This window comes from Balaenoptera acutorostrata, chromosome 13 (genome assembly GCF_949987535.1).
Source record: "Balaenoptera acutorostrata chromosome 13, mBalAcu1.1, whole genome shotgun sequence".
Taxonomy (NCBI): domain Eukaryota; kingdom Metazoa; phylum Chordata; class Mammalia; order Artiodactyla; family Balaenopteridae; genus Balaenoptera; species Balaenoptera acutorostrata.
The window spans coordinates 85,543,840-85,793,578 of NC_080076.1; the positions used below are offsets into that span (position 1 = coordinate 85,543,840).

The 249,739-nt window shown below is 48.5% G+C and overlaps 6 protein-coding genes and 2 long non-coding RNA genes across 20 annotated transcripts; 5 read left to right on the forward strand and 3 right to left on the reverse strand.

Moving 5' to 3' along the window:
• Positions 1–4,162: 4,162 nt before the first annotated feature.
• LOC103006331 (uncharacterized) lies at positions 4,163–7,619 on the reverse strand. The gene is made up of 3 exons (XR_451680.2): positions 7,568–7,619; positions 4,687–4,768; positions 4,163–4,429 (listed from the first exon to the last, which is right to left on the reverse strand). It is a non-coding gene; the product is annotated as an uncharacterized LOC103006331 (long non-coding RNA).
• Positions 7,567–57,299, forward strand: TMEM120B (transmembrane protein 120B). 3 transcript variants are annotated; one of them, XM_007189560.3, is made up of 12 exons: positions 7,567–7,909; positions 28,804–28,922; positions 30,736–30,852; positions 34,753–34,812; positions 35,438–35,533; positions 41,339–41,428; positions 48,829–48,894; positions 49,408–49,469; positions 51,590–51,682; positions 52,529–52,593; positions 52,950–53,018; positions 53,596–57,299. In XM_007189560.3, exons 1-12 carry the CDS (start codon positions 7,841–7,843, stop codon positions 53,680–53,682), a joined length of 993 nt encoding a protein of 330 aa, XP_007189622.1. In that variant the 5' UTR covers positions 7,567–7,840; the 3' UTR covers positions 53,683–57,299. The 3 variants fall into 3 exon arrangements, with proteins under 3 accessions (XP_007189622.1, XP_007189623.1, XP_007189621.1); XM_007189559.3 differs by having other exon boundaries at positions 7,569–7,909; positions 53,532–57,299; XM_007189561.3 differs by lacking the exon at positions 41,339–41,428 and having other exon boundaries at positions 7,568–7,909; positions 53,532–57,299.
• On the reverse strand, positions 55,230–79,072 carry RHOF (ras homolog family member F, filopodia associated). Of its 7 annotated transcripts, none has more exons than XM_057527015.1 (10): positions 78,774–79,072; positions 78,320–78,362; positions 76,820–76,924; positions 74,766–74,862; positions 71,187–71,236; positions 68,344–68,513; positions 67,967–68,054; positions 58,176–58,285; positions 57,954–58,088; positions 55,230–56,824 (listed from the first exon to the last, which is right to left on the reverse strand). In XM_057527015.1, exons 6-10 carry the CDS (start codon positions 68,479–68,481, stop codon positions 56,660–56,662), a joined length of 636 nt encoding a protein of 211 aa, XP_057382998.1. In that variant the 5' UTR covers positions 68,482–68,513; positions 71,187–71,236; positions 74,766–74,862; positions 76,820–76,924; positions 78,320–78,362; positions 78,774–79,072; the 3' UTR covers positions 55,230–56,659. The 7 variants fall into 7 exon arrangements, with proteins under 7 accessions (XP_057382998.1, XP_028024181.1, XP_028024182.1 ...); XM_028168380.2 differs by having other exon boundaries at positions 78,179–78,362; XM_028168381.2 differs by having other exon boundaries at positions 78,160–78,362.
• On the forward strand, positions 79,063–102,579 carry SETD1B (SET domain containing 1B, histone lysine methyltransferase). 3 transcript variants are annotated; one of them, XM_057527013.1, is made up of 17 exons: positions 79,063–79,111; positions 79,863–80,050; positions 80,293–80,391; positions 81,065–81,335; positions 83,423–83,535; positions 84,522–85,748; positions 89,481–90,305; positions 90,773–91,034; positions 91,121–91,455; positions 91,541–91,646; positions 92,188–92,664; positions 94,026–95,285; positions 96,143–96,309; positions 97,456–97,587; positions 97,674–97,793; positions 97,873–98,010; positions 99,893–102,579. In XM_057527013.1, exons 2-17 carry the CDS (start codon positions 79,877–79,879, stop codon positions 100,064–100,066), a joined length of 5,880 nt encoding a protein of 1,959 aa, XP_057382996.1. In that variant the 5' UTR covers positions 79,063–79,111; positions 79,863–79,876; the 3' UTR covers positions 100,067–102,579. The 3 variants fall into 3 exon arrangements, with proteins under 3 accessions (XP_057382996.1, XP_057382995.1, XP_057382994.1); XM_057527012.1 differs by lacking the exon at positions 79,063–79,111 and adding an exon at positions 79,135–79,754; XM_057527011.1 differs by lacking the exon at positions 79,063–79,111 and adding an exon at positions 79,135–79,366.
• Positions 102,580–106,620: 4,041 nt separating this feature from the next.
• On the reverse strand, positions 106,621–116,262 carry HPD (4-hydroxyphenylpyruvate dioxygenase). The gene is made up of 14 exons (XM_007189562.2): positions 116,175–116,262; positions 116,030–116,056; positions 115,428–115,490; positions 114,984–115,088; positions 114,308–114,350; positions 114,033–114,115; positions 112,971–113,060; positions 111,928–112,031; positions 111,456–111,533; positions 110,757–110,919; positions 110,551–110,622; positions 108,792–108,914; positions 107,068–107,184; positions 106,621–106,993 (listed from the first exon to the last, which is right to left on the reverse strand). The coding sequence occupies exons 1-14, from the start codon at positions 116,175–116,177 to the stop codon at positions 106,883–106,885; spliced, it is 1,182 nt and encodes a 393-aa protein (XP_007189624.2). The 5' UTR covers positions 116,178–116,262; the 3' UTR covers positions 106,621–106,882.
• On the forward strand, positions 112,038–132,660 carry LOC130704634 (uncharacterized). 2 transcript variants are annotated; one of them, XR_009005082.1, is made up of 4 exons: positions 112,038–112,282; positions 113,605–113,736; positions 113,825–115,226; positions 128,517–132,660. It is a non-coding gene; the product is annotated as an uncharacterized LOC130704634 (long non-coding RNA). The 2 variants fall into 2 exon arrangements; XR_009005083.1 differs by lacking the exon at positions 128,517–132,660 and adding an exon at positions 117,485–118,253.
• A 6,292-nt stretch (positions 132,661–138,952) lies between these two features.
• On the forward strand, positions 138,953–165,815 carry PSMD9 (proteasome 26S subunit, non-ATPase 9). Of its 2 annotated transcripts, none has more exons than XM_057527285.1 (6): positions 138,953–139,172; positions 143,000–143,102; positions 152,457–152,668; positions 154,746–154,847; positions 165,028–165,113; positions 165,435–165,815. In XM_057527285.1, exons 1-6 carry the CDS (start codon positions 139,035–139,037, stop codon positions 165,460–165,462), a joined length of 669 nt encoding a protein of 222 aa, XP_057383268.1. In that variant the 5' UTR covers positions 138,953–139,034; the 3' UTR covers positions 165,463–165,815. The 2 variants fall into 2 exon arrangements, with proteins under 2 accessions (XP_057383268.1, XP_007189625.1); XM_007189563.3 differs by having other exon boundaries at positions 138,957–139,172; positions 165,025–165,113.
• A 1,561-nt stretch (positions 165,816–167,376) lies between these two features.
• On the forward strand, positions 167,377–238,361 carry CFAP251 (cilia and flagella associated protein 251). The gene is made up of 22 exons (XM_057527381.1): positions 167,377–167,511; positions 168,454–168,929; positions 169,583–169,996; positions 176,115–176,255; positions 178,969–179,078; positions 183,973–184,084; positions 184,342–184,422; positions 194,479–194,556; positions 195,848–195,898; positions 198,427–198,641; positions 201,415–201,609; positions 202,336–202,586; positions 202,922–203,073; positions 204,139–204,312; positions 205,338–205,522; positions 213,126–213,240; positions 213,869–214,032; positions 218,743–218,833; positions 219,044–219,187; positions 233,906–234,134; positions 235,288–235,389; positions 236,579–238,361. Exons 2-22 carry the CDS (start codon positions 168,474–168,476, stop codon positions 236,713–236,715), a joined length of 3,597 nt encoding a protein of 1,198 aa, XP_057383364.1. The 5' UTR covers positions 167,377–167,511; positions 168,454–168,473; the 3' UTR covers positions 236,716–238,361.
• Positions 238,362–249,739: the final 11,378 nt, after the last annotated feature.

Consider the following 249,739-nt stretch of genomic DNA (forward strand, 5'->3'; position numbering starts at 1 on the left):
CACAACTAAGACCTGGCGCAGCCAAATAAATAAATATATTAATTTAAAAAACCAACTTGGTTTCTAAATGCCATTCTCCACTGGAAGGAACCAGGAATGCTTACCTGGTTCGAGCCCTGGTCTGGGAAGATCAGGAGTAATGTATCAGTGTTAATTTCTTGATTTTGATGATTGTACTTTGGTTGATTAGGAGAATGTTCTTTATTGTGGGAAATGCCCACTAAAGTATTCAGGAGTGATGGGGTGAACTGGATGAGCAATCTACGCTGAATGGGTTTGAAAAATAAGTTATTTGTACTGTACTTGCAACTTTCCTTTAAGTTTGAGATTTTCTGGATAAGTTAAAAAGTATATGTATATAAATCAACACACAGAATGGGAAAAATAGGGACTTCCCTGGTGGTGCAGTGGTTAAGAATCCGCCTGCCAATGCAGGGGACACGGGTTCGATCCCTGGTCCGGGAAGATCCCACATGCCACGGAGCAACTAAGCCCGTGCACCACAACTACTGAGCCTGCACTCTAGAGACCGCGAGCCACAACTACTGAGCCCATGTGCCACAACTATTGAAGCCTGCGCGCCTAGAGCCCAAGCTCTGCAACAAGAGAAGCTGCTGCAGTGAGAAGCCTGTGCACCGCAATGAAGAGTAGCCCCCGCTCGCCGCAACTAGAGAAAGCCCGCGTGCAGCAACAAAGACCCAGCGCAGCCAAAAATAAATAAAATTAAAAAAAAAAAACAAAAAAAAAGTACCCCAGGACTTCCCTGCTGGTCCAGTGAGTGGTTAAGACTCTGTGCTCCCAATGCAGGGGGCCCGGGTCTGATCCCTGGTCAGGAAACTAGATCCCACATGCCGCAACTAAGACCCAGCGCGCCCAAATAAATATTTAAAAAGGAAAAAAAAAAGACTCTGTGCTTCCACTGCAGGGGGCACGGGTTTGATCCCTGGTTGGGGAACTAAAATCCCACATGCTATGCGGCACAGCCAAAAAAAAAGTATCCCAAAATAAAATGTTTGTTTTTTTAAAACCCAAATATATAACGTTAGTGCTTTCTGGTGCTTACATATCAGGCACTTTACCTATATCATCTCATTTAGTCCTCACAACAATCCTACAGAGCAACCCCCAATTTACAGAGAAGGCGAATTATGTACTCAGGGTCACACATCCGGCAAGTGGCATTGCTGGGATTTGAACTCAGGTCTGTCGACTAGTAAATCACACAGCCCCAGCCAGCCAGGACTTTACAGTCCCAGGTAGGCCCAGTAATGCAAATAACTGAATAAGGACATAAAGGACATTTTGATACCTGGAGAGTAAATATTAAACAAATTTTAATAGATAATACTGTTTACATTATAAACCTGTGAACAGAAAGATAGGGGTTTAAAATTTCTATCAAACACCTGAACAACATTTCAGGAAAAAAGATTATCGGTGGGGGGTGGTGTGATGAATTGGGAGACTGGGATTGACATATATACACTAATATGTATAAAATGGATAACTAATAAGAACCTGCTGTATAAAAAATAAAATAAAATTCAAAAATGCAAAAAAAAAACCAACTGGGTTTAATCTACTGTGTTCAGACTACTTTTAAAACCCTTTTGCCTCTACGTTTTCCCTCTATCAAAACTGCTCTATTTAGTGCCACCAATAAATTTTTGTTGGTTTGTTTTCTTTTAAAAATTACTTTAAATTTTAACAGAAAAAAGAAAATTCCATCAGTTTATATGATGGACTATTTTTTTTTTCACTTGCCTCAATATTATTTATTGGAAGAGAAATTCTTTCAATTCCCTTCTTTCCTTCTTCCCTCCCACCATATGCTGGACTATTTCTGTTATACTAAATTCACCCAATCTCTTTCAGGGTACACGAATGATCATATAACTTTAATCAGTGTATATACATTATTTGGAGCTCTACTTTTTACTTAACATGCTTTAATGTACCTGTTTAAAGGTATCCATTTAGTTCCCATAATGATTTTTTTTTTTTTAATTTTATTTATTTATTTATTTATTTATTTATTTTTGGCTGTGCTGGGTCTTCGGTTCGTGCGAGGGCTTTCTCTAGTTGCGGCAAGTGGGGGCCACTCTTCATCGCGGTGCGGGGACCGCTCTTCATCGCGGTGCGCGGACCTTTCACTATCGCGGCCCCTCCCGTTGCGGGGCACAGGCTCCAGACGCGCAGGCTCAGCAGCTGTGGCTCACGGGCCCAGCTGCTCCGTGGCATGTGGGATCTTCCCAGACCAGGGCTCGAACCCGTGTCCCCTGCATTAGCAGGCAGATTCTCAACCACTGCGCCACCAGGGAAGCCCCCATAATGATTTTTAACAGCCATATAGCATTACATGAAATAGACAGGTTATAGCTTTTTTTTTTTTTTCTGTTTTTTAATTTTTTGGCTGCACCTCGTACCGTGCGGGGTCTTAGTTCCCCAACCAGGGATTGAACCCGGGCCACCGCAGTGAAAGCGCTGAGTCCTAACCACTGGACCGCCAGGGAATTCCCAAGACAGACTACAGCTTACTTAACTGTTTCCCTCTTGTGGGGCACTTGGGATGCTTCCAGTGTGTGGCTGATCTGAAAAATGCTGCTATAACCATCTTTGCACAAATTGCTTTTTACAATCTTGGGGACTATTTTTTTTGGGGGGGGGGACTATTTTGAGCAAGGGTGTTTGTGGGAAGCAGACGAAGGAAAAGTCCCTGGAATTTTCACTTCTCCCTGGGCAGCTGCTCTTATTTTAGAATAGGCTCTTGGCATCCTGCAGTGCATAAGTAACACAGCTACCAGTAGCTGGATGAGCTGGGGAAAGTTCTTTCACCTCTCTGTACCTTGGACTCTTGCTATTTCAAGTGTGGTCCTTGGACCAGTAGTATTGGCTGGGAGCCTGTAGAATTACAGAATCTCGGGTCCTTCCTAGAACCTACTGAATCCCAATCTGCTTTTTAACAAGATCTCCAGGAGGTGGTTTAAAGCACACTGAAAGCTGGAGAAACCATGCCTTAGAGTACTTACCTGTCGAATAGGGATAATAAAGGTCCTTCCTCATAAGGTCGTCGTGCATTATACATATACATAATGTATTAATACATATACATAAAGTGCATAGAAGAACACCAAGCACATAGTAGGTGCTCTGTGTTCCTTTTTTCTTTGGCCACGCCACGAGGCTTGTGGGATCTTAGTTCCCAGACCAGGGATTGAACCCTAGCCCTGGGCAGTGAAAGCACCAAGTCCTAACTACTGGACCACCAGGGAATTCCCATTTGCTACTTTTATGACTCTCCCCAGCTGACTGAGCAAATTCTACGGCTGGTAGGTCCCTAAATAGAGTGCCTTAATATAAGCAAATAGGAGAGATTTCCCCCTGGTGGTGTGGGGAGGGGGTGGGGGAGGAATCTTGCAACACACATTCTCACCTATCATGGTCAAAATCCCTAAGAAGAGGCAGATCCAGCCCCAGGAAGCTGACGAGTGAGTCTGAAAGCTCTTTGGGCAGAAACCGGGACAGGGTGGCAGCCAGGTAAGATCTGATACTTCTGGCACCTAAGCAGCTACACTGATGGGGGTGGCCAGCCCGTGCCATCTACAGAAAGGCTTGTGAATAATGCACGTAAAGTCCTGACCCCATAGAGAACGGTCCCTAAGATTTGCAACCTGACCGCTGGCCAGCTTGCAGAGAAGGTACATCTGCCTAGCTCTCCCTGGGGGGCAAGGCCAGCCTCTTCAGCCCAGGATTGAGCGGCTGCAAGCATAGGCAAAGGGGGATCATCTTCCCAAATCCTCTGCTTGGTGACATTTAATTCATCCTTCAAGGCCCTGGATTTCCTTTTTGATTCTACTAACCCCAATTAAAAACTATTTTCTGCTTTTTCACCAAGTGAGTGATTTATCTGGTTTTGCAAGCTTCATGACACATTGTATCAGGAGTCTCAAGCTCAGCTGTCTCCAGCCTACATGAAGTAGGCTGGGGCAGTACAACTGAGCCTGGAGGGGACTGTGGCAGCTGGCGAGCCTCCTGTGAAGGGGACATGTGTTCCTCTGGTCCAGCCCATTGCCGAGCACAAACATGAGCCCAGTGTGGCCAGGTCTTTTTTTAACAGATTATTTTTTAAATTTATTTATTTATTTATTTATGACTGTGTTGGGTCTTCGTTTCTGTGCTAGGGCTTTCTCTAGTTGTGGCAAGCGGGGGCCACTCTTCATCGCGGTGCATGGGCCTCTCACTATCGCAGCCTCTCCTGTTGCGGAGCACAGTCTCCAGACGCGCAGGCTCAGCAGTTGTGGCTCACGGGCCCAGTTGCTCCGCGGCATGCGGGATCCTCCCAGACCAGGGCTCGAACCCGTGTCCCCTGCATTGGCAGGCAGATTCTCAACCACTGCGCCACTAGGGAAGCCCTGGCCAGGTCTTTCCACTTTTCAAGAGAAAGTAAAAGTCTGGATTTTTATATGAAACTGTCATCTTTTTCTTAATTAAAAAAAATTTACATTTAAAAACTTACATTTAAAACTTCTATATTTAAAAACTTAATTTAAAAACTTCTGTTTATAATCCAGCCAAACTGGAAACATCCCAAAGTTCCCTCAACTGGTGAATGGATAAACAAATGGATCCATCCATACAATGAAATACACTCAGCAAAGGAAAAAGCAATGAATTACGGAAACATACAATAATCATCTGAATCTCAACTGCATCATGCTGACTTCTGCTGGCCAAGATGCAGTAATATGGACGAGATTTACTTTCTCACCTGAAACAACAAAAAAATGGAGAAAATAAATATGAAATGATGTGTTTTTTCAAGACACTGGACATCAGTCAGTGGAGGACGGTGATCCCTGAGACACAGGAAACAAGTGGGGTTAGCCCTGTGATTGCCCAGCTTCTTTTCTTTTTTTTTTTTGGCTGCACCATGCATTACGTGGGATCCTAGTTCCCCAACCAGGAATCGAACCCGCACCCCCTGCATTGGAAGCATGGAGTCTTAACCACTGGACTGCCAGGGAAGTCCCCCAGCTTATTGTCTTGAGAGAGTTTCCAGGCCATGGTACAGGGCAGGGGGGCCCCAGGTGGAGCCTGGCAGACCCCCTGAGTTGAGAGGACAGAGCTGAGGGTCCAGGGAAACCAAGGAGGTTAGAATTCTAGAGAGGAGACAGCTGCACATGGAGAATCCAGAGGTCTGCAAAGAGTGCCCTCTAGGATCAGCTGAGCCCTGGTCAACCTGCCCTTGCAAGTACAACTACCGGAGGCCAGGAAAAGAGCTACCTGAAATGACTAGAGGTAAGAGTGTGTGGCACCTACACAGGCCCAGGAATACAGTCTGCTCCTGCACCAGCCAGACTGGAAAACTTCATGATTCGTGGGCACTGGTCTTACCTCAGTAGTGGAGAAAAATTAGCTCCAGACTGAGCACTCTTTTGGTCCCAGGTAAATGTTAAAAGCAAGATTCAGGGCTTCCCTGGTGGCGCAGTGGTTAAGAATCCGCCTGCCAATGCAGGGGACACAGGTTGGAGCCCTGATCCGGGAAGTTCCCACGTGCCGCGGAGCAATGAAGCCCGTGCGCCACAACTACTGAGCCTGCGTGCCTAGAGCCCATGCTCTGCAACAAGAAAAGCCACTGCAGTGAGAAGCCCGCGCACCGCAACGAAGAGTAGCCCCCGCTCACCACAACTAGAGAAAGCCTGCGCGCAGCAACGAAGACCCAACGCAGCCAAAAAAAAAGCAAGATTCAAAAGGATCAAATGGTTTCCAAATAACCCCATCCAATATAAAGCTCAAGGATATTTTTTAGAACTACTAAAATACAAAAGGAGGAGGAGGGGGAGGAGGAGAAGGAGAAAAAGGGAGGTGGAAGAAGGCAATAAGGTAGACTTCACAACATCTGACATCCAGTCAACAATAACCAGGCTTGCAAACAAATCCTGTTTCACCCTTTTTGAGAGGTGTTGTTATGGGTTAAATTGTCTCCCAAAAAGATATGTTGAAGCCCCAACCCCCCGAGATGAGAATCATAAATCAAAGTTGGTCATTAATTAGCTGGGAATCTTGAGTAAGTCACGCTCTTTTTCACACCTCAAATAAGAACTGCAAATATTTCTCCGTGTGCTCTTGTGCATTTTCCCCATTCAGAGTTCTCAGAGGGGTCTATGAACCCCAAAAGTTGAGAACCTTTGCAGTAGATGATCTTTAATGTTTATTCCTTCAACAAATATTTATTGAGGGCCTACTGTGTGCTTTAGGGATCCAATGATGACCAAAACAGAGACAAGATCCCTAAGATCTCATGTAGATTATATTATATACCCATGGAGGGAACCATGCAACCAACATGGAGACAAACACTTTCATATAATGGTAAGTTGTATGAAGGAAGTAAAGCAGGTGACATGTAAGTGACTCGGAGGAGGCATGACCCTTTGGGTGTTCAGGAACAGTTTTATTTTTTTAGAGGTGTTGTTCCAGGTTGAATTTTGTCCCACAGAAAGATATGTTGAAGTTCTAATACTCACTCCCTCAGAATATGACCTTATTTGGAACTAGGTTTTTGCAGATGTAATTAGTTAAACGGAGATGAGTTCATGCTGGAGTAGGGTGGGCCCTTAATCCAAGGAGACTGGTGTCCTTATAAGAGGAGAGGACACACAGAGACAAGCACGTAGGGAAAGAGGCCATGTAAAACAGAGGCAGAGATTGGAGGGGTGCAGCAAGCCAAAGAATGCTGAGGGTTGACCACCACCACCATAAGCTATGAAGAAGCAAGAGAAGATTCTACTCAGAGTCTCAGAGGGAGTACGATCTTGCTGACTCCTTGATTTCTCACTTCTAGCCTCCAGAACTGTGAGAGAATACATTTCCGTTGTTCAAGCCACCCAGTTTGTGGTACTTAACCCAGTTTGTAATTAGGGCAGCCCTAGGAAACTAATACAGGTGTCATTTGAACTAAGGCTAGAATGATGAGAAAAAGGCAACCATATGAAGATTTAGAGGGAAGAATATTCCATGCAAGGGCAGGAAGAAAAAACAAACAAAAACCGTGGCTGGAGAGTACTTATCGAGAGGGATGAGATAGGAGATGTGACTCGAAAACTAGGCAGGGATAGATCTTGCAGGACCACGCCCGGGAGGTGAGGGAATTTGGATTCAATTAGCATTGAGGTGGTTGTGTCATTTGAGCGACAGAAACAGCTGTCAAGAGAGTCACCTAGAGTCTTAGAAGGCAGGATCTAGGATGTGTTGGCTGAAGTAAATAATGACAATGTGAGATGACAGGGCGCTCTCTGCGCTTCCCCTCCCTGCCCGGCGACCTTGCTGGATGGTGAACGTCAGTTCTGGCATTCCAGGCCGTCGTTGGCTTTGGCTCAGTTAAGGCAATGCTCCCTCCCCGCAATCTCCCTTCTACCTCCCGACCCCAGACACCCCCAATACACACAATCTGAGTAAAATAAGCTCTACAAATGCGGTTTGCGGACAAGTTCCCCACCCAAATTAGGCGAGAGAGATTCTGGAGGCGCAGAAGCATTCCCAAGGTGGGGGCAGCAGTAGACCCTACCAAGTTCTGCAAAGCTTCAGCAATCCCCCGGCAGGCGCCCGGCGCGCGGGGGCGGAGCCGGGGCGGAGCGTGCGCATGCGCAGGGCCTGACTCCCGGCGAGGGTGGGGCGGGCACCAGGGCCGGGGCTGTGACGTCAGGTGCGCGCGTGGCTCCCGCTGCGCAGGAACAGCTGGTGCTTCGGAAGGCGGCCGGCGAGCGGACAGGCGTGGGGTGCTGGTGGCCGGCCGCGCCACGCTGCAGGAGCAACCGCCGCCGCCTCGCACCACTGCACCATGGCCAGCCAACTGGAGCGTTGTGAGCGCGAGTGGCACGAGCTGGAGGGAGAATTCCAGGAACTGCAGGTAGGACCGGGCCACCTAGTCCTGAAACTCTGCTACCTGATGTGTAGGGTATTCCCCTTCCTGCTTGCCCAGCCCGGGCGGTAGGAACCATTAGGGCCCAGAGGTTGCCCCTGGCTAGGCCCTGGGGGCTGGTGGTTCGCGAGGGCCAGCCCCCTCCCATCTCCCAGTATTTCAGTTCTTCATCCCCTTGGGGCGCCGAGTCGAAGCTCCCCATTTCCCCCGCCCTCGCGCCGGCTCTTTGCTCCGCGCACCTCCTTCGCTGCAGAAAGTTGGTCTGTGGCGTCTGAGGGGAAGTTCCAGGCGTGTCCCTGTGGGGGAGGCCGGAGGGGACAGGTATGTTTGGGGACTCAAAGAGAAAGCCCAGCGCCCACCTTCTCAGGGGTCTCCCTGACCCCACCGCCGCCCTCCAGCTTTCGGCAGCTCCACTCCTCCTTTACTCTGGCGGGCCAGCCCTGTCCTCTGCAGCTCCATTTTGAGAGACGTGCTTGGGAGCCGTTCACCTTGAACCCGTAGACTTTGCTTAGGGGTTAGAGACCCCTGTTCTCAGTCTTTGGGGCTCCTGTGTCTGTGCCCGCCTCTCCGACGCTGCTGCAGGCCGAGTCTGGCGTTGTGGATGACATCTGTCACTTGTGACAGCTGGGCTGCCTCCTTTAGTGATAGACGCTGCTCCCAGCCCTCACCCATTTGGCCCAGAGCCTTACACTGGGTGGGGTGAGGGCGGGTGTAAGAGGCCCCTTGAGAGAATGGCATTGCCGCTGCGCGGGCCTGGCAGGGAGAGTTGTTTCTGACAGGAGGTTCGCAGAGGCCTCAGCCACCTACCTTGGTGACTAAAGACGCCTCAGGAAACCTTAGGGTTGACCAGGAGGGATGCCTGGACCATTTTTGGAGATGAGGCTGTCCCCTCCCGAGCTACCGGCTTGTGTCTCTTTTCTCCAGAGTTGGGCTCTGTTTGCCTTAAATCCCATGGAACACCCCAGCCCGCTGCTTTCTGTCCTCAACTGGAGCAATGACATTTTCTCTGTCCATGTAGCTCTTGTCTGCAGTTTGGTTGGCCTCTTACTGTGTCCAGAGGAGGGGAGGGGAGATTGGCAAGGGTGTCTGTGATGGGTCTTTCTAGATATGATGTCGTAGGTCCAGATGAATAGAGAGAGGGTTGCTGGAGAGACTGAGCAGGAAAGCGGGTGCTTTTTTAGGCACGAGCACAGAGTAAGGTACCAGAACCAGAAGGGTACTTTTTCTTGGCCTGTCCAGCATGTGTGGGTTTGTGCCCTTTCCTTCAAGCCCAGGGCTTAGGGCCCACTCAGTTCCCAGGGGGCCCTTCTGGCTCCACTGCCATCGAGAAGACTCAGCTATTTCTTAACGCTTTGTCCTGCTAGGCTCTCAGGTCATGTCCAGCTGTGGAGCCATGGAGGGTATTAGGGTTGGGAGTGGGAGGAGAGTTTTGCTGTGTGGAGCTTTTGTTGTTCATAACTCCTTTCCCTGGCCCTGCTTTAGACTAGGAGGAGGAGGAGTCTTAACACTTCAGAGCTGTGCAATTAATGCAATTAACAGCAATTAGATAGCTAGTCTTGGGAGGCGGAGGCTGTAAAGGAGACGTTTGATTTGTTGTTATGTTCTTACTTGGTGTCTCTGGGGCTCAGGTGTGTGAGGGACAGAGAGGAATTGGGAATTAACCCTGGATTTTGTCCCCTGGTGCACAGCAAGGGTTGTAGAAAGGCTGACCGGGTGGAAACCGTGATGTCCCCTGCTCACGTCTTCGGCAGTGGGGGAACTGGACTGGACTAGGTCTGACTTCTCACCGCCCCCCCAACCCCCATAATAAATGTGAGAGCTCTGAACTCCTGAGATGAAAGTCTCTGGAAATACGCATATAATAAGTAGGGTATATGTTGTCATTATGTATGTGTTGGGTGGACTTTCAGATATGAGACATTTGTTGGGGAACAGGGAGGTCACCACAGGTAGGCAGGTGGGTGAGGTTAACAATAGGAAGGGTCTTTTTTTTTTCACCAGAAAATTCCACCCTATCTTAATTTGCCTATATCTGCCTCAGAATCTGAGATTTGTGGGTTTCATGTTCATATCTCTCTGATTCTGTCTTTCTTGGGATGATGTATAATATCTCTGTGTTTTACCTCTTCTTCCCTTTTTCCAGTGAAGGGAGGAAAGAGGAAATCTAATTTCAGATCCTAGGGGATTTGAAAGGTATTTGGAATTCCTCCCCACCCCTAAAAAGTCCTAATCTCTGGGACTTTATAGAGGAAAGGATCTGTTTTCTTTTGCCTGTGATTTGCATCTGCCAGGGCCTCTATGGACTCAGGGGCAAGGTCGAGTCACGCGAGGACTTTGGTTTTGCCTGGTTGTGGTTTCGGCCGTGCCGGTGAATTGCGCATCAGTCCGAGACCAGTGCGTGTTTGGCCCTGTGGCCTGTGGTGTGACCACAGAAGGTCACTTACAGATGTGGTGGCAGGTGATTTAATGAGCATTTCCTGTCTTGCATCTCTGGAAACCTGACCTCGTCCCTCTGCACCCAGGAAGGAGGTGGCCCGAAGAGGCCTTTCCCTAACCCTGACCTCACAGAAATGCAGGGGCCTGGTAGGCCATTGTAAGATTTTTGGCTTTTGTTACCAATGAACCGGGCATCCCTCTGGCTGCTGTGTATAGAATAGACATGAGGCAGACAGGGTGGAAGCAGGAAGATAAGTATTATTTTATTAAAGCCCTATAAAAAAAAAAAACCCAAAAAACCCCTGTGAAATAGATCCTGTTATACCCATCTTACAGAGTGAAAAATATACCCCAAATCACACGGCTTATGAGTACTGGATTCAGGATTCAACCCAGGCATTGAACATCAGAGTCTATACTCTATTTTTTTTTTTTTAATTTTTATCAGAGTACAGCTGATTTACAATGTTGTGTTAGTTTCAGGTGTACAGCAAAGTGAATCAGTTATACATATATGTATATCCACTCTTTTTTTTTTTTTTAAGATTCCTTTCTCATATAGGCTGTTACAGAGTATTGAGTAGAGTTCCCTGTGCTATATAGCAGGTTCTTATTAGTTATCTATTTTATATATAGTAGTGTGTATATGTCAGTCCCAATCTCCCAATTTATCCCTCTCCCCCCTATCCCCTGGTAACCGTAAGTTTGTTTTCTATATCTGTGACAGAGTCTGTATACTCTTAACCACTACCCAAGGCAGGTCTGTGCCCTGGGTACTCTTTTGTTTCTCTCCCATCTTGCATTGCCTTCTGGGCCTCTTTCCCTAGAAGTGGATTGTGCGGAAAGAACTCCAGACAGGGAGTCAGGATTCCTAGGTTCAGGCCTGAACTCTGCGACTGTCTAGCATCTGACCTTTAGCAAGCCGCCTCTCTGAGCTTTTCTTTATCTAGAAAACAAAGCCTGACAATAATAGCAGCAACGATAAGAGCTGACTGTATGATACATGGATTATTCCATTTAATCTGAACGACAGCCTGGCTTTCTAGATGAGAGTGAGGCTAAGAGATGTTAAGTAACTTGAAACTCGAGGAGCCAGAATTTGAACCCAGGCCTGCTGTAGTCATCAGATACTTTTTGGGTTCCTAACACAGTGGGCTCCAACAATATCCTGAGACCCTTGGCTCTAGAAGGAAATTTTTGGACTTGTGGGGACTCATTTCATTTGTACGGTGCTTTAACATGATGCGTTAGTAAGGATTCTTAGTAGTAAGTGGCAGAAACCCAGTTGAACCAGCTTTAAGCCAAAAAACAAACAAAAAAAAATGTTTTATTGGCTCACGTAGTGGGAAGTCCAGTGGGAAATGGCTTCAGGCAAGGCTGGATCCAGGTGCTTCAATGATGTCTATATGTGTGAGTGTGTGTATGTTTCCTCTATGTCAGCTTCATTCTCAACAGTCTCTCCCATGTTGTGGCAAAGATGAGCATTGGCAGCCTCAGGCTGATATCTACCAGTTCAGCAAACCTCAGAAACAGAGCATCTTCTCTCCTGTAATTCTAGCAGGAGTCCCAGGGCTAACTCTCATTGGCCCGACTTGGGTCATGTGATTATGCCTTACTTAACCGGACCCTGTGGCACTAATTGACTGGGTCTTGGTTAACATGTCTCCCCTGGAGCCCAGGACTGGGATAAGTGCTGTTCAAACCACATGAAATAAGAGTGGTGGAGGGGTGGTCCCATGAAGGAAAATCAAAATACTGGTAGTAAAAAAAAAAAACAGAGAAGGATGCTGGACAGGTATCTTTTTAGGGGTAATAGAAAGAGTCTATGTCTGTGCCTCACAAACTGTGTTAAGGCACCTCCAAGGAGCTGCAGCAAGCTCACAGGAGCACTGTGGGATAATTTAAATTTTCAAGGGAAACACAATATCTGTCATTAAAAAGAATGTTTCACACATCTTTTTAATGACGTCGTATCTTTGTGAAGTTGGGTTTTTGGGGCTGATTAAAATCAAATACTATGTGAAAATCAATTTAGAACAAGAAATGAGGATGACAGTGTCCAGTCTATTCCCAAGGTTTGAGAATTTGTGCAGAGCCCGACAGGCACACACATCCGTAAATAATTTTGGTTACTTCTGAATGAAATAAAAATACTTTTGTCAATTTCTGTGTATTCTTTTTTTCCCAAGAGGCTACTAAGTTGGTAGGACATAAATACTTTTCAATTATTTGGCTTAAGGACTCTGTGAAAAGTTTACTGAGACACTAAGGGTGTGGTGAACCAACAAAGTTTGGGAACCTTTGTTTTATGTCATGATTGTGGTGGTGGTTACACAACTATATGTATTTGCCAAAATTCATTATGTACCCCTGAAAATTGGTGAATTCATATGTAAATTCTACCTGTAAAGCTGATTTTAAAAAACCAGTACATGCCTGTTACATATATCTCATCCCCTAGCTCTTCCACAACTGAGGAAACTAAGAAGTGGCAGACTCTGGACATGAAGGCAGTCTGACTCTCAAGCCTAATCACTTAACCATTATGTTATCCTGTCTTCCAAATGCCTGACATGCATGCTGATGCCCTCACTTACTGCTCCTACAACAGACATTACTAATCGATCCTGGCACATGACTCAGAATCTTTCCCAGTATAGAATTGATACAGTTTAGGTGAAGTCAACTTGCCATCTTTGGTAGTGTTTCCATGGCATACTGAGTCTTAGTTCAGTATATTTAGCATTCAGAAATCTTTATTTGATGTTGATTCCTTGGAAGGAGAACTATATAAATGCAGTCTCTTGAAAACTTAGCACCAGCCACACCTGTAAGTGACCACATTTTAGTGGTGGCCATGGCTCTGTTGCAGTCTGCTGGGTTGCCCACCAACTTGCAATGCTCCTAGACCAGGGCCCTGTCTGAAAATGGCATATGATTCCTTTGCTGGCAATTCTTTCTTTCTTTCTTTCTTTTTTTTAATTTTTGGCTGCACCGCGTGGCTTGCAGGACCTTAGTTCCCCGACCAGGGATAGAACCCTTGCCCCCTGCAGGGTTTGGACTCCTAAGTGTGGACTCCTAAGTGCGGACTCCTAACCACTGGACCTCCAGGGAATTCTTGATTGCCGGCAGCTCTTGCAATAAACGTTGACTCAGGAGTTGTGACTCAGCCAAGTTGTGTTAAAAGGGCATCTCTAGATGTTTCACAGCTGTGCTGGGACCTGGACTCATTAACCTCATCTTCCCACTGGGGCAGAGTTTGGGGCCTCAGCGGACAGGAGAGGCGGCAGATCTCCAAATCTTCCAGCAGAAACTCAATTGTTTGTGTCTCCCATACCTGGTATAAAAGGATGGTAATCAGACATGTAGGAAAGGAGCTATGGGTATCTCAGCTTACAGAGCCAATGTTAGTGTCTGTGTGTCTCTCTCTGATCTATTCTACATTTTTATAAGTAATACATATCCACATAGTTAAAAACTCAAATAGGAGATAGGTATAAGAATTCTGTAACAGCTGAAAACTGGACACCTAACTGTCCATCAGAATGGATAATTCCACTGAACATCCATAGAGTGTGGTATGAAGATCAGAATGAATAAACTAGAGCTATATGTGTCAACATGGATAAATGTTTTAAAAAGAAAAGCAACGTTGGGAGGAGATATGGGGATATATGTATATGTATAGCTGATTCACTTTGTTATAAAGCAGAAACTAACACACCCTTGTAAAGCAATTATACTCCAATAAAGATGTTAAAAAAAAACACCAAAACCTCAAAAAAACAAAAAACCAGCAACATTGAGTGAAAAGTTGCCAAGGGGTATGTATAGTATGACATGTATAATAAAGTTAAAAGCATTCAAAACAGCACTATGTTTTGCTTACTGATACATGTCTATGTAGTACAAATATAAAGACTTGCAAGGGAGTGATATGGGCCAGATTCAGTATAGTGGAGATTTGGGCAGGGCCCTGGCAGGAAGCAAATGACTCTTCTGAATGGGTGTCACTGAAAAGAGTCTAAGGAAGGAACTATTTACAGAGGTGTGGCAGTTTAAAGACAGGTCCCTGGAGCTGGAACCAGTCCTCATCCTAAAGGGGCAGAGGGAAGGGGCAGTCACCAGAGCTTGTTGCAGGGAAAGGGGAGCTGCAGAACAGGAGCTGCAGAGGTCAAAAGCTGTAGCAAAGCAGGGAGGAGGCAGGAGGAACCAATACCCCAGCCTCTCTCTCCTCCCGCTCTCCAGTCTTCTGTCCTGGAATCCCATTGGCTAGGTAGGAGGCAGGGCAAGGGAGCCTGGGAGATGCAGTCCATAGAGGTCAACCTCCCAGGGCACAGAGAAAGACAGAATTGATCTGGGGTGGGCGTGGCGGTGGACATAACCAGCACAGAGGTTCCCCTCTTTGGGGGCAGCAGATGGGAATACCACATAGAGTACATAGGGCCTTTCAACTCTTTGTGCCCTATTATTTCTTAAACTGAGGGTGAGAATATGGGTATTAATGTTATATTTGTTTTCTATTATATGATTTTCTGTCTTTTTCAATATGCCTGAAATATTTCATAATAAAATGAGCAGGAGACCAAAAAATAACCTAACAGTACCAAAAAGCTTATTAAAAAAAATAGTCTTGGGCTTCCCTGGTGGCGCAGTGGTTAAGAATCTGCCTACCAATGCAGGGGACATGGGTTCGAGCCCTGGTCTGGGAAGATCCCACATGCCGTAAGCAACTAAGCCCGTGCGCCACAACTACTGAGCCTGCGTTCTAGAGCCCACGAGCCACAACTACTGAGCCCACGTGCCACAACTACTGAAGTCCACGCGCCTAGAGCCTGTGCTCTGCAACAAGAGAAGCCACCACCTGCACACTGCAACGAAGTGCGCACTGCAACGAAGAGTAGCCCCCACTCGCTGCAACTAGAGAAAAATAAATAAATAAATAAATAAATAAATAAAATAGTCTCAGTCATTTATGTGGTTATGACCATGCAAATATCATTTACTGAAGAATCGAGTAGTGTATGATGCTTGCATTTTCTCTCGGAGATTTTTTTTTAATTAATTTATTTATTTATTTATTTTTAGCTGCATTGGGTCTTTGTTGCTGTGCGCGGGCTTTCTCTAGTTGCAGTGAGCGGGGGCTACTCTTTATTGCGGTGTGTGGGCTTCTCATTGCGGTGGCTTCCATTTGTTGCAGAGCAGGGGCTCTAGGCACGTGGACTTCAGTAGTTCTGGCACGTGGGCTCAGTAGTTGTGGCTCGAGGGCTCTAGAGCGCAGGCTTAGTAGTTGTGGCGCACAGGCTTAGTTGCTCTGCAGCATGTGGCATCTTCCCAGGCCAGGGCTCGAATCCATGTCCCCTGCATTGGCAGGCAGATTCTTTTTTTTTTTTTTTTTTTAAAGGTTTGCTTTTTTTTTTTTTTTTTTATAATTTTTTTTTCCCCTACTTTATTTATTTATTTATTTATTTTTGGCTGTGTTGGGTCTTCGGTTCGTGCGAGGGCTTTCTCCAGTTGCGGCAAGCGGGGGCCACTCTTCATTGCGGTGCGGGGACCGCTCTTCATCGCGGTGCGCGGGCCTTTCACTATCGCGGCCCCTCCCGTTGCGGGGCACAGGCTCCAGACGCGCAGGCTCAGCAGCTGTGGCTCACGGGCCCAGCCGCTCCGCGGCATGTGGGATCTTCCCAGACCAGGGCTCGAACCCGTGTCCCCTGCATTAGCAGGCAGACTCTCAACCACTGCGCCACCAGGGAAGTCCAGCATTTGATTCTTTACTGACAATATTTACCTTATAACTATACTCTTTCCCCCTGCCTCCAAAGCTCCATCTTTAGATATTTTATCGTGTGTCTCTTTTTTTAAAATAGACCTTTCTTGGAGTATAATTGCTTCACAGTACTGTGTTAGTTTCTGTTGTATAACAAAGTGAATCAGCCATATGCATACATATGTCCCCATATCCCCTCCTTCTTGAACCTCCCTCCCATCCTCCCTATTCCACCCCTCTAGGTCATCGCAAAGCACTGAGCTGATCTCCCTGTGATGTGCTGCTGCTTCACACTAGCTATCTGTTTTGCATTTGGTAGTGTATATATGTCAGTGCTACTCTCTCACTTCATCCCAGCTTACCCATCGCCCTCCCTGTGTCCTCAAGTCCATTCTCTACATCTGCATCTTTATTCCTGTCCTGCCTCTAGGTTCTTCAGAACCTTTTTTTTTTTGTTAGATTCCATATATATGTGTTAGCATATGGTATTTGTTTTTCTCTTTCTTCTGACTTACTTCATTCCATATGATAGACTTTATATCCATCCACCTCACTACAAATAACTCAATTTCATTTCTTTTTATGGCTAGTAATATTCTGTTGTATATATGTGCCACATCTTCTTTATCCATTCATCTGTTGATGGACATTTAGGTTGCTTCCATGTCCTGGCTATTGTAAATAGAACTGCAGTAAACATTGTGGCACATGACTCTTTTTGAATTATGGTTTTCTTAGGGTATATGCCCAATAATGGGGTTGCTGGGTCATATGATAGTTCTATTTTTAGTTTTTTAAGGAGAAATGCAAAGCAAAACTACAATGAGGTATCACCTCACGCCAGTCAGAATGGCCATTATCAAAAAATCTAGAAACAATAAATGCTGGAGAGGGTGTGCTGGAAAGGGAACCCTCCTGCACTGTTGGAATGTAAATTGATACAGCCACTATGGAGAACAGTATGGAGGTTCCTTAAGTGTGTCTCTTTTCTTTGCTTGGTCTTGAACTGGATAGTTGGGGGGTTGGGACTTGCTTTGGGCAGCAGAATAGAGTCCTTTCTTCCATAGCTGCTTGTCTGCTTTGGTGCCCCCAGCACTCTGGGTTATTTTTGGAGGTAGCAACTTGAAGTGGGAGTCAATCACGTTTAATAAGCTGGTACTCCTGGCACTGTGTGCAGAGACCCGACTCCCAGTTCTCGGTGAGTGTCTCCCTTGCTCCGATACACTGCTACCTAGTTTAGAAATAAAAATAGTGGTTTGGCATTCTGGCATTTTCTTTGAAAGTTAAACATATACTTAACCATATGACCCAACAATTCCATTCCTAGGTATCTATCCAAGAGAAAGGAAAATATGTATCTACACAAAGACTTGTACATGAATGTTCATGGCAGCATTATTCATAGTACCCAAAAAGTGGAAATAACCCAAATGTCTAACAACTGGTGGGTGAATAAACAAAATGTGATATAAATGCTGAGTAGTAATAAAAATTGATACATACTACAACATAAATACACCTCAAAAACAGTATGCTGCGTGAAAGAAGCCAGACGCGAAGCCACATATTGTATGATTCCATTTATATGAAGTATCTAGAAAAGACAAATCTATAGGGACAGAAGTGGTTGCCAGGAGCTGGGAGGAGGGAAGAGTGGGGAGCGAGTGCTCATAGACACTAGGGATCCTACTGGATAATGGCATGTTTTAAAACTGGATGTGGTGATAGTTGCATAACTTGGTAAATGTATAAAAATCACTGAATTGTACACTTAAAATGAGAATTTTATGACATGTAACTTAAACTTCAATAAAGTTGTTAAAAAATGATGATTTAAGTTCTTGGTTTGGTAGAAAAACACCCAATATGGTTGTTCAGAGATCTACATTTTTACGTGCCTATTTCGTTTTTGGCTTGATGAAGGATTTTTTTCAACCAGGCTCCAAGTCCTTGTTTTTGGCATCTTTAAAATGACAGTGCCCAGGGCAAGAGCTTGATAATAATGAGTCCAAGATTTATGGCTTCTCTTCTTACCTGGTGTGGTTAACTTTGCCCAGATGGAAAGCTCTGTTCTTTGGCATGTTAATCTAGATTCTGACACTTGCCTCTTAAATGAAGACACTCAACCCAGACTGGCAAAGTCAAACAGAATAAAATGGCATTTGTTTGCTTACATTAATAGGGAAGTCAAAGGTGTACCGCCTTCAGGTATAAGCCGATCCAGGGGCTTAAATGAAACGATCAGGGCTCAGCCTTTGTTTGCCTCTCCATCCTGTTTTCCTCTCAGTTGGGTTCATACCCAGGCAAGGCAGCCCCATTAGCTCTGGGCTTATATCCTGCTACCTTGAGAACTAGGGGGAAAAGAGTTTCTTTTTTTTTCAACAGTTCTGATAAAAGCCCCACAACTGAGGTTCATTGGTTTTGAATGCTCGTCCCTGAGTCAACCAGCCTGGTCAGGAGGCTGATATTCTGATTGGCCAGGCCTGGGTCATTTGCCCTGGAACCTGGGGTAAACCTGCTCCTAGCCAGATCTCATGGACTGAGTGTTGGGGAGGGATGGATCTCCAAAGAAACCATAGGGACATTAGCCAGAAAGGGAATAGCTGCTGAGCTGGCAAAAACAACAGAAAGCTTCCATCTGGCGACTAGTTGCATTCAAGGCCACAGGGCTGACTGGATGAAAGGCAGGATTGGATTGCCTCAGTGTGGCTCATCCTGCTCCTGGAAAAAACATCTCAAAGCACAAGTCCAACTGAGGGTCTGTGGGGACATCCTCAAGTGTAGAGGGCAACCAGGGACTCCGAGGGAAAACAGGAATTGTACCCTCTCCCACCTTCCAGAACCACCTCACAGACAGTGCATCAAGAGACAGCTGTTGCTGGACTTCCCTGGTGGTGCAGTGGTTAAGAATCCGCCTGCCAATGCAGGGGACACGGGTTCCAGCCCTGGTCCAGGAAGATCCCACATGCCGCGGAGCAACTAAGTCCATGTGCCACGACTAGTGAGCCTGTACTCTAGAGCCTGCAAGCCACAACTGCGGAGCCCAAGTGCCACAAGTACTGAAGCCTGCACGCCTAGAGCCCGTGCTCCACGATGAGAAGCCCACGCACCGCAACGAAGAGTAGCCTCCGCTCGCCACAACTAGAGGAAGCCCATGCGCAGCAACGAAGACGCAACGCAGCCAAAAAAAAAAAAAAGAGACAGCTGTTGTAAAATGGTACAGCCTCTCTGGAAAACATATGGTATGGCAGTTCTTTAAAAAAGTTAAACATGGATTACCTTATGATCCAGAAATTCTACTTCTGGTTATATACCCAAAAGAATTAAAAGGAGGGAATCGAACAAATATTTATCCACCCGTGTTCATAGTAACATTATTCACAATATCCAAAAGATGGAAGCAACCCAGGTGTTCATCAACAGATGAGTGGATAAAATGTGGTATATACATACTGTAGGATATTGTTCAGCCTTAAAAAGGAAGAAAATTCTGCTACATGCTACAATTTGGATGGACCTTGAAGCCATTATGATATGTCTAAATAAGTCAGGCACAAAAAGTATAAATACTGTATGATTCAACTTATACCTAGAGGAATCAAATTCATAGAACTAGAAAGTAGAGTGGTGTTTGCCAGGGGCTGGGGGGGAACAGGAAATTGAATTATTGTGCGACAGGTTTGGAGTTTCAGTTGGAATGATGAAAAAGTTCTGGAGATGGATGGTGGTAATGGTCACTCAGTGATGTGAACATATTCGATGCCACTGAGTTGTACACATAAAATGGTTAAGATGGTAAATTTTATGTATATTTTATTACAAGTAGAAAATTTTTTAAAAATTTAATGATTAGCATGGTACATTTTATGTTATATATTTTTACCACAGTTGAAAGAAGACTGAGAGACAGCAGTCTGGAAGAAAGTTAGAATCCAAGAAATGAGTTGATAACCTTTCCTGCTGCCTGTGGGACTGGCACGAGGTAGAATCTGCAGAGACTGGGCGTGGGCGAGGAGTGCCCTGGGAATGGAGAGCGTGTCACACTAAGGGCCTTGTTTCCAGCCCCCCAGACCCCACGTTGTCCTCAAGGCTGACACGTCCTGAGGCTGGAGCCGAGGAGAGGGTGGGCTGGAGGTGTGGTCTCCAGCATCGGGTCTCCCATGGGAAGTGGTTCTAGCCAATGGCAGAGAGAGAGACGGAGAACTATTAGGGATCAGGAGTGATTGTATGTGCCAAGGGACAAAGTTATGGGAAGGGCCATGGACTTCCTATCCCTACTCAGTCTGATGCCTTAGGATTGGGCAGAAAATATCACCAGTGAAGCATCAGAAAAGTGCCCTTAAGAAAGTCAGTGGGGGGAATTCGCTGGCGGTGCAGTGGCTGGGACTCCGTGCTCTCACTGCAGAGGGCACAGGTTCAGCCCCTGGTCAGGGAACTAGGATCCCGCAGGCCGTGCAGGGTGGCAAAAAAAAAAAAAAAAAAAAAAAAAAAGTCAGTGGGGATAGCAGTGAGTGTTGCTTGGTGAGGTGTGGAGGACAGCTGTCATATGCTGTGGGTGGGAGTGTAAATTGTCACAGTCACTCTGCAGGCAATTTGCCAAGATCTGTTAAAACTAAAATCAAGCCTGTACCCTATGACCCAGCAATTCCACTTCTCTTCCCCAGAGGCACTTGCACATTTCCCCAGGGAGACAGTGCAAGGATATTATTCAGTGTTGCATTGTTATAGTCAGAGACTGGAAACAACCTAAATACCCAGTGATAGGAAAATGGCTAAATAAACTGTTGTATGTCCACAGCATGAAGTACTGCACAGGTCTAAAAAAAATGAAATACATCTGTATATTCTTATGTGGGTAGCTCTATAAGACATATTGTTGAGTGAGAAAAGAAAGTTGTGAAATCATATCTATATTCTGATACTGTTAATATATTTTAAAAAATCAGAAGTATGTGCTTTAGGGTATAAGCTATGCTGCTGTAGCAAAGAGATATCCTAATAAAAGGGTTTAAATGAGGTAGCTTCTTTCTCACATAACAGTTCAGAGCGGGGTGTGGTCCAGGGTGAGTGGTGTTCCAGTTATCTGTTGCTGCATAAAGCAACAGTAATTGCATTTTGCTCACAGATTCTGGGGGTCAGGAGTTTAGGCAGGGCACGGTGGGGGTGGCTTGACGGTGCTCCACGAGGTCAGCGGCCTTAGCTGGGAAGACGTGAATGGCTGGGAGTAACTCACGTGGCTGGGGCTGGAATCATCTGGAGGTTTCTTGACCCTCATGTCTGGGACCTGAGCTGGAATAACAAGGTTTGTCTTAGTTGGGGCTATTGATCAGACTGCCTCCATGTGACTTCTCTATGTGGTTAGGGTTTCCATGCAGCATGGTGGCCCCAGGGTAGTTGAACATTTTGTTCCAAGAGCTTGTGTTCCAGCAAATAAGGCGGAAGCTACGTGGCCTTCCGTGACTTTTTCTCAGAAATTGTATAGTGTCACTTCTGCCATTTTAAAAAAATTGAGGTATAGTTGACTTAACAGTACTATATGTTTCAGGTGTACAATATAGTGGTTCATAACTTTCTTTAAAATAAATTTATTTATTTATTTGGTTGCGTTGGGTCTTCATTGCTGTGCACAGGCTCTCTCTAGTTGCGGTGAGCGGTGGCTACTCTTTGTTGTGGTGCGTGGGAGTCTCATTGTGGTGACTTCTCTTGTGGTGGAGCTTCAGTAGTTGTGGCTCGCGGGCTCTAGTGCGCAGGCTCAGTAGTTGTGGTGCACAGGCTTAGTTGTTCCGCGGCATGTAGGATCTTCCCGGACCAGGGCTCGAACCTGTGTCCCCTGCATTGGCAGGTGGATTCCTTTTTTTTCTTTTTTTAATATCTTTATTGGAGGATAATTGCTTTACATTGTTGTGTTAGTTTCTGCTGTAAAACAAAGTGAATCAGTGATATGCATACGTATATCCCCATATCCCCTCCCTCTTGCGTCTCCCTCCCACCCTCCTTATCCCACCCCTCTAGGTGGTCATAAAGCACCGAGCTGATCTCCCTGTGCTAGGCAGCTGCTTCCCACTAGCTATCTGTTTTACATTTGGTAGTGTATATATGTCAATGCCACTCTCTCACTTCTTCCCAGCTTACCCTTCCCCCTCCCCGTGTCCTCAAGTCCATTCTCTACGTCTGCGTCTTTATTCCTGTCTGGTCCCTAGGTTCTTCAGAATCTTTTTTTTTTTTTTAGATTCCATATATATGTGTTAGCATATGGTATTTGTTTTTCTCTTTCTGACTTACTTCACTCTGTATGACAGACTCTAGGTCCATCTGCCTCACTACAAATAACTCAATTTCATTTCTTTTTATGGCTGAGTAATATTCCATTGTATATATGTGCCACGTCTTCTTTATCCATTCATCTGTTGATGGACACTTAGGTTGCTTCCATGCCCTGGCTATTGTAAATAGAGCTGCAATGAACATTGTGGTACATGACTCTTTTTGAATTATGGTTTTCTCAGGGTATATGCCCAGTAGTGGGAATGCTGGGTCATATAGTAGTTCTGTTTTTAGTTTTTTAAGGCACCTCCATACTGTTCTCCATAGTGGCTGTATCAATTTACATTCCCACCAGCAGTGCAGGAGGGTTCCCTTTTCTCCACACCCTCTCTAGCATTTGTTGTTTGTAGATTTTTTGATGATGGCCGTTCTGACCGGTGTGATGGCCATTCTGACTGGTGATACCTCATTGTAGTTTTGATTTGCATTTCTCTAATGATTAGTGATGTTGAGCATCCTTTCATGTGTTTGTTGGCCATCTGTATATCTTCTTTGGAGAAATGTCTATTTAGGTCTTCTGTCCAGTTTTGGATTGGGTTGTTCGTTTTTTTGATATTGAGCTGCATGAGCTGCTTGTATATTTTGGAGATTAATCCTTTGTCAGTTGCTTTGTTTGCAAATATTTTCTCCCGTTCTGAGGGTTGTCTTTTTGTCTTGTTTATGGTTTCCTTTGCTGTGCAAAAGCTTTTAAGTTTCATTAGGTCCCATTTGTTTATTTTTGTTTTTATTTCCATTTCTTTAGGAGGTGGGTCAAAAAGGATCTTGCTGTGATTTATGTCATAGAATGTTCTGCCTATGTTTTCCTCTAAGAGTTTTATAGTGTCTGGCCTTGCATTTAGGTCTTTAATCCATTTTGAGTTTATTTTTGTGTGTGGTGTTAGGGAGTGTTCTAATTTCATTCTTTTACATGTAGCTCTCCAGTTTTCCCAGCACCACTTATTGAAGAGGCTGTCTTTTCTCCATTGTATATTCTTGCCTCCTTTATCAAAGATAAGGTGACCATATGTGCGTGGGTTTATCTCTGGGCTTTCTCTCCTGTTCCATTGATGTATATTTCTGTTTTTGTGGTAGGCGGATTCTTAACCACTGAGCCACCAGGGAAGTGCCTAGTGGTTCACAATTTTTAAAGGTTATATTTCACTTATGATAAAATGTTGGCTGTATTCCCTGTGTTGTACAGTATATCCTTTTTTTTTTAACATCTTTATTGGAGTATAATTGCTTTACAGTGGTGTGTCAGTTTCTGCTTTATAACAAAGTGAATCAGCTATACATATACATATATCCCCATATCTCCTCCCTCTTGCGTCTCCCTCCCACCGTCCCTATCCCACCGTCCAGGTGGTCACAAAGCACCAAGCTGATCTCTCTGTGCTATGCGGCTGCTTCCCACTAGCTATCTATTTTACATTTGGTAGTACATATAAGTCCATGCCACTCTCACTTTGTCCCAGCTTACCCTTCCCCCTCCCCGTGTCCTCAAGTCCATTTTCTACTAGAATATATCCTTGTAACTTATTTATTTTATGCATAGCAGTTTGTACCTCTTAATCCCCTACTCCTATCATGCCCGTCTCCCCCTTCTCTCTTCCCACTGGTAACCACTACTGTGTTCTCTGTATCTGTGAGTCTGTTTTTGTTATATTCACTAGTTTGTTTTATTTTTTTAAGATTCCACATATAAGTGATATCATACTGTGTTTGTCTTTCTCTGTCTCACTTATTTCACTAAGCATAATACCCTCCAAGTCCATCCATGTTGTTGCAGATGGCAAAATTTCATTCTTTGTTATGGCCGAGTAGTATTCCACTGTATATATATACCACATCTTTATCCATTTATCTGTTGATGGACACTTAGGTTGCCTCCATATCTTGGCTATTGTAAATAATGCTGCGTGCGTATATCTTTTTTAATTAGTGTTTTCATTTTCTTCAGATATATACCCAGGAGTGGAATTGCTGGATCATATGGTAGTTCTATTTTTAGTTTTTTGAGGAACCTCCATACTGTTTCCACAGTGGCTGTACCAATTTACATTCCCACCAACAGTGTACAGGGGTTCTCTTTTCTCCACATCCTCGCCAACATTTGTTAATTGTGGTCTTTTTGATGACAACCATTCTGACAGGTGTGAGATGATATCTCCCTGTGGTTTTGATTTGCATTTATTTGATGATTAGCAGTGTTGAGCATCTTTTCATGTGCCTGTTGGCTATCTGTATGGCTTCTTTGGAAAAATGTCTATTCAGATCTTCTGCCCATTTTTTAATCAGATTGTTTGCTTTTTGGGTAATTTCAACATATTTTATTGGTCAAATCAGCCACAAGCCTACTTGTATTTAAGGAGAGGGAACAGAGAACCCACTTCTCTATGTGAGGAGTGCTAAAGGCTTGGTGGTCTTGTTGTAAAACAATCACAGGTGGGAAGCCCTGTCACATGAGGCCACCCGGGATCCAGGTTCGTTTGGCTGAGGAGGGCACAGTGGGCTTTGTCATTTGTATTATGTGGCTTCCATCTCTGGTTTCAAGGTAACTGGATCCATTGTTGCCATATGCCAGCCAGGGAAAGAGAGTGGAGGGCAAGCCATTCCATATAAAAATGTGGTTCAGTTATTCTTGGCAGAAAATGTTGGCTTGACATGTGAAAACTGAATAGCTAGAAATGGCAGGTGTAGTGGTTAAAAAAAAATGTGGTTCAGAACTTACATCACTTCTGCTTGCCACCCAGTGGCTAACTCTTGGTCATATTGCTAGCTGCAAGGGAGGCTGGGAAATGTCTGTAGCTGGACAGCCATGTTCCTGGCTACCACTCAGTGGGGTCCTGTTATTAAAAGGAAGCAAAGGAGAATAAGTATTAGGGACAATGGTTTTTGCAACAGTGTGTATTTTTCATATATATGTATACATGGTTAAGTGTGTGTATATAGAAATAGGTCAATGTGGAATATAGAAATACATAGTTACATACAGTCTGGAAGAATACATAGAAAAAGATCTAGAAGAAACTGGTAACAGTGGTTACTTCTGGAGAAGTGGGAGAAGACAGGATAGGGGTAGATTCAAAGCCGACTCTAGCCGTAGCTGCAGTGTTTTAATTTTTAACGAGGATAATGTCTTCATGTTTACTTGTGGAATTAAATATTAATTCAAACTGAAGGCCTGGTAAGCATCTGGCCGCTGATGTTTCCAGTCTTGGTCTTCTCGTGCCGTGGTGGGACCCAACACCAAAGAGTGCCATGAGGTGGCATGGCCCAGCTGGCATTGCTGGGGACTCTCAGTCTGAAGACCCCACATTCTCAAAGGCTGCTTAGTTGGGGGTCTCTCTAACCCCTGTCCTCCTCGTCCAGTTCTGGAGGGTTTTCTTTATTACCAGCAGATATTGGTTGAACATTGAGGACTGTTTTGGCACTGAAGCCTCTCTCTGTACAGATTACTTATTAATTACAGGTAGAAAGCTGGTCACTGTACAGTGGAGAAGACAGGTGGACACCACCTCTCCCAAGCAATCAAAGTTAACATCACAGACACCACATCCCTTCTGATGGGAGACACGGAGGGCCCAGCATCACTTTACTGGCATTTCTGTCCCAGGTGCATAACCAAAATTCAATCATGAGGAAATATCAGACAAACCAAGGTGGAGGGACATTCTCCAAAACAACTGGACCGAACTCTTTAAAAATGCCGATGTCATGAAAGACAGAAGTTGAGAAGCTGGTCTAGACTAAAGGAGACCAAAGTGATATGAATAGTAATATAGGGCATCAAACTGAATTGGGTCCAGGTCTGGGGGGAAATTGCCATCAAGAGATAGTTAGCATCCAAATTTGAATTTGGATGGTATTTGAGGTGATGGTATTGTATTGTATCAAAGTTACATTTTCTGTATTTGATAATTGAATGTATAAGAGAATGTCATGTCCTTAGGAAATACGCACTAAAGTATTTAGGAGTAAAGAAGCCTGTTGTCTACAACTAACTCCCAAATGGTTTAGAACAGGAGTAGACAAACTCTTTTGGCAAAAAGGTCAAGTAGTGAGGATTCTGGGCTTTGCAGGCCATGTGGTCTCTGTCACACTACTCTTGCTCTGCTGTTGTGATGTCACAGACAATATATAAATGAATGGGCATGACTGTGCTCCAGTGAAGTTTATTTATGGATACCGAAGTTTCAATTTCATATACTTTTCACGTGTCACGAAGTATTCTTCTTTTGATCTTTTCCAACCAGGCAAAAATTATTTCTAACTTACTGCCCATACAAAATCAGGTGGCCAGATTTGGCTGGTGGGCTGTAGTTTACTGATGCCTGACATAGAAATAGAATACACCCAACACACATAAACGTGCGCGCACACACACACATACACACGGGAATAAAGCAAATATGTCATAATGCTAACAGTTGATGAATCTGGGCGAAAGGTATAGGGGAGTTCTTTGTACTCTTACAATTCTTTTGGAAGTCTGAGATTATTTATTTTAAAATTTTTGGCCATGTCACGCGGCTTGTAGAATCTTAGTTCTCTGACCAGGGATTGAACCCAGGCCCCCTGAAGTGGAAGCACCGTGTCCTAACCACTGGACTGCCAGGGAATTTCCTGGAAGTTTGAGATTATTTAAAAATTAAAAGTTAAATTAAAAAAGAGGCACAATTTTCCTCTCTTGGGGCCCAGGAAGGAGTGAGGAAACTGTATAAATCCAGGGGACTGAGCCCTCTCATCTGGGGGCCGAGGGAGTCTTGCTCACAGCATTCTTCCGTGTTGCTCCTAATTGTTATCTATTCACTTCTTGGCCTTCACTTTTTCCTTATTTTCTGGCTTAACCTTCATAGCTAGGAACCTGCTTGACAGACATGAGAGTTTAGGCTCTGGCCTCCCTGTCTGACCATCCTCTTTTTCTCTCTCTCTCTGCTAATACAATTCTCCACCACCCAAGCAAACAGCCACTTTAAATATGTTCATTGGATTATTGTTTTTAGCTTTATGGTCCCCGTCCCCCATATTGTTTTCTCCAAATTGTTGGTATTTGTCTTAGATTATCAAACTCTAGAAGAAACTGGTTGTTTCCCGGCATATGGCATTATTTTGGGGGAGGTGTGCTGTGGCAGCAATGTCGAGAAATCACTGTGTTCCATTCTCCCTGCATTGGGGTGAAGTCTCCTGTATTTCCTCTGGCCTTATGGTCCTGAATGGTTATTTCCAGGAATGAGATGTTGAGTGTATTGGAGTGACTGTGCCTGGGCTAGGGAGGGTTGGCTTTAAGGGAAGAGGTGTGTCGTTTTCTTAGTTGACTTAGCAAGAATTCTCTTCATTGCCAGGATCAGAAACCCAACTCAAACTGGACTAACTGGAAAGAAATTTATTAATTCATGTAACTAAGAGTATTAGATAGCATTACATTCAGACTTGGTTAGATCCAAGGGCTGAAATGGTGCTATGAGAATGCTGTCTCCTACCATGTCTCAATTCTGTTTTCCGTTTGGCTTCATTCTTAGGCAGGCTGTCTCCACTCAGCAGCCCAGGTGTACCTTCTACCAGATTAGCAAACCCAGGAGAAAGAAGGCATCACTAAACCAATACTTCTAGGTAAAAGTCCCAGGGCTGACTCTCATTGGCTCAGTTTGAGTCATGTATCAACCTCTGAACCAATCAGTTGCCAGGGGATTGGAGGATACTGATTGGCCAGGCCTGGATCACATGACCACTCTTGGCATGGGGACTGTTAGCTGTACTCAAACCGTCTGGATTAAAACTTGACAAGAGGTGGCTGATCTCTCAAAGGCATATTTGGTTGCTGTTCCCATCAGGAAGGATGGAACCTGCGCAGGAAAAAACAGTAGTTCCTTATTACAGAAATGCTGTGCTCTGCTGCCTTCCCCAAATCCAATCCCAATTTTATAAGCCACATCTTTGATAGGTGTAGTTGTATCATCTTTTTTTTTCCTCTCTCTTTTTTAAAAAATTAATTTTATTGGAGTATGGTGGCTTTACAATGTTGCATTAGCCTGCACTGCACAACAAAATGAATCAGCCATACACATACAGATATTCCCTCCCTTTTGGACTTCCCTCCCATTTAGGTTACCACAGCGTATTAGGTAGAGTTCCCTGTGCTCTACAGTATGTTCCCATCGGTTGTCTATTTTATACGTAGTATCAATAATGTATAAGTGTCTATCCCAGTCTCGCATTTCCTCCCACCCCACTCCTTTCCCCCTTGGTATCCATAATTGTATCATCTTAACTGTGAAACTGTGATTTCTGTAGTGACATCCCCAGACACAAGCAAACTGAAAAATGACCCCATTATGTCCTCTGCACACCCTACCTGGGCTGCTCCACCCCTTAGGACACTCACAGGATCTACAGGCAGAAGCTGGAGGAGCTGACCGCACTCCAGACTTCGTGCAGCAGCTCCATCAACAAGCAGAAGACACGACTGAAGGACCTGAAGCACACGCTCCAGAGGTAGGCTGGCTGCAACTCAAAGGCTCCCCTGGTTTTAAGGGACAGAATCCCAACTCAAAACTGGCCTGGCTTGAGCAGAGAATGGAAATTTTTATGGAAAAAACCAGGAGTGGCTTCAGGCATCACTGGATCCAGGGGTCAAAGGGTGTTTTTAGGAATCTGGTTTTTTTCCTCTCAATTCTGCCTTCCTCTAGATTGGCTTTACTCTCTGGCTGAGATGGTCACTGAGATGGTCACCAACAGTGCCAGGCTTTTATCCTCTAGCCTTTCTTCCTACTGGCTTGGCCGTACCAGCAGAGTGAGAACTTGTCTTTCAGCAGAAGTTCTGGGCATGATCCTCATTGGCTGGAATTGGTCATGTACCCATCTGCAAACCAATCATTGAGACTCTGGTTGGACAAGACTCGGTCATATGTTCACTTTATGGAGCTGGGGGATGGGACAGCCCTACTTAAACCATACGGGAGGGGGAAGAGGATGAGGCGTAGTTCCCCAGAGGAAAGTTGTTCTAATAAGTCCTACTGGGCAGGTAAATAGCAAGTATCCTTCTCACGGGTGTGGGAGCTCGCCCCTCACCAGGCTCTCTGGTGTAGGGGGTGAGAAGTCCGGCATCCCTGGTGGGGATATGTTTGAGCTCATGACTTAGTTCAGTTCCTGAGGCCAGGATCACCTGTTCACTTCCTAATCCCGTGTCTTCATGGCTTGAGAAGTGCTCTCATCCCCTGCAGGTGAAGGCGTCTGCTGGATACTGTGACCCGCTAGGGAGGCAGGAAAACAGGCTCTGAGTGGCTTGTCCCAGGTCACTTAGCTGGGCCTCCATCCCAGAGTGTGTGACAATTCTGGAATCCTGGTCAATTCTTCCTTTCCCTGGTGGACAATTTTTGGGACGGTTACTGATTATACCCCTATCCTTGACTGACCATTTTGGAAATGGAGGCCCACTAGTCATGGTGTAGAGTGTGGATGGTTCCATGTAATGACATCACCACCCTTGGAAAAACACATCTTACTGATGGCAGGACTCAAGAGTCTTTCATCTGCCTAGGGTTTTTCAGTCGTGGCACTATCGATAATTCTTTGCTGCTGGGGGCCGTCCTGTGCATTGTCGGATGTTTAACAGCATCCCTGGCTTCTACCCACTAGATGCCAGTAGCACCCTCTACCCCTGTCTTGACAACCAAAATGTTCCCAGACAGTGTCTTCATGGTTTGGGAAGTGCTCTCATCCCAGGTTTCCCCAGTTGAGAACCACTGAGTTAGAAGGTTGACCCGTGAGTTATGTTCTTACACCAAGGACCCCTGCTCTTCTGAGAGTGTCTATGACTTGTTTTTCTGGTTTTGAGATTAAGTGTCACCAAAGAATAACAGTCAGACCTTGGTTGGTTGACTGCTTATACTTTCAAAGTGTCCTTCCTGTCTGTACTCTTAGTAATCTTCAGGTTGTTCCTGTAGAATAGCCTGGAAAGTAGTACTGCCAGTAGATATCCATTGAACTTGTACTTTGTGTCCGGTATTCTAAATGCTTAACATTGCATTTATTCACTTTATTCTCACATTGATATTGTCTATAAGGTAAGACTGATGGTATCCCTGTGTTTGAGGTATGGAAAATAAGGCAGAGAGGTTGAAGGACATTCCCAAGGTCATAAGACTAGCAGGGAGCCAGCATCAAACGCAGAGAATACAGATGGAGGACTGAGGTTGTGAGAAGCATTGCGATGGAAAGATGGGAGGGCGGTACCCAGAGTTTCCAGATTCTTCCTGCAGTCTGTGTAACACCCCTGCTTCCCTTACGTCCACACCTCTGACCACAGGTACAAGCGCCATGCCAGTCGGGAGGAGGCAGAGCTCGTTCAGCAGTTGGGCGCCAGCATCAAGGAGCGGCAGAACATCTTCTTTGACATGGAGGCCTACCTGCCTAAGAAGAACGGGTAGGAGCTGGGGACCTACTCCCCAAACCCCAGCGCTGTGGGCAGATGCCCCGGCCTGGAACACCTGGTCTGTGTGACTCCTGCCTCCCTGTTGGGGCTTGAGTTTGAGGTGAAAAGGAGGGAACAAGGGCAGGAAAGAGAAGGAAGCTTCCTTACACGCCTCTCCATGAACCCAGGAGGGGACCTCAGCCCCTCCCGTGTGGTAGTGACATTCCTGGAAGGGCTTTTTCAAGGAACAAGATGAAAGATCTGGTTCCCAGGATCTGCCACATGCCTGATGCCACCTGGGGTCCAGAGGAAAGGTGTTCTCTCTCAAGAGAACAAACATTTATGGAGAGCCTGCTGTATGCCTGGCATCGTGCCAGGGGCTCTCCTGATGTCACTCACTTCATCCTCAGCAACCTGGTGAGTCAGATCCAGGAATCTCCATTCTGCAAGGTTCAGAGAAGAGACATTAGGGAGTATCTTGCCCAGGTGGCTCAGACAGGGTTTGGCTGAGCCAGGATGTGAACACTAGACATTCTGACTCTAGAGCTTGTGTTCTTTCCATCTTCCTCCTTCAGAGAAGTCCCATCTCCTTCCTCAAGTGACATCACCGCCACCCTGTTCCAGAGAGAGATCCTTACAATATTGTATCATGACTTGACGTGGGCAGCTAAAAGTACGTCCTGGGAAGCACCCTGACTTTTTTCCTGGTTTGGCCTAGCCCTAAGTCAGAGCCTTCTACCAGAGCCCTTCCTCTTGTCTTCTTTTTTGCTGTATTTGGTTAAAAACTCTAGGCTTTGGGTGGCGATAGCTTTCTACAGAATGAAACAGCATAACCTTTTAGAGTGTGGCTCAGATCCACTTTCCCAGCTCCAATCTCCCTAGTCCTCTGTGCATGTTACATTAGTCAGGAGTCCTTGGAATGTAAATGACAGAAAACCCGACTCAAAGTTGCTTAATTAAAAATAGGGGATTTATTGGCTCTTGTAACTAAGAAGTCCAGGTGTATCTATAGGAATGGCTGTATCCTGCTGCTCAAATGATACTGTTAGGCTGTGTCCCTCACTTAGCTTTCTTTTTACTCTCTTTTCCAGTGTCTGAGTTTTATTCTTAGTCAGGCTTTCTCTACAAGCTGGCCCCAGCAGCTCTGGGTTTGCATCCTACCCACTTAGCAAATCCAGTAGAGAACGCCTCTTTGTTCTTTAGTAGTTCTGGGAAAAGTCCTGTTACTGATTCTCATTGGCCTAGATTGTGTCACATGATCATTAGTGACCCAATCAGGAAGTTGCACCACCTTGGCTGAACCTGGGTCATGTGCCTTACCCTAGAGCCTAGGGGAAAAGTGATTCTCTGAAGGGAAATTGTACTGCCCTTCTAGGAAGTGGGGACTGTATGCTAGGTGGGAAAAATGGATGGTCTTTTCACACCTCTGCTCCAGGTACACCAGACTGGAAATGCCCCTAGAATTTACTCATAGCTAGAAAGAAGGCTCTCCTGTTCCCTTTTCTCCTCTCAAACTTCTACTCATCCTTCAAAGCCCAGTTCACATGTTACCACCTCAGTGAAGCCTTTCCAAACCCCTCTCTCTCCCTCTGTGAAATTAACCCTCTTCCCCTGAGATCTCATAACCCTTTATTTGCACCTTTATTAGTGTGTTAGAGTACAGGCTATTGTAACAGAAGCCTAATGGCACAATGGCTCAAACATGCGTGGTTTTTGTCTCTTACACACAACAGTCCAGAGGTGAGTGGACTCTGAAGGCCAAGAGTGGTGGGCTCCCAAGGTCACCTAGGGACTCAGGGTCCTTTTCCAACTTACTACTTCACCCCCGCTTGGGGAGTTGTCCTCCTCTACATGGCGAAAGCTGGCTCACACCATCTCATTTTCAGGAAACAGGGAAGAGTCAGGCAGCAGAGGGCAAGCAGATCCCTTTTTACAAAAATGTTTGCCATTTCCTACTGAAGCCGAACACATACATACCATACGACCCAGAAATTCCACTCGTGTGTGTGTGTGTGTGTGTGTGTGTGTGTGTGTGTGTGTGTGTGTGTATGGTGGAAATGAGTGCTGAATGTTCACAGCAAGAAGGAAGCTAGACACAAAAGGCCACATATTGCATGAGTCCATTTATACGAAATGTCCAGAGTAGACAAATCCATACAGATGGAATGTAGATTAGTGGTTGCCAGGGGCTGGGGGGAGTGGGGAATGTGCTGCTAGTGGGTATGGGCTTTCTTTCGGGGGTGATGAAAATGTTCTGGGATTAGGTGATGCTGATGGTTGCACAACATTGTAAATATATTAGAAACCATTAAATTGTATAATTTATTTTTAATTTAAAAAATTTTTATGAGCTCACTTTATTATTTATTCTTTTTTTTTTTTTTTTTTTAGTTCCAGGTACACATAGTTGATATTTCTGTATGTTACAAAATGATTACCACTAAGTTGTATACTTTATTTTTTTTAATTTTTTTAATATTTATTGTTTTCTTCATCAAGTTGCAAGAGCATCTACTTTGTGCCCAGCACCATTCTATGTACAGTGGATAAAGCTCTGAATAAGTCAAAGTTTCTGCGCTTTCAGAGCTTACATTCTAGAAGGAAGTGGGGGATGAAAATATATATGTACATACACACATATGTACATAATATAATCATAATTTTTTTTTATTGAAGTATAGTTGATTTACAGTGTTGTGTTAGTTTCTGGTATACAGAAAAGTAATTCATTTATATACACACACATATGTATATTCTTTCTCATATTCTTTTCCATTATAGGTTATTACAAGATATTGAATATAGTTCCCTGTGCTATACAGTAGGACCTTATTGTTTATCTGTTTTATATATAGTAGTTTGTATCTGCTAATCCAAAACTCCTAATTTATTCCTCTCCCACCCTTTCCCCTTTGGTAACCATAAGTTTGTTTTCTATGTCTGTGAGTCTGTTTCTGTTTTGTAAATAAGTTCATTTGTATCATATTTTAGTTTCCACATATAAGTGATACCATATGATATTTGTCTTTCTCTGTCTGACTTAACTTCACTTAGTATGATAATGTCTAGGTCCTTCCATGTTGCTGCCAATGACATTTCATTTTTATGGCTGAGTAGTATTCCATTGTTTATATATATATATATATATATCTCACATCTTTTTTATCTATTCATCTTAAATTGTATGCTCTTAAAGGGTGAATGTTATGGCATATGAATTATATCTCAAGTTAAAAAAAAAAAAAAGAACATTCACAGCAGCTCTATTCGTAATAGCCGAAAACTGAAAACAGGTCAAATGTTCATCAACAGTAGAATGAATAATTACATTGTGGTACCTCCACTCCATAGAATAATATACACAATGGGAAAGAAGGAACCACTGATGCAGACAACGTGGATGAAGCGGGGCGGGGGGTGTGTGGTGCAGTTTACTGACTGGGAGGGGGCACGAGGGAGCCTCCTGGGGCTAGAAGCATTTTATTCTTTGATCTGGGTGTTGTTTACATGGATTTGTAAATATATAAAAGTTCATCATGTTGTATACTTAAGATTTGTACGCTTAGGAAGAGCCCTTTTTAAATTGACCTAGAAACTGTACACATGCCTTCACCTCATTGGCTGGAGCTTAGTCACGTGCTCACGTTAGCTGCAAGGGAGGCTAGGAAATACGGTCTCTAAGCCAGCTGAAATGGGAGAAATGGGTTAATCATGAAGGTCATGTCCCAGCTGTCATGTTCTCTACTTAATCGTTTTCATTCTCGCTCCATGTGAGGCTTTTACCGCTGAGCTTAGCACCCTATTTTCTAATATCCGGTGCTCAGTGTTATGCTTATTAAGTTTGAATATTTTTGGTTGGGGACCACTCCTGGGGCTGTTAACATGGTGGCCCTCACAGGTCTTTCCTTCCAGGCTCTACTTAAATCTGGTTCTCGGCAATGTGAATGTGACCCTTCTCAGCAACCAGGCCAAGTAAGTATCCCAGACAACCCTCCACTTGGCTTTACAGAATCCAGGCATCTTGCTCTTGCAACTCAGGAGAAATGGGACCAAGCTAGTATTTTTGCATAAATAAAAAAACGTTCACAGTTGGGACTCTGGCTTTTGGTCTTTTGGAAGAGACTCTGAGGTCTCTTCCTCAGTGGGTAGACCACCTGGGGGAGGTTTCCTTCCTTCCTTTCACAGAGTCAATACATGGGGTGGACAGGACTGCCACTTTCCCGTGAGAAATGGCCCCTGCTCCGTTCCACGCTTTATCATACACATTCCTCCTGGGAGGTAGGCAGTCCAGTCCTGTCCACCCAAAATCCACCAGTTACCAGGGGACATGGAGCCGTGGCTTTTCCACTGAAGTAGCTGGTTGGGGGAAGAGACCCTATCTCTGCTTCCTGCCCATCACAGGCTTGGAACCTTAAACCAGGAGTCCAGGGACATGGAAGCTTTGCACACTGGCCCTCTTTCCCTAATTAATCATCACCGTTAATTCAAAGTCTCTTCCTTAGTGTTATCAGCAGGTCAAGAATCTGATGGGGTCAGGGTCCTTCCCCCAGATGGGCTATAGTTATGTGACCTTTCCTGGGGGTGTCTGTCACTGCAGATTTGCCTACAAGGATGAGTATGAGAAGTTCAAGCTCTACCTGACCATCATCCTGCTCCTGGGTGCTGTGGCATGTCGATTTGTCCTTTACTACAGGTGATGGGGTGTGGTGGTGTGTGTATGTGGGCATGCGGGGGTGAGGAGGGCCATGAGAGAGGGATCCAAGGTCTCTCTTGCATCTACAGCATTTGGTGTGATAAGGTGTAGGGTAAAGAAGGACCATTTCTTTTTTTTTCTTTCATTTTTTAAAAAATTAAATTTATTTATTTATTTTTGGCTGCGTTGGGTCTTCGTTGCTGTGAGTGGGCTTTCTTTAGTTGCGGCAAGCGGGGGCTACTCTGTTGCGGTGCGCGGGCTTCTCATTGCAGTGGCTTCTCTTGTTGCGGCGCATAGGCTCTAGGCGCATAGGCTTCAGTAGTTGTGGCACGTGGGCTCAGTAGTTGTGGCTCATGGGCTCTAGAGCGCAGGCTCAGTAGTTGTGGTGCACGGGCTTAGTTGCTCCGCAACACGTGGGATCTTCCCAGCCCAGGGCTCAAACCCGTGTCCCCTGCATTGGCAGGCGGATTCTTAACCACTGCGCCACCAGGGAAGCCCAGGAAGGACCATTTCTTACGGGAAATAGCAGTCCTGTCTGTCCTACATCTGTCCAACAAATATCTACTAAACGGCTGCTGAAGCGACCTTTTAACATAGTAGTTAAGAAAGAGCCCAAGTGGTCCACCCATACAATGTAATACTATTTGGCCACAGAAAGGAATGAAGTACTGACACATGCTGTAACATGGATGAATCTTGAAAACATGATGCTGAGTGAAAGAAGCCAGATGCAAAAGGTCACTTACTATATGAACCCATTCATACGAAATGTCCAGAATAGGCAAATACCATAGAGACAGAAAACAGATTAGTGGTTGTCAGAGGCTGGGGGTAAGGGAAACGGGGAGTGACTGCTAAGGGCGACAGGGGTTTTTATTTTGGAGTGGTGAGAATGTTCTGGAATTAGATAGTGGTGATGGGTGCACAACTCTGTTAATATACAGAAAACCACTGAGTTGTATACTTTAAAAGGGTGAATTTTATGGTATGTGAATTATATCTCAATTACAAAGAGAAAGGCAGTGGGGGGAAGGGTGGGGAGAAAGAAAGAGGAAGGAAGGAAGGAAGGAAATAAAAAGAAAGGAAGAAAAGAAAGAAAGAAATAGATTGACCACAGACTGCCTGTGTTTGAATCCTGGCTTTGAAACTTACTGGCTGTTGCCATGGGCAGGTTCCTCTGGATGCCTCAGTCTCCCCATCTGTAAAACGAGGGTGACACCAGGCGCTGGCTCCCTGGGTTGTCATGACAATTCAGTGTGTTGTGACAATTCAGTGTGTTAACACTGTGCGTGGCTCTGCCCAGCGCCTGGCACCCAGTGGTGTGGTTGAGAGGGTCGGCTGCTCTGTTTGTGTAGGACGAGGCCAGTGAGCTGAGGCTGCGCTGCCCCGGGGGTTTCGTTCCTCTCTCTGGCCCTGGCTTTTCTCCCCAAGTATGGCTTGGGCATTTGGCCCACGTGTCAAGGGTTTATTTCCTGACAGGTGCTTGGCTGGGAGTCCAGTTGCTGGTCTGCCCACTTGAGTGTCCAAACAAAGGCTCTTTCAGGCCCTGGGCCCGTGCCTGCCTGCTGCCTCAGGCCTGGCCCATTTCCCTGGAGGGCAAAGGCTGCTCACGCCAGTAATGCCTGCTCACATGCCCCCTGGAAGGGGTAGAAGTTCTTGATGTGCAACCAGATTTCCTTGCCCTGGGGCCTCTAGGGCCCTCAAAGGACAAACCTGTGGTGTGCTGTGGAGATCTAAGGCTCACTGAGGGCCTGGCATTTCCATGTCTCCCATCCCTTTCTGTATTCATTTCCTGGGGCTGTCGTAACAAGGCACCACAAGCTGCATGGCTTAGAACAATAGAAATATATTTTCTCACAGTTCTGGAGGCCAGAAGGCTGAAATCAAGGTTGAAATCACGGTTGGCAGGGCCGTGCTCGCCCCGAAGGCTCTAGGGGGGGATCCTCCTTTGCCTTTCCCAGCTTCTGGTGGTGACCAGCAGTCCTTGGCGTTCCCTTGGTTTAAGACTGTGTCACTCCAGCCTCTGCCTCCGTCGTCACATGGCTATCTTCCCTGTGTCTCTCTCATGGTCTTCTAATGAGGACACAGTCATTGGATTTAGGGCTCACCCTAACCCGGTATGACCTCGGGAATTTCCTGGCGGTCCAGTGGTTAAGACAACACGCTTTCACTGCTGAGGGCCCGGGTTCAATCTCTGGTTGGGGAACTAAGATCCTGCAAGCCGTGCGGCATGGCCAAAAAAAAAAAAAAAAAAAGTAACCCAGTATGACCTCATCTTAACTAATTACATTTACAAAGATCCTATTTCCAAATAAGGTCATATTCTGAGGTTCTGGGTGGATATGAATTTGGGGGGGGGGGACACTGTTTAGCCCACTACACCTTCTGTGGGTTAAAAATAGGGCAGGGGAGGGGGCCTGGATGGGCAGCTCATCTCTGAACCTCAGTTTCCTCATCTGTAAAATGGGAAGTAGTACCATCTTAGTTTGGGTTCCCCCAGAAGAAATGCCCCTCAAGACAAGCATTTGAATGCCAATAGTTTATTTGGGAGGTGATCCTAGGAAACACTGGTAGGGGAATGGAAGTGAGACAAGGAAGGGTTATCCTGTGGGCACCTGGAGTTCAGTGCTGCTGGGGAACTGTGGGACAGCGAAGGATGTGTCTCAGTTATCCCGCCCGAGGGGCGAGGGAGCAGGTGGTATTTATCCTCCGACTGCTCTCAGGCTAGGAAGGATTGACTCCCAGAGAGTGTTAATCCCCCTGCCCTCCTGATTTGCCTCTGGCACCGGCAGGGTGAGCTCTGGTGGCATGAGAAAGCCCCTAGGCAGACCAGGAGTTGCATGTTCTGGCTGTTGGAAGCCATGCAGATGGGAATGGGTGGGGTACATGCACCTGCCATGAGAGCCAGCCCTGTGGGGTTGTTCAAGGATCCAGAGAGATCGTCCATGTAAAATGCCTGCAACGTTGCAAGTTCCCAGTAGTTAGTGCTCGCCTAGTGTGTCAGGCTGAATAATGGTCCCCAAAGATGTGCGTGTTCAGTCCTCAGAACCTGCGAATGCGTGACCTTACATGGCAGAAGATCTTTGCAGATGATTCAGTTAAGAATCTTGAGATGGGGAGATTATCCTGGATTATCCGGGCGACCCAGTGTAATCACAAGGGTTCTAATAAGTGGGAGGTAGGAGGGTCAGAATCGGAGATGTGATGACAGAAGCAGAGGTCAGAGTGATGAGAGAGGCCATGAGACAAGGAATGCGGGCGGCCTCTGGAAGCTGGAAAAGGTAAGGAAATGGATTCTCTCCTAGAACCTCCAGAATGAACACAGCTCTGATCTGATGACCTATTTCAGACTCTGACCTCCAGGACTGTAATAGAATAAACGTGTTCCTTTAAGCCACTAAATATATGCTCATTTGTTACAGCAGCAACAGGAAACTCATACACTTTGGTGGGGCAGGCTGAGACCAGCACCTCAAGCATGTCCCTAATGTGCCAGGGCCATAAAACTATTTTCACTCCTCTCTTTACTGATATAGGAAGGGACCAGTGGAAAATATGCTGGTAACCACCACTCGCTCCTGGGGCTGCCTCCTGTCTGGAGATATCTAAGTGACCCTCTGCAGTGGGAGGCTGTCCTTGCTCCCCCGTTTCCTGTTCAAGTCAAGTAGGCCTTTGATTTCCGCAGAGTGAGGCATATGAGACTCATTTCTTGGACTCCGGACACTCTGTGGTGCTTCCAAAATTATTACGACAGGGGACATCCATAGCTCTTCCTAGGCTGCAGGCACTGTTCTAAATTCAGCTGATGCTCACAGCAGCTTAACCCGGGAGGTGCCGTGACTCTCCCCACTTTACAGATGGGGAGGTGACGGCACGGGAGAATCACTGACTTGTCCTTGGTCCCACAGCTGGGAAGAGGCAGAGTCTGGATTGGAACTCAGGCCCCGTGTCTCCAGAGTCTGTTCCTGATCCTCCCGAGACTGCCTCTGCAGGCAGTGGTTCAGCGGGGCTGAGAGTCTGTTATCTGTGACCATGAAACAGGGTCACATAGCTTAAAAGACACCTTCCAATGTCTTTTTTAAAGATAGCATTTAGTATATCAAATTGATTATTTGGTCTAAGATTTAAACAGATATTTTAATATACACATTTATGCAATATGTAGCATTTATGCTGTAATTGTCTACAAAATAAAAAGCGAACATGGGACTTCCCTGGCGGTCCAGTGGTTAGGACTCCGCACTTCCAATGCAGGGCACGCAGGTTTGATCCCTGGTCGGGGAATTAAGATCCCACATGCCTCACACGGCGTGGCCAAAAGATAAAAAATAAATAAGTAAATAATAAATAAAAAGTGGAACAATATAAGTGAGCATAATAGGTACAAGTATCCATTTCAACAGGTCAAATTTAGTTATTATCAACACTAATGAAAGCACATTTCCATATATTTAACCTTCAAGCCCCTACTCAAATGTCATCTCTTCTTTGGGGACTTTACACATTTAAGTAATTAGGAGTCTCTCATCTTCATTCTCCCAAACTCTCCCAAACATCTCCCAACGTCTTTTGTTATTGTTAAAGTTGTATCCTCCCATTTCCCTCCCAGGGCCTTTGTATTTGGGGAAAAGGATCTCCCAGTTCGGGGATAGAATGGAGGAGATCGGGGGTGTTCTCCCTCCCCATGCAGTAATTTCTATTCCCACGACAAATGGATCTGTGTGACACCAGGAGGTACAGAGCTGCTTCCTGTTGGGGTCAAAGATAGAGTCTTTATCGAGGGCCCGTCAGAGAGAGCCAGTGGCGGGGGAGCCCTCTGAGAGGCTGTCTGTTGCTGGCTCTGTCCCAGGATCCTTCACCCAGGAATGCTCTCAGAGGGGGTCAACCTTCCCATTGTACAGATGGCAAAGTGGAGGCCAGTCAAGGTCATGCACAGCGTGTCTAAGGCTCTCCCCTCTGACCAGGGCACAGCACGACTCTAGCTGCCATGTTCTGCCTGCCTTTAAGGCCTGTTCTGCCCACAGTAGAGGAGGCAGGGAGTTTTAAAATTTTATTTATTTATTTTATTTTTGGCTGTGTTGGGTCTTCATTGCTGCGCGCAGGCTTTCTCTAGTTGTGGCGAGCGGAGGCTACTCTTCGTTGCGGTGCGCGGGCTTCTCATTGCGGTCGGTGGCTTCTCTTGTTGCGAAGCACAGGCTCTAGGCACGCGGGCTCAGTAGTTGTGGCACACAGGCTTAGTTGCTCCGCAGCATGTGGGATCTTCCCGGACCAGGGCTCGAACCCGTGTTCCCTGCATTGGCAGAAGGATTCTTAACCACTGTGCCGCGAGGGAAGCCCAGGGAGTTCTTAAGTTCATCTTTTTGTATGTGCAGCAAAGTTTACAGACAGTTTAAGGGGATGGAAGGAGTTTACACTGGAGTTAACACTGCAGATAGTTTAAAATTGCAAATTAGGTTTCTGGCTTAAAGTCCTTCTCTTGTCATGCCACCAGAAATTTCATATCAGACAGATGTGAAATTTAGAAGGGAAACAGGTTGCTGTGGGCTGAGTGGTCAAGGAAGGAGGGGAAACCTCAGCTAGAGCCTTAAGGGCGGGTAGGATTCATGTAGAAAGGTGAGCGGGGGGATGGGCATTCTAGGTGGAGAGAAGACACGCCCGCCGCCTTCCCGGGGTCACTGGGGGTTTCTGGGGGCACGCCTCTGTGGGCAGTTCTCATCCTGGTTTGCTGTCCAGCTGTGGTGGCGGGGACAGCCGTCCCTGGTTCTCATGCCTGCCCCCCTCCCGGGCACTGTTTCTCTATGCCAGGGTGACAGACGAAGTCTTTAACTTCCTGCTGGTATGGTATTACTGCACCCTGACGATTCGGGAGAGTATTCTCATCAGCAACGGCTCGAGGTAATTGGGGGCCCAGCTTTGTGGTGGGTATGGGGAGCCAAAGGGAAATCTGTCATGGAGGTGAGGGCTGTCACCCTCGCCTTGCATTCCCTTCCTCCTTGTGGGGGTGGGGTATTCATGACCATTCAGACCCAGGGAGGAGGAAAATGGTATCGGCTGCTACACCTCATTTGCTGTGCTCAGTCTCTTGCTTACAAGAAACCCTAACTCAAATGGGCTTCTTAACACAGTAGGAAATTTATATTCTCATATCAAGGAATGGGTCCATTGGCACAGACTTCAGGTAAGGCTTAATCCAGGTGTTCAGACAATGTCATCAGGACCCAGTTTCTCTCTGTCTCTCACCTATGCCTTCTACTGTGCTGTTTTTATTCTCAGATTCCAGGTAGGAGCCCCCAGCAGCTCCAGGCTCACATCTTTATTTCTAGCATTCCCAGCAAAATAGGGCACGTTCCTCTCTTCCAAGAGTCTCACTGGGTCCTACTGGCACTCACTGATCACGTGCCCATCTCTGAACCAATCGCTGTGGCCAGAGAATGTGCTGCTGTGATTGGCTGGTTGTGAGCCTTGTGCCCACCCCCAGGGCTGTCAATGAAAGCCTAGAAGCTGAGTGTCAGGAGAGGAATGGTTTCCCAGAGGAAAATTAGGGTACTGTCACCAGAAGGTTGAATGGATTCTGGTGAGAAAAGTGGAAGGTCCTCTCACAGGGCAATGAGAGTCTCGGGACTGAGTTAAGATCCACGACTTGCCACTTGCACGACCCATTTTCCACAGGTGTGATGCCTTTTGGGGGTGTCCATTTGAACCTCTGCACGCCATTCTTGTCCCTGTTTTTCCTAAAACAAAAAGTAACAACCTCCCACCCCTCCCCACTTCCTCCTTCCTGGGGGCTGATAAGGAACGGCCAGGAGCTGTGTATTTAAGATTGGGGTGTTTGCCAAACCCCCAATAATTTGCCACCATCTTACTTCTCTGCCCAGTGGTCTCTTACGGCATATCCCTGCCCTGCCGGGCCTTACCCTGAACGTAGAGCCAAGAGGTAAGGACCAGGGGAACAGCAGTTCTTAGGTATGCAGCCCTGTAGCATGTAGCCCTTTAGAAAAGATCAGTGTTTCTCAAACTGCATTCATTCTTGTCCCATGCACACCATTTTTACCATGTCCAATATCACCTGGATGATAATCTTCTCACATTTTAAATCCATCCTTCCTTTTTTTTTCTACTTAAATAAACATTAATTTATTTTAAAAGGAAACTTTATTGCACCACCATACGTGGAAAACCAGCATCAATTGCAGGAAGGAGGAAATAGTGTAAAAATAGATTTTCATTTTCATTGTCTAATTTATTGAAGTCAATAATCTTGCTTCCTGAAGGCTCTGAACCTGAGGCCTGCTATTTCTCTTAAGCATGTGTATGTGTGTAAAAAGGGAGATTAGCAGATCTCGAGAGACATTAAAGGTGTCCTAGCGTTTAACTGAGACTCTCTCCTTGACTTAATCAGGAGAATGGAAAGAACAGAAAACATGACTTCTCACCACGTGATTCAGTATCATCTAGTGTTACACTCAGGTACCATCTAAAACTTGGTGGTACATGCCCCATGCTTTGGGAAACACTGAAGTAGAAAATCTTACCAAATAAATAACATTTGTAGTTTTCCTTAATTTTAGTGAATAGTGTCTTCCAGCTTTTGGGTGGGGTCGGAGGGGACTCAGAGTAGTACATAGTGGGGAACTGGGCCCAGGACAATGGGCCAGGCTTTCTTGTTACTAATTCTCTTTGTGCATCCCTGGGCTTGCTGTCAGCCTTGGAGTTTCCTCCTTCTGCTGGACTCGTATTAAGAGTGTTCAGGGACATGCTACGTCTCTAACAGTCACTAACACTTTAGTAAGAGTTACCCTGGTCACTTTTTTCTGTGGATGTGGATGGGGGGGCGGGTCCCCGAGAGGAGGGAGCAGAACTGAGTGGAGGTGCCTGCAAGTGTGGGGCGCACCCGGAAAGCAGGGAGGAGGACTGAAGGGCGAAAGTGGGGTTCCAGAGCCACCTCACTTCCCTGACACTTTAATGGGGACTTTTCTGGGGCCTCCCTAGGGCTTGTGCTCCGACGGGACAACAGATGTGTTGGTGGTGGGGAGTGTGGAATGAGTGGGGTGGGCCTGTAAAGGTGTCTCGCTTTCTGGAATGACTATGGGAGTTGTGGCCAATTTGTGGGGGAGGGAGGCATGGCAGGTGGATGGAATCTGCGTGATTAAAACTTGTGACTCATCCTCAACATCTGTTGGGTATTTAGCCTCCATCCTCCCCCAGCTCCTTCTCAGAGCTGATTTCTCTCCTGGGGGCGGGCAAGGGAGATGCCTGTGAGGTTTCCCCCTCACACTTGGCCCTTATTAGGGAATCGCTAAGAAACCCTTTCAAGAAAGCACAGTGAGGAAGAGGGAGTGGGTCCGGATTGGTATGAATACTACCTTTCTCATTTCTGAAGCGTCTCAGGGCTAGCTCTGGAGCTCACAGTTGGTACCCAGTAAACACCCCAGGGTCTATGTAGAAATGAACTGAACCCAAGCTCTGCAATGAGGGAAGGTCATTGGGGCCATACCCGTGTTCAACAGACAGCTGGAACTGAGCCATATGGGTTTCCTGGAGGCTTGCTGCCCAGTTTTGGTCTGACGGGGCCTTTTTCGTCCTGTTCCCAGTTGCATCCGAGACCTGAATTAGGGGTGTATTGGGGGAAGAAGACCTAGAGAGGTGGGGTGTGGGGAGGATGCCCCCATCATGGGCTGCAGCCACCCTTGGTTTGTGTCTGATGCTGCCCATGTGAAATGTAGCTCATTAGCTCAATTAGTGTAATAAGCAAGTCAACTTCCCTTGCAAATTTTGCAAATGACAGAAAACCACCTGATAGGAGTAAACATGAGGGGTATTTATGGGAGCATATAAATAGTTCAAGGAGGTCAGAAGGGCTCAAACAATGTAACAGCCCCCCTCCTTCTCCTTATTCTGCTATCTCCTTCACTGGCTCCCAGCAGCCCAGGCCAGCCTCCTACCAGATCAGCAGTCCGAGAGGAAAGAGCATCTTTCCTCTACTGGCCTAGGGGCGATCTTGAGACAGACTTCCGATTGGCTAGGTGCAGGTCACATGCTCATCCCTGACCCAATCACTGTGGCTGGAGGGATGCAGAGCCCTGATTGGCTGGCTCTGGGTGATGTGCCCAGTTACCTTAGCTCCACTGAGCCACCCAGACTGACTGTGGGGGTGAGGTAGTTCCCGGAAGGAAAGATAAGGGGGAGACCCAGAATGGGGAGTGATTGACAGACAGGCAAAACAGATGTCCTCTACCGTAGTTCCGGGCCAGAATGAATAAGGAATCAGGAATCATGTTGGCTTTTCTGGCAAGCCAACCCACCAATGCCTAGATCTAATGGGTTTTTATAAGGGCCTTTCCTAGGATACAGAGGTGTAGGGGTGGCAGGGGCAAGAGGGCGCCTTCGTGTAGAAGCCATTCCCCCAGCCGCCCAGATGACCCGAAGCTCAAAGCCAGAAACAGCCAGGGGTTGAATAATGACTGGTGCCCATGTCTTATGCACACATGCAGACATGGCTAAAGTGTCCTGAAGGGAGCTCTCCAGGCACAGTCCCCAGATACCAGGACATGCTGTCCCTACATTCTGGCCACGCAGTGTGCCACCCTTCCTGGGGCATCTACTGTCTGCTCATTTAAAAAGCCCACAAGCTCCTGCAGGCTTCGTTTCTGTGGCAGAACGGGCCCAGAGAATGACTGCTAACAGGTGCAGCTTTCTTTCTGGGGTGGTACAAATGTCCTAAAACTGATTGTGGTCATGTTTGCACAACTCTCTGAATACACTGAAAAACACTGAGTTGTATACTTTAAATGGGTGAATTGTACAGTGTCTGAATGACATCACAATAAAACTGTTATATAAACACACACATGTGAACGAAACCAGCCCAGAGCCCTGGGGTGTGCAGATGGACGATGGGGCTGGTGAATGCACGCTGGGGAAGAAGCCATTTTTAGCCTCTCCCAATGCCGCTGAGCTGTGTTTATTGGTGGCATCTGTCAGCGCTGGGCTTTGGGCACAGTGAGCTGTGAAATTAAAAGCTGCTGCTCAGCCAAGCTTGTTGCCCAGAGCCTGTGTCTGGCTCCAGCCGTTCCTGTACAGAGAGAGGGCATTTCTCAAGGGACCTTTGGGGGGTAGGACAAAGGACAGTGGGGCTTGCCAGGCCTCCAGGGCTTGCAGAGACTTCTTGGTAGCTCTTCAAGCTGAAAGTCTAAGGATGGGGCCAACTGTGTTTCCAGTCAGAAAATTAGAGCCAGGGGTCCTTGTAGACTCTTGACGGGCAAGACAGGGACAGGGGGAAGGGGAGACTGGGAACAAAGAAGTGGACGGATGTCTCATCCTGTCCCGTGAACTCAGTGGCACCTGCATCAATCTCCTGTCACCTCTGTGCTGGTGGCATCTAGACCAGCTGCTGCTTTCACTAGCTGCACCTCCTGGACATCACTTTTTTCATTTCAGCATTTCTTGAGTGCCTACTGTTTACCTGATGCTGTTAGTGCTGGGAATAAAGAGCCACCTAAAACCTGGTTCCTCACCACGACCCCTCAAGCGTCCACAGTCCATTGCCTTAACACCCAATTTATGGCCAGAACTTTTTTTTTTTTTTTTTTTTTGGCCACACCCCTGCAGCATGTGGGATCTTAGTTCCTTGACTAGGGATCGAACCCACGCCCCCTGCCTTGGAAACACAGAGTCTTAACCACTGGACCGCCAGGGAGGTCCTTTTCATTTCTTTCTCTCTTTTTATTTTAATGGCCAGAACTATTGAAGGGCTGCAAAGAGAAGAGAGGGGTAAGATGCTGTTCCTGCTTTTATGATGTCTGTGTTCGGGTTGGAAGGTTTTAAGAGCAGTCAGATCCACTTATTAGGACAATGCAGATTAAAACCTCCATGACACACCAATTGTCACATAATAAGACTGGGAGAAATTTTAAAATTGGGTATCCAGCATTGGTGAGGGTTTGGGGAACTCGATAGGCACTGCTGAGGATGGGAGTGTAAATGGGGATAGCTGTTTTGGAGGATAATTTGAGAAGTAACCATGCACGTGCCCACTGACCCAGCCATCCTGCGTACTTCCTGGTAGCTGCCGTGGGGAAACAGCGTCATCGCGCGGGGGGCTTCCACAGGATGTTGTGGCAGCGTGGAGGAGGATGGCAACGTTTCAGGAACGGCAGAGCCACATCCTGAAATGTCGTCTCGCATTTAAGAAGTCAGTGACAGGTCCACAGATAGCGGCCTGGGAGTCGAGACAAGAAAGCAAGTTGCAGGATGATTTTAGTTCCAAAGAAAGTCTAATCCAGCACCTCGTCCCCCAAACCAGCAGATCCTCAGGTGCCACCATTTGGTGGGCAGGAGTGCCCTGGGCCCCATCTCCCCACTTGGCTCCACTCCAGTTCTCTCCCGAGAGAGTTCTGGAAAGATGAAGGTTGAGTGTTAACCCCCACGTGGATGCCTCGGGGGTCCCAATTCCTGGCATCCCAGGGTGCATTTGACAAAGCAGATTGCTGCCACATGATGTTCCGATAACTGAGCTCCCGGAGAGGGGCCGGGGAGCCCAGCAGAGGCCTGAAACACACGTGGGGACTTCGAAGAATAAGAGCTGCCTGTGACACTGGGGAGGGGGTGACAGCCGGGCCCCCTGTCCTGCTGTGGAGTGAGAGCCCTGAGCGGGGGGAGCGCTGGGCTCTGACAGCACGGTTCCCGCAGCTTCTGGACTGACTGGGGCCAGGGCCTGCTGTACATGGAGGAGCAGATGAGCCTAGGGCACGGGGCTCCCAGAGAGAAGCTGCGTCTGGGATGGTGTGAGATGCAGCGCGTGCAGTCTCTTGTCTCTCTGCATCTGTGTGGGGTAACGTAGGTAGCTACAGCTCTGCATAAACGTGTGCAAGTGTTCTGTGTTTATTCAACACGCTTATTGAGCACCTGCTCTGAGCCAGGTGTCACAGATACAGATGAACAGATAAAATCCCTGCTCCTTTTGAGCAGGGAAGGGGGTTCAGGAAACAAGTGAGAAGAAAATAATTTCAGATAGCGCAAGCACCATGAAGAAAATGAAGCAGGGTAATGTGTTCCAGAGCGGGGCTGTCTAGCTGTTTTATTTATTTATTTTTAACATCTTTATGGGAGTATAATTGCTTTACAATGGTGTGTTAGTTTCTGCTTTATAACAAAGTGAATCAGTTATACATATACATATGTTCCCATATCTCTTCCCTCTTGCATCTCCCTCCCTCCCACCCTCCCTATCCCACCCCTCTAGGTGGTCACATAGCACCGAGCTGATCTCCCTGTGCAATGCAGCTGCTTCCCACTAGCTATCGATTTTACATTTGGTAGTGTATATATGTCCATGCCAGTCTCTCACTTCGTCCCAGCTTCCCCTTCCCCCTCCCCGTGTCCTCAAGTTCATTCTCTATGTCTGCGTCTTCATTCCTGTCCTGCCCGTCTAGCTGTTTTAGATAAGGTGGTCAGGGAAGGCCTCTTGGAGGAGGTGACAGTTGGTCCGAAATTTGAACTTGGACCAGGAGCCAGGCAGGCCAAGGTCTTGGAGCAGAGAGGACAACAAGTTCGAAGACTTTGTTAGTCTTCTCGGGCTGCCATGAAAAGATACCATAGACTAAGGGACTTAGAACAACAAAAATATATTTTCTCACAACTCTGGAGGCTAGAAGACCAAGATCAAGGTGCCATCAGGGTTGGTTTCTCCTGAGGCCGCTCCTTGGCTTGCAGGCGGCCACTGTGTCTTCACATGGCCTTTTCTCTGTGAGCAGGCACACCCCTGGTGTCTCTTCCTCTGCTTCTAAGGACACCAGCCCTGTTGGATTAGGGCCCCACCCTTATGACCTCATTTAACCTTAATTACCTCTTTAAAGGCCCTGTCTCCAAATATAGTCACATTTTAAGGTACTGGGGTTAGGACTTCAACGTAGGAATTTGGGGGGGGGACACAATTCAGCCCATAATAGGCCCCGAGGTAGCAATGGGCCTGGCAGATGCAAGGAAAAGGATGCTTGGAGCCTTTTAGGGTGGGGGGAGGGGGGACGGGGAGGCGGGGCTTGGGGTCATGAGGAGGTTAGGGATGTGTTCCGAGGGTAGTAGGAAGCTGCTGGAGGCCCGAGTGCCTCTCTGGGTCTCTGTGTGATTGTGCATCTCGTTGGACAGAAAGAGAGGAGAAGTCCTGGCTTGGGTACGTTTCTTCCTCCAAGGAGCTGTCTCTGGGTCACAGGGCGCCCCCCGCAGACACAGGCTGGGAAGCAGGGAGACACTTGCGTTTCTCTCCCCGCCTGAGCTCCTTTTCCTTCCCTTCTTTCAAGAATCAAAGGCTGGTGGGTGTCTCACCACTACGTGTCCACGTTCCTGTCTGGAGTGATGCTGACCTGGTGAGTGTCCCCCGCTGTGCCCCAGGGCCTCTGCTCAATCTCCCCAGGGAGCCAGTGAATGAGGACTGGTGGTGGCTGAGGGGTCCAGGTGCAGGGGCCTTATGGCCTGACTTCTGGGCCACGAAGTGAAGCGTGAGCTTACAACGGGGCTGCAGGGACACCCCAAGTCAGCTGGGGATTTTTCTGAGGAACATCCTGTCTGCCTCCTGGCCGGGGTGACAGCAAGCAAGTCTGGACAGAAGAAGCACAGGGACAAGGCTGTGACTGATGGAGGGTTAGAGGGAATCGGTGGGAATTGAGGCTTCAGGATGCCTACCTGCCCTCCCCTAGTTCTAGAATGGATTAAAGCAGTGATGGAAATTACTGGTCCAGCCCCAGGGACATGGCGATAAAGAAGGTAGAATTGGGTTTTAAATCTTCTTTTCTCTTCTGGTTGGAACAGAGATGGGGTGGGGATGAACAAATGATTTCAGAGCGGGGGCTTATCTTGGCTTTTCCCCCACTTCTCTGCAGGCCTAACGGACTAATTTATCAGAAGTTTCGCGATCAGTTTTTAGCGTTCTCCATTTTTCAGAGTGAGTGTCTCTTGCTCGGATTCAGGAGAGGAGGCTTGGTGTGGTTTTCACCGATGGAGGCTGTTTTGTGAAGGGTGTGTCTTGTGTGGAAGGGAGATGAGACTGGGGGAAGCCCCTGGTCGGCCAGGGACAGGGGAGGGTCCCAGAAATCCAGAAAGAGCCATCCATCCCCCATCAACTCCATCCTACCGCCCAGCCCCTGGCCTTAAGAGAGGAATGTCTGACCCACACCCAAGCCCTGGAGCTCCAGCCACTGCCTTTTTCTTTTCTTTTTTTTTTTTTGGCTGCACTGCACAGCATGTGGGATCTTAGTTCCCCAACCAGGGATCAAACCCGTGCACCCTGCATTGGAAGCGCAGAGTCTTAACCACTGGACAGCCAGGGAAGTCCAAGTCACTGCCTTTTTCTTCCCTGGATCAAAACCAGACCAGTTGTACCCTTCAGGAACTGAGGGGTGTTGGGGGCACTAACTCTGTTTTCCTCAAAATGGAAATTTATGTTCTTTTTCTCATTTAAGAATAGCTCTGGATTTATATACAATGAGGGGTTACCTCTGAGAAGCAGAAATTGGATGGTTGGGGACAGGGAGAGAGTTTTACTTTTCACCAAGTACCCGTTTGTTCCCCTTGAATTTTATGCCAAGTGCATATTACCTATTCAAAAAATACAATTTAATTTTTAAATAAAACCCTGCTTACAGGCAAATACAAACATAAGCCAAGAAGGAAAATTACATATAATCCCACCCTTAGGGTGTTAATTGATCTATGTCCTTTCAAACATTTTTATTCATAAATATATATACACACATATACTGCATTACGTATGGTCTACAAACATGGGCTCCCTCTGCACAGCTTTGTTTATAACCTAGTTTATATTCTGTTAACAATTATCATGGGTATTTTTCCACATCAACACGAAATGCTGCCCCCTTAGTTTTTAGTGACTACAAAGTACCCCATTGTATGGAACTGTCTCTTTCATGTCTTGGTGCTGGGAGCACACAGCTCCCAGCAGGTGCCACCACTCCAGCAAGCATCTAATGAGTGCCAACTGCATGCCTAGGAAAGCTCCAGAAGTTTCTAGCCTAGTTGGGGCTTAGTTGCAGTCTCAGATAACCTGAGCTCTCTTTGAAGGAATAAAAGCAGGTTCAGACCTGTGTGTGTGTGTTTTGGGGGTGGGAGGAGGTTGTACCCAGGTGTGTGTGTGTGTGTGTGTGTGTGTGTGTGTGTGTTTTGGGGGTGGGAGGAGGTTGTACCCAGGGGTGTGTGTGTGTGTGTGTGTTTTGGGGGTGGGAGGAAGTTGTACCCAGGGGTGTGTGTGTGTGTGTGTGTGTGTTTTGGGGGTGGGAGGAGGTTGTACCCAGGTGTGTGTGTGTGTGTGTGTGTTTTGGGGGTGGGAGGAGGTTGTACCCAGGTGTGTGTGTGTGTGTGTGTGTGTGTTTTGGGGGTGGGAGGAGGTTGTACCAGGGGTGTGTGTGTGTGTGCGTGCGTGCTTTGGTGGTGGGAGGAGGTTGTACCCAGTTGTGTGTGTGTGTGTGTGTTTTGGGGGTGGGAGGAGGTTGTACCCAGGTGTTTGTGTGTGTGTGTGTGTGCATGCGTGTTTTGGGGGTGGGAGGAGGTTGTACCCAGGTGTGTGTGTGTGTGTGTGTGTTTTGGGGGTGGGAGGAGGTTGTACCCAGGTGTGTGTGTGTGTTTTGGGGGTGGGAGGAGGTTGTACCCAGGTATGTGTGTGTGTGTGTGTGTGTGTGTGTGTGTGTGTATTTTGGGGGTGGGAGGAGGTTGTACCCAGGTGTGTGTGTGTGTGTGTGTGTTTTGGGGGTGGGAGGAGGTTGTACCCAGGTATGTGTGTGTGTGTGTGTGTGTGTGTATTTTGGGGGTGGGAGGAGGTTGTACCCAGGTGTGTGTGTGTGTGTGTGTGTGTTTTGGGGGTGGGAGGAGGTTGTACCCAGGGGTGTGTGTGTGGTGTGTGTATGTGCGTGTGTGTGTGTGCGTGCGTGCGCGCTTTGTGGGTGGGAAGGAGGTTGTACCCTCTGGGCAGTGGAGACCTGCCAGCCTGCAGTGGAGGTGTCGCTGGCTCTTCCAGTCCCTGAGCTGGGCGCTGTGCTCCCCCTGCAGGCTGTGTCCAGTTCCTGCAATATTATTACCAGAGGGGCTGCCTCTACCGGCTGCGGGCCCTAGGGGAGAGGAACCACCTGGACCTCACGGTGGGTGAGTAGCCTAGCCTGGCGGGTGGAGGGACAAGCACCGGCCCTCCCTGCTCCCCCAGACCTCGCCGTGCACTCCTCACTGGGAACAGGTGCCAGTAAGAACCTGACAAGACCTGCCACACGCAAAGCCAGTCTGCTGACCTCACCCCAGTTGCTTTTTTTTTTTTTGGTTTGACATATATAAACTAATACAGTTGCTTTTCATAATTCGTCGTGGGATTCCATTTCAGTTGACAAGTGCGAGACCAGCTGTGTGCCAGGCCCTGGATGCTGGCCTCTAGCTTCTTTCTAAATGGATATTTTTTGTCTGTGTTTTATGATGTACATAATCTTAGTCTAGTGTTTTTACACTTATGCAATTTATGTGTGCTTAACTTTCACTCAGCGAGGTGGGTGCCCCATTAGAAAAACTCGGAGAATCCAGGGGAAAGTGTGGTTAATAAAAATCTTCTATCTTTTAAGATGGTCATTTCCATCGAATTACTCTGCACAGTAGGCTCTATTTCATCAAGACTCGATTGAAGTGAAGCATGCAAAAGCCAATTATAAAATGCAAAATCCCGTGCAAATTAAAGAAATTATTAGAAACGTAGTGCCGGCACATGAGTGTTCTGTAAGAGTTGTCAGCCCACTTGGTTCATGGTGACTTGAGGCGTTAGGGCAGTCAGGCCTGGTGGCAGGTGTTCTGCATGTTTCCTGGGTTACTTTCCTAGTGAGCGCTCACCCACCTGGAGGTGAGGGCTGTGCCCCTCCGCCATCCGTGCTTTTGAACCTGGCTGACCTCAGAGTGACTGGCATGCCTGGGCCACCTCACACGGGCCCTTCGCTCCCTCCTTCCTCTCCACAGAAGGATTTCAGTCCTGGATGTGGCGAGGCCTCACCTTCCTTCTGCCCTTCCTGTTCTGTGGCCACGTGAGTCCCCCTGGAGTTTGTGGGTATCCCCTACACTGGGCGGACCTCCCGGGAACAGAAGGTCTTCAGGGCTCTCCCTCTCTCACCATCTATCCCCGAGCTGGGCCCCACGGGGTTCTGGGGCTGGGACGGCCCCAGTGTCCAGGGATGCCAAAGGCAAGAGCCGGAATTGGCCCTCGGCACCAGCACGCCCAACCCCAGGCGGGGTGCCCCAGTTTCATTTTGGGGGGTTGTCAGTGTCTCAAGGGCAGTTGACAGCAGAAGCTGGGGGCCTTGGCGCTCTCCCTGGGCTTTCCCACGTGGGTCTCCAGGGGACTCCGGTGGGCTGAGCAGTGCCTGTCTTCCCCTCTCTCCAGTTCTGGCAGCTCTACAATGCCATCACGTTATTTGAGCTCTCCAGCCACGAGGAATGCAGAGAATGGCAGGTATGGTGTTTGTGTGTGTGTGTGGAGCGTGTGTGCGCATTGGTTGGGGGGTTCCTGGGGAAGGTTGGGGCCGCTTGGGGAGAATTCCTTCCTCAGCTCCCCCTGCCCCCTGTCTGCCCTGTAGGGCCCTGCAGTCCAGAGCTCGCTGCAGCTGGGGCCTGGGAGACCGTGGGAGGGAATTCGGGAGACCAGGGAGCCCCTCAGTGGTCTGAGAAACCCAAGGAGGTTCGCGCTAGGAGGGGGGCCGCGAGAGGAGCCCCCCAGGACTCTGCCTGATCCCCTAGGACTCACACCCTTCACCCAGTTAGCCCAGATCTCTGCCTTCTGCTGGCAAACGCTGCAGTTCGCAGGTAGCTTGTGCCAAGGGGGTTCTGAGGTCCCGGGGGGGCGCGGGGGGCATTTCAGCAAGGAGAGCTGACCCAAGCCGGCGCGGCCTTTGCCTTCTTTCTCTTGTGCTCTCTGCCTCGCCTTCCCCGCCCTGGGCGCCCCCTTCTCTGCGTGCCCCCCGCCCAGGTGTTCGTGTTGGCGCTTACGTTCCTTGTCCTCTTCCTCGGCAATTTCCTGACCACACTCAAAGTCGTGCACACCAAACTCCAGAAGAACAGAAGCGAGGCCAAGAAGCTGTGAGCCACGGGGCCGGCGCCCCTCGACCCCCGGACTTTGAGACTGCAGGGGATCCCAGGCGACACCCTCGCTGCCGGGTTCCTCCCAACCAGTGCCAGTGGCCACTGGCAGCAGTGACCTCAGGGGACAGCGGCATCGCTGGGAGCAGAGCCGAGGCCCCGGTCCCCGGCCGGACAAGAGGAATGTGACCCCAGCCTGTCCGTGCAGTATTAGCCCGCCCCAGCCCCCCTATTTATGACATATTTACTATCGGCCCACCCCCTTCCCTAGAATCTGCCGCCCTCTTCCCCCGCTGCTCTCCGCGAGACTGCGTCAGTCTTCCTGGGGGGTGGGGGAGGCTTAGCCTCAGGGACCCCCCTCTGTCCCCCATCCTGTCGTTTGAGCCCCTCAGGTTGGGCTTAGGACGTGCCTCGCTGGGGTTGGGTTTCCGCTGACCTGCTACTTAACTGAGTACCAGGCGGGTGGAAAGAAGCCCTTCCGTGTCCCGGGAAGCCTCCCTCCCCGGGGCACCGCCTCTGCTGTAAGCTCCCGGCCTCCGCGCCTCCGCCGCGTGGGTGTTCAGGTTCTCGGGGAACCGCTGTCCGTCTGTGCCTCGTGCTCTTTGTGCTTCCTGAGTCTGCAGCCTGCTGGCCGCCAGGCGGCCCTGCCTCCCACCGGCCCAGGGCTTGGCCTGTGGCGGGAGGGTTTTCTGAGGGTCACCACCAGAGGGCGCCCCTGCATCGTCTGGCTGGTGTGAGGGCGTTTCCCCCCCCCCTCAAAGTTTGGGTCCACTTTTGGGGGCCTTCATGACCCCCGCCCCTCAGCCCACCTTCCCAGATTCTCTCCGTGAGCACTCAGGGCGTGGGGTCAAGCCCCTCGGCGCTGGTTGGGACGTAAGCCAGCGTGGAGGTCTCCCATGCTCAGGCTGCCTCCCTTCACCTCAGAGGTTCTGGAATGTGGGGGGGCGTCTGAGCAGGCTCACTTCGAGGTGGAGGCCACACTCTAGAGGCCAGGGCAGGTCTGCTGGTCACCTCACGTTAGGTTCTGTATCTGTGGGGAGGGTGAAGAAGCCAACAGGTTTGGTTGCATTTTCTGAGTCTTCTCCTCATATGGGCCTCAGCCGTCCTTAACGACTTAACTTAGAAATCCCTGCCGACCAGAGTACATAGATGGTGTCCATAATCATGCTCTGGGCCTCAAAGGGGTTTAAACTTTTAAAGTATGAAATCTCCCCTCCCCTCCCCCCAGTAAGATTCCACATAAAAATCCAGATTTCCACTTTCCCTAGAGAAATGGAAAGATCTAGAAACATTCCCACAGAGCAGCATCTGGCTGGGCTGAGCTGCCTTGTCTAGGGTGGGGTGCTTACTTTCTAATTTGCCATAGGCCCCACCACTCCCTTTTATCCCTGCCCTACTTCACTCATTTGGGTCTCCCATCTGGCCCTTTAGGCACTTGGGTTTGCCCTAGACTAGGAGTTGGCGAACTTTTTCTGTGAAAAGCCAGATGGCAAATATTTTAGGCTTTGAGGGCCAGATGGTCTCTCACACTACTCTAGTCTGCAACTGGAGGGCAGAAGCAGCCAACGCATAAACGAATGGGCGTGGCTGTTTTTCAATAAAACTTTATTTACAAAAATAAAGAGTTGGCCCACAGACTGTGGTTTGTGGACCTCTGTCCTAGACCATCATTTGTCCATGAAGCCTTGGACCGAATGCTCTCTTGACTCCCCAGGGTGTGGCAGGGACTTGGGGAACCTAGGTGGGGTGGCGTAGACTTCAGAAGTCTCTTTCTCAGGCCTAGTGGGGGCCGAAGCACTGGGCAAGGGAGGGGGCTGAGGCAGGAGATACCAGGGATGGCAAGAACCACCTGAAGCCATTATCCCATCTTAGGTAACGCTGATTCCTGGGCTTACTCAGGAGCCACCAGCTCTCAATCTCTGGGGCATCAGGATCACCTGGGGCACTTGTTTAAAAACTCTTGGGCCCCTGACCCCAGACCTTCTAGGAGGTTCAGTGAATCTGCACTGGGGGTTAATCAAGTCTGTTCTCGCAGGAGGCCAGGATGGCCTTGGTTCCAGATCTCCACATCTTGGCAGAATTGGAGGCTGTGAGAGATGGGAGCTCGATGACTATTTAAATGAGCCAGTGCCGTCCTTCTGCAGACAGTCTGTAGAGAGACCTGACTTGCCCAAGATCACTCGGAGCTGATGTCACTTTTCATCTCGGGTTTCTGGCAAGTAGTGGCGAGCGGAGGGGTTGCAGGTGAGGAGACGCTGAGCAAAGGTCACGTGGATGGTCCAGGGAATACTTTTTGCTTTTTGAGAGAGGTTCTTCTCTGCCTCATGTGCGTCCAGCTCTGGAAAGATGGCAGCCAAGCTGAGGGCTGAGACTGAAGTCCTCTGTTTGGAAGGGATGAGGGAGGGGGCTGGTGCCGGCCCCCCACGTTTGGGGCCGGGGCCTGTGTTCTCCTGATAGGCCTCGGTCCCATCCTGGTGCCTGAGTTCCTGCGGGGAGGAAGCAAGAAGCTGGAGGATGCAGCCATGCCTATCTCAGGAAACCAGGGAGGCGGGTGACTTGGGAGAGCAGGCATGGGGGCCGTGTGGAACGCTGCCAAGTCCACATTTATCCTCATACCAGACGTCATTCCTCATCTCAAGCACAGGCTCTGAGGACCTACTGGGTGTGCAGAGGGGGACACACAGCTGGGGGTTGGTTGTGATGAGGGCACTCCTGAGTCCTGGGGACAAATGCTCGTTCCAGGGTGCAGAGGGACTGAGTCCAGCACCCTCGCTCACCACCACCACCACCACGCAGGCTGGAGGGGAGCTCGTGGTCAGAGCCCCAGCTGGGAAAGAAGAGAGTTCCAGAATGTTCCAAGAGCCTGGCCACAGGCTCCAGACACCAGGCCCTGGAGACGCCCGACTCCAAGTGCCCTTCGAGAGCTGGGGAGGGGGCAGGATCCAGGGAGCAGTCTGGACCTGGGGACCTGGGTCCTGTCAGTTCTGTCGTGAGGGCTGTGGGCCCCGCCGGGAGGTGTTAAACCAGCAGGCACAGGCGGTGCTGTTTCTGCCGCTGTGCTTTCTTCATGGCACTGAGGGCAACCTTGGCGGCCTCTCGGAAGACGTCCTCCACGTTCTCCCGAAACTTGGCAGAACATTCCAGGTAGAGGGCGGCTTGGATCTGTTCGCAGGCGCTCTGGCCCTGGTGGGGGGAGGGGCCGCGATTAGATGAGGGGCCTGGAGCATGGGGTCTCCTGTGAGACCCCTCATGGATTTGGGGGCTTTCTGGGGGCAGAGGCCTTGGGGTGGCGACGCTTCTCCACCCCAGGGCCAGCCCTCCCCAGTGTGTGCGGATGGACCATGAGGGCCAGCGTGGTGTGGCCTATGGGCTGTAGCTGCTGCGAGCTCTGTCCTGGCCTCCAGCCCACGCTTCCCCCAAACTCAGGCAGAGAGGGGGGCTGACTTCAGCCGAGAACTGGGGTGGTGTGTTGTGTCTGCCAGGCCTGTGAGGAGAGTTGAAGGCCTCAAGACAAGAGGGCTTCCTACATGCTTCTCTCCCCCGCTCTACCCGAAAGAAGCACAATTCAGGCAACTGAGCTGGCTGTTAGAGTAAAAACAGTATTTCTAACACAAATTTATTAATGCCTCTTCCTTTTTATTAAACTTCATTAGTTTTCCTTTGTGTTCCTTTTATTCTGCCATGCCTTACCCAGAAGGCAGGCAGGGTTTGGTCAGGCTCACGAAAGGAACCCTGGTTTCCGACACGGACTTGCCCTTCCAGGCCTCTGGGGGGATGGGACAGGGTGGTGGTTAAGGGCTCAGGCTTTGGGGCCAGAGTGACTGGGATGGGATCTTGGCTCCACTTCAGGTTAGCTGTGTGACCCCGGGCAAGCTACTTAACCTCTCTGAGTCTCCATCTCTCCTCTGTAACATGGGGGGTGCTAATAGTACCTGCCTCAAGGTTATAAGGATTAAATGAGGTAAGTAATGTAAAGTGCTCAGACAAGTGGCCTATCGTTATTAATATCTAAAAATTATTATTCTTAACCACGGCAGTCCAGTGGTTAGGACTCGGTGATTTCACTGCCGTGGCCCTGGGTTCAATCCCTGGTCAGGGAACTAAGATCCTGCAAGCTGCTCGGGGCGGCAAAAAAAAAGAAAATTATTATTTTTAGAATCCTGCTGGCTTCAGCTCCCAAAAGGCCACTAAGGCACACCAAATGCAGAGGCCAAAGACCTGGGAGGCTTTGTGGCCATGGCTGTGTCCTGGCCTCCTGGGCTCCTGGCGATGGGGTGGAGCGGAGCGGGGCGGGGGAGGGGCCCTGGCCCACCTGCGTGTAGGTGATGGGCTCCAGCTGGGCCGCCCGGAGCTTGCGCAGCTGCTCCTTGTCCTTCCTCAGGTCTGTCTTGCAGCCGATGAGCACCGTAGGGATCCCACGGCAGAAGTGGGTGACCTCAGGGAACCACTGTGGAAGGAGAGGGCGGGCATCAGGGCTGGGGCCCCGTCCGTGGCCCCTCCTCCAGAGGCAGGTGGGCTGGGAGAGGGGCCTTACCTTGATGAGAACGTTGTCATAGCTGGTGGGGTTCATGACGTCATAGCAGATGAGCACGAGTTGGGTGTTCTGATAGGAGAGGGGCCGCAGCCGGTCATAATCTTCCTGCCCTGAAACCAGACAGCAGGTGGAGGTCAGGGAGGTACCACTTACTTCTCTACCTGAGTCCCCTGTCTGGGCTCAGATGGGTGAGGGGTTGGGGGTCTCCTGGGCAAGAAACTCTAGGCCTCGGTTTCCTCGTCTGTAAAACAGAGGTGGCAGCCCGTAGTCCTACACGAGATAAAAGCCATTCAGGGACTTCCCTGGTGGCGCACTGGATAAGACTCCACGCTCCCAATGCAGGGGGCCCAGGTTCGATCCCTGGTCAGGGAACTAGATCCCACATGTATGCCGCAACTAAGAGTTCACGTGCCACAACAAAGGAGCCCACGTTCTGCAACTAAGCCTGCCTGCTGCAACTAAGACCCATTGCAACCAAATAAATAAATATTAAAAAAAAAAAAAGCCATGCAGTGATCAGAGATAGGCCTGATTGCAGGGTAAGTGCTGGAAAAACTGCTCGTAATCATGCCAGTGATGATCACCCCTCCCTGCCATCCTTATCCCTGGTGCTCAGGTTAAAAGCGCAGACTCTGAAACCAAATCCGAAGTGAAGCCTCCCCTCCCTGAAGTTTCAGACCGGTGGGGTTGGGTAGGCCCAGGACACTGCAGTTAACAGTGGAGTGTGCCCCAGGGCTGAGAGGTGCATGGCCTCTGGCTGAACTCCTCCTGCCATTCCTGCCAACACTAGGAGGAGGGTGGGGGGTGCTGGCGGTGACAGACGTGCGCCCATCCAGGTCCACTCGGCACAGTGGCTGTCACCCCCGCTGCATACCAGACTCACCAGGAAGAACTGACAACTTCTGACACTTGGTCCCTCCCAGCACCAACTGAATCAGAACCCAAGGCTGGGCTTGGGCAACGGTGGGTTTGGTTTTTTTAAAAAAAACTTTTTTAGTAATTTTTTATATTGACAATTTCAAACCTACAGAAAAATTTCAACAGAGAGCACAGAACTCCCTTACTCAGATTCACCGAGGCCTTACGTTTTGCCCACTTGCTTTATCTGTATATATACACTTTGAACCACGTGAGAAGGAACTGCGGACCTTCGGCTCCCCGCCCCCCCCACCCCGGGAGAGTTCCTGTGCGGTTTTTCTAAGAACAAGGACGTCCTCTCACCTACTCAGGACAAGTATGAAACTCAGAAACCAACACTGACGTTGTACTCTTCTAATCCAATCCATAGGCTGTATTCAGATTGCACCAATAATGTCCTGTAGTATTTTTTTCCCTGGTTCAGAAGCAGGCCCGGGATCACACACTGCACGTGGTTGTCATGCCCTATTTTTTTTTAAAACTACCACAGTGAGAACTGAGAGTCTTTCAGGCCCTATGGCGACCCCTGGCCACCTCTGCAGAAAGACTCAGGCGGTGACTACCTTCCAGGGAACACAGAACTCGGGAGCCCAGGAATTCCTGCCCCTCCCTCTAGCCTGTGGGTGCTGGGGAGGTGCCGCCTGCCCTCTGATCCCTCCCTGCCAAAGGCCTCTCAGGACAAGCAGCCTCTCCCAAGAGCACAGACAGGCCACATCCTGCTCCCAGACCCCTGCTGATGACAGGGCACGGCTGCCATCTCCTTTCCCACTGGCCCCCCTCAGCCCAGGGATCCCTGATGGTGTGCAGTGACTGGGAACCCAGACCTAGTGATGGCTGGGCCGGGAGGACTGTCTGTGCTGTCATTCAGCCAAAGTTCCCTCAACACTGGAGAAGGGGTGAGGGGTAGTCAGGGCCCGGCAGACTCAGGCCCTCCTGCCCTCGTTACCAGAAAGCTGGGGAAATCCTTGTAAGATGGTGGGAAACCAGCCCAACATGCTATTCCAGCCCATCTCCCCTTCCCATACATGTCCCCAAACTGTCCCCTCTCCTGACCTTTGTCCACATCTTTCTGATAGGGTAGCCACTAGCCCCATGTGGCTATTTAAGTTAATTAACATTAAAAATTCAGGTTCTCCGTTGCATTGGCTACATTTCAAGTAATTAACTGCCACACGGGGCTAGTGGCTACCGTAATGGGCAGTGCGGGTGCGGAACATCTCCATCATTGCAGGAAGTTCTACGGGACGGCAGGGCACCATCCTCATCCAAGCCACCGTCAGTCTTCCGTGCCACCTCCTCCCTGGTCTCCTGCTGCGCCTCAATCCATTATCCACCTGGCAGCTGGATGGATGGTGACACAAGTAAAATCACACGCCTCTCCCCTCAACTGAAACACCTTCAGTGGCTCCCTACTGCCCTTTGCAGAAAATCCAAGCCTCTCCCAGTGGTCCACATGACCCTGGTGCCCACCAGTCTTGACTTCATCCCCCTGCCTCCCGCCCCACTCACTCGCTGCAGTACAACCAAGGCAGCCTCCTTGCTGTTTCTCAAACCCATCAAGCTCTTGTGCCACACCTGGAATGCTTTTCCCTCATTTTTTCCCCCATTTCCTTCCTAGCATTTTATTTTTAAACATTCAGGCTGACCATCCACAGTATTTCCTTTTTCAAGATAATTGCCTTCTCTCTACTACTTACTGGTAACGCCACCTTATACGTCACACTTTTTTTTTTTGGCGACACCGCGCGGCTTTGGGATCTTGGTTCCCCAACCAGGAATTGAACCTGGGCCCTTGGCAGAGAAAGCCCAGAATCCTAGCCATTAGGCCACTAGGGAACTCCCGTCACACTTTTTAGAGTGCCTTTGCCTATAAATGATTAAGAAACCTTTACAGGGACTTCCCTGGTGGCGCAGTGGTAAAGAATCTGCCTGCCAATGCAGGAGACACGGGTTTGAGCCCTGGTCCAGGAAGATCCCACGTGCCGCGGAGCAGCTAAGCCCGTGCACCGCAACTGCTGAGCCTGCGCTCTAGAGCCCGCGAGCCACAACTACTGAAGTCCACGTGCCTAGAGCCTGTGCTCCGCAACAAGAGAAGCCACCGCAATGAGAAGCCTGCGAACCGCAATGAAGAGTAGCCCCCGCTCGCCGCAACTAGAGGAAGCCCGTGCGCAGCAACGAAGACCCATGAAAAGAAAAAAAACAGCAAAGACCCAACGCAGCCAAAAAAAAGGAAACCTTGACAACAACCACCTGCCTGATGTGCTAGTCAGGGATCTTATGAATACTCCCATTTACATATAAAGAAACATGAGCCGTGAAGTGACCCCTCTGAGGTCACCGAATCAGAGCCAGGCCTGACTCCACATTCATTCAATTCCAAGGCCAGTGTTCCTTCTGCTGATACGCAGCAATGCTCTATTCTGCTCTGTAGTGCGCAAAAACAGGTTCTGGGCCTCTACGATATGATGAGCCTCAGAATTCTGGCCTCACATACACTCTGATTCCCTTTTAGAAACACGGCAGGAGAAGACAAGCAGTTATAAGACGGGGCTACGGTGTTCTGACGTCTCCTTCCATCTTGCCCGGCTGATTCCTCAGAGAGGCCTTCCCTCACCATGCAAAGTCCATCCACAGCCTGTACTCACACATTTATTTGTTTACCGCCTGTCTCCCCGGAAACTGTAAGCACCCTGAGGGCAGGGTCCGTGTCTGTCCTTAAAAATCATCCCTGGCACCGGGTAGGTGTCCAGTCACTATTGGCTGGTGGGTGGTTGAGAAGTTGTTCAACTCTTGTCAGATGCAGCAGAGACGAGGGCTGAGACATGCCACTGGGCTTCGCAATTAGGGCCTGTGCTGACTGCAACAGGCTTGATGAGGGCGGAGTCAGACTGCAGTGGGTTGAATGAGGAAGTCAGACCAAGCCTGCTCCTGGCTCAGGGCCTCTCCCTTGCTGTTCCCTCTTCTAGAAGGCTCTTCCCAGGTAACAGCATGGCTCACTCCCTCCTTTCCTTCAGGTCTCTGCAGAAATGTCACCTCTTCCAAGAGAACTTTCCAGACTGCTCTGAAACAAGAGCCTCCTTTGCAGTCTGTCCCATGACCAACTATGGCTTTATTTTTCTTCCTAACAAGTATCACTACCTGACATCACAGTTTTTTTTGTTTGTGGGGGGAGATGTCCCTCATGAGCACGTAAGACCCTGAGGACAGGCCATCTCTGTAGTGCTCACTGTTACATCACCTGGCGCACAGACAGGCTCTATAAACATTTGGGGAATGAACGAACAAACAAATGAGCAGGTGAATAAAGTGGAATAATAATCTCTATGGCTTTCAGGTTTGCAAGGGCATTTCACTTCCATCACCTGTGTTAATTTTTTTTTTTTTTTTTGGCTGCACCTCGCAGCGCACAGGATCTTAGTTCCCCGAGCAGGGATCGAACCCGTGCCCCGTGAAGTGGAAGCACAATTCTTAACCACTGGACCGCCAAGGAAGTCCCACCTGTGTTAATTTAAGCAGTCACCCTCCCCCCCCCCCAAGGAAGCTGGGTGGGCAAGTTCTTCCTGTCAGGAGCCCACGTGGCTGGGGGTGGGGCTGCGGGTTTCAAGGTCACTGATGGGCTCCCTGTGAGCTGAAGCACCAACACAGTTCCCAGCTCCAAGGTCAGTTTCCTGCCCAGACGCTGTAAAAGCTCCAATCCTCCTGGGAAGCCTTCCTAATTGGGAATTAATCTCTGGACCTCAGTTTCCTCATCTGTGAAATGGATATGTGAGGAGCAGTTGAGCCTCGATAATAGTAAAAATGATTTGTATCAACAATATTTATTGGCAGTGCTCTCACTCATCACATACCAGGCCCCATTCAAAGCCCTTTACCTGCATAGACTCATCACTCCTCACTATGATTCCTCACTACTGGCTATTGTTTTTGTTTTGTTTTGTTTTGTTTTTGTCGAGTCACGCAGCTTGTGGAATCTTAGTTCCCCGACCAGGGATTGAACCCAGGCCCTTGCCCGTGAACGCGCGGAGTCCTAACCACTGGACCGCCAGGGAATTCCCACTACTGCTATTGTTATCCCCAATTTACAGATGCAGAAACTGAAGCACAGAGAGGTGAAGTGACTTGCCCAATGTCACACAGCCAAAGGGAAGCTTCATAAAGGACAGAAGACCATAGGTAGGACTATTGGGGTGCTTCTCTCTCAATCCACCCCAGAGGATAGGAAGCTGTCCTCACCCTACAAGCTCCAACCCTGACCCAGTGAGGAAAGGCTGCCAACAAGGGGATCTTGAGAGGGAGGGACTCTGGGAGAGGATGGGTAGCCAGCCCAGATCCCACCGCCTCTTCCCAGCTGTCTTCTTGACTTGACTGTGCCAGGCTCAGCTTTCCCCAGGAGTTCAGTGTGAGCCTCCACACAGGGACCAGGCCTGCAGACCTGGGTGCTGTTGACGTCATGTCTCCTTGGGAGGAGTGGAGTGTCCTGGACACCCCACCCCTATGAGTCAGGAGAGCTAAGCTCCACTCAGACTCATTTTCCATGATCTTGGCACCTTCCCTCTCTGGGCCTCAGTTTCCTTATCTGAAAAAGGGGGTGATAACCCTGCCCTTGATATTGGAAGTAAAGGACTTGTAGGCTAAGCAATGCTGGGCAAAGGTGTGGGCCTGCAGTTACTATTGAAAGAGAAACTGAATGGGGACCTGGGTGGGGGATTCTAACCCCAGATCTTTGGACCCACGAGCTCTAGAAGGTCTCCCATCCACAAGGTGATACAATTACCCTCCCCATTTACCCACAGTGATGCCAAGACTTAAAGGGGGCAAAGTCATCTGCCCAGAGGCAAACAGGGGTCCCACTCTGGCCTCTGCAGACGGGCTTGAGAGGTTAAAAAAGCCCCCCGAGTAATGTGCAAAAGGACACATTTGCTTCTGGAGAGGAAAGGTCTTCTGAGCCACAGCTCCCCCAGAAGCTGCCCATCTTCCTGAAGCTGGCGGTGCCGCGGGGCCTGAGGAAGTGAGGCTCACGCGAGCATTATTTCCTTTGTGGGAAGCTCTGCCATGACAGTCATCTTTCGGGGGTATGGTCTCTAAGACCTGGTGCCGGGTTGAGGAGAGGGTGTCATCGGGCCACAGTGGTCCCCAAATCTGCCAGAGGACATCCACAGGGCACGTGGTTCCCAGATCTGGCCCGGGGTGTTGGTCAGGGGAGGGGTGCAGGCAGCGTGAGAAGGGGAAGCTGCCACAAGAGGAACCTACTTTTACTAGTGCTACTGGGGCCCGCCCACCTGTGTCTCCTAACCGCGGCCTGGAGCTCAGACCACGCATGCGCCGACAGACCCGCAGCGTCAGCTCCCCCGCCTCCAGGGCTCCTGGCTCCTAGGCACCCCTCTTGTCCGTGATTCCTGTCTTAGCGACTGCTTTGTGCCCCACTTTTCCTACTGTTCCCATCTCAGGCTGGGAAGGGGACCACAGCTCCCCACCTCCCGGGGCAACTCCAGCCAGTCCTGTGGTGCCCCACCCCAAAGCCCAGCTAGCTCTGTCTCTGGTTGGTGTCTTAACATCCCACCTCGCCCCCACCTCCCCTCTCTCTGCCCAGGAAACTTAAAACTTCACCGCAGCTTCCTGCTTCTGAGGGTGTCAGGGCCGGCAGATGCGCTGCTAGGGCAACGGGTGCTCACAGCGCCCGCCCCCTTCACCTTTGCGCACTGAGAGCTCCGTCACTCCTCCATCCACCCTCCCGCCGCAGTGGTGTCTGTAACTGCTTCCGCAGGACGGAGACAAGTAGTCAGACTGTCCTCCCACACGGACCCCTGTGGCTGAGGTCCTGGGTGTGGAGAAATTCAGCCTCTCGGGGGGGCCACCCCATCCCACAGCTCTGGGCACCACTGGTTGGCTGGAAAGATGCTCCCTTGCCCCCCCCACCTCCCACCATGGGGTCTAGCTCATCAGGTTCTAGACCCTTCTACAACAACCTTTACTAGACTTGGGGCTTCCCTGGTGGCACAGTGCTTAAGAATCCGCCTGCCAGTGCAGGGGACACGGGTTCGAGCCCTAGTCTGGGAAGATCCCACATGCCGCAGAGCAACTAAGCCCATGCACCACAACTACTGAGCCTGCACTCTAGAGCCCACATGCCACAACTACTGAGCCCGCGTGCCACAAGTACTGAAGCCTGCACGCCTAGAGCCCGTGCTCTGCAACAGGAGAAGCCACCGCAGTGAGAAGCCCGCGCACCGCAACGAAGAGTAGCCCCCGCTCGTCCCAACTAGAGAAAACCCAGGCGCAGCAACGAAGAACCAACGCAGCCAAAAATAAATAAATAAATAAGTAAATAAACAGATAGATAAATAAATAAATAAAACCACCGTTACTCATCTCTACCTGGGCCACTCCCTTCACCCTCTGTCTCTTTTTCTAGGTGATCACCTGGCCATTCTTTCTGCCACTTTCTTCGGATATCTGTCCACCCCAGAGAGAGAGACGAATCTCATCACCTTTATCACAAAGGACCTTCTCCAGGGGTGTCTCTGCACCCAGGTTTCTTCTTCGTTCATTTATTCCACAAGCCTCGCTCTGGGACAAGCACCATGCTGGGCACTGGCGTGTGGAAGAGGAATGACCCAGGCTTTCCTTCATGCTCCTCCTGACAGTGGGGCTTCCCAAGTCACAGCGGGACACCCTTGAGGGAGCGGCCACGTCTCTTCCCCCCAGAATATCCCTCCCGGGCTGTCCTGCTGACTGCGAGGCCAGTCTACTCCCCCAGGGATGCCACTGAGAGGTTCAAACCCCAGCTCTGCTTTTCTGCCGCCTGGAACAGTCCTGCTGGGAAAGCAGGGGGTGGGGGCCAGCACAGAGCTCTGCAGGCAGCGGGTTCAAAAGAATAGGCTTGGGCTGGGGCCTGGGCCTGAATGGCAGGAGGTTAAAAAATCACAATGACAACACTTAGCGAGCCCTTCACAAAAGTCAGGCCCTGCGCTATGTGCTGCATGTCACATGAATTTGATGTAATCCTCACAACTATTTTAGCCTTGATTACAGAGAAGGAAACTGAGGCCTAGGTGTCCCCACTGACACACAGCCAGGGGAGCCGGCATCAAAGCCCAGGTCTGACTCCAAAGCATGTGGCAGGAAGTTGTGGACAGGTAATCATTGCCCCGAGTGGTCACTACTTCTGATGATTTGGGAAGGAGCTCTCCCCATCCCTCCCACAGTAGCTCTTAGGGAAAATCATTCCTTATACCAAGTAGAAGCTCTCCAGAACCTCTACAGGACAATCTACGTTGATAAGTTCTTTGAGCATCTTTCTCTGGGTGAGGCCAGAAAGACCAGAAGTGATCCCTACTCTGGGTCCGATGAGGGAGGATGCGGTGAAGCCCTGAGGGCAGAGGAAGGAAGGGAGAGTGAAATCTTCCCTCTGACTCGCCCTGCCCCACCAGCACTTTACCCACAAAGTGGGGTTAATGAACCTGCCCCTACCTGGGTCCCGGACAGGAAACATGTGAAACTAAAAGTGTCCCAGACACACCATGATTTTTACTGCTCTTGTGGCCACACCCTTGGGAATTCCTCAGACGCCTTTGGCTTTCCCAGTTCAAGGGGCTGGAGGCATGGCCCTGTTCTGGGGGCAGCCCTGCAGGGCCCTCATCCAACAAGAGAGGGTCCTTAGAGGCCACTATAGGGGGGACACACCCATATGGCAAAGTCAGGAATGGAGGAGGGGCCTGGGGCTGGGAGACCCCCTTTCCTGAACCTCTCCATGGTGGAATGAGAGATGTTACTGACAGCCTTATGGAGCGGTGGGGAGGAGAGGGGTGGTCCTGGATTTTGGCCCTATCCAAGACCAGTTGGAAGACTTCACCTGATACATACAAGGCTTGGCCAACAGGGGAAGGGACACCTGATGACATAGTTCCCTGCAAATCACTAAACACTGAGTCACAGAGGCTGGGTGAGGCCCCGGCTGGGATCCTGACCTTTGCTCCCCAAAGTTGATTCAGCCCAGAGGGGAGTCAGGGCAGGATGGAAGCTCCCCAAGGGTACCAGTACCAGCAGTGTTACCCAAATCCTCCCGTTGGCTGTGCTCCTCCACCCAGCCCCCAACAATAGGAATGCGGATGACTGTGACGCAATTAGCATAAATACACTTGCCTTAGGAGCTGCAGGTGGCAGAGAGAACCTTATTTTGGACCTACATTCCCTAGAGCTCTGTTCCTTCTTCAGTGCCAGGAAGAAACAGAACTGTAGCCACAGAATCCTAGAACCACAGGCTCAAAATTATAGACCATAGAATTCAGAGTCATGCACCATAGTCCATGGAATTGCAGAAACATGAGACTCATAATGTGTAGCTCCAGGGCCCTAGAGCCTCAGGACTGTTGGCCACAGAATCCTGGAGTCACAGGCTCTGATCTGTAGCCCAAAGTATTCTAGAACATAGGACCCAGAAATGCAGTCCACTGAACCCTAGCACCAGGGGACTCAAATCTGCAGCCCACGGAATCCTAAGAGACCACAGCATGTAACACACGAAATCCTGGAACCATGATAAGCAGAAGCAAAGCCCACGGTTTTCTAGAACCATAGGAGAGGAAGGAACCCGTGAGCCCTCAGAACATCAGCGCTAGGAGGGTGGCTCAGGAACTCACCTCTTCCAAATACCCTCCTTTTACAGATGGGGCGACTCTGTCGGCCTCCAGCACCACCCAGTCAGGCGGTGGTCAACCGGTTCCCAGCCAGCGCCCCTCCGCGGCCTCCAGGAGTGACGGGATGTCAGGGCCCGGGAGAGGCAGAAGGGCGGGCGGGGATGCCCGGCGGGGGATGCCCCTCAGGGGAAACCCTCCTGGCGGACCCTAGGACCCTCGCCGCGCAGGCGCACTCACCGGCGGTGTCGTATAAGTTCAGGGTCACCTCCTTGCTGCCCACGGTCACGCTGGCCGTGTACTTCTCGAACACGGATGGGGCGTAGTGCTGTCGGAGAACGGGCAGGGTTGGTTCTTAAGGGGTGCGGCGGGCACCCAGGGTCCGACTGGATCCCCACCCCCACCTTCACCCCATCCGGCTCAGCCCCCCTCACTCTGCTGGGCTCTGGAATTCCCGAGGGGGCGCCCCGGGGTGACGGCCGCCTCTCCGTGCGCAGGACGCCAGGGACCTGGGGTCCGGGCTCGGGGCACAGGCTGAGGTCCGTCCCTCACTCCCAGTGGTCCCAAGCCCGTCTCCCCCGCCCCCAGCCTGCCTCCAGCACCCCGGCGGGCCTCACCTCGGGGAAGGACCCCTGGCTGTACACCATGAGCAGCGAGGTCTTGCCGCAGCCGCCGTCGCCCACAATCACGATTTTCAGCTCCTTCTTGCCCAGGCCCGGGGCGGCAGTCGGGGCTAAGGCCCCAGGGTTGTCCATAGCCAGGAGCAGGCAGCACTGGCGGCGGCGCCCTGAGGAGAGCGCTACGGTTGAGCGATCCGGGGCGGGGCGGGCCCTAGGGCGGGGCTAAGAGAAGCCCCGCCCTCGGACCCGGCACCTCCTCCGCCAGGCAGCCAGCCTGGTCGACCTCCCAGCGTATTTCCTTCCTCCTAGGCTCTCCGCCCAGAGTCTTCACCTCTCATTCCCAGGGAAACTGAGGCAACTGAGAAACGGAGTGCTCAGCGGCAAGCGCAGCTCCCATCTCCTCTCCTGCGAGTCACGGCGCCCCCCACGCCCCAACCGGCAAGATCTGATAGTTTCCGCCCATTCCCGCCTGGCACCCTTGATTGGCAGTCTCTGTCTTCGGGCAGGGACCCTCTGATTGGCCGACTCGGCCTCCTCCATCGGGCAGGGTCTCTTTGATTGGCGGACTGCCCCCCAACCCTCGGGTTCGAGGAGCCTTGGTCTCAAGCTCTGGGAAAAGCCCCCCAGCTTCGCCCCGCCCCAACTATGTGGTCTTGGGGAAGTCCACTCTGACTTCAGTTTCCCCCCCCAGAAAGTAGCATCGGTGGTGCCAGTTAAGATCCCGGCACAGGGGTCCTCTCTGCCCACGTGGTCTGGCCCTGTGGGAGTGAGCCTGTGTGTGGGTTGGGGAATAGCGGTTCCGCTTACCTATCACCCCACCTCCCGTAGGTGGAGGTCTGGCGCCCTCTGCCGGGCGATGGCCTCGGCGCAGCGAGTTTGGGAACAGGTGAGTGGCCCCAGAACCCTTTCGAGGGTTGGCCCCAAACCAAGCGGGCGGGAACCTCTTTCTAGCAAGGCCCAGAGGCGTGTGAACCAAGCAAGACGCCGTCGAGAAGGGGAAGGGGAAGGTCAGGGTAAATCTAGTTGAGATAAGCTGGGCCCCCTTCCGTCCACTTTGGAGACTGATAAGCCTGCTCCCACCAAGAAATTTGTGTTCTCCAGCCAGCAGCCACATATCCTTCATCCCAATCTTTCTCCTCAACCCCCTCACCCAAACTGCTATTTATTGAGCATTCACTCTGGCCAGGTACTACCAGGGCGGCTGGGTGAAACCACCCCTGCCTCCCACCCCTTCCCTCCCTTGGACTGTCTTTTGCACAAACCAGGCCAGTGGTCAGGAGTGGCAGAGGGACCCCCAGGAGCAGGCATGTACCAGGCAGGCACTGAGACATGGCTAGGTGAGAGAGCAGAATCTTTCCCAGCTGGGGTAGGACATCTGAAAGTTTCCTCAGAGAAGGGCTGGCAGGATTCAGGATCTTCTTGCCCTCACCCCACCCAGAAGATTCCCCATTTTCAGGTTCTCAGCAAGGATCAGGTAAACTTTACTTCGGAAAGGAAATCGCCAACCCGGCAATACCATAAATGCCAGGTCAACGTTTTCAGAAAATGCAAGGCATAATCTGACCACCAGGTGGCAGCAGAGACTGCCCCCCAGAAGCCCCCAAAGAGCCCAGAGCTGGGAAGAGAAGACCCAGCTCCAGGTTCTTAGGTGGAAAGCCCTACCCTGTCACCGGGCCAGAGGGCATCTGCTGGGTCAAGCACCCCTAGACAAATTTACAGCAATTCATTCATTCCTTCTTTGCAGCACACGTTTATTGAGAGGCAATTGTGTTCCTGCCTCTGAGGAGGAACTCAGTCCTGGGGGAAGCAGTCTAAAGGAGTCTGCAAGATGAGAACAATTCAGACACTGGAGCCCCTGTGGGGTTCAGAGAAGGTTGAGAGCTGGGCAACACATGAACTAAGCTTGGCAGTGCTGGCAGGAAGGGCCAGTGGAAGTAGGATGGGTACCCAGCCTGAGTAAATGCACGGTGGCTGGAAACCCCATCAGGTTTGGCAGTGGCTGGGGCGTGAGGAGGGAGGCCAGACATGGTTGTCAAGGTGATGAGGGTTAGATCACAGAGGCCTGGCTACTGGGCTCAAGATGGGTGTCAGACAGGCTCTGAACAGGAGAGGAGCCCAGCCAAAGCTCTTTCCGGTGACCAGGGGGGAGCTGTGATTGGTTGGTGAGGACAGGGCTGGGGCCATCTCTGCACAGTGGCAGCCTGGGGCTGGCAGGAGAGGAGGGGGAGGAAGCCATCACTCAGGGAGAGGGAGGATGGAAGAGGGCTTTGAGGGAGGGGAGGACCACTTACCTTTGAGCCAGGCACAGGCCTGACCTCACATCAGGTACCCTGAAGCTCAGGAGTGACTGGGAGAGTAAGACTACCTCATCTGGGAAGGGCCTTGAGAGAATTCACTTAGAAGGGTCAGCCCACTCTGAGCAAACTGTGGAAACTGCTCCAGCCCGTAGGGAGAGGGCACTATGACTTTCCTCAAAATCCTCAGACCTCGGTTTCCACCTTTTCTAACTAATGGATTTCAACTTATAACAGAAAAAATGACTTACACGAAAGCAGGTCTTCCCAGGCTGGCCCAGGTCCAGGCAGGACAGCTGACACTGGCCCCAGCCTGCCCACCCACCCCTGCCTGGCCAAGAGGCTGGCACAGAGCCCCAGCCTCACCCGGCCTGGAGCGTGTTTGATTTGGACCTGGCTCCAGTGGTGGTGTAGGGGATGGATCTGGAGCTAAAAATACCCAGCAGCCAGGCCAGCTGCTCGGAGCTTCCTTAGAGGTGCTGGGCCAGGGCAGGCCAGCTGAGGCACTGGGAACACACACAGGCCCGGGGAGCCCTACTCCCTTACCTGCAAAATGTTCCGAGGACCCATGCCATTCTTCTATTCACCAGGAATTCCTGGAGAGATTTAGGAGGGTAAGAAAAAAATCTTTAAACTGGTTCTTCCCACAAAGCTGTTGACACAGAAGTCTAGGGGAGCTGGCAGGTGGCATTTGCGGGGGTGAACTGATTTGTGTTCACATCTAGGCCTGGGATCTAGTGAGGCAAACTGATCACAAGAGAGAAGTAGGGCTAGATCCACTTCTGTCTTGTCAGGGCAAGGTCTGGCCAGCACAGGTCAGGATGGGGATGTTAACAACAATGCTAATGGCTTCCACTTCCCTAGTGCCCCAGCACACTCTGGGAGGTCACTACACACCTGAGGGGTCATCCACCCCACGTGAGACAGAAGTAACTGACCATCCTCTGAGGTCCCAGGGCTGGGAGGTGCAGCCTGGGGGATCAAGGCTGTCTATCCCTGTCCCAGGACTCTCTCCAGGCTCAGCATCTGGTGGTGGGGTCAGGGGAGTCACCGCCGGAGTACAAAGAGATACCTCCACAAAGCCAGACTCAGAGACAGGTCAAGGGTTATCTGCCAACCTCCTCCTCCTGGTTCACAGAGGAGACCACGACTCCTGGAGGGGTAGGAGCTCGTCGAGGTCACTGGCCAGATGGAGACGGCACTGGACCCAGGCAGCCTCTGAGATGTTGGGGTGCCCATCTCCACAGTCCAGGCAGAGGTTGTTTCCACCCAGGGGGTCCAAAAGGTCGTACTCCACGCCTGGGCTCTCGGCCAACGGGCCGGAAGGGGCGGGGCCCTGGCGTCCAGTAGGAAGGCAGGTCCGGCCACCTCCGGCCGCCCTTCCGCTGGCGTGGCCCTCTCCAGGCAGGCTCCACCGGCTGGGCGCCAGGAGCAGCCCCGCCCCGAGCTTGCTGGGTGACCGGTGGGTGGAGCCACCCTCTCGGCAGAGGAAGCAGTCTGAGGACTGATAGGCTGACCCGCCCCTCCCTTCACCTAGGAGGTACTGGCGTGCCAGACAAAGAAATTAGAGTGGGTGAAAAAGAAAAGGAAGCGGGAAGGGGTACGATCCTTCCAGGTCATCGGGACACCTCTCCCTTCCAAGAATCACACCCGGACCACAGTGGAGCACCTCATTGTTCCCTAATTGGTCCGAGGGCGGGAGCGGAGGAACCGGCTGTAACCCTCCAAGCTGCTGCTGGAGGAAAAGGTTTAAATCAATTATTTAACTATCCAATGCCCACGGGAGGTAAAGACCCCAGCCCCGTGGAGCCCCAAGGACTCTATCAGAAGGGATGCAGGACACCCTAAGAGAGCAGAAAGGTCACCTGAGAATTCAGGGAGTTGAATGAACTCATCAATGGCAGAGCCGAATTTAAACCTCCGGATTGGGGCAGACTGTGGAAAGACGGAAAGGCTCATACGATACTAATAATGTGAGCCTCGCCAACTTTTACAAAGTGCTCCCCCTGGGTAGGGGGAAGGGAGTCTGGTGCCAGGTGTGGTCGGCTGCACCCCTTTGCCCCCAGCAAAAGACAGCATGGACCAAATCCAGCTTACCTGGAGACCCTCATGGCGCCAAGGCATGGCAGCCAGAAGGAGCTAAGAGTACCACGCTGGTTACTTTCAACCAAATAGCCTTCCCAGCTCCCAGGCAGTGACGCCAGCAGACAGCTAGCACGGGCAGGAGCCCAGAATAACCCAGCAGCTGGGGCGAGGGGGTGCCATGGACACAGGTGCTGGGCTGGAAGACACCTGGAATCTCATCCTGACTGCCGGTGGTGACCTCCTGACCTTGGGTGAGTCACGTTACTCTCCGGGTGGGGGGCACCCCCCAAACCATGACCCATCATGGAACAGCCTGTGAACTTGAAGAAAGGCCACCATCCCAACTCACACACTGGAGTAAAAATGGAGCTGGCGCCCATCCTGCAGAATGTCAGCCTTCCCCTTTGCCCTGAAGCTGTGCCACGTGCTACGAGGTGGGCTGCTGGGGGAGGAGCTCTCAGACAGCCCAGCACCACTCCCCGCAGCCACCTCCGAAGGGGGGCCAACTAGTGTGAAGCCTGTGAGGCCGGCCCCCTTAATCGCACTTAATCCGCCCTCCACCCTTTACGGCAGGCTTCATTATCATCACTTTACACAGGAGACTCGCCCAAGGTCAACCAGCACAGGGGAGAGTCAAGCCCACAGCTGCCTGCCTTAGAGCCTCCCTCGATTAAGCACCAACCAACACGCCCCCAACAAAACCTCTGGATCAAACCCTACGGCTCCCCCAGTCCTCACTCCAGCCCCCAAGCTGAGGGATGGGATAAAAGTGAGCAGAGCCTATCAGACCCGGAAGTCAAGCCTGGGCCCGAACGAGGGAGGCGGCGCAATCAGCAGCACCTGGACCCAAATGGCTCATCAAAGTAATCGCAAACTAGAGATCACATGGGGGAGGGGTCAGAGCAAGGGCCGCACTGTCTCCAGCTGCGGAGCTTCCTGGAGATAAAGAGAATGGGAAACTGCAAGCTGTCAGCTTGCGTGAGAATGAGAGAGCTGCCAACACTACGAAACGACACCTCCGCACCAAGAAATAGGTCGGGGTTCCAAGCGCACATGCTTGGGTCCTCCCAACACCCCAGGTGTAACCTGGCCCAAAGGTTCTCAAAATGTCTCCACAAGGCAGCATCAGCATCACCTGGGAACTTGTTAGAAATGCAAGTTCTCAGGCCCCACCTACTGAATCAGAAACTCAAGGACCGGGCCTCGGAGTCGATTCTAATGAGCCACCCGTGTGATTCGGCTGCACACTCAACTTTGACAATCTGTGCAGATGGTGAAACTGGGGCTGAGGGTCTGTGCTGCTTACGCAAGGTCACAGCAGGTAAAATGGCTAGCCAGGTTTCAAATCCGGGTTTGTCCCGTTCTACAAACAGGGCTTTTTCTTTCTTTCTTTTTTTTTTTTGGTTGGGTGGGGGGGCCCTGGGTGAGGTGTAATCGTGGGAATTCCCTGGAAGGGGAAGAGTCAAGAAACCTCTTTCTTAAAGAAAGCTGGCCCAGATCTCAGGTCTTTCTGTTCTTCACCTCCCTAGCAGCCAGACATCAGAGGGGAAGAGGCCAGCTCACACAGTCACCCCACACGCCCCCAGCGCGGCCGGAAGGGAGGGCCAGGGCTGGGCCCGGTTTCCCGGCAGCTGCCTGTGTCTTTCAGAAGAGGCATCCAGGGCACTCCACCCACCAAACAACGCACAACTGGGAAATACTGGGTTGGCCAAAAAGTTCGTTCGGGCGTTTGTAATATGTTATGGAAAGACCCGAACGAACTTCTGAGCCAACCTAATACATGCAAGTGCAGCCTCTCCTATGCTGTTAAATATGGCAAAGAATTGCACGCCCCAAACTCCTGACAGCGGAAGCTGACAGGCGGGGATGGATGGACCAAGCAGGCCCAGCAGGCAGCCGATTTCACACACAGTCCCACACATCTGTGTGGGGGAAGGGCTGCAGAACCAGACTAGCAGGTTTGGGGTGCCCGCCCTCCCTGGGCTCCAGGCCAAAGCCCCCCAAATCTCTCTCGCAGGCTGGGAAAGGGCTCACACCTACCTTAGTGGGAGGACTGTCAGAGTCAAACTAGGCCTGCTTCTGTCCAAAGGAGGACGGTCCACTCTGGGGGTACAGAGCCCCTTCTCCGGTCATGATCCTGGGGGGAAAAATCGGAGGGTGTTTTAGGGCGTCGATGGCCACAAACCGGACACGGTCTCCATGAGGGAAGGGGAGCCTTACAAATGCCGCTCCCCCCTTCCCAGCTGCCAAGGCGGCCCTCATTCCAGAATGAATAGGAGGGGGGTGTGGATGAATCACTAAGGTTCAGCCCGGGCGCCGAGCAGCAGGCGGCGGCTCATCTGCATTTCCAAAGGCCCGCCCCGTCCGCATCCCCTCCCCCAGGAAGGGCCGGAGACGCGAGGGTTTACCCCAGAGCCCTCCGCCTCTGGGGATCCCGGGGAAGGCCCGCTCGGCTTTCCCAGGCCCCAAACCCCACCCCACCCTCCAGAGCGCCGGCTGGCCGGCTGTGCCTGGACGGCCACCTAGGGACGTCGGTGGCCTGCGTGAGGGCCTCACGCCCCAAGTGGGGACAAAAGGGGCCCACCCGCCCCTCGGGCTCGGCTATCAAAGGGCGGTTGGAAGCCGGACGTGGGCGCCGAGGCTCGGGGTGGGCAACAGAGACGGCCTGGGATCAGGGCCGGGCTGCGGGGAAGAAGTCCGCGGCCTCTGGAGGAGCCGGTCGGGGTCAGGAGGCGGCCTCGAAGCCCCGACTGGCCCCGTGGCCCTTTGCTACTGGCTCCCGCGCGGGAGGGAAGAGAAAAGACCCCGCGGCCGCGCCGGCCTCCTCGTGCCCGCGAGGGCCCCCAGGTCGGGAGCGAGGTCCGAGGAGGCTGCGGAACCCGCGCTCTTCGTCGAGGCTTCCCCGGGCCAGGGGCGTCCCCGCAGGCGGAGGCCTGGAACGCGGGCGGCGCCGCAGCGGCCTCCCCTCCCCCCAACCCCGGCCCCGCCGCCTCCTTCCCTCCTCCCGCCTGGCGCGCGGCGGCCGCCACCGCCCGAGCCGCGGGCGGCGCGCGAAATGGCGCCCGTCTAACCGCCTCGCCCGGCGGAGGCGAGCGCGGGAGCCACGGCGCGCGACGCCCCCAGGCCCGCGGCCCCCAAAACGGCCTCCGTGACCACGCCTCGACCCGGGGCGCTGTGCTCTGCGGGCTCTCGGGGCCCGGCCCGGCCGAGGGGCCGCCGCCTGCTCCGGGCTCCCAACAACAACCGGGAAAGGAGGAAGGAAGGAAGAGAGCGGCCGCCATTAGCCACCCGCAGTCCCGCCCTGGCTCTTGCCCCGGCCTCGGCCTCGGCCCCGGCCCAGCCGGCGGCTCTGCTCTGAACCTGAAAATAAAACTCGTGTTTGGGAGGGAGGAGCGAGCGCGGCCGGGAGCACAGGCAGCGCTCGGGCTGCAGGCGGGAGAGATGCTGCGTCATGGTGCCAACATGGACGCCGGCCTTTTGTCCTTTTTTGCTCAGGAAGCGCAGGCGCACCCCGGAGCCCCGAAAAGCCGGCTTCGGAGGTTGAGACCCCCACAATCAAAAGGGAAAGAGGCCCCAGGCCCGGAAGGAGAGGTTTCCTCGGCTTTTGTGCCCCCCCTTCCCCAAAGCACTTCAATTTCTTCTCCCACCAAGGCTCAGACCTAGAAAAGCGAGGAGGACGAGCGGAGGCGGCTCCGTGGATGCCCGAGGTCGCTGGGGAGACCTTTCTCTCGCTTCCGGGGCAGAAGGGGCAAAAGGGTCTGAAGAGCCCTCCTCGTCCCCATCCCCCCACCCCCCCAGCCCTCCCCGATCCGGCTGCCAAACATGAAGCTCCAGAAACCTTCTCCCCTCAGCTCCCAAACATTTGCAGCCCTTGGCCTGCTCGAAAAAACATTTCCTCGAAGGGGTAAAAGGCACTTTTTCTGTTGTTGGTTTTTTTTTTTTTTTTTACTTACCCGCTCAGCCCGGTGCCATGGAGTCTGGAAGATCAAGCTGGGCGGAGGTTTTGGAGGTGTTATTGTAAAAAATATCTTTTAGGGGGATTGTTTAGTTGGGAATATTTGGGGTAGTGGTGGTGTCTTTTTTGTTGTTGTTACCTTTTTAAAGTTACACTCTCATGGCATTTTCTGCTCCTTCCACTTCTGCAAATTTTCCAGGGTTGGGTTGGCAAAAGGCGGCTTCGCTGAGGACTGTTTACTGCTCTGGATATAGCAATGGTGTGACCGTCATTAAGAGACAAAAGGCGAAAATACACAGTCAAATCAAACAAAAGGCAAAAGACGCACCGGCCATCCCAACCACCATAGAAAATACCCCCGAGTTAACGATGGTGTTTGGCTAGAACTAGCTAGGACTTGTTTTCCAGTTTTAATCTAGTTTCCTGTGACGGCTTTAGTCTCTTTACACAAAGAGGTCTTCCTTTCCCTCACCCACCCCCCCCCCCACCAAGACGAGAAAAACAGAGATGTTTTTCTTCAAATAGATCGATTTTCAAAGAAAGTGTACATGTTACTGGGAAGAAAGCTGACTAGCATTTATTGCTGTAAACATTTTCAAAAGCTTAAAGCTAAAACCCTAGCTGTATAAAAGCAAAATCGTCTAAAAGCATTTTAACTTTTGTTAGACAAGAGCGACAAAGACATACATGCAGATGAAGGTTCAGAAAATTAAGGACATCTCAGCAACATTAACATGAAAACTGCACTGCGTAAGGACAGAATGGACTGGGTACTTACAATGTAAAAGGTTTTTAAAAACTTAAAAGAGTAACGACTGCTTACAATTTTTTGTTGCTGCCATTTCGCTAGTCCTAAAACTATACATTTAAAACATTACCTTGTTAAAAAGAGAGCAGAAGGAGTTAATAAGATGGCCAGGTTTAAGTGTTTAATAGAGGAAACTATATATATATAAAAATTTATTGTTCAGTCAAGAGAATACAGATCAAGACAGCTCCAAGCTCCCCCCACCCACCCAAGAAAAAAAAAAAAAGGAAAAAAAATTAAATATGTCGTTTACTTAGGTTTTTTGGAATTCAAAATTGTTAACTGCTGACATTAATGGTGTGCTATGACCTAGTTATACAAGACAAAGATGGATTCCAAGTCATAAGGAAAAATCCAGATCTTTTTAAAAAGTCTTCTTCATTCTTCCAATTGTGAGTCCTTTAGCCTGTTGACAAATGTTAAACACAACACTGAGGCGTCCTGAACTGGATGGTGGAGTCAAAGGAAAAACATTCCCCATTTGCAACAAAGGAAAAACCCACTTGGCCATTTAATTCCATTGCAGAAAAATGGCTCCCCTCATCTGTTGGCCTCTCCTTGGTGTCTGATGAAGGATGTTTTGAGAGCAGCGTCTAATAACTCAAGCCCTATAGAAGCCGCGCGCTGATTGGCTGCCGCGCCCTGCCGCCCTGCTCCAGCCAATTACCTACCCACGGCCAAATTACAAACCCCGAAAAGAGCCCCAATGTGAAATACACCACCACGAAGCCCCAGCAAGGCGACTTCCTCGTCTCGGCCGCCTGACAGGAGAGGCAGAGGGGGCTACAAACGCGTCCTCGCGAAGCCCGGGAGCCTTGGAGTTGAACTCACAAAATGGAAGCCGCGCGCTGATTGGCCGCCGCTACTCCCGGACCTTTAATAAAGAAAGGGGAAGGAAAGATAAATGCAAAAAAGGGGGACTCTCTCCTCCGTCGGTGACTGGAGGAAGGGGGGGTGCGGAGAGAGAAGCATGTGTTCACAATTACAGGGCGCTCCTCTCCAAAAATAAAAACAGAAAGAAGCTTCTATCACCCAGGTCCAGGCAAGGGCTGCATCCTCCCAGGAATGTGAATGCTAATTTGGTTAAAATCCTGGTTTCCCTTCCCCAGCTCCGCTCCGGGGGGAGGGGGTCGCGGGGCAGAAGAGGAAAGCCGGAGCCGAGATACCTCGATTGCAACTCGTCTTGGAGCCTCCTTGCCGCCCCTCACGGCTCTCAGCGTCCAAACACACAATCACACACACACCCCAAAACCCAGCCCTTTCCCCTGAGCCCCCACGCGCCCACCTCCGGTTTTGGCAGTTTGGAAACAGTTTTGGAGGCCCCAGGCGCGCGCCGCGGCGGCCGCGGCTCGGAGGGTAGCCCCAGCCGCGGGAGGTAGAGCTCGGGGAGACCCCCTCCCCCGCCAGCCAAGCCCCCCACCTAAGTCCCAGCAGAATAAATAAATTAAAAGGCCTTCCCCCCGGGAGGGGGGAGGCAGTGTGGGAGCGCGAGAGTGAAGGGTGGGGGGCCGCTGGGGCCCGGGGCTTTGGCGGCGCAGCTGCCGCCGCCGGGAGAGTGCCTGGGGAAGCGGCGAGGAAGGAGAGGGGAGGAGGAAGAGGAGGAGGAGGAGGAAGAGGAGGAGGGTGAGCGCTCGGGTCGGGCTCCTTAGCGGTGTATTGTGGGATGTGCGGCTACTGGGAGCCGAGCCTCCGCCGCCAGCCGCCTCCCGGGCAGCAGCAGCAGCAGCAGCAGAGGCGGCGGCAGCAGCTCCGGGCCCGGCAGCCGCGGCGGCGGCGCTCCCCCCTCCCGGCCCCCCGTCCGGCCGCCCCGGCCTCGGTTCCCGCGGGGGACACCATGTACTGGCTGGCGGCGCAGGGAGGCCGGCGCCCGGCGGGGATGTAAGCGCGGCTCGGGGAGGGAGAGGCCGCTGCCGGCAGCCGGGCGGCCCGAGCCCCCAGCCCCCAGCCCCGGCCCCGGCCCCCGCTCCGGCCGAGCGGTCGGGCGGGCGGGCGGCGCCAGGCCTGCCGCGAGCCCAGCGCCCGAGCCGGGCGGAGCGAGCGAGCTAGCGCCACGCCGGGCGGCCGGGCGGGCACCATGGGCCGGAGCCCCGGTCCTCCGGGTGCCCCGGGCCCCGCCAGTCTGCACCAGGGGCCCCCGGGAGCCCCTCGCAGCCGCCCCGAGATGGTGGCCGAGCGGGCGGGCGCCTAATTCTCCGGAAGGGTTATTCTCTCGCTCCATTCTTATTTTGGGGGGAGCCAGCGAGACAGCTCCTTTTGGGGCGCGCTGGTAAGGTGGGAGGGGGTGGGGGCTGGACGATTTGATTCCTTCGCGTGTGTGTAGAAGCGGCCGCCGCCGCCACCGCGGCGGAGACGACAACAACTTGCTCGTTTTCAGGTTGGGTTAACGGCATGGAGAACAGTCACCCCCCCCACCACCACCACCAGCAGCCCCCGCCGCAGCCCGGCCCTTCGGGCGAGAGGAGGAACCACCATTGGAGAAGTTACAAGTTGATGATTGACCCGGCTTTGAAAAAGGGGCATCATAAACTGTACCGCTACGATGGGCAGCATTTCAGCCTGGCGGTGAGTAGCCGGCGCGCCTCCCCGCCGCCCGCACCCACCCTCCGAGCCGTGCCGAGGAGGGTGGGGGCGGAAGGGTCCGATCGGCCCGGGGACCCCCCTCCTGACCACCCGGCCAGCTGTCAGCCGGGTCCGCAGTCCTGGAGTTTGACAAGTGCCTGGAGAAGGGGGGGGGGCTTGCCCCTGTCCCTGGGGAGTGGGACCAGGCCACCCATTCCGCCCCCCCCCCCGCTTCCTCCCCACAGATGTCCAGCAACCGCCCGGTGGAAATTGTCGAAGATCCCCGGGTCGTCGGGATCTGGACCAAAAACAAGGAGCTGGAGCTGTCGGTGCCCAAATTCAAGGTAGGGCCCCTCCCCCCTGCCCCGCGCCCCCTTCCCCCTGCCCCGCGCCCCCTTCCCCCTGCCCCGCGCCCCTTCCCCCTCTCCCCAAGCCCCGAATTCGAAAATACCGCCAGGCTTGACCGAGCCCAGCCGGATTCTGAGTTCCCGCCGTCCGGGGCCTGGGAAGTTTTGGCGGGGAGGGGGAGATTGCAAAGAGAGGGGTGTCCCCTCTCGGCTACTGTAAACAGAATAACACTCGGTGAAACTGTAATCAAGGCGCTGATACAGTATCCTGCCCGCCCAGCTGGGGGCTCCGGGTCCCCACCTGGCTCCTGCCAGCCCAGGGGCTCGGCCCTGGGACCCGCCCCCCTTCCCAGCCTTGTGGCTTTAGGGGGACAACTTCCTAGCCCAAGGGGTCGCCCCTGCCCTGGCAGCAGGGAGAGGAGGCTAGAGTGGGGGGTGGGGAAAGAGAAACTGTTTCTTTTTCCCCTTTCCTTTCGAACCCAGAGGACTTCCACGTTCCAAACGATTTAATCCTCCGCTTCCCGGGCCCGCCCGCGTGCATTTTTTTTTTCCAAAAAAAATTTTTATTTTCTACCTTTCATTGTTTTCAAAGGGCGGGCGAGTGGGGAATTTTGTGTTTTCCCTTCGGTTTCAGTGTTCTCAACCTCCCTTCCCCCTCGTCCCCTGCCAGATCGATGAGTTCTATGTGGGCCCGGTGCCTCCGAAGCAGGTGACATTTGCCAAGCTGAATGATAACATCCGTGAAAACTTCCTGAGGGACATGTGCAAGAAGTATGGGGAGGTGGAGGAGGTGGAGATTTTGTACAATCCCAAGACCAAGAAGCACTTGGGCATCGCCAAAGTGGTCTTTGCCACGGTCAGGGGAGCCAAGGAGGCGGTTCAGCACTTGCACAGCACTTCGGTCATGGGCAATATCATCCACGTGGAGCTGGACACCAAAGGTGAGTGGAGGCCCGCTCAGGACAGCCACCGTGGAGGAGCCACAAGACCTGTCAGTGTGACCCCCTCCTCTCCCAGAGCCCCTCTTGCAGTGTTGGGGAGCCCCTCACTCTTCCTTAGGTGCCCCCTTACAACCTTTTCTTTCGCCCCCTCCTGAGGGTAGAGTCACGTGGAGCTAAATGTGTTGTCTGTTGCTAGGAGACAAGCTATAATTTACCAAATGTGCCGGTCCTTGGCCACTGAACCCCAAGGGACCACCCGGAGGCTTCCCCACCGCTGACACCCCCTCGGGCCCCGCGCGGAGCCCTGGTGGCCTGGGTTTAGGCGGTCCCCAGTGTTGCCGTCTGTGTTAGGAGAGAAGGCAGGGTTCGTTTATTTGTGGGGGGGGGGCGCTGAGGGAGAGCCACTAGGACGCCTTTAAATACCCAGAGTATGTCCCTCCACTAAAAAGAGAGTCCTCCAGGTATCTGGAGTGCCCCTCCCCCACAGGCCGCCCCTTCCCCTTGGAAGTGGGAACCAATCTGGGCCTAGAGTGTGGTTTCATTGATAATGCTCCCGTTGGAGCTGGGCGGGCTGCTCTCGGTGCTCTAGGGTTGACACTGTGTCTTCCCTCCTCTTTCTTAAAGAGACAGCACCACCTCCCAAGCAGCGGAATCCCGCTCTGTGCTCACTGAGCCTCTGAGCCGCTGCTGGGAGAGCCGGGCTGGGGAAGCCATACCTCCCACCCTCAGGGTCCTGGGAGGCTTCTCCTCCGTGCTGGCTGGGGGGCTGGCAGGACTCTAGGGCATCCCGTAAAGTTTGCCTGTGGCCTCTCTAGAGAAGTTCCTACCAATGCAGAAGAAAGTGCCGGGTGCTCTGAGGCCCAGCCAGCCCTGTGACTGGGCAGAGACTGTTAGGTCCAGAGCCCCTGGGACGTCCCCTGGGAGACCCTGCATGGGAGGGTTTAGGTGAGTGGCTTCCAGAGGTTTCGTGAGCACGGGGTTTAGGGGCAACCCGGGCACACCAAACCCAAGACTGGAAAATCTAAACCTTTCTTTTTCGCCTTTAATAATGAGCACATATTGACTGAGTCTCTAAGACCTTGCTTGGGGATGCAGAGGGACACTGCTCCTGGGTGGGCACAGTTATCCTATAAACTCTTGCCAAACCTGTCCCTAATTCTGAGGTTCCTCAGGGCACAAGCCACGTTCCTGTTCCAGCCACAGCGCCCTTCACCTCCCTTCTCTAGTTTCTCACGTCTCTGTTGGGGAGACCCCTTGGGTGGTTGCAGGCTGATCTCTCCCTGAGAATCAAATGTAGAGCCCCTCCCCCATCACATGCCCATTTTAAGGAGCAGTCAGCCCTCACCAAAATTTCATTTCTGCAAAAAAAAGAAAAAAAGAAAAGGCCCTTAGAGACTGCCACCAAGTTTGTATTTCAAGAAAGAGACCGGTAAAAAGTAGCTCAAGGAATGCGTCTCCTTTGCATATGTAAGCAGCTGCCTCAGAGGGCTCTATAAATATCGATAATCTGGCCCCCTGGTCTATAGAGGCCTCTCTCTGCCATGGGGTGGGGCTGGGGTGGAGGGTTACCAGACGTGGCTCAGTGGGACGGGGGAGGACCATGTGGAGTTCACAGTAACCCAGTACCAGAGTGCATTTTACAAACTCTGACAGTCACCTGAGAGAGTTAACAACAAAACTGTCACTCCTGTGTCACTGGGTTTCCTCTTCACTTGCTACAAGGCCCTGGATGTTAAGTGGGAAGGTGAGAGGATGGGGATTACCTCTTTCTTTGGGTGGCATGGCCCAGGTGACAGGAAGGGGCTTTGTGTTGGGGCTGGCATTTCTGTATTTGGCGGAGTCCCAGTGCCACGAGGCATTAAATTCTGAATCTCAGGATCAGAAAAATCATACAGTTTAGCAGCTTCATTGAAAAGATAGGACTCCTGAGTGAGGTACAAAGAGAGAGAAGTGGGAACTTGGTCAGGGTCACTTAGCTTCCCTAGGCTTGGGGTCCCAGGCACAGGGGCCCCACAAGGATGCCCACCTGTGCGGGCTGCCCCATCCTGGAGCCTCACTGAGTCCTCCCTCCCTTGCCTTTTCCCCAGGGGAAACCCGCATGCGGTTCTACGAACTGTTGGTCACGGGCCGATACACACCCCAAACCCTCCCAGTGGGCGAGCTGGACGCTGTCTCTCCAATCGTGAATGAGACCCTGCAGGTGGGTTTATGGCTGTCAGTCCTTCCCCCACCTCCCCACCCCATCACCAGCTCCCTGATGTGGTCCCCACCCCACTTCACCATCTCCGGTGTCAGACACCAGGAAAGGAGCCTGGCTATGCCCACCAAGGCTTCCAGCAGTGGGTCTGAAAGCCCTGTTTGCCAAAGCTCTCCTCTGGCACGGCCCCCAGCCCTCTCCCTGCACTCGCTGGGATTCCCATCCCAGAGATCCAGAGTCCACGTGCTTTCCACGTTAACGCTGAAACACTGCTGTGTCCAGGGTCCTAGCGTCTGGTGTCCCCTGCACCCCTCTACCCCTGCCCCCAGAAAGCCAAGTTCAAGTCCCTCCTTCCAGAGCAAGATGGATTCCTTCCCCAACCACTGCCTCCCAGGACCTTACCTGGACCACCATCTCATGGGGAGGTTCTCATCCCAGCTCCTACCCCAGCATCAACCCAGCCACCCTCTGGAACAGCTTTTCCAGAGTGAAGAGTCTTTGCTTACTTGCTGGTCAGCTGTTTATCAGGCACTTTACGTGTTACACTATTTAAACCCTAAAACATCAAGAGGTTGGAGGGACAAGGCCCTTGGCCACCCCCTCACTTCCAAGACCATCGTCTGCTACCTCTACCTGGAAGGTCTTTGATATCTGACAGCCTGGGGCAGGACGGAAATCCCAGTTCAAACCAAGATGTCAGGGTCTTATCTTTACTCTGCTTTAGGGATTAGGAAAAACCCTCAAGGTTCTCTGAGGATAATTGGCTACCCCAAGATTAGAGAAGGTGAGGACCATCCAGACACTCCTCTTTAATCTCCCCCATTCCCCCCCCACCCCCGCCGCCGCTTCCATTCACTATGCTGCAGTTCTAGAGTGACCAGTTTGGCTCCGAGCTCCCTGGTAGCTGGAGTGAGAGGGGAAAACAGTCCCATTCTATTGCACGTTTTTCCCCCCAGTGATCTCAGACCTATCTCTCTCTCTCTCTCAAGCTGTCAGATGCCCTGAAGCGCCTCAAAGATGGTGGCCTGTCTGCAGGCTGTGGCTCTGGCTCATCCTCTGTCACCCCCAACAGTGGTGGGACACCCTTCTCCCAGGACACTGCTTATTCCAGCTGCCGCTTGGACACGCCCAACTCCTACGGACAGGGCACACCGCTCACGCCGCGCCTGGGCACCCCCTTCTCGCAGGACTCCAGCTACTCCAGCCGCCAGCCCACGCCCTCCTACCTCTTCAGCCAGGACCCCACAGCGACCTTCAAGGCTCGGCGCCACGAGAGCAAGTTCACGGACGCCTACAACCGCCGCCACGAGCATCATTATGTCCACAACTCTTCTGCAGTCACTGCAGTGGCAGGGGCCGCAGCCACCTTCAGGGGCTCCGTGGACCTCCCATTTGGGGCAGTCAGCAGCAGTGGCCCTCCATTCAAGGCCCAGCCACAGGATTCAGCCACGTTTGCCCACACTCCACCGCCTACCCAAGCAGCCTCCGCTTCTGGAGTCCCATTCAAGTCGGCTTTCTCTCCGTATCAGACTCCTGTGCCCCCTTTCCCCCCGCCCCCCGAGGAGCCCGCTGCCGCAACCCCCTTTGGGGCCCGTGACGGTGGGGAGTTCCGGAGAGTACCTGTGCCCCCGCCCCTGCCGCCCACTGAGCCCCTGACGAAGGAGAAGCCAGGCACGCCGCCTGGACCCCCGCCCCCTGATGCCAACAGCATGGAGCTGGGCGGCCGGCCGACCTTCGGCTGGAGTCCCGAGCCCTGTGACAGTCCTGGTACGCCCACGCTGGAGTCGTCGCCTGCAGGGCCGGAGAAGCCCCACGACAGCCTGGACTCACGGATCGAGATGCTGCTGAAGGAGCAGCGCACCAAGCTGCCCTTCCTTCGGGAGCAGGACTCAGACACCGAGCTGCAGATGGAGGGCAGCCCAATCTCCTCCTCCTCCTCCCAGCTCTCCCCACTGGCCCCCTTTGGCGCTAACTCTCAGCCTGGCTTTCGAGGCCCCACACCACCCTCCTCACGCCCATCCAGCACCGGCTTGGAGGACATCAGCCCCACACCACTGCCCGACTCGGATGAGGATGATGAGCTTGACCTGGGCCTGGGGCCCCGGCCCCCACCCGAGCCAGGCCCCCCAGACCCTACCGGTCTTCTGGGTCAGACAACTGAGGTGGCCTTGGACCTGGCTGGAGACAGGACCCCAACCTCAGAGAAGATGGATGAGGTACCATGATGTCTGTCCATCTCTGTCTGGGATTGGTTTTGTCTGTCTTGTGGCTCCCTCTTTCCTCCTTGAAACATTCTCCCCTTAGGATAACTAGCTAAGACACAGAAGCAGCAGGGCTAGGGCAGCTAAAATAACAGATCAAAAATAAAAAGAGAATGAAAAGAGGATACGAAAAGCACCAGGGGCTGTGACTGAGCAGCTGGTTTGCTCTGAGCTCCCTAGCAGCTTTGGTGAAAAGGGAAACATGACCTAGATCTGTTGCTCTCCTTACTAGGTATGGGAAGTCAAGACCTTTTTCTGGGGATAAATTCTGACTTGAGTTTCTTTGGTTGGAGTTTGCTGAGATCCCAGAGAGTTGGACTGTGGTGATGACTTTGGGCCTCCTTCTCTGTTGGGTGGCTGGGACCTGATCAGGACTGGTCCTGACACTCAGGCAGATTTGGGAAGAGGGATCAGCCAGAGTGTTCTGCTGAGCTAGGTCAGGTGGCAGCTCTGGAGCACTGTCTCCTAGAACCTGGTGCCCTCTGAAGAGATGGGAAACCGTGGTGGGCAGGGAGGACATTGAAATGTTCCTTCTCCCTCTCCCCCTGCCTCCAGGACTGAAGGAGTTAAGGGCTAGCCCAGGGGGAGGGCCACAGCCAGAAGCAGGCAAACTTAACTACCTCCCACCCTCTGCCCACCCAGAGATCCTCCTCTGGGGTCTCACTGCAGCCTGAGGGTCGGGGTGGGTGCTGCTGCATGCCACATTCCCTTGGGGGAGGATTCGGTCATCTTCCTTGGCTCTGCTCCTCCCCCCTCCTGGTCCAGGCACCTGCCCTGGCCCTCCTGGAGACCTGCTTTGGAACCTGTGGGCCTGGCAGGCATGAGCAGCCAGGAGCTCAGACAGAGCTCTGTGCCCCTGTGGGCGGTAGGGAGGAGGGTCCCTCCTCCCCAAGTCCTTTGATTAGGCCGATTTGGCTGCCTCAGGGAGGAACAGAGAGGAACTTGGCTTGCCTGGGAGGGGACTGCAGGTGGCTGGGGCTCCTGGGGGCCTCCAGGCTGTTCTGGGGAAGTGGTTTCTGGCGCTAAGGGGTTCAGGCAGGGAGAGCTGACAGGTGTGCAGAGGTGGGGGGCTGCTGGCCCTGCTGCCATCCTCCCTTCTTCCCTCCCTCTCCTGCCTGAGGTTAGGGGATGTTTATTTAACCATGCTCACTGGCTGATCCAGGGCTGGGAAGCCCAGAGGAGCCAGAGGGAATGGGCTTTCCCACGGTGTCACTGTAGGAAAGGGGAGACTGAGGCCCAGAGAGCTGGGGTCGGGGATGCCCCGGGACATCAGCCCAGGGAAGCCCGGGAGTACTGATAACCTCCAAGATGGCCCTCGGGAGCCCCCTGCTGACAGTCGGGAGAGCAGCTCCCGGGTTCCTCCGGCCTGAACCTGAGGGAATCCCAGCCTAGGCTGACCACACGGGAGAGCAGCACAGGGGGACACTCCCTTTCTTCACAGAAGCTGATGGTTAAAAGTTCCGGCTCCAGTCCTTAAGTCTTGAGCCCCACCTCTGTCACTTACTGGTCATGTGGCCTTAGGGAAGTTACTTTCCCTGTCTGAGTCTCAGTTTCGTCATCTGTGAAATGGGATAGTGAGAGTAGCTGCCTCACACTAATCTCGGCTTGAATGAGGTGCTGCATGGGAACCTCCAGCCAGGCACGGCTCGAGCTGAGGCCGAACACTCAGCCACCAGTTCCCGCCGGTTCTCGCCCCCGGACGCGGACGCGGGAGGGGCGGAGGGAGGGGCAGGGCCGCGGGCCGGGCTGGATCCGGGTCTCCTTGTGATTGGCTGGCGGCCGGTGCCGGCGTTAACCCTATGCGTGCTGCAGCCTGCCGTGCTGGGCGCTGTCCAGGACTGATCTGGCGCTGTCCCTGGGTATCCGCCTGAGCCTGCCACTGCCTCCCTCAGCATGTGCGTGGGACCCTGAGAGGCAGAGTGTGTGTGTCTGTAGAGGGGACAGAGCAAAAGCAAGAGCTTTCTTCTGCTGCCTTAGGTTTGGTTTTCCTCTTCTCTCTCCCCCGCCCCCCATTTCCCTTTGAAGCCTCCCTCACCTGTACATCCGACCTCTGACCTTACAGCCTGCACAGACCCTGCCCCCTCAGCCTTCAAATGCACTCCCTGTCCCTGGTAACCTACAAAGGCTCTGTCTTCCCAGCCATGTTCATCCAGGGCAGGGCCTGAGCCCCCTTCTCACGTCGGGTCCTGACACAAGAGCCTGGGGGTAGCCCATCCCTCCTCTCCCCACCCCTGCTTTGCCTTCTTGCTCCACCTCTACCTTGTGGACCCCATGCCCCCCTCCAGTTCCAGGCATGTGCATCCAGCTCCCCAAAGCCCCATGTCTGAATGAAAAGAGGCCCCTTCCCGTTTCACAGCCAGGTCATGCTCGACTCCTCCCGTTCACCTGGTGCCAGGGTCCTGGATTCCTACAGCAGCCCCCTGACGCCTCACTCCGCAGGCACCCTGCGCTTGCATCCCAGCCCTCTTTCTGACTGGCTGTGCCTCTTGGGCCAGTGATTTATGTATAGCTCTCTGAGTGTGTTTCCTCACCTGTCAAAAGGGACTGGACTAGAGCCCTACCTTGTGAGGTTAGGGTGCACATGAGAAATACGAGATATTATGTGCTGACAACACTCAGCCCCACCGCGGCCCATACTAAGACTATATGAAAAGAGTAACTAAGGAAAAATGTAAAGACATACCTCCTATTCGCGCACTCTTACTACTGCTAAAACGCCCCCCCTGCTCGTGTCACCTTCTCTGCCAGGCCCTCTCTGCCACAGTGAAGACTACAGGCCAACTGGGAACAAAGGCCAGTGAGCCACTTCCTGGTTCAAACCCGGGCTCCATCTCTTAGTGGTTGTGTGGCCTGGGCAAGTTACTTAAGTTCTCAGTGTTCCAACTTCCTCATCACTAAAACTGGTGATAACAGACCTCCTTTACAGGGTTGTTCTGAGGATTAACTGAGTTAATGTATGTAAAGTGCTTAGAAAGGTGCCTGGCCCGTAGAAAAGGCTACAGAAGTTTTAACTATTAGTATTATCTTCTCTGAATGCAAATTGAAACATAGAAAAGGCTACAGAAGTTTTAACTATTAGTATTATCTTCTCTGAATGCAAATTGAAACATAGAAAAGGCTACAGAAGTTTTAACTATTAGTATTATCTTCTCTGAATGCAAATTGAAACAGAGTATCTCAAATTGAAACAGAATCTTTTTCCCTCTTGACGCCTCACTCCCCTTCCCGGCTTGCTTTTTCTCCATGAAGGACTATATATTTCACATTCTTCCTGGTTATCCTTTGCCTTGTCCCTCCAGAAGTTCAGCTCCAAGAGAGCAAGAATTTCGTCTGTCTTGTTCATCACTGTGTTCCCAGCACCTGGAACAGTGCCTGCTACACAGCAGGTGCTGAGCAAATGTTTGTTGAATGAATGAATGAGTGAATCTGCATGATAACCCCGTGAGGCAGGTACTATGGTGCTCATCATGCAGATGGGGAGACTGAGGCTTAGAGAGATTAAACGACTTGCTCGAGGCCACGTGGCTGGGAAGGGAGGGGACCAGGATCAGAACTTCGGAAGCCACGTTGCTCGCTAGTCTTGCAGAAGGCTTCTTCTCTGACCTTCCGGTGTTCAGCAGGGGGATCTGGGAGCCTGCTGGGCCGCCCGGGCTCACCCTCACCTCTCTCTCCTTGCTCTCCCTGCAGGGGCAGCAGTCCTCGGGGGAGGACATGGAGATCTCAGATGACGAGATGCCCTCGGCCCCCATCACCAGCGCTGACTGCCCCAAGCCCATGGTGGTGACCCCCGGGACGGGGGCTGTGGCAGCTCCCTCCGTGCTGGCCCCGACCTTGCCGTTGCCCCCGCCCCCTGGCTTCCCACCACTGCCCCCGCCCCCACCGCCTCCCCCGCCCCAGCCCGGCTTCCCCATGCCCCCTCCTCTGCCCCCGCCCCCGCCCCCACCGCCCCCAGCCCACCCCGCTGTGACAGTGCCCCCGCCACCGCTGCCAGCGCCACCCGGTGTCCCACCCCCGCCCATTCTGCCGCCGCTGCCGCCCTTCCCGCCGGGGCTGTTTCCCGTGATGCAGGTGGACATGAGCCATGTGCTGGGCGGCCAGTGGGGCGGCATGCCCATGTCCTTCCAGATGCAGACGCAAATGCTGAGCCGCCTGATGACGGGCCAGGGCGCTTGCCCCTACCCGCCCTTCATGGCCGCCGCGGCCGCAGCCGCCTCCGCTGGGCTGCAGTTCGTCAACCTGCCGCCCTACCGGGGCCCCTTCTCCCTGAGCAGCACTGGCCCCGGCCGCGGGCAGCCCTGGCCACCCCTGCCCAAGTTTGACCCGTCAGTGCCGCCACCAGGCTACGTGCCACGCCAGGAGGACCCGCACAAGGCCACGGTGGACGGCGTCCTGCTGGTCGTGCTCAAGGAGCTCAAGGCCATCATGAAGCGGGACCTGAACCGCAAGATGGTGGAGGTGGTGGCCTTCCGGGCCTTCGACGAGTGGTGGGACAAGAAGGAGAGGATGGCCAAGGTGGGTGGGCGGCGCAGCCCTGCAGGGGGGCGGGCGGGCCGGAGGCAGAGACCCGGCCAGGCAGCCTCTCTCCTCCCCAGGCACGGTACTGGCAACACCGCCACCCAGACCCCCAAAGCAGGGTAGTGTGAGTGTTACTTTGTGAAACCGGTGTGTCGATGACACAGGTGTCATCTACTTACAACGCGTTTCTTTTGGATTCCAACCTCCAAAGTGCGAGAGCCCCTGCTCCGATGCGGGCAGCCGTAGTAGCTGCTTTGCAGGTGAGGAAGCCGAGGGTCAGGGAGGCAGAGTGGGGCCCTGGGGGCGTCCTGAGTAGTCAGCACAAAATGAGGTAGGTTCCAGGAAAGGAAGTGCCCGGTTACCATGTGGCTGTCACTGTTGAGAGGATGGCAGGCTGCTCAGGGGACAGGGCTGGTGGCAGCGCCGTAACCATGGTGACCTCCCCCTCCTCTCTTGCACCCCAGGCCTCGCTGACCCCGGTGAAGTCTGGTGAGCACAAGGACGAGGACAGGCCGAAGCCCAAGGACCGCATCGCCTCCTGCCTGCTGGAGTCGTGGGGCAAGGGCGAGGGCCTGGGCTACGAGGGCCTGGGCCTGAGCATTGGGCTGCGCGGGGCCATCCGCCTGCCCTCCTTCAAGGTCAAGAGGAAAGAGCCGCCGGACACTGCCTCGTCCGGCGACCAGAAGCGGTTGCGACCCTCAGCCTCCGTGGATGAGGAGGATGAAGGTTTGCGCCCCTCCCCTCGCCGGGTGCTGGGATCTCCTCCTCCACTGCGCCCCTGGCCCCGCTCTGACAGCCCTCCCTCCCCACAGAGTCTGAGCGGGAGCGGGACCGCGACATGGCGGATGCCCCCTGTGAGCTCGCCAAGCGGGACCCCAAGGGCGTGGGTGTGCGGCGGCGGCCGGCCCGGCCCCTGGAGCTGGACAGTGGCGGGGAGGAGGACGAGAAGGAGTCGCTGTCAGCGTCCTCGTCCTCGTCGGCGTCCTCATCCTCGGGGTCCTCGACAACCTCACCCTCCTCCTCAGCCTCCGACAAGGAGGAGCGAGAAAGCACGGAGGAGGAAGAGGAGGGGGAGGAAGAGGAGGAGGAGGAGGAAGGCCCCAGGAGCCAGATCTCCTCCTCCTCGACCTCATCCATGTCAGATAAGGTACTGTTCAGGCTGGGGAGGCCTGGGGTGCTGGGCCAGGGGAGGGGGCCCTTCGGCCCACCTTTCCTCCATCCCCCTCCCCCAGGATGACGACGATGAAGACAGCGAAGACAGGGATGAGTCTGAGAATGACGACGAGGACGCAGCCCTGTCGGAGACGAGTGAGAAGGAAGAAGCGGACTCAGATGGAGGTGAGCGGGGCTCCTGGCCCAGCCCGGGGTCCCTCTGCAGAGGGCAGAGCCCGTGCAGTAGTCAGCAATACTTTGGGGGCAAATTTCTTGACTTTGAAGTGTGAACTCAGTAAAACACAAACAGGGCATGCCCTATAATTTCTTTTTCATGAAGTATCCAGAACGGGTCAATCCATAGAGACAGAAAGCAGACTAGTGGTTGCTGGGGTTAGGGGATGGTGGATAGACGGGTGATAGCTAAAGGGAACAGGCTTCTTCTAGACAAGTGCTAGTTGTCTACATTGTGCATGTACTAAATACCACTGTATTGTTTACTTTAAGATGGTTAGTTTTATGTTATGTGGATTTCACCTCAGTTAAAAAAAATGTGATGACTAGTTAGTACCGAGACACACACACACACACACACACACACACACACGCCCCCACATACCTGAGGGCCATGTTCAGCCCAGCGCTGCCAGTTGTGAGACCTTTGGCGAAGTACCTGGCTGGAGCACAGCAGATAATGACAGGGCCCCTGCCTGTGTCCCCCGCCCAGAGGAGACAGTGAGCATCGCCACCTCCAAGGCTGGAGCTGAGTCCTCCAGTGAGAGTTCTGAGTCTTCTGACTTCGAATCAAGCTCCGAGTCCTCCTCATCACCCTCAGAAGATGAAGAAGAGCTGGCAGCGGGGGAGGAGGAGGAAGATGAGGAGGAAGGGGAGGAGGCAGCTGCCGATGAAAGCATGGCTCCCGCTGCTCCTGACGAGGACTTTGAGGACGTGGCCACAGGAGCATCCGCGACGGAGTCACTGGTCCCAGAAGAGGAGGTGGACGTCGAGGCTGAGGACGAAGCCTCCGAGGCTCGGACCCCGATGCTGGAAGAGCCCCCCTTGCCTGTGGGTGTCGAGCCGGCTGGCTGCAAGGAGCCCCCCGACGAGCCAGGCCTGAACCAGGAAGGGGCCAGGTTGCTGTCTCCAGAGCCCCCTGCTGGAGAGATGGAGGCCCGGCCCCTGCCATCCCCGGAGCCCACCCCAGGTAACACTTGCAGCCCCTGGGAGGGCGGTGGGCATGGAAGCAGGGTGTCCTCACCATGAGAATGAGCCCAGGCTCCTTTATGCTAATCACTTAACCTTAACGAGTCAGTTTCCTCATCTGTAAAATGGGATCCGTGGGTTGTGCTTCCGCTATGAGGTCATACGGGAGGATGGAGTGAGATGACTCATGACGTGCCAGCACGGAGCCTGGCACCTGTTAGGTCCCAGAGGGGCCTGCTGCTGTCACCACTCCTGTCAGTATCTCCCTGGGGTTCAGTCCTTGGACCATTAATTAGTCCCATGAGATGCTCCCAAAAGAGGGGGTGTGGGTGCGGGTGCGTACGGTCATTTCAGTGACAGAAAGCAGCAGAGAAGGCCTCGGGGTGCTGGGCCAGTTGAGAGGGGCCATGGACACTGCCCCCTCCACCATCTTGGCGGAGCTGCACAAAGCATGTTAAAGGCTCTAACAACGCCGTCCAATGGAACTTTCTGCAGTGATAGAAACGTGCTGTCCGATAGAACTTTCTGCAGTGATAGAAACGTTCTCTCTCTGTCCTGTCCAGTACTGTAGCCACTAGACACAGTGTTGCTAAGAGCACTTGAAAGGTGGAGAGTGCCACTGTGGAACAGAATTTGTGATGTTGTCTCATTTTCATTAGTATAAACTTACATAGCCACGTGTGGTTAGTTTGTGCCTGTAATAGTCCTTGAGGAAAGAAACCCATTGTATTTTGTTTAATTCTGTGTTATTTGGCTATAGAACCACAGGTCTTTGAATATTGTTAAACATATTAATTGAGCCTCTATTGTCGTCCCCAGTACTGTTTTAGGAACTGATAATACAACAGTGGACCATACAGACAAAAATACCTGGGGCTTACACTCTGGGGCAGGTTGATGGATGACAGCAGATAAGTTAGAAAATGTATTCTATGACAGTAGAGATAAATGCTAGGAGAAAACCTTAAAGGCTCTGACAAGTCCTGCAGCAAAGAGACTTGTTGGATTGTATTTGATAGACCTCATTTTCTTGGTCCATGGAATGTTCCCTGTTCACAGGAACACCGTTCTAAAGACAGTGTCAAGGGCTACAACCATGTCTCCTGCATCTTTGATTTACTCCCACCAGCATTTATCAGACACCTACTGTGTGCCTGACACTGGGCCGGGTGCTGAGCAGTCCTTGAGTGGCTTAGCTGGAGAAGGACAGCCTGTATACTCACAGAACCCCTAGGGACCCAGAGGGTATGAGTGCATACCCAGAGACGTGTCAAGTGCATAGTAGGGCAGCATAAGTAGGGCGCTGAGGGACATCTGAATCAAATAATAATAAAGGTCTGGCTTTTGCCCACCTCTCTGCAGAGAACAACCTGGAAGTGGAGCCTGAGCCCCCGGCGCTGCTCTCCTTACCCCTGCAGCCACCGTTGCCGCCCCCTCGACCACCCCGGCCACCCAGCCCACCACCAGAGCCCGAGACCCCAGACCTCCCACTCCCACCAGTCCCTCTGGAGCCTCCCCATGAGGACCAGCCCCCGCGTACTCCAGGCCTCTGTGGCAGCTTGGCCAAGTCGCAGAGCGCAGAGGCAGTGCCGGCCACACCGAGCGGGGAGCCCCTGCCGTCAGGGGGCAGCAGCGGCCTGCCCCTGAGCTCCCCGCAGCTGCCAGGCAGCCCCTTCTCCTACCCATCCCCATCCCCCGGCTTGAGCAGCGGGGGCCTCCCGAGGACACCTGGCCGGGACTTCAGCTTCACACCCACCTTCCCCGAGCCTGGTGGGCCCCTACTGCTGCCTGTCTGTCCCCTCCCAGCTGGCCGGCGTGATGACCGGTCTGGCCCCCTGGCCTCCCCTGTGCTCCTGGAGACAGGCCTGCCGCTCCCTCTGCCCTTGCCCTTGCCCCTGCCCTTGGCATTGCCCGTACCCGTCCTGCGGGCCCAGACTCGGGCCCCCACCCAGCTGCCACCCCTGCTGCCTGCTCCGCTGGCCCCCTGCCCACCACCCATCAAGAGGAAGCCGGGCCGGCCCCGGCGATCCCCGCCGGCTGTGCTCTCCTTGGATGGGCCCTTGGTCCGGCCGCCAGGAGGGGCCCCCCTGGGCAGGGACCTCCTGCTTCTGCCAGGCCAGCCACAGACCCCTGTCTTCCCCAGCACCCACGACCCCCGGACCGTGACCCTGGACTTCCGGAACGCGGGGATCCCGGCTCCCCCCCCACCCTTGCCCCCCCAGCCTCCTCCGCCCCCGCCTCCACCACCTGTTGAGCCCACCAAGCTGCCCTTTAAGGAGCTAGAGAACCAGTGGCCCTCCGAGGCCATCCCTCCGGGTCCCCGTGGGCGCGACGAGGTCACCGAGGAGTTCATGGACCTGGCCAAGGTGCGGGGGCCCTGGCGCCGGCCACCGAAGAAGCGCCACGAGGACCTAGTGGCCTCAGCCTCCCCCGAGCTCTCGCCGCCGCAGCCCCTCTTTCGGCCCCGCTCGGAGTTTGAGGAGATGACCATCCTGTATGACATCTGGAATGGCGGCATCGATGAGGAGGACATCCGCTTCCTGTGTGTCACCTACGAGCGTCTGCTGCAGCAGGACAACGGCATGGACTGGCTCAATGACACGCTCTGGGTCTACCATCCCTATATCCTGCCAGGCAGGGTGGGGGGCCGCACCTCCCGGGATAGCGCACGTCACTGACACTTATGGAGCAGTGTCTATGCTGGCACCGTGCCAGGCTCTGTACAGAGTAATCACTGGCACGTTTAAACACTGCCCTCTGTGCCAGAATTGGCAGGTCTCGGGGCTAAATGTAACAATGTGATTGTACAATGTGACAGAAGCAGGGGCTGACAGAAGGCTCACTCTCCCTGGCCCCCCCTCATCGCCTAATTTAATCTTCCCAACAGCCTAGTGAGGTAGGGGCTGCTATTATTCCCATTTTACATCCGAAGAAACTGAGGCTCAGAGAGGTTAAGTTACCTGCCCAAAGTCACACAGCTATGAAGTAGCAGAGTAGAGATTTGAACCCAGGCAAATCTGGCTCCAGAATCTGGGTTCTCAGCCATGATGCCACACCACAGTCGGTTGTTAACCACAACCGTATGAAGTTGGCGCTGCCTTTATCCCTGTTGTACCAAATGAGTTTATTGAGCATATACTCTGTGTCAGGAACTCTGCTAAGCAGCCTAAGCATCTGTAGTCATTCCACGGGGCATCGTAATTACCCCAATTTGCATATGGGGAAACTGAGGCAGAAGGTGGAAAAAGAAACACACCCAAGGCCATGCAGCTGGGTACCTGTCAGAGTTCCGACCACGGTGGAGTTGGCCAGTGGGCAGGTGCAGGGAAGTGGTGTAGGTGTGGGCAGTGGAGCTGGGCGTCGTTGGCCTCCTGCAGATGGGTCTGAGGGTGGAGAGGCCAGGCCCGGGAGGGCGGGTCTCCAGCAGGACTGGGAGGGGCTCTCCGAGAATGTCCATGTGGCCCTTGACCCACACCCACCCACCAGCCTCTCTTCAGCTAAGAAGAAGAAACGGGACGACGGCATCCGGGAGCACGTGACAGGCTGTGCCCGCAGCGAGGGCTTCTACACCATCGACAAGAAGGACAAGCTCAGATACCTCAACAGCAGCCGCGCCAGCACCGATGAGCCCCCCACGGACACCCAGGTACGGCCATCAGGTGCCTGGACACCCCGGAGCCTCCCGGGCTGGGCAGAGGGTGGGGGCCCTCCTGGAGGGGGTGTCAGGCGCTGGGAGCGGTTGTGGAGCCAGAGGGGCTGGTGCACGGAGCACGGAGGGCGCTACTCCCCTGGGTGCTCAAGTGTGAGAGGTGAGGTGAGGGGCGGGCAGGGGAGAGCCTCCGAAGGGTTTTAATCACGGATACAAACAGAGTTGAGTTGCATTTCCAGAAGTTTCCTTCATTCTTCTTTAAGGAAATAAATCGGGTAGGTTGGACATGGGGGGCCGTGTGGGAAAAAGTGGATGCATTTGAAAGACTCTCAGGAATATTTGAACATTAGAAAGTCAAATGGATGGGACTGGGGGCCTGACTGGTTACAGGAGGCAGAATGGGGTGGGACGCTGCTGGGTCCGGCTTTGGGGACTGCGTAGCTGGATGCCAAGCACTGAGGTGAGAAGGAAGGTGGGACCCCCACTTTGGGATGGTTTGAGTTTTGGGGTTTGTGGAACATCCAGGTCGTGAGGTCTGGCAGACAGTTAGATATATGGGTACAGTAGAGAGCTTGGGAGAGGGACGTCTGGTCTGGGGACCTAAATTTAGGCATCATGAGGATGGAAATGTTAACCAAAGGCCACAGCAGGGGTGAGCCGACCCGGGGAGAACATCTGGAGGGGAGTGAAGCTCCAGGTGTCAATGGTTGGGACAGAGGAAGAGGGAGGCCAAGAGAGGGAAGGGATGTGAGGGTGTTAGGAAGAGCCGTGATTTAGAATGAAGCCACGGGGCGTTAGGTAGATAGACACCCCCCATCTCTGTCCAAAAAGCGGAGATGCTTTCAAATCTAGCTGAGAAGGGAAAAGATGGCAAGAGTGAAGAGAACGCTGCGTCGTCATGTTTAAGATTAGAGGAACTTGAGCACGTTCAGATTCTGACGGGAAGGACCCAGTAGAGGAGAGGTGGCTATTAGGACAGGACGCCCAGAGCAAGGAAGCTGGGAAGCTAGGGCCACAGAGCTTACGGTGGGGTTGCCAAGGATGGGACGGGGACACAGGTACCCTGCGGCCAGCTCCCCCAGGCGGCCGCACCCCTCTCTGATCTGTCACCCGCCGTCCCCGTCCTTGTACCCATCCTCACAGGGCATGAGCATCCCAGCGCAGCCTCACGCCTCCACACGGGCTGGCTCGGAGCGGCGTTCCGAGCAGCGCCGCCTGTTGTCCTCCTTCACTGGCAGCTGTGACAGTGACCTGCTCAAGTTCAACCAGCTCAAGGTGAGGCTGGGCCCCACCTGGGGCGGCCGGGGCGGCCACAGAATCTGGGACCAGGGCTCTCACCCCCATCCCCTTCCCTCCCCTAGTTCCGGAAGAAAAAGCTCAAATTCTGCAAGAGTCACATTCACGACTGGGGCCTGTTCGCCATGGAGCCCATCGCGGCCGACGAGATGGTGATCGAGTACGTGGGCCAGAACATCCGCCAGGTAAGCGCTGCCGGCCAGGACAGGTGTCGGGGTGGGGCCGCGGCCAGCCCCGCCCAGACTGAGGCCTCTTCCTGGCCAGGTGATTGCGGACATGCGGGAGAAACGTTACGAGGACGAGGGCATCGGTAGCAGCTACATGTTCCGGGTGGACCACGACACCATCATCGACGCCACCAAGTGCGGCAACTTCGCGCGTTTCATCAACCACAGCTGCAACGTGAGTGCCCGGCTCGGGGCCGCCGCCCCTGCTGCTGTGCCAGGAGGACCCGGAACCCGAGGGCACAGGAACCGGCGCGGCCTCCTTCCCGAGCTCGGGGCCCACGAGGATAGCAGGGAGGGAGGTGGAGGTGTGAGGCCTTATCCGAGGAGCCGTTCTCCTCTGAGCTTCAGTCTTCTCACCTGTAAAATGCGCGTAACGAGAGCAGAGGTGCTCATGACGTGGTCCGTACAGCTGGTAATCACGGAGCTCCTTCTCCGTGCTGGGCGTTCTCCATGCCTCGGGGGCAGTGCTGGCCAGTAGAACTTGCTACAGTGCCAGAAGTGCTCTGCGTCCTTGCTGTCCACTGATATACACGTGTGGTGTTGAGCGCTTGAAACGTGGCCAGTGTGGCTAAAAAACTGAGTGTTTAATTTAAATTAACTTAAAGAGTCACACTCGGCTACTGACGGCTGACATGGCACGGGTCTGGGTGTGGAGGTGGGCGTTGATAACAAGGGTGGTCCTCTCGTGAAGATAAGCACAGGGAGCTTCAAATGGAGGACAGGTACCCCTGGCTGTGGGTTCAAGTCTTGGCATTGCTACTTAGTGAGCGACCGTAGGCAGGTTACTTCATGTCTTGGTGCTTCGGTTTCCTAATCTGTAAAACTGGGATGATAACAATCCCTCCTCGTAGGTTGTTGGGAGGACCAAGCGGGTTACTGAGGGCAGGCCTTCTGTGCAGATACAGCGGGCGCTCAGTACGTGCCAGCTTACACGACTGTGACTTGATCATACCCTGGGGCCTGTAGGGACTTCGCTGTGCGTCTCCCGTGAGAGCTGAGGGATAAGAGGGAATTACCCGGGTGCGGTAGTGAGTGAGGTGAGGCCTGGGGCAGGGAGGGAGAACACCTGTTTGAGGGGCAGTGGGATGAGGTAGGGGGCAGAGGGCAGGGTGAGAGGATGAGGTTGCCGGGGTTGGTGGTGGCTGGGTCACTCAGCCATGTAAGCAGAGCTGAGAACTTTCTCCAAAAGCCGAGGCCGGCTATTGCCCTGGGGTGACAGGATTTGCTGTCCCTTTGGAAAGATTTCCCTGGCAGCTGGGTCAGGAGTTATTCCGAGTTCAGAGAGGCAGCGGGAGCCGCCGCAGTCCAGGCAAGTGATGACAGTATCAAGAGGCCCTTTGAGGCAGAAGCCGCTGGGCGTGGTGGGCTGGATCCAGTACTGCTGGAGGGGAGGCGGGGGGCAGATGCTTGGGGGACCGGGTGCATGGAATGGCCACTCCCTAGGTTTGAGTTTACTGACTCCAAGTTGTCTCCTTGAGCTGCCAAAGGTGGATATCAAGCAGCTAGTTGGATCTGGGGGCCTGGAGTGCGGGCAGGCAAACCTTTTCTGTAAAGGGCCAGGTAGTAAGTATTTTTGGCTGTGTGGCCCAGACCATCTCATAGCAACTACTTAACTGCCATTGTAACAAAGGTAGCCATAGGCAATATGTAATGAATGAGCGTGGCCGTGTGCCAATAAAACTTTATTTTCAAGAACAGGCAGCTGGGGTGGGGGCCGGAGTTTGCTGACCCCTTCTCTAAAGCTCAGAAGTAGGGCCTGGGCTAGAAACATAAATTTGGGGATCACCGGCGGTATAAAAGGAAATTGAATATTTCCCTGCGAAATTTGTTATTATTACAATCATGATTCTTATTTAATATCAGAGACAGGGGGGCCTGGTCCGCCAGATGGGGAAGCCGAGGCCTAGGGCAGGTGGCCAGTGGGCAGTGGGGTCGTGGGGCCAGTACATCAGGCCTTGAGCAGGGGCTCGGTTGGGTTTGGGGGACTGCGGTCAGGGAGGGCCCGGGTGGGGTCCCAGGTGGGTCGGCTCACCCTCCCCCCCACATCCCACCCACAGCCCAACTGCTACGCCAAGGTCATCACCGTGGAGTCGCAGAAGAAGATCGTCATCTACTCGAAGCAGCACATCAACGTCAACGAGGAGATCACCTACGACTACAAGTTCCCCATCGAGGACGTCAAGATCCCCTGCCTCTGCGGCTCCGAGAACTGCCGGGGGACCCTCAACTAGGCCCGGTGCCTGGGGATGTCAGCCGCCCCCGGCGCCCGAGCGTGGACCCCTGGCCCCGGGGCCAAACCCCACCTCCCACCCCCATTTCAGGTGCTGTCCCTCTACCCAGCAGCCGTGCCAGGGCCTGGCGCCCCCAACACTACCCCCAGGACCCACCGCAGCTCCGGCCCCTCAGTGGGAAAGGGCTTCTCTGTCTCTCAGCCCATGTCTCTTTCATTTTTTTAAAGAAATGCTCCTTTCGGGACTTTGGTTTCCGGTGTAAATGTCTCCCCCCACCCCCCTACCTCCCTGGCCGTCTCCCCTTCCTCCACCTCTTTCTCTCTGTCTTCTCTGTCCCGCCTTCCCTTCCCCGTCGTCAGCCTCTTCCCATGAATGCTGCTACGTTGTTTTCGTCTTCTCATTCTTTTCTTCCTCTTCATAAGAAAAGACGCTTTAACCGTTGAAATGTGAAGGCAGAATCAGAGAGCGGGGACCCCGGCGTGGTTTGATGGTGTGTCGGCCCACGTTCTGGAACCCTCCGGGCCCGGGCGCCGGGCCAGGTGCTGCAGAGGAGGGGGGTCGGGCCAGGCGGCTTTGACCTCAGAACACTACGGAAGGCCCCCTCTCTGCCGGTGGACTCAGTGAGAAGACCCCCACCTCTTTCCGACCCCCCTCCAGTCTGTTCCTTCCCCAGGAGCCTAGGGGTGCCTTCCCCGCTCCCGCTCCCGCAGCAGACCCTGGTGGAGCAAAGCTGGTCCCAGGCAGGAATTTCCCCTCGGGGCTCTCCCTGCCACCCCACACCCCTCCACCCCCAAATCTTGGGTTCAGTGTTTACTTTCTCATTCGAATGCCAGCGGGGGGGAGCGGGGCTGGGGGGGGGGGCGCTGGAAAGGTTGTGTTTACTTACCCTCTCCTGCCCTCACCTTCACCCCCAGGGGAGAGAAGCACCTCCCACCAGGGCAGGCAGTCCAAGTCCCGCCACTGCCACTACGGGTGTCTGACCGAATGCGTGTGGCGTAGTTTTGTTTGCTTATAAGCTTCACCTGCTCGCCCCAAGCCCATAGCCTGACTCACCCTGCCAGCAAGCCCCTCGCCCCAAGAAGTCAAGAGCATATTTATTTTCAGAGTGAGAAGATTTATTTCTCCCAGAGAAAGGAAAATCTTGGAAAAGATTTAAAAACTCAGATCTACGTCTGACAGGTTTTTGGTTTCTTTTTAACCCTTGGCATCATCTTCTTTAGAGTTCCTTTCCATGAATTTTTTTTTTTTCTTGTGCGTGTATAAAATCAAAGCGAAGGGGAAAAAAAATACGTTTTTGAAGTTCAGAACAGATTTCTGTACATAGGCTGCCATAAAGGACTTTTTTTCGGGAACATTGTTTCTTGTAGAAACATGTGGGAAGACTTTTTTGCTTATTTCTTTGTACTTCCAAAAAACCACACACACACACACACACACACACACACACACACACACACACACACACACACACACACACACACACACACACACACAAGCAAGCAAGTCCCCCGCACCCCAGGAAGCAAAGCAGGCATGTAAATAATTTATGGAAAGTGACTGTTGTGACCAGAAGTCATCCTCACCAAGACGGGAGAGCTCCCGGCGGGGCAGGCCCGGAGCCTCTGGTATCTCAGCTTGTGTCAAGCTTGTTATCATGTAAATTCTGTACAAAGAATTGTTATTTTTCTCTTTTTTTTTTTTTGTCGTTGATGGTTTTGTTGTGTTTTTCTTTTTTTTTTTTTTTTTTCAGTTTCTTTACCCCATGCCCTCTCTGTTTGAGACTATACCCACCGGTTTCAAGGTCCATGAAATCGGTGGCATTAAGACATGGAGGGGGACCTGGGCACAGCGGCAAACTTCTCTTCCTTTTGCGGTTTTCTGCCTCATTGTGCAACTGAGGAAATATTTATTTTTCACATGAGGAAATGTGTAGTTTGTAGAGACGGCCGATTTAAGTTACTTCTGCAGCCCCCAAGGGGCTGTCTTCAGTCTGTCCCCTCCTCCCGTAAAAGAAGTGGGGCGGGGGGAATGTGAGGAAACCAGGGTCCAGGGTCCTGCCTCACCCCTCACCCTGGCCTCACCTTGCCCAACCAGCCTTCCCTAAGGGCGAGCAAGGGCCTGGACCCTCCCTGTCCCCAGGAACCCCCGTCCCACCCCTGAAATGGCTTGCAATAGCCAGAAATGTATCAACTCATTTTTCTTTCAATGCCTTCATTTTCATTGAACAAACCTCTGCTTTTGAAGAATTGGGGGTTTCTGCTTTTTCTTTTTCTTGTCCCTGCCCCCCCCCCGCCTCCCTCCTCCAGCAAAGAAGAGAACCCATAAGTTTTAGGGATGTTTGTGCATATAGACTCTCATCGTACGTAACTTGTTTTGAAGAGAAGTGTTTCCGTTGTGGGTGTGTCTTGCTGTAAATATTTGTTCATATTTTTGTGAATTCAATACTATGTACCATTGTATTATAGTAACTTTTATAAAGCAAACCATAAATATACTGACTTTTCTTACAGATACGCCATCTCCCTTGCTCTCCTCTCTCTTTCTTCTCCTCCTCCTTTCTTTCTGTTGGGGACACACCCTGCTCGCTAAGGAGCGGGTGCTCCGGTAGTCAGGAGTAGGGGTGGAAGGAGCTAGGTGGGGTGTGATCCATTCAGACCATCTGCTTTTTTAAAAACATATATATTTTTTTCTTTCCACTTTTTTTGAGCTATAATTGACATACAGCACTGTAAGACCAGCTGTTCTTAAACTCTAAGCCTGTAGGTGGATTATTTGAACTGGGACAAGTTATAGTCAGGCTAGACCTTCCACAGCTTTCAAGTTTTCCTTCTAGAACTCTTCTTAGAACCTTAGGTATCTAACACTGCTAATGGTCTACAATTAAAGGAAACAAGATCAAATATCCTATTTCTATGACTAGAAGATGTTGGAAAGGTGGTACCTCAGAAATGATTAACACTAAGGAGACATCACTGGTCTGTGAGGCAGGAGGGGGCTAATAAAACAGTCACCAGTTGAGAATTAAATGTATGCAGTGTTGTGGGTATTCCACAGGTTCTGTGCCCCATAGGTCTCAACTCTGCCTGATCCAGTGGTGGGGTAACTGAGGGACCCACAGAGAGTTTGTTAGAAGATGTCCACTTATCTCTGAGAAGGACAGGCTCAGAACCTCAGCAAAAAGCAGCGTGACTGAAAAGAAGCTCACTTCTTACTAAGGAAGCGCAAATTATACCATGATACCACTTCCCCTGTCAAGTGGCAGATACCAATGTTGGTGAGCGCGGGGTGAGGGGCACTCACGCACCGTTAGTGGAAGCATTAGTTGCTGCAACCTTTAGGAGGAAAAATTAGATATTAATGATCAATATTTAAAATGCACATAAACTCTTGGCCCAAATGTTCCACTGTCAGGAATTGAACCTGAGAGCCACGAGCAGGCAAGGATACTGTACAAGGACGTTCTTTGCAGCCTTACTTGTGAGCAAAGAAATGAAGGTAAGGGAAGTGTCTCTCATTGGTGGGCTGTTTTCTTGCAATTGTCCATCCAGACAGGTGGACACCACTAGAGTTGGATTCGTGGGAACAGAAAAAGAGTTGACAGGCACGGCCAGAAAAGAGAAGGTAGGGGCAGCTGCTGGCCATTCGCTTATTCATTCAACCAATATTTATTGAGCACCTACTATGTGCCAGGTACTCCTCTAGGCACTGGGGCTACAGGAGTGGAGAAAACACGCTTCCTGTCTTCAAGGTGATTGTGTCCTTGTGGGTGAGTCAGGCAAACATGAAGAATAAATGCTATGATAAGGAGAAAAATAGCTATGAGAAGGGGGTGTCAGTGGGAGAGAGGCGAAATTTTAAACAGGGTGGTCAGGGAAGCCCACTTACCTGACATGTGAAGAAAACTCAAAGGAGAAAAGGGAGTCAGTCCTGCGGAGACCCGGGTCAAAGGAGATAGGGAGTTAGCCTGTGGAGACCTGGGGGAAAGGTATTCCAGGCAGAAGGAACAGTGAGTGCAAAGGTCCTGTGGCAGAAGACTGCCTGGTGTATTTGAGGACCAGCAAGGAGGCCTGTGTAGCTGCAGCCGAGTGACGGGGAAGGGTGAGTAAAGGAAATGAGCTCTGAGAGGTAGACCTGGTGGGGGAGTGGGGGAGGCAGATGCTGCAGGGCCTTGCAGGGCAGCACAGGGACAACCCAGGGCGTCCAGCCCAAGGGTCACAAAAGAAACACACATGCAAATCTGAGTTTCCTTCAGGTTTCCTCTCCAACCTGCTGCCGTATTTTCCACCTTGATCAATGGCATTTCTATTCCACGCCTCCACCCACCACTGCTGCCGCTGGTTACCTAAGCTCAAAGGCTGGAAATCCTGGGCTTCTCCTTTCCCTCAGCTACCAAGGCTGATGGTTCTCCTTCTACGGTATTCAAATGCATCCACCTCTCCCTCTGTCCCTCAGTCCCACAGGGAAAGTCCTCTCTTCACTGCTTCTGCTGTGGGGGCCAAAGCGAAGCCTCAACTCAAGACGTCTGCGTGCACAGAGCAGAAGGGGCTGTGCTGGTGAGGGGCAGGTGACAGGTAGACTTGGGCGAGAGCCCCTCATCCAGGCCCCTCTCCAGAAATAACAAGAGCAAACACATAGCGCTGACGCTGTGCCAGCAACAGTTTTAAACATCTTTGATATCAAACTCACCGTAGTGCAGAACTCCCCTGGCGGTCCAGTGGTTAAGACCCCGTGCTTCCACTGCAGGGAGCCCGGGGTTTGATACCTGATCGGGGAACTAAGATCCTGCATGCCGCTCAGCCACAAACAAACAAACAAAACAAAAAACAACAACCAAAAAACAGCGCTAGGAGGTATTATCCCTATTTAACAGACAAGGGAAACCGAGGCACTGAGAGATCAAGTAGCTTACCCAAGACCACACACAGCTAGCAAGCGGCTGATGAGGTAGTGGGGCTCCCTAGTCTGTGCTCAGCTAATGAGGGTCGGCTCTGCTCATGCCCCATCTGAAGAGGCACCTACCGCCCTGAGCCAGCTGGTTGTCACTGCACAGGAAGGCAAGGCCGGAACTGCCTGGTTGTCCCAGGTGGAACCAGAACCGTAGAGTTTGTATGTGAAATATCCTGACCTTCGGAAAGGTTGAATCGAGTTTGTTAAAACCAGGCAGACGAAATAAAATACATCTGTGAGCCAGATCTGGCACGTGAGCCACCAGTTTGCAACCCCATGTGTTACAGAATTTCCCTTCTTTGCATGAACCATGGGAAAATAGAGGGAGGGTATCCTTGACCAGCAGCACTGGCCTGGGACCTGCCGTTGTTCCTCTGGTTTCTCACTGCTGTTCTTTTCATTTCTGAATTCATGATTCTAGAAGCCCTGATTTCTATAACCTGAGGGGGGTGGAAAAATTCCTCCCAATTCCTCCATTATACCAACTCCGATTTTTTTTTCTTACACTGAGATCCACCTGCTCCTAGTTCTGAGTTGACTCCTCCCCAGGGAGGGCTGTCAAGAATCAGAAGTAGGGAATTCCCTGGCCCTCCGGTGGTTAGGGCTCCACGCTCTCACTGCCCAGGGTCGGGGTTCGATCCCTGATCAGTGGAACTAAGATCCCACAAGCAGTGTGGTGCAGCCAAAAAAGAAAAAAGAAAAGCAAAGAAAGAAAAAATCAGAAGCAGAAGAGATCCTATCTGCCCCCACCTCCTCTTCTCTGGTTTTGAAGAAAATTTTCCTTCTAAGTGTTTTAGGACCAGTAGCTCCTTTCCCAACTGTGTCATTCTTTTTTGCAAGGGCCATTCACACTTGAGTATGAACTAGCTTCTCTTCAAGTGGAGTCCACGCCTGGAGCAGGGTTGGGGGGAGTGGAGCTGCATGGGGGGTGTGAGGGAGTAGGCACTGGTGTCTGCCGTGATGCGGGCAGAGGGCAGAAGCTGAGGCGCGCAGATCCCTTCTACCAGCTCTCACACCAGGAACCATGTGCCGTGGGTGCTGAGCGAGGATGATGCCCCAGAGTCCCTGGGCTAACACTCTCCTAAGTCCAGAAGTTTGGGTTCAGGGCAGCAAAGTTGGGTACAGCTCATCCTTGGAGATCATAACGCCATCGGACAGGATGCTGCCAAGCTTTGTCCCACCTTAGGGCCTTTACCCTTGCTGTACCCTCTTCCTGGGATGCTCTTTCCCCAGATTTTCCCATGGCTGGCTCCCAAATGTCACCTCCCAGAGGGGCCTTCCCTCGATCGACATTAGTCCTTCCTCCCACCTTCACCTCTACACAAGCTCATCACCTGCTTTATTTTCTTAATAGCATTTACCACTCTACAAAACGCTATTGTCTGTCTTTCCCTTTAGCGTGTAGGCCCTCTGCACCTCTTGGTTCCAGAACTCCCCGCGACCTGCGCGGTCCTGCTCAGCCCAGCGCTTGCCCCCGGCGCCTCCTCGGCTCCCGCAGCCTCTCAAACCCTAACGCGGATGTCTCCTACAGTGCTGCCGCCCTGAGCTCCCCCTGGCGGCCAAAGAACCTCACTGCTCCAGCCCGGCACAAACACGTGGACACCGCCTTGGACCCCAGTCCGCTTTATTCCGGAGGGCGGGAGACGGAACAGCCCAAACGAGGGAGCGAGTTAGGAGGTAGGCGGAGTCTTGTGGGGGGCGGGGAGGTCCCGGAGCCGGCTGGTGGGCGGGGTCTAAAGGGAGCGGCCAGTAAGGAGGGCTCGCTGTTCAGGGCCTGTGGAGTGGGCGTGTTCCAGGACGAGGGGGCGTGGCCCACCGTGCGCCGGCAGGTGGGCGGGGCTTCGGTGGGTCAGGCGTGCCCAGAGCGGCCTACATGCCGGGCGCAAGCCCGTTGGTCTCCATGTCAGTGAGGTTGCCCCGCAGGTCCTGCTCCTCCTCGAAGGCCTTGAACAGTGAGTTGAAGTTGCCGGCTCCAAAACCCTGGAGCGGGAGAAAGGAGGTGAGTTGCGGGCCCAGAAAGCCAACCGCTGGGGACAGGCGGTCCTTAGTGGTACCTGGTGGTTGTAGCGCTGAATGACTTCCAGGAAGAGCGTGGGCCGGTCCTGCATGGGCTTCGTGAAAATCTGCAGGAGGTAGCCTTTCTCGTCGTAGTCTACCAGGATTTTCAGCTCCTACGTGGGAGACAGGGGACTGGGTAAGGGGGAGGCTGGCTGGCCCTTCTAGCCTGGAATGGTGGGATATTTAGAAAGGCCGTGGGGGCTCCTGCACCCCCAAAGCCAAGAAAAGACCCTTTTCTGCAGCAGTTCCAGACACCTCCAAATAGATCCCCCAATTGTCCTATTACCACCTCCCCGCCTCAGCCCCTGTGTTAGCCACCCAAGGCCGGCCTGGACCACCCAAGTAGCACCCACACAGCTCTCCCTGCTTCTGCTCTTGCCTCCTTACAGACCTTCTTCCCCACATTCAGGGATCTTTCAAAAATCAGATCATCTCACTCCCCTGTTTAAAACTCTCCAGTGGAAACCAGAACCCTCATATGTGGCTGGTGGGAAGGTAAAACGATGCAGCCGCTGTGGAAAACAGTCTGGCAGTTCCTCAAAAAAGTAAAAGAGTTACCATATGACCGACCCAGCAATTTAACTCCTAGGTATCTACCCAAGAGAATTAAAACGTATGTCCACACACATACTTGTTACCCAGATGATCATAGCATTATTCATGATAGCCAAAAAGTGGAAACAAATGTCCATCATCTGATGAGTGGGTAAGCAAAATGTGGTCTATTCATCCAATGGAATATTATTCAGCTATAAAAAGGAACAAAGTACTGACACGTGCTACAATATGGATGAACCTTGAAAACATGATGCTGAGTGAAAGAAACCAGTCACAAAAGATTATATGATTCCATTTATATGACATGTTCAGAAAAAGCAGCTCTGTAGAGACAGAAGACCAGTGGTTGCCTAGGGCTGAGGGTGAGGAGGTGGAATGGGGAGACTGGGAGGTGGTGGCTAAGAGGTTTGAGGTCTCCTTTTAGAGTGATGGAAATGTTCCAAAATTGATTTCAATGATGGCTGCATAATATAGTGAAGAGCCAAAAGCCACTGAATTGTGTATTTTAAAAAATGATGTATGTTATGTGCCTTAAATATCAATAAAGTTGTCAAAAACAAAACCAGAAAAACCTCCAATGGTTTCTGGCCACAGAAGAACAAAATCCGAACTCCTAAATAGCCTACCAGAGGAATCGGCTCCTGCCTACCTCTTTGACCTGGGCCACTCCTCAAACACTTCCTTTCATTCACTCTGGCCCTCTTTCTGTTTCTCAGATACTCAGAGCTTGCTCTTGCCTCAGGACCTTTGCACTTGCTGTTCCCGCTGCCAGGACTGCTCTTTCTCTAGGTCTTCACACAACCAACTCCCGTTCATCATCTCGATTTCACTGAAATGTCACCTCCTCAGAGGGGCCTTCCCTGACTGCCTCCTGTGTAGCAGCCCCAGATCACTCTCTGTCATAGCCTGTTTTAAGTTTCTGCACAGCACCAACTCTCTCTCTCTCTCTCTCTCTCTCTCTTTCTCTCTCTCTCTGATGGTGTTTGTGTTATTTGTCATCTGTCTTCTCACTAGAATGCAAGTTCCATGACGGCAGGGACCTGGTCTGCTTTCCCGGCTGCATCCCAGTGCCTGATGCAAGGTTGAGACAACATTTGTGAGGCAAGATGGAACTCAGGGCTCGTTCTCCTCGACTGACCGAGGATCCTGTTCTAGGCCTTACCTCCAGAACATCAATATTCTCCTTCACCCGGATCTTGGCCGTTTTGAGCTTCTCCCGCAGTTGTTTGTAGTATGTGGACGGAACAGCCAAAAACTCCATGCCTCTCTCTCTCAAGTGGTGAATCTGTCTCAGAGCAGGGTCAAAGTCAGTCCTTCTCTCTCCATGCTCAACACTCCCAGCCAGGGGGAAGTGCTGGGCCGGGAGGAGGCAGGGTCCCTACTCCAGCTTCCCCAAACTGCCAGGATGCAGTGTGACCTCATCCCCTTCCTCCTCTGGGCCTTGTGGGTCCCGATGGAAGAACAGCAATCACTAACATTCATGGGACCTCACTACGTGCCTCTCTCGAGCACTTTCTATGTACTGTCTGATTATGTTGATGTCGTAATCTTTTGAGACATTTGGATGATTATTCTCCCCATTTCATAGCTGGGAAAACTGAGACATTGAGAAATTAAGTATTGATATCTATTCTCAACATAGGAGCCAGAGGGATTTTATTAAAATACAAGTCAAATCATGTCACTCCTCTGCTTACCCAACGGTGGTGTCTCAGAGTCAAATTCAAAGTCCTCACCATCTGCCCCCACTCCTACCTTCTGACCGCATCTCCTACCCTTCTCTTCCTTGTTGATTCTGTTCCAGCTGTTCCTTTAACCTTCCTCTACCCTGGCTGTCCCTTCTTCCTGGGGCGCTTTCCCCAGATTTCCACTGCTTCCTCTCTGTCTTCTGCATTCTTAAATGTCTCCTTCTTAGCGCCAGGACTTTGGTGACCGCCTAATTTAAATATACAAAGTCCTGGGACTTCCCTGGTGGTCCAGTGGGTAAGACTGTGCCCTCCCAGTGCAGGGGCCTGGGTTCGATCCCTGGTCAGGGAACTAGATCCCACGTGCCGCAACTAAGAAGCCCGCGTGCCACAACAAAGATCCCGTGTGCCGCAACTAAGACCTGGCACAGCCAAAATAAATAAATTAAGTAAATTTTAAAAAAAAGAAAAGAAAAAGAAAAACTTGAAATTAAAAAAAAAGTCCTTCACCCTCCCTCGCCCGTGGCCCTGCTTTATTTTCCTCTAGAGCACTCACTGCCATCTAACAGAGGTATTTTACTAATTTTATTTTGTGCCTCCATAAGGGTGGAAACTATTGTCTTGTTGGCTAATGTATCCCAAGTACCTGAAACAGTGCCTGGCACGTAGTAGGTGCTCAATAAACATCTATTGTGTGAATGAATGAATGAATGAATGAAGTTGCCATGGTCATGGTGAATTCTTGGTTGGGCCGGGACTGAATGGGACAGGTCAGGCTCTTGTCCACTTGGTCATACTGCCACATTAAGAACAGGTGGGACCCAGCCTCCCCAAGGGCTGGAGCCATAGACTCAGGACATTTAATTTGGATGAAAGGACCTAGTGGATCTTGTAGCTTAATATCCTCATTTTCAAGTTGATGCAACTGAAGCCCAGAGAGGGGGTTGAATCCCCCAAAGACTCACAGTAAGTTACTGACAGAACCAGGTCTAGAGCCCAGGCTTCTTGTTACTCTGGCACTTGCTACTTCTGTAGCAGAGAGACCAGACTCTCTAGGGTGGGAATATTCCTGCACATGCACGAGCCAGTATGGGAGCCCTGTCAGCTGTCTGGGCTGACGAAGGGGACCCAGGACTGCCACTCGTCACCCCCATCCCCAGACTCTGACTCCGTTTTGCAGAGTTTGGCTCTGGAGCTGAATAGGAGGTGAATTAAGACCAGGAACGGGCTTCTAACCGCTGTGATGATGTCTTCAGTCTTGAGAGCGATGTGCTGGACCCCAGCGCCCCCATTATAGTCCACATATTCCTGTGGGAGGGAAGCAAGGAAACCATTGTCAGTGGCCCCGTCACCCACACCCCTGCCCCTGCGAGAGCCCTCAAACCTCTTCCCTGCTTCCTTCTTCCCCAGCCAAGGCCCCCGGGGACCGAGGGAGGCCCCACCTGGATCTGGGACTTCTTCCTGCCCGGCGCTGGCTCGTTAATGGGCATTTTGATGGACTCCTCGTAATTGGCCACCACGATGGACCGCAGAGAGCTGTACTCCGTGTGCACCTGCGTGTCATCCACGGACCAGAAACGGTGGAACTGCAGGTTCTTCAGGTACCTGTGGGGGGTGGCCGGAAGGGCACAATGGCTCTGCTGTTGGCCTGGGACCTGCCCCCTGCCCTTACTCCACCTTCCAGAATTTGTTCCCTGAGCAGGCTCCAAAAAGGGTACCACCTTTCACATCACGCACATCATAGATTTGTACCTTTTTTACGACAGTTTTCCTTTGGGTGGAAGTAAAGCGTCTGATAACAAGATCCGTGTACACGGCACCACTCCAACAGATGGAGGTGCTTTTGAGAAAGGGTACTTGCTTCTAATTTGCACACACGTGCTCTTTGGGTAGTGACAGCCTTCCTCCAAGCCTCCCTGGACTGTGACACCCCCTGTGCTGATTCCCCAAGGTTCCTCAGAGGGAGGACCGGTGGGTCACTTTGGGCCTTAAATCCTCTGGTCTCCATGGTGACAGTTTTACAGGGAACAGATGAATCAGTGACCTCAGACTAACCTCCCCCCACCTCGTGCTCTATTTCCTGACAAGACCTGGGAGTGGGCCTGTCACACATGTGGGAAGGGCTTGGGCCAGGGACTCACCATTCTGAGGCAGACACCATCTCCTGATCAGGCTGGTTTCCCACAATGTGATCAATTATCTTGAGACTGCAGTTGGGCCTGGGAGAGGGAGGCAGTTAGGGGGTGAGGAGAAGCCTACTCCCTAAATCTCTTTCTTCCCCCGGCCCCTCAATAACAGTAACTGCTCATTATTCCATAGCACTTACTATAGACACTTTATTTGCATCAACTCACGCACTATTACTAGCCCCATTTTACAGACGAAGAAACTGAGGCTTAGAAAAATAACTTGCCAAGGTTAAATAGCTAGTAAGTGACAGAGCTGGGATTTGAACCAAGGCGGTTGGGTTCCAGACCCTAGGCTCTTGGCCTCTATGCTGCCTCTTCAAGCCATCCTGGGGGATATTCAGGGGCTCCCCAGCAGGGACCAAGATGCTCTGTCCCCTCTGCATGGAAGAGAGGGCACCCCACCCTTGCCCCAAGGGGCACTCACAGCTTGGAAAGTAGGGGGTCGACGAATGCTGGGGCCTCGAATCCAGGCAGGAACCAGCCGGTGTAGTTCATCTTCTCCACCAGGGTGTGTGTAGTATCCCCATACTGTGGGTGGCGAACAGCCTGAGGTCCCATCCCTGCTGAGGCCAGGCTGCATTTCATGGTGCCAACACAACCCTGGGTTCCAACCCAGACCCGGCCCTAACTCCAAGTGTGATTTTGGGCAAGTCACTTCCCCTTTCCAAAATGAATTGCAGTCTGACATTCGGGAATTTGACAGTCTGTCTGCCCCACAGGACCAGAAGCTCTGTGGAGGCGGGGATGCCGTTTTGCTCATGATGCTGTCCTGGCACATAGTAGGTGCTCAATTAAAATGTGTTGCCTGAATGAAGAATGATGAGGGTGTTGGATCTAATTATATGGAAGGGCCTTTTCAATCATTCTAACAATCTTTAAGTTGTATTAAATCTTGAGGAGGAAGGACCTATGATTGTATCAGGTGCTAAACAGACTTGGTAATCTTTGCTGCGTGTCTGTGATATGCCAAGCGCTGTTGTTCTAAGTGCTATACACGAATCATCTCATTTGATCCTTTAAATGACCGTGGGAGGAGTTATAGCTGAAGAAACAGGCACAGAATGGTTAATTAGCGTGTGGCAGATCACACAGGTGGACCACGCAGGTGGTAACTTGCTCATTTAAACGGAGTCGCAGAGAGGTGAAGTGATTTGCCCAAAGTCACACAGCTTGAATGGGGCGGGGCTTCCCTCCCACCTCCTTCCCCAGACCCACCCATCTCCTTCCTTGCATCCCCATGCTGTCAGCCCCGACTGGGGAGGATGGGAAGCCCAGAGGCGTGACTGTTAGCCCTCCTCAGCCTCTGCACACCAGCCAAGAATACAGGAAATCAGGGTCCAGGGAGAATGTCTGCACTTTGAGGCACAAGTGTGGGATGGTATAATGGAGTCGGGGGTTGGGGAGGGGGGTCCTGGCATCTAAGTGGGTGCTGACAGCAGGAGGGGTGGGGCACTGAGGTTAACTCACCGTCTGCAGCACGGCAAACTTCACCTTCCCAAACTTATCTTGCTCTACCCAGGGTTCCCGCACGATCTTGGCACCTCGTTCCCGGGCTTTCTGCAGAGGAGATGGGGTGGGGAGGTGGTCAGTGCTGGACCCTTTGGCTGCCCCTGCTGAATCCCCTCTGCGTGGTCCTGCCACAGCCTCCTCCAGTTTTTCCAGCCCCAGGCGGGAACTCCAGCGAACTTTAGCTGTTGCCCTTGACACCCATGGCTCATGCCCATTTGGCAGATAGGGAAACTGAGGTCCAGGCCCAGAGCTGGGGCTATGGAAGACAAACCAGGTGGGGGTGGGGGTCTGTCCTTCCTGTCCTGTGCTAAATCACTCTGTGGCCCTTCCCCCTCTCTAGTCCTCAGTTTCTTCATCTGTAAAAAGGGTGGTTGGATAAGACAAATACAAGCTGACATTTATTGAGCACCTACTATGTGTCACACCCTCTGCCAAGTGCCTTACATGCATGAATCACGTATCTGATATTTAGCAAAACCTTATTACTGCATGTCTATGCTTATCACATGTCAGGCACTGTTGTAAGTACTAGCCTCTTTAATCTGCACAGCAACATTACATGAAAGGCACTATTATTGTCTCTGTTTTATAGATGAGGACATTGAGGCACAGAGAATTTAAGTCACTCACCTGAAGTCACACAGCTAATAAGATTGAGACCCAGCAGTCTGCCTCTGGAATCTACACTCTGAACATCTAAACTGCCTCTTGAATACAGCGTTTGGTACAGTCATGCTCAAGAAATGATAATTGTGATCTCGTTTCCTCTTTGTAACAACTCAGTGAGGTAGGTGGTTATCCCCATTTTACAGATGCAGAAACTGAGGCTCAGACAGAGGTTGCATGGCTACTAAGGGGCAGAGTGTCACTGGAACTCAGGTGTGTGTCAGCCAACATCTGGGCGCATCACTCCAGCGTGGCAGTGTCCTCCAGCCCTGACTGATGGGGGTCCCTGTCGCAGACAGAGGGCAGGCCGAGCCTCACTGCTTCGTCTCCGCGCCAGCCCAGGTGCAGCCTCACCTGCACGATGTAGTCACAGTCCTCCACCTCGAAGGCAATGTCCTTCACTCCGTCGCCGTGTTTCACCAGGTGATCGCCCATCTCTGTGGCCGGCAGGGGAGGCGGGTGGCGCTGGAGTCACGGCCCCTCCCTTGTACTCTCAGCCTTCTGGGCTTCATCTCCTTCTAGGCTGAGGCCCCCTCCCTGAACCCTGATCCACCCCTGTGTCCCTCACCCCCACCCACAATACCACGTCTCCACTCCCTGTCACCCCGAACCCTCTGGGGCCCCCTCACCTTTGTTCCAGGGGTTGAGGGCAGAGGAGAAGATGAACACAATCTAAGGCGTAGAGGAGAAGGGAGGCGTGGCTGGTGGCTCAGGCGAGCTTCTGGAGGTGCACCTCCAGCCCCGCTCCCTGCCCCCCAGCGAGATACCCCTGGTGGGACATTAGGACAAGACCTCTCTTCCCAGCCAGGCAGGACTGTTGACCCTGGGTTCCTGTCCTTTCTCAGCCTTAGCTTCCCCTCTGGTCCTGAGGGATGGGGGCTTCTCCCGTGCCAGACCCTCCTGGGGCCTTGGGATGAGCTGCCAGTCAAGCCTCCCGGTGGGGAGAGCCCCAGGGACCCATGGACCAGGGCACCGCTCAGATTTCCAGGTCTGACGTCTGAGGCCTTTGCCAACTTTCCCCGAACATCTGTGAGACCAGCGTTGGGCCAGGCCGAGAAGTAGACCAAACCAAGAAGGTCCCTGTTGCGTGTCGTACAAAGGTGCCAGTGGAGGGCCCAGCGGGGGGCTGACCTCAGTGCACGCTCCGCTAACCACACCGGGCAGCCTGGAAGAGCACTGGGCCGCCTGGAGGAAGGGCTTCCTGGCCTCCTGCACCCAGAGGTGCCAGAGCTGTCACGGAGCTCAGAGACCAGCAGGGAGAGAGATGGCCCTCCTGGATGGGTGGGGTCCTGGGTGTAGACTCACCTTCCCTTGCTTGATCACGTGGCTGACCATCTCCCGGGAACCCGTCTCCAGGCCCTTGTAGGCTAGGGGTTCAAAGCCCATCTTGCTGCAGTAGTACGACGCAGCCTGAATCACAGAGTTGCAGACGGGCCCGTGAGGGTCGAGGGGCCGGCCCCCAGTCCCCCCAGCCTATCTGCCCTGTTGCCCCAGGTGCCGAGATCCTCCTGGGAAGAAAGCCTGCTCCCTGGCCCACGCTGATCTCAGGTAAGTTTCCCACTGGGGTCCGCGGCCCTGATTGTGTAATTAGGATCCAAAGAGTGACTGTCCGTCCTGGGACTGTCCCAGCATTGGCCCTGATCCTCCCCTCCCAGGGCCCAATCACAGACCCAGCTGGAGACCTGCCCTTGTCCTGGAGGCCCCCTTGCCTGCCCTCTATCCACTCCCAACACCTTGCCCAGCTTTTACCTGCTTCGCGTTGCCAACCCAGAAGGTCACGGAGTGAAAGTGGAGGAATTGGCCTCTCTCAGGCTGCAGAAGAAGAGAAGGGGCAAGGCTGAGTCCCTAGAAGCGGGTCTAGAAAAGTGCAAGTGGAGAGGTGTCCCCTAGCCACCTCCCTTGTCCCACCCTCAATCCCAGAACTGAGGAGAAGCCAACCCACCCCACCCCGCTGCCCTGAAGGCTTGCCAAGCCTCGAAAGAGGTTTCTCATGTAGAAATTGAGCTCCTGTGGTCTCAGGATTGGTGAGCCCCCCTCTCCCCCAGGAGGCCTGCCCAAGTTTCACAGGGGGAAACAGCCTTATGCTACAGCGACACAGATTTAAGTTAGACCTTAGAAAGAACTTCCAGACAGGATTAAGAGATTGGCAGGAATTTAAGAAGAGGTAAAAGTTTTTCTTAGGAGGGCAAGGTTGAGTCCAGCTCAGTCTAGACGTGGCAGGGGAGGGCAGAGATGAACTTGAGTGTGCATCCAGAATGTCACATAACCATTGTAGCTATTATTCCTCTTCTGCTCTTTGCTAACATTCCAGTCTCCCGGGGCCCTGACCCAACATTTCCCCTCCTGCTTACCTTCTGTCCTTTGTTGCTGTAAGTTGTCTAAGGAGAAAGAAAAGGACAGTAAGATATGGAAACTTGGACACAAGGTGCTTCTGGAAATCTCACTGCAGATCCGTGCCGTTGGCAAAGGCTGCCATGGCTCCAGGCAGGCTCTTACCATGACTGATCTTGGTCACACTTCCTGCTGGCAAGACTGGGATGAGAGGCCAGCAGAGTGCTGGACAGAAATATTTAACAGCCAGCAAGTCCCGCCCCTGGCCTCCTGGCCTTCCTGGGGGTGGGAGCTGATCCTGGAAGCTCCTAGGCCTGGAAGCCTCTGATCCAGCCACGGCCTCATTGGACAGGGTGATGCTGTCAGGCCTACAAAGGGGGAGTGACTCGCCCAAGGCCACCAGCCAGATGGGGGCAGAGCCGGGGCCAGAAGCCAAGGGCACATTCTTTCCAGGACCCTGGGCTGGGACTGCGATCTTTGCCCTCCAGAATCCAAAGCTGAGAAGCCAAGGCCAGCTTAGGTGCAGAGGTGGCTCCGGAATTCTTATTCAGGGAGAATTTGAGGGGGATTTAGGGACTGGTCTTGAAGCCAGCCACTTGTTTGCATAGCAAGTGTATGGTTTATATTTAGGTAAAAAGGTTGTATTCGATAGTGGTTAGAGGCATGGGTATGGGGGTTTGAATCCTGGAGCTCTACATACTATGTGACTGGGGAAAGTTACCGAACTCCTCTAAGCCTCAGTCTCCCATCTGTAAAATGGGAGCAATAGTAGTGTGGCAGGGCATTAAATGAGATAAACGTAAGTTTTTGGAATAGAATCTGGCACACAGTAAGATCTCTGTTAATGCTGGTTATGATTAGTTATGTTTCTTTGGGGCTTTGGGGTGGGTGCTGATGGAGAATAGGGGGGCCTTGGCATTGCCACAGCCTGGGCGTTGGGAAAGAGGTTGTGGCCCTACCCCTGGCCCAGAGTGGTGGGAAGGGGGAGCTTACGGCCCTGGGAGGAGGAAGGCCTGGGTTCCGCCCCAGCATCACCCATACCCGAATCCTCAAGGCTCACTTTCCTGGAAGATGCAGTGGTGACTGCTGGCCACTGTGGCGTTTACCTGAGAGCTCCAGGACAGCCCCCTGCCTCTAGCTCCACGTCAGTCCCCAGAAACTCTGTTGCTGAGACATCTTTCCGGGGAACTGACTTCATCAACTATCCTCATTGCCTGGAAACTCTTCCCAGACCCTGATGCTGGCAGTCTCAGCCAGGGACTGTGCCAACCCCACCCCACCCTCTTGCGTTTTGGCTCCCCAAATGTCCTGCATTAGCCGTTTTTGTTGTTGTTGTCTTTTGAGAGTAATATTTATTTTGTCCTAATTATAAATAATTCATAGTGTTTTTTTTTTCAATTTATTTAAACTAAAAAAAAAAGTTTATAGGACTTCCCTGGCAGTCCACTGGTTAAGACTCTGCGCTTCCACTGCAGGGGTCGCGGGTTCGATCCCTGGTCGGGGAACTAGATGCCACATGCATGCCACAACTGAGTCCATATACTGCAGCTAAGAAGCCCGCCTGCCACAACTAAAGATCCCAGGTGCTGCAACTAAAGATCCTGCGTGCTGCACCTAAGACCTGGCGCAGCCAAAATAAATAAATAAATATTAAAAAAAATATTCCACTGTGTATATATATACACACCACATTTTCTTTGTCCATTCAGCCATTGATGGGCGCTTAGGTTGCTTCTATATCTTGGCTGTTGTAAATAATGCTGCAGTGAACATTGGGATGCAGATATCTTTTCGAGTCAGTGTTTTTGTTTCCTTGATATATAACCAGAAGTAGAATTGCTGGATCATAGTTCTACTTTTAATTTTTTGAGGAATCTCCGTATTGTTTTCCATAGTGGCTGCACCAATTTACATTCCCACCAGCAGTGCACAAGGGTTTCCTTTTCTCCACATCCTTGCCAATGCTTATGTCTTGTCTTTTTGATGATAGCCATTCTAACAGGTGTGAGGTGATAGCTTATTGTGGTTTTGATTTGCATTTTCCTGACAATTGGTAATGTTCTGCATCTTTTCATGTACCTGTTTGCCATCTGTATGTATGTCTTCTTTGGAAGAATGTCTAGATCTTCTGCCCATTTTTCAATCCGATTATTTGTTTTTTTGCTAGTGAGTTATGAGTTCTTTATATTCAATATACTTTAGATGTTATCCCCTTATCAAATATATGATTTGCAAATATTTCTTCCCACTCAGTAGGTTGCCTTTTCATTTTGTTGATGGTTTCCTTCGCTGTGCAGAAACTTTTTAGTTTGATGCTAGTCCCACTTGTTTATTTTTGCTTTTGCTTTTGGTGTGAGAAGCCTTTTTTTTTTTTTTTAATACAGAAAAACAGATAATCTTGGCAAGTTATGAGCTCTAGGATCATTCAATCCAATATTCTCATTTCTCAGATGAGAAAAACTGACAAACAGCAAGAAGGTGCCTGACATTACTCCCCTCTTTTCTTCCTCCCCCTCCTCCCTCCCTACCTCCCATGTCTTTCCCTCCCAACCAGGGAGTAGAGAGGGGCTTGTACCAGGGAGGAGCCCCCCTCCCCACCCTCCTCAGCAAAACCTGCTAGGTCCCCTGGGCCACTCTCAAGTTTCCACCTCCTCCAGGAAGCCCTCTCAGAACTCCCCAGCCCCAGGTCAGAGGTTCAGCTGCTTAGTTGCCATGGGTCAGCTTTAGTCAGCAACCCCCGAGGTGGGGCCCAGGACAATCAGAGAACTTTCCTAAGCCACCCAGTTAGCAAGTGGCAGGGTAGAACTGGAATGGGAATCAGGCTATTCTAACTCCAGAGCCCACACTTTTCATCTCTGTCTTGCCTTCTAGACAAATGGGAGATATTGATCCCCCAACTAGACAGATGGGGAAACCAAGGCTTGGAGAGGGAACATACGTCCCTAGGGTTGTAGAGCTGGTAAGAACAGAGATCCAAGCTCTGGCCTGTTTGCTTCTGAAGCTGGATCCCCTTCCACCAGTCCAGACACCTCTTTCCTTTTCTCTGTTTTCTGGGCAAATCTGGAGGCAGGCGAGGTGGCCCCACCTCCTTATCCTGTCCCTGTTGGGCCAGCCTGCCCTCTGGGTCCACCTTGGTCTCCTGGGTCTAGGTTTCCAACTGAGAAAATGGGGGTGGAGGTGGCCCAGAGTGGCGCTCACAGGCCAGAAGGTTCCACGGTGGGGAGGTGTCTCAGCGCAGCCCTCCCGTCCCGGGAGAGGAGGAGGACCTCGTCCCCTTGCTCTCGGCAGCCGACTCAAACCCCTGCTCGCGGAACCTGGCCTGGCCTGTGTCCTCGGCACAAAGTCAGTGTTTGCTGAACCAAGGAAGCATGTCAGCAGCAGCAGCCTTGGATGCCAAAGGCAAGTGTCTGGCTCAGCTGGCCAGGGCTGTTGTCTTCGTCCCTCCTACCCTCTGGACTTTGCTCCCGGAAACACTGTGGGTCGCAGTCACACTCGGGATACACCCCTAGGTGCCTCCCCCATCTGTGGGCAGGGGTGGGGGAGGGGGGACCTGCAGGACCCAGTCTTCGGAGCCCCTGCGTCCCCTCCCAGATGCCCCCCCTCAGGCTGGGCCCAGTTGGAGAAGAGGTTAGCAGCGGATGGGTATGGCTGTCTTGGCTCTTTGTTCCCGAGTGGCCAGTTTATGCTCCTCCTGAGCTAGGAGCTGGGTTCCAGAGGCCTTGCTCAAGGAGCCCACTATTCAGGTGGGCTCACTGACTCGCCCTCCACTGTGCCCTGGTGTGTAGAAAAGGGTGAATACAGCAGGCTTGAGGCTGCTATTTGTAGAAAGACCTGCTTGCAAGGTTGAGCCTTGGCTGGCATCGAGGAACTTGGGTTTCAGGAAGGTTCCCACCATCCCCAGAAATGATAAGAGTCACTCACTGGGCCTAAACTGTACAAACAATGTGGCTTACGCCGAACACCTGCTTGTCTCCTGGGAGCCTGGGATTTTGGTACGTGCTGTGCAGTGGGTGCCTTCGTGACCAGCCTCCAGTGAAAACCCTGGAGCTTTAGGCTCAGGCACGCTTCCCTGGTAAACACTTCATAACCTCTTGCTGGAGGAAATAAGTGCATCCTGTGTGACCCCACTGGGAGAAGACCCTTAGCATCTTGCCCCTGGTTTCCTCTGGACCTTACCCATACTTCTTTTCCCTGGGCTGAGTTTGCTCCTTTTGCTGTAATACAACTTAGCCGTGAGTATGACTATGTGCTGGGTCCTGTGATCCCTCCTCATACATCATCAGACTTGGGGGTGGTATTGGGAACCCCTGACACAGTGGTGGCAGCAGTGAGATTCGCCTGATAGACCCTCGACTCACTGAAAGATGGTAGAAATACTGTTTTGGGAAAGGAAGGATGGATTTGCAAGGGATGTCCTTCCTAAGATGTGAATGTGAGATTCCTAGCTGTGTAAATACTGTCTATCTTCTTCCTCATGACCATGACCAAAGTGGCCTTGGCCCTGAGCTCCTTTCTGAAGACCTTGCTGAGCACTCAGTACCTGCCCAGGGGCCTTGGGGTGTCCTGCGTGGCCTCCTGGAATGGTTGACCAGCCTTTGATGCCTGGGTGGCTGTGGAGTTGCCGGCAGTGTGAGATAGCAGCTTAACTACAGCCAAATCTGCTGTGAGAGGTAAAAATTACCTCTGGGATTTGACAGCAACAGATGGAGCCCCAAGAGAGCTGACTAGCTGCATCCCCGTGGTTTCTCTAGGCTGCACAGGCTAAAACGAGGGGGAAATGCCCAGTGTGGGTGTTGCCTTTGGTTTTTTGTTCTCTCCTCTAGACAGGAGGAAGAACAGCCCAAACATTCCCAAAGGTGAGCTTTAGGTGGCCCCCCCAGATGTTGAAAGTTTGCATTAGTTTTTCCTCTAAGTGGGAAGAAAAAAGTTAAATTTGTTCCCAGAGCTGGAGAAAAGCTTTAGATAAACCAGAGGGGAAAAAAGGGCAGGCGGGGGGGATGCTCTAGCTGCTGCTGCCATAGCCTCGCCCACCCCACCCCCTGCCCGCCTCCCGCCTCTGCCGTGAATGTTGAATTTATTGCTAGGGGTTTAAATAGATTTGCAATGAAAATAAAGGGGGAGGAATTTTTTTAATGGCTTTGCGTTTTATAGCTATTACATATGGATGTACGATTGAAGCAGATATAAAATGTTACATGATTATAATTTCATAAGTACGAGAGGGATCATCATTAGGGAGAGCTGCAAGAAAAAAAAAAGCGTCACTGGGACAAAACTTTCTTGCATTTTGCCACATGGGCAGCTTGGAATTTGAGTTCTTTGAGTATCGGAAACAGAACAATTATTACTATGATTTTTGCCTGTTGGATCCTTCTGAGAATAAAAAGGAGAAAATGAAAAAGAGAGGCAATCTCTAAATGGAGATACACTTTTGAGGTTTGGAAACAGTCTTTAGTTGCTAATGAGCTCCTGTGAAATCACGTCTGACTTTAGAGACAGTTTGCCATGACTTGCCTATTTTTGAGGGACTCAGCTTGTGTTCTAGGACCAACACGACAAAAAGGGCATGGGAAGGCCTCGGTTGTCTCTTGAACTTGGGACACAGCTCTCTGGTTTTGCTGCAGCAGAAAAGAAGCTGCTGTCTCCCACCCCCGCCAGCTTTATTGAGGAGTAATTGACAAAGTACTGATAAGAGAAGCTCATCAGGTCTAAACTCGACAATGTGGCTTATGCAGATCACCTGCTTGCCTCTGGGAGTCTGGAATTTTGGTACATTGTACCAGGCAGAGGCTTCGCAGGATTTCCAAAGAGATGTCCATGGCAAAAAAAAAAAAAAAGGCATAAGATCTCGCGCTATAGCTACTACCCACATGAATCCCCACCCTCATTTATAAGGCCGTTCATTTCTCTTGGTTCGTCTACCATCATTGAAAATACTGTAAACAACTTAAATGTCCATCAACAGGGGGTTGGTTAAATACAAGGAAACATTAACTATAAAATGAATGAAGAAACTTTCTATTTAGTGATGGGGAAAAACCTTCAAGATACATTGTTAAGTTAAAAAAAAAAAAAAAAACAAGGCACAGAACAGTGTTTATAACTTACCATTTATAGAAAAAAAACAGTTTATGGATCTTTTAAAATTTTGTTCTTTCAGTTTATTTGAATTATCCACAGTGTAAAACATGTCATTGATTGTCAGCCACTGAATGGAATTTATTTATTTATTTTTAAGTTTTATAACTTTAAGTATTTGTTGATTTTAAGTGTAGTTGGAGTATAGTTGATTTACAATGTTGTGTTAGTTTCAGGTGTACAGCAAAGTGAATCAGTCCCAAATGGAATTTAAATACAGAGAACCAGTTCAGCCTTGCCATTTGGAATCTTCTTCTTTTGGGAGCACCCCAGGCTATATATAGTTTATTTCCTTCTCTTCATGTCTAATTTCACTTCTGGTTCGGCAGCAAAAGATATTTGCATGATTTACACGATTTCAAAAGTTTTAAAATGGCTTTTTGAGGGTCATAGTTATTGAAGTGTAATTTATATAGAGTGAAATTCGCCCTTTTCAGCGTACAGTTCTATGAGCTTTGAAAACATATAGTCACGTGACTATCACCACTATCAAGATATAAAACAATTCCATTACCCAGAAACATACCCACCCACCCATTCACTGCTGTGGACCTTTATAGTCAATCCCTCCCCCACCCCAATCCCTGACAACCATTGATCTATTTTCTGTCCACATAGTTTTGCCTTTTCCAGCATGTCGTATAAATGAGTCAGACAGCAAGCAGCTTTGTGAGTCTGGCTGAGGGTCCTCCATGTTGGTGCCTCTATGTAGACTGTGTTTCTTTTCAGTGCTGAGAAGAGTTTCATTGCATTGGTCTACCAGAGTTTGTAAACACTTCTTATTAACTCTTTAAAATCAGCTGATTGACAAATCCAACAAGACTTGAGTCTTGGTTACAAGACAATGTAAAAGTAGGGACTGGGCTTCCCTGGTGGTTTGAGAATCTGCCTCAGTGCAGGGGACACGGGTTCGAGCCCTGGTCCGGGAAGATCCCACATGCCACGGAGCAACTAAGCCCGTGCACCACAACTACCGAGCCTGTGCTCTAGAGCCCGCGAGCCACAACTACTGAGCCCATGTGCTACAACTACTGAAGCCCGCACGCCTAGAGCCCGTGCTCCGCAACAAGAGAAGCCACCGCAATGAGAAGCCCGTGCACCGCAGTGAAGAGTAGCCCCTGCTTGCCGCAACTAGAGAAAGCCTGTGCACAGCAGCGAAGGCTCAACGCAGCCAATTTAAATTTATTTAAATAAATTTTAATAAATTTATTTAAGTAAATTTTAATAAGTTTATCTTTTTAAAAACTTGCAATAAAAAAAATAAAGTAGGGGCTTAGAGACACTTTCCTTCATCTTACAAAGAGAAGAGTTTATGCTATGCTCTCTAAACATGTTGCCTCAAGAAACAGAAGTTTCAGAATTTTATTTATTTATTTATTTATTTATTTATTTATTTATTTATTGGCTGCACCACGAGGCATGCGAGATCTTAGTTCCCTGACCAGGGATCGAACCTGTGACCCCTGCAGTGGAAGCATGGAGTCTTAACCACTGGACCACCAGGGAAGTCCCTAGAATTTTATTTAAAGCAATAAAGAAAAACAATTGAAACCCAACTAAAATAAGTTGTATGGAAGCAGGGAGTGGAAAGGGGCAAAGCTGGTGTGAAAAAGTCCTTTTTCTTAAAAAAAAAAAAGTCTTCATCCTTCATAATGAGATGTCAGTGAGTAGGTAAGTCCAGAAAACAAAGCAGGAAACTCCCAAATGAGTGTGGCCTCTAAGAAGAGGAGGGAGATGTGTGGGAGCAGGGAGGGAGGCCGTTTCTATTTCTTAAAGTCCTTTTATTTTTATTTTTAAAAATTTATTTATTTATTTATTTAGGCTGCGCCCAGTCTTAGTTTCGGCATGCAGGAGCTTCACTGCAGCATGCGGGATCTTTAGTTGTGGCATGCGGTATCTTTAGTTGTGGCATGTGGGATCTTTAGTTGTGGCATGTGGGATCTTCCCCAACCAGGGGTCGAACCCAGGCCCCCTGCATTGGGAGCATGGAGTCTTACCCACTGGACCACCAGGGAAGTCCCTTAAAGCCCATTTAGAGGACAGTGACCACAAGGGTCACAATGAGGGTTTCTAGGGTGCTGGAAATACTGATTACAGAGTGTGTTCACTTTGTGAACATTCATTGAGATGTGTGTGCCTAAGATTTGTGTACTTTCAGGATGGATATTATCTTTCAATAAAGAAAACTATTAATTTAATTTACTGTGGTGCAATACACATAATGTAAAATTTACTATCAGTGACATTTAGTATATTCACAATGTTCTGTAAGCATCAATACTACCTACTTCCAGAACATTCTCCTTATCCCCAAAAAGAAATCCTATACCCCTTAGCTGTCACTCTCCAGTTTCCCTGCCCTCTAACCCTAGACAACCACTAATTAGCTTTCCGTCTGTATGAATTTGTCTATTCTGGACATTTTATGTAAATGGACTCATGCAATATGTGGTCCTATGTGACTGGCTTCTTTCACTCAGCACAATATTTTCGAAGTGCATCCATGTTGTAGCCTGTGCCAGTTCTTCATTTCTTTTTATGGCTGACTATTCCATTGTATGCATATACCACATTTTTATTTATCCATATTCATCAGTTGGTGAGTTGATTTCCACTTTTTGGCTATCATGAGTAATGCTGCTAGGACTGTTAGCATACGAGTTTTTGTGTGGACATACGTTCTCATTTCTCTTGGGGATATACCTAGGAGTGGAACTGTTGGGTCATAGAGTAAGTCTGTGTTGAACATTTTGAGGAGCTGCCAGATTGTTTTCTACAGTGGCTGCACCATTTTACGTTCCCACCAGCAATGCACGAGAGTTCCAATTTCTCCATATCCTCTGCTAACAGTTGTTGTCATCTACCTTTTTTATTCTAGCTGTTGCATCTCTTATTGAAGTGGTCTCCCCCACCCCTTACCCCCGACACTGCACGTCTTGTGAGATCTTAGTTCCCCGATGACCAGGGATCAAATCCATGCCCCCTGCAGTGGAAGCGTGGAGTCCTAACCACTGGACTGCCAGGGAAGTCCCCTCATTGTGGTTTTGATTTGCATTTACCTAATAGCTAACGATGTTGATTTTTATGTGCTTATTGTTAATTTGCATACCTACTTTAGAGGAATATCTACTCATATCCTTTGCCTACATTTTAATTGTATTATTTGTCTTTTTATTACTGAGTTGTAATGGTTCCTTATGTATTCCCTTTCAGGAATCAAGTCCCTTGTCAAATATATGATTTGCAAATATTTTTTCCCATTCTGTGGCTTGTCTTTTCACTTTCTTGCTGGAATCATGGGCAGCACAAAATTTTTTAATTTTGGTGAAGTCTGACTTATCTATTTTTTCTTTTGTCACTTGTGCTTTTGGTGTTGTATCTAAGGAGGGGGCTGATTTTTTAACTTAAAAGATCTTCAGGGCTTCCCTGGTGGCGCAGTGGTTGAGAATCTGCCTGCCAATGCAGGGGACACGGGTTCGAGCCCTGGTCTGGGAAGATCCCACATGCCGCAGAGCAACTAGGCCCGTGAGCCACAATTACTGAGCCTGTGCGTCTGGAGCCTGTGCTCCGCAACAAGAGAGGCCGCGATAGTAAGAGGCCTGCGCACCGCGATGAAGAGTGGTCCCCACTTGCCACAACTAGAGAAAGCCCTCGCACAGAAACGAGGACCCAACACAGCCATAAATAAATAAAAAAATAAATAAATAAATAAAAATTAAAAAAAAAAAGATCTTCAGCTGAAGGACTGTGATCTGTCTCAAGTTGTCACCTCTGGAAGCAGAGCACTTTAAAAAAGATAAGAAGAAGAACAACAAAAACTCAGATTTTCTTGTCGCTTTGTTTTATGTGCCAGGCACTGGGCTAAGCATGCTAAGGGCTATGTCCTTTATTTTTATTTTATTTATTTATTTATTTATTTTTATAAATAAATTTATTTATTTTTGGCTGCGTTGGGTCTTCGTTGCTGAGCGTGGGCTTTCTTTAGTTGTGGCGATCGAGGGCTACTCTTTGTTGTGGTGCGTTGGCTCAGTAGTTGTGGTGCACGGGCTTAGTTGCTCTGTGGCATATGGGGTCTTCCCGGACCAGGGCTCGAACCCGTGTCCCCTGCACTGGCAGGCAGATCCTTAACCACTGCGCCACCAGGGAAGTCCCTATGCCCTTTAATTATTAAATCCTCTAACAACCCTGTGAGGTAGGGGCTATCATCCCCATTTTACAGATTGGAAAATGGAGGTTTACAGGCGTGTCCTTTAGAACACAACTAAAAAGTGACAGAACTGAGAATTGAACCCAAGCCTGACTCTCTCCAAAGTCTATATGCTAGCCACTTCCCGCCATGCTGTTGTTGTTTTTGGAAAATGCTTTGGGAATGACCCCTGAGCCCATTTTCAAGCAGCAGGAGCAAACCAGCCTCCTGGACCCTGGAGAAGCTTCCTCTTCCTTTGGCATGTGGCTGACTGGGAAGGGTTGGCTTGGCGGGGGTGCAGGGAGGGGATATGAGAGAGGTAGGAGCACTACAGGCCTGCAGGGGGGCTCTGTGGACAGGCTAGTGGGGAGCAAAGCCCTGGTGTAGGCAGAGGTGGGAACTCCTGCTGAGCAATCTTAGGCAAGTCACTTCACCTCTCTGAACCTAAGTTTCCTCATCTGTAAAATGGGAATTATAGTAGTACCTCCCTCATAGCGTTGTTACGAGGATCATCTGAGCTAGTGTACGTAAAGTGCTTTGCTTGATGCCTGGAACACGATAGACTCGATTAACAGTTACTGATTATGCTTATTATTATAAGGAATGTGGGAGGGTCTCAAATATCAGGTTGGGGGGCTTGGGCTTTATCTTTGAGAGAATGAGGAGCTTTTGAAGGTTTTATAGCAGAGTTGCAACATCATCAGGACTTTAAAGACTTCTGCTCAAGGTCAGCATAGGGAAAAGCTGTGGATAGCTGCTGTGCTTGGACCGGAGTGGCCCAGTGGCCTATTTGTGATTCTGTATTATATTTGAGGAACATAAATAAACCAAAAGGCTTTTTTTACATTTGAAAATTGGACCCCCAAACAGTCAAACAGCCCTGTGCCCTGTTTCCTAGAGTCTACAACTCCAGACCCCCAAACAGACAGAACTAATGAGGATTCAGAGGCACAGCCCATGGATAGAGCCTCCCCTTCCTCTGTCAGGCTCCACAGACTCCCCAGCAAGGGCTGAAATAACAGTTGGGGAGCAGAGGGTGTGAGGGCTGGCCGGGGTGCCCAGCTGTTATCAGGGCTAGTGCAGCGGGGCAGGGCCAGCTGGGTGGGGCTGGTCCTTATCTCTTGGGGCACAGAGCCCACGTGCCTGAGCTTTGGGGTGACAGGCAGCTGTATCACCAGGCATCAGTGGTGGCCTGGAGGGTCCAGAGAGTTGATGGCATGGGATACGGGATCCCTGGGCTCTGGAGACGATGTGATCTTGGGCCACTTCCAGCTCCTCTGTGAGTCTCGGTGTCCCAAACTGTGTAAGCAATGGGTGCCCAGGGTCTGATGTGCCCAGGACAGAAGGCTGTCCTCTGTGCTTGGCTTTGGGGCGTTGAGCAGTGTCCTGGATTTTGTTGGTTTTGCCTCTCCAGCATCCATTCTGACTAACACGAAGAGACTAAGACTAAGAATAATAGTAACAACAACAGCACTGTCTATGAGCACTTATCCAATATCAGGAACCAAGGTGGGGGCGGTGGCGGTTGTCTGTTCAGCCACTGGCATTGATATTGTTTAGATTTGCTGGCACAAAATGATAAAGTCAACAGACTTTTAGCAGTTTTTATTATTATTTTAAAATTCTCTACGGACAGTGCAGCCCTGGGGTAGGCATGGAGATAGATATTCTGTTCCACCTCCCTTCAAGGAAGGACTTGCTGCCCAGGTGCGGGGGTGGGGATGGGGGGGAGTAGCTGGCTATCAGCTCCTATGGGATCTCCCACAGCTGCACAGACTCTGCCTGAGGTCGCCTCTTCCCAGGGCACCCCGCACCTGGTGGCTGAACAAGGCAGGGGTGGAAAGGTGGCCCTTTCAGCCCAGTGGGAGACAACTCTGACCCACAAGTCTGTTTCCAGAGCCCCTGGTTGGGGTTGGCCAAGGCCTGTTGGGCCTCCACCATTGACTACTCCTTCTCCCCAGTCTGGCTTCCCCCCTTCGTTTCACCGGTGTTGACACCTAAAAACATCTTGTACCCCAAGCTCTGTCTCAGCCTCTGCTTCTGGAGAACCCATTCCATGACCAGCCTTGCTACCTGCACCTGGGGTGGGCAGCACCCCCTGCCTCTCCCCGCTGGGTGTGCCACTCCCAAGCACTGTGCCTATTTTATCTTCTCAACTCACTATTATTTCTCCCATTTTACAGATGAGGAAACTGAGACTCAGGAAGATGAAGACTTGCCCAAATAATAAATTGTCGGAACTTGCCTGCTGGCTCAGTGGTTAAGATTTCGCCTCCCAATGCAGGGGACATGGGTTTGAGCCCTGGTCCAGGAACATCCCACATGCCGCGGAGCAACTAAGCCTGTGCGCCACAACTACTGAGCCTGCGCTCTAGAGCCCTCGAGCCACAACTACTGAGCCTGGGTGCTGCAACTACTGAAGTCCACATGCCTAGAGCCCGTGCTCTGCAACAAGAGAAGCCACCGCAGTGAAAAGCCTGCGCACCACAGCGAAGAGTAGCCCCCGCTCGCCACAACTAGAGAAAGCCCACGGGCAGCAATGAAGACCCAACACAGCCAAAAATAAATAAATGAATAATTTTTAAAAAAATAATAAATTGTCCACTGTGATTAGAAAGTGCTGAACAAGAACTTGGATCCAGACCACGTTTATATCACTATGTGTGCTGCTGTCCAAACATAAAACCAATCCCTTTTTTCCAGGTCTCAAGGAGCTTAACATCCACTGGGGAAAACTATGTGAAGGCTCTGATCCGGACTTTATCATTTTTAAAGTCTAAAACAGGTCCTGGCCAGCATTTTCCATAAAGAACTAGAAAATAAATATTTCAGGCTTTGAGGGCCATATAGCCTCTGCTGAAACTACTCAGCTCTACAATTGTAGCATGAAAGCAGCCAGAGGCAGTATGTAAATGAATTGGCATGGTTGTGTGCGAATAAAACTTTATTTACAAAAACTATTTGCAGAAACATTCTGTGAGGGGCTTCCCTGGTGGCGCAGTGGTTAAGAATCTGCCTGCCGATTCAGGGGACACAGGCTCGAGCTCTGGTCCAGGAAGATCCCACATGCCTCAGAGCAACTAAGCCCGTGTGCCACAACTACTGAGCCTGCGCTCTAGAGCCCGCGAGCCACAACTACTGAAGCCCAAGTGCCACAACTACTGAAGCCCGTACGCCTAGAGCCCGTGCTCTGCAACAAAGAGGAACCACCGCAATGAAAATCCTGCGCACTGCAACGAAGACTTGCCTCCGCTCGCCGCAGCTAGAGAAAGCCTGCACGCAGCAATGAAGACCCAACGCAGCCAAAAATAAATAAAAAATAAATTAATTAATTAAACAAAAAACAGGCTGTGAGCAAAAAACCAAAAAAAACAGACAAGCATCCATATTTGGACAGAGAGCCAATAGTTTGCTCACCCCTGCCCTAGACAATCAATAAAACAATTAAGCATTAGTTTGTAGCAGTTGCTGAATTCTGTGGTATAAGTACCCCTATGGCCAGTTTCAAACTACCAAGGTAAGCTAGTTTGAACTTGGAGTTGAGAACAGTATAAGTAGTAACGTATCACACAGAAAAATAGACAAGAGCCTAGGTAGTACTAAAATGTAGTGAAATAATTAGGAAATGATGAGATTTGAGCATTTATTACCTTTGTTTTCATGATAGTTTTTTTAGTTGTAAGTTTATATTAAATTTTTTTCTGCTTTTTAATGTAATTTTTAATATACATAATTTAATTTTAAGTAATCTGGTATTTAAAAAAATTTTTCACAAACTTCTTGAAGAATTCACAGTGGGCTCTCCTGAGCCTGTAGGAACTGCTCTGCTCTGGTTGCCTGAGGTTTAGGGGGCAGGAGGCCCCCATGACTGGGGAAAGGGCAGAGGACATCAGTGGCCCTGGAGGAGGAGCAACTGCTATGACATCAGGGCCCAGGGCACATCAAAGGGTTTTCTCTTTCCTCTCTGGCCAAACAACTATCTCGTCAGTTGCTCCATTATTTGCATAAGCCCAGGGTGAGGTTACTCAAGATCAGCCATTGATCCCTTTCGAACTGAACCTGCGTCCCCACCATCCAAAGTCCCTAAACTTTTGAACATCTGACACCCTTCAGTTCAGAACACTGACTTTCATTCTTCACAAGGGCAATAGGGAAGTTAGCTTTGGCCTCCAATTTGCTGTGTTGCCTTCAACATATTGCGTAACCTCTCTGAACTCCCTTTTTCCATTTCTGAATATTAGGGAGCGCTCTTATGAGTCTTCAGTACCTACAGGGATAGGAGTGACTATGTGTCCAATGCTTTGCATTTAATATAACAGCCCTATGAAGTAGGTGTTATTATTATACCCATTTTACAGTTAAGGAAACTGAGGCTCAGAGAAGCTAAGTGGCTCATACTATAAGTGGTAGAGTTGGGATTCATTCCCTCTACTCCCAGTCCAAGTTTCTCATTTTTTTCTGGTGTGTCTCCCTGCGTCTGGAGATCTTCAAGATTTTTACAGATGAAAGGGGTCTGAGGGCTTCCCTGGTGGCACGGTGGTTAAGAATCTGCCTCCCAATGCAGGGGACACGGGTTTAAGCCCTGGTCTGGGAAGATCCCACATACCGCGGAGCAACTAAGCCCGTGTGCCACAACTACTGAGCCTGCACTCTAGAGCCTGCCTGCCACAACTACTGAAGCCCCCATGCCTAGAGCCCGAGCTCCGGAACAAGAGAAGCCACCGCAATGAGAAGCCCACGCACCACAACAAAGAGTAGCCCCCGCTCACCACAACTAAAGAAAGCCCGCAAACAACCTAAATGCCCATCGACAGACAAATGGATAAAGAAGATATGGTACATATATACAATGGAATATTACTCAGCCATAAAAAGGAACGAAACTGGGTCATTTGTAGAGACGTGGATGGATCTAGCGACTGTCGTACAGAGTGAAGTAAGTCAGAAGGAGAAAAACAAATATCGTATATTAACGCATATATGTGGAACCTAGAAAAATGATACAGGTGAACCGGTTTGCAGGGCAGAAATAGAGACACAGATGTAGAGAACAAACGTATGGACACCAAGGGGGGAAAGCGGCAGGGGTGGTGGTGGTGGTGGTGGGATGAATTGGGAGACTGGGATTGACATATATACATGAATATGTATAAAATAGATAACTGATAAGAACCTGCTGTATAAGAAAATAAATAAAATTAAAAAAAAAACCCCGCGTGCAGCAACGAAGAACCAATGCAGCCAAAAATAAATAAATAAATTTATTTTAAAAAAAAAGGGGGGTGTGTGTCTGAGTAGTCATTAGTCCTGGGACTTGAAACTCAAATGCCCCAGAAGCCAGGAGAGTGATGTAGAAGAGAGAAGAGCTGGGTGGAATTGTGGAGTTGTATGCTCACGCCTTGTCAACAAGGGTGATGATTACTGAGCTTCAGCCAGTTATCCCCTGTGGGGATGTGGGCTAGTTTGGCCAGATTTTGTTCAAGAGAAGCTGGAAATTTGAATTTTTATGTGAAATCCATTGATTTAAAAATTGTTTGGGAATTCTGAGTTTGGGAATTCCCTGGCCGTCCAGTGGTTAGGACACCGCACTCTCACTACCAAGGGCCTGGGTTCAGTCCTTGGTTGGGGAACTAAGATCCCACAAGCCGCGCGGTCTGGCCAAAAAAAAAAAATTGTTTTAATTCCATTAATAGGAAATAACCAGAATAGGTAAATCCATAGAGGCAGAATGCAGATTGGTGGGTGCCAGGGGCTGGGAGGAGGGAGGACTGGGGAGTCACTGCTAACGGGCATGGGGTTTTCGTTTTGGGGTGGTGAGAATGTTTTGGAGCTAGAGGTGGTGGTTACATGACGTTGTGAATGTACGAAATGAATTGTTCACTTAAAAATGGTTAATTTTATGTCATGTGGCTTTCATCTCAATAAAAAAAATTGTTCTAACATTTTTATGACTGTTTTTTGATATTGATAGAAAGTATTTTTATCAAAGGTTAATAATACACATAGAAAAATGCAAAAAGTATATGGCTTTCTGAATTTTCACAAACTGACCACACCTGTTTAACCAGCTCAGATATATATTTTATTTTATATTTTGTAACAGAATTAATGCAAGTTGATATAGAAAAAAATACACATAATTAAAAGTGAAAAAAAAGAGAGAGAAAAAAGGAAAAAGAAAGTAAAGAAAACTAGCCCATTCATAATCCTTCAGCCACAGAAAACCACCATGGACAATTTGGGCATATCCACCCAGACCGCCTTCTAAAAATGTATAAACATATGATACTTTTCTGTTACATTTTGTGTATACTTTGTAAACACTGTTCATGCTAATAAATACCTATGTTGATCATAAGTGTGCGTGTCTTTCTTTGAAAGGCCGTGTCGTGATGATTTTAACCAACCTCTAGAACCAAATGTTTAGGTTGTTGCCAAAATCTTGCCATTAGACACAGCATCTACAATGATCTATCTCACTTGAAGTTACAGTTTTGTGCTCCTAAACAATTATTCCTGTGTTAAATTACTCTGAATTCATATTAGCAAATATCTTATTTTCTAAATTGCTTTCTCTCCTGCCCTTTCTACTCTGCCCAGGTACTAAATATTAACGATCTCACATGTATAATCCCCTACCTTGCTTCATGCTTAGGCAATCATATACAAGCATATTACAGGCACATATAAGGGGGAAATGACTTTGTTGTATGAAAACAGTATCATGCACTTTGTGGCTCTCTGCATCTTACTTTCCCAAATGTTTAAGTATTGGCACCTGTGCTGGATATTCTTTGTGCCCCTCCAAGGCTCTTCCCTCTCTGTCTTACTCTACGCCCTAAGACCCTTTGCTCTCCGGCAACCAGAGGCTCCAGCAAATGAGAGGAGACCGGCAGTGGGGGGATGGGGGGTGGGGGAGCCCCCTCTGCCAGATGTTTTTTAAAAAATATTTATTTATTTATTCATTTGGCTGCTCTGGGTCTTAGATGCAGCATGTGGGATCTTTAGTTGCGGCATTTGGAATATAGTTCCCTGACCAGGGATTGAACCCGGGCCCCCTGTATTGGGAGCATGGAGTCTTAGCCACTGGACCACCAGGGAAGTCCCCAGATTTTTTTTTAACATCAGCTGTGTTCCTCTACTGAAGACCACACTCCTATGGGTGGCTACGGCCCTCTCTGGGATCCCAAACTGCTCCCTCCCCTTGCCCCTTCAGATCTGGGAGCGATAGCCCACCCCACTGTTGCCAGTTCTAGCCAGTTTCATTATCCCTTATTTGCTCCCTTAAACTTGCTGGTGACTCTAACCTTTTCATTAAACATACCTTAAATACCCTTCTGAGTATGCCCGCTATTTCACGATGGGGCCCTGAACTGACTCAGCAACTAAAATTCTTAAAACTCTCAGTGAGCCAACTCACACAAACGTGACACCAGTTAAGACCCTGGAGGGAATTCCCTGGTGGTCCAGTGGTTAGGACTCCGCGCTTTCACTGCCTTGGGCCCGGGTTCGATCCCTGGTTGGGGAACTAAGATCAAGCTTCGGGATGTGGCCCCCCTCAAAAAAAAGACCTTGGAGTCCAGCCCCTTGATTTATAGATGCAGGTACTGAGGGTAATTGACTTCCCAGTTTGCCTGGCTCCCAGTAGGCCAGGGCAGAGGGAAAATATGGAAGATCTGCAGGGTCCTGGAGGCGGGGAGTATGATTGTGACCGCCCAGGTCTTGTGGGTACCTCTCGGGTCTACTTCCCAATTCCCTTTCTCCTGGCCTCCTTCTTGTTCTGAAATGAAAATGAGAAAGGTATGGATGTTTGGAAGAGGCAAACAATTTTGAGTTCTCCTACATCTTGGCAGCTTTGTGAAACAAAGGCTATGTTGCCTGCCTGTGGCCACTGCAGGTAAGATGAACCAGAACACATGCACCGCAATGTTCATTGCAGCACTCTTTACAATAGCCAGGACATGGAAGCCACCTAAATGCCCATTGACAGAGGAATGGATAAAGAAGATGGGGCACATATATACAATGGACTACTACTCAGCCATAAAAAAGAACAAAAGATTACCATTTGCAGCAACATGGATGGACCTAGAGATTGCCATACTGAGTGAAGTACACTGAAGACACAGAAAGACAAATATCATATGATATTGCTTATATGTGGAATCTATAAAAAAAAGGGTACAAATGAACTTATTTATAAAACAGAAGTACAGTCACAGATGTAGGAAACAAATTTATGATTACCAGGGGATAAGGTGGGGAGGGATAAGTTGGGAGATTGGGATTGACATGTACACACTACTATACATAAAATAGATAACTAATAAGGACCTACTGTATAGCACAGGGAACTGTACTCAATACTCTGTAATGGCCTATATGGGAAAAGAATCTAAAAAAAAGGAGTGGATATACGTATATGTATAACTGATTCACTTTGCTGTACACCTGAAACTAACACAACATTGTAAATCATCTATGCTCCAATAAAAATTAAAAAAAAAAGATGAACCAGAACAATCAGAATAGGGAAGGAGCAGATTATTCCCTCCATGTGTTCCCTTAGAATCCTTGATTAAACACTCAGTCAAACATCTGAAGCTAAGCCACAGTTCACAGCCTCTGAGTCCTCAGTGCGTGGGACACACAGGTAAACATGCATTTAGGATACCAGATGGAAAGTGCAGTAAACAGTCCAGCTTTGGAGCAGGTTAGAGGATGATTCCCAGGAGAGGTGATTTGAGCTGGATGGATCTTATTATTTTATATTTATTTATTTATTTATTTATTTATTTGGGTCTTCGTTGCTGTGCGCAGGCTTTCTCTAGTTGCGGCGAGTGGGGGCTACTCTTCGTTGCGGTGCACAGTCTCCTCATTGCGGTGGCTTCTCTTGTTGTGGAGCACGGGCTCTAGGTGTTCGGGCTTCAGTAGTTGTGGCACGCGGGCTTCAGTAGTTGTGACGCGCAGGCTCTAGAGTGCAGGCTTAGTAGTTGTGGCTCGCTGGCTTAGTTGCTCCGCGGCATGTGGGATCTTCCTGGACCAGGGCTCGAACCTGTATCCCCTGCATTGTCAGGCGGATTCTTAACCACTGCGCCACCAGGGAAGTCCAGAGCTGGATGGATCTTAAAGGAGGAGCTGAAACCAGACTGGCCTGAGATGATGTCCTAGAGAAGGGATGAGCAGGTGCTAAGACCCAGTGCTGAGAGAGACTGAGCGATAAATGCGCCAGAAACTGCTGGCAATTTAGTGTGGTTGGATATATGTGTGTGTGTGTGTGTGTGTGTTGGGGGCGGGCGTAGGGGTCAAAAGTCAAGCAGGGATCAGAAAGGTCTTGAAGGATAAGAGAAGGTGCTGGAAAGCCATTGAAAGCTTTTAAGCAGCGGAGTGACAATGTTATTCCTTGGGTAGGTTATTCTGGCTGCTGTGTGGAGAATGGATGGAAGCGGCAGCTGGAAGCTGAGACAAATTGAGAGGCCTCGGAAATCTGGGGTGGTGGGTTGAGAGCAGAGGTGGAGGTGATGGAAAGGCTTTGAGAGCTATGAAAGCATATGAAGGGACAGGATCTAGGTCCATTATAATAATAACAACTTAATATAGTGACTTAAACAATAGCTCTGGTTTCCGACTGTATAGGAAAACAATTTTTTTTGGAAAAATAAATTTCAAACCTCAGAATAGGTGCAAGATAGTTTCCATGAACAACTATATACCCTCACTGAGATTTACCTATTGTTACATTTTGCCTCTTTCTCACTCTCTCATTTTATACATACATACATACATACATACATACATATGTGTGTGTGTAGCTTTTTTTCCTGAACAACTTGCAAATTTGTTTCAGAAATCATGACACTGAACCTCTAAACACTTCAGCATTCATCTCCTTTTTTTTTTAAATAAATTTATTTATTTATTTTTGGCTGTGTTGGGTCTTCGTTTCTGTGTGCGGGCTTTCTCTAGTTGCGGCGAGCGGGGGATACTCTTCATCGCGGTGCGCGGGCTTCTCATTGTCGTGGCTTCTCTTGTTGCAGAGCACAGGCTCTAGATGCGCAGGCTCAGTAGTTGTGGCTCACGGGCTTAGTTGCTCCGAGGCATGTGGGATCTTCCCAGACCAGGGCTCGAACCTGTGTCGCCTGCACCGGCAGGCAGACTCCCAACCACTAAGCCACCAGGGAAGCCCAGCATTCATCTCCTTTGAATAAGATTTTCTAATATAATCACAATACCATTATCCTACTAAGGAAATTTAATATCCATACACTATAATATGAAGTCCATATTCAAATTTCACCAATTGTCTTTTTTTTTTTTTAATTTATTTGGCTGCACCAGGTCTTAGTAACGGCATGCGGGATTCCTTAGTTGTGGCATGCGTGTGGGATCTAGTTCCCCGATCAGGGATGGAACCTGGGCCCCCTGAATTGGGAGCATGGAGTCTTAGCCACTGGACCACCAGGGAAGTCCCCTAATAATGTCTTTTATAGCTGCTGTTTTTTATTTTTAAAATTCAAAGATTGTGTGTTGCAGCTAGTTATTGTGTCTCTCTCTTTTTTCTTTTCTTGCATCAATGTTAGAAATGTTTATTTAAGAGATAATTGAGGCTGGAGTTCACTGGTGTTCTGGCGGTCCAGTGGTTAGGACTTGGAGCTTTCACTGCAGTGGCTGGGGTTCAGTTCCTGGCTGGGGAACTGAGATCCCGCAAGCCATGGTGCAGCTAGAAAAAAAAAAAAAAGAGATAATTGAACAAAATGTAGGAGGCCTAATGTAATCAGTTCTGCTTTTTTCTGTATAAAGGTTATTTTAGCAACTTTTTATTTTTTTTATTTTTATTTTTATTTTAATTTTTATTTATTTATTTATGGCTGTGTTGGGTCTTCGTTTCTATGCGAGGGCTTTCTCTAGTTGTGGCGAGCGGGGGCCACTCTTCATCGCGGTGCGCGGGCCTCTCACTATCGCGGCCTCACTTGTTGCGGAGCACAGGCTCCAGACGCGCAGGCTCAGCAATTGTGGCTCACGGGCCTAGTCGCTCCGTGGCATGTGGTATCTTCCCAGACCAGGGCTTGAACCCGTGTCCCCTGCATTGGCAGGCAGATTCTCAACCACTGCGCCACCAGGGAAGCCCCAGCAACTTTTTATTTTGAAATAATTTCAAAGTTACATAAAAGTTGCAGTGATAGTACAAAGAATGTTCCTATATGTTTCACCCAGAGTCACCAATAATTTACACTTTGTCACGATTACCTTTTCATTCTCTTGTCTACAAATCTATCTACATATATATAGAGATATTTTTCTGAACCATTTGAAAGTAAGTTGCTTCTCCTGCCTCTAAATACTACAGGGTGCATTTTCTAAGGACATTGTCTTAAATAACCCAATACGAGTATCAAAATCAGGGAATTTAACATTGGTACTATATTAAAATTTCCCCAATTGTCCCAAGGATGTTCTTTATAGCTTTTTTTTTCTTTCTATTTTTTTTAAGGGAACCAGGATCCAATCAAGGATCACATATTGCATTTAATTGTTGTATCTCTTTAGTCCTTAATCTAGGTGATTGCCTAGCTTCTGTGTGGATATTTCACAATAACGACCTTTTTGAAGGGTTCAGGACAGTTGTTTTGAAGAATGTCCCTCAATTTGGGTTTGTCTGCTTGTTTTTCATGACTGGATTCAGGGCAAACATGTTTGACTACTACATAGGTGATGGTGTACCCTTTTCGGTGCAAAATATTAGGGGGGACATGTTAAGATGTTAAATGTCACCGTTTGGTTAAGCTGGGTCCAAATTTGGGCTGTTTATTTTGCTAGTTGGGCAAGTCGGTTATTGAGATGGTTTTCTCAGCTGTCAAATGAGGGTAATAATAATCCTCGTCTATGAGGTTGTTGAATTCATACACATAGGGCCCTTAGAACAGTGTGATGCATTGTAAGTATTTGATAAATTATTAGTATTACTATTATTGTCATCATCAATACTATTTTTACTAAAATTTATAGAGACCTTAATATGAGACAGGCACTGAGTCCATTGCTCAATACTTTACCCCTCCAGCACCTAGGACAGTGTATGGTACAAAGGAGGCATTCAATAAATATTTGTTGGCAAAATGTCAGCACTATGAGATAGATTGCTATCAATACCCAACCAACTCACAGATGAGGAAACTGAGGCTCAGAGGAGTGAAGTAGTTTACCTAGGTCACTACTGGCAGTAAGAGGCAAGAGCCCAGATTTGAACCCAAGCTTGTAGGCTCTGTGAAACAGGGCATGAGGAATCTGACTATTTTGTAAACCCTCAAGCGCTGTGTAGATGCAGAGCTGAAATGGAGCGCCATGCCCAGGGCGCTGGTACATACATGCAGTAGGCGCTCAATACATAGCTGAATGAATGAGGAAAGAAAATGAATTAACTAGGAAGAGTTCATCAAGTCCCGGTCGGGGCCAGCGCTTGGGCGGGAGCGGGAATCCTTCCGTCTTTAAACCTCCCCTCCATGAGTCACCACAGGACCGCGTGTTCCCGCAGGGTGTGGCTTCCGGTGACCACGCCCACCGACAAACCCCCGCCCCTCGCTTTTCCAGGCTCCCGCGAAAGGCCGCGGTGTTTTGGCCCGCGGGCGGAGCCGTAGGCACAGTCTCCTCGGGCGTCCGCGGTCGGGAAACCGGCCGTCCGGGCTCCCGGGCCGAGGTTCGTGATGTCGGAGAAGGAAACGAGGCAGAGCGGAGGCTCCCCGGAGGCCAGCGGGGTGACTGTCAGCGACATACAGGAACTGATACAGCGCAAGGAGGAGATCGAGGCGCAAATCAAAGCCAATTATGAAGTGCTGGAGAGCGTGAGTGCGGGCACGGGGCTCCCGGGCGGGCGTGGGAGGCGCCCCGAGGCCTTCTCGACCCGGCGCCCAGACCCGGGGCGGGGACTGAGAGACCCGGGCGGCCTCCGCTTGAGCTCTCAGCTGTGAATCTCTCCCTCCCTGGGAGGCCCAAGGCGCCGCAGTTGCGGCCTCTGTGGGCAGCAGGCAGTGAGGCAAATAACGTGAATAACTAGGAACAATTAGAATTGATGTTCTAGCAAGTATTTGTGGAGTTCTTGTTGGGTGCTGGGCGCAGTTGTTAAGCGCTTGACATTGGTTAACTCGTTTAATCCTCCCAACAACCCTTTGAGGTGAGTTCTGTCATTTCCCCCATTTTAGGGATGGAAAACAGAGGCATTACTTAAACCTGCCTCAAGTCACAGGGCCAATAAATTTGCAGAGGCAGGGTGATAATCACCTCTATCATCAGTCCTTGTTGAACGGTTACCAGATGTCCTGTGCTTTACTAACCACTTTATCTTAGAGCTTCTTAAGCTTTAGTGTGTATGCGAATCACCTGGAGAGCTTGTTAAAATTCAGATTCTGTTGGCGGACAGATGTGTGGGAGCAGCTACTGCATTTCTAGCAAATTCCCAGCGATGCTGATGGCACTGGCCTAAGAACCCAGCTTTGAGTGACAGGAAAGGCTCGTTATCCTTATGGTATAAGGAGGAAACTGAGGCCCAGAGTGGGGCAAATCCTTGCCTAGGGTCAGGTAGGTCGGAAGTGGCAGTGGTGGGTCTAGTTCTTAGGTCTCTCTGTCTCCAAAACGGGTACAGTTTTTCTTAAGCCACCTAGTGTAAAACCACAAATCAATTTGCCGGGGAAGAGTAAATGAATTACATTCTATGTAGGGTGGATGGAATGCATTTTAGGTGATGGGAGTAAGATGAAGTATCATATGGAGGTCAGGGTACCATTTTACTGGGCGCTGACTATGTGCCTGAAGGGGGCCGGTTTATGTATGTGTGATATCGTGGACTCCTCTGAACTACTCTGTGAAGTTGGTTTGTTATCCTGAGGTTCAGAAAGGGGAAGTCACTTGTTCAGAGTCACAAAGTGGGATTCAGATCTTATGCCTGTTGAAGCCAGAATCTGTGTTTTCAAGTGTTGTGCCAGCAATTTCTCACACCTTAGTTACTTTGCTACTGCAGGCAGGAGATGCTCTATCTGTATACCTCATGTACTGTTACTCCCTTGATATTTTTCTTTAAGTTGCCTCACTTTTTGACTTAGTTTTATTTTTAAAGGAAATCTTATAACTTCACAGCATATGAAAAAATGAGACTCTCTTTCCTTAAATGTAAGATAAAAGTGTATATCAAGGTGATCCATCCAGCTCTCTGTCACCTGATAAATGGATAACTGAAATGTGGTCTATCCATACAACGGGATATTAGCCAATAAAAAGGAATGAAGTGCTGGCACATGGCTACAAAAAGTGCATCAATCTTGAAAACATTATGCTAAGTGAAAGAAGTGCATCACAAAAAACCACACATTTTATAATTCCATTTATATAAAATATCCAGAATAGGTAAATCCGTAGACAGAAGGTAGATTAGTAGTTGCCAGGGACTGAGGGGAGGGGGGAATGGGAGTGACTGCTAGTGGGTCTTGGGTTTCTTTTTGGAGGGTGATGGAAATGTTCTAAAATTGATTGTGGTGATGGTTTCATAACTCTGTGAATATTCTAAAAACCATTGAATTGTACACTTTAAATGGGTGGATCGTATGGTGTGTGAATTATATCTTGATAAAGCTGTTAAAAACAAAATGGAGAGGCCCAGAGATAACAAGTGATCTGGAGGCGATATAAAGACCAGCACCAAATGGAGACTTTCTCCCTGATTATTGAAGGGTTGAAGATAATTCGAAAGGGAATGGGTTATTTAATGCCCTGTGTGTGAGTTGCCAGTGGTGTGGGTCCCAACTTTGGAAAGCAGTGTCTGATGTGGTATTGACTTGGAGAGGCCAGTCAACTCTTAGTCATTGTGGGCAGGCAGGAGGCAGATACAGATATTTAGCCCCTGGCACATTTATACTGTATCTATAGGGAGTCCTGCGCTAAGAGAGTATACGAGACCCCCTTCCCCGTGAACAGGAAACAGTAGGTGTAACCCAGAGGCTTTCAGAGAGAAAGGGACAGACATGAATGGAATCCTTCCCCCATGTACACTTTCAGAGAGAAAGGTACAGACACGAATGGAATCCCTCCCGCTAGCACGTGAGTACACTAGGCAGCTGGTCTCCGTGCTGATAATTACAGCCATCACTTATTACTTTCTATGTATATTAATTTCCTAGGGCCATCATAACGAATTACCACAGCTTGGTGGCTTAAAACAACAGAAACTTATTCTCTCACAGTTGTGGAGTCCAGAAGTGTGACATCAAGGCGTTGGCAGGTTTGATTTTTTCTGGGCGCTCTGAGGGAGAATCCGTTCCATGCCTCGCTCCTAGATTCTGGTGGCTGGTGGCCATCCTTGGCTTGTAGCTGCATCACTCCAGTCCCTGCCTCTGTCTTCACGTGGCCTTCTCTCTGTGTCTCTGTGTCCCAAATCTCCCCCTCTCTTTTATCAGGATACCCATCATTGGACTTAGGGCCCACCTTAAATCTAGGATGATCTCTTCTTGCTGATCCTTCACTTAATTATATCTGCAAAGATCCTTTTTCCAAATAAGGTCACATTCACAGGTTCTGGGGTTTAGGACTTGGACATATCTTTTGGGGGCCGCTGTTCACCACTCTGTGAATGTGCCTGGCACTGTGCTAAGCACCCTACATAGGTCAGCTCGTTAATTCTCAGAACAGGTGGGAAGGGAGGTGAGTGCCGTTATTCCCATTTTATAATTGAAGAAGCTGAGGCCCAGAGAGGTGAACCTCTTAACCAAGGTCACCCAGATTGTATGTGGCAGAATTGAGCTTGAAATCAAAGTCTGACTGAAAATCCCTGCTGTATGTCATATAACATGTTTCATTGCTTTTGTGCACCATGCTCTGACTTATGTAGGACAAGACTTTAAAACATTAAAACAAGGGAATTCCCTGGCAGTCCAGTGGTTAGGACTCCGCGCTGTCACTGCCAAGGGCCCAGGTTCAATCCCTGATCAGGGAACTAAGATTCCACAAGGTGCGCAGCACAGCCGAAAAAACAAACAAACAAACATTAAAACAAATGTATTGTTTTCCATGGGGAATACATTGCCGTGGTCAAAATTCAAAATCTACAGAAAGGATACATAATAGAAAGTCTCTCTCCCTCCGCTGTCCCCTAGCCACCCCATTCCTCTCCCCAGACGGCAGCTGGGGTTCCAGTTCAGTGTTCCTTCCAGGGATGAAAAGCCTGTTTGAAGGCCCCTTTACATCTCTTTTTATTTTCAGAAGAACCAAAGTCCTGCCTCAGCTGGGCGCTCTTTGGGGTTTTTCCTCCCCTCCAGCTTCCAAGGCCATCAGCCAGGTGTCAGCTGCCCGTAGGAAGGAGGGTTTGGAGGAGCGGAGGAAGAGGCTGGCCTTGGGGCTGATGCTCAAAGGAGTCCTTAGTTTTATCTGCGCTGCTCTAACTTCAAAAAGGAGAGTGGATTCATGCATTACTGGTGTTATTAAAAGTCAGTTAAAAAATGGTGCCCACCACAGAGGGCAGTCGTGAGAGGATGTGGGAAGGGACCTGGTCTGTGCCAAGTGATCAATATATGGCCGCTGTCGTTACTGTCACCTTTATTATGACTGCAGAGGAAGAGAGTCTGGGGAAAGAGGCCCGAGGACTTCATACCTGTGAGATCTTTTTGACCTCATTTCTTCCCTCCAGCAAAAAGGCATCGGGATGAACGAGCCACTGGTGGACTGCGAGGGCTACCCCCGGGCAGACGTGGACCTGTACCGAGTCCGAACCGCAAGGCACAACATTGTCTGTGAGTGACCCTCTCTGGGGACGTTCCCCCGCCTTGCAGCATGGGATGTTTAAGGCACACAGAGGAACCGCCAGTATTCTGTATCATCTGCTTCCCTTGCTCCTGCCTTGATGGGATCATCTCATTGTCTCCATCAAGGGACTGATAACTAAGGGAATAGGTTAGATAGACTCTAGGGGGTCTGTCTTTATGGTTTCATTTTTCATTTTGTTTTTAGGGACTTTGCTTCATTGCGGAAACTTTTATTGCAATAACAGCAGAAACCCAAGTCAGATATTGCTTATGGTCCCAATCAATTACGTCTTAGGAAATACGTTTAGCTATTAATGATAATGGCCTAACTATGGTCACTCAAACAGAAAATAGCTCAGTTCCTCAGTAAAGACATTCGGAGGTAGGGAGCGCAGGGCTGGTCATCAGAAACCCAGGCTCTGCCATCCTTAGGAAATTCATCCATCTTCAGGGTCACCATGTCCATGTTCCAGGCAGGAAGAAAGGGAAGGAAGAAGGTAGGAAGGGCACAAGCTCCTATGCCAGCTGGCACCCCTCCTGTTAAGGATCTGTCCTGCAAGTCCCACTCCCACCCCCTGCGTCAATTTCTGCTTTCCTCTCAGGCTCCTCTGCCTGCAAGAAATGTACCGCACAATGGGCATGTTGCTATCCTAAATAAAATCTCTTATTTATATGTGTGTATATGTATTGTATGTATGTATATACGTATGTATTTATTGTCAAGGAACAGAGAGAGTAGAGGTTGGGTAGTTTATTAGTCTTCTGTTTCTGCTGTAACAAATCATCACAGACTTAGTGGTTTAAAACGTCACAAATTTATTATAGTTCTGGAAATGAGACATCCAAGTGGGCTGGACTAAAATCAAGGTGTCAGCAGGGCTGTGTTCCTTCTGGAGGCTCTAGGGAGGATCCATTTCCTTGTCTTTTCCAGCTTCTAGAAGCTGCCCACACTCCTTGACCCACAGCCCCTTCCATCTTCAAAGCCAGCAGTCACATCTCTCCAGCTTCTGGGTTTGGCATCACGTCTCTTTCTCTCCCTCTCCTGCCTCCCTCTTTCACTTACAAAGACCCTTGTGATTACATTGGGCCCACCACCTGGATAATCCAGGACAGTCTCCCCATCTCAGGGCCCTTAACTTAATCACACCTGCAAAGCTCCCTTTGCCATGTAAAGTAGCAAATTCACAGGTTCCGGGGATTTGGATGGGAACCTCTTTGGGGCCACTTTTCACGCTGCCACAGGTAGGCAACCAGCAGTCTCTACCACAAAGTCATATTAGAAGGGAATTTATCATCCACCTTTCTGCCTTAATGACTTCTGTTTTACCTGTGAATCTTGACTCTATATACAGCGTGCTTTGGTCTAAGGCCAGGTTTCTCAGTGAGAGTACAGGTAGCCCTGGGGTGAGACACAGCTGAAGATGCCAAAGTTTCCTCAAAGCCACACTACGATCATAGGACTTCTTAGAGCGTCACTTTTCCTTGAAGATGTTGGGAAAAGAAGCGTGCCATTTTAATACTGAAACAAATAGGAAGATACAGAGTAGGGAAAAACCATGTTAAGACAGTCAGACTGGAGGGAAATTTGGGGCTTTTGGCTAAACCCTTGGACACCCCAGGGAAGCAGTCCACTCGCTCCCCAGTTAGGAGGATTCTGGGAGAAATTTGAGAAGCCCTAGCCCACAGTGTGAGGGCGGGCACCGACTTATTTTTTTCCAAATGGTTGGCCTGATGTTGCAACACCATTTTAGTCTGTTCTTTCTCCATTAATTTGAAACACTAACAATATTGCGTATTAAATCTTTAGACATGCTTATGTCTCTTTCTGGGCTTTTTGCTCTGTTCCGTTGATCTCTCTTTTTGGGTGCTAATATCATGCCATCTTAATGACTTTAATATATGTAAGAGTCTGTTTGAGCGATTCCTTATTGGTCTTCTTTTGAAAAACTATTCTCACAAGTTTATTTTATTTAAAAATAGACTTTTTAAAAAAAATTTATTTATTTTTGTCTGCATTGGGTCTTTGTTGCTGTGTGTGGCTTTCTCTAGTTGCGGTGAGCGGGGGCTACTCTTTCGTTGTGGTGTGCAGGCTTCCCATTGCAGTGGCTTCTCTTGTTGCGGAGCTTGGGGTCTAGGCGTGCAGGCTTCAGTAGTTGTGGCTCTCAGGCTCCAGAGCACAGACTCAGTAGTTGTGGCGCACAGGCTTAGTTGCTCCACGGCATGTGGGATCTTCCCGGACCAGGGCTCAAACCCCTGTCCCCTGCATTGGCAGGCGGGTTCGTAACCACTGCGCCACCAGGGAAGCCCTAAAAAATAAACTTTATTTTTTAGAACAGTTTTAGATTTACAGAAAAATTGCGAAAATAACACAGAGAGGTCCCGTATACTCTGTACCTAGTTTTCCCTGTTACTAGCATCTTCCCTTAATATGTTGCATTTGTTATAATTGCAAGTTTGTTTTGTTTTTTTTTTTTTTTTGTAATGTCTGAAACATTTATATTAACATATTTCCATACATATTTCCATACAAATACAAATATAAGATTTTTAGAAATTTCATGTAATGTCTGAAACATTTATATTAACATATTTCCATACATATTTCCATACAAATACAAATATAAGATTTTTAGAAATTTCATGTAATGTCTGAAACATTTATATTAACATATTTCCATACATATTTCCATACAAATACAAATATAAGATTTTTAGATATTTCATGTAATGTCTGAAACATTTATATTAACATATTTCCATACAAATAACCCAATGAAAGTTTAGTATTAGTTGTTTTGTTTGTTTTTTTATACTGCAGGTACTTATTAGGCATCAGTTTTATACACATCAGTGTATACATGTCAATCCCAATCGCCCAATTCAGCACACCACCATCCCCACCTCATCGCAGTTTTCCCCCCTTGGTGTCCATATGTCCATTCTCTACATCTGTGTCTCAACTTCTGCCCTGCAAACTGGCTCATCTGTACCATTTTTCTAGGTTCCACATACATGCATTAATATACGATATTTGTTTTTCTCTTTCTGACTTACTTCACTCTGTATGACAGTCTCTAGATCCATCCACTTCTCAACAAATGACTCAATTTCGTTCCTTTTTATGGCTGAGTAATATTCCATTGTATATATGTACCACAACTTCTTTATCCATTCGTCTGTTGATGGGCATTTAGGTTGCTTCCATGACCTGGCTATTGTAAATAGTGCTGCAATGAACATTCGGGTGCACGTGTCTTTTTGAATTACGGTTTTCTCTGGGTATATGCCCAGTAGTGGGATTGCTGGGTCATATGGTAATTCTATTTTTAGTTTTTTAAGGAACCTCCATATTGTTCTCCATAGTGGCTGTATCAATTTACATTCCCACCAACAGTGCAAGAGGGTTCCCTTTTCTCCACACCCTCTCCAGCATTTGTTGTTTGTAGATTTTCTGATGATGCCCATTCTAACAGGAGTGAGGTGATACCTCATTGTAGTTTTGATTTGCATTTCTCTAATAATTAGTGATGTTGAGCATCTTTTCATGTGCTTCGTGGCCGTCTGTATGTCTTCTTTGGAGAAATGTCTATTTAGGTCTTCTGCCCATTTTTGGATTGGGGTGTTTGTTTCTTTGATATTGAGCTGAATGAGCTGTTTATATATTTTGGAGATTAATCCTTTGTCCGTTGATTCATTTGCAAATATTTTCTCCCATTCTGAGGGTTGTCTTTTCGTCTTGTTTATGGTTTCCTTTGCTGTGCAAAAGCTTTGAAGTTTCATTAGGTCCCACTTGTTTATTTTTGTTTTTATTTCCATTACTCTAGGAGGTGGATCGAAAAAGATCTTGCTGTGATTTATGTCAAAGAGTGTTCTTCCTATGTTTTCCTCTAAGAGTTTTATAGTGGCCAATCTTATATTTAGGTCTCTAATCCATTTTGAGTTTATTTTTGTGTATGGTGTTAGGGAGTATTCTAATTTCATTCTTTTACATGTGGCTGTCCAGTTTTCCCAACACCACTTATTGAAGAGACTGTCTTTTCTCCATTGTATATCTTTGCCTCCTTTGTCATAGATTAGTTGACCATAGGTGCGTGGGTTAATCTCTGGGCTTTCTATCTTGTTCCATTGATCTATGTTTCTGTTTTTGTGCCAGTACCATATTGTCTTGATTACTGTAGCTTTGTAGTATAGTCTGAAGTCAGGGAGTCTGATTCCTCCAGCTCCATTTTTTTGCCTCAAGACTGCTTTGGCTATTCGGGGTCTTTTGTGTCTCCATACAAATTTTAAGATGATTTGTTCTAGCTCCGTAAAAAATGCCATTGGTAATTTGATAGGGATTGCATTGAATCTGTAGATTGCTTTGGGTAGTATACTCATTTTCACAATGTTGATTCTTCCAATCCAAGAACATGGTATATCTCTGCATCTGTTGGTATCATCTTTAATTTCTTTCATCAGTGTCTTATAGTTTTCTGCATACAGGTCTTTTGTCTCCCTAGGTAGGTTTATTCCTAGGTATTTTATTCTTTTTGTTGCAATGGTAAATGGGAGTGTTTCCATAATTTCTCTTTCAGATTTTTCATCATTAGTGTATAGGAATGCAAGAGATTTTTGTGCATTAATTTTGTAACCTGCAACTTTACCATATTCATTAATTAGCTCTAGCAGTTTTCTGGTGGCAGTTTTAGGATTCTCTATGTATAGTATCATGTCATCCGCAAACAGTGACAGTTTTACTTCTTCTTTTCCAATTTGTATTCCTTTTATTTCTTTTTCTTCTCTGATTGCCGTGGCTAGGACTTCCAGAACTATGTTGAATAATAGTGGTGAGAGTGGACATCCTTGTCTCGTTCCTGATCTTAGAGGAAATGCTTTCAGTTTTTCACCATTGAGAATGATGTTTGCTGTGGGTTTGTCATATATGGCCTTTATTATGTTGAGGTAGGTTCCCTCTATGCCCACTTTCTGGAGAGTTTTTATCATAAATGGGTGTTGAATTTTGTCAAAAGCTTTTTCTGCATCTATTGAGATGATCATATGGTTTTTCTTCTTCAATTTGTTAATATGGTGTATCACATTGATTGATTTGCGTATATTGAAGAATCCTTGCATCCCTGGGATAAATCCCACTTGATCGTGGTGTATGATCCTTTTAATGTGTTGTTGGATTCTGTTTGCTAGTATTTTGTTGAGGATTTTTGCATCTATATTCATCAGTGATATTGGTCTGTAATTTTCTTTTTTTGTAGTGTCTTTGTCTGGTTTTGGTATCAGGGTGATGGTGGCCTCATAGAATGAGTTTGGGAGAGTTCCTTCCTCTGCAATTTTTTGGAAGAGTTTGAGAAGGATGGGTGTTAGCTCTTCTCTAAATGTTTGATAGAATTCACCTGTGAAGCCATCTGGTCCTGGACTTTTGTTTGTTGGAAGATTTTTAATCACAGTTTCAATTTCATTACTTGTGATTGGTCTGTTGATATTTTCTGTTTCTTCCTGATTCAGTCTTGGAAGGTTATACCTTTCTAAGAATTTGTCCATTTCTTCCAGGTTGTCCATTTTATTGGCATAAAGTTGCTTGTAGTAGTCTCTTAGGATGTTTTGTATTTCTGTGGTGTCTGTTGTAACTTCTCCTTTTTCATTTCTGATTTTATTGATTTGAGTCCTCTCCCTCTTTTTCTTGATGAGTCTGGCTAATGGCTTATCAATTTTGTTTATCTTCTCAAAGAACCAACTTTTAGTTTTATTGATCTTTGCTATTGTTTTCTTTGTTTCTATTTCATTTATTTCTGCTCTGATCTTTATGATTTCTTTCCTTCTGCTAACTTTGGGTTTTGTTTGTTCTTCTTTCTCTAGTTTCTTTAGGTGTAATGTTAGATTGTTTACTTGAGATTTTTCTTGTTTCTTTAGGTAGGCTTGTATAGCTATAAACTTCCCTCTTAGAACCGCTTTTGCTGCATCCCATAGGTTTTGGGTCGTCGTGTTTTCATTGTCATTTGTCTCAAGGTATTTTTTTATTTCCTGTTTGATTTCTTCAGTGATCTCTTGGTTATTTAGTAACGTATTGTTTAGCCTCCATGTGTTTGTCTTTTTTACGTTTTTTTCCCTGTAATTCATTTCTAATCTCATAGCGTTGTGGTCAGAAAAGATGCTTGATATGATTTCAATTTTCTTAAATTTACTGAGGCTTGATTTGTGACCCAAGATGTGATCTATCCTGGAGAATGTTCCGTGTGCACTTGAGAAGAACGTGTAATCTGCCGTTTTTGGATGGAATGTCCTATATATATCAATTAAATCTATCTGGTCTATTGTGTCATTTAAAGCTTCTGTTTCCTTATTTATTTTCATTTTGGATGATCTGTCCATTGGTGTAAGTGAGGTGTTAAAGTCCCCCACTATTATTGTGTTACTGTCGATTTCCTCTTTTATAGCTGTTAGCAGATGCCTTATGTATTGAGGTGCTCCTATGTTGGGTGCATATATATTTATAATTGTTATATCTTCTTCTTGGATTGATCCCTGGATCATTATGTAGTGTCCTTCCTTGTCTCTTGTAACATTCTTTATTTTAAAGTCTATTTTATCTGATATGAGTATAGCTACTCCAGCTTTCTTTTGATTTCCATTTGCATGGAATATCTTTTTCCATCCCCTCACTTTCAGTCTGTATGTATCCCTAGGTCTGAAGTGGGTCTCTTGTAGACAGCATATATATGGGTCTTGTTTTTGTATCCATTCAGCCAGTCTATGTCTTTTGGTTGGGGCATTTAATCCATTCACGTTTAAGGTAATTATCGATATGTATGTTCCTATGACCATTTTCTTAATTGTTTTGGGTTTGTTTTTGTAGGTCCTTTTCTTCTCTTGTGTTTCCCACTTAGAGAAGTTCCTTTAGCATTTGTTGTAGAGCTGGTTTGGTGGTGCTGAATTCTCTTAGCTTTTGCTTGTCTGTAAAGCTTTTGATTTCTCCATCAAATCTAAATGAGATCCTTGCTGGGTAGAGTAATCTTGGTTGTAGGTTCTTCCCTTTCATCACTTTAAGTATTTCATGCCACTCCCTTCTGGCTTGCAGAGTTTCTGCTGAGAAATCAGCTGTTAACCTTATGGGAGTTCCCTTGTATGTTATTTGTCGTTTTTCCCTTGCTGCTTTCAATAATTTTTCTTTGTCTTTAATTTTTGCCACTTTGATTACTATGTGTCTCGGCGTATTTCTCCTTGGGTTTATTCTGTATGGGACTCTCTGCGCTTCCTGGACTTGGGTGGCTATTTCCTTTCCCATGTTAGGGAAGTTTTCGACTATAATCTCTTCAAATATTTTCTCTGGTCCTTTCTCTCTCTCTTCTCCTTCTGGGACCCCTATAATGCGAATGTTGTTGCGTTTAATGTTGTCCCAGAGGTCTCTTAGGCTGTCTTCATTTCTTTTCATTCTTTTTTCTTTAGTCTGTTCCGCAGCAGTGAATTTCACCATTCTGTCTTCCAGGTCACTTATCCGTTCTTCTGCCTCAGTTATTCTGCTATTGATTCCTTCTAGTGTAGTTTTCATTTCAGTTATTGTATTGGTCATCTCTGTTTGTTTGTTCTTTAATTCTTCTAGGTCTTTGTTAATCATTTCTTGCATCTTCTCAATCTTTGCCTCCATTCTTATTCCGAGGTCCTGGATCATCTTCACTATCATTATTCTGAATTCTTTTTCTGGAAGGTTGCCTATCTCCACTTCATTTAGTTGTTTTTCTGGGGTTTTTTCTTGTTCCTTCATCTGGTACATAGCCCTCTGCCTTTTCATCTTGTCTATCTTTCTGTAACTGTGGTTTTTGGTCCACAGGCTGCAGGATTGTAGTTTTTCTTGCTTCTGTTGTCTGCCCTCTGGTGGTTGAGGCTATCTAAGAGGCTTGATGGGAGGCTCTGGTGGTGGGTAGAGCTGACTCGCAAGTTTGTTTTTTGAAATGTACTTTGGAAACATTTTGTTCAAGGAAAAAATTTTTTTGATTCTGATTAGAATTGCAGTATATGGTATATACAGTCATTCATTCCTTCACCCAGCAGCAGTAGCTTGAGACTTACTGTGTGCCAGGCCTCTCTGAAGGCTCTGGGGTCCTCGTGGAGCTTATCACCTGGGGGACCTTTTCTAGTCTGAGTGACCGTGTATTATACACTGACACCATTTTAAGTCTTCCTGCCCAGGTTTATGTCTTCATTTATTCAAGTCTGGGCTCCTTCTCGTGTCTGCCCCAGTGGGTTGAGTGCTGGAGGCTCGTAATGCCTGAGGGCCTCACCTGTGCTCCAGAGTGACAGGAGCAGAGGAACAAGGTCAGGTGGCCTTGCGTGCCCACAGTCCAAGGTGCCTGGAAAGTCTGAAAGTCTGTGGCCTACGGATGCTAGACGTGGATTGGCAGGCAGTGCTGGTTTGTTCAGGCCTCTGGAGCTCTTCACAGGGAACTGGCTTTTTTTTTTTTTTTTTAAGTTTTTTTTTTTTTTGATGTGGACCATTTTTTTAAAGTCTTTATTTAATTTGTTACAATATTGCTTCTGTTTTATGTTTTGGTTTTTTGGCCGCGAGGCATGTGGGATCTTAGCTCCCTGAGCAGGAATCAAACCTGCACCCCCTGCGTTGGAAGGTGAAGTCTTAACCACTGGACCGCCAGGGATGTCCTAGGGAACTGGCTTGAATGAGGTGCCGAATCCAGAGCCGTAGAGGAAGTTGTCTTTAGGTTAAAAAAAAAGTTAACCCAAATCCCAGCCACTCTGGCAGACTGGCCTGCAGAGATGACTTACTTGACCTACACAGTCGTTCCCAACACTTGAGTTAACCGTCAGTACTGAAAAAAATCAGAAGGTTTCATCCCCGAACTCCTAATTTCCAGCTTTTCTCCCTGTTGCCTCTCCCAGACTGAATATCACCAGTCATGTGTTGGTAGACTTGGCATCATTTTTTCTTCTAGAGGCATTAAGAGAAAAGCGAAATCCTTCTTAGCCCCAGCCTGCTCTACTTGTGTTTGCCCCTTGTGAGCGTTTGAGTTTGTGGCCGTGGATTCAGCTGGTCAGTTCCCTCCTACTGCTCGCCTTTCAGGTCTCAGCTGAAACGGTGCTGCCTTTGGGGAGCCTTCCCTGATCTCCTAGTCATCGAAGTCATCAGGTGTCATTGTAATCACTTGTCCCACAGCTGCTTTCCTTGCAGGACCGTAAGCTTCATGAGGGCAGCCCCTCTGTTGTGTTCACAGATAGGTCCTCAGCTTCTAGCACAATGTCTGGCATATAATAAGTGCTCGTTAAATAGTCAGTGAATGAACGTGTGGGTCTTGTGTCCTCAGCTGTCTTCTCGGCCCCTGACACGGTGCTCTCCTCCAGGCTTGCAGAACGATCACAAGGCGTTGATGAAGCAGGTGGAGGAGGCCCTGCACCAGCTGCATGCTCGCGACAAGGAGAAGCAGGCCCGGGACCTGGCCGAGGCCCGCAGGGAGGCCATGAGCCATGGCCTGGGCCAGAGCCAGGACCTCAGCCCCGCTCAGGCCTTCGCCATAGTGAACAGCATCAGCCCCGGCTCGCCTGCCAGCATCGCAGTAAGCCAGGGCCTGGCCCGCTAAATCCACACCCCGAGGGCGCCTTGGGGCAGGGTTGGGGGTGGGAGGCTGTGGACAGACAGACCCACGCTGTCACCAGTGCAGCAGACGCCGGTGAAGGCCCGCTGCAGCCCAGCAGGAGTCGGCCCCTGCTGCCCCCTCAACTAGCTGCAGAGAGACCCTGGGACACAGGGTGAAGGTGGTAGATGTCCCCGGAGAGGGAAGGAGGCTCTCTTCTTGGGGCCGATTTTAGCTGGGCGTTGAGTAATGGACATGAGAATGACAACAATAGCTGCCACTTGCTGAGCCCTCGCTTTGCACCACGTGTCCTGCCAAGTGAGTTATAGCTTACCTGGTGTGTTTTGAAAAGTTTTAACAGCTTTATTGGGATATAATTCACGTACCATAACTTTAACCCGTTTAAGGTACATATATGATTCAGTAGCTTTTAGTGTATTAACAATCAATTTTAGAATATTTTCATTACCCCGAAAAGAAACCCAGTGTCAATTCACCATTACGCCTCAACCCCCACATCCCCCCAGCCCCTGGCAACCACCAGTCTGCTTTCTGTCTCTATGAATTTGCTTATTTTGGATATTTCATATATACGTAAATGGAATCATACAATATGTGGTCCTCTGTGACTGGCTTCTTCCTCTTAGTATGGTGTTCTCAAGGTCCAGCCATGTTGGAGCATGTATCTCAACTTCATTCCTTTTTAAATTTTTTTTTTAATTTTATTTTTTATTTAAAAAAAATTTTTTATTGGAGTATAGTTGATTTACAATGTTGTGTTAGTTTCAGGTGTGCAGCAAAGGGAATCAGTTGTACATATACACATGTACATATATCCACTCTTTTTTTCTTTTTTTTAAGATTCTTTTCCCATGTAGGCCATTACAGAGTATTGAGTACAGTTCCCTGTGCTATATAGGTTATTATTAGTTATCTATTTTATATATAGTAGTGTGTATATGTCAGTCCCAATGTCCCAATTTATCCCTCCCTCAACTTCATTCCTTTTTACTGCTGAGTTTAATGTGCTGTCTGGATAGACCACGCTTTGTTTATCCATTCCTCAGTTTCCGTTTTTTGGCCATTATGAATAATGCTACCATGAACATGATGTACAAATTTTTATGTGTACCTGCATTTTGTTGTTGTTGTTGTTCAGCCTTAGTCTAGTCTTTTTTTGAATTTTATTTTGTTTATTTATTATTTATACAGCAGGTTCTTCTTAGTTCTCCATTTTATACTTACTAGTGGATACATGTCAGTCCCAGTCTCCCAGTTCATCCCACCATCCCCCACCGCATTCCCCCCTTGGTGTATGTGCACCTGCATGTAATATTTAATCCCACAGCCGTTCTCTGGGGTAGGTACTAATCTACCCCATTTCACCCATGAGGAAAAGCCTCAAAGACCTGGAGTACCTCCTGCCAGGACGCACAGCTTCTAGAAGGTGGACCTGGGTCCTGCCAGTCGTCTTTAGTGATCGCAAGACTGCAGGTTACGCACAAGCTCTGTTTTATGCACCACTGTGTGCACAGCGTCTGGCACAGGGCTGTCGTCAGCCTGTGACGAGTGTTTTTTGAAGGGATGGGTGAATTGTGAGCTGTGTTCTTAGAGTGACAGGATCACTCTAGTCCTGGGTCAGCGTTGTGCCCGTGGCTGCTTGCCTGGGGGCCTTTAGGGCCAATGCGTCTAAATTCTGACCCCTGAACAAAATAGGCCAGATGGGCCTGCGACTTCTTGCCCCCAAACCTGGGTCAGGACCCCAGAGAGCTTTTCCCCATTTTCCTCCAGGCCTTTACAACTGCCAGCTTTTCTCAGACACTGGGCAGACCTGGCCACCTTTTATTAGATCTGACCCTGGAGGAACCCCCGGAGGAGGTGGCCCAGTTATCCCCCGCCCCTCCCTGCCCGAGGTGTCTAAATCCCAGCCTCTGCATCGCGCCTGCCGTTCTCCCCTGTAGAAAACACGCTATTAAATTGGGAACGCATGGGAGGGTAAAGAACACCAGAAGAACATTTAACCTGTAGCCTGATTTTCTGTTTGCCCTTCTCTGTTTAGGGTCTGCAAGTGGATGACGAGATAGTGGAGTTTGGCTCTGTGAACACCCAAAACTTCCAGTCGCTGCAGAACATTGGCAGTGTGGTCCAGCACAGTGAGGGGGTGAGTTGGAGGTATTATGTGGCATCTGACCAGTAACCCTGGAATTGCCCGGGCCAGGAAACGTGGCTGGGGCCTTTGATGGCTGCCCTCAGAGTGCTGTTTCTCAGGCACAGTCCCTGCTCAGGGCCTTTGCATTTGCTGTTCCCTCTGCCTAGAATGCTAATCTTCTTCCCTTACCCCCCACCTTCCTTCCTTCCCTCCGTCCTCTTGTACAAATGCCACCTTCTCAGTGAGGCCTTTCCAGCCACCCTGTCTAAAATACCCCTCTCCTGCTTCCTATCCCCATTTTCATTTAACAAGGTTTCTTAGAGATCTTTTCATCTCGGCGCACACCTCGCTCTTTTTCACTGCTGCATAGCACTCCATGGTATGAATGGATAGAAGTTTGTCCACCCGCTGCCTTATCAGTGGACGTCTTGTTCATTTCCAGTTTTATGCCAGTGTGAATAGTCGTGCATACTTGTTCACAACTGTGCACACCTGGAAGTAGAATTACAAGCTCTCAGCAAATGCACACTTAAGATTTTAATAGGTAATTTGAAAAAGTTTTACGAATTTGTACCCTGACCAACAGTATGTGAGTCCAGTCGTCCCTCAGTATCCACGGGGGATTGGTTTCAGGACCAGTGCAGATACCAGAATCTGTAGATGCTCAAGTCCCGTGGTTGGCCCTCTATATCCACGGATTGTGCAGTACTGTATTTATTGAAAAAAATTCACATGTAAGCGAACCTAAGCAGTTCAAACCCGTGTTGTTCAAGGGTCAACTGTGTATCATATCATTAGCAGTACTCTATTATTGATCTTTTAATAACTTTGCTAAAATGCCATCTTGTTTTAGTTTGTATTTTCCTAATTACCAGTGAGATTGAGTACCATTTCTATGAATTGTCTGTTAGTCTTTTTTCCCCACTTATTTTCTATTGGGTTATTTGTCCTTTTTAAAAATTGATTTGTAGGAACTCTTTCTATATTCTATATATTAAATCTTTGCCTGTTTACACATTGCATATGTCTCTCCTGATTAGCTCCTTTTCTTTTAACTTTCTTTATGGTAACTTTGATTACTTGAAAGTTTTTTTTTTTAATTCACTTAGATATCCATTTTGTTAAATTTGTCAATATTACAGGGCTCTTTGCTGCCAAAACCATACCTGAGGATTAAAATAAAGAAATACAGTACAGTGCATAATAATGTAGTACTGTTCAAACAGTAGTATATTAGAACTTGATTTGTGTGCCTTTTGATAATTTCATTCCTTAAAGATATAATAAAAGTTGAAATTCAAAATAGGCTGCAGCCTTCTAGTTTCTGGCAGAATATGCCATTAAAAAACACTTCCACGTAACCATCTCATCCTGTTTCTCAGTAATGTAACCCCAACAAAACTTTTTTTGGCAAAGATCCATACTTTGCAGGAGAAATATGGGGCTCAAAGTCCAGAGAAATTACTAAAGTTTTTGGTTCCCAAATGAAATCTTCAGTTCAACCGACAATTCTTGGTTTGTCTTGCACCCACTCAGCCCCCGCTTAGCCACACTGCTCATCCGCGTGTAACTCATCAGAAGGCAGGCATCGGGCCAAGAAACAGTTGGCCAGTGTTGGCGCCCTGCTAGAGGTCGGGCCCTCATTTCTGCACTGATTGACACCTTCATCAAGTCTGTACTTATGTGGAAGTTTAGAATTTTGATTTTGTCAAATTCATCAGTTTTTTGCTTTATGGCTTTGGCATTTTGTGTCTTCTTAAAGAAATTCTTCTAGTACTTTTATTGTTTTGTCTTTAGCTTTTCTTTAATCCATCTGGAATGTATCTTTTATTATTATTATTATTATTTATTTATTATTTTATTTTTGGCTACACCGTGCAGCTTGCAGGATCTTAGTTCCCTGACCAGGGATCAAACCTGGGCCCCCTACAGTGGAAGCTCGGAGTCCTAACAACTGGACTGCCAGAGAATTCCCTATTATTGTTTTTTATAACAGTTTAATTGATGTACAATTCACATAACTTATAGGTCATCCATTTAAAGTGCATAATCCAGTCGTTTTTAGTCTATTTATAGAGTTGTGCAACCATCACCACAATCAATTTTAGAACATTTTCATTACCTCAAAAAGCCTTGTACCTATTAGCAGTCACTCCCTATTCCCCCCATATATACCAACCCCTGGCAACCACTAAACTACTTTCTGCCTCTATGGACTTGCTTATTCTGGACATTTCATATAAATGGGATCATACAATATGTGATATTTTATGACTACTTTCACTTAGCATAGTGTTTTCAGGGTTCATCCATGTTGTAGCATGTGTCAGGAACTCATTCCTTTTTTTTTTTTTTTCAATAAATTTATTTATGTATTTATTTTTGGCTGCATTGTGTCTTCCTTGCTGCACGCAGGCTTTCTCTAGTTGCGGTGAGCGAGGGCTACTCTTCGTTGTGGTGTGCGGGCTTCTTATTGCGGTGGCTTCTCTTGTTGCAGAGCATGTACTCTAGGCGTGAAGGCTAAAGTAGTTGTGGCATGCGGGCTCAGTAGTTGTGGCTCGCGGGCTGTAGAATGCAGGCTCAGTAGTTGGGGCGCACAGGCTTAGTTGCTCTGCGGCATGTGGGATCTTCCCAGACCAGGGCTCGAACCCGTGTCCCCTGCGTTGGCAGGCAGATTCTCAACCACTGCACCACCAGGGAAGCCTGTTATATAATTCTTATGTGTGTGATTCTTTATTCTGTTTCTTTGGTCTGTTTGTTCAGAGCCTTTCTGGATTCCCTGGAACAAATCCATTTGTTTCTGCTCTGCTTCCCTTTAACCCCTGGCCATAAAGGGTGCATTATTTGTCTATTGGTGAGTGAGAAATCACCCCAGAGCTTTAGCAGCTTGAAGCATCAAGCATTTATTATCTCATACAGTTTGGGGGTCAGGCAGTGTCCAGGAGCCGTGTAGCTGGGTGGTTTTGGCTCGGGGTCTCTCATGAGGTTGTGGTCAAGATATAAGCAAAGGCCGCAGTCATCTGAGGGCTTGACTGAGGTTAGAGAATCTGTTTCCAAGATCCCTCACTCACATGGCTGTTGGCAGGAGGCTTCAGTTCCTCATCACAAGGGCCTCTCCACAGTGCTGCTTGAGTGCCCTCACAGCGTGGTGGCTGACCTCCCCAAGAATGGGCGGTCCAGGTGAGAGCAGAGAGGAGTCAGCAGCACCTGCTCTGACTCAGTCTTTGAGGATTCACACTCTCACTGCCACTTTATTCGTTAGAAGCGACGAAGTCCAGCCTACACTCAAAGGGAGGGGAATTAGGCTTTAGCTCTAGAAGGAAGGAATTTCAAAGAATTTATCCTTGTGGCATGGTACCTTTGTTACCTCTTTACTATCCCATCATCATTTTAGTGAGATTTCTAGAGATGATGCAGATGTAGGTTCATTCTGTTATGTTTACCCAAAGTCTCTTTTTCACTCCTTCCTCCCCACCCCACCCCCAGCTTGCTAGTGTGTCATAGTTTACTCACATCTCTTGGGTACCTTGCTGCACATACTTTTAAACTTTGTAGTTGTCTGGGCTCATTGTTACTGGTTTGTTTTGTAAATATGTCTTTTTTTTTTTTTCCTGGTAGAGGTAATACATACACATGGCAAAAACAGAACCAAAGAACATGTAATGAAAAACCTCCCTCTCCTCCAGGTGCATTTCCTGTCCTCCAAAGGCAGCCACTTTCCAACTGTGTGTCCTTCATACATCAGCACACAGAGCTACTGGTTGCTTTCATTAAGGTCTAATTGACCCACAGCAACATTCCCCCTTTTCAGTGTCCAGTACTGTGAATTTTGTCAACTGTATGTAGTTATGTAAATGTCACCACACGAAGATACAGAGCAGTTCTACAGCCCAACATGACCTCATGCTTTTGTAGTTAAGCCCTCCCTGCACCCCCATCCCCCGGAAATCACTGATCTGTGCTCCATCCCTGTAGCTTTACCTTTTCCAGGATGTCATATAAGTGAAACTGCAAACTATAAAGCCCTTTAAGTCTGGCTACTTTCACCCAGCGTCATGAATCTGCGGTTCTTCCACGTTGTCACGTGCATCTGTAGTTCATCCCTTTTCACTGCTGAGTAATGCTCCACTGTGTAATGAGCCCCAGACTCTTCATCCATTTCCCAGTGTGGGGCATTTAGGTTGTTTTCCAGTTTTTGGCGATTACTCATAATAGCTACTGGTTTTTAATTTGTCTTTTCCAGTTAAATATATTCTTAGGCTCTTTATAGGCCTATAAATCCTTTTTTTAAAAAAATTGAGGTATAACTGACAAATAACACAATATTAGTTTCATGTGTACAACATAGTAATTCAATATTTGCATATATTGGGAAACGATTGCCACAGTAAGGCTAGTTAACATCTGTCACTGTACATAGTTACACATTTTTTTCTTGTGAGGAAGACTTTGAAGATTTACTCTCTAGCCACTGTCAGGTATGCATAGAGTATTACTGTATATCGGAATGCACAGCGTGGTGACTATAGTTAATAATACTGTATAAGACCTTCTTTACAAAAGTAGTCATTGAATGTTTTCTAACAACAGAACCTTTTCTTCAAGTGAAATTTCCTGGGGAATTCCAATATATCAAACAGATAAAAGCTGAGCTGCTGGGATAGGCTAGAGGGGGTGGGGGGACCTTACGCCCTCAGGGCCTGGGGTTCTCCTGGAACCAGAACCCAGCTTGAGAATCAAGGATCTGGGTTTCCATGGTCTGCTCTGTGAATTAAAAAAAAGTTTTTTAAAACCCGGCAGCATTCTATTGTTAGACTTTTAGGTACTTTCCAATTTTATGGGAACCTGAAAATTAACACTCTTGTAGACAAAGCTCTGTTTCTTTAGATAATTTTCTAAAGGTGAGTTTCTGGAATGCATATATTTTCAAAGGAAAATAACCTTGAATTAAAATAATTTTTCTTTATTATAAAAATAATGTGTATTTTATTCAGCCATAAAAAGGATTGGTGTACCGATATGCTATAACATTAATGAACCTTCAAAGGATTTCTGGTAAGTGAAAGAAGCCAAACAGAAAGGGCCACATATTTAATTAATTTATTTATTTAAATTTATTTATTTTATTTATTTATTTTTGGCTGCGTTGGGTCTTCATTGCCACACGCAGGCTTTCTCTAGTTGTGGCGAGCAGGGGCTACTCTTCGTTGCGGTGCACGGGCTTCTCATTGCGGTGGCTTCTCTTGTTGCGGAGCACGTGTGGGCTTCAGTAGTGTGGCATGCGGGCTCAGTAGTTGTGGCTCACGGGCTCTAGAGCGCAGGCTCAGTAATTGTGGCGCACGGGCTTAGTTGCTCCACGGCATGTGAGATCTTCACTGACCAGGGATCGAACCCGTGTCCCCTGCATTGGCAGGTGGATTCTTAACCACTGTGCCACCAGGGAAGTCCCAGAAAGGGCCACATATTTTAGAATTCCGAAATGTCCAGAATAGGCAAATGCACAGAGACAGAAAGCAGATAGGTGGTTGCCAGGGGCTGGAGGAGGAGGGAATGGGGAGTGATTGCTAATGGGTATGGGGTTTCTTTTTGGGTGATGGAAATGCTCTGAAATTAGTTAGTGGTGATGGTTGGACAAGTCTCTGAATTATATACTTTAAAATGGTGAATTTATTGTATAAGAATTATATTTCAGTAATAAAAATAATGTGTTTTTATTGTGAAAAAAAATTACACAATGTGAACGTATTTCAAGTAAGGATAAAAGTCCTGGATTTCTCCTTGCCTTGTAGTACCTTCCCAGCTCTGAGTCCTGGGCAAGGTGCAGGCGCTACAACAGGGAACAAAACAGGTCAACCGAGGGTCCGTGGGAACATTTTGGTTGGGGAGATGAGCATTAATCAAATAAGCACAGATATGTAATTGTACACTCCAACGAGTGCTATGAAGGGACAGTTCAAGGGGGCTAGGAGAGCAAATAGTGGGGTTCTGATGTAGTTTGGGGTTGAAGGAGAGTGTTCCTGAAGACGTGGCCTGTAAGTGTATTGAAGTTTATATCAAGACCGGCAGGGAGAGGAGCCCACCAGCAGGGTCAAGGCCCTGAGGTGAGAGGATCAGAGAAGGCTGATTGGAACCCAGAGCAAGGAAGAGAGGGAGAGGGGAGGAGGCAGGGCCCTTCTTCATTGTTCCTGAGCAGCAGTAGAGAGCCGTGCACTCTTCCAAGCTGGAGAGTAACAGCTGTAAGCAGCTTCGTGCCTTGAAAAGATTTCTCCAGAGGCCAGGTAGAGAGCTGATTGGAGGGCTGACGGAGTTTTAGCAGCCAGGTCAAGAGATGGTGGTGTCTTTGACGAATGGGCTGGAGGTGCAAGAGGGCAAATCAGAAAGACGTTTAGGATGTGCTGTAGGTAGAAGCCTTCTGGATTCCTGGCTCTCCCGGGGCCATCGTTTCCAGAACCGGAAGCACATCCGTGAAGCTCTCACACGTTTTCTGGGTGTGGGTGTGTATGTCTACAGTGATTGCTTTTTGAAAAAGAAGTCGTAAACAAGGCCTACTCTATGTACTGTTCTGGATGTTTCCCCCTTTGAAAACCTCGGTACACATGTACCATATTCCCTGGCTTGGTTTCTCATCGTTCATTTAACCAGCCCCCCATCCTGGACATTTAAGCCGTTGCCAATATTTGGTCACCACAAATAGTGCTGTCATGAATATTCTTGTCTTGTGTGAGGGTTTCTGTCAGAGAGATTTCTAGAAGTGGAATTACTGGGTTAAAGGCAATGGACATTTACCGATTTGATAGGTGTCATCAAGGTGTCCTCCCAGAAGCTTGCGTTAGTTCATGTTCTCTCCAGTAGTGTATGTGAGTGCTTATTTCTTGACCCCTCCCCAGCTGTGTCATTGTCAGTCTTTTATTCTGTGACAATCGAGGTGAAAAATGGCGTCTTTTTTTGTTTTTCTTCATGCTTTATTTTTTCCGATTCAGAGATCCCATTGATAGATCTGCCTTAATATTTTAAAATTATGGTAAAATATACATAACATAGAATTTACCTTTTTTTTTAATAAATTAATTAATTAATTTATTAATTTATTTTTGGCTGTGTTGGGTCTTCGTTTCTGTGCGAGGGCTTTCTCTAATTGTGGCAAGCGGGGGCCACTCTTCATCGCGGTGCGCGGGCCTCTCACTATCACAGCCTCTCTTGTTGCAGAGCACAGGCTCCAGACACGCAGGCTCAGTAGTTGTGGCTCACGGGCCTAGTTGCTCCGCGGCATGTGGGATCTTCCCAGACCAGGGCTCGAACCCGTGTCCCCTGCATTAGCGGGCAGATTCTCAACCACTGCGCCACCAGGGAAGCCCCAGAATTTACCATTTTTAAGTGGCATTAAGTACATTCACATTGTTCGGCAACCATCTCCACCACCGTCTCTAGAATTTTTTCATCTTCCCAAACTGAAACTCTACCCATTAAACACTAACTAGTCATTCCCATCTCCCCAAGGTTCTGGCAACCACTAATCTACTTTCTGTCTCTATGAATGTGACTGCTCTGTATACAGCCCTCTAAGTGGAATCATACTATATTTGTCCTTTTGTGACTCATGTGTTTCACTTAGCATAACGTCTTCATGGTCCATCCAGGTTGTTACATGTGTCAGAATTTCCTTTTTAAGGCTGAATAATAGGGCCTTCCCTGGTGGCGCAGTGGTTGGGCATCCGCCTGCCAACGGAGGGGACACGGGTTGGAGCCTTGGTCCAGGAGGATCCCACATGCCGCGGAGCAACTAAGCCCGTGTGCCATGACTACTGAGCCCGCGGGCCACAACTACTGAAGCCCGCATGCCTAGAGCCCGTGCTCCACAACAAGAGAAGCCACTGCAATGAGAAGCCCGCTCACTGCAACAAAGAGCAGCCCCCGCTCACCGCAACTGGAGAAAACCCACGTGCAGCAACGAAGACTCAATGCAGCCAAAAATAAATAAATTTATATTAAAAAAAAAAGGCTGAATAATATTCTGCTGTGTGTATATACTACATTTTGTTTATCCTGTAATCCATTGATGGCCACTTGGGTTGCTTCTACCTTTTGGCTATAATGCTATTCACCATTTTGGTGAATAATGCTACTATGAAATGGTTATACAAATATCTGTTCGAGTCCCTGCTTTCAGTTCTTTGGGTATATACCAATATGTTTAACTGCAGGTTGATATGGTTATTCTATTTTCAATTTTTAAAAATATTTATTTATTTATTTTGGCTGTGCTGGGTCTTTGTTGCCGTGCACGGGCTTTCTCTAGTTGCAGCACCCGGGCTTCTCATCGCGGTGGCTTCTCTTGTTGCGGAGCACAGGCTCTAGGCGTGCGGGCTTCAGTAGTTGTGGCTCGCGGGCTCTAGAGCGTTGGCTCAGTAGTTGTGGCACATGGGCTTAGTTGCTCCACGGCATGTGGGATCTTCCTGGACCAGGGCTTGGGAATGGCAGGCGGATTCTTAACCACTGTGCCACCAGGGAAGCCCTATTTTCAGTTTTTTAAGGAATAGTCATGCTGTTTTCCATAGTGGCTGCACCATTTCACACTCCCACCAGCGGTGTACAAGGGTTACGATTTCTCCACATCCTCAGTAACTCTTGTTATTTTGTTTTTGTTTTTTGGTTTTTTTTGATAATAGCCATCCTAATGGGTATAAGGTGATATCTCATTGTGGTTTTAATTTGCATTTCTCTAATGATGAGTGATGTAGGCCATCTATTCATGTGCTTATTGGCCATTTGTATATCTTTTTTGGAGAAATGTTTAAGTTCTTTGCTCATTTTTTAATTGGGTTGTTTGTTGTTGCTGTTGAATTCTTTATATATTCTGGATATTAATCCCTTATCAGATATATGATTTGCAGATATTTTCTCCCATTCTGTGGGTTGCTTTTTCACTATGTTGACAGTGTCCTTTGATGTACAGAAGTTTTTAAATTTGATGAATCTTGTTTTAATTTGTAATTTTCTTTGGTGTGTATTGTGCCTACTTTAATTTTTTTGTTAAGGTAATACATACGCATAGTAAAGAAGAAATAATGGTACAGAAAGATATAAAAGTAAATGTCTTCTTCTCTTACTCCAAACTGCTAGTGCTTCTTTCTGGAAGTAACCACTGTTAACAGTTTATCTTCCAGAAAACTTTGTATGCACCAAGCAACACATATGTCTATTTATTTATATTAATTAATTAATTAATATTATTATTTTTGGCTGCATTGGGTCTTTGTTGCTTCGCGCAGGCTTCCTCTAGTTGCGGCGAATGGGGGCTACTCTTTGTTGCAGTGCGCGGGCTTCTCATTGAGTTGACTTCTCTTGTTGTGGAGCATGGGCTCTAGGTGTGCGGGCTTCAGTAGTTGTAGCACGCGGGCTCAGTAGCTCCACGGCATGTGGGATGTTCCCGGACCAGGGCTCGAACCCATGTCCCCTGCATTGGCGGGAGGATTCTTAACCACTGTGCCAGCAGGGAAGTCCTAGGTCTATTTATTTATTTATTGAATTTTTAGAGCTTTTTTTTTTTATTATTATTTATTTTAAAATTATTATTATTTTTAAATTGAACTATACTTGTTTTACAACACATATGACCTTTTAGGACATATATTCAAATGGATTCATACTTTGCTGGTTTTGTTTTGTTTTTACTAAACAAACTGCTATTCACTATACTGTATTTGAACAATACCTTATTGAGGGATATTTTGGGTGTTTTCAGTGTTTGAAATTTATAAACAGTCCTGGGATAAATGCTTTGTTCATATATCATCTTGTACTTTTGCAGAATATATCTTATATGCACCTTTTAAAGATGCTTTGTTGTTGCTGGGGGCAGTTGTGTTCTTCCAGGAAGACGGAACCAAATCTGTAGCCCCACTGCCTGCCCCCAGAGTGCCGCGTCCTCCACATTCTCAGCAGTTGTAGGAATTACGCCTAAAATAAGCATCCTTACTACCAGTCTGGTGGGTGGGACTTCCTTGGAGGTCCAGTGGTTAAGACTCCACGCCTCCACTGCAGGGGGTGTGGGTTTGATCCCTGGTGGGGGAACTAAGATCCCACATGCCGTGCGGCCAAAAAAAAAAAAGGACAGTATCTCAGCATTCTAGCCTGAATCTCTTTGAGTACTAAGGAGGTTGAACATAAAATGAGCTCATTTTCCTTTCAGAAGCCCCTGAATGTGACAGTGATCCGCAGAGGGGAGAAATACCAGCTTAGACTCGTGCCAACACGCTGGGCGGGAAAAGGACTGCTGGGGTAAAGTATCCGTGTCCGTTCATTTACACTGCAGCGTGCACTGAATGTTTGCTAGACACAAAGCTGCGGGCAGGAGGTGGGGTCGTTGGGAAATGAAGGGAATTTCCAGACTGCCTGTAGCAACTCATGATAAATCCTTGTGGCGGGAATGAGATTCCAGGTATGGAGGTGGAGGGAGCCCTGGGCGCTCTGGTTCTTTTATTAACTGGACGTTTGCTTTGAAAGAACGAAAGCGTGTAGGTGAACAGCTCAGGGCGGCTCACCTCCGATCTTCTTGAATGGAGCCACCAAACTTACACTGTTCCTTTTTTTCCCTTCCAGCTGCAACATTATTCCTTTGCAAAGATGATTGTCCCCGGGGAACAGAAACAGGAAGGCATATTCCCTTGCCCCAGACTTGGGTCTAGTGGGCATTTCCTCCTTCTCTTCTCTCCCTGAAGCTCAAGGATCTGGAAGAGGCTGGGAGCCTGAACTTCTAGGTGGTGGAAACGCTGTGGCCTCCCAGTGTGATCTCTTGGGATTAACGCATTGTTAAAAACTTGATTTGTGTTCAGCATCTTTTGCAAATGAGGCCATGGCCCTAAATGGGAATCCTCTGGATTGTGAGCAAGTGGGCGGGAGTTATTCTGGTAGGTGCTGATGTGACTTTATTCTTCTAGAAATTTTCTTTTTTTCCCCCCAAATAAACAGTTTTACAGTGTTGATATGACCATGTTATCACCTCAACTGAATTTCCTGTGAACTTCTCAAACCAAAGCTCAGATGGGAGTTAGATCAGCCTCACAGAAAGTTGGGCAGAACAAACTAACAACTGTACTGAAGTCAAGATTTGACCAACAACATCTCTGGGATATCATCCTTTAGTGAATGGGGGTTCCAAACGCTCAGGCTGCACCTGCGTTTGCACTGCAGCAGTGCTGCTCTGGATGCAGGATAATTGAATCTCCTGGCCCTGCCCTCGGATCAGCACTTTTGTAGACTGCTAAGGTGTGTTGGCATTGCTGATGGGAACCAGCAGTGTGTGCAGAGCTGTCTTCTTGCAAATGCTGATTCCTCCTTCCTTCCTTTTATTTTCTCTCTTTAACATGGCAAAGTGAGTTTCAGTGATTCCTAGTGCCTCCGTGTTTTACTTTTTTTCTCTCTTCACCATATCACAGTATTTTATTTCCACAGTTCTTGCAGACCACTTTCTGTTTCACAGGGCATCTGGCACATTCTACTGAGGCATGCTTGGGTTCCTCAGGACTGGATTTGCTTGGCTTAGATACAGATACCAGCTCCCCCTGACGGGAGTCAGTACTGGGTGTGTTTCCAGCCATGGGCGCTCATGCTTGACTGGAAAGCCTTCCTGTTGAGTGTCTGCCCCCAAACACCATGTATTCTAGCCGAATATCCACGTGGATTTCCCCCCTTGTAGCCACAGACGTGCTGTGTTTACCAGTGTTTGCTGTTTAAATTGTTTTTCTAATTCCACGTGTTTTCCAATCTTTTATAAGCCCTAGGCTATAATAAACACAGCTTGTCCCATCCAGCAATCCCTTTTATTTTTCTGAGATGTATGCAAATGCATCAACCAGCATTGGGGTATGAGGGTGGGGTGGGGATGGAGAGACTCATTCACATCCTCCTAAAATGATAGCAGCAGAGAGTCTTCTGCATCAGTGCCTTTGGCTGGTTTCCTGCAAGTCCCCCCTTCAGAAACCTCAAGATGGCCATGCAGGTGGGCTGTCTTTTGTGAGATTGTAATGGAGAGACACTTTGAGGTGGAATCATCCTAATAGACTTAACAAACTGGTTTGGCAGAAACGTTATGTGATAAGATAACGTAACCTATGAAACATTTAATCCCAGCTGGCTAAAATTTTCTGCACAACATGCAGTGCCCGGGCAAGGAGGTGGGGAGGAGCTGTGTGCTGCACCAATGAGGCCGGGAAATTTAGTTTGCTTTTGACAGGATTTTATCAAACCGTTCGTACTTCTTCCCATAACTTTGTCAAGTCTTCAGAAAGTCAGAGTTGCTAGGATTGGCCGCTGCAGCTTCTCAGGGGATGGCACCAGGGGAAAACATGGGGGAGAGTGGGAGGGGAGGAGAGGAGAGGTGAGAGGAAAGCCGATTTCACCTCCCGAGTCGCGGCGGCAGGGGGCGAGCTCGACCAGCTCCCCGCTCCCCGCTCTCGCTCCCGCCGCTTTCTGGGCACGTGACCGCCGGCCAGCCTTCTCGCTTTACGGCCCCGTCGCCTGCGGCGGCAGCGATTACCATGGAGACGGGGCTTGGGTGGCGACCGTAACTAGGGAGCCCTTGGAGGAGAAAGCGGCGGCAGCTGGAGGCCGGGAGGTGGACGAGGGGTTCACGCGGCGGGAAGACCCCGGCCTTTGAGGACCAGGGTGGGCGCGCTCTGTGAGTCAGGGGCGGGGGCCCCGGCAAGGAGGGGCCTGGTGCCTCTTGGGGGGCACTCACCCCACCTGGGCTCGGCCTGGGGCAGCTCCAGGGAGACCTGAGCTGGAGGAAGGGGCCGCGCCTGGGCTTTGTGCCCCCACGGACGCACACACCTGCTCCCCCCACCCCCCATGAAGAATTTGGCAAAGTTTGGCAGTCGGAAGAGGCTCTGTACTAAGGGCCCTAGACTTTAAGTCTTAGCAATAATTTTTCAGATGGCGGAACTGAACATTGAGAGGTCTGCTTCTTACTCGCTGTATGATCTTGAATAAGTCACTTCACCACTCAGAGCTTCAGACTCTTAAGTTTGCTGTAAGGAATAAACGAGAGAATATGTTAGGCTTTTTAACTTTCTAGACTGCTACCATTTCTCAAGCACTCTGTGCTGCAACTCGAGCATTTTACATACTTCATTTCATCTAATCTTCAGAACACCCCCACAATTTAGGGTTATCATTTTAACTTTGCCTGTGAGCAGATTTAGACTCCGAGGGGTAAAGTGACTTGCCCAAGGTCACAGAGCAACTGAGTGGTGGAACTGGTATTCAGTGCCAGGAGAGGCTGACTGGAAAGCCAATACTTAACCGCTAAGGTACCTGCTTCTTCCCTTATTCGTATTATTAGAATTGTTGCTAATGCCTGGGTTATCATTTTGCTGCCTGTGGGAATATGAATATATATAAACTGAGTTAGAGAGCTCTAAAATTATTCTCAGAAAGATGAGGCCCGGGATCAATATTTTTAAAGATTTGAGACAGGCTTTCCCAGGAGTATGGCATTCTTTTTATTCCCATGGAAAGGAGCAGAGCTGGTATTGCACATTTCATTGATAGGTTTGTGGACCAGGAAATCAAAATGGAAAACAGAGGGCCCTGCTGATTATTATGCTCAAAATTTCTCTAGAGACATCTCCAAAGAGAAGAATGTCAGATGCAGAGGAAAACCCACTGGAAGAGACAGAAGAATATGGAGAAATAGAAATGGAAGAAGGAGAAGATGAAGAAGAAGAAGAAGAAAAATATCCAAATGATGAAGGGCTAGAAAATATGCAACAGGAATTAAAAGAAGATAACACATTAGCATGGAGAGGGTCTCAGGAGGAGGGGGAAGAGGAGGGGGAGGAAGGGGAGGAGGAAGAGGAAGAAGGAGAAGGGGAGAAGAGAGTGGGGGAGCAAGAGGAGGAAGAGGAAAGGGAGGGAGAGGAAGAGGGGGAAGAATTTGGGAAGGAGGAGGAGGCTGTCAGAGAAGAAGTAGAGGAGGAAGTTGCAGGAGCACAGGAAGAAACCACAGTGAAGCCCCAAGAAATCACCAAGTCCATGATCAGTTTGGAGAGACTTACACCAACTGATTCCCAATCAGTCTTGTCAGGAACACTCCCAGTAAGTAGGAATTTTCATTCATTCAATCATTCGTGTGTTCATTCATTCATTCCTAATCATTAATTGAATGCTTGTTACCCACTTACCTGCCAGGCTCTGCGGATATAAAACCAAGTAAGACACAGTCCATTCTCTTAAGGAGCTCTAGGGTATGTAGGGAGGCAAACATTATAAAACTAAGTGCAGTGATTGAGAGGTACCTAGGAGATATGTATCTATATAAAGGCCGACTTGACCCAGCTTGGAGGATGATCAGGGAAAGCTTCCTGGAGGAGGTGTGTACCAGAGCTGACTTAAAGGACAGGGGTTAGCTGGAGTGTGCTTGTCTAAACAGCCTGTAGAAATCACCTCTGGTCCAAGGAGAAGTGACTCTCTGTGGCTCTGTGGTGGTTTTGGAGGCCACCAGTGCCACTTAGAAGAATAATTTTGCTGTTGTGGGTCTGCTAGTAGGCAAAGGATAAACCTGACACACCCACGATTCATGTTATTTGAGTACAGAATGTCCCAGGCTCTTTTTAAAAAGTGCTTCATAATTCCGACGTGAGGCTAACACTAAGACTGGCTGATTAGGAAGAGAAAGGAAACTAAATGAGGGCATGTAGCAGCGTGTACTGTATTTGAAATCACAATCTCCTTTTTATTTCTTTTTTAAGAAAACCTATAGTGGTAGAGAGTCAAAGCATTCATTACAATCAGAGCTTTTGGAAACACTCGAACTTCCAAGAAGCATGGTCTCACAATTAGAGTTTCTTGATTTGGATCTAACCACTTCTGCGGAACAACACCTTAGTTCCCCTGAAAAGCAGCCTTCAGGCGAGCTTGCAGAGAGAACCGACCAGAGGCCCCAAGATGAATTGGGACAAGAAAGGAGAGACTTGCAACCAGAAAGGGGAGACTTGGAGCCAGAAAAGAGAGAAGGGAGAAAAGAAAAAAGAGTATTATACGTAAATGAGAAAAAAGAAAAAGAATTCCAGCCCAAAGCAAGGATCCCTAAGGTGTCACTGGTCTCCACTGCCACCGAGGACATTTTGTTCCAAAAGGATGACAGTGCCAACGTGTATCCCTTGGTAAGTGCAACATGCTTTTAAATTTCCCCCAGTGTTTTGAGAGTATTGTGAAATAGGGGAATTTTATGCATATGGAAAATAATACCACCAGAAAGCTCCTTTTTAAGCTAATCACAGACCTGTGTCTCTTTAAAGTTCAGTTTGGAGCTGTGGCTGGACATGTGTGACAGTATGTGGACACGAACGCTGCATCTGGGTTCAGCAGCGTTGCTCTGCAGGCAGGAAATTCCGCACGTGGTTTGTCCGTTGTATAGGACGCTGTTTTCTTGGGGGAGACTCAAAATCGACCTCTCCCCTCTCCCCTCTCTCTTCTCGCTCCATCTCTCTCTCTCCCTCCCTTTCCCTCTCTCTCTCCCACATCATAATACTCCTCCTCCATACCACCAGTTCCTTCCCTTTCCCTCCTCTCCTCGCCTCTTCTGCTGTAACTGGCTTGATCCCTTTACCAGCTCCTAAAACGACCACAGGTTCCTAAAGCTATCCATCCCAAGATAGATCAGTAAGTCAAAGGTCTGGAAAAAGTGAAAGCCACCGGGAAAAGCACCAGGCGGTCCCAAGGAGTCTGACTTTGCTGCCGCTGACAGTGTTCCAGGGAGACGCCATCTGCGAGGGTAAAAATATTATCATTTGCCAAGAGAAGGAAGAGGAGGTTTTTTTTTTTTTCCTTCTCCTTCTTTCTTCCTCCATCTGCTACTTTCTGAAAATTGTTTCCTAGGATTCATCTTTTTTTCTCCCCCCACTGTAGATTCATGCCTTTGGAAGATTCGTAAGTGATGGACTGTGTGTACTTAATGCAGTTCCTAACACAGAGTGAGCACTTGACAAGTGTTAACAACTAGGTGATGATGGTTGTGCTGGTGGTGGTGAGGGAAGGGTGCCGAGGGGGAAGTGCAGAGAACTGACAGCCTCCTTTCTGTAGATTTGGCCGACTTTGAGCAATGGAGTTAAAGGTTCAAGCTTGCAATTGCTCAGTCTGAAAGAAAGAATAATTGAGTTTATTTATTTATTTGGCCGCACTGAGCGGCATGTTGGATCTTAGTTCCCCAATCAGAAATTGAACCCTCGCCCCCTGCAGTGGAAGCTCGGAGTCCTAATCACTGGGCCGCCAGGGAAGTCCCAAGAATAATTGAGTTTTAGAGCCCATGAAGACATTTGTCTTGTTTAGCCAACTAACCAGAAATCAGGTAACGTCCCTAATAAGAGCAAGCGATCTTTTTATCCAGGCCCCAGCTACCTGCACTTGACAAAAGCCACTGCACAGGTCTGGGCCCCCTGTTAGCCTTGGGCTCACTGCAGAACCAAACTTTCCTAGGCCTTCTCTCTTTGCAGGTTTGCTTAGCTCTTTGGGTGCGCCGTCTTTCTTTTTCCTTTCCTTTCGCCTTTATTGTTTCTTCTTTTTGTTAAAATGAATAAGTGCTCTTTATAAAAAAATAGACAAAGGCAAAGATTCCTCTTCTCGAACACACTCCCATCCCAATCCCGTTTTCCTGAGGTGACTACTTTTGCAGTTTGGTATAACTGTATCTCTCCAGACCTTTTTTGGTACATATATAAACATGTATCTGCGTGCGCACACACACACGATTTGTGTTTTTAGATGTTTGTTTGTTTGTTTGTTTTTAACCAGTGAGATATTCTGCATTTCTGCATAAATGTTTTTGCACTTAATATGTCTTAGAGGATTTTTTATATCAGTGCATGTATATCCACTTCCTCATTTTAAATTTTTTTATTTTTAATTAATTAATTAATTAATTTTTTTAGCTGTGTTGGGTCTTCATTTCGTGCGAGGGCTTTCTGTAGTTGCCGCAAGCGGGGGCCACTCTTCATCGCGGTGCGCAGGCCTCTCACTATCGCGGCCCCTCCCGTTGCGGGGCACAGGCTCCAGACGCGCAGGCTCAGTAGTTGTGGCTCACGGGCCCAGTTGCTCCGCGGCATGTGGGATCTTCCCAGACCAGGGCTCGAACCCGTGTCCCCCGCATTAGCAGGCGGATTCTCAACCACTGCGCCACCAGGGAAGCTCCACTTCCTCATTTTAAATTCAGCTGTTTCCTTATTGATGGCCATTTATGCTGTTTCTGATTTCTTGCTCTCACCAAAGGTGCTTCAGTGCGTGTGTGCCTCTCCATCTCTGTGCTCGCAGCATATCCTCCTTCTCCTTTGGGCTCCCCCGGCTTATCCCAAAGGCCTGTAATAACTAGCAGTGCTCATGGTAAATAGACCTAACCGTGAATACCATCTCCAGCCAAGTAACAAGGTATCATGTGTTTATGAGAAGGAATCATATAACTATCAAATACAGTGAAATCTGATTTTGACAATAAAGTTTTGTTTTCCAGATGACCACGTTTTAGAAGAAGATCGATGTGAGAGGCGGCTGTCTCCATCATCATTCGCCATGAGTGTTAAAACTAGTGCAAAATGCGATGAGTGTTAGTACTGTGTGATTTCCGTTAACGTGAGGGCTGCTCAAGCAAGGAAGTTCTGTTACTACTGAGCGAGGTCAGCCCAGTTTTGACCTTGAAAGAGTTGTCTTACCTGGAGACAGGAGTCTAGTTAAGAGTATTTTCTTTTTGTAACTAATTTGTTGAATCTCAAAATAAATTTCCAGGACGACTATCAGGCCTTTTAGAATTAGCAGGTTTCCAAAAGAACCATCTCACTTGAAGAAATTGGCTCTTAAGAACCAGCCAGATATGAAATAGTTCCGTTCCTAGAAGTTGCAGCTTGAGGCAATTATGATTCCGTAATTCTACCACTCACGCCCACGCAATAAAAGACCTAAATGTAAATATAAGTTACAGCGAATGAGCAGATAGAATCAGGAGAGAATGGGGAATGAAGCGTGTAGGAGAGAAATCGGCCACGTCGCCCACTCTGTCTTGGGAGAAATATGCGGTACATCAATTTAACCTTAAGTATCATTCAAAGATCAGAAAGGAAACTCACCAGATTTCATTTCTTTATTTATTTTTCTTTTGGCCGTGAGGCATGCAGGATCTTAGTTCCCCGACCAGGGATGGAACCCACACCCCCTGCAGTGGCAGCTTGGGGTCTTAACCACTGGACTGCCAGGGAAATCCCATCACCAGATTTCATTTCTATGCTCCAATATAACCCACTGATTTTTAGTAACTAATCACTTAGCCATCACTTTAAACACTCTACCACATCAGCCTTGGTTAATTTTTTAAATAGACTTTATTATTTGGGGGCAGTTTTAGGTTTATAGAAAAACTGAATGAAAAGCACAGAGAATTCCCACATACTCCCTTGTGCCTCCTTCCCCCCTCATCTCCTCTATTATTACCATCTTGCATTAGTGCAGTACATTTGTCGCAATTGATGAGCCAATATGGTGAGTTAGAATTACCTTAAGTCCATAGTTTACCTTAGGGTTCACTCTATGTTGTACATTCTCTGGGCTTTGACAAATGCATAATGACATGTATCTACCATTGTTGTTTGATACAGAGTAGTTTCACTGCCCTAAAAATGTCCTGTGCCCTACCTGTTCATCTCTCCCTCCCCCTTATTCCCCCAACCCAAGCCCCTGACAACCACTGATTTTTATTGTCTCCATAGTTTTGCCTTTTCCACGGTGTCATGTGGTTGGAATCATACAGTTTGAAGCCTTTTCAGGCTGGCTTCTTTCACTTAGCAACATGCATTTAAGGTTCCTCCACATCTTTTCATGGCTTGCAAGCTCATTTCTTTTTATTGCTGAATAATATTCCGTTGTATGAACATACCACAGTTTATCCGTAATTTTTTTAAGAGACGTTGAATACAAAAATATACATAAACAAACTACTATTGAATTGGAAGCAGTAGTCAGATTTATAATACCTGTTATTTTTCATTTCATGAAATTTTTATTTTGGACTTGTTCCTGGCAGTGTGGAATTTTTAATCCTCCTAAGGGAGTTTTGTCTCTTTTATACTTTATCCTTCCAGGGAAAATCGTGTATAACGAACAGATACCCAGGCTGAATAATTGCCTTTCTTATGAAGTTACTTAGTGACTTTATTATAACTTGTCCATCCTACGTACTCTCATTCAGTAAATTGAATTTCACAACGTTAAGTGCTCACTGTGTGTCTGGTACTGAGCTGGGTCTAGGTCCTGGGGAGAAGATGAATAGGAATTTGTTTCTATTTACTGTTGAAGACTTTCTTTTAAAGAAAACGTCTTTATTGAAATATAACATAAACAGAAAGAGCACACGCAAGTGTAGAACTCATTGAATTCTTACACAGTAAACACTCCTGTGTAAGCACCACGTAGCTTTTCTTTTCTTTTTAAATCGAGGTAGAATTCACATCCATAAAATCCACCCTCTTAACTTTTTCTTAAAAGATTGTGGTAAAAGGCACATAACATAAAATTTACCACCTTAACCATTTTTAGGTGTAAAAGCTCAGTGGTATTGAATACATTCACATGGTTGTGCAGCCACTATCATCACCCATCCCCATAACTCTCTTCATCTTGTGAAACACACACTGTACCCACAAACACCGACTCCCCATCCCCACCCCGGTCCCTGGCTACTGCCCTTCTACTTTCTGTCTCTATGAGTTTGACTACTCTAGGGACCTCATATAAGTGGAACCATTCAGTTCATATTTGTCTTTTTGTGGCTGATGTATTTTACTTACATAATGTCCTCAAGGTTCATCCATGTCGGAGCATGTGTCAGAATCTCCATCCCTTTGGAGGCTGCATAATACTCACCTTTTGTTTATCCATTCATCTGTCGATGGACACTGGCTTGTTTTCCACCTTTTGGCTACCGTGAAATATGCTGCTATGAGCACGGGTGTACACATATCTCTCCGAGACCCTGTTTCCTGTTCTTTTGGGTAGATACCCAGAAGTGTACTTGCTGGAGTATATGGTAATTGTATTTTCAGTTTTTTGAGGAACCTCCATACTGTTTTCCACAGCAGCTGCACCATTTCACACTCCCACCAGTAACGCACAAGGGTCCCAGTTTCTCCACATCCTTGTAAAGTTTACCCTTTAAAATTAAAAAAAGTTTATAAAATTTATTTTTGTTGAAATATAGTTGATTTACAATGTTGTGTTAGTTTCAGGTGTACAGCAAAGTGATTCATATGCATGTGTGTGTATATATATATATATATTTTTTCTTTTTCAGATTCTTTTCCCTTATAGGTTATTACAAGATATTGAGTATAGTTCCCTGTGCTATACAGTAGGTCCTTGTTGGTTATCTATTTTATATATAGTAGTGTGTATCTGTTAATCCCAAGCTCCTAATTTATCCCTCCCACCCCCCCTTCCCCACTTTCGTAACCATAAGTTTGTTTTCTATGTCTGAAAATTTACCCTTTTAAAGTGTACAGTTGATTGGTTTTTTGTTTGTTTGTTTGTTTTTTAAATTTATTTATTTATTTTATTTTATTTTTGGCTGTGTTGGGTCTTCGTTTCTGTGTGAGGGCTTTCTCTAGTTGCGGCAAGCGGGGGCCACTCTTCATCGCGGTGCGCGGGCCTCTCACTATCGCGGCCTCTCTTGTTGCTGAGCACAGGCTCCAGACGCGCAGGCTCAGTAGTTGTGGCTCACGGGCCTAGTTGCTCCGCGGCATGTGGGATCTTCCGGGACCAGGGCTCGAACCCGTGTCCCCTGCATTGGCAGGCAGATTCTCAACCACTGCGCCACCAGGGAAGCTCCAGTTGATTGGTTTTTAGCCTGTTCCCTAGGTTATGCAACCGTTGCCAGTATCTAATTTCAGAACATTTCCGTCCCCCCAAAAAGAAACCCATACGCAGTAAGCAGTCGTCCCCCCAGTCCCCCTCCCCTCACCCCCTGGCAACCACTGATCTGCTTCCTGTCTCTATGGATCTGCCTATTCTGGACATTTTATGTAGATGGGGTCACACAGTATGTGGTCCTTTGCATTTGGCTCCTAGCATCACGTTTCAGGGGTCATCCGCGGTGTCGCGTGCTCTTGAGGACTTCTCAAGGTGATGTCTCTTCATTGGCTGATGATGTGAATCCTTCTCCTCCAGGACTCAGGCCGGGAGTACCCGGTGTCACAGCTCTGGGTTCGTGCACCGTAGCGTCTTCCCGCTTTTACCTTTGTCTTCCAGACCATGACCTGGTCGTTCGGATGGAACAGTTCCCTTCCTGTTTACTACATTCAAGACGAAAACCAGAGAGTTCTTCTGTATGCCAGTGCTCACACTGCGGTCATCTACAATGTCTTCAAGAATAACCAGCACCATCTTCAGGTTTGCAGGTTTTCTTACTTCAAGTGAAAGAGGTTGTCTTTAACCTGAATATAGCACTTTGGTTGTTATTGTTGTTGCTTTTTAATTAATTAATTGATTTATTTTTGGCTGTGTTGGGTCTTTGTTGCTGTGTGCAGGCTTTCTCTAGTTGCGGCGAGCAGGGGCTACTTTTTGTTGTGGTGTGCAGGCTTCTCATTGCGGTGGCTTCTCTTGTTGCGGAGCACGGGCTCTAGGCGCATGGGCTTCAGTAGTTGTGGCATGCAGGCTCAGTAGTTGTGGCTCACGGGCTCTAGAGCGCAGGCTCAGCAGTTGTGGCGCATGGGCTTAGTTGCTCCGTGGCATGTGGGATCTTCCCGGACCAGGGCTCGAACCAGTGTCCCCTGCATTGGCAGGCGGATTCTTAACCACTGTGCCACCAGGGAAGTCCAGCACTTTGTTTTTTATTTCAGGGGTCAACTTCATTCCATCTCATTCACGTTTTCCTTCCTCTCTTCTGAACCATAGCAAATTCTGTTTTTAGGAACACATTTTATTGTTCGTTTTCTCTCTGATTCTAATCAGAATCAATGTGCAAATAGCAGTTGACTTTAATTTTATAGTAACTAGAATCTAAAGCATCTGTATTTTTTACATTTCTGTAAAAATGTGGTCAGGAGAGACCATGTTGTCTCCACAGGACTATGGTGAGATGCAAAGGGCAGGAATTCGGACCTAATAAAAACTCAGACTCCTTTCCAGGGCTCAGAGGGCTTTGATCCTCCTACTCATGCTGAGAAGTGAGTGTTAATATTCCCATTTCACAGGAGAGGAAACTGAGATTCAGAGGGATTTAGCTGACTTGCCCAAGGCTGTGCTAGCAGATGCTGAAGCCAGGTCTTACATCCAGGTCTCCTGACTTGACAGTATTAAGTAGGTCAGTCTTTCCTCCTGTCTCCTCCCTCCAGCACTTGGCTTTATTTACACCCTGCTCCGTGCCTCCCCGAATGCCCCACATGCCTGCCTTCCCCTCACCGCTCTGCCTCCTCTGTTCCGGATGTTTTTGACCCCTTTCGTTTTCATCATTTACCTGTCCAAATGTCACGTTTTCCTGGTGTCCGACTTTCTACTAGCTAACCCGGTAAACAGTTCCCTGTTACCCTTTTCAGTTGACATATAAGGACCTTCCTTAGTCAATGCCTAGATCAGAAACTTCACAAAGTATTTTCCGAGACTCAGCCAGTACTCAGCATCGTGCCAGGGATCCAAGACACGTGGGTGTAACTTAAGGAATTTGCTTTCTAGAAGTCCTGAAATACACACACAGTCAGCAAGCAGCCCTTCCCAGAGCTGAGTTGAACGTGTGGCGCCGAGCGCAGAGGTGGCAGCAGGGGGAGAAGGCACAGTGTGGTGGGCAGGCTCAGAGTCGGGGGCGGGCGGGGCCGAGGGGCTGAGAAGCAGGGAGCAGCCAGGCGGGCGTCCAGCCTCCGCAGGGTTGGGTGGCCGGGGGTGGCCTCGGCCATTCGTTCGTTCATTCATACATCCCACATGTATTTATCATAACCACTGTGTTTCAGGTGATGGGTCTGTAGTTATGACCAAAATAGATCTAGTCCCCCCTCATGGAGAGACAGTCGTTAAACAAGTGAACACATAAGTATATACCTAAAGATTTTAACAGTTGCTCGAAAGGAAATGTGAAAACGCTCTAAGAGGGAAGAATCAGGGTGAGAGGAGACTTCCTCTGGATTGAGTGGGCAGGGAATAAAAAAGTGCTGTTTGGGCTTCCCTGCTGGAGCAGTGGTTGAGAATCTGCCTGCCAATGCGGGGGACACGGGTTCGAGCCCTGGTCTGGGAAGATCCCACATGCCGCGGAGCAACTAGGCCCGTGAGCCACAACTACTGAGCCTGCGTGTCTGGAGCTTGTGCTCTGCAACGAGAGAGGCCGCGACAGTGAGAGGCCCGCGCACCGCGATGAGTGGCCCCCGCTCGCCGCAACTAGAGAAAGCCCTCGCACAGAAACGAAGACCCAACACAGCTAAAAATAAATAAATAAATAACTTAATTAATTTAAAAAAAAAGGGCTGTTTGTGCTAAGACCTGAAGGCTGAGCATGAACCAACCCGGGGCCATTTTGCAGGGAAGAGCATCCCAGACAGACAGAGAGAGCTCTGAGTTTTCAGGCCTCGTGTGTGAGGCCCAGAGAGGAAGCCAGAGTGAGCGAGGGGTGACATGGAAGGAGGGAAACAGGGGCTGTTTCCCGGCTGCCATCTTGTTTGTGTTTCCAGAAGATTCCTCTGTTGTGTGGGGAAGACTGTAGGAGGATACGAGTGAAAGCAGAGAGGCCTGTGCGGAGGCTTTGGTTCCAGAGCTGCTCAGTGGCCTGAGTGAGCAGTTCTGGGGGAGATGAGGCTGGTAGGGAGGTTTGGGGGGGCTGGAGGTGGGGGGACCTGGACATTTATTCTCCACGTGGGTTCAGAGTCGGGTATACGCCTCGACCCCTAGGAAGCCGCTGTTCTTGCAGGGAGTGCAGCTTACCCTGCGAGTGTTTTGAGGGGAAGTTTGAAACCTCTGGCTGTAGAGAAACACCAGGGAGGGCGGGTGGGAGTAGGATTTTCAGCCAGCGGCATCTGGAAAGGGAGCTCAGGTGTGCCTCCGGGGCCCCGCCTTTCCTGCTGGTGCCAGGGCTGGGCCCCCCAAACCGCTGTCTCAGAGCGACTTCTCTCCACGTCTGCAGGGCCACCCCAACGTCATCTCCTGCCTCTGCATCAGCGAAGACAGGCGCTGGGTCGCCACAGCCGACAAAGGGCCCGACTGCCTGATAATCATATGGGACTGCTTCTCGGGGTAGGCATGTCGCAGCCGCTTCCCCCCGCATTTTTGTGCAGCGCCTGCCACCGTGACCGCAAAAAAAGGAGTCATGCCGTTCCGGGGGTACAGAAGCCGGTGCTGGGAGGCAGGGCGAGGGGCGAGGTTCTCAGGGGAGGTTGTCTTATTGCCCCAAGGCCTGTTGGGATGACATTACTTTGGTGAATTTCCCATGGGTGATTCTTGGCTCTTTAAGCCCAGAAACTTGGTTTGTCGGTGGCCCCCAGGCGGACTGGGTTGAGGGAGGCCAACTCACTCTCACCCAGCTGGGAGACCCAGAGAAATGATGTGACTTTCACCATCTGCCAAAAAAAAAAAAAAGACTAATCGTACTTACTGTCTTCATTTCCCTGGGCTGCTGTAAGAAATTACCCCAATCTGGGTGGCTTAAAATCACAGAAATTTATTTTCTCACTGTTCATGAGGCCAAATGTCTGAAACTGGGGAGTCTGCAGGGAGCTCCTGGGGTCCTGAGAGAGAATCTGTCCCATGCTGCCCTCCTGCTTCGGGTGGTTGCGGGCATCCTTGGTGGTCCTTGACCTGTAGACACATCGCTCCAGCCTCTGCTTCCATCTTCATGTGGCGTCTCCCGCTCTGCGTCTCTCTGCAAGGTCTTCTCTTTTATAAGGACTCCAGTCATTGGGTTTAGGGTCCACCCTAACCGGTATGACCTCATCCTAACTAATTACATCTGCAGAGACTCTCTTTCCGTATAAGCTCGCATTCTGAGGTTCTGGGTGGCATGAATTTCGAGGGGGTGCTCTTTGATCTACTCTACTTACCCTACGGGATTGTGAGGAAGATCCAGAGCACAGCACCCGGCCCAGGATAGGTGCTCACAGATGTGTGTCCTTTTGTAATTCCTGGTCCTAGAGGCAGAGAGCAGTGCTAGGTTCACCGACAAGATTGTAAGGCCTTGGTTGGGTGTGTAGCGGGGTGGGAGGGGGTGAGGTGCGGGGTGGACGAGTCCAGGTGGAGAAGAAGGTTAGGAGGAAGGTATGTTGAATGTCCTGTGACACAGGAGCTGCTCTCTCCCGGGTGACCGCTGGCCTCCCTGGGGCCGTATTACCTCATCATTTCCCTTGGCCCCTCTGACACCGTAGCCCCCTGGCCCTCGTCCTGCGCTCTGTCTGTTCCCTCTCAGACTCTTTTCATCCTCCTGTGGCCCTTCCTTAGCTGTGGCCATGCTCTCCAGCCAGGCAGGAGCAGAGCCAGGGTTTGAAACCGCGCCATCTTACTCTCAACAGCCATCTCAGTGTTTCCTGTGTGCTGATGGGGGAGCTGCTAGAGGACACTCCACCTGCACGTCCCACGGGCATCTCCTGCTAAAACGTCCGAAAGTCCTGCGCCTCCACCTCCAAATAACTTCTGACCCTGCATCCACCGCCTCTGCCCGCCCTCTCCTGCGTGGGCCCTTGCAGTAGCCTCCTGACCGATCTCCCCCACTGCAGTTTCGCTCTTCAACACAGCCTCCGTGACACTGAACCGCTTTTAAATGTATATACAATTCACTGGCATTAATTACATTCACAGTGTTGTGCAGCCATCGCCACTCTTTCCAGAACACTCGCAGCACCCAACCAGAAAATCTGAACTAATGAATTCCTCATTCTCCCTCCCCCCAACCTCTAATCTACTTTCTGTCACTAAAGATTTGCCTATTCTGGACATCTCATGTCCGTGGAATCATACAATATGTGGCTTTTGTGTCTGGCTTCTTTTACTTAGCATAATATTTTCAAAATTCTTCCATGTTGTAGCATGAATCAGTACTCCATTCCTTTTTATAGCTGTTTAAGATTCCATTGCATGGATATACCACACTTTGTTTATCCATTCATCTGCTGATTTTTTTAAAATCACTTTAATACATTTTAATTGGAAGCTAAAGTCTCCTTTGGCCACCATCTCCAATCCTAGTCCTCTAGGTAGTCAATTTGGTGTGTTTCCTTCCAGAACATTTGCTGTTGTTTTAAATGCACATGTGTAAGGGGACTTCCCTGGCAGTCCAGTGGTTAAGACTCCGTGCTTCCACTGCAGGGGCCACAGGTTCCATCCCTAGTCAGGGAACTAAGATCCTGCCTGCCTCGAGGCCAAAAAAAAATACACATGTGTGGCCATCATCATCTATCATCATGTGGTTTTTCTCTACAACATTTTGAGCGTGATCTTTTCCCATGTGCGAAATCCTAATGGGCTCCCCTGCTGCCTGTTGCCAGCTCAGCCCTTGTTACAGGGAGTACACGCTCACATCCTAGCCACGCAAACACCTCCCCCACGAAATCAAATTCCCGTCTGCTTGCCTAGCGGTCATCTCTAGCGATTACATGCTTTTCAGCTGCAAGAAATGGTACATCCACCTGACACACACGAGGGAAAGTCACCTCCTGCATCAGGAAGTCCTGAGGCAGGAAGGATGGGCCCCTCTGGTGCCTCTCTTCTCTCAAGCCTTTGCTGACAGCTCCCCTGCCCCAGGCAGAGCTGGCCTCCATTCAAACAGTGTTTATCCTTTGCTTCTTTCTTGTTTATAGAGCTGTCTCCCCCACTAGACCGGGGGTGACTCTGGCAGTCATTTTTAAAAATTACAAAGTGAAGTGTATCTGTGGTTAACAATTAAAATGATATGTCGATATGAGTTTTATGATATTGCAAATGATGACTCTGGGAACCCAGAAAGGATTATCTGATTTTAGAATTAATATTCACCTTATTAAAGTGATAAATGGTACTTCTTCCTTGAGATTAATTCAACTTAAATCTTACTGTGTAAATCTAGCGTATTTTTGCAATTGCCTATAAGGGGGCTTTGATTAATGTTTGGTCTCACAAATTTTATTAACTCCTTTTAAACATTTTAAACTGCATTTAGAAATTGAATATATTCAGTTTCATCTTTAAGTTCTTTAGTAGTCTGATTAACAAATAAATCCTTCACCAGTACTTAAGTAATTCCTGTAAATCTAATAAATTAGACATAAATATGGCAAGTCCTAAGTTCTCTTAAGTGTTCTAGTATTGTTTATAAACCTAATACAATTTGAATTTAAAATCACAAGTCTAAATCAACTACAGACTTTCAATTAGAATCACAAATTAATCTGTTAGAGACTCTAATATGCTAAATTCTCTTAAACATGACCCATTCTTAAAAAAAGGAACAAATTCTCTTGTCACAAATATGTTAAGAGTACAGGTCCAACTGACTTCATCTTCTCTGCACTTAATTCTAAATATCCCCGGGGATGAGATACACCTTCCCACGAAGAACGTCATTATGTCATTCCCAACAACTTTAGGACTCCCTTCCCAAGGGAATTTTTGGGGCCACGTCTCAGTGGGATAAAATTTCTCAAGTGACAGAGAGCCAGACAGGTCCTCAGCTAGGGCACAGACTTGGTTCCAGCCAATTGGGACACCGATGTGACATACTGAGGCCTGTGCACATTCGCTGTAACAAGGTCTCCATAATGAAAAACCAACGGGGGGTCTGCATAGCCCGCGTTCCGGGATTAAGTCTTCCTACCACCCACTCTTCTAGTGGAAGTCAGGGACCCCCACCACATCACAGCCTACTTCCATCATTGCTTCAGCTGTTTCTTGCATTTCTTTGGCTCTCTCAGATATTCAGATATCATCTAATTAAATTCTGCGGGTGTTAAGGCTTTGTCTGTATCTTACAGTTCTAAAGTCTTGCCAGTGACACAATACAGACACGTAGGGAAAAAAAAAAAAGGAAGTCCCCCTTCACCCAGACCTATATCCAGAGTCACCATGTAGTTTGGAGTTCATTCCTCCAGAGTTTTTTCTATACATGTAAATACACACACACACACACACACACACACACTCTCTCTCTCTCTCTCTCTCTCTCTCTCTCTCTCTCTCTCTCTCAGGATGATGCTACGTCTACTGTTTTGCTATTTGCTTTTTTCCACAAAATTTTGGTCACTTTCCCAAATCTACCTCATTCTTTTGGAAGGTGGCTTTCCTTTTCATTATATGGTTTACCATGATACTTTTTAAACAAATCCCATATTAATGGATATTTGTGTTGTTTCCAGATTTTTGCTATTAAAGCAGTGCCACAGTAAGCATGAATTTGGCATTTATCTCTGTTTACTTTTGCTATTATTTCTCTAGGAAAAAAAAGTTGTAGAAGTGGAATTGGCGGGTCTTAGGGTGTGTGCATTGAGGATTTTGACAGATGCAGGGAAGTTGCTGTCGAGAAAGCCTGTGCTTGTTTACACTCCCCCTTCTGGAGGAGGACGCCGGCTTTCCTGAAAGCTAGGATGGTGTCCTAGACATCTTGTTTCATGTTCTCATCCTTCACGCCTGGCACAGAATCAGCACTCGATAATGAAGGAGAGACTAGAGCTCCAGGAGAGAACAAATAGCACGTTTATGTGCTGCCCTGAGTTAGTTTTTGTTTTAAATTTGAGGTAAAATTCACATAACATAAAAGTAACCATTTTAAAGTGAACAACTCAGTGGCATTTAGTATATTCACAGTGTGGTGCAACCGCCGCCTCTATCTGGTTCCAAAACATTTTCTTCGCCGCAGAAGGAAACCCTGAAACCATTAGCCTTCACATCCCGCTCCCCTACCCTCTGGAAAACACGCACCTGCTTTCCGCCTCTATGGATTTGCCTATCTTGGAGGTTTGATATAAATGGAATCATACAATATGTGTCCTTTGGTGTCTGGCTTCTTTCACTCAGCACCATGGTTTCAAGGTTCATCCGTGTCATCGCCTGTGTCAGTGCTTCTCTCCTTTTTTATGGCGGAGCAACTTTCCATCATGTGGGTGGACCACGTTTGTTTCTCCGTAGCTGTTCTGTTCCTGACCTGGGTGTCCCCCGTCCTGTTTTGCAGCATTCCTGTGCACACGATATTCGACAGCTGCCCAGAAGGTGACGGCATCAGGGCCATGGCCATCACCCGTGACGCCAAGTACCTGGCGACCATCTCAGACGCTGAGATCCAGGTACAGGGCCTGTCACGGCAGCTTCAGCGGCTGGCCCGCCCGTCACAAGTGTCCCCGCGAGCAGCTCTGCTTAGGCCGTGTGGCGTCCGTGGTTCTCTGGGTGGAGGGGGGTGACCGGTCAGGGGCGCCCTGCCTGCGGCTTAGCTCACTGTGCTTTGCTTAGTTAGCGGAAGTCACTGGCTTACCCAAAGGGGGGTAGGTTCCTCCAGTAGCCTTCAGGAACCTTCTCACTCTCCTCTGTCTGCCATCACTTACAGAAAGTTTGCATCTGGAGGTGGACTTTAGCGGTGGAAACACCGGCCTGCACTCTTAACCTTCCCAAAGAGTATGGTTTTCAGGTGAGTTCATTTCGAGCCTGTAAGGATCCACCTAAAGGTACACTGAAGCCAGTTCAAAACTACTTTTTGCTTTACTAGGGGTTTTTTTATGGTGCACTAGAGCTTTTTAAAAACTCCTGTCCATGATCTCATTTTATTTTTGATGATAATAGCTAAGTTTTTTGATCACTTCTTATGTGCCAGATTCTGCTAAGTTCTTTGCATACAGTATCTCATGTAATCCACGCAAACATGCTGAGAAGATGTTACTGTGGGATTCATATTACTACTATTAACTATCAAATAATTGGTCTAAAGTCACCCAGCTAGCAGCCTTTCTTATTCTAGAAGCATGTTCTGAACTGCTCTTCATATAAGGGAGTTATTATTCTCGATTTGCGTGAGGTGACTTGCTGAGGGCACCCAGAGCATTGACTGTGCTGCTCTACATCGTCTCATTCATGCTCGCAGCCGTCATTCACCTGCATTTATTGAGTACCTACTGTGTACCAGACACTGTGGTAAGGATGTACGTGGCTTGTGTGAACCAGAACCCAAGCAGGGGGTCTGGGTGACTGGCCTCAGCGAGGCACACATCATCATAAGCTTTACGTCCCTCTTCTCTCCTGCTCTCCCTCCGCCAACGTTCCTTGGGCTCCCTCAAAAAAATTTCCTTCCTTTTTTTTTTTTGGCCACACCGCATGGCTTGCAGGACCTTAGTTCCCCGACCAGGGTCAAACCTGCACCCTTGGCAGTGAAAGCGCAGAGTCCTAACCACTGGACCGCCAGGGAAGTGCCCCCCCCAAATTTCCTTACTTCTCAAAGCTACCAGCCATACCTGGGTATTTAGGATGGGTTTTTCTATTGCTACCAAAAATGCGTTGGGGATGTTGATAGAGGTTGCATTGAATCTATAGATTGCTTTGGGTAGTCTTGTCATCTTTTTTTTTTTTTTTAAATATTATTTATTTATTTATTTATTTTTGGCTGTGTTGGGTCTTTGTTTCTGTGAGAGGGCTTTCTCCAGTTGCAGCAAGTGGGGGCCACTCTTCATCGTGGTGCGTGGGCCTCTCACTATCGCGGCCTCTCTTGTTGCGGAGCACAGGCTCCAGACGTGCAGGCTCAGTAGTTGTGGCTCACGGGCCTAGTTGCTCCGCGGCATGTGGGATCTTCCCAGACCAGGGCTCGAACCCGTGTCCCCTGCATTGGCAGGCGGATTCTCAACCACTGCACCACCAGGGAAGCCCAGTCTTGTCATCTTAACAACGTTCTCTTCCAGTCCACGAGCATGGATGTCTTTCTGTTTATTTTATTTGTTTTTTTTTAATAGATTTATTTTACTTATTTATTTATTTATTTATGGCTGCGTTGGGTCTTTGTTGCTGCACGCAGGCTTTCTCTAGTTGCAGCGAGCGGGGGCTACTCTTCATTGCAGTGCGTGGGCTTCTCATTGCGGCGGCTTCTCTTGTTGTGGAGCACCGGCTCTAGGAACGCGGGCTTCAGTAGTTGTGGCACGTGGGCTCAGTAGTTGTGGCACACGGGCTCAGTAGTTGTGGCTCATGGGCTCTAGAGCGCAGGCTCAGTAGTTGTGGTGCATGGGCTTAGTTGCTCCATGGCATGTGGGGTCTTCCTGGACCAGGGCTTGAACCCGTGTCCCCTGCATTGGCAGGCGGATTTTTGACAACTGCTCCACCAGGGAAGCCCCTGTCTTTCTGTTTATTTACATCTTCTTTAATTTCTTTCAGCAGCGTTTTGTAGTTTTCAGCGTACAAATCTTTCACCTCCTCAGCTAAATTTATTCCTAATTTTTTTTTTGATGCTATTATTAAGTGGAATTGTTTTCTTAATTCTCTTCTCAGAATGTTCATTGTTAGTGTATAGAACTTCAGTTGATTTCTATATTGCAGCTTTGCTAAATACACATGGCTATTGAAATTTCAGGAATTCCCTGGCGGTCCAGTGGTTGGGACTCCGCATTTACAGTGCAGGGAGCTCAGGTTCAATCCCTGGTCAGGGAACTAAGATCCCCACAAGCCGCGTGGCATGACCCAAACAAACAAAAACGTAAATTGATTAAAATTAAAGTACAAATTCATTTCCTCGGTTTCACGAGCCACATTTCAGCTACTCATTATCCATGTGTGGCTGGTGGCTACCATTGTTGACAGTACAGGTGATAGAACATCTCCACCCCAACGGGAAGTGCTGCTGGACTGCACCACACAAGCCCCCCCAGCTCTGGGTGAGCCCACCCCTCAGCCTCCTCTGGACCCGGGCCCCAGCGGGCTGAATGTAGCTGGGGAGAAGCACCCAACCCAGCGGATTCATCTTACTTGGAATTCAATCACGAATTTCAGGACGGCTCTGGGCCTGGCTTGGCCGCTCTGGTCGGCTGTCCTTTTCATTTCTAGAGACGACAGTTCCACACCTGCTTCTCCCACCTGCCCCCGCCCTGCTTCCCATGCTCAGTGGATGACCGCCCCCAACCCCGTGTTTCATTGAGAAAATGGAAGCCATCAGATACAAACACGGGCCTGTTCTCCCTCCCCAGCCTGCAACACACCTTCAACCCTGCCATCTTCTCTTTTCCCCTCTGACTGCAGCGAAGGGCCAGCGCACTAGATCCCCCCGCTGGCTGCCTCAGGGCCCTTCTCCTGCAGCTGTCAACTCTCGCTCTACTGTGAATAAACATGCTTTCGGACCACCGGTCCTGAGAGAACTCCTCTGACCCCACGTCTCCTTCCAGCTACGCCCTCTGCGCCTCTTCCCCGGGAAACGTCTCAGAAGCCAGAAGCGCTGTCCACACTTGCTTTCTCTACTTCCTCGTCTCATTTACTTTTTTTTTTTTTTTTTGCAAGAAATAGTTGACCTCTTTACATTTTATTGCTAAATAAGGCATACATGCAAAATGTGTACATTTTAAGGAAGAAAATAAAATGTACCTGTGTGCTCACCACTGGATCATGAAATAGAACGTTACCTAAACCCTAGAAACCCCTGTGTGCCCCTCCCCGGTCTCATCCCAAGCTTTGCTCCCCGGAGTTAACCATTATCCCAAATTTTGTGTTATACCTGCCTGTGCTTTTCTTTATACTTTTCCCCAGTGATGTATGTATCCTTCAATACGGTCTTCTTTCATTTTGCCTGTTTTTGACCTTTCTGTGTTTGGAATCAGACTAATCGCTTCATCTGCTCAGTGTTGTTTCTGAGATTCACTCATGTTGATTCTTTTTTTTTTTTTTTTTTTTTTAAAGGATATCTTTTTTTTTTTAATTTTTTATTATTATTATTATTTATTTTATTTTATTTATTTATGGCTGTGTTGGGTCTTCATTTCTGCGCGAGGGCTTTCTCTAGTTGTGGCAAGCGGGGACCACTCCTCATCGCCGTGTGCGGGTCACTCACTATCGCGGCCTCTCGTTGCGGAGCACAGGCTCCAGACACACAGGCTCAGCAATTGTGGCTCACGGGCCCAGTTGCTCCGTGGCATGTGGGATCCCCCCAGACCAGGGCTCGAACCCGTGTCCCCTGCATTGGCAGGCAGATTCTCAACCACTGCGCCACCAGGGAAGCCCTCATGTTGATTCTTGAGCTGTAACTCCTATTCACTTTCACTGCTGTACAGTTTTTTGTTCTTTGAGTGTCACACAACTTATTTATCCATCCTCTGTTGATGGACATTTCTGTTCTTTTCATCTGTCCTCCACCCACCCACAGCTCTACCAGAACCATGCTTATCACGGTCACTGGTGTTCCCAAATCAAACGGACGTTGTTGAACCCTCATCACACCCTCCCCAGTGGGCTCACAAGACGCTTTTCCTGCTGTCTCCCCGGCCGTTCTTCCTCAGGTTCCTTTGTGGCTTCTTCTCCTTTCATTTTACACCTTCTAAATCTTGGCGTTCCTCAGGGTTTGGTTCTGGGAGCTCTTCTTTTGCCTCCTCCTCTTCTTGCCACGCTTGCTTCTTGGGTATCTCATCCCAATGGCTGTAAGTACCGTTTATTTCCAAGGTCGATGCTGGACTCCTTCCTCGCCGCCCCGTCTGCACTGCCACCATCTAGTCCAGACCACAGTCACCTCCGCCTGCATGACCTCCGCGTCCTCCCAGCTGATCTCTGCTGCACCCTGCTGCACCCTTGCCAATCTCCCCACAGCAGTCAGAGTGATATTTTTGAAATAAGCAAAACAGATTATATCACTCCCTGACTCAGAATCCTTCAATGCCTTCCCTTGTCCTTAGAATAAAACCCAGACTCCTCACTATGGCCTTCAAGGTATGATCTCTTCCCTCTCTCCATCTCCCAACATCGACTCTCCTGTTTATTAATGTTACTTTGCATATTTTAATGAATTTTATGAAATAGACTCTTTGTGGAGGGCTCTGGTTTCTTTCACCCAACTTAATTTTTTTTTAAAGATGTATTATTTATTTTATTTATTTTTTAAAATTTTATTTATTTTTATTTTTGGCTGTGTTAGGTCTTTGTTGCTGCGTGTGGGCTTTCTCTAGTTGCGGAGAGCGGGGGCTACTCTTCGTTGCGGTGCACGGCCTTCTCATTGCGGTGGTTTCTCTTGTTGCGGAGCACGGGCTCTAGGCGCGCAGGCTTCAGTAGTTGTGGCTCATGGACTCTAGAGTGAAGTCTCAGTAGTTGTGACGCACGGGCTTAGTTGCTCTGCGGCATGTGGGATCTTCCTGGACCAGGGCTCGAACCCGTGCCCTCTGCATTGGCAGGCAATCCTTAACCACTGCGCCACCAGGGAACCCCTATTTTTATTTATTTTTGGCTGCGTTGGGTCTTTCTTGCAGCATGCAGGATCTTCGTTGAGGGACGCAGGATCTTTCGTTGTGGCCCGCGGGCTTGTCTCTAGTTGAGGTGTGCGGCTTTTCTCTTCTCTAGTTGTGGCGTGCAGGCTCCAGGGCATATGGGCTCTGTTGTTTGCGGCAGGTGGGCTCTAGTTGAGGCATGAGAGCTCAGTAGTTGCAGCACGCGGGCTTAGTTGCCCCACGGCATGTGGGATCTTAGTTCCCTGACCAGGGATTGAACCGGTGTGCCCTGCATTGCAAGGCAGATTCTTTGCCACTGGACCACCAGGGAAGTCCCCCAACTTAATTTTTGAAGTTCATCCATGTTGTTGCATGTATCAAAAGTTTGTTCCTTTTTATTGCTGAATAGTAGTGCATTGAATGGATATGGCACAATTTATCCCTTCACTGAATAGATAACTGAAGGACATTCGAGATTTTTCCTGTTTGTGGCTATCGAAAATAGAGCTGAATGAACGTTTATGTACAGGTCTTTGTAGGGGTATATGCTCTTATCTCTCTTGGTCATTATCTTTGTTTTTGAAGGATATTTTTTCCTAAGTAGAGAATTCTAGGTTGGTGGTTATCTTCTTTTAGTACCTTGAAGATATAGGTATCATTCCATTGTCTTCAGACTCACATCATTTCTATTGAGAAGTCAACTGTCAATCTTACTGCTACCTTTTTGAAAGTTATGTCTCCCCTCCCAACCCCACCTTCCCCAGCCATTGTCTCTCTCTCTCTATTTTTTTTTGGGGGGGCTGTGCCTCACGGCTTGTGGGATCTTAGTTCCCTGAACAGGATTGAACCTGGGCCTCGACAGTGAAAGCACTGAGTCCTAACCACTGGACTACCAGGGAATCCCTAGCCATTGTTTCTTTTTTTTTTTTTTTTTTTTAATTTTTTTATAGCTACTTTATTTATTTATTTCTTTATTTTTGGCTGTGTTGGGTCCTCGGTTCGCGCGAGGGCTTTCTCCAGCCACGGCAAGCGGGGGCCACTCTTCATCGCGGTGCAGGGACCGCTCTCCATCGCGGTGCGCGGGCCTCCCACCATCGCGGCCCCCCCCGTTGCGGGGCACAGGCTCCAGACGCGCAGGCCCAGCAGCTGTGGCCCACGGGCCCAGCCGCTCCGCGGCACGTGGGACCCTCCCAGACCAGGGCCCGAACCCGCGCTCCCCGCACTAGCAGGCAGACTCCCAACCACTGCGCCACCAGGGAAGCCCTTTTTAGTTTTTTTAATCGTTTATTTATTTGTTTATTTTTGGCTGTGTTGGGTCTTCGTTTCTGTGCAAGGGCTTTCTCCAGTTGCGGCGAGCGGGGGCCACTCTTCATCGCGGTGCGCGGGCCTCTCACTATCGTGGCCTCTCTTGTTGCGGAGCACAGGCTCCAGACGCGCAGACTCAGTAGTTGTGGCGCACGGGCCCAGTTGCTCCGCGGCATGTGGGATCTTCCCAGACCAGGGCTCGAACCCGTGTCCCCTGCGTTGGCAGGCAGATTCTCAACCACTGCGCCACCAGGGAAGCCCCTAGCCATTGTTTCTTTAAACATTTTTTCTGCCACATTCTTTCTTTCCTCTCCTTCTGGGACTCCAATTACATGTAAGTTAGACCTTTTCAGCTTGTCCCATAGGTCTTTTATTCTTTTTTCTATTCTTTTGTGTCTTTATGCTTCAGTCTGGATATTTTCTCCTATAATTTATCTTCCTTTTCTATTAACTATTTCTTTGGCTCTATTTAATTTTATGTTAAACCATATTTTGTGTTTTTTATTTTTTACTTTTTTTTAAAAAATTATTTATTTATCTATTTATGGCTGTGTTGGGTCTTAGTTTCTGTGCGAGGGCTTTCTCCAGTTGCGGCAAGCATGGGCCACTCTTCATCGCGGTGCGCGGGCCTCTCACTATCGCGGCCTCTCCCGTTGCGGAGCACAGGCTCCAGACGTGCAGGCTCAGCAGTTGTGGCTCACGGGCCTAGTTGCTCCGCGGCATGTGGGATCTTCCCAGACCAGGGCCCGAACCCGTGTCCCCTGCATTGGCAGGCAGATTCTCAACCACTGCGCCACCAGGGAAGCCCACTTATTTTTAAAAAATTAATTAATTTATTTTTATTATTATTTTTGGGCTGCCATGGGACCTCGTTGCTGCGTGCAGGCTTTCTCTAGTTGCAGTGAGTGGATGCTAGTCTTCATTGTGGTGCGTGGGCTTCTCATTGCGGTGGCTTCTCTTGTTGCGGAGCATGGGCTCTAGGTGCGCGGACTTCAGTAGTTGTGGCACACGGGCTCAGTAGCTGTGGCTCATGGACTCTAGAGCGCAGGCTCAGTAGTTGTGGCGCGTGGGCTTAGTTGCTCCACGGCATGTGGGATCTTCCCGGACCAGGGCTTGAACCCGTGTCCCCTGCATTGGCAGGCAGATTCTTAACCACTGTGCCACCAGGGAAGTCCCGTGTTTCTTATTTTTTATTTTTATTTTTATTTTTCTCCCACCCTATGCTTTATTCACTTTTTTTTTATACACCTGTATTGGAGTATAATTACTTTACAATGTTGTGTTAGTATCCCCCATCCCCTCCCTGTTGAGCCTCCCTCCCACCCTCCCTATCCCACCCCTCTAGGTCGTCGCAAAGCACTGAGCTGATCTCCCTGTGCTATGCAGCAGCTTCCCACTAGCTATCTATTTTACATTTGGTAGTGTATATATGTCAATGCTACTCTCTCACTTCGGCCCAGCCTCCCCTTCCCCCTCTGTGTTGTCAAGTCCGTTGTCTACGTCTGTGTCTTTATTCCTGCCCTGCCACTAGGTCCATCAGTACCATTTTTCTAGATTCCATATATATGTGTTAGCATACGGTATTTGTTTTTCTCTTTCTGACTTACTTCACTCTGTATGACAGACTCTAGGTCCATCCACCTCACTAAAAATAACTCAATTTCCATTTTGTGTTTTTTAAACCATTTCTTTTTTCAGATCTAGAAGTTCCATTTGATTTTTTTTTAAATAGAGTTATCTGATTGCTGATCATCAGGGAAATGCAAATTAATACCACAGTGAAATATCACCTCACACCTATCAGAATGACCACAATATAACAAATATTGGAGAGGATGTGGAGAAAAGGGAACCCTCGTGCACTGTTGGTGGGAATGTAAATTGGTGCAGCCATTGTGGAAAACAATATGGAGGTTTCCCAAAAAACTAAAAATAGAACTTCCATATGACCCAGCATTTCCACTCCTGGATATATATCTGAAAAAAACCAAAAACACTAATTCAAAAAGATACATGCACCCCAGTGTTTTTAGCAGCATTATTTACAATTACCAAGATATGGAAGCAACCTAAGTGTCCATCAACAGATGAATGGATAAAGAAGATGTGGTACATATATATAATGGAATACTACTCAGCCATAAAAAATACCTGGATCTCCTGGGGGTCTCTTTCTGTAGATTACTTTTCTCCCTTGTTTTACAGTCATTTGGACATGTCTTTTCCCTATGCCTGGTTATTTTTCATTGAATGCTAGATGTTGTGCTTTAAAAAGAATAGGAATAATTTGAGGCTCAGGTTGATAATAACTTCCTCCAAGGAAGACTTACTTTTGCTTCTTAGAGGCCTTTGGCAAAGTGGTCACCTCGATCTAATCAGAGATTGAGGTGATTTGAGGCTGATTTTCAGCCTTTGTGAGGCCTCATCCATGCACTTGCTTTCACCAGTTCTTCACCCCACCCAGGCCTTTGTGTTGTCCTGAAATTGATCATCTGGCATTGGCATTGGTAGTTTACATTCTTGAAATGAGGCAGCAATCAGCAGGCAAGGAATAAGACATGGGGTGGGAGAGGCAGGAATGGAACTTAAAAAGCATTTCTCGGAAAGCAAATACCATATGCTAACACATATATATGGAATTTTAAAAAATGGTTCTGATGAACCTAGGGGCAGGACAGGAATAAAGACGCAGATGTAGAGAATGGACTTGAGGACATGGGGAGTGGGAAGGGTAAGCTGGGACGAAGTGAGAGAGTGGCATGGACATATATACACTACCAAATGTAAAATAGATAGCTAGTGGGAAGCAGCTGCATAGCACAGGGAGATCAGCTCGGTGCTTTGTGACCACCTAGAGGGTGGGAGGGAGATGCAAGAGGGAGGGGATATGCGAATATACGTATACATATAGCTGATTCACCTTGTTATACAGCAGAAACTAACAAACATTGTAAAGCAGTTATACTCCAATAAAGATTAAAAAAAATCAAAGGAAAAAAAAAGTATTTCTTGGGACTTACCTGGCAGTCCAGTGGTTAAGACTTCACCTTCCAATGCAGGGGGTGCAGGTTTGATCTCTGGTTGGGGAGCTAAGATCCCTCATGCCTCAGCGCCAAAAAACCAGAACGTAAAACAGAAGCAATATTGTAAGAAATTCAATTAAGACTTTAAAAATGGTCCACATCCAAAAAAATCTTTGAAAAACAAACAAAAAAAGCATTTCTCCAACCCGTCTCGCATCCGTCTCCTGCAGCCCTCCACGTCAGGCTGCCGCCGCCCGCCTCCCATGCGTATATCATTTCAAGACGTACTGCCTTGTCTCCCCAGGGATTTCTCACTTGTTACTTAGTTTCTGCATTTCAGGTTTCCTTCCCTTTATAGCGTCTGCGGGGTTGATTTTTGGGGAGGGAGCCAGGCAACCCATGCTACACACCGTCTTGGCAGGAATCAGAACCCCCTTCCAATATTTTGCATTCGTTCCAAGTTACCTTGTGGCCCTGTTAAATTTATAAATGAATACACAGCAGTCTTTGTCCAAAAGGACACAGAATAAAGGTTATTGGTGAATACTAGTTTACTTTTGCTTGCTCCAATTTATAGATGATGAATTATAATAAATAAGACTAAATAAGAAAGGAAACACGTTTGAGACCATTAATTTTAACATTCAGTATTTAAATTATATTCCTATTGCTTACAAAATGCCATGTCTGTTTTTTTTTCTTGTTTTTTTGTTTTGTTTGTTTGTTTTTGTTATTTTGGCCATGCTACGAGGCATGTGGGATCTTAGTTCCCTGACCAGGGACCGAACCCGTGCTCCCTGCAGTGGAAGCGTGGAGTCTTAACCACTGGACCACCAGGGAAATCCCCCATGTCTTTTCTGTTTTATATTCCTATTCAGTTATTTATTTTAATTAAAAATATTATTTAACTTTAACATTCAGCTTAACCAGAGAGAAATAGAAAATGTATTATAATGTAACATATTTTCATACTTTATATTTCAGAGCTACCTTACTTTTAATCCAACAAATAATAAAGAATTGGTGAGCAATAGTAAAACACAAGCAATATATTATATGTGGGTAAGTAGAAATATTTTCATTTGTTTTAAATGTATAAACAAGTATGTGTTTATTCTTTGAGTACAGATCTTTTGGTAATGTAACAATATAGTATCTACTTAGAAAGCAATAAACGTATATTAAAATGTTTTGATTTAATTATAGCATTTATTTTAGTCCCATTGGAAATTAGCATATTAAATCAGAAGCAGATAATTTAAATTTCATTTAATTTTTTAAAGTAATGTGGCAAATATTTATTTGAATATATTTAAGGTCTAAAATATATTCAAGATCAAGGGTTTTTCAAGATCTTGGACTTTATTCCCTTTCAAAAAGGAATTAGCAAACAGATTGGTCATATATATACTGACACAGGGCAAAATCATGAGATTAAAAAAAACATCAAAAGTTAAACATAAAATTACCATATGACCCACCAATTTCTAGGTGTATACCCCAAAGAATTGAAAACAGGCGTTCAAACAAATGCTTATGCACAAATGTTCCTAGCAGCAGCATTATTCACAATAATCAAAAGGTAGAAACAAATCAAATGCCCATCAACTAATGAATGGATAAACCAAATGTGGTCTATCCATATATGGAATATTATTGAGCCATTAAAAGCAATGAAGTACAGATGCCTGCCACACCGTGGATGAACCTTTAGAACATTATGCTGAATGAAAGAAACCAGACACAAAAAGCCACATACTCTATGATTCCATTGATATGAACTGTCCAGAATAGGTAAATTCATAGAGACGGAAATGAGAATGGTGGTTGTCAGGGGCTGGGGGGGATGGGAAGTGACTGCTTAATGGATAGAGGGCTTCCTTTTGGGGTGACGAAAGTGTCCTGGAACTAGAGGGAATGATGGGTGCACAGTATTGTTAATGTACTAAATGGCACTAAATTTTACACTTTAAAATGGTTAATGGTTAATTTTATATTAAGTGAATTTTCCTCAATAAGAAAAATGCTAAACAAAAACACATTGAATTGCTGATTTTCAGTGATATTCATTCCTTCAGGTATTGATTATAGCTTCAAAGCCTTATAAATGTAGAATTCAGATTTGCATTAACTACCACTTAGTCACAATCATTTGTGGCATTTTTTATGTATTTACTTTTCTTTCAGAATGTTTCTAGATGCCCCTAGAGACAGCAGGTTATCCTACCTGTAGAAATTGCAAAGCTCTGACCCTGTTCAGATGCATTTGTTTTGATTTTTGCTGTTATGTAGCTCTTCTTTTGGAAACCAAGTCTTTTTTTAGTAGTGATTTTTTTTTTTCTGTGCTTATCAGTATGAAGAGGGAGATATACTTGTTCACAGTGCCCCACTTTTAACAGAAAAAGTGAGTATGCCTGTTCTGCTTTTTTTTACGTCTGACTTTGTGGAGAATAAATATGTGTGTGTCAGCTTAGTCATTTTGGACTACTCTTTGTATGTCTTTATATTGCAAAATAATTTGAAATTTTTATTTAGGTCCCTTACCATACTGAATGGCCAGTTAAAAATAATGGAAGGATTGTTCAAAATAATATGGAATAAAAATAAATGGCAGGGACTTCCCTGGTGGTCCAGTGGCTAAGACTCCGCACTCCCAATTCAGGGGGCCCGGGTTCGATCCCTGGTCAGGGAACTAGATCCTGCATGCCGCAACTGAGTCCACATGCTGCAATTGAAGATCCTACACGCGGCAGCAAAGATCCCTCGGGCCGCAACGAAGAACCAGCGCAGCCAAATAAGTATTTAAAAAAACAATAAATAAATAAATAAATAAATGGCAAAGAAAGTTTACTACCATGAAAAAATACCCAAGAAAGTGATGATTTTTATAATGTATGTGTGCACATGACAAAAGATGAAAGTTAATTTGGGGTGAAATAAGTAAAGTAGTTGAACATGAGTGGATCCCTTTAAGCTGCTCAGTTTTCAGAGCAATGAAAATGATACTGGGTGCACTTCCCTGGCGGTCCAGTGGTTAAGACTCGGTGCTCCCAATGCAGGCAGTGTGGGTTCCATCCCTGGTGGGGGAACTAAGATCCTGAAAGACGCAGGGCCAAAAATAAGACAATAGATGGATGGATAGATAGATAGGACCATTTTTTAAAAATGATGTTGGGTATTTAGAGGTTTAAGAGCCAGTAGAAAGGTGGTGAGCCAGGTGTTGGCGGGAACGTTTTATCGTTCCTGCTTTCCTTGAGTGATTGCACCTGAGGTGGACCTCGAGTCCTGTCTCCTGCAGCACTTTCTGCTTTTGATACTCACATAACCTGCTCTCACTGTGCACCTGACAATGCTTTTTCTGCTTCCCTTCTTCACTTTTGGTTTGACCAATAAAACTTTATTTTTCAAGAGGGCATGCCAAAAGACGATGGACACAAGGTAAGATTATTCTGTCTGCAAACTTTGCTTTTCATACATCAAAGTATCAAAAAAAAAAAAAATACAGTCAGTTCTCATTATTTGCAGTAGTTATGTTCTGTAAGGTCTCTGTAGACCTGAATTAGCGGATGCTGAATCATTGCTCCTAGGAGAGGTACAGGAATAGGCTCCTGCCAGCCTAGGGTCACAGTACTTTCACCAACTGACAGATGCATGACCTTGATTTATGTATGTTTCTGTTTAAAGACACCATATTTAATATATAATGTTGGTTCCTTAATGTTGGACTCACTAGATAATCGAACTCCTGCCTGAATGAGGCTTATCTAACACAGGTGTATGCTCTGTAAGGCACGTCCCAGCCTTCTTGGGCTTAGGAGCACTAGACAGCATTTCAGTACCATATTCAGGAGCCAATTTAAATACCAAAATCACCAACAAAAAGCACCAAAAAAAATTTCGAACATCACATTAAACAGGCTAGGAAAAGGACACTTGTCTCTCGTTTGAGAGCGGAAACAAGAAGGCACAGAGTTGCCTTGTTTGACCTCAGCTGGGAATGTCATGTTTTTCACCACTCGGCACATGCACACATCTGCAAATGATTGTGAAAGTGCCACGAGGATTGATTTGGGGGTTACAAATAAATATCAGAAAGTAAGTAAATTCACAAATACCGAATCCACAAAGAATGAGGATCGGCTGCAGTTTGAAATGATAAAAATGCCTCGTGTTGAAACAGGGCTGTTCTTAGAAAGAACGTGATGTCCTTGCTTGACCAATTGTGCTTCTGCTGACCCTCTTGTGTTCAAGTCAAAGAGGTCCACCTTAGGATCTTCTCTGCCTAAGTAGAGAGTCAGGCAGCAGACTTACTGTATCATATGACGGATCGCCAAGTTTCCTTCATGTATTCACTCAGTAAACATTCACTGAGGGTTCACTCACTGCTCTGGGTTCTTTCTATGCTTCATCTCTAAGACACTCTCTAAGAAAGATGGCCTAGTGCCTTATCCTACGTAGCACACATTTAATAAGAAGTCTTGGGGCATTTCTATGTACAGCACTTAAGTTTCCACTGATGGGAAAATAATTTATGATCAAAAATAAACTGAGAGACTTGTTTTATAATATTTTACAGCTGGAGCATGCTTTGTCCACGACAGACATTAGTTTCTTTATCAGTCTCTGAAACCTCAGTAAGAGAAGTTGAACAGATATAAACAATGATTAATCACTCCTTCATTTGCTTTAAGCAAACAGTTTAATTAAGCCAGTACATAACCCTTCACTTGCTCTTAGCAAACCTTCAGAGGTACAGAACTGCCTGGATCATGGCAATCCATGGGGGAGGGTTTTTTTAAATGATTTTTTTTTTTTTTACTTTATTTTTTTCCTACTATATTTAGGTAAAACATTATAAAACGTCGTGTTGATAAATGTTTTGTTTTATATTTACTCCCAAAGGTAACTCATAACCTGTCTCTTGAAATGCAGACATTCAACAAGCTCGTGGGAAAATTTAGCCAGTCAGTCTTTCATTTGAATTTAACCCAAATACTGTCGGCGACACTGGAAGGGAAGCTGGTTGTCTGGGACATTTACCGCCCACCGCCATCTGCCTCCACCTCTTCGGGCTTTCCCCACATCACACCTTGTAAACTGGTTCATTTGCAGAAGGAGGGTATCACTGTGCTTACTACAGTTGACAGGTACTTAATTAATTAAAAAGTAGCTATAGATGATTATAAAATTACTTTAAAACCCTTTTGGAGGTATACACGTATGTTGTATATGCATAGATTGTTTCTTGGGAGAGCCAATTAACTGGGAACATTGGCTGCCTCTGAGGAAAAGAACTGAGAACTAGGATCAAGGATGGGGGTGGATTTACTTCTTTTTATAGTCTCATTTGTACTGATTGGTTTGCTTTTTTTAAAAAAAAATCATGGGCATGTATTCCTTCTTTTTTAAAGTAATTTAATATTTTATTTATTTATTTTATTTTTGGCTGCGTTGGGTCTTCGTTGCTGCGCAGGCTTTCTCTAGTTGCGGCGAGCGGGGGCTACTCTTCATTGCGGTGCACGGGCTTCTCATTGCGGTGGCTTCTCTTGTTGCAGAGCATGGGCTCCAGAGCACGTGGCCTTCAGTAGTTGTGGCACGCGGGCTTCAGTAGTTGTGGCTCGCGGGCCGTAGAGCGCAGGCTCAGTAGTTGTGGTGCACGGGCTTAGTTGCTCTGCGGCATGTGGGATCTTCCCAGACCAGGGCTCGAACCCGTGTCCCCTGCACTGGCAGTTGGCTTCTTAACCGCTGCACCACCAGGGAAGCCCCAGGCATGTATTACTCTTAACAGTCCTTTTGTGTTGGTGAAACAAAAAGTAACTAATTTTTTTTTCCTCTGCCCTAATTAGACTTATTTTGCCCATACTTTAAATTTAAGAAGAGGACATAAATAGCTATATATTTCTTTCTGATTACAGAATAACATTTACCCATCCTGAAAAGATGAACTACAATATAACTTTATAAAGTTCCCTAACTCTTTGATTTTGAGAGACTGCGGGAGCACATAGATGATCTAAGCCCTATGCCTTAGCCTCAGACATAAAGGGGTTCACATTGCCAGATGCATCCCTTCCTTGCCAAGTGACCTTGGACAAGGGGCTTAAATGTGCTGAGCCTCCATTCTTCCATCTGTAAAGTAGGCAGAACAACACTGTCTCGCCAGAGTGATTTTGTGAGGACGGCTTGTGGAATCTTAGTTCCCTGACCAGGGATTGAACCCTGGCCCCGGCAGTGAAAGCTCTGAGTCCTAACCACTGGACTGCTGGGGAATTCCCAAGCCTTGTAAAACTCTTAGCATGCCATCTGGTACAGGGGAGCTCTAGGTACAACCATTATCCATTATCAGTGTGCTGGAGACGATTGCCTCGTGACAAGAACCCTGCCCGCATGGCTGGAGTCGCTGTGCCGTCTGCTTCCCAGAAGCCCATGGCTTTCTTGACCCTTTCTTTTAATACAGAGGAACAGTGAGGTCCTGGCGTGGCTTTACAAAGACAAATGCAAATCGTCATCTTCACTCACTTGATGCGAAAAGACAGTAGTAGAATTGCAGCTGATGACGCAATCAACTTTTAATTGTTGGGGGTTAGGACCCAGGGAAGACCAGGCCTGGGTTTCCTTTTCTCCATGTTAAGTAAAACCCAGCCAGGACCCCAGAGCCCTTGCAGGAAAAGGTCTCAGAAAACACTTGGCTTGTTTTGCCGTGTCTGTCCAGCAGAGGGCTGTGAATGACATTCTAGCCAATTACTCGGCCCACCTGCCTTGCTTATTAATCAGAAACCTCATTTAATCACTTTGCGTATGTAAGAGAAAATTCATCCCACACCTCCCCCCGCCCCCCGTGATTAGAATTATGTCAGAGGCTTTAGAAAACACAAGCCCATTTGGGATGGCTCTGAGGACTGGAAATAAAAGCTGTTTTGTCACGCAGCACTGCCTTTGGCTGTGGTGACTGGACAGGGTTTTACCATCGATCGCTCTCACAGCAGTGTCTTCCTGTATCCCGTTGCCAGCCTGTGTGATTTCAGAGGGATGGTTGATGGACTCTGTTGTCATCTGTAGTCTTACGGCAGAGGGTGTAAATCACTGCCCACTGCCATGGCGTGGGGCTGATCTTGGGCGGCAGGGAAGAGGAGAGCAGAGAGCATGGACTTTGCATAAGATACACCTGGATCCCGGCATAGTCTAGCCACGTGGCCCTGATAGGGTTGCCAGGTTTATGTACGTCCCAAATGTTGCATGGGCCAACTGCATTTGGGACCATGCAATATATGGGACGTACTTATTCTAAAAATTTACTCATTGTTCATCTGAAATTCAAATTTAACTGGGTATCCTGCATTTTTATTTGCTAAATCTGGCAATCCGAGGCCTTGAGCCTTAGTTTCCTAGGTGTGAACTGGGATGACAGTAAAATCAGCCACATAGGGCAATAGTTTTTTAAAAAATAATTTTTTTATTTATTTGTTTTTATTTTTGGCTGTGTTGGGTCTTCGCTGCTGCGTGCGGGCTTTCTCTAGCTGCGGCGAGTGGGGGCTACTCTTCATTGTGGTGCGCAGATCTCTCACTGCAGTGGCTTCTCTTGTTGTGGAGCACAGGCTCCAGGCACGCGGGCTGCAGTAGTTGTGGCTCGCGGACTCAGTAGTTGTGGCTTGCGGCCTCTCTAGAGCGCAGGCTCAGTAGTTGTGGCACATGGGCCTAGTTTCTCAGCGGCATGTGGGATCTTCCCAGACCAGGGCTTGAACTCGTGTCCCCTGCATTGGTAGGCGGATTCTTAACCACTGCACCACCAGGGAAGCCCAGGGCAGTACTAAGTGAAAGTTTTTACAATGCCCGGAGTCCAGAGGCTGACATATAATTAGGTGTTCAATAGATGGTACTCATTACCATTATTTAACAAGCCGATGTTATTCTCCATTTCAGCTATATTGTCACAGGTGACATTCGGGGTAACATCAAGTTCTACGATCACAGCCTGTCCATTGTGAACTGGTACAGCCACTTCAAACTGAGCTCCATAAGAAGCCTGTCCTTCTCAAAGACCCCGGCAACTCCTCCGACCGAAAATACAAACTATCCTCCAGACTGCACTTTAAAAGGTGACCTTTTTATTGTAAGGTGAGTTGTTAATGAGTCTCATCATTTGCATGGTCAAAAAGTGATGTCTTCGTTTAGTTTGTGTACAGTGGGATCTTCTTCCTGTTCCTGGGATGTGAGCTTGAGGGAGCTGGCCTCCCTAGTCAGTCCTTTACCTGGCCTGCAGATGGATCTCCTTGGCTGATTACAATCACTATTTAATCGATTTTTTAAGCGAAACGTCATTCTCCTGTTCAGAACGTCTAGTGATGGGAAGCCGCAAAGGGCTCTAATCTCTGTCGCCTCTGGAGTCCTTCGCTGTAGGTTGGTCTCCGTTCTCGGAGCTGAGTTTGTCCTAGCACTGCAGTTGAAGGGATTTGATAGTTAACAGCCGTAACATCTCAAGACAGAATTACCTGTGCGTCTGCTTAATTCCCCTCGTGGTATTTGCAGGCACATGTGTATGCGCGCACCAGACTCCACATTTGCACACACACAAATGAATACTTGCATGTGCAGATTAGCTAATTGTACAGCTGACTGTCCATCTGCATGCTTAATGACTCAATGTACATGTAGAAATGTGGGCTTTTTCACTTGCAAACGGAGGCTGTTGGGTATTGGTGGTATATTTTTGGAGATGTTGGGTTAATAATGTCACTAAATTACAGACGACAGAGGCGTTTCATGTGCAATTAGAAGCAGAATAGCTGGCGTGCCCCATTCCCTGCAAACACTGATGCTGTTGGGTCTCTCCTTGGCAAACAGGAATTTTATCATTGGAACGTCGGATGCGTCAGTGTACCACTTAACAGCAGACGGGACCAAACTTGAGAAGTTATTTGTAGAGCCCAAGGATGCCATTTGTGCCATCTCCTGCCACCCGTACCAACCCCTCATTGCCATCGGGAGTTTCTGTGGGATGATCAAAGTGTGGGATTATGAACAGAAAAAATACCTCTTCAGCAGGATCTTTGAGAAGGGGCTTGGAGTCCAGAGTCTGACCTACAACCCCGAAGGTATTTTCATTTTGTCAGCCTGTCTTAGGTTCTAAACTGAAAACAGACCCAAATGGCTAATCCCTTGGCTGTCACAGCTCCAGGAAGGTTACCTTGACCCTCTCCCCGCACCAGGCCAGATGGGACGCCTTCTCCCCCTGGACCCTGCAGAGCTCCGTACCGCCTGGTCTCATCCCACGATGCCATGCTTTCCAGTTTACTTCTCCTTCTCAGGACCTTGTCTGTCGTGTTCGTTGCTGTCTCCTTGGCACCTAGAACAAGGCCTGGCGTGGAGTCGATGTTTCTTGAGTGAATGAAGTCCTTTTCGATCATTGTTCTCTGGCTTGTGATTTCAGGAGCTCTCCTCGGAGCTGGCTTCACAGAAGGGACTGTTTACATTCTTGATGCAATGTCCTTAGAAAGTGAAATCCCAGAGCCTTTCAAATATTCCAGAACCAGTGTGACTCACGTCAGCTTCTCCCATGACTCCCAGTATATGGCGACCGCTGTGAGTATTTTCACTCAGTGCCATCCAGGGGCTCAGCAACCTTATTTAAAGCCACAAGGGGGAGGGGCTGGGAGGTGGGGGTGCTGGGGAGTAGCTGCTAGAGGGTACAGGTTTCTTTTGGGGGTGATGAAAGTGTTCTAAAACTGTGATGATGGATGCACAACTCTGTGAATATACTAAAGCCCATTGAACTGTACACTTCCAGTGGGTGAATTGTGTGGGAGGTGAATTATATCTCAATAAAGCTGTTACAAAAGGAGAAAGGGGTGGGGGAAGTGGGGGTACTTCTGCCTGAAAACAAGACCAGGGCCTCAGAACTTCCAGACTTGGATGCTGCTACTCTGACAGCTCGTTTTGGTTTGTTAGTTTTTCGGAACCCTTTCTCTGCATCCAGGGTTTTATCTTTCCCTTTGATTTTTGACGAGATGACATTCTCATTTAAGCAGAGTCTTCCACTGAGCATTTCGGATTCTGGTCCTTCCCTCTGTGAATATGGCTCTTAATCTCAGTAAAGATTTTTCTGGGACCCCCCAACCTCTCCCTTCATTCCAGTTCTCTTGGGGGATGGGGTGGGCTGCAGGGAAGCAGCCGGCTTCACTTGAACCTCTGTCCCTTACACGCTTCCCAGCAACACACTGACTCAGTCGCCCCAGGTTCCTTCAGGCTGCTCCCGCCCACTCCCCGACCCCTGTCACTCTCAGCCATCATGTACATATTTTTTAATCGTACCTTTTAAAATTTTGTGTAGCCGGACAAAGAGAAGGGAGGACAAAGGCAGAAAGAGTCGGGGTTTCAGTTTCCAACAGAGAATGAGGTGGGGACCAGCAAGGAGAGTAAGACCATAGTGTCAGACAAATACCGTCTCTCCCTGCCCCCACCTACCTACTTTGAACCTTGATTTTCTCATCTGCAAAACGGGCATGATTTTACTACTTGCTCCAATAGACTAAGGTTTTCTTTTTGCATAAAATTTCTAAAAGCAAAGTTAGTATGAAAAACATAGTGATGATTCTTAAGTTACAGAATCTAAAAAGGAGCAACTTCTGCTCTTTTGCTCATACTCAGGATGTAAGTTTCACCGTGGCCATTTACATGGTGAGAGTCAAAAATGGACGAAGGGTCTGGGAGTATTTGGCAAGACTTCGTTCTCATCGCAAGAGCATTCGAAGTGTCCTGTTCGGGGTTCATCTGGACAGCAATGAGCCGAGACTGCTGAGCCTCGGGAGAGACAGACTCTTGGTGAGCGGTTTCATTTTCCTTTGCCTGGTCACCAGGGACATGTCTCGTTCTCGTTACCTCCCTGGCGTCTGGCACAGAACCAGACGCACAGTACGTGTGTTTGTTTGAGAACATGAATGTACGACAAGGCAGCAAAAACCTTTCCGAGTTGGCGCTTGGCCTTCACACGGCTCTGACACCACACAAGGACTCGTGTCCTGAGTGAGGAGGCTCCTGGGAAGTGGCATGTTGACGGCGGGCGGGGGGGGGCAGGGCGTGCTCCCCACAGCACGGACAGATCAGCCACCCTCGCCTCTCAGTGTGCATCTGGAAGCCAACACTTACACTTTCTGTGTGTCTAGGGGACAGGGCCAGGCTTTTACCTCAATGTGACAACTCAGAGAATATCAGAGGGAAAGGTAGAGACAGTGGCAAATGCAATATTACATGATTGAGCCAAAAGGATTCAAAATCAATCAATCTATCTGTGCATCCATCTTAACTTCCTTCCCTCCCCCCCTTACTTCCTTTATTCTATCCATCCTTCCTTCTGTCCACCCATGCTGGTCTGGCCACCAAAGCCTACATATGTGTGAAATTCAGCAGGCTGCTAATTTATGACTGTCAAGTGCTGAGATTTAGATATGAATTAGCTCCTACCCTCAAAAAGTTCCCAAGATAATGGTAAGTGAAGCAGTACAACATAACTGTAAGAGTTCGGGTTTTGGAGTTAGTTGGACCTAGATTTGAATTCTCACCCTCCCACTTCTTAGCTGTGTGACCTTGGGAAAACCACTGAACCTCTCTGAACATCTGTTTTCTCATCTGCAAAATGGGCACAACAGTACTGCTTTGCTGGGGAGTCGTGAGTACTAAATGGCATCATCTTCCTCATAATGGATACTCCGTATTGGTAGCTTATTAGGTGTAGAAGTTTAGGCAAGTCTCCTCCTAGAAGACCTGATGCCGTCTCTCCCCAGAAAAGGACTGTTGACTGACTTCATTCACCTCAGTCCTCATGTGTGTTCATCTGGGCTTCTCTGTAGATCGAGTATAATCTACTCAAGAGCTACAAAGACCACCTGGAAGTCCTGGACATTCACCGAACTGACCAGGGCAACTACCCCACCTGTATGGTCTGGTACCCGCCACTTACCAAGGAGCTCTTCCTGCTCATTTGCAACAGTGGCTACAAAGTGAAGCTTTTTAATTCAACCACAAAAATGTGCAGGTAAGCATGGGAGCTTCCCGCTAATGGCACGTAGATCCGTTTCTCAGTGCCCAGCTTATTTCAAGTCCCACCTTAAGGACCTGCAAGCAGCTTGGCTACCATCACAACCCTCCTCACTTTGCAGAGGAGGAAACTGAGGCACAGATAAGGGAGGTTGTTCTCACCAAAGGTCACATGGTTAGGAAGTGCCAGAGTCAGGATTCAAACCCAGAGCCCTCGTTTCTGAGCCCAGCACTGCACGGGGATAAGGTACCCAGAGCTCAGTGCCTGAGGCTCAACGAAGGAACTGGACCCTGGGGCCCCGGAGAAGTTGCTGATGTGCGATGAAATCTTCTGTTCTTCCCTCGTGGATAAAAACAGATAGTTTCAGAATGGACTTGAAGACACGGGGAGGGGGAAGGGTAAGCTGGGATGAAGTGAGAAAGTGGCATGGACATACATACACTACCAAATGTAAAATAGATAGCTAGTGGGAAGCAGCCACGTAGCACAGGGAGATCAGCTTGGTGTTTTGCGACCACCTAGAGGGGTGGGATAGGGAGGGTGGGAGGGAGACGCAAGAGGGAGGAGATATGGGGTATATGTATACGTATAGCTGATTCACTTTGTTGTAAAGCAGAAACTAACACACCATTGTAAAGCAATTATACTCCAATAAAGATGTTAAAGAAAAAACAACAGATAGTTTCACCTGAATACTACCAGTTGTTTAATTTTTCTTATTCTTCGTTCTTAAAGGAGTTTTAAGTTCAACTGATAGTATTCTTTGTTCTCTCAGTAACTATTTACTGGGCCCCTACCTGAGCCAGGTGCTGTTCCAGGTGCTGAAGATGGAGATGAAAACAAAATAATGTTTCTGTCACCATGAAATCTGCATTTTATTGGGGAAGTGGAGTTCATGTTAGAAGCTGGGCTGGAGACCCATGTCTGAGGTCAGCACACCTGGTGGTTTAAAGCCGTGAGATGAGAGAAGATTCCAGAGGGGAAGGGTAAATGGAGAAGCGGTCAAAGGACCAAGCCCAGGGCATCGAAAGCTTAGCATCTTAGAGCAGTGGTTCCTCCGTCCCGAAGTAGGTCTGCGTCTGTGGCTGGCCTCTTGTGCTGCTAGGCCTGTGGGTCCAGGCTTTGCCTCTCGTGATCAGCACTGATTATGGTGCACGATCCCTGTGTCGGGGCCCTGCATTTGTCATCCCGTTTCATCTGCAATAACCCTGCAAAGGATTGTGCCACTGGGGATCAGAGAGGTGATAAAACTTGCCCCAGGTCAAGCAGCTGGTCAGGGCAGGACTTGACCCTTGAACCAAGCTGTGACTTTGTCCTCTCCTTGGCATCACTGGGCCCTGTTGTAGCCCTGGCTTTGGAATCCTAGCTAGTCAGCCCTGGCAGGCAGCCTCTTTCTGCCTGTGGTTTGGCTGCCTCGTGGGTATGGCTGGGAAGAGCAGAGTCAGGAGAAACTGGAGGTGAGAATGCTTTAGTGACCCCACCCAGGAGGAGGAAGTCGGAAAACACCAACAGCAGCTGGCCCCATGCTTGAGGAAGACCTTTTTTTGGAGATGTATCTCAGATAAGATAGGTCCTCAAAAGGCCAGGATCACCCAGGATCTTTTTTTTTTTTTCCCCCAATAACCCTTTTTAGAAGGGTCCAAGGAAAAATGACTGAAAAATGCCGTTTCATGTGTCAGGGACAGGAGAGAAATCCAGCACAATTTTTTTAAAACTATTAAAACACTGGGAAGGAGACATTTGAAAGAAATATGTCAAAAGGAGTTTTAGGAAGATTTCAGAATCTTTGTACAGCATCTTTAACGGACAAAAACTTTTTGGACAAAGAATATCCCATAGATGTGCCCGGTCCTGAGAACCTCTGAGCTGGCTGAGCAGGTGGCTGGGGGATGCGGGATGGAGCGGCCCAGGCTTGGAGTTGCTGCTAACACTTAGTAACAGACACAGAGCCAAGCGGTCAGGAGCTTCTGCCATTGAAGATCAATGGGAGATTAGCATAAAGCAGATTTCTTTTTTTTTTTTTTTAAATGTTTCAATCCATTGCATTTTTTGTCGCTATTATTTTTTTCTTCCAGTTTTATTGAGATATAATTGACATACAGCGCTATATAAGTTGAAGGTATACAGCGTAATGATTTGACTTACATACGTCGTGAAGTGATATCACAGTATGTTTAGTGAACATCCCTCAGCTCCCATAGGTACAAAATGAAAGAAATAGAAAACCTTTTTTTTGTATAACTTTTTATAACAGTTCTTTTTTTAAAAATTTATTATTTATTTATCTTATTTTTTGGCTGCGTCGGATCTTAGTTGCGGCACGCGGGCTCCTCTCTAGTTCTGGTGCGTGGACTTAGTTGCCCCGTGCGGCATGTGGGATGTTAGTTCCCTGACTAGGGCTCGAACCCGCGTCCCTTGCCTTGCAAGATGGGTTCTCAACCACTGGACCACCGGGGAGGTCCCTAGAAAAACATTTTTTTCTGTGAGATGAGAATTCTTAGGATTTACTCTCTTAACAGTTTTCATGTGTGACACACAGCAGGGCTCACTCCGTTTACCATGTGGTACATCACATCCCGAGGACTTATTTATCCTGTAACTGGAAGTTTGTGCCTTTTGCCTGCCTTCATCCGGTTCCCCCTTCCCCCAACCCCTCCCTTCTGGTAACCACAAATCTGATCTCTTTTTCTATGAGTTTCTTTGTTTCTGAAGTATAATTGACCTATGACACTATATTAGTTCTTGTTACACAACATAGTGATTCTATACATTTATACATACTTCCATTCATTTCAACATGATCACTACAATATGTCACTGTACAAAGATATTACATAGTTATTGACTATATTCTCCATGCTGTACATTTCATACCTGTGATTCATTTATTTTGTAACTGAAAGTTTGTACCCCTTAATCTCCCTCACCTATTTCTTTCCTTCCCCCATCCCTCCTCCCCTCAGGCAACCACCAGTTTGTTCTCTGTATCTGTAATTCTGTTTCTATTTTGTTACATTTGTTCATTTGTTTTGTTTTTTAGTTTCCACATGTAAGTGAAATCATACAGTATTTGTCTTTCTCTGTCTGACTCATTTCACTTAGCATAATACCCTCTAGGTCCATCCATGTTGTCACAAATGACAAGATTTTTATTCCATTGTGTATCTTCCTTATCCATTCATCTTTTGATGGACATGTAGGTTGCTTCTATATCTTAGCTATTGTAAGTAAAGCTGCAATGAACATAGGGATGTGTATATCTTTTCTAATTAGTGCTTTCATTTAGAGCCATGAAGTTAGGAGTTTCTGCCATTGAAGATCAATTGGAAATTAGTATAAAGCATCTTTTTAAAAAATATTTTATTGAGGTGAAATTCACATAACATAAAACCAACCGTTTTAAAGTGAACAAATCACTGGTATTTAGTCCATTCACAGCATTGTGCAACTACCACCTCTATCTAGTTAAAACATTCTCATCGCTCCAAAGTAAAAACACCTTGCATAAAGCATCTTTTAAGTTGTAGGAATAATAAAGCCCTGTAACCACAACTTAATTGGGAAGGAATTGCCTTTTGATGATAAATCCAAAATAATTAAAAAATGCATTTAAAAGCATTTGGAAGAACGTGAAGAGGCAGTTCACAGACAAAGGCCAATAAAACCTATGAGCAGATGCTCACCAGTACATCAAAGATGCAAATGAAAACAAGACTTCATTTTTCACAAATCAGATTAGCAAAGATAAAAATGATGGATAGCGCCCGGCGTTGGCAAGGGTGTAAGGGAACCAACCGGCTGTTGGCGGGCGGGGGTGGGAGGTGTGGGGACAGCAGTGTGTTACCCTCTATTAAATTATAGCCTGTCTTCTGACTTCTAGGAATGTAGCCCACAGAAGTACTCAAACAGGATGCCAAGACATAAGTAAAAGGATGTCTTGTTTGAAAATATTTTTAAAAATGGAAACAATCCAAATGTCCATTAATAGGGAATTAGTTAAATGATGGCTTGTCAGTACACTGAAACATGATGCTGCTTTTAGAAAAGGAAAAAAAAGATAAAAGAGACAATAGCTCTCTGCATAGTAACACGGAAATATCTCCAAGGCATAATATGAGATAAAGCAAATTGCCAAATATGCATGAATATATTTTCATCTAAAATTATATTTATGTAACTTATATATTTTCATCTAAAATTATAATTATATGGGCTAGAATATATATAAAAGAAGTTCTCGAGTCGTATACACCAAGCTATTACCCATGATTATCTTGGGATAAAGGGTGCAGCCATGTAGAGTTACGGGTAGATTTTCTACTTTATGTCTCAATATTTGAAAATTTTCACAATGAATATGTAAAATGTTTTCAATCAGAAGAAAAAGATATTAATTTTATGAAATTGTTAGAAATTTTGGCAGTACTAGGTAGCATTTATATAGCTCCTACTATGTGCCAGGAACTGTTCTGAGTGCTTTATATATATTAACTTATTTAGTGCTCACTACAGTCTTATGGGGTAAATACTGTCATTATCCCTATTTTACCAGTGAGGAACCTGAGGCCCAGAGGGGTTGACTAACTTGACTTTTTTTTCTTTTGCTTATTTATAATTTAAATTAAGGTATAATTCATATACCATAACATTTACCATTTTCAGTGGCTTTTTACTGTATTCACAAAGTTGTATAACCATCATCACTATTTAATTCAAGAACATTTTCATTACCCCCCAGAAGATATCCCAAACCCGTTAGCAGTCACTCCCCATTCACGTCCTTTCCCCCCTGATCCCCCACTGCTCCACCCCTGGCAACACCAGTCTACTTTCTGTCTGTATGGATTTGTCTATTCTGGACATTTCATGTAAATGGAATCATATAATATGTGACTTCTGGTGTCTTGATTCTTAGCATCATGTTTTCGAGGTTCATCCATGGTGTAGCCTGTGTCAGTTCTTCATTCCTTTTTTTTTTTTTTTTTTTTTTTTTTTTAATGAGGATCTTGAATCAGATGCGTATGTTTTTTGATTGATTGATTGATTGATTGATTTTGGCTGTGTTGGGTCATCGTTTCTGTGCGAGGGCTTTCTCCAGTTGTGGCAAGCGGGGGCCACTCTTCATCGCGATGCGCGGGCCTCTCTCGTTGCGGAGCACAGGCTCCAGACGCGCAGGCTCAGCAGTTGTGGCTCACGGGCCCAGCCGCTCTGCGGCATGTGGGATCTTCCCAGGCCAGGGCTCGAACCCGTGTCCCCTGCATTAGCAGGCAGATTCTCAACCACTGCGCCACCAGGGAAGCCCCTTCATTCCTTTTAATGGCTGAATAGTATTCCATTGTATCCACAGACCACATTTTGTCTATTCATCCATCCGTTGTCAGTCGGGTTGTCTCTACTTTTTGGCTATTATGAACATTTGTGTATCAGTTTCTGTGTAGACATCTGTTTCATTTCTCTTGGATGTAGACCTAGAGGTAGAATTGCTGGATCATATGGTAACTATATTTAACCGTTTGAGGAACCGCCAGACTGTTTTCCAAAGTAGCTGCACCACTTTACATTCCTGCCAGCAATATATGAAGGTTCCAGTTTCTCCACAACCTGCCCCTAATTTTTAAGGGTCAGAGCTGGGATTCAAACCAGAGTCTGTTCTCTTAACCATCCTCTTCCCTGCCTCTACCCACTCAATGATATTTGAGGAAAGTCCTTAAACATTTCTACTCAAATGACTAGATAAGGGTGACTTACAATTAGCTGATGCATTGTCTACCAGCTGGTCATTTTAGTGTCTTTAACATTTCACCTAATTCTCTGTGCACGTAAACCTGATCCTGGATCATCCAGCCTGATACTCTCCTGCATCCTGCAGCCCAGTGGTCACGGTCAAGTCTGCCTTCAGAGCTCGCCCCTACTCACCTCTTCGGTTTTACCTCCCTCCACCACCAGCCTTCTTTCTGCTTTACTGTTTCTGCAGTTTTCAAGCCATAGTCCACGTCCCATACCATTGACCTCCTGTGCCCACTGCCTGTTTTTCTGTTACCTCCATATTTTCTCTGCCTTTCCAATTCACCTTCCCAAACTCAGCTCAGATGTCTCCTGATAGATGTACCATCACTCCTTCCGCAGCGCAGGCTCCGTGCCGGGAATTTGCCTGTCACCTCACTTCTCCCCTCATGGTGCTTCCATGTCTGTTGTTCCCGCAAGGCTGTGAGGTTAGCAACCAAATCTCACTCGTTTCTGAGTCCCGACCCCCCGTCACGGTGCCTGGCACAGAGAGGTGCTCAAGAAAGACATACAAGGAGCGTCTCCTGTTCCCACCAGACACGGGCTGGGTGCAGGGGACACAGGGAGAAAACACGTCCAAACGATGAGGGGCTTAAAATATAATAAGATGAAATAGCTACTGTCCTTACCCTGGGGCAGACCCAAGTTTTGTGGGGTGTGAAGTGTATTTGGCTTTGTGGGTCCTCTTTTTTTAAAAAAGATATATAATTAAGAATAAAAAGTGGGACTTCCCTGGTGGCACAGTGGTTAAGAATCCAACTGCCAATACAGGGGACACAGGGTTGATCCCTGGTCCGGGAAGATCCCACATGCTGCAGAGCAATTAAGCCCGTGCGCCACAACTATTTAGCCTGCACTGTAGAGCCCGCGAGCCACAACTACTGAGCCCGTGTGCCACAGCTACTGAAGCCCGCGCACCTAGAGCCCGAGCTTCTCAACAAGAGAAGCCACCGCAATGAGAAGCCTGCGCACCGCTACGAAGAGTAGCCCCTGCTCGCGGCAACTAGAGAAAGACCACGTGCGGCAGCAAAGACTCAACACAGCCAAAAATAAACAAACAAACAAACAAACAAATAAATAAATAAAATAAGCTACAAGGATATACTGTAAAAAATATATATATTAAAAAAAAGAGTAAAAAGTGGCTAGTGCCCCTCCCAGGCCTCAGGAGGTGTGTGTGCAAGGAAGGGGTCCTGATGCGCAGGTCTGGCCAGCTTCAGGGAAAATCCACCTCTGGGCTTGAGGTCCTGTCCGGGAGCCTCCCCTCAGATCAGATTCCTAATTAGCGTTAAGAGTGTCTGAATTCAGAAGTCGGACTGCTGTGAGGGTGCGATTCATTACAGTTTGATGTGCAGATGGATTTTTGGGAGTCCGCGCGTTGCCTTTAGACCTGCTGTCAGCTGTCTGGACCCCAGGCTGAGGTCCTGGCCCCGCCGTGGGGATGGGGGTGTTTCCTCGCATCCTGCTGACGTTCCTCCCGTGCTTGCAGCATTTTTCCCATCCCTTGTTCGCGTGCACGTTCTCGAGGCATAATGTTCCCTTCACTCAGCTGTCAAGGAGGAAAGTCAGAGCCGCGGCTGTGAAAAGCATCCTTCACAAGCAGAGTTTCCCCAGAGCGTTCGCCGTTTGGAGCTGTTGCCCCTTATTTACGGCCGCTGTTAGCGGTTGAGGGAGAGGTTCTTACAATGGGCTTAGCTGAGCAACAAGACAGGAAATTCAGAATTTAAAATGTATAGGGCAACGTGAAAGGGAGCAAGTCATAAAACCTGCCTTGGGATTTGTGGAATTTAGAAAGCGTTCCTTTTTTCTCTTGCAGAAAGACACTCCTCGGGCCAGTTTACGGATCTCCCATTGAGCAGATACAAATCCTCCCAGTGAAAACCCCTCTGGAACTTCAGAAACGCTACATGGTGTTTGTTAACAGGGACAAGGTACCAGCCCTTTGCTCTCTGCCCCGTAAGGTGACCATGTACTTGGAGCCGGAGGCAGTCTCAGGTATTTCAAGACTCAAGAACGCCGGCTTTCACAGCCAAGCCCGCGACTCCCATCCTGCTCCACAGTGAAAATGGCCATAAATGAGCGGGAATGACTCTCAGGAGAGTTACCTCATTTTCTCTACTCCCAAAAGTACAAGACACATGGTCCACCAAAGGGTTTTTCTTTTCTGATTTCTTTACAAGGAAAAATCTTATAAAGACATACAAGTTAGTTACACTTAGTTGTATATTTGATGACTAATCTATGTGGGAAGGCATAAAATCATAAGATGCCAGAATTGTCCTGGAAAAGCCTGGACATGTGACCATGAAGATAGGAGGAAAGCTTCCTTTCTGTGTCCCTGGTGGAACCTGCGTCTCTCTCCCAAGGGACCACCGTGCAGGGCACAGTGTGTGCAAAGCCCCAGCCATGTGAAATGCAGCTCTCATACACTGAGATGGCTGGTTCTAGACACACAGGTCCTTCCCGTAAACAGATCTGGAGGTGACAGGTGACCCTGCCAGGCCCGGCCTGGGGCCTGGTTATCTGAGTCTGAATATCTAGTTACATCTTCCTTTCTAGGTTGGACTTCAGATCTTACCAGTTGATGGCAACCCACATAAGACATCTGCTCTTATATGCCACCCCAGCGGGGTGGCTGGAATGGATGTTTCCTATGACGGCCGCTACGCCTTCACAGCAGGAGGGCAGGACCGGACGGTGGTGCAGTGGGAAATCAATTTAAGGTACGTGATGCGGCGAGAAGCTTGGCCCCATAAGAAGGGTGCCGAGTGGAGACCTCTTCTTTTCACTCAGGAACAGCAGACAGGTATTAAACCCCTACGACATGCCAGGCACTGTGCTAGGCCTGCGGGTCCAAAGACAGCCAAGACTCAGGCGTTGCCTTTGGGGTGCTCCCTGCGACACCCGCTCGTATTAATGTGCAGACGAAAGGTTACTGTTCTGTCCCAGGGACCCATGGTATTTGCAGGTGAGGCCGTGTGATTGCACCTTGTTCACCCGGGCCCCATGAGATACTTCTCACCCTGTCGCCGCCTGCAAATTCACACCAGTTAGAGAGATCTAGCCTGAATCTCCAAAGGGTGTGTTACAGAAATAGTAAGAGTATCATTTGAAATGTGTATTTTCAGTCTACTCTTCTCACCCCCCTGCCCTGAGCTGAGAATCTCTGCCTAGGGCGAGGCTGGAGAATTGCATGGTTGAGCATCAGAGAGACACGGACTTTGAAGTCAAAGAGACAAGGGTTCAAATCTGAAGCCTACTGTCTGCTAGCTGTGGGACCTAGGGCAGGTTTCTTAGCAGCTCTGATCTTTGGATTCCTTGTCTGTGAAATGGGGGTACATGGGGGTAAAAATAGGGACTTTTACAGGATCCTTGTAAGGATCAGGTAGGCTGATACATGTAAAGCACAGAGATAAGGACTCAGTAAATTAATCATTTCCTTTTGTCTCTTCTTTATTATAAAGGCATTTGCTTATGAGCTCAGGATCTTTGTTACTAAAAAAGGGGGCAACCACAATGGTGATCCTCTCATCTCCCCAAATTCAGCGAGCAGCCCCGGGGCAGAGCCAGTTCCTTGCCTGACCACCTTCTCCAAGCCCCTGCCTCTCAGGTGGCCCCCTGCCTGGCAGGGTCCCGTTGAGGAGCTGGGTAAAAGCAGCTCGGAGGCGCCGAGCTTCCTAAAAGAACAAACCTGCTTCATGGCTCCCAGTAAAAGCACACCCCTTACTGTCTGCCACGTGCACATCTTTCTTCTGTGCAGACATCGAAGCTTCGCCCCTTAACCTGAATAGGAGCAAGAACAGCGAGGTTAATCCGCTTTGGAACCGCGGGGGTTTCAGTTTGCAGTTGCAGCTCTGACCTTCACCTCTGCCTTCACCTAAGAGGGCAGATCTTGGGAATTTAGAAGCTGGAGGTGAGCTCTCCCCTTGAAAAGAACCTCCTGATCACAGCCCCAGAATGAGCTGCTTAATTCCTGGGCACCTAGCCTGTTACCTGGACCAATGGGGCAAGCAACACCCTGGTGGGAGAACAGTCTTCCTTCTTTCGTTTTTGTCCTCTTCTCAATCATCTTGGGATCTGCACTAGTAGAGATTTCAAAAAAAAAAAAAAGCACCCACTTTCCAGTAGCTTTCCTGTGCATGGCCAGAGTCCAGCCTTCTGAGAATTTCAATTTAATCTGTTGCAGGGACAAAAGATCATTTTAAACTAATTAGCACTTCATTGCTGCTTCTGGTGTTTTAATATGTTCAGTGCTTCACTAATGGGAAGAAATATAAAAACCCTAAACAAGTAAACAAACAAAATTCCCTACCAGATCTACTGATGGCGAGTCGTCGGGTGAAATGAAGACGATAAATCCTCTCACGTTCACATTATTTTAACCAGCGCACTCCTAGGCCCCCCAACTATCATTGCAGCATCTCAGACTTCCCCTGGGAGACCCCTTCCCTCATCTTTCCCCCTGTCTTGGCTGGCAGGCCACCCTCTTTCTCTCCTTGTCTGGCATCTGTTTTAAAATCCCCCATTTTTGTGCTCAACCTCACAGCCCCCTGTAATCCTGCTGCCTTGCTCAGACAAGAGCAGAAAGACCTGGATTCAAATCCCACCTCCCCTACTACTTGCTGTATGACCTGAGGCAAGTCCCTTCCCTTCCCTGAGTCTCAGTTTCTCCGTCTGTTAAATGGGGATATTATCACCATGTTCAGAGCTGTTTTGAGGGTGGTGATTCCTACCATTGCTGTTCCCCCTCCTCCCTCCCCCCACCCCGTCCCCTCCTCTTCCCCCTCCCCCTCCTCTCCCCCCTCCCCTCCCCCCCCTTTTTTTTGTTGTTGTTGTTGCTAACATGAAAGCCTTTGTTTTTAATTTGGTTGATACACATTTGACAAAATATTTTAGAATAAAATAATCCATGAACAGGCACAAGGTATTTACAGTAACAACTGTGAAAAACAAAACTGACGTATTCTTAAACAGTAATGTCTATTTATAAAATTTTTTGTTGTGAATCCGGAAGACTTTCAGTTCTGCTCATTACCTTGGTCTGAAGCCCCGACAGATGGTGTGTAAGGCCCAGGAGTAGGAGGTGCAACTCTAACACATTTGGCAAGTAAGGATCATCTGTTGGTTTGAGCTCACAGGGAAGTGAAGGGCCAGATCTTGGGGAAAGGTCCCCTTTCTCTTCCCTCTCCTCCCTCTCCTCTCCCTCCTCTCCCTCCCCTCCCCCTCCCCCTCCCCTCCCCTCCCTCCCCCTTCCCCTCCCTCCCCCTTCCCCTCCCCTCCCCCTCCCCTCCCCTCCCCCTCCCCTCCCCCTTCTCCCCTAGGGAGCGTTTACTGAGCTCTTGCTATATGCTGGTTGCAGTGCTCACTGTTTCTTGGGCTTTAGCTCTTTCCCAAAAGCACTGAGTATATTTCTGGGCACACACACAGTAGGTTTTCAATAAATGTACCTCCATCTTGTGCCCCAATGACCTCTTTTTTTTGTGGCAAGCATTAGAACCCAACTTAGGCAGAAAGGGGAAGTTACGAGCGGGTCCTGGGGTCTTGGGTCACCGCACCGCAGGGAGAGCAGACCAGCCCGCCCTCAGCGTTTGCTCTCCGCTCGCCTCTGCTGTTGCTGTCACTCTCTGCAGAGCTGGATTTCGTCACTCAGCGGGAACTCGGCCACTGACAGTCCCCAGATTTCACACCAGAGAGAGGGAGTCTCTTGCCCCAGCTCTGGTGGGACAAGCCCAGCCCCGTCCCTCTGGCTCTCAGGTCAGCTGAGCTGACGGTGGCCAGGAAGCAGGGGACGTGGGGTAGTCCTGACGGCTGGAGGGCTGTTCCCAGAGAATCCGGAGCTCTGTGCGCCTCTCCCCTGGGGCCTTCCTGGTGGCAACAGGCTCCTCCATGTCACCTGGGCCTTTACCTGGCCCTGCTTCAGAATCAAATGGCCAATAGTGGCCTCACTGCCCACAGAGCCTGTCTGGATTGGGCCTGGGTCTGGCCTGGAGGCCACAGAGTGGGAGCCCTCTCAGCTGGACACCTGCCTCGATGTCCGCCGAGACCGGGGAGAAGACTGGGCCGAGACCGGGGTGAATATCAGAGCCAGGAGCCGGGTGAAGACTGGGCCCTACTGGAGACGGTCCTCAGGCCCACCTGGACCCCGGGCCCACCTGGAGAGTACACCAGCTCCATGGACCTCACGCAGCCTGCTTGGGTGGGGCTTGTGCGGGGCCGTGACAAGAGGACCGAGGACTGTTTTGTGGCTGACTCTTGCAGGAGAGCCGTAGGTGCACCTCAACACCCAGTTCCACAGTAATAATAGTCCTGAGCCAGGCCCGGGGCCGAGTGCTTTCCAGGTATTGTCTGATGTGTCCTCACAGCCATCCTGTGGTGTAGGCGCTGTTGGTATCCCTGTTGTACAGATCTGGAAACTAGCTCCGAGGGGTTCAGTGATCTGCCCAAGCAATGGAGTAATGTGCTGGGGCTGGGATTCACATCAACCCCACACCTCAACAAAGATTCATCACAGGAGAAAAATAAAGGGCTTCATGTCGAATCCTTTCTGTGCATTCACTTTAATTTTCACAACAATCCCCTGAGGCAGACCCTGTAATTATTTCCATTTTACAGAATAGGAAACTGAGGCCCTGAGTGGTTAAGTCACTTGCCTGTGATCACACTGCTTGCAAGTGGCAGAGCCGGGGCTCACAGGCATGTCCCTTTGACTCCAGCTTCTGTATACATAACCACTTCCCCGCCATGGTCTGCACAAAGTGTGTCTTAATAACCCTACAAAGAGGCTAATGGTCTGATTAGCAGAAATCCAGTTAGTGGATTATTAAGATGATTTCATGTTATTATTAGCATTTTGTATGAGGCAAAGTCAGCCTCATACAAAAAGTAGGTTTTCTTACCACTTAAAGGGGCTATTTTTGGAAAAATCTGACCCTGTGTTAGAGAGCAGAGGTTATTTTTATCTGACCAGCGTGGGTCCCTTGCGGCCTCCAGAGTTTTTATGGAAGCAATTAGTGACGGCCATCCACCTGTGCCACATCCCATTCTTCTGGCTCTGGTCACGTGCAGATCTAAAGTTACAGGAGGGCCGCTTGGCTCGGGGGACTGTGGACTCACCACCCTCCCTCCCTCCCCCCCACCCCCCCACCCCCCCCCGCCAAGAGATTGCAGACAAATTGCCAGGCGTCTGCCCTGTCACCCACGAGAGAATATCATCGTCATTAAGGCGGGTGCCCTGTACCACCGGGTTCCACACTTGAGATTGAATTTTCCATTTGCAGCTTCATTTTGGAGGGAATTTGCTTAACAAGTTTACAGAGACCCTAATCGTATCCTCGCTGTAATACCCTTCGGAGGTCCGCAGCTGGGCAGCCTTGCGGTGCATTGCGTTCCCGACGGACTGCTGGCTAATAACGATGTTTCTCTCATTGTTCTAGTGCCCTGGAGGCAGCAGTTTCTCTTGGGGGCGAAGACCTGACCCCATTCTATGGTCTGGTGTCTGGTGGCAGGGAAGGAAAATTCTACAGGGTAATTGTCCTCAGAGTAAACACTTCCTGGTAACATCTAGTTAAGTCTGTAAAACAGATGTGCCCGGGGTTAACCTTCTTGCTTTTTGCCAAAGCTGTTTTCCCCACTGAGCTTAAAATGTACTTTCTAGAAAATGTCCTTGAAGTCTAAATGGCTGCTTCAGACTTAAGCCAAAAATGCATGTTGTGTTTCCACTTTATTTCCACATAGGAGCTGGAAGACTATTTTTACTATTCTCAGCTCCGTAGTCAAGGTATTGATACAATGGAGACCAGAAAGGTGTCGGAACACATCTGCCTGTCGGAGCTTCCTTTTGTCATGAGAGCAATTGGCTTTTACCCATCGGAAGAGAAGGTAGGTAGAATGAAAACAAGAACAGCCGTGGGATGTGTTATTTATAAAAACGACCTCAGGGAGCAATCATTATAGGTCAAAGTAAAAATTTAACGCTGTTCTTACATAAATGGATCAGAAAGGAGGTCCTGGGCATAGCAGATGCACTGCTTAGAAACAGACTTGCCGTAAAGATATTCCTGTAAGGCGGATTCCTTACCAGAGTTTGGGCATGGGCTTTGGAATTAGACAGAAGGCCCCTAGCTGCAGGAGGACCAGCCTCATCCAGTTCAAAGTGTTGGTGCCCGCCCAGCACTTGGCACAGAGTAGGCGACGTAGGAAGAGCTCAGTAAATGCTCGCTGTTGTGATCCTGTCCCTGTAGCTGCCATTCACCTGGCCTGTGTGAATGGGCTGCTCCTGCGAGCTGGGTGCTCACGCCGGGCTGCGGATGGAGCTCAGGAGATGCAGAACCTCGTAGCACACCCCAGCTGTAAGGGGCTCCCAGCGGGGGCCAGAGGAAATGGTCCTCGTGGAAACTGTGGCTTAAAATGCAACTGATTGGGTACTCGCACTTGAAATGCTAACACATTCTCATTGTAGAAAGTTTGGAAAAGATACACAAGTGGAATGAAGAAAATAATTACCTATAATCCCAGTACACAGAGACAACAGTTATTGGTATCTTCCTGGATTGATTTATATATAATACATATATATATATATATATATATATATATACACATAATTTTAAAAAACTAATGGGTACCATATTGAATATATATTTTTATCCTATATTTTCACTTGATATGATGTAATACGCATTTCCCATTTCATTAACAATTCTCTGAAAACTTGATTTATAAAGGATATAGCTTAATTTTAAGACTTTGTCTGATTTAGAAAATAGACGTGTAAAGAAGAAAATAGAAATGACTCAGAGGTAATCATTATTAACATTTGGGTGGACTTCCTTCTATTGTTTTATATTTAGACATAGATAAACAAAGAATTGTCATTATGTGGTGTATATAGGTATATATCTCAACATTTTACAGAGTACGTGTGTATGTATATGTATACGTGTATAGCAACATTCTCAGTAACTGTTGTTTTGTGAGCATGTGTGAAAATTCCTCGATAATATGCTTTTTACCCCTGGCTTTATTAAGATATAATTGACATGTAACATTGTGTGCATTTAAGATATTCAATATAGTGATTTTATATACGTACATATTAAAAAATGATTACCACGGTACGGTTAGTTAACACATCCATCCCCTTGCATAGTTACAGTTTTTTGTGTGTGATGAGAACTCTAAAAATCTACTATGTTAGCATCTTTCAAGTATACTGTACTGTATTGTTAACTAGAGTCCCCATGCTGTATCTTACACCCCCAGGACATGTTTATCTTATAATTGGGAGTTTGTACCCTTTGATCACTTTTCACCCATTTCTCCCACTCCCCACCCCCTGCCCCTGGCATCCACCAATCTGTTTCTGTTTCTATGAGTTTGGTTTTTTTTTAAGATTCCACATACAAGTGAGATTGGACAGTATTTGTCTTTCCCTGTCTGACTTGTTCCACTTAGAGCAATGCCCTCAGGTTTCATCCATGTTGTCATACATGGCAGGATTTCCTTCTTTTTTATGGCTAAATAATATTCCAATAATATTCTATCATGCACACAGACACAATCCACATTTTCTTTATCCATCCCTACCAACAATGCACAAGAATTCCCTTTTCTCCACATCCTTGTGAACACTTGTTTTCTCTTGGTTTTTTTGATGAAAGCCATTCTGACAGGTGTGAGGTGATAGCTCATTGTGGTTTTGATTTGCATTTCCCTGATGGTTAGTGATGTGAGCACCTTTTCATGTACTTATTGATCATTTGAATATCTTCTTTAGAAAAATGTCTATTCAGGTCTTCTGCCCATTTTTTAAGTGGGTTATTTGGCTTTTTTTTTTTTTTAATTATTAGCACCTTTAATTATTATTTATTTATTTATCCTTTTTTGTTTTTGTTTTTTTTTGGCTGTGTTGGGTCTTCGTTTCTGTGCAAGGGCTTCCTCTATTTGCGGCAAGCAGGGGGCCACTCTTCATTGTGGTGCGCGGGCCTCTCACTATCGCGGCCTCTCTTGTTGCGGAGCACAGGCTCCAGACGCGCAGGCTCAGCAGTTGTGGCTCACGGGAGTAGTTGCTCCGCGGCATGTGGGATCTTCCCAGACCAGGGCTCGAACCCGTGTCCCCTGCATTGGCAGGCGGACTCTCAACCACTGCGCCACCAGGGAAGCCCGGCTATTCGGCTTTTTGCTATTGGTTGTGAGTCCCTTATGTATTTTGGATGTCAACCCCTTATCAGACATGTGGTTTGCAAATATTTCCTCCCATTCTGTAGGTTGCTTTTTCATTTTGTCAATCGTTTCTTTTGCTGTGCAGAAGCTTTTTGGTTTGCTGTAGACAACATGCTTTCGAGAGGCTGTACACTCAGTTGATCCATTCCCCAGTTGACAGACACATAGGTTGTCTGAAGTATTTCGGCTGGCAGAGACATGGCTGTGATGCACATCTCTGCGTATGGTTTTTGCACACTTCTCTGATTATTTTCCTGGGTCAGAGTCCTAGAAATAGAATTACTGGGTCAGAGAATATGAACTTTAAGGCCCGTTGCCAAATAGTTTTCCAGCAATGTAGCATTTTGCAGCTCACCATCAAGCATGCATAACTCCTGAAACCCAGCTAAGACTCAACGTTCACATTAGGTGTCTGAGCACATTTTAGTGATGTGAGCTGTGGTCCCAGTCATTTCCCTTGGCTTCAGTGGCCTACCCAGAATCACCATTTTTTGGGTGCTCCAAGTATGACCGGAAGGTGACTTTTATTCTCCAAGTAGCGTCTGGAGAAATGAGTTTTCAGAGCCCATAAACCCAGCTGAGTCTTGAATGAGTACCTTAAAAGCATCAGGGGGACTTCCCTGGTGGCGCAGTGGTTAAGAATCCACCTGCCAGTGCAGGGGACACGGGTTCAAGCCCTGGTCCGGGAAGATCCCACATGCCACGGAGCAACTAAGCCCGTGCACCACAACTACGGAGCCTGCGCTCTAGAGCCCGCGAGCCACAACTACTGAGCCCGTGTGCCACAACTACTGAAGGCCACGTGCTCTAGAGCCCGTGGTCTGCAACAAGAGAAGCCACAGCAATGAGAAGCCCGCACACCGCAACGAAGAGTAACCCATGCTCACCGCAACTAGAGAAAGCCTGCGTGCAACAACAAAGACCCAGCGCAGCCAAAAAAAAAAAAAAAGAAAGTCAGGAATTCTTTAAGCTCCTCAAAAGGTCTTTTGACCAGTGTTCATTTTGTAAAAGTACATGGTCAGAAACAGAAGCAACTACCCGGAAAGTTTGTGCAACCCACATAAAAGTGTTCCCTAGAGCTGTGTTTCTAAAGCATGTTCCTTAGAACATTGTTTCCCAAACTGGCAACCTGCAACAGAATTACCTGGAGCATTTACTAAAAAATCAGATTCCTGGGCCCCATCCTAGATCTAGCCAATCAGAATCTCGAAGTATGGGGCCTGGGAGTCTGCATTTTCCACTTTGCCCCTTACCTGGTAGTCCATCCGGGAAGAGGCCCTCCTCCACAGTGCCGCACAGACTCAGTTGCTACCTGCAGTGTCTAAGGATCATATTCATATGAAACTCACCAAAATGCCATCATGGGCCATATGTCTCACATTTCCTGTAAGCACTCAGGAGCCTTTCTCTGATGGCTGCAGATCCAAGCCATCCTACTAGGGAAGCAGTACCGGGTAGCAGCTGGGAGCACAGGCTCCTGGGTCAGGTGGCTCTGGGTTTGACTCCTGACTATAAGCACTCGCCAACTGTGAGACTTGGTCAAGTTTCTGAACCTCTTTAAGCCTCAGTTTCCTCATCTATAGAATGGGGCTAATAGTAGTACCCAGCCCCTGGAATTAATGTGACGATTAAATGAGTATCTGTTTAGTACAGAACAGGGCACATGTTAAATGTTTGAGAAAACACCGTCGAGTATTATTACCTCCACCATCCATCCTATCCTCGTCTCCGGATGTGTGATTATAAAAGGCCTTTAGATGAATGTCTCTCTGGCCCTGTGGATCTTTGTTTACAATACCCTTTCTAAAATCAGTTTTTTATTTTCTTGATTTGTCTGGTAAAGAGACTTTATGTAAATGGCTGAAAGTCATCAAACTGATGGCAGCCTTCTCACTCAGGATTCTTGATTTTAAACCCTGGGCTCATGTAAATGTGTCCTCTGCAGTCCTGCTTTGTCGATAAGGGAATTCTGGGTGTTTATCCTTTGTGACTGTCACCCACCTGCCACACGAATCGCTGAAGGAGGAGGGTGGCACAGAGTGGCTGTGGTTTTTCTGCTTCCTCTAGAAGTAAGAAGTGTAATTACCAAAGGCTCACTCCGTTGTCCTATCATTGGCCAAAAATAATAAAGCTTAACAACCTATCGAAATCTTGCTGATGAGTAAAAAGTACCCAGAGGGACTTCCCTGGTGGTCCAGTGGTTAGGTCTCGCTGCTTTCACTGCCAAGGGCCCGGGTTCAATCCCTGGTTGGGGAACTAAGATCCCACAAGCCATGCAGCGTGGCAAAAAAAAAAAAAAAAAGGTACCCAGAAAAAAAGGTTAGTCTGCAACAAATGTTATAAAATGACATTGAATATTATTTTACCCACATTAAAATGGTCATTGCAAGGTTGTCACTGACTGTTGTGTCACTGACTGTTATGTCACCCCTCCCCCACCAGCTGCTAAAGAGGGGTTTCAGTGCCCCACTCAGTGTCTTCATAAATCCCCTGGACTCCAGGGGTTTTAATCCACTTAAAAAATGAATTTACTCTTTGGAGATGTTTTCTGAAGGCCCCCGATCCAGATATGGCCACATCCGAGTGCAAACACTGTTCGCTGATGAATTAGTTTATATCTGAAGCTCCGAGGGGAGAACTTTGTGATCTCTAGTTTCCATCAGATTTATAGCGATTTTAGTAAAAATGTTTTCGGGGCTTTGAAACTTTTAAACCCAGGCTTCGTCATGGTTAATGAAACATTTCCTATTAAGATGCAGCTGTTCCCCCTCCCCCGAGAAGTTGCATGAAGAAGTATGTGCCGCTGATAAGAGTATTTTCACACTTGCTTACTTGAAAGACTTAGAAACATAGACTCAAGCCAGCCCCCCAAGGCTCTACATTATTTATATTTTTCTTACGTCATTTTAACTGCCTTGGGGATTTGAATCTAGTCAGTGTGGTAGATTGAAGCCAAATTATACAAGAATGTAACCCTCCCCAAAGAATCCCTAACCAGTCCCATCTTCTGCAGAACACAGCCAAAGAGGTGAGGTAGGCTGCTCTTACACATCTTCATTTTTTTTTTTTTAATTTTTATTTATTTATTTATTTTTGGCTGCGTTGGGTCTTTGTTGCTGCGTGCGGGCTTTCTCTAGTTGCAGTGAGCGGGGGCTACTCTTCGTGTGGTGCACGGGCTTCTCGTTGCAGTGGCTTCTCTTGTCGCGGAGCACGGGCTCTAGGTGCACGGGCTTCAGTAGTTGTGGCACGCAGGCTCAGTAGTTGTGGCTCATGGTCTCTAGAGCGCAGGCTCAGTAGTTGTGGCGCACGGGCTTATTTGCTCCGCGGCATGTGGGATCTTCCCGGACCAGGGCTTGAACCCGTGTCCCCTGCATTGGCAGGCGGATTCTGAACCACTGCACCACCAGGGAAGCCCACAAATCTTCATTTTTTTTAAAAGAAAGATCTGCAATGTTTATAATGTTATAAACCCTAAGTTTGGGTTCCTAAGTTAGGGCTCTTCACAGTTTGTATAGCTGAATTCACATACGAGAAAGTTTCATCTTCCATCTTTATATATATATTTTTCCCTCCGGGACTTTGGAATATCATGTTGGGGCCAGGCCTGTGCGTCACATGTGTTCCCTGGTCACTTGTGGCTATGTTTCTATTTAGCTTGCAGAGCGTTTTAGATTCTTTGTAAGTTTTTGCAATGAATTAGCAGCAGTTCAACCACTTAGTTCTATAAATTAAGGCCAATCCTGACAGAGAGGTGTGTGCCCAGCAAGAGTTCACATCGTGGAGGCTCCGCAAATCTTGGTCGGATGAGTAAACGAATGAATGATACGCTCACCAGTCATGTTTGACTGCAAAAACAATAAGGAAGATAGAATCCCTGACATTATTGTTTGATCTCAGAGTAATTAATAGTAGCCCTAACTATTTGGTCTATTCAGCAGCTTTAGCCTTGTTTAGGAGGGTTTGGAGAGGAAATAATCACTTAACTTTTTAAACGTGCTTACCTTTGGACCCAGCAATTCTGCTTTTAGGAGTATATCCTACAGGAAAACTCAGGCAAGTGTAACAGTGACGTACTGCAGGATAGTTTATAATAGTGAAAAATTAAAACAACCTTAAGGTCCGTTGATAAGAGATGGGATAAATCAAGTAAGGCACACCTACACTTAGTAGTTATTAAACAGTGAAATTGACCTACGATTCTTTTATTTCTGTTCTCTTCTTTTTTTTAATTCTTTAATTTTATTTATTTGGCTGCGTCGGGTCTTAGCTGCAGCGCACGGGCTCTTTGTTGCAGTGCGCGGGCTTCTCTCTAGCTGCGGCATGCGGGCTCCAGAGCGCGTGGGCTCAGTAGTTGCGGCGCATGGACTTAGCTCTCCCGTAGCATGTGGGATCTTAGTTCCCCGACCAGGGATCGAACCCACGTCCCCTGTATTGGAAGGCGGATTCTTAACCACTGGACCACCAGGGAAGTCCCTGACCTATGATTCTTGATTCAGAAAGAATGTGCTGGTTTTATTGTTAAAGGACAAAAGGCAAGTTGCAAAACAGTATGTAAAGCATGACTTCACTTCATTAACAATAATATATAGATCTCATATATGCCTAGCAAAACTGAAAGAACTTCTTCCAAACCCTTAACAACACTGACTTCTGAGGCACGGGATCCGTGAGAGCTTTTACTGTCTACTTTCTGCCTATCACCTCCATCAGCTGGGGCCTCTGGTACCAGCTGGAACCCAGCCCTGGTTGCCACCTGTAGTCGGAGTTCGGGGCTGCCCTGGGGGCTCGCGCTCTCCTGGCCTCGGGGCTCCCCCGTGTGCGTGTGCACGCTCCAGGTCATTCCAGACGTGACGCTCAGCGTCTTCCTCCTTTTCCACAAAAACAGAAAGCCCATCCACACAAGACAACTTCCCTGGAAAACTGGGAATCACCAGACAGATTCATGCATAACCACATTCCACAGCAGTTTACCTAAAACTTCTCATTAGACCTTCTTCCCAGTCCCGATGACCACCCCCAGGGGGGCTTCCTTGCTGGTCTTTACCCCCACCGAGCTCTGCTCCCCCTCTTCCTTCCCTGAGGAGCACCCCCTCCTGTCCCTCCGCTGGCCATGCCAACTCAGCTCTTAGCGTCTGTTTCCAAATCTGCAGTATAAGCCCATCTCTAGGGTTTACAAATGAAAAAACTTCCCATTTAGTCGCATCCACTCTCCTTAGAAGACCATCGTGGCTGTAAATTGCCGGGGAGAGGGGAGGCTCATACATACATTTCTGTAGAATTTAATTTTTCTTAACTACAAGCGGTAGCTTGTATTGCTTTTGTTTTCAGAACAAAACCCAGAAGGATAAACGAACAAATCCTCCCCAAGCCTTGTGTGCTAATCTTTGTGGCTAAACCTCGGTCCCAGCTGGGGTGGAGGGAGCGTAGCCAAGTGGCACAGCCGCCCGCCATACGAGGAGGAGAAATTGGAGCCAACGGTCATGGGCACAGTTTCTGCTCTGATGAAGACCCCATGGGAATTTGGAAATGCGCACTTTGAAGAAAGGTCCTCAGTGGGTTGGATTTGTTCTGAAGCATAAATATATCAGGAGGTGTTTCCATCCTGAAAGTGAGAGAAATGGCCCACTGCTGTCGGGAGGCCTTCCTGGTCCACTGAGAACCCTACGCCAGGGAGCGCTGCTGTTGCCACACTTACAGCATCTAAAGAAAGAAATCCTAAAATGCTGCGCGGCCACTAAAAAAGAATGCAGCTGATAATATCAATAACACCAACAGCGGCAACAGCGGACCAGCCCTTCTCGCTTGAGCGCTCGCTGAGAGCCAAGGACCGTGCCAGCCCCCCTGGCGTTTAGTCCTCACAGCAAGCAGATGCTTTTATCATCTCCATCTTACCAGCCAGGGCAGTGAGGCTTAGGGGGATGAGGAAGCTTGCTCGGCCACTCAGGGCCGCGGTCTGTACCCCAGCTGGCTGGTCTTAGTGCAAACAAAAGTCAGGACGTCGAACACTGGCCATTGCTGAGGGATGGGGAATGATAGAGCACTTTACTTCTATTCTTACATCTCCAGTGTTCGCATTTTTTATAACAAGCACATATTCATCTTTACTGGTTTTATGATGATAAAAGAATAGATCATAGTCATGGTGAAAATTACATTTTTAAGAACTGATGTTATTTGCTTTGTTACTTGCCTTTGCCATTGCTTCACTTCTGTATTATATTTCTTTTTTTTTTTTTTTTGGCCTCACTGTGAAGCATGTGGGATCTTAGTTCCCCGACCAAGGATCAAACCTGCACCCCCTGCATTGGAAGTGCGGAGTCTTAACCGCTGGACCGCCAGGGAAGTCCCTATTTTTCTTCCTTTTATGATTTTTTTTTTTTTTTTTGGCCACGCCTCATGGCTTGCGGGATCTCCCCTGACCATGGCAGTGAAAACACAGAATCCTAGCCACTAGGCCACCAGGGAACTCCCTATTTTTCTTCCTTTTAATCAACTTTATTGAGATATATCACATATCACACAACTCACCTATTTAAAGTGAGTCAATGGCTTTTAGTATGTTCACAGAGTTGTGCAACCATCACCACTATCGAATCCTAGAACATGTTTATCACCCTAAAAAGAAACCCTGTATCCATTAGCCGTCACTTCCCATCCCCCCTCCTCAGCCCCTGGTATCTACTAGTCTACTTCCCATCTCTGGATTTGCCTCTTCTGGACATTTCATATAGATGGAATCATGTGATGTGCGATCGTTTGTGTCTGGCTCCTTTCACTGTTTTCAAGGTGCATCCATGTTGTAGCATAATCAGTACTTCACTCCTTTTTCTAGAGGAGTAAAGAAAAGAGAAGTCACTGCGGTAGCTTCTCTTGTTGCAGAGCACGGGCTCTAGGTGCATGGGCTTCAGTAGTTGTGGCTTGCGGGCTCCAGAGCGCAGGCTCAGTAGTTGTGGCGCACGGGCTTAGCTGTTCCGCGGCATGTGGGACCTTCCTGGACCAGGGCTCGAACCCACGTCCCCTGCATTGGCAGGCGGCTTCTTAACCACTGTGCCACCAGGGAAATCTGTCATTCAGATTTTAAAACCTTTAAAAACGTTCACCTGGGATGGGGAAGAATCCCCGGAAGTGCTTGCAGCCTGGGCCCCGTGAGGGGCTGGGCGGAGGTCACCATAAAGGGCGCTGGGAATGGTGGTGTTGTCATCTCTGAGTCTCCCCCGGCCAGTAGACAGCAGGGAGAGAGCGCTGTGGCCCAGCACCGAGGGCTGGCCTTCTCCTGGGTCGGCGTCCAGTGCGCAGGACCTGACGGGAGGCAGCTGTTGTGCAGATCGTTACTGGAGAGGGGGGCAGCTGTGAGTGACAGAGCGAAGCGCCAACAGCAGAGGCATCTCCAGCCCTGGAAGCTGCTGCCCAGCCCCTCCTCCCCTGCCCCAGGCCAGTGCGAAACGCCGCCGCGATGGGCCACACGGAGGGGGTGTGAGGCAAAGAGGACGCTGTGAGGAAAGACTGTCTCCTCGTTTGCCAGGGACGGTCTAGAGAGCACTAGGTGTGTGTAAGGAGGAGAGAGAGTCCTTCCAGCCTGCGAGGCTATGAAACTATCACAGAAGAAACCGACCCGCACCAGGAGCCCGTTTATAAAGACGAGGAATGGCCCCAGTTCAAGTGTATCATGTTCCTCTCCGTTTAACGGGAGGTTATAAAACTTAATTATAAGACACAATTCTAAGGCCATCAGTGGCTTCCTGCGGCTGACAACAGGATCGCAAACCCAAAGGCCTATGGGGAGAATGACAGCGGCAGGAGTAAAGCAGTCCTGGGCCAGGGGACCCCGGCCCTCCAAGGACAGGCCATCCTCACGTCTCGGGGCCTGGGCAGCGGTACCAGCAGAGGCCCAGGGGCCGACTGTGTAAATGTTTAAAAGTTATAAATCTGGAATTCCCTGGTTGGGTCCAGTGGTTAGGACTCTGCATTTTCACTGCCGAAGGCTCGGGTTCAATCCCTGGTTGGGGACCTGAGATCCTACAAGCTGCATGGCACGTGGCCAAAAAAAAAAAAGTTATAACTCAAACGACAAGCTGTTGAATAGATACTCGACCTTGACAGTTCTACCTTTTTTTTAAAATTTTAATTAATTAATTAATTTTTGGCTGCATTGGGTCTTCGTTGTTGCGCACAGGCTTTCTCTAGTTGCGGCGAGTGGGGGCTACTCTTCGTTGCGGTTCGCGGGCTTCTCACTGCGGTGGCTTCTCTTGTTGCAGAGCACGGGCTCTAGGCGTGCGCAGGCTTCAGTAGTTGTGGCTCGTGAGCTCAGTAGCTGTGGCTCACGGGCTCAGTAGTTGTGTCGCCCGGGCTTAGTTGCTCCGCGGCATGTGGGATCTTCCCGGACCAGGGCTCGAACCCGTGTCCCCTGCCTTGGCAGGAGGATTCTTAACCACTGCGCCACCAGGGAAGCCCCCCTTTTTTGAGTTTTAAGAGAACTTCTTCCACGGCCTCATTGTGCCCACGGTGTTTCATTCATTCATTCATTCAGTAAACGTTTCTCTGGGCCCCCACGATGTGCTGGGCTCTGAACAAAGCTGCTGTGGAAATAGAGATGAACGCTATTGCTACAGCTTAATGGAGGAGACAGATGTGGGCCTGAAGAATTAGAATATGCCTCACAGCTGCCACCCACCATTACTCTCTGATGAAAATCACAAGCCGGGTGCTGATTCTTTCTGGCATGAGCATCACCTCCGCTAGCCGCTGTGGGGTAAGAGCTGGTTCTCAAAGCTGTGGCCCCCAGACCAGCAGCACAGGCCTCACCTGGGGATTTGTAAGCAAAGCAGATTCTCGGCCCAGATCCCAGACTCACGGAATCAGAAACTCTGGGGGTGGGACCAGCAGTCTGTGTTTTATCGGGCCCTCCTGCTCATGTTGATGCCTGATAAAGTTTGAGATCCCCTGCCTTAAAGCCATACTTCTCAACCTTGGCCACACATTCATATCCCCTGGGGAGCTTTTAAAAACTATGACCGCTCATACTCCACCCCAGAACAATTAAATCAGGATCTCTGGGAATGGGGCCGCGGCCTTAGAATGTTTAAAGCTCCCTGGGTGAATCAAATGAACCACTGCCTTAGTGGATGACAGGCCAGCGTGAGAATGCCAATAAAAGGCCGGGCTGAAGCCAGCCAGAGCGCTCTAGGCGACCGCGGGGCCTCCCACTCCTCCCACCGGGGCCCTGGGAAGGCTCTGGGCATTCCATTCGGGCTCCGAGGTTCCTCTCCCAAGCATGACCCTCGTTTGGACACGTAGCAGCACCTGCCTCTTCAACTAACACAGAGCAGGCTCGGGAAAGAAATGTTGTGATGCTAAAGCTGCCAGCTCTCTGCTTGTTGAGCAGTGATTTTTGGTCAGTCATCTGGGGAAAGAGAGTAAGAGGTGAATCACCTACAGAGTGGTTTGTGCCAAGAATGTTCTCTGAGATCTTTGGAATGCTCCGGGTATGAGTAACTCCAGGCACTTTGGGATTCCTTTTTTGTCCTCTTTGGGTTAGCCTCCTATTTCTGAATTGAGTTTGAATCGTATATTGCATTTGTAAAGTACACATATCATTTACATTATAATTTATGTATTTATAAATTATAATTTGTGTTCTAATTACATGCATTGTAATTAGCAAGGGCATAGGAAGTATAATAATCACAAGAACAATTACTGCCAGTTGAGTGCTGACTGTGTTAGGCACTATGTCAGCACTTTAGATACATTGTCACGGTAAGCGTCAGATCAGCCCACTGCAAATGGTTTACCATATTACTCCCTTTTTCAAGACAGGAAACTGAGGATAAGGAATGTTAAATTACTCACCCAAAGTCATATAGAAAATGGAAGAACCAGGTTTTGAACCTAGGTCTGCCATCAAAGGTCATAGTGTTAGCCCCAGTCTCCTTTGGCTCATAGTAAGTGGTAGCACATGCATATACTAATAGTATTAAAATCATATAGTAGAATCTGTAAATAATATATGCTACTGGATAGTTTTATTTATACACAAAATTGTACATAATTTAACATGCAGTTGTACATAATATAAACTCAATAAATGCTGTATATGAAAATGTTACCAATTAGAGCTACTTGCATAGTACCAATTATGGTTCATTTGTATCCATAACCAATGATGTTATATCTAAAGACCATTCCTGGAATGTTGCATTGAGGATATATGACTTCTTTGAAAATATTAGGCGATTACTAAGATACAGTGTAAAAGGGGGAAAAGCAGGATACAAAAGCAGGATACAAATATACACATACCAGTTTTGCAAAAAAAATAGACACATGTATTTTATATGCATGGGAAAAAGTGGAAGGAAGGTACCCCAGATCTTTCACAGAAATGATGGTTGGACTGCAAGAGGTTTGTATTTTCTTCCTGTTACTTGGGGCAAGACCAAGACACTAGGGTGTTCCAGACAGGCTAATATTTGGCGTTGCTTCAAACTGGTGCTCTTTCAATTTTTGCTCTACATTTATTTAGTAGACAGGGAGAAATTGGCTATCTATTGATAAATATTGTGTACAAATACAGATTCTCTTCCTGATTCATTCCTACAGACCAAAAGAGTTCATGTTCTGGGGGGAAAAAATTATTTCCCACTTTTCTGTGGCTCTTATTCTCTCTCTCTCTCTCTCTTTCTCTCTCTCTCTCTCTCTCTCTGTAAAATTCAAAACCCTGCAATTTGGAGGGACACATATTAGTTTCAAATGTAGACACTAAAATAAATTACTCACTTCTAGCCCTTTGTCAGGCACAGTTCAGGTTTCTGAATTTTAGCCGATTGCAGTGTGCGTGGTACAAAACTACTGCACAGAGAAGGCTGATGGGAGTGAGGAGTGGTTTTGTTTGTTTCTGTGTTCTAGGTCTCTCCTCCTGGCGTTTTGCCAGTTACGCAAGGCGCCCGGTGTGGAGACCTGCATTAACTGGCACGACATTTCCATTTGAATCCACAGACATGTCAGCACTCTGCTCATTCTAGGAAATTTGGAAAATACGCAAAGAATGACTTTCCAAATCAGAAAGCAGCCCTCACAGGATGAGTTGGGAATTGTTCCCTTTTCTTATGTTTTTGGGAGAGTTTGTGGAGGATTGGTATTCTTTAAATATTTGGTAGAATTCACCAGTGAAGCCATTTGGTCCTTGGTTTTTCTTTGCTGAAGCTGTAAAGTTACTAATTCAATCTATTTACTTGTTATAGGTCTGTTTAGATTTTCTCTTTCTTCTTGAGTCAGTTTTGGTCATTTGTATCTTTCTAGCAATTTGTCCATTTCACCTAAGTTATCTGATTTGTTGGCATATAATTGCTCATACTCCTTTTAATCTCTGTAAGATTGGTACTGGTATTCCCTCTTTCATTCCTGATTTTAATAATTTGAGTCTTTTCTCTTTTTTTTCTTGGTTAGTCTCGCTTAAGATTTGTCAACTGTGTTGATATTTTCAGTGAATGATGGCTTCTTAGGTCTTCATTTTAAAAAGTATATCACCTAAGTTGTATGTATGTTACATAGAATCTTTTGAGTATATAAAACATTGCAGGATAAAGATGGAAAAGAAAGAAAGGAAAAAAGAATCATGGTGCAGTTAGTTGTCTTAAGAAACTTACCACAGCCTTAGGTCCTATATTTGAGTTTCACACTGAATTATTTGCTTATTCATCTAAACTAATTTCTAAATTCTTCAGGATTCCATCTTTTAAATGAAACTAATATCTTCTTCACAAAGCAAGGATGTAGTAGATACACTGTGAGATACTTAGGTGAAAAGTGAAGAAATGAAACACTGTTCATGCCAATGCTAATAGTATTGACCAGTTGGACAGTGGATCAAGGCTGCTGTAAAATTTAGTACCACAAAGTGGGTTGATTCACACAACAGGAATTTATTCTCTCATGGAAGTCTGAAATCAAGGTGTCAGCAGGGTCATGCTCTCTATGAAACATGTAGGGGATAATGTGTCCTCGCCTCTTCTAGCTTCTGCAGTTACCATCAATCCTTGATGTTCCTTGGCTTAAGCTGTATTCCTCCAACCACTGCCTCGGCCATCACATGTCCATCTTGGCCCTGAGTGTCTCTTTCCTCTCTTTATGAGGACACCGGTCATATTGTTTGAAAGGCCCACCCTCCTCCAGTACAACCTCATCTTAACTAATGACATCTGCCATGAGGGACTGAGGGACTGGGGGTTAGGACTTCAACCTGTCTTTCTTTGGCGGGGGGTGGGGGGTGTGGATACAGTCAACTCATAACAGACATGTTCTAAGCTAACGGCTATCAAAGTGTCTTTTCTGCTTACCATGGTCTTTTTTTTTTTTTTTCCTAAACCTCTTCCCTAGATTGAAGATATGTTTAACGAAATCAGATTTAGTGAGTATGTGGACACTCGAAAACTAATTGACAAAATCAACCTACCGGATTTCTTCAGAGTTTACCTTAATCACAGGCCACCCTTCGGTAACACCATGAGTGGCATCCAGCGGAGCTTTGACATTCTTGGTTTTACCAACTCAAAGGGAAAGAAAGCTATTCGAAGAGAGGATTTTCTGAAACTGCTTCAAACCAAAGGTAAATACCTAAATAGGTATATCTCGTAACACCCTTGAGCCATTCCCACTGGAGAGAACTGAGCTGGGAGACAGACCACCCCCCGGCATCTCTGATTTGACTGGACTTCAGCCGCGAGGATGCCGCTTACTGACCCACGTGGCTGGCAAACACGGGGTAAAGGGAAGGATGCCAGGAACCAGAAAGATGCAGTTTATGTTCCAACTTCCTGGAACTGCAAGATTCAGGACCCTCACTCATAAAGCAGGAATACAAGTGCCAGCCATCACCCTCACAGAGCTACTACGAGATTGGGTTGCATTTGTGAAATGAAACCACACCAAAGTAAAACTTTTCATTTTTACCTATTCTTTTCCTCATCGTATTTTTTTTAATACATTTATTTATTTATTTATTTATTTATTTATTTATTTATTTTTGGCTGCGTTGGGTCTTTGTTGCTGTGCGCGGGCTTTCTCTAGTTGCGGTGAGCGGGGGCTACTCTTCGTTGCGGTGTGCGGGCTTCTCTGTTCGTTGTAGTGCGCGGGCTTCTCTCTTCGTTGTGGTGCGCGGGCTTCTCATTGCGGTGGCTTCTCTTGTTGAGGAGCACGGTCTCTAGGCGTGTGGGCTTCTGTAGTTGTGGCACGTGGGCTCAGTAGTTGTGGCTTATGGCCTCTAGAGCGCAGGCTCAGTAGTTGTGGCGCACGGGCTTAGTTGCTCTGCAGCATGTGGGATCTTCCCGGATCAGGGCTCGAACCCGTGTCCCCTGCGTTGGCAGGCGGATTCTTAACCACTGCGCCACCAGGGAAGTCCTTCCTCATCGTTTTATGTGAGGAAGTCAAGTAGCCCTTTTCCCTGGGCGATCATTTCATCTTAGCCAAACTGGTGCTTCTAATGTGAGGGAATTAGAAATGAAGCTAAGCACAGTCTTTGTCAGAATGCTGTCTTCTTTCTCTGCACAAGCGCCAACACAGTCCCCTGGGTTGGAGTCCCATGTTTAGCACCATATGAGGAAGTCTATGTGACAGTAACATGGGACTCCCTAGACTGTTTTTGTGTCTCCAGAAAACAGTGGAATCATCCTCTTGAAGACCTCAGAATGATGATGCTGAACTCTGACGTGAGGCTCAGTCCCACGAGCTGAACAGCCTCCTTTTCCCTTTGTGACGCCCAGGTGAGCACATGACGGAAGAGGAGATGTCTGACTGCTTCGCTACACTGTTTGGACTGAATCCTGAGGGCTGGAAATCCGAGCCCGCAGCCTCTTCTGTCAAAGGTACTACAGTGGGCTCTGTCTGGACACGTAGCTGAGGTGCACTAATTTGTTGGCGCCTTAAGTGCATTTATGTCTTCTAACTGGTGCAAGCCACTCTCCTTCATACCATGCACACAACAAAGCAAGTCTGTTGGGAACCCAACATGAATAAGTTATAAAAAGACCAGGGAGTGGTGGTCATGTCTAAGAGATGAAAGCTTTTGTTCTTGTGCTCCGTCCTTCCTTTGTGTCTCCCAGCCTTGTTTCTTCCCTTTATTCCCCCGATCCAGTCCTCATCTGTCCAGCTTGGGTAGGCAAATCCTGGCCACTAGTAGAGGATACAGTTCGGAAGCTGTTTCAGAAGAGGTATTGTCAGGAGAGCCTTGGATGAGGAGAGGGCGGGGACTCGGCAGGCAGGCACGAGCCCGATTTCAAGCTGCCAGAGCTTGAACATCTTTAAAGATCATCCTGGGACTTCCCTGGCGGTCCAGCAGTTAGGACTCTGCGCTTCCACTGCAGGGGGCGTGGGTTCGATCCCTGGTCGGGGAACTAAGATCCCGCATGCTGTGCAGTGTGGCCAAAAAAAAAAAAAATCCTCCTCTCCTTTCCTGTCTGAGGATTTCCCACCTCCTTCTTTTAGCTCACTGACCCCCTTGTGCTGGAACGTGTCCGTGGACAACCTCGAGTGAGGCCCTGCTGCCCCCATGGGGTCGGGAGCAAAGACTCCTCACCAGGCTTCCTTCTCCCTCTCCTTCTGTTGTCTGTTCCCAATTTCAAATTGAACAAAGTTCCTAACACAGACAATTCTAGACTCCAGGATCTGATTGGTCATTTCCAACCTGCAAGCTCCTCTACGCCATTCCTTGTGTACCTGGGATCTCAGAATGTAACTTTCCCAATTGTTTTGTATACACACACATGTATACAGTGTTCCTAAGTGTCTCAAAACAGTAAAATCAATGATGCCTTGTAGTTGAGGCTTTCCAATGAAGTGTGCAGAGATTTGGGTAACAGTGCTCCAAACCCAAACCACAAAGGAGGGATTTTAACCAGTTTCCACCCAAGGGTTTTCATGGAATCAGAGCCAAATCCCAGCACAAAGCTCCTCTCACTTTTGTTTAGTATCATTACCTCATATTTTTGGAAAATGCTTCTGAGTTAGAAACCTAATTGTTATGAAGGCATTTGCTTTCTTTTCTTGTTTGGTTAGGTTCAGAAATTTGCTTTGAAGAAGAACTTCCAGATGAAATCACTGCAGAAATATTCACGACTCAAATTCTTGGCCTAACCATTTCCCAAGATTCTGGACAAGATCCTACGGTCAGTGAAGTTGAAAGGAGTGCCTGAAGCACAAAGGACTTTGTGTGTGTGTGTTTTTTCCAAGAGGCACTGCTTTTCCCGCATTTCCCTACCCCTACTCTAATCTTCAGAACGTTTAGACATTAAAAGCAAATTTCTGTTAAGCCATGGAATTCACAAAGTTGGACATTCCACTGTTTCTGAAATAGAAAAGTGGGTGGAGGCAAGAAAAACACTGGCAGCTGGATGGAAAGGGTGGCTGGAGACCCCGGCCGCCATTCTCATGCCTAATCCACGGCAGTGCTGCCTGGAGGGGGTTTGGACAGGACGAGAAGGTGGCGTGGTCCCCGGGGGCAGAGGGGGCCTCAGCCAGCAGCAGGCCTTCCTCGTGGCAAGTGTGGCCTTATTTCTATCCCCTCAAGCGGCACCTGGACCCTTAGCCTAATGCGGCCTGATATGGCTCATCCCAGCCTGCTCTTAGGCTGGGGCGGGGGCGTTGGGTGCCCTGGGCTCCCGAGAGCCCCGGCTTGTGGCTTCTTATCAGCAAAACCCCTGAGCAGTTGTGTGCGGCCGTTATGAAGAGCATCACTGGCCATGCTTAACGCCGGTGGCACCTGCCAGAGAGAATGCAGCAGAGCAGCCCCCGAGCCCCGTGTGTACTGCAGCTGGACCAGAACCCGCCGGCCGGCCTCCCCGGGGCAGAGCTCAGCGGACGGGAGCCGCCCCCTCACACCGCGCACGCGCTGCACAGGCCCGTGTGGTTGATCCGCAGCCTTGGACTCCGCTGGGCTGCAGAACGCGTAGCAGGCGAAAGCGGTTCCCCGGCTCGGGATGTGGAGGGAACGTGACTAAGGCTTCAGCAGCATTCTGACCTTGAAGATAGGGCACCCTCGTCGTATAAACAGATGGAAGTTATGGTCTGATTTTAAGAGTTTTGTCCTCAGTTATGAGGTCTCGCTCAGGCAAATGGGCCGAAGGTTATTCTCCACACGTGCTTAGTCCGACACACCCGCCCGCCACTACCAGCTCCTTCCCCGGGGAAACCAGCCTTTGAGATGATGTTTCTGACCCCCGGAGCAGTGGTCCGTGTGAGGGAAGCAGAGCGGCCGCCGCGCCCTCCTCCAGGCCCAGAGCCCCCTGCGTGGCGGCCGTTTGGAAACCTGGCTCTGTGGGTCCTTGGGACAGCCCGGAGCACGGAACCGAGCCGTATCCGCGACCCAGGCTGTGTCACCGCAGCCTTGGGACAGCCGGTGCCCGCTCGTCACGCTGTATACCTCCAGCGCTTTGCAACCTGGTTTACATTTGGTTCTTTTTGAAAAACACAAAAAGAAAAAAAGCTTTGTGAATCAACTTTGCAGCTGCTAAGGGTTTAGGAGAGACAGACTACCAAGCCAGTTACAAAGTTCCCGGGGACATTTTAGGGAACAGAAAACTCTCAAGTGACTTGTTCTCTTCAAAAAATAACTCAGAATTGGATGCTCTCTGGACACCCACCAGGGGCTTCTTTTATCGGGTCCGGTTCCCTCTTTTTTGGTTCTTGTTGGCGACATATATTGGAGTCATTGTCTGGAGCAGAACCGGCCCGTGACCAGTTGGACCCGCGGTGGCCGGGCTGGGGAGCGGGAACCGCCCTCAGGCCCGGGCTGAGCCGCTCCCTCTGCGCTGAGTCGGTCCGGGGAGGGGGAGGTCCTGTTCACGGCCGCTCACCGGGAAGGGGGAGGGTCAGGGCGGCCGCTCACCGGGGAAGCGGGAGGGTCAGGGCGGCCGCTCACCGGGAAGGGGGAGGGTCAGGGCGCCGCTCATCGGGAAGGGGGAGGGTCAGGGCGGCCGCTCACCGGGAAGGGGGAGGGTCAGGGCGGCCGCTCACCGGGAAGGCCCAAATAGCAGGGGACTGCAGCATCCACGTCAGCGGCGTTCCCACCCTGCTCCCAGCCCAGCCAGGCCACGGGCGCCCCTTCTCTCCCTTTCTGCTGGTGCTTTTCTCGGGGTATCTCTCAGCTTGTCCGACCAGGGTGAAGAGCAGCTTATGTGCACCTTCCAGCCCCGGCGGGGCGTCTTCACCTGCTGGCCACGTAAGCGGTGGAGAGGCCGGGCCCCAGCACCCGGGTCCAGGGGAGGAGGAGGAGGGCTGCCTTCCTGCCAAGAGAGCAGAGAGCTCAGACTCTCCCAGCCATGTGGGTAGCAGAGCAGCGACACCAGAAACGGAGAGAGCAGAGACCGAAGACGGTCTCGCTGGGCTTGTACATCAGACGTAGGGACGAGACGCTGGACACCAAAAAGCACCATGTGATGTTCTTTTGAAAAAACAATACTGTTTCAGATGGGGCCTCTGGCTACCGACCTCTGCATCCTGGCCTGTTGCTTCCAGAGTTCAGGAAAAGCCATGGTCGTCCAGGAACCACCCAAAGCCTCCCCCGCCCTCGACTCTCTCCTCCAGACCCCCAGGCCCCTCCTGGGCAGGACGAGTGTCTTGTTTGCACAGCACCAGCCCACGGGCCGGGCCGGCCTGGGCTTGCGTCCTGCCTCTGCCATTTAGCAGCACCCTGTGTGCCCTTGGGTGTGGCTAATCTCTTAAACCTCAGTTTCCCCGTGGAACAACTCCTGGGGTGGTGGTGAGAATTAAAAGAGATATCGCAAATAAAAGTGTTCCTGGCATAACGTAGTGCTCAAAGTAGGACAGGAGCTATTATCACTGCAGGCAGAAACTGTGCCTGAGACTGGGGAAGACGTTTGATGAGAATTAATCTCTCCCGACTCCAGGGTTTTAGCATCTGTTAACACTTGCTCAAATAGGGGTCTCTGCAAGCTTTGACAAAGGACCCTTGATAAATATTTGTGGAACGACTGAATGAATGAACGTGAAGCTCCAGTGCTCTTTTAATAGCTGACTTAGCTTTTGAATCAAAGTGAATCCGGCCCCCACAGGCCGTGGCATCAGGGTCAGCAGACTCTCTGGAAAGGGCCAGAGGGTAAACAGTGGGGATCTGTGGGCCGAGTGGGCTGTTGGACGCCTCACCTCGGCCGCTGGAGCACAAACGCAGCCACACAGACTCTGGTCCAGAAAAGAACGAACGTGGCCCCAATTCCAATCAAACTTTACTTGTGGACGCCGAAACTAATTTGGATTTCGTGAGAATTTCCACATACCGTGAAATCTTCTTCTTCTGAGATTTTTTTCAACCACTCAAAAATGTGAAAACCATTCTTAGCTTGCGGACCACACAGACACGGCGGCCCGGATCTGTCCTGCAGGTTGCAGTTTGCTCCACCTCCTAGGCCAGGATGACTCTTTCCAACAGATTTTTACAAATACGACGAATGTGTAAAACACCTGACTAGTACTCTTCAAAAAAACCCAGGTCATGACAAACAAGAAAAGACTGAGAAACTGTCCCAGGTCGGAGGAGACTAAGGGGACACGATGACTAAATGTGAAGCAGGATCCTGGGTTTCTGGAACGGAAAAAGGACATTAGGAAGAACCCGGTGAAATCCAGAGGAAGTCTGTGCCAAACTTAATTTCTTAGTTTCGATCAGTGTATCTTGGTTGCCTAAAAGTGAACACGAGGGAAGCTGGGCGAAGGGTCTGTGTTAACTCTCCATACTACCTTTGCAAATCTAAAATATTTCAAAATCAAAGCTATAGGGCTTCCCTGGTGGCGCAGTGGTTGAGAATCTGCCTGCCAATGCAGGGGACACGGGTTCGATCCCTGGTCTGGGAAGATCCCACATGCCGTGGAGCAACTAAGCCCGTGAGCCACAACTACTGAGCCTGCGCTCCGCAACGGGAGAGGCCGCGACAGTGAGAGGCCTGCGCACTGCGATGAAGAGTGGCCCCCGCTCTCCGCAACTGGAGAAAGCCCTCGCACAGAAATGAAGACCCAATACAGCCAAAAATAAATAAATAAATAAATTTAAAAAAAAAAAAAAAAAACACGGAAAAACTAAAAATTAAAAAAAAAAAAAATCAAAGCTATATTTAAAAATGAGGGAATTCCCTGGCAGTCCAGTGGTTAAGACTCCGTGCTTTCACTGCCGGGGCCCGGATTTGATCCCTGGTCCAGAAACTAGGATCCCGCATGCCCCGCAGAGCAGCCAAAAAAAAAAAAAAAAATCCTGTACCACCTTTCTGCCTCAGCCACCCCTGAATTGTTTCCACGAGCTGCCCTGTATTTCCACGAGCTCTCAAGCCAATGCTCCTGAAGCCAGTCCGGGCCCCTGCTCCTGGATTACCTCATGTGCCAACTGTCCTCCGTGAAGCCGATGTGCTTCACGACAGTGCAGACAAAAAGAGGCGCTTTTTTTTTTTCCCAAAAAGATCTGTGTCCTAAAGCCATGGCTGCCCTAGACCCTGGGGTTTTTGGCCTGACCATGTTCTTGAGAGATCTGGATGACAGAGGTTCCCCTGCAGGCAGTGGCTCAAAACTGACTGTAATAAATAGACACACGACACTGGGACTCAACAGTAAGTTGCCACCCTATTCATATGTCATATAACATCCTCTGCTAGCTTAGCGTAAAGGAATATCACACACACACACACACACACACACACACACACACAGAGGCACACAACCTGAGTTGATGCAACATTCTTCCAGGGCAGTGCAATGCTGAGTGTAGGGACCAAGCTCGTGGGACAGTAAACCCGTCGCGGGGTTCTTTACCGTGTTTCCTGAGCTGCTGATGCCCGAGGCAGGCCTCTCGCCCCCGCCGATAACCACGGGAATTTATCAGTGCCCAGGCAAGAGGCGTCGGGCCCCGAAGATCACTCTCCACTGTTGGCACCCCTGCCTTTTTCTCCATAGTTCGAAATCACCAGCTGTGAGTGGGGAAGTTCAATACCAAGGTCGCCCCCATGGAAGGGAATGAGCCATTGTGTTCGGCCCTGCACCCCCTCTTGTTCTCTCCTTTTTTGTTGATGGGAAGTCAGAAAACACTTCAATGTAAACATGGTATTTATTTTTTTAGATCTTAGTCTTTAAAGCAAGTGGGTTTTTTCCTTTGGGCGGGGGCGAGTTTAGTTCCAACCACCACTACAAGCTCTTTGCCAGCACTTCAGACAACACAGAAGCGTGTGCTGTGAAGGACAGTCCCCACAGCGTGTCTGTCCTGGCGGAGGGAGCCGTGGGCGGTATTGTGACCCTAGGTCTGATGCAGAGAGAGCGCCTCAGGTGTAGGCACTGTCTAAAGTGCTGGCCGCCACCCAGCTTCTCCTCCGTGTGCATCTGATTGCTTCGGAGATGGACTTCATCCATCCATTCATTCACGAATTCAGCAAAGAGTGAGTGTGCGTGAGCACTGTGGTAGGGCTGGGGGTACAGTGGTGGACAAGACGGGCATGGCTCTTGTCTTCGGGGATCTCTCGTTAAACAAACACATAACTATGTCGTTGCAAACTGCGGTCATAGAGGAAGAGCCAGGGGCCTATGAGATAGAATATCATGAGGGAAATGTGCTTTAGTTAAGTGATCAGGGCCGGTCTCTCCAAAGATGAGGCTTGTAAGTTAAGAGACAGTCATGGAAAGAGTGGGTAGAACCTTCCAGACTGAGGGGACAGTGCCACCAAGGCCAGAAGCATTCAGTGAACCAGAGGTTTGTGTGGTCAGACCCTAGAGAGGGATGTAGGCTCAAGGTGAGGTCCTCAGGAGTCTAGAACGATCTCTGGCATTCCTTCAGCACTGCCGTTGCATGATGCTTCCTCATGAGTCCGAACAGGAATGTTTTCATGTGGGCAATGGGCAGGAGGAATGGAGGGAGGCCAAGTCTTCAAGAAGATGATCTGGCCTTTCTCATTCCTTCACTTTCAAAGAGTCTTGATATGGGACTTCCCTGGTGGCGCAGTGGTTAAGAATCCACCTGCCAATGCAGGGGATACGGGTTCGAGCCCTGGTCTGGGAAGATCCCACATGCCGCAGAGCAACTAAGCCCATGCACCACAACTACTGAAGCCCGCGTGCCTAGAGCCCGTGCTGTGCAACAAGAGAAGCCACCTCAATGAGAAGTCCACGCAGCACAACAAAGAGTAGGCCCTGCTCTCCACAACTAGAAGGCAGCAACAAAGACCCAATGCAGCCAAAAATAAATACATAAATAAAATTTTTAAAAATTTAATTACAAAACCTTGGAGAAGCTTTTAAAAACAAAACAAAACCGAGTCTTGATATGGGGTATGCTGCCGCTCAGAGGATCCCAGGGAAGACCATAGATAAGTCTTGTGAGGAGCCAGCCCTGAAGCTGGTGTGTTCTCTCACGTGACGCTGGACAAACGTGGGGAAGCTCACCGTGGGTTTCAGCCCCGTAAACCTTAAACCCTGAGTCGGCATCAATACATCCTTCTTAGTTTTCCAGGGATTTCAACATTTTAAAAAGATGTAACCACAATTTTCTCCGTGATCTTGTTGTCCCTTTGTGCACAACCATGTTTAACTACACAGTCCCCTGAGTCGCTGGCGGTATCCCAAAGGCAGCCAGGTGTACAGCGAAGCTTCAACAGAGCTCGCCACTTACCCCTTCCTCAGTGTGCTGTCAGTCACCTGTGCCTTTCACTAGGATAGAGGAGAGAATAGCAGTAACTTGTGCCAGATCCTCTAATAGTGACCTCAGTTGAACTGTGTGTGCCCTGGTACTAAGGCCTAAGATAAAATGTGGCGGGAAGCATGTTTCTTTCCCTTTAGAAGGTTATATTGTAGCGAGGGAAACAGACATGTCAAGAATAATACAGTATTTTGTGATATGACATAGGGGCGTCCAGAGCAGATGGGGTGGGAAGGAGGAGGCGATCAGGGCAGGTGGAGGAGAAATTACATAAATGAGGCACTCTAAGCCCATCTGAGCAGTGCCTGGGGGCAGTGGCAGGAGAGCAACCCAGAGAAGATAGTGATCACATTATGAATGGCCTTGTGTGCTGAATCAAGGAGGTTAGACTTGATATTAAAGGGAAGGGGGAGAAGTGGATCAAACTTGGATCTCAGAGGCGTAGGGCTGGGTGATGGGCAAGAGGGGTTGGCTGGGGAAAGGGCCCACAGCAAGGAGATTATTATAGTAGTTTGGGGAGAAGTGAAAGATTGCAACAAGAGAAAAGGCATTCAGGAAGGATAAATAAGTATACAGACTAAGAGGCAGCTTAAATAGGGTATCAGCCATGATCTTTGGTTTGGAGTAATAGAAATTGGCTCTGGTTAGCTTCAGTGGAAAGGGACTTTATGTGAAGGCTATCAGGTAACTCATAGGCTCAGTGGAGCGACTGAATAAGCAAGCTCTGAAAATGACCAGGAACCAACGGCAGCCAGGATGCCAGTGGCGCTGCCACCACTGGGAACTCAGTGCCTCCAACACTTAGGCTCTCCAATGGCCACTTCTGCTGGAAGTCATTTCTCCGCTGCCCCTACACACCCTCGAACATCAAAGTCAAAATCAAAACCACAATGAGATAACGCCTTCACCGCCACAAGACTAATATGAAAAAGACAGACAATAACAAGTGTGGGTGAGGATGTGGAGAAATTGGAACCCTCATACGTTGCTGGTGGGAAGGTAAAATGGCGCAGCTGCTTTGGAAAACAGTCTGGCAGTTTTTCAACATGTTAAATACAGAGTCACCATATGACCCAGCAATTCCCCTGCTGGGTATGTAGCCAAGAGAAATGAAAATATACATCTGCACAAAAACCCGTATACTTATCATCATAGCAACGTTATTCATAATAGCCAAAAAGTGGAAACAACCCAATGTCCATCAATGAATGAATGGACAAACAAAATGTGGTAAATCCATGTAATGGAGTATCATTCAGCCATAAAAAGAACGAAGTATTAATACATGGGATGAACCTTGAAAATATGCTAAATAAAAGAAGCTAGGCACAAAAGGACACATATTGTATGATTCCATTTATGTGAAATGTCCAGCATAGGCAAATCCATCGAAACAGGAAATAGACTCTTGGTTGCCTAAGGCTGGGGGGAGAAAGAATGACAGCAAATGGGTAGAGGGTTTCTTTTTCGGATGACAAGAATGTTCTAAAATTGATTGTGGTGATGGTTTCACAACTCTGTGACTATACTAAAAAACACCTTAAAAGGGTGAATTTGGGGACTTACCTGGAAGTCCAGTGGTTGGGACTTTGCTTTCCAATGCAGGAGGTGCGGGTTCAGTCCCTGGTTGGGGAGCTGGGATCCCACATACCTTGGGGCCAAAAAAAAAGGCCAAGACATAAAACAGAAGCAATATTGTGGCAGGTTCAGTGGAGACGTTAGAAATGGTCCACATCAAAAAAAAAAAAGAACAACCAAAAAAAGGGTGAATTTTATGGTATGTTAATTATATCTCAATAAAGCTATTATTTAAAAATAATCAACTGGCAACCCAATTAAAAAAATGGGCAGAAGACCTGAACAGACATTTTTCTAAAGAAGACGTACAGGTGGCCAACAGGCACATGAAAAGATGCTCAACATCACTAATCATCAGGGAAATGCAAATCAAAACCACAAAGAGATATCACCTCACATCTGTCAGAATGGCTATCATCAAAAAGACCACAAATAACAAATGTTGGCGAGGATGTGGAGAAAAAGGAACCAGTCACTATGTTATATTCCTCAAACATATTATATTGTAAATCAACTATACCTCAATAAAAAAGAAAATCAACCTACTAGACCATCCACCTGGGTAACGTTGGCACCCATGCCCAGGACCTAACCCCCTGGGAAAAAGAGGGACAAGCCCCCTCTAGCTTCTGTAGTGGCGGCAGCCTCCACCCACAAAGGCTCACCCAGAACTAGGAAGGGTATTCAGATGCTGGACAGCCAAAATGACTGCACACGTGGGAGCGAGAGAAGACATTCGGGCAGCCTTCTGGATTCCTGACCTAAGAGCTCACCAAGCACATTGGTAGATACATTCCAACTCTGCTCCAGGTCACTGGGTCATGACCGGACTTCTGTGTTTAATCATTCGTTGTTGGAAGAGCCTGCGTTACACCGTCTCACCTCTGAACACATCTGTCTCTTGAAGCACTTTATATCTACTATCTCTTTGTTTCTATATGGCCTCAAGTGGCCCAACTTTCAGGCAAGCCAGTGGCTGCACGGATGGATATACAACTTGCCAGTCTATTAGTATTTGAGCTGGTGACCATTTTTAGAGCTGTAATTATCGGCAAGAAAAAGTAGGCAGAGAAGCAAATTGGAGTATTTGATTTATCAAAGAAAAAATTTTTAATGGCTCCCCAGTCTATCTGAAATTCATCATCAGGCCCACATTATGGGGGAGACCTTCCCTACGATAATCTGGGACCCTGTTGGGCTCCACCAGTGGCGTGCTGGTAAATATTTACTTGTCCTCTCTGGGTGGGGGAGGGACAGGAGGGTCCTGAGAGCACTCCCACAGGGCTGATTTGCAACTGTCCACATCCTGATGACTGTGGAGTGGGGAGCACCGGTCCAGAGACACAGTCAGGAGAGCGGGGCTCTGGCCAGAACTCTGCTAACTGGCTGTGTGACTGGACGGTAGCGTCCCTTTTTAAAAAAAATATTTTATTTATTTATTTAGGCTGCACTGGGTCTTAGTTGCAGCACTTGGTATCTTCGTTGCGGCATGCGGCATCTTTGTTGCGGCATGCAGACTTCTTAGTTGCAGCATGCATGCAGGATCTAGTTCCCTGAACAGGTATCGAACCCGGGCCGCCTGCACTGGGGGCGCAGAGTCTTACCCACTGGACCACCAGGGAAGTCCCAGTAGCATCCTCTTCTGTGAAAGGAGGGAGGCTTCAGCCTCCGCAGCTCATCCTTTCTGTTCCTGTCTCCGAGGAAGGGACTGTATTTCATTCTGTGGTTGGAGTGTTCCCTTCATAGTTTTCCCTCTTGGCTGGGCCTTGCTGACGACCTGCTCCCCAAACACCAAAGCACCTCTGTTTATGAAAACAGCGCTCGGTTGCAAGTTGCTAGGCGAGGACCAAGGTGCCCAGAAGCGCCAGGGCTGGGCCTGCATTTTCCTCACAATCACCCATCTCCATCTCTGTTCCAGAGTTATCCTTCCCCTCCCCACACCTCCCACCCCATGGTGAATGAGCCTTCATCCCCGGAGGAGGAGGAGTGACGTAAGGGTTGAATTTACCAGCCTAGGGAGAGTAGTTTGACTTCAAACCCCAGTGTGGGGCATACTGATGCAAAGATCATCCAGGTATGTTATTTAACAAATGCTTTCTGGTATCTAGCACTTACTGTGTGCCAAGCACTGTTCTAAATTCTTGACAAATACTGTTGTTTTTTTTTGTTATTGTTGTTGTTGTTTTTAATTGAAGTATAGTTGATTGACAATGTCGCATTAGTTTCAGGTGTACAGCAAAGTGATTCAGTTATACATATATATGTATTCTTTTTCAGATTCTTTTCCCTTATAGGTTATTACAAAATATTGAGTATAGCTCCCTGTGCTATACAGTAGGTACTTGTTGGTTATCTATTTTATATATAGTAGTGTGTATATGTTAATCCCAAACTCCTAATTTATCCCTCCCCCCACTTTCCCTGACAAATACTGCTTTTAATTCACATAACTCTGTGAGGCAGGTCTTATTTTCATCCCCATTTTACAGATGAGGCACAGTTAGGTCAAGACACAAGCCATAACTAAGTAACTCACCTCTGGAACCCCACGATCACTCTTTTAACGTGTCTAAGATAATCACAAACATTCAGAGAGAGCTTGACTTCCAGTCTCTGGTAACTGGTTATTCAGACTAACGCTCAAGCTGAAAGCAACTAAAAATGCTAGAACATATGCTGGAAAACATATTTTAAAAAATCCTAAAAGCCACCACATGCTGACAAGATTGTAAGGAACAGGCGAAACTGAAGGAAAAAGAGAACCCTGAAAGCTAATCCAGCAAGGAAGCCACTTGAACCCTGTAGATATTTGGCAAGTCTGGCATATTTGAACTTCAGTGTGAATGGTTTTTTTGAGGCAAGAGGTCGGAAATCAAAATCCAGGGTCCACATTGGGTGGGAGATGAGACATTGCCCAGTGGTGTGCTGGTAAATGCTTATCACCAGCTCTTGGTGGGGTTGGGAAAGGGTCCTGATGTATTATCGCATTTGCCAATTTCCATAGTGTAAATGCTCCGCCATGGCTGATTTAGAACTATTGATAGGAGGTCACTGAACAGAGTTGGAAAGCGCAGGCTTGCCAGTCAGCCGCAGCACATCACTGACCCCACCCTGGGTACAGTAAGCAAATCAGTCTCACTCACTTAGGCAACCTATATTGGCATCACCTGGGGATCCAGGGACCCACGAGCCCTGAACTTGGATGTTAGTCATTCTGCACTCGCAGTGCCCTCAGGAGTCTGGCAGAGCAAACGTAAAGCAACTCGAGAGGAAGGTAACTCCATTCTAGGCCTCAAATCATCCCTATAAATAAATTTTAAAATACAATGTCCAGCAAGGTCAAGGAGAACCGGACAGATCACAAAGAAATAGGACACCATGAGTAAGAACCAGCAGAAACAGACTCTCAGATACTTCAAATATCAGAATGATCAGACACAGACTATAAAACAAGTGTGCTTTGTTGAAAGAAAGAAGTGTAAAAATATCCGCAGGGGACAGGAAACTATAAAAAGTGCCACACTAGATTTATAAATAACATTTGTAGAGAGCTTTATAGTTTAATCAGAGATCAAAAACACAAACACCTTCAGGGGCCACGTGGTAACACAAATGAGTACAGTGACTGAGTGACACGTTGGTGACCTAGTGAGCTTTATCTGAGGGGCACAGGACTCCTCAGCTCCAGCTGATTGTTGCCATGTGGCACTTGGGGCCCAGTTTGCAGGTCTTCTGCTATCTCTAGAGAAGCTGGATATTTGGATTTCTTTTTATTGTGGCAAAATACACATAATGTAAAATTGACCACTGTAACAATTTTAAAGGGTACAATTCAGCGACAGAAAGCACATTCACAATGTTGTGCAACCATCACCACTACCTACTTTCAGAACTTTTTTATCACCCCAAAAGGAAAACCTGTACCCATCTGAAGTCACTCCCCATTCCCCCCCTCCCCGCAGTCCCTCCGGTTTCTGTCTCTAGGGATTTGCCTAGTCTAGATAACTCATATAAGTGGAATCATACAATATGTGTCCTTTTGTGACTGGCTTCTTTTACTTAGGATGTTTTCAAAGTTCATCCATGCTGTGGCATGTATCAGTACTTTATTCCTTTTTAATGGATGAATAATATTCCATTGTATAGATATGCCCATTTGTCCATTCATCATTCAATACTTGGATTTTTAAATATATCTTCCCATTTTTAATTCAAATATATGCTTTAAAAAGTTCTGTGTAACCTTAAGCATGTATCTGCTGGCCAGGTAAGTCAGAGGGCCAATGGTATGAGACCGCTGTTTTATGACCCACTGTTACATGTTTTCCCATATAATCCTCACATCAGGAACTTGGGGTTTGGGATGGTAAAAGGACATGCATAGGAAAAGGCCTGCATGCAGCTTCTACTCCGTATCGCCAGAAGCTTTTCTCCCCCAAACCAAAACGTCAGGAGAAAGGGCTTGGTTTTAGAATGAGCGGAAGACAAACATCTAGCTTATGGCTGTGTCCTTGAACTTCCCTGGGACTCAGTTTCCCTCCATGTAAAATGACTGATGTTGGGTTAGTTGATCTCCAAGGCACTGGGCTTGCTAACGGGGTCACTCTTTTTCCCCAGCATCCACCTGGGCACGAATTGGCTCTGGTCAATATAGCTTAGCTGCAGCTGAACACAAGGTTGAGGCCCCTGGCTTATCCTGGTAATTGTAGATTCGTGCGGAGTTGTCCTAAGGCACCGCGGGGAAGAAACCAGCCCGGAAGTCCTCCTTGTCGCTGGCCAGTCCATTTTACCTGCCAGGGTCATTTGTGAGGTGGCAGCACCTGGGCTGAGCCTGGGACTTACATCAGGAGTGGCTTAAACTCAACTCGTGGTTCTCGAACAGAAACCCCAGCGTGGGCCCCCTCACCTTATTTATGGCGAGGGCAACTTATCACTAGGAGAAAAGGTCTAAGAGCCCC

Coding starts and splice junctions, on each gene's coding strand:
- TMEM120B (XM_007189559.3), top strand. CDS start 7,841: ATGGCCAGCCAACTGGAGCGTTGTGAGCGCGAGTGGCACGAGCTGGAG. Junction 7,910..28,803: donor GAGAATTCCAGGAACTGCAG/GTAGGACCGGGC, acceptor TCCACCCCTTAG/GACACTCACAGGATCTACAG. Junction 34,813..35,437: donor CTTCTCAGCAACCAGGCCAA/GTAAGTATCCCA, acceptor CTGTCACTGCAG/ATTTGCCTACAAGGATGAGT.
- CFAP251 (XM_057527381.1), top strand. CDS start 168,474: ATGTCAGATGCAGAGGAAAACCCACTGGAAGAGACAGAAGAATATGGA. Junction 198,642..201,414: donor GTGCTTACTACAGTTGACAG/GTACTTAATTAA, acceptor TCTCCATTTCAG/CTATATTGTCACAGGTGACA. Junction 202,587..202,921: donor TCTGACCTACAACCCCGAAG/GTATTTTCATTT, acceptor TTGTGATTTCAG/GAGCTCTCCTCGGAGCTGGC.
- RHOF (XM_057527015.1), bottom strand. CDS start 68,481: ATGGACAACCCTGGGGCCTTAGCCCCGACTGCCGCCCCGGGCCTGGGC. Junction 68,055..68,343: donor GCCAGGGGTCCTTCCCCGAG/GTGAGGCCCGCC, acceptor GTTCTCCGACAG/CACTACGCCCCATCCGTGTT. Junction 58,286..67,966: donor GAACTTATACGACACCGCCG/GTGAGTGCGCCT, acceptor GTCTGGTTTCAG/GGCAGGAAGATTATGACCGG.
- HPD (XM_007189562.2), bottom strand. Junction 110,623..110,756: donor GGAAGAAGTCCCAGATCCAG/GTGGGGCCTCCC, acceptor TCCCTCCCACAG/GAATATGTGGACTATAATGG. Junction 108,915..110,550: donor CTGAAGACATCATCACAGCG/GTTAGAAGCCCG, acceptor GCTCTGAGACAG/ATTCACCACTTGAGAGAGAG.
- SETD1B (XM_057527013.1), top strand. CDS start 79,877: ATGGAGAACAGTCACCCCCCCCACCACCACCACCAGCAGCCCCCGCCG. Junction 91,035..91,120: donor CGTGGATGAGGAGGATGAAG/GTTTGCGCCCCT, acceptor CCCTCCCCACAG/AGTCTGAGCGGGAGCGGGAC. Junction 97,588..97,673: donor TCAAGTTCAACCAGCTCAAG/GTGAGGCTGGGC, acceptor TCCCTCCCCTAG/TTCCGGAAGAAAAAGCTCAA.
- PSMD9 (XM_007189563.3), top strand. CDS start 139,035: ATGTCGGAGAAGGAAACGAGGCAGAGCGGAGGCTCCCCGGAGGCCAGC. Junction 139,173..142,999: donor ATTATGAAGTGCTGGAGAGC/GTGAGTGCGGGC, acceptor TCTTCCCTCCAG/CAAAAAGGCATCGGGATGAA. Junction 143,103..152,456: donor CGCAAGGCACAACATTGTCT/GTGAGTGACCCT, acceptor GCTCTCCTCCAG/GCTTGCAGAACGATCACAAG.